A 281267-nucleotide genomic window follows, 5' to 3' on the forward strand; every position below is an offset into this window, starting at 1 on the left:
AAGAGCATATGTGTGACACTGGTCCTAGGGCAGCCCAGAGCTTAGATTTTAATTTCTAACACAGAAAATAAAAGTCATGTCTTACAGCTGGGTGAGTTTAGACAAGACCTGACAGCCACTCTCTCCCACTGCCCCAACCCTGATGGTGGTAGCTAACAAAAGGTCAGCAGGACTTGTGACCTCTGGTGCTCACGCTACCTGGGAGACAGAAGTGCTGGGGTCAGGTGGGGGCAGGGCTGAGAATGTGAATTTGTCACAGGTTCCCAAGAGATGCCGATGCTGGCCTCTAGCCTCGATGCTGGCCTTGGGGCCACACTGGCCTATAAGATGCTCCTTCCAGACTCAGTGGGAAGTAGTCTTGGATTCAGGGTAAGAGACTGTTAACCTTGTAGGACAGAGGTTGATACCAAATCTCAAGCCAGAGGGGAAAAGCTCCCAAAAGGTCTGCTTCACTTACCCAAGGCAAATGGATCTCCTGGTGACCTGACAAGGAGAAAGACTAAACCCCAATCAGCAAACATGGGCATCTGGCAAACAGGATCTTGTGATCTTTTTAAACCACATTTTTTTGCCTGACCTGTGGCGGCACAGTGGATAAAGCTTTGCCCTGGAATGCTGAGGTCACTGGTTGGAAACCCTGGGTTTGCCTGGTCAAGGCATATATGGGAGTTAATGCTTCCTGCTCCTCTTTTTCTTCCTTTCTTTTTTTCTTTCATTTCCTTCTTTTTCTTTCTTCATTTCCTTTCTTCTTTCTCTCTCTCTTTCCTTCTCTTTCTTTCTCTATCTCCCCCCCTAAAATAAAGTATTTTAAAAAAACCCACATTTTTTGATTCCCCACTTGTGTGCCAGGCACTTTACATACCTTATTTCTACTCTTTAATATAAATGTGCAAGGAGTTATCCCTGAAGCTTACTTACAGAGATGAGATTTGAACCAGACCTAAATCTAAAGCCCAGGCTCTTAACTACTAGGTGATTCTTTTTTTTTTTTTTTTAATTGTATTTTTCTGAAGTTGGAAACGGGGAGGCAGTCAGACAGACTCCCGCATGCGCCCGACCGGGATCCACCTGGCACGCCCACCAGGGGGCGATGCTCTGCCCATCTGGGACACCGCTCTGTCGCAACCAGAGCCATTCTAGCGCCCGAGGCAGAGGCCATGGAGCCATCCTCAGCGCCCGGGCCAACTTTTGCTCCAATGGAGCCTTGGCTTCAGGAGGGGAAGAGAGAGACAGAGAGGAAGGAGAAGGGGAGGGGTGGAGAAGCAGATGGAAGCTTCTCCTGTGTGCCCTGGCCGGGAATCGAATCCGGGACTCCTGCACGCCAGGCTGACGCTCTACCACTGAGCCAACCGGCCAGGGCCAACTACTAGGTGATTCTTAAGAAGACAGAACAGCCTGACCTGTGGTGGTGCAGTGGATAAATCATTGACCTGAAATGATGAGGTCACCGGTTTGAAACCCTGGGCTTGCCTGGTCAAGGCACATATGGGGGATTGATGCTTCTTGCTCTTCCCTCCCCTTCTCTTTCTTCTCTCTAAAATGAATAAATGAAAATCTTGGAAAAAAAAAGAATAGCCAATTTTAGTTAGAGGGACTCTCCATACCCCAAGTTGTGCATCAATTCCCCCCTACATCCCAACCCCTGGCAGGTTTCAATTACAAAGAGAGCTTGGGCTTTTCCAATCATGAGCAATGGGGAGAAGATAGATTCTCAGAAAGCAAAAAAATCACCAAGCTGGGTCAAGCAAGGAGGTGGGCCCACAGCTTGCTTTAAGATTACAGGAGCCTGACCAGGTGGTGGCACAGTGGATAGAGCATTGGACTGGGATGCAGAGGACCCAGGTTCGAGACCCCGAGGTCGTCAGCTTGAGTGCGGACTCATCTGGTTTGAGCAAAAGCTCACCAGCTTGGATCCAAGGTCGCTGGCTCGAGCAAGGGGTTGCTCGGTCTGCTGAAGGCCCTCGGTCAAGGCACATATGAGAAAGCAATCAATGAACAACTAAGGTGTCGCAATGTGCAATGAAAAACTGATGATTGATGCTTCTCATCTCTCTCCATTCCTGTCTATTCCTTTAACTCTCTGTCTCTGGGGAAAAAAAATTACAGGAGATGCCTGACCAGGCAGTAGTGCAGTGGATAGAGCATCGGACTGGGATGCAGAGGACCCAGGTTTGAGACCCCAAGGTCGCCAGCTTCAGCACGGGCTCATCTGGTTTGAGCAAAAAGCTCACCAGCTTGGACCCAAGGACAGTGGCTCAAGCAAGGGGTTACTTGGTCTGCTGAAGGCCCACGGTCAAGGCACATTTGAGAAAGCAATCAATGAACAACTAAGGTGTCACAACAAAAAACTGATGATTGATGCTTCTCATCTCTCTCCGTTCCTGTCTGTCTGTCCCTATTGACCCCTCTCTCTGACCCTGTAAAAAAAATAGAGATTATAGGAGATAACTATATTTACTATGTTTAAAGAGAGCTATTTTTTTCCTATGTAAAAGAGAGCTATTGTCTAAATTAAGAAACATAAGAGCTCCTCAACTGCTAATTTTCTCAGAGGACAACCTGCTTTTCTTGGACTAGGAGGAAACAGGGACACAAACTTAAAGACATTAGCAGACATGTTCAGGGTAGCCACAGAAGTGGGGTACATGTGGCTCTCCACGATGAGTCTGCATTTAAAGCTGCCTATCTCACACATAATTCAGATCCCCATATTCTATCCCTTCCTGGGCCCAATGCCTTCACCCCTGGATTGTGATAGCTGGACCTCCCCTGTCCTGTTCACTACTGTATTCCCACCCAGAAGCACAGCAGTTAGCACATCAGAGGTACAAAAGGTGTTGCATGAATCAACACATTCCCATCATGCCTGCGATGTCTACTGGGACTCAGTCAGCTGTCAGGACTCCCCTACCTACACCCTAGATGGTAGGGGCTCTGTTTGAACTAGAGTAAAATCAAGAGGCTGGGAAATCCACTTCTCAAAACTTATTTTAATATCCTCCTCATCCCCCAGATTGGGAAAGGCCAAAACAGTCTGGCTGGATTTAATTACAAATTAATACACATTTAAAAAATCATTGTTTAAAATAAATCAACATCATGGCAATAAGGGATTATCCTTGGAAAAAGTGAAACCCATATTAACAAAATATATTGTGGAAGAATCCCACTTAATGATTTTGCTGGCTATTTAAAAGTCTAGTAAAGGTCAACATTCTGCACGTTCTCTGAAGCTGGCCCATGCAGTGCAAAGAGGCCTTGCCCAGATTCAGTCGAGCACAGGCAGCTCCAACCAGGCCTTAGACCCAGTGAAAGCAAGGAGAGAGGGCATCCCTTCTTCAGGATAACAAATAAAATTCTGCATATAGTCCTGCAGCTTCACTTAGCCTATGGGGGAAAAGGAGGCAGGAAATTAGAGGGAAGGCTTAAAGATGCAGCATTTCTTCGATTGTAAAAAAGTTTAAAAACTTTTTTTTAATCTTACAAGATTGAATGAGAGGGAGAAGAAAAAGGAATAGAACTCAATATTCTGAATAAGCTTAAATCTGGTCACAACTCCATCCATCTTCTCTTCATGTGCAGACACGATCCTTTTGGCCTTGTGCTCAACCTCTGAGACCCTCTGGGTACTCTTTGCTTAGCGGCTTCATTGTAATAGCTAAAAAGTTATTATACCCACACAAACTCATGTCATATACACACACACGTGTGTGTGTGTGTGTGTGTGTGTGTGTGTGTGTGTGTGCATGTGTATATAAATATATAGCAGTAAAATAGCTTTAGAACACTGGCGGCCTCGGGCTGACTTCCTTCCACTCAGAGTTCCACAAGATGATACCTACCCACACAAGCTTCTTGCCACTTGGGAACCCTCGTTTTCCCTTATCGCCCGATACCGGAGGGTGGGGGTGGGGGTGGGGCTGGTTCACAAAACAAACGTCCTAAAAAAACGTGTCACCAGTGGCATTTATCACATGTAAAAGAAGCACTAGAGTCATAAGTTAGTAGAGAGCTCTGTACCCTTCCTGACCTCCCTCCCCCGTCCAGGGAACTTGCATGCCTGAATGCTGCATCTTTAAATATTTCTGGCCGAGCCCTCTTGCCACATATGTCAGTAACATTCCAAGCTGGCTACCACATGTCAGGCTCTGGCCTCCTCTCTGCACTCGAGTGCTCCACTGTTTCACGGGCCTAGTGGGGCCACGCAGCTCCTATTCCAGCTCCACCTTCAGTTGATCACACATCTCAGAACAGTCACATTAAAAAAAGTTTCAAAAAAAGTTCACATTTGAAATACCTATTTCCCTTGATTATGTTTTTAACTCCACTTAGTGAATCTATAAAGTGAGTTAAAGTGCGTGTGCACATGCACATACAGACACACACACCAGCACACACCCACAAAATTCAGAGGGTTGGAGGTTGTTTCCTGCCAAAGGATCTAACAGAGGAAAGCTTATGTGCTGATCAAGTTTTAATATCATGGTTAACAAGAAATGTACACCAGTTAGCAAGCACACGCAGAGACAGTGGGCAGGAACTCCTGATCCCTGGGGCATCTGGCTCCCCGGCCCACTTCTGCCTACCTTTGGAACAGTTCCGATAGTTACTACATTCAGAGAATCCAAGAGGACTGAATGGAAAGATGAACCTTTATTTAAAAAAATAGCACTTCAAATAAATTAAAAGGGAGAACCGTCAAGTGTTCAAATTGTGAAGAAATAGTTGAAAACCTGGAGACCCAAGCTGCAGTCTTCTAACCTCATTCCTTGTCCAATGCAGAACCCCACACATCTCAGTACTCCCACTCAATTCTTTCCCTACTGAGATGAGGGAAGCGATTGCACACAGGAGACCAGACGGAGGAGAAAGCTGCATCTGACTGGAATGAACGTTGCCACGTACTTGCTAATACGGGTTTCACTTTATGACCAAATGTATTCCTCAAAAATAAAAAAGGGAAGGGAAGCTGCATGTTTTTAAAAATTGAAATTATTTAGGGATAAAACACTAACTCTAGTGCCTTTAACGGGCAATAGCAACTTTTTTTCCTCCAAGTCAAACACCATCCCCAGCTGAGCCTTTGTGCTAAAAGCTTTTCAGGAGATGTTACCTAAACTTTATTAAAAGAAAAGAACAAGTTTAAATATAGACACTGGACTAGCCCAGTCTGTATTTTCAAGTCCACATTCTTCATTTGAAGCAATGCATCAGGGACCCCCCTGAGTCTGCATGTTTTCAAGTTCACAGTACATGGAACCAGTTTTTCTTTTTAATTTTTTCCTCACTCAGAGCAGCTACACGCAGTGGCCGTTGACGCCGGAACCTCGGGCGGGGCCTTTTCCTACGAGGCCTGGCCGGAGGTGCCCAAGGTTTCTCCTCAATGAGAATTGATGCTGTCATGCTCTATGGATGGGAAAAAAGCAAGAAAATAAAAGCACCTGGTACAGGTTTCATGAGATCCATTCGGATTCGCTATGTTCCAAACCCGCTGCTGAATGCCATTTGTCCACTGGTGTGTGTTGAACAGTTTGTGGCCTAGGAGTGGGTCTCAATTTGAAGAACTGTTATTGGATGCCCCAGAGGTTGATGCAATAGCAGCTCCAGCAGGGCTACTCGTGGAGACCGACTTTCGGATGTGAGGCAGCAAGTAGGGGTCACAGGCCAGCTGCTGGACATCGATGCGGTCCTCCTTTCGGTAGGCCAAGCATCGTCGAATAAAAGCCTGAAAGGAAAGTTTCTTGAAGAAGCCTGAAGCCGATAATCCTGGCGCCCCCAAAGGGAAAACCGGAGGCTCCCTAGCAGCTGCCAAGGCCCTTCCTGGAACCACCAGGCAGACTGTCCCTCTGAGGCGCCCTGGCAGCAATGCCTCTCTGTGGTCACTGACTTCTTCCCAGATGGAGGCAGCTGAGCCATCCCTAAGGGGGATGGGCATGACCTCTAAATACCTCTGCCCCCAAAGCACAGAGACCAACACAAAAATCTTTCTCTTTGCCTTGGCTGGTTTGCATGGGCACAATCAAAATTCATGGTCCTGCATCTACAAACCATGATCTTACGTGAACTTTCTGAGGAAGTGGAAATTGTAATGACAAACTACCACTACATACTGGGTGAGGAGACAACAGTGACCAACACTACAATGTGTCAGATTTCCCCGTGTATCTCATTCTCTGAAAGACTGTGATATAAATGAGTAGACACACACCTAAGTAGTAAAGGAAAACCCATATAGGACTTGTCTCCCCAAGAGACATAATGACACCAAGCCATCCTATGAGTGGGGTTTGATTCAGAATCCTAATTTACTACCAACATGGAGGATTCCTTGGCACTAGGTATGAAGGGCTATGTAGTATGTTTCTATAACTTTTATCATAAAGGCCCTTAAATAGATGATCTGCATTTTTCACTGGACAGTTCTATTTAATTAAAAGTCTTATAATATATCATCACCCAAAGCCCATACTTTACAGGAGGGCGTTAATGGCATCTCCACTGAGGTCCACTGATTGTAACAAATGTACCATGCTGGTGCAGGATGTTGACAGGGGGAAAGGTGTGTGTGGGGGCAGGGAATATATGGAAACTCTGTACTTTCCATTCAAATCTGTTGTGAATCTAAAACTATTCTAAAGAATAAAGTCTATTTTTAAAAATCTAAAACATAAAATAATCCAATTTTTTATTTTTTCCCCATGTTTAATTAATGAAACACAAAAGTATAATACCAATCCTGGTTTTTCAAAATGAAAGACACCTAGAGGTAGCTGCTTGATGAAATGGATATAATGATCTTGGCCTTTAAAAATAAATCTTTCTTAGTGAGATATCTAGAACTGGAGTTAAATAGGTTTTCTTAGGTTGGATACCAGTCAGATAAACTTTTACCTTGAACTTTCCCTCTATACAGCTGTCAGTCAGTACAGGTTTTTGAAACAGCAATGAGATCACACAGCTGTCCTGATTAAAACCTTCAACTGCTTTCCATCAGTTTAGTCTGTCCTAATGTCTCTCCTACCACTCTCCCCTCCGCTCTGCCCATGCTATGGACCTGCTAAACTCACTCTCACATGTGAGTTTTACTCACTTTTCTCTGCTCTGAACACTCTCCTCCCAAATCTATACATATCCCCAACGTTCACACCATTCAAGACTCCTCAAAACCTCACTATCAAGGTCTTCCCTGATCATGCCATCAAAAAAAGATTTCCACCTCTCCACCCCTCACTCTTCTTTATTTTCTTCATATCATTTATCACCATCTGAACTGTATCCATTTTTAGTTGCTGTTTCTCTTACGTACTGGTAAACTCCTTAAGGGCAGGACCTTGTCTGTGTAGTTCATTGCTACACATTCACAGTTCTTCTCCACTGTCTACTGACTGATTAATAGGCAACTCAATAAATATTTGTTGTGGAAGGAAAGGAGGAGAAGTGGGTAGGAGTTGGAGAAATACACATTTATAAGGAGGAAGATGTTTTAATGACTGCTGAATTTTGTACTGAATAATCCATCCACTATTACCCAGAGAAATAATACAAAAAGCAAAGCCGTTGTTTCTGCTGGCCAGTAGGACAGAACTTACCTTTGCTTCAGGTGTTACTACTGGCTTTGGCGGAAACTGCACTTCAGTAGCTTTAAGAATAGTATTTTCTTGTAGAATGTCTTGCTGGGACTGGTTATGGCCAAAAGGCTATCATATAAAAATAAAAATAAAACAAAGATGGGCCTCTGGTTAAAACAAAAGAGAACAATTCAAAACCACCGGGAGGAAAGGCGAAGATATCTTAATGAGAATTGCTATATGGAATTTTGGAGATAATCTTGAATTCTCTCACTTTATAGATAAAGGGTGCAAAAGAATCAGAGCTTAAGTGACTTGCTTATAGTTCAACATCAAGGTTAAGGCAGAGCTGAAACCAGAAGCAGCATCTCCTATATCATAGCTCTGCTATACTTGCTTACAGCAAAGAAAAAGAAGATTCAGAGCAGGAACCACCAACCTCTTAAGCAATACCAACGGGTGCCACTGGCAGACAAGACAGAGATAGATAAAGAGACGGAAAAGTAAAAGAATAGAAGGGGTAAGGCCAAAGTGAGAAAAAGGCAGAATTGGGATTACTTAGTGGCTTCATCTGTGCCTCAAATTGCCATTTTCTAATGAACTCTGAACAATGAAGTTCAGGCCTTGTGCCATCTCTATGGAGAGATCACAAACTTCTAGATAATCTCTGCCCACTTTCAGCAGCACTTCCACATTATCAGACTGGAAATAATAATTAACCCCTCCTAGTTTTGAACAGCTTCCCCAGATTAGAGAAGTGGGATAAAGAAACAAAGGAAACAAGAAGTTGTAAAGAGGAAGCTGAAATCTGAATTAAGAGCTTGGTCTGGGGATTGTAATCAAAATATTAAGAGTCTAAGGAGCTGCAGAACTCCCAGGGGCTTACACCCACAGCATAAGGGCAGTGCTGAAACACTACACACTGAGCTGCAATATTAGTTTAAATACACAGCTGGATCCTAATGTGCACATTTACAAGGTATTATGCTTACCAAATGAGAAAATTCATTAGCTGTACTTTACTACCTAGGTTATTACTTGTTTTAATGATATATCACTTTGATCAGAGGTGACAGAGAATACTTTCTTACACCACCTCTTACTATAGGAATATAAAACATGCTTTTATTAATAATAACTTTAAATAATGGGGTGGTTGGGAATAAAGAACCCTGAATGCATTTCAAGTTTCAAGTTTGGGGATCCTTAGAATGGCTCCTGGGAAGAGAAGATTATATACTTTAATAAACTATCTCACATAATTCCCTATAACATAGTATTAGAATCAAAACATATCCTGGATCTAATTGAGAACAGCAAAAAATGCATGTTTTCCATAGCCCAGCAGAAAGGATTAGGTGTACCAGGGTTGAACATTTTTGCTTATACAAAAAGCTATTATTATTAAGTCTGTATTTCAAACCACAACTTTCAAGATTCCATTTTGTATAATCCAATGATTCACAGCAGGAGAATAACCCATACCTTGCCACTTTATACATGCACCACCCAAGACAAGTCGAGCCACCACATCCGGCCTTCTTCCTTACCTTCCTTCCATAAAGACACTGGTAGAAGATCACACCCACTGACCAGACGTCAACTTTATTTGAGATCTTTGGTGGTTCCTTCCCAACCACAAAACACTCTGGTGGTAAATACCTGGGACAAAAAGGAAATAATGCTCAGGAAAAAATGACTATATAAATCTAAGACATGCACAGGCAAAGGAAAAGACCTTGTTGGAAATGAAACTATCTGAATTTTAACTGTTGAAAAAGCAACTTTGGGCTAGCTGGAGAAAGTCAATGAAAAGACACTCTAAAGCAGGGGTCCCCAAACTTATTACACAGGGGTCCAGTTCACTGTCCCTCAGACCGTTGGAGGGCCGCCACATACAGTGCTCCTCTCACTGACCACCAATTAAAGAGGTGCTCCTTCCGGAAGTGCTGCAGGGGGCCGGATAAATGGCCTCAGGCGGCTACATGCGGCCCACGGGCTGTAGTTTGGGGATGCCTGCTCTAAAGTAAGGAGGCAGTCATGTTCCATAAAGACTTAAAATACATTATCTCAATTCACTGAGAGAGGTAAATATTCTAGTTCCTATTTCGCCTACCCCAGTCTCCTTTCCCAAAGTTGTGCCTAATATAAGTATCATTAAACAAATTTTAAAAGGGGGAAAGAGGAGCATAAAAGATGTGTACTACCTTTTATGAAAGCTGCATCAACAAACATTAAAATATAACCAGAGGGAGTGTCGGTTTCCTTTCATTTTGGCTGAAGAAGATGTAAAATATCTATTTAAAAAGTCCCAATGTAAAAAAAAAAAAAAAAAAAGTCCCAATGTGGCCCCGGCCGGTTGGCTCAGTGGTAGAGCATCGGCCTGGCGTGCAGGAGTCCCGGGTTCGATTCCCGGCCAGGGCACACAGGAGAAGCACCCATCTGCTTCTCCACCCTTCCCCCTCTCCTTCCTCTCTGTCTCTCTCTTCCCCTCCCGCAGCCAAGGCTCCATTGGAGCAAAATTGGCCCGGGCGCTGAGGATGGCCCTGTGGCCTCTGCTTCAGGCGCTAGAATGGCTCTGGTTGCAACAGAGCGACGCCCCAGATAGGCAGAGCATCGCCCCCTGGTGGGCATGCTGGGTGGATCCTGGTCGGGCGCATGCAGGAGTCTGACTGCCTCCCCGTTTCCAACTTCAGAAAAATACAAAAAAAAAAGTCCTAATGATTTCAGGACCCCAAAATCCTGAGAAATCTCTGAGGGGAATAGCTGTCTTATTAATTAGCTTCTTTGGGTAATCTGGACTGAAATAACTACAAAATATACTCAATGGTAACATTCAAGTCCATATTACCAAAGTATATTTTACACTTCCCCCTTTAAGGGTGACCAGGGACTTACTAGAAGACTAATAGTACAGAAAAAGCTAAACAAACTAGTTGTTAGCACAACTCACTCCTCATCTGAATTCCTTCCCTCCCTACCCACCCCTGGCCTCTAAAAACACAAGCTGAACAGTCAACCACACCAAATTGTAGGTGTGGAAGGTAAGTGCCCCTTGGCATTTAGAAACCCAAATAAACAAACTTCCACTCATTGCCTGGAGTCTTAGCTATGACACAGCTGGAAGGCAGAAATCTGTAGATAACAGATCGATTTCTGCAGATATCACACTAGCAAAATCAATTCTCTGTATTTTAGATCCTGCTGTGCTTCTGGTATAAAAATCTAAACTTAAAGCCTGAAGGGGATCACAAGAGTTGAGAGGCAGAAAATGTTCAGATTATGTGCTTTCTTCTTCTTCTTTTTTTTAAAAAAAGTTTAGTTTCATGTTCTTGTTTCTTATTTTTATTTTTAACAGTTTTGGATGATTGATGCCATTGACCTAGATTACTATTTCATACTGAAAACTTTCAGCCAAAATACTGAGAAATGAAAATATATGATAGATATAGAACTCACAAGAGGGGGAAATGACAAAGAAACAATATAGGAAAAATAATTTATTTTAAAAATAGCTTTTCTAAAATGTTACTAAAACCTCCCTAAACTTTAGTTTTCATGATTCTTCTAAAATTTTATTTATTGATTTTAGAGAGAGGAAGAGAGAAATGGAGGAAGAGGGAAAAGCTTCAACTCGTAGTCATTGCTTCTCATATGAGCCTTGACTGGGCAAGCCCAGGGCTTCGAACCAGCAACCTCAGCATTCCAGGTCAATGATCCACTGTGCCACCACAGCTCAGGCATTCATGATTCTTATTTCTTTAACATATATAAAAAATATGATATTGTATATATAACAAATAGGATCTTGATTCTAAAATGATCATTGTAATGTGTAACTTTTTTGTGTGGAGGTAGTAGGGAAAACCAAAAGTTGTTGAACTTGTCCATGTACAGAGTAATAATTAGGCCGAATATGTAGAATACAAAAGACACTGCCACTTAATAAAAGTCTGGCAAATCACCTTCTATGTCTCAGTTTGCCCCATCTGTATATGAAGAAATAAACTAGTTCTTCACCCAAATACTGAAAATAATAAGCATTCCAATTTCCTATCAAGAACTTTAGGAGGGAGACTAGACAACAGTTCTATGACAGTACACAAACAAAACAAAACGAACATAGTTGCATGTCCTATAATGATAAAATCCTCAGAGAAAAATGATTCTCAAGGCATAGAGACTACAAGTCACTTACTTAAAAGTAGTATTCAATGTAGAATAATTCTAGAACAACCAAATATCTTTACGGTCATGTAGAATTATATCCTCCTGTCTATTTGTATTTCTCTGGGACATCATAAAAGGATTGCATATTGAGGATTGTTATTATGACGTTTCTACTAATATGGAGACTTTTTAAACTTTCATAGAAACCCATAAATTTAATTTTCTCAACAGCCCCTTGCTATCCTGCTTTCACTACAAAAAAAGCTTCAAATACAACCACCAGTAAACAGAATAGTAAAATGAACCCAAGTAATCATCACCTAGCTTCAATATCCATCAACACTTGGTGAATCCTTATTCATACACATCCCTCTCCATTTCCCCGCAAACAGCTTTGAAGCAAATCTCAATCATATAATTTTTATTTAAATTCCAACCACTAAATTTTTATAGCTTAGCAAATAGGTAGCAATGCGAAAACTATTTAAATGTAAAAAGGCTTCGCCTTTTAAAAAGAACTATCAAACAAAAAGCTCAAATCCAAGTTCCACTGAATTTGTATAGCAGAGGTATAGACCTATTTCCAGAATTTCCAACAGCAGATATTTTTGTATCATTTAGTGACAGGGACACTAACCCACAATAACCACCATACTGCATAAACACTGTAAATGTAGCTTCTATTTTGAACCTAGAACCTCAAAAGCTTTAATTTAGTGAATGATTTTCACTATAGGTACCATCTCTGCAAACAGCAAGAAGCAATGAAAATTAGATATTTTGTTATTTTAGCAGGATGGTCCTTTAACAACATAACTTAAATATGACCAGATTGATGAGAATAGAACTGACCCTATGTGTTGTGAAAGACAACTCTGTTCTTCTCTGCTTCGGCTCAACACCTTCACTCCCTGACAGTCACTATTCTATCATCTCAAACATAAGTGATTTGACCAACTAAAACTGGGGTTACCCATTCTTTTGTTATTAGGATCTTTCTTCATGTTCAGAATCACACATTCCAAAATGTGGCTTTGTGTTACCACTGCAGATGTGAAAAGGCAGCTCTGTTAACATACATTTATGATCACAAAGTTCAATGCTTGAGCCATAGTTATCTTTTATGGTTCTCACTATCAAAAGTATACTAGGCAGAAGTAGGATACGTCATAGAACAGGCAGGTGGTGCCTGCTGGGGTAGGGTGTTTGGGAAGAGATGAGTGACATTAGATGGGAAGAAATGTGGCTCAAAATCTTTTAGAACATGGCTGAGAGATGGACAAGTTTCTTGGCAAACTGCAAACATTTTCTTGTTTAGATTTCAAGGGTTGCTTTGTATACCCTAATCATTTTACATCCTGATCTTTAGAACTCCTTAGTTCTTGAGAATCCAGCATTCTCAGGCAACTCTATTTCTATTTTATTATTTTTAACCCTTTGAGTAATATGAACGTTCATATACGTCCTCCTGCCTCGACCACCCAGAGTACGATCGTACACGTACGCCTTTAAACTTTGAATTGGAGAATACAAAAGGGGTGAATGCGTCTCAAGACATACTACAATCGTGTCAGCTCAAAGATGGTGTGACAAAAGAGAGGTCAACATGCTAACTACAATTCATGAGGACTTGATGATTAAAACTGGCATAAGTGATTACACTACTGGGCAAAGCATTACCAAGCCACTAAGTGTGGTGAGGTATGAGAATATGGGTTTGATCGACAGGGCTAATATGCAAATAAGTTTCACAGGAAATGTAAGAAAAACCATGAAATGGTATATAAAACTTCTTTTCATGAAATTGACATTGCTGCTTTGAACTCATACACTGTGAATCAGATGAAGACTAGAAGAAGACCACGGCTATTTGACTTCAGACTGAAGCTCACTGATCAGCTTTTGGAGGAGTTTGTGAAAGACAGGAAATCACCCAGAGGAGGGCGACCATCATCAGTAGGAGACAGCCTTCATCTTTCAGGGTGGCACTTCCCAAAGCCAGTCCCTGCAACAGCCTCAAAGGATAAGCCAGGACGAAAATGCTTCGTATGTCAGCACACTACAAGAAGGGACGTAAACAGAGGGACACAGGGTGGTGTGCACTGAACGTAACAAGCCACTTTGCTGCATCCATGTTTTGAGGAATAACAGTTTGAAAAAAATTTAAACGTAAGGTGTAAATTAAAATACCTATAAATTGTCCTAAGAATATCATCATATGCAAGTACATATTTGAGATTCTGCTAATAACAATACTTCTTCTTTACAGATGGGAGGTACGCAAGAATTGCATGAGATAACAAAAAGTTTTATTTTAAAAATGTGTAAGGCAACATTAAAATAGGCAAATGTATGTTCTTCTTGTTTCCATAAATTGGTTATCAAACAAACATGATTTTAAGTTAATAAAACTGTAACTGGAACTAATTTCATTTTTTGAAAAAAACAAAAACAAAAAAAACCCCTCGCTCCCGGGGGTCAGCGAGCATGAAAAAAGACCTCACTACTCAAAGGGTTAAATTTATTTATTTTAGAGAGGAAAGGGTGGGGGGAGAAACAGAGAGAGAAAAAAGAGGGGGAAGGACCAGGAAGCACCAACTCTCATATGTGCCTTGACCAGGCAAGCCCAAGGTTTCAAATCAGCCTTCCAGGTTGACGCTTTATCTGCTGCTGTTACCACTAGAGGTCAAGCCCTCGGGCAACTCTAGAAACAAATTCCTCACCCTATTAACCCAGGAAGAGAGACTGTGTTTGTACTAAACAGAATTCAGGGTCGTTCTTTATTTACAAATGAGCAACCTTGTTCTCTACTTGCCTAGTAGGGTCAACCCTACAAAGAAAACATACAACTGAAACACCTGATCACACATAATCTCTCTCTCAATGGTTTTCAAGAAAAGAAAGAAAAATTAAGACATTAATATAAATATAAGAGTCAAACTGCTGAAAAGACTAACTATTTAGGGAGGAAAATCTGCTTTGGTTTACAGTATTACTGCCTAGCAGACAGGATATAGATATTAGCTATTAATTACCAAGACTTCAGTATAGCACAGCCACGTGTCCACCAGCCAGCCTGGCAGATATCCCAGATACCTACCAATAAGTACCAGCACCTTGTGACGTTAGCTCCATGCCATCCACTGAATTGTAGCTATCATCATCCATGATCTTGGAAAGACCAAAATCTGTGATTTTTATCTCTCCACACGCTGTACCATTTACTAAAAGAATATTACCTAAAAAGATAAAAATCTTCATGAATAAAAAGAGACTTACTAATTAAGAGAAAAACCCAAGGTAATAATAGACAAGAAGGGGACAACTGAACTGAAACTCTTGAACGCAATACCAAACATCTAAATCCCCAGAATAAAATGATCTAGACTCTGAATGCTGGGGGAAGAGTCCTCAGTGTCTGGCTATAACCTTCTATTTTCCAAGAAATCACCTGCTTAATGTGCCAAAACCATCACTATGAGCATGGAAATAAATTATAACTTGCCAAAGTAAAATATCACTTGTACAGCGGTAAAAAATGGTGGGAAAGTTTCATCTGAACTTTCAGTAAGGATCTCTAAACCACTGTGTTTATACCATTAGTTTCAGGGGAAAATCAAAGAAAACACACAAGGGAATCAAAGATAGTACCACAGTGCCACCTATAGCTCCTCAGGCAGGAAAATATATTGGATTCAGTGATGGAAAATCCAATCACCCAATGGCCATTTCTTTAAAAAATCACTTCACTGTCATTGATTTTTTAGTCACGTGAACTGTATTATAATATTAAGGAATAACAAATAGTGAGAGTTAATATGTAGCTACCAGAAGAGGAAAGCAAACTTAACAACTGTGCCACACCAGGAGGAAAATAGTAATTATCTTCCTGACACCAAAGCTAAGCTTGTTAGAGCTGTCCACAGAGAACACATGCAGACTTCAACAAAAAACAGAGGTAAGAAGTCCACTGCCCTCTACTTTTTGCTGATGACAAATCCAAGTTAGAGAGTAACCATACAAAAAAGATGAAAAACTCTGCTGAAAATTTAATGAAATGAAGATTTATGTGCAAAACAAGTTGTTAATTTTTGAGCACTTATCAAAGAGTAGAGGAATTGCTATGCAGTGTGAGTAATGGGAAAAAACAAAGCTGAGCTTGCCAGAACAGTTCTTTCTTAATCAGACTGACATCATGAACTGCCCTGACTAAAGACGGGCATTGTTTCTCCAGAACATTTAATACAACCCACCCTCCTAAATCCAGCACTACGTGACCAGGGCTCTTTCATTCCCACACCTACTCAAAGTTAGATGGTTTTAGGCCTTCTTGGCTCCTGCCAAATTCTCTCACTTTAAAATTAAGTCATTTATAAGACCAAAGAAAAGCTATGAATACTGTCTCCTAAAAGTTAGACATACCTGGTTTGAGGTCATAGTGTATGATGGGAGGTTTTATTTCATTTAAGTACTTTAAAGCATTCACAATCTGCATGATAATGGATCGGGCCTCTTTCTCCGACATTAATTTGTGCTGTTTCAGGTAGAAGTCCAGATCATTTCCCTCACAGTATTCTAATACTGTACAAAACCTAAAGACAAATAAACCAACATTTGACCGCGAGATGAGAGCAAGCAGATTAGACTGACTAAACCAGCCCCAGTGAAAATTTCAGGTAATTAGCTTCTCACTCCTTTCTTCTTTGTTTCTTAAAATATTTTTTCTATTCTTTATTTAGTATTTGCTACCTGAATGGGCACAGGAAGAAAACAGCTTACTCTCTTGGTGAAGAGCCTCCATACGCCCCACACTGGTATCTGTTGTGCTAACGTTCACACAGGGCATACCTCAACTGCAATGTACTTAAGGTAGGTATCTTTTTGGAAGGGTCTTCTTTATATACCCATGTCACACCCCATTTCTAAACAAGCATATTGTGATTAAGCGCACAGCTTTCACTACAAACACCTTCTACAACTCTGAGTGTTGACAGTGAGGGAAAATATCGGGTTTGCCCAGGTCCCACGGATTGGTTGTACACCGTGTTCCCCAGCAGTCTGACACAATACTGTACTCCATCGTCCTTTATTAAACACAGGGTATAAAAGAGGTTTTTAAAGTACAGTATTTGTGACTCTCACAAATATGTTATTATTCTTCCTTTACTTCCTTCAATATATCAAACAGACCCAAATTTAAAACTGAAGACCACTTGTGGCATTAAGGATCATGTTTCTACCTTCTAAGGCAGTTATAAACTAAAGTAAGGCTGAATTGTTTGAATATCCCTTAGAGATAAATACTTTTTAAGGTATTCTAAGCTGTGACAATATGAGTGTATCGATACCCAGGGTCTAGCCAGGAAAAAAAATCACTTGAGTATTTAAAACAGAGAGGCTTTAATTCAGGAAACTAAACACACAGATGATCAAAGATCTGAGAAGACAAGTGGCCAGTGAGGCACCGCAGAGATCATCTAGAGCAGGAAGTCATTCGCACCCTAAGGCCAGAAGGCCAGAGGGAAGAGATGGTGCAATCAGAACTCAGGGTCACCAAGGGAAACGGGAACCACAGTGAAGGGGTGTATGTCCTCCATGCACCAGCATCTTTGTTTCCCCATTGACTGACCCCTGATAACTGACACAGGAGCCTGGTAAACACAGCCATCTCACCTAAGGTATAGAACAGGGGAAGGATGCAGAGTGAACAAATTCAGGACTAGCACTATGGGCCTCGGGCAACCTGAGGCCTTCAATATGCACTGCAATGAAATGTGGACAGACACAGTCCTGTGGTATCCCAAACTGAACAGCTTTATGCTTCTTATGGAACATACTAAGGCATGCCAGTTCCCTGGTTGAAAATGTCTGAAATTTATAGATTCTCTGATCTGAGACACTGAAATCTGAGATAAGGATTCCCGTGCTTAGTGGCTTTAGTCTTTGACCCAAATGGAAGCTGAAAATAAAATCTCACTTTCAATACTCAACTCACAGAGGACTAAAATGACGGTCTCATTGCTGATGAACACTCATTATACACACAACAGGAAGAACAAAGTAAACAACTCAAGAATAGCACAGAATCAACTTAATTTCTCAGATTAGTTAAAAGTATGTATACAATTCAAAACGGCAGATAAGCTAAGTCATAAGTATAAAAACTTAGGTCTGGGGGTGGGGGTAAGGGTCCTACCTGGTGTTCAAAAAATTTACTCAAACCAAAAACAGTAAAGCCACTCTGAGGAGACCCACTCTCTACCCAGATATTTATCTGACCACCACTCCAGGCTAACACACATGGCTAAGCTAGGCTGGTGCAAGGGCCACCCTTCTGGAAAGGGAAAATCCCAGAGCGGATGAAAGAGGAAACAGTTCATGTTCCTAAAAGGAATTAGGGTCTTCCTTGGGGCTTATTTCTAAATGTGGCCTGGTTCTCTGTGTAGCAATCTCTGAGACGGCTGCTGCCTGAAACAGGCCAAAACTAGAATCACACTGAAAGGCTAAGAGGAACACCTGCAAGCCAGATCCAGAGTATGTTCTCCTGACTCCTACAGAGAAAATGTTTCCAAATGCCAAAACATTTCTCAACTCCTGGATAAAGCCAAACTTGCCAGAGCTTACCTATACCTGGAAATAAAATACAGTATTACTTAAGATTATTAAAGATCTCAGGTCATTTAACTTCTGGTCCTCAAATCTCCACCTATTAAATGAGAAGACTAGACTGAGATCCCTTCTAATTCTAACATCCTATGAACTACATTATAATACATAACATTGAGTAATGCCTTCATTTATGCCATGGTCATTCTCATTCTATGATAAAATCACATTGCTGGTACTTCTTTAAAAGGCCTGTCAGTGTTCATCAGTTTTCAGGGTGGGGCTGAGACTTTATTGAACAGACACACTGACTGGTGCATGGAAGTGGTATGTTGGCACCAATCTGTGCCAGATTCTGAAAGCTGACAGTTAAAGTTTCAGAAATTTTGTGAACTAGTTATTAGGCCGTTGGTAGACTGAATGGACAAACAAAAGGTGGTAAGTATGTCCATACAATGGAATGAAGCTGGTCACTTTTTATGAATTTCTGATACATGCAATGACAAGGATAAATCTTGAAAGAGTCTTCAGTGAAAAAAGCTAGTCACAAAAGTCCGTATCTATATGATCTATTCATATGAAAGTCCACAATAGAGACAAAAAGATTAGTGGTAGCTTAGAGGTGGGAGTAGAGGGTGGAGAAATAGGAAGATGATAGCAAAAGGTATGGGGTTTCTTTTTGAGGTAATGAAAATGTTCTAAAATTGACTATGAAGATGGTTGTGTTTACCTGTGAATATACTAAAACCCACTGAACCAATTGTATACTTTAAAACAGCAATTTTCAACTGGTGTGCCACAAAAATTTTTAAAACATGCAATACCTAACTATTTAGTAAGAGGCATTGACCTCTTTTCCCTTAGACTATCGAATAAAAAAATGAAAACAGCCAATACAACAATAGCCATCTGGTGTGAATGAGTCAAAATTATACCAATTTTTTTTGTCAGATCAGCAAAAAATACACTTTTTGGTGTGCTGCAGAATTTTAGTACTTAGTTTATGTGTGCCGTGTGACAAAAGGTTGAAAATCTCTGCTTTAAAAGGGTGAACTATATGGTATATCTCAATAAAGCTGTTTTGTAAAAAATAAAAATAAATAAATCTGACAGCTTGAAAACGGACATGTTACCACAGAAACTGGCAAATTAGCCTCATCTCTCTCCCCACCAAGCTGGATGTTAGACATTATCCTATGGTCAAGAGATGTCTTGCTGGCACAACTCTGAATTCACATTATGATTATTTGCCCATAAATAAATGTATTTGGTTCCCTCAAAGAGCTTTTCCTGGACCCAAATTTAAACTCTATTCCATGAGTAGTCAACGCACTATAAGAAAATAATATTAACTATTGAGCTGAAATGGTGCAGCACTTACGAGTCAGTGTCCAGTGAAAAGTAATCGTACAGCTTAACTATTCTGGGATGATCCAGTTCTTTGTGAATCCGGTATTCCCTACACGCATGCCTGTAAACAAAATAGAAAACTAAGAGTTTGTGTTCTGGCCCGTCTTTTAGAATTCAGAGAGGATACTTCCACATATTCTCTTATTTTTCTCGTTTCCATCTATTCATTCTATTTATACCATTCAGAACTATCTGGTTCCCTTGTCTTTCCTCATCCTATTTTTTCTACTAGTATCTACCAAGCTGTTGAGAAAATAATGGGTGCTCTAATATTTGTGGAAAGAATGGACTTTTATCTTTTTCAAGTTTATTCTGTGACAATCTTGCCTCTTTTACATTTATACCCAAATATCATCAGAGCTTTAAAAATGATAAAGTTTTGTATTCTCTTCTAAAGCTGATACTTCAAATCTATATTTACCTTCTAAATCTGTATTTACCTTCTAAGAAAACATGACATTGACAGAAAATTTGAAACGACAAAAACCCTAGTTTTTAAAATTACTTAAAATTTTTATTTATTGATTTTAGAGAAAGAGGGAGGGAGGGAAGGAGGAATGGAAGGAGAGGGAGAGAGGGGGAGAAGGGGTGAAGCGAAAAGGGGGAGAAAGAGGGAAGGTGGGAGAGAGAGGGAAGGAGGGAAAGGGGGAAGAATGGACAGAAGGAGGGCAAGATGGAGGAAGGGGGGAGAAAGGGAGGGAGGGAGGGAGGGAGGGAGGGAGGGAGGGACATGGATTTGTTGTCCCACTTATTTATGCATTCATTGGTTGATTCTTGTGTGTGCCCTAACCAGGATCAGCACCAAGAACCTTGGCGTATTGGGACAATGCTCTAACCAACTGAGCTACCTGGTCAGGGCCCTACTCTTTTTGGATTAAGAATTTAAATATATACATTGCCACTTTTTTAGTACTCTTCCAATTAAAAGCATTTAATAAGATTAAAAACACAAATGTTTTGCAATATAATTACCAATCATTTAAAAAGTATTCAGTTCTTATTAAAAAGAGCAAACATTTAGTTTGGGGCATTTTGTTATAAGGCAAGAGTTGTTTAAAAACCCACTTTCCACAGTATGGCAAAATAAAAGTAAAAGAAGTGGTATTTTCTGAAATTGGTGTATTCCAGGATATCAAAAATACACAGAAAAGTACTCAACTAACAAAAAGCTGAGAAACCAATGGGGATGGGGAAAACAAATCTAAAAGTAAATGTATTTTTCTCTAATGGAAACTTTGTTTGACTAGGGTTATTTTTCAAGTGGCCACTGTTCATAATCTTTGCTTCTTCTGATGCTTCATTTCATCATCTTTATGTTTTTTAAAAGAAAGACTCGCCAGCCTGACTAGGCGGTGGCACAGTGGATAGAGCGTCGTCCTGGGATGCAGAGGACCCAGGTTTGGAACTCCGAGGTTGCCAGCTTGAGCGATGGGCTCACCAGTTTGAGCACAGGATCGCTGGCTTGAGCATGGAATCATAGACATGACCCCATGGTCACTGGCTCGAGCAAGGGGTCACTGGCGAGGCTGTAGCCCCTGGTTAAGGCACGCAAGAGAAAGCAATCAATGAACAACTAAGGTGCCACAACTAAGAATTGATGTTTTTCATCTCTCTCCCTTCCTGTCTGTCTGCCCCTATCTGTCCGTCTCTCTGTCTCTCAAAAAAGAAAGAAAAAGAAAGAAAGAAAGAAGGAGGGAGGGGAGGGGAGGGGAGTGAAGGGGAGGGGAGGAAGACAGACTTGCCATACTTAAAGCAGTATCAGAACACCTGCTACACTGGAACCAAGGAACCTGGCTGAGTCTGGGCTTTGTGACCTACCTCACTGGGTTTCACCATGACTGTACTGGCTTGGCAGGATTTTTTTTTTCTTGGGGGGGGGGGGGCAGGAAGGGAGAGAGATTAGAAGCATTAACTCTTAGTTGTGTCACTTTTAGTTGATCATTGATTGCTTCTCACATGTGCCTTGACCAGGGAGCTCAAGCCAAGCCAGTGACACCTTGCTCAATCCAGCGACCTTAGGCTCAGGCCAGCAACCCTAAAATCATATTCATGATCCCACTCAAGCCGGCGACCTCATCATCCCAGGCTGATTGGCAGTTTTAAGGAGTGTCACTCGAGGTCCATGCTTCCAGAGCCTGCACAGAAACACTGAGCAAAGGCAGCTTTGGCTCAACACCCACTCTACTAAAGCACTTGTCCTTTTTCATATATTAAGAGTCTGTGTAATATTTCATTTGGTAAAATAAAGGTGATGCTGTTTATATATATATAAATAAGTTTAGAAACCTATGGACTAAATAAAATTCAAGTCACCTTTTACTCTAGCATGCTGTAGAACCCTAGTTCCCTGCACTTTAGAAAAAAATATTTATTGATGTTACAGAGAAAGGAGGGGGAAAGCAAGAAATATCAACTCATAGTTTCTTCACTTTACTTGTTCATTGCTTGCTTGTTGCTGGTTGAACGTGCCTTCTTGACCAGGCAAGCCAGGGAGGGTTTCGAACCAGCAACCTCAAGTGTTCCAGGCTGATGCTTTAACCATTTTACCACAGGCCAGGCACTTTTCTTTTTAAATTTAGAAATTAATGGGGTGACACTGATCAATAAGAGTACATAGGTTTCAGGTGAACATCTCTATAGCATTTGAAATGTTGATTGCATTGTGTGCCCATCAACCAAAGTCAAAAATCATTTCCTGTCACCATATATCTGAGTTCCTTGCACTCTTATTTTATTTTTAAATTTTTTTTATTTATGCACTTTAGAGAGACGGGGGGGGGGGGGGGGGGAGAGACAGAGAACAGCGGGGGTGGGAGGGAGGGGCAGGAAGCATCAACTTCCATATGTGCCTTGACCAGGCAAGCCCAGGGCTTTGAAACCACAACTTCAGTGTTCCAGGTCAGCACTCTATCCATTGCACCACCACAGGCCAGGTCTGTGAACTCTTATTTAACATTTTGATTTTGTGTATTTCAGATAAGAGACCAATTTCTCTGTCAAAGTACAGAAAACAATATACTAAAGGAGGCAAAAATTAAGAATCAAAGGAAATGTTACCCAAACTCCTTGCCAGCCCAGAATTTGCTGTGTGTCACTGAAAGCACTCCCTCGAGGTCACATCAGGCTCTGAGCTCATCTCACACTTCATCGGGCAAGGCAGTGGGTCTGCCAGGTCCCTCGTATGTCCAACTTAGCAACCAAGGGATTACTAAACTATAAATACAGAAACTTTACTACAGAACTGGGAGAAAGTTCTCCACTAAAGTGTTAGTCTTCGATTCCCTTACAAATGTATATATATTTAGACTTTCAAAATGATGTTATCCTATATTAGAAAAGAGTATCATACAAGAGTAAACTAATTTATATGAAATTTTCCTACTGTATAGTTTTTAATATATTATTTTGGGGAGTTAAAGAAATCTAGTAATACCTATTAATGCTTTAATAATGCAAAAGTAAAACAGTTTACTTTTTGGAGGTGCAGAATAGAACTCAAAAACAAAACAAACAACCTTTTATTTTCTTTGACTTTTTCCTTCTTTTCGATCCAAATAAATTTTTGTGTGTGTGTGACAGAGACAGAGAAAGGGTCAGATAGGGACAGACAGACAGGAAGGGAAAGAGATGACAAGCATCAAATCTTCATTGCAGCACCTTAGTTGTTCATTGATTGCTTTCTCATATGCGCCTTGACAGTGGGCTCCAGCAGAGTGAGTGACCCCTTCCTCAAGCCAGCGACCTTTTGAGCTCAAGCCAGAGACCAGGGGGTCATGTCTATATTCCCATGCTCAAGCCAGTGATCTCACACTCAAGCTGGTGACCTTCGGGTTTCGAACCTGGGTCCTCCGTGTCCCAGTTCGACGCTTTATTCACTGTGCCACCGCCTGGTCAGACCCAAATAAATGTCTTGATTACAGATAAGCCTCTTTAAGTTAAAAGAAATTAATGACATTTTGATAATTCATTATTATCTGGAGCCTGAAATTCATCAGTATGATTTCCTATCACTTAACAAGCAAAATCTTTCCACAGTGGAAGTGATTAAGAATTTTCCCCCAAGGACAAATGGAGGTCATAATAACTTTGCACACCCTTCCCCAGTGTTAACTGGGAAACTGCCACTGCCCAGATGGCTCCACAGAAGTGCTCAGGCATGTTGATTCCCACTTCTGGTGAGGAAACAAGAGTAGAAAGGCACACTGTTAGCCTGAGGTAAAGAGCTTAGAAACATGAGACAATCTCCCTCCACTTGCTCTTTGACTCTGTCTGGTAGAGAAATGTGAGAAAGATAACCAATTCGTACCCACCAGGACTTGCCTGGTGTGTCAAGGAGGTACACAGTCCTGACTTCAACACCTCACTGTTTCAACATGCTGGGGTGTGAACACCTACAGGAGTTCTCTTTAAGGTCAGCCTAAAAGCTGGATACTGAAACCAGGCAAAATATGTACAGATCCTGACACAAAGATTATCTTCTTGAGAAGATGATCTTCTTGAGAAGATAATCTTGGTAGACTAAGGTTGATCCCTCCTAGAGTCAACTGGTTTAGAGTGGTCAGTAGAGGATAGCTGCAGGGCATTTTTAAAGACAGCATATACTGTTCCAACACTCTTAGGCGCTCAGAGAGTCTCAATATAATGGGGACATTTCTTATTTATAACTGGTCAGAACAACATGTGGTTCCCTTCTATGAAGTGCTCCTGGCATTCACTGTGGCCTGCCATTAGTCCTGCATGTCAAGTGACTGGAATGTACTTAAAATAATGTAACTGTTCCTCAGAAGCATCTGGACTGCAGCTGCCTGTCACGTAAGACATACATGCAGGATACCATGCATAAACCACTTATAATCTTTTTTCCTATCTACCCTATTTCTCTTACTACCATAGGAACATTCTTTTCTTCAGTGTCAAGAGCCACTGCCAATCTGCATGGAATAGGAAGAGTTCCTGGGTCCCCAAAGAACAACAGATATAAAGCAAGAGTTGCCTTGGCCCATGTGCCAAGAACTGGTTGATGATGTAGAAATGTTTATTTTCCCCATTGAGATTTAGAAGCCAACTAAAAGCCTACTTCAAAGTCCACTGCTTTTCTTTCCTCCAAAGAACTATTTATAAGAAAAAACCAGCCTGGTGCAGTGGCGCAGTAAATAGAGCATTGGACTGGGACACAGATGACCCAGATTCGAAACCCCGAGGTTGCCGGCTTGAGCACAGGTTCATCTGGCTTAAGTATGGGCTCACCAGCTTGAGCGTGAAGTCGCTGGCTTGAGTGTGGGATCATATACATGACCCATGGTCACTGGCTTGAGCCCAAAGGTGGCTGGCTTGAGTAAGGGGTCACTTGCTCTGCTGTAACCCCCTCCCCCAGTCAAGGCACATATGAAAAAGTAATCAAAGAAGAATTAAGGTGTGGCATCGAAGAATTGATGCTTCTCATCTCTCTCCCTGTTTGTCCCTCTCTCTGTCACTATCTCACACACACACACACACACACTGCTTTTAGAGAAAGGAGGCAAGTTCTTTATATCAAAAAAAGCCATTTCCTCCTTTCAGGGGTAAGGACATATCTAACTCAGTACTTGTACCTACAACAAGGAAACAATATTAAGCCCAGTGGGAATCCTAATAGCAAACTGATTTTGTATGGCCTCCAAAGCAAACAAGTCATAAAGTCCCATGTTCTGAAGCTTGGAGGAAACAAGCAAAACCTGACACTTAGCGGAACAAAAGAAATTCACACCCACACATGTAATAACTATTCATTCTAAAGAAGCCCCCCCCCCCCCAAGTACAGATGAGGCCACCTCTAGTGGCATTCTGAAGAGAGGCAAGCACAGTAAATGAGACCAAGAACTTTTGAGATGGGCAAACTGTGCCAGGGGAGGTGAGAACAACACTGAGGAGATGAACAAGTCAAACAAGTACCACCAAATCACACCAGGTCCCCTCTGCCCCCCAGTCTATCTCCTCCGTAATGAACTGACTGTATCAGCTAAAAAAGCCCCACCAGATGCTTCTCAGGGCCCCTACACTAAAGGACACTCTCCTCCGGTTTATACAGACAAGAAACAACAATTTCTGAGGCTTTGTTTATTGTAGCTAATTTTATACAAGAGAACGGAAGAGAGGTTAAGTGCATAGGTTTTGGATTAAGGGAAGTCTAGATTTAAATATCAGCTCAGCCATTTTTTTACTGTTACTAAAATTCTCTAAGTATCAGTTTCTTCATCAGTAAGATGAAAAATTTATTCATTCTCCTAAGACAGTTCTGAGGAATAAATGACACAACAGTGCGTGTAAATCTCTTCACACAGTGCTCAAACTTCAGCTAGTATTACAAAGTTTTGAAAAATCAGACACTCTTGTATCACTTACTTGTGGTAATTCTCCTTTTTTTCATCTCTCCAGTTTTTATTTAACTGGTGAATTTTCACAGCTACATATCTTTGTTCTGTTAGGTCAAATGCCTATAAAGAAAAGGAATAAATTATATTCTGGGTAAATGCTAACAAGAATGAATCACAGGCAACTGACTTGAAGCTTCTATTTAACAGATCAACGTACTCAAAGTCCAAAATGCATTATTAAATAAAAACAGCAGCAGAAAAAACATCATATTTGTTTCAGAGTAGCAACCATCTTCTTGAAACTGTGATCAGATAATTTAGAAGGCTCCAGACATTTAGAAGGCTGCAGACACACTGGCACCAAGGGGTTTAGAAAATAAAACCAAGTATATACCACCAACAGAAAGACAACCCATGCCTTAACAGTCACTTCCAAATAATTTTCTTTCTGGACATCATCTATCCTATTTGGGACCTTTCTCCCTTGGGTTGTCTCTTGTCTCTCAGCTGACACTTGGACTTGACACGCTTCAACAGCAAGTCCTGCTGCCACTTCTGAAATGCCAGTGACACAGACTGTCTTTCTGAGAAATAACCCCTCAGGATATACTTCTTTGGTACGTTTTTTAAGAAAATAACTTTGTTATTTGTCATACTGTGTTTATTAAAATAAAAACAGGAACAAAAGCAAAAACAAAAAACATCCCTGTCTTTAGTGCCACACATATATTCTGAGTAAATAAAAAGCAGTTTGTGATCCCAATAATGTCTGAAGTTAGTCACACCAAGTCACTTCTCTAGTACTGTCCAAAGGAATATCTCCCAAAGACCACCACTGTTGGCAAGTCCCACATTAGCTTGATAGTGTTCTACCATGGGAGTAACAAATGAGTTTTTAAGGTTGTTGAGTGTGAATCACAATTTGATAAAGTAGCATTTTATACAACAAATGTTTCCCCCATACAAGAGAATTTATTGAGGAGCTAACTCCTTTAGAATGAATAGTTTTTATTAGTTTTTAAATTTCAGAATAAAATTTAATGCTTCAGTTCCAATACTGTCACCCCATATCTACCAGTTTTCACAAATGTATGAACACATAAAGGCAACAGGCAGACACACTGTCCATGAACAATGATTACAGTTTCACAGATCTTTTGAAATGTAAGCTACCTCTAGGAAAGCATTGTATGCAAGAGATGACTACTTATAAAAAAAAAAGTCTAGTTTATACTAAATATAAACCAGAATTTTTTTAAAATATAAAAACTACTCCATTCAAACAGAATATCTTACTTCACAGAAATGGAAACTTGAACTCTATTTTTCTTACAGAGTTTGAAGTCAACCTGCAAGCATGTATACCATCATGACTATACAGGAAAGAATCATTTTTTCAAGTCAATAAAAGCCATATTAAATACCACTTAATTTGTAAGAACACTAATGATACTACAAATATAATTTTCTCCAACTACCATACCATATTTCTGAACCCAAGACACTGTGATCCACCTCTGATTGAAGAAGGGCTTTTGGAAAATGAAGAAGAGCAAAAAGAATAACTATATTAAATGTACACATCATTGTAAGAAGCATCTAGATTTCACAAATGTTAAAATGCTTGAAGAATACAGAAGAAAAAATAGGATAGAAAAAACCAAGTAACTGGGAAGCAACAATAACTAATTCTGATGATTTTAAAAAAGGGAAGAGTTCCAATTCTGGATATATCTCCAGAAGAACCGAAATCAGGGTCTCAAAGAGATTTCTGCACATGCATGTTCAAAGCAGCACTATTCACAACAGACAGAAGCAAAGCAGCCCAAATGTCCACTGTCAGACAAATGGATAAAGAAAATTTGGGCCCTGGCCGGTTGGCTCAGCGGTAGAGCGTCGGCCTAGCGTGCGGAGGACCCAGGTTCGATTCCCGGCCAGGGCACACAGGAGAAGCGCCCATTTGCTTCTCCACCCCTCCGCCGCACTTTCCTCTCTGTCTCTCTCTTCCCCTCCCGCAGCTGAGGCTCCATTGGAGCAAAGATGGCCCGGGCGCTGGGGATGGCTCCTTGGCCTCTGCCCCAGGCGCTAGAGTGGCTCTGGTCGCAACATGGCGACGCCCAGGATGGGCAGAGCATCACCCCCTGGTGGGCAGAGCATCGCCCCATGGTGGGCGTGCCGGGTGGATCCCGGTCGGGCGCATGCGGGAGTCTGTCTGACTGTCTCTCCCTGTTTCCAGCTTCAGAAAAATGAAAAAAAATAAAATAAAAATAAAAAAAATAAAAAAAAAATAATAAAAAAAAAAATTTGGCACATACATACAATGAAATGTTATTCAGCCTAAACAAGGAGGAAATCCTGTCACATGCTTCAACACAGATGAACTTTGAGAACACAATGCTAAGTGAAATAAGCCAGTCACAAAAAGACAAACACTGCGATTCCGGATTCCCGTTATATAAAGTATCTAAAGTAACCAATTTCATGGAAACAGAAAGTAAGAGTGTAGTTACCAGGGGCCAGGAAGGATAGAAAAGAATTGTTGATTAATGAGTAGAATTTCAGTTTTCCAAGATGAAAAAGTTCTGGGTATCTGTTTCACAACAACATGAATATACATAACTATTGAACTGTATACTTAAAAAACGGTCACAATGGTGAATATTGTGTTTTTTAACCACAATAAGAAAATTACCAAGAATAAAAAGTAAATTAACCGTATCATTCAAGAATGAAAAATATGGCCCTGGCCGGTTGGCTCAGCGGTAGAGCGTCGGCCTGGTGTGCGGGGGACCCAGGTTCGATTCCCGGCCAGGGCACATAGGAGAAGTGCCCATTTGCTTCTCCATCCCCCCCTTCTTCCTCTCTGTCTCTCTCTTCCCCTCCCGCAGCCAAGGCTCCATTGGAGCAAAGATGGCCCGGGCGCTGAGGATGGCTCCTTGGCCTCTGCCCCAGGCGCTAGAGTGGCTCTGGTCGTGGCAGAGCGACCCCCCCCCCAGGGGCAGAGCATCGCCCCCTGGTGGGCAGAGCATCGCCCCTGGTGGGCGTGCCGGGTGGATCCCAGTAGGGCGCATGCGGGAGTCTGTCTGACTGTCTCTCCCCGTTTCCAGCTTCAGAAAAATACAAAAAAAAAAAAAAAGAATGAAAAATATAAAATAAAAACAAAGAAAGCAGAAGGAAAGAAGGATTCAAAGCAGAAATTAATAAAATAGAAAACAAATCATACAGTAGATATGATCAACAAAACAAAAAGTTAATTCTTAAAGGGGGAACAAGAAAACACTGACAAATCTCTGACCTATCAATCAAGAAGAAAAAGAGAAATAACTGAGGAATGGGTGATAAAAATATTTTCAGAAAAATTAAATTATCAAAACTGACTTCAGAAGAAAAAGAAAATCTATGATAAATAGATCAATATTTATAGAAATAACTGAAAAGGTGATCAAATAGTTTTCCTCTAAAATGACACCTACCCAGGTAATTATGAGTCAGCTCTAACAAACTTTCAAGCACTGACAATTCCTATATAATGCAAAACATCCAAGGATATGGGAAAAGAGAAATTTCACAACTTCTTCTAGGAAAACTATGACATCAAAGTAGACAATGCTGCTTATACACAAAAGATTAATATGGGCCTGCCCCACTTATGAACACAGATAAAAAACATGAATGAAATACTAGAAAATCAAACACAGCAGTGCACAAAAAATATTGTTATAGTTCTAGAAATGAATAGTAATGACAGTTGCACAACATTGTGAATGTACTTAATGCCACTGAATTGTACACTTAAGAATTGATAAATTTTATGTACATATTACCACAAAAAAATTTAACAGTAAAAAAGGGGAAACCAGTAGAATTAGCTTTTACTGTTTTTTTTTTTCCTGAAATGGAAACTAGTTATTTTACACAAAAGGTTTCCTATATATAAATTCATGTGGGTGTAATATAAACCCTAATAGTAAAGGCTACACATTAGAAAGAGGGAATTATCAAGGCTATGCAGTAAAGATCACTTAAAAAACCAATTCTGTATTTAAAAAAGCTGGGTGCCAGAAACATCTAGAGAAATTTAAGGAGGCTGTGGCTGGTGAACATGTTATGGATCTACAGCTATATTTAATACTGGCTGGATTTTTCATTTAATAAAAATCAACTGGAGGCAAGGAGCCTGTACTTTGCTGACCAAACTGAAGCACTCTACCCAGGATACTCCTTCAAACTGCCAGCACTACTAAACACTGTGACTCAGAAGAGAGAACATCAAAGATCAGTTTTCAAATAAGAATTAACTGTAAAACATATATATTTTGTTAAAAATTTTTTATGAAAATAAAGTAACACACACTCATTTCTAGCAAATGCAGATGAGGCAGAAAGTGCAGAACAAAAAAGAAAATCACCATAATTACACTACCCCAGAAATTATAGTGTTTTTCCTTACTGTTTTAAAAAAATCTATTATTTATTTTCAAACGTGAAAACAGGGTAAAATATTGTGTCTTGCTTTGTCACTGAAGTTTATTAAAAGCAGTTCTCCTAAACACACAGGTTCCTAAAGTTTTGAATTTTAATCAGTAGATATAAACCCACAGTTATCACTATTCTAAATGTTCTCCAAGTTGGTAATTATTAGTAATTTAACCCTCAGTCTTTGTACCCAGTTTCTTATACTTACCTTGTAAACTTCACTGAAACCTCCTCTACCCAAAAGATGTAACAACAAATATCTGTCATTTAGCGTTGGATGATCTTTAAATCTGTGAAAATAGGGAATACATAACATCCTGAGGTCAAGGACTACACAACCTTCCAAATTTGCAAAATTTCCATTGCATTTAACATGTTATACACATGACTATAGCTGCTGCTGATAGTTCTATAATCAACACCCATATAGCTAATTCTGAGCATAAACTAAGTTATGTAATTCAAAGATACAGCATAATTACAATGAATAGCATTAGCTAGCTGTATAGCCAAAAGATGTAGGTGCTAGTCTCCGCGTAGCCACAATCAGACCTGGGACTTTTGCTGGCCTCCCTCCCTTTTTTGCCCTGTTATAAAGTGATGGGGGTAGACTACACTAGATCAGGGATTTTCAAATTGTGTTACTTGGTTCCTCCAAACCATTCAAGAGACACATGCTACCACCATTACATAACTACATATAATAAAATTCCAAGATATTGTACATGGCCTTAAAAACGAATATGATTGCCTGACCAGGCAGTGGTGCAGTGGATGGAGTGTCAAACTGGGACACGGAGGACCCAGGTTTGAAACCCCGAGGTCGCCAGCTTTAGTGCGGGCTCATCTGGTTTGAGCAAGGCTCACCAGCTTAAAGCCCAAGGTTGCTGACTTGAGCGGGGCTGGTGGGGTGGGAGGGGTGGTGGTGTCGTCACTTAGTCTGCTGTAGCCCCCCAGTCAAGGCACATATGAGAAAGCAATCAATGAACAACTAAGGTGCCACAACAAAGAATTGATGCTTCTCATCTCTCTCCCTTCCAGTCTGTCCCTATCTGTCCCTCTCTCTGTCTCTGTCACAAAAACCCCCCCACAAAAAACTGAGTATGATTATAAAGTGAGTCACATGTTCTATGTGCATTCATTTTCTCTCTAAAGACAGGAAATCTTCATGATATAACTGTTAACTCCATGTAGGATACCACACTGTGGTGTTTTCTAAAAAGACAAAGAAATAAGAGGTTCTGGCAAAAATAACTTCAAAAATATTTCTACCTAGCTCCTGATCTTAAATAGCCGCATTATTATTCCTGAAATTATTTTGAGAGAGCAGCATGCCTGTGGAGAGAGATGACATTACTGTACAATAATTAACTTTGGAATCAGACAGATCCAAGTTTAACTCTTTGGTCCACTAGTTATGGGTCCTTGGTCAAGTTAACTAAATTTTTCTAAGCCTGTTTCCAGATCTATGCATTGATGACCTATTACTGTGAAGACCAAATGACAAAACACAATGGCACTTAGCACAATGCCTGATAGAGAGTGCTCAGTAACAGCTGTTGCCTGGCACTTTACAGAAAGAAAAGTCCACGGCTCACACTGGCTGAACAAAAATACACAAGTTGTAGCTATGTCAAAAAATCATGTTTCAGAATCCAAAATATGTGGGAAGGAACAGATTACAGATAGAAGCCATTTCCCACTTGCTATATACTTTTCACAGATTCAGTCTCTTAAATGACTTATAAACAAAGGTGGGCCTTTATCTAAATTAATATGCTGAACTTAAGAGACTCTTGCTTAACGGCCCTTAAAGGTCTTTCAGAAGCCAGGGGTCATCTCAATTATATTTCTACAACACCATGTTGTCACTCACCCTTCCCTTAGTAAGGCTCTGTAGGTAAATCTGAATACACAGTGTATCCCAACTATTTTCACTACAAGTTATATATTGTGACCTCTTCTTGTTTTATTGTACAATATATATTTAATATATAAATCTAATATTTATATATATTTAAACTAAACAAATCATAATTTTGTTCTTAAAACTATATTATATCCTACAATAGAACCAAATACACCATGAAATCAATTTATCAAATTTATACTAAACAAAAATATTCTTAGACCAGCAATTTTCAACCTTTCTCATCTCATGGCATACATGATTACTAAAATTCTGCAACACACAAAAAATATATTTTTGCAGGTCTGACAAAAAAAATTAAAATATATATATATATATAAATTCACTCACACCAGACAGCTATTATTGTGCTGGCTATTGTATTTTTTAAATTTGACAATCTAAGGGAAAAGAGGCCAGTGCCCCTGACCAAAGAGTCACGTACTGCATGAATTCCTGTGACACACCAGGGTGCCATATAGCAGTGGTTCCTAACCTTTTTTGGGCCACGGACCAGTTTAATGTCAGAAAATATTTTCACGGACCGGCCTTTAGGGTGGGACAGATAAATGTATCACGTGACCAAGACAAGTGTCAAGAGTGAGTCTTAGATGGATGTAACAGAGGGAATCTGGTCATTTTTTAAAAATAAAACATCGTTCAGACTTAAATATAAATATAACAAAAATAATGTAAGTTATTTATTCTTTCTCTGCGGACCAGTACCAAATGGCCCACAGATAGGTACCGGTCCGTGGCCTGGGGGTTGGGGACCACTGCCGTATAGCATGCTGGCTGAAAACTGCTGTTCTAGACCATTCAATTCATGTCAGAAAAGTGCTCAGCAGTCTCCAACCCCACATATCCCCAAATTGCTTACTGTGAATTATCTTCATTATGTATCCTTTTTAATTCCCTGATATGTAGATTTCTAACCCTTTCTAGCCTTTCCAGCTCCGCCTGGATCTCTGCTTCTTCCTAAAGTGCAAAGGAAAGAAATGGCTCAGAACACAAGAAATGTTACCTTTTCAAAATCTCATTTCAAAACAAGAGCAGACATCTCTCTCATGAAAAACTATAGGAGGATGTTTAGCATTGAAAAAAAGTTTTTAAACTAGATTTTCTGTCATAAAAACCAAGCCAATAACAATAAATAAAATTCAAACTATGATTATAGTAGGAAAAGAGTCCTTTCCCCCCTTTTTCTCTCCGTTCTATGCCCACTCCCCCAATATAATCAGTGTTAAGTTTCTTGTCTAAGTTTCCAGGAAACTTATGTGCACATAAATAAAGGTATGCAATTTTTTTTTTTTTTTAATCTTTCTTGAAGCTGGAAACGGGGAGAGACAGACAGACTCCCGCATGTGCCCGACCGGGATTCACCCGGCTCGCCCACCAGGAGCGACGCTCTGCCCACCAGGGGGCGATGCTCTGCCCCTCTGGGGCGTCGCTCTGCCGCGACCAGAGCTACTCTAGCGCCTGGGGCAGAGGTCAAGGAGCCATCCCCAGCGCCCGGGCCATCTTTGCTCCAATGGAGCCTTGGCTGCGGGAGGGGAAGAGAGAGACAGAGAGGAAGGGGGTCGGGGGTGGAGAAGCAAATGGGCGCTTCTCCTATGTGCCCTGGCCGGGAATCGAACCCGGGTCCCCCCACATGCCAGGCCGACGCTCTACCACTGAGCCAACCGGCCAGGGCCAAAGGTATGCAATTTTTAAAAAACAAGCATCAGGTTCTTTATCTGTTTCTGTTCTGCAAGTATTATATTTGGTGCCTTAAATTCCATTGATTTAAAAAGATTTGAGAACCTCATTGGGAAAAAACAAACAAACATGAGCCAACAGCAGTTTATTAAATGCTTATTGACTACAATCACCATAAACAGCATCCACCAAAAGTGTATGGGTGGCTAAATTAAAGAGATGAGCAATCTACATATAGATACTTCTGTGAACACCCTCAGTAACAAATTCTCTGTAGGTGTCTTTGTGTTATAACATGGTTGATATAATATCTTTACTTCTTAGCCAGTTTAGGCAAACAATAAGAGCTGGTATGTGATTTAAAATATCATGAGACTTACTTCTGCAGATAGGCAACTAATACATTTGCCCAAATAAACCAACTTGCTTCTGAACCATATATAAAATAAAAACTGCATTTCTCATTATATTTACCTTTTTAAGATGACCTAATCTGAGTTTGAAGATTTCTTCTTGTTCATGGTATTCTGCTAATGTTAACCTGGAAAATAATGGAAGAAATTTCAATAAATTATTTAAAATCATAATGCAACTATTTAAAGAGAAATGCCAAAGCATGCAATACAGCATATTCAGTCTTAGTTAAAATGACTAAAAGATAGTTTATCTTGCAGTTCTTTGACATAACTTTTGTGATTTATCATGTGATGTGAAAGAAGGACTTCAAAGGCAGGAATCTAATTTGTAAAAAATGAAAAAATAGCCTGACCTGTGGTGGCGCAGTGGATAAAGCATCAACCTGGAATGCTGAGGTCGCCAGTTCAAAACCCTGTACTTGTCTGGTCAAGGCACATATGGGAGTTGATGCTTCCTGCTCCTCCCCCCTTTCTTTCTCTCTCTCTCTCTCTCTCTCATACTCTATACTCTCTCCTCTCTAAAATGAATAAATTAAAAAAAAATTTTTTTTAAATAAAAGAATAAATGTGCTCCAATTTTACTTTATTTATATTAGTTTTTGGGTTTTTTTTTTTGTATTTTTCCAAAGTTGGAAATGGGGGGGCAGTCAGACAAGACTCCCGCATGCATCCGATCGGGACCCACCCGGCATGCCCACCAGAGGGCAATGCTCTGCCCATCTTGGGGCATTGCTTTGCCGCAATCAGAACCATTCTAGCACCTGAGGCAGAGGCCACAGAGCCATCCTCAGCGCCCAGGCAAATTTTGCTCCAATGGAGCCTTGGCTGCGGGAGAGAAAGAGAGAGACAGAGAGAAAGGAGAAGGGAAGGGGTAGAGAAGCAGATGGGTGCCTCTCCTGTGTGCCCTGGCCGGGAATCAAACCCGGGACTCCTGCATGCCAGGCCAACGCTCTACCACTGAGCCAACCGGCCAGGGCCTATTTATTATATTAGTTTTGTCCCAAATATTACTTAGATTAAAATATTTTAGGAGAGGTAGCTAAAAGTTGTATGTCTAAATTTTTTTTTAAAGATTTTATTTATTCATTTAAGGAGGGGGAGGTGTAGTAAGCATCAACTCCCATATGTGCCCTGACCAGGCAAGCCCAGGGTTTCAAACCGGCGACCTCAGCGTTCCAGGTCCACACTCTATCCACTGCAGCACCAACAGGTCAAGCTGTATGTCTAAATTTTTTTAAAGGGCAAAATAAGTCAATGGATTGGATTATTTTTGTTAACTCTTAGACCTTGATACTATAATAACAAAGAAAAGAACAAGAGTAGGAATGAATCCAGGATTCAGAATTTGAGGACTAGGGTTCAAAGTGCAACTTGGGTCATGTAACTTTGGGCAAGCAACTTTAACCTCTTCAGTCTGTTTCCTAAATATGCAGCAAGTAGTAACACCTACCTAACAAAGGTGTTGTGACAAGAACATAAAAAGAATGTATAATTTGTGAAATGTTATTTAAACACAATTCTCAAAGGGCTAGCTTAATGGGTAATCACTGTTTCATGTTTAACTTCCCCAATTGGGCCCTGTCTGGTTTGGGAACAGAGGGGGGTAGGGGTTTGACCCTAAGTGCTGAAGCAGGCCTCTCTGGTCAGCAGGAAAAGCATGCCAGGGGTAAAGCTGAGCTGGCACCTCAGGCTAGGCGGCCAAGGTGGCAAGATGTTTGTGGATGAGAGGAGACTGGCTCTGGGACCTCCCTCTCTTAGATCTCTCAGACTGGGGCAATGGCGGTGGGGTGGGACAGGAGACACAGACCACAGGGAGGGTAGTGGCCGGTGGCCTAGCCTGGGGGTGGCTGGGTGCTCCTGGCACCAGTAACCCAGTTTGTTCCGGAAGCCTCTGTGGTTACTACAGAGGTGCCACTTGCTAGGAGGACCCAAGCTAAACTCTCCTCTTTTCCTGTTTCTTTTTTTAAAATTTGTATTAATTTTAATTTGTGTCAACATGAATTCAAGTGTCCCACTAAATATAATACCCTCACCCCCCACTCTCTTCCTTTTTCTTAAAGGACCCACGTCTGACACGTTAAGGAAGCTCCTGTTTTTCTGGTAAATGGACCTGTCCGCATCTTCCTGTCCTGTGGGAATTCTTGCAGAAATACCTCCACATGAAGAGCTCTTTCCTTTTGTCCACAAAAATATACAAAGAGGCTAACTACCTCAATTACATGCTCCTATCTCAAGAGTGAGCATGTATATATACTTTTCCTCTTCATATTCTAGAAGCATACATACACATTTCCAAGTTTTAGATGTCCCTATTCAGATGAATTCTGAATAGCAGGGGAAAGAAGAAAGAACTATCTTATCAACCAGGAAAGGCTATAAAACAGAGCTTTTGAGATCTGACTAAAACAAAGTAAAGAGTAACAACAAGAAGACAAGAAGGAATATACCCATACTAGGGCTATTATAACAATCTCTTCATAGTTGCAGAAATACCTATATTTATAACTTATTACTTCATATGATGTTAAATAAACAAAGAAAGAAATGAAAAACTGTAGCTAAGAATTCTTTCTCTGCCTGAAATAGGTTCGATACCAGGAAAGGATAATGTGACTCACTCTTAAGACTCTAGAAGACTGTTTTTGGCTTCTGACCAAAAAAATGAGCCAAGTCCCTGATATTCTAATTAAAAACTGGACCGAATGCCTTCCAGCTTGGATTTTACACAACACTCCAGATGGCAGCTATTTATTGACATACTATTGGCCTAGGCTAAATTCTAATTATTGTTCTACAGCACGGAAATAACCTACGCTGCCTTCTTTTTTTTTTACCCATGCCTTCTTTACACTCCTAAGCTAATGGTTTTTATATACTAGAATTAAACAGTTTTCAAGTAATACTGGAGGAAGAGTCCCTTCACAAAATACATAGAAGAAGATAATAATGAAATTAATGTGTACAACATTTGCCTGAAGAATCTTTCAAACCTGGGCTCCTACTTAGATTTTTTTTTTTTACAGAGACAGAGAGAGAGTCAGAGAGAGGGACAGATAGGGACAGACAGACAGGAATGGAGAGAGATGAGAAGCATCAATCATCAGTTTTTCGTTGCAACACCTTAGTTGTTCATTGATTGCTTTCTCTACAGCAGACCGAGTAACCCCTTGCTCTAGCCAGTGACCTTGGGTCCAAGCTGGTGAGTTTTGCTCAAACCAGATGAGCCCGCGCTCAAGCTGGCGACCTCGGGGTCTCGAACCTGGGTCCTCCGCTCTAACCACTGTGCAACCGCCTGGTCAGGACCTACTTAGATTTTTTTAAAGAAAGTAATTTTTATTTAGAAACTTGTTTTAAAATATTTAGAACTGTAGGAGTGAACGTTTTTATTTTTAATTTACTGATTTGAGAGAGAGAAACATCGATTTTGCACTCATTTATGCATTCATCAGTTGATTCTTATATGTGTCTTGACTGGGGGTGGAACCTGCATATCAGGACCATGCTCCAACCAACTGAGCTATCCGGCCAAGGCCAAATGAAGATGTTTCAAAGCATATTCACATGCATACTTTTATCACTATACTTAATGTAATTATTAGCTTGTTCATCTGTTCATTTTCCCTAAATAAACTATAAACTGCTATGGCTGGGGCTATATTCTTTAAAAAAAATTTTTAATTAATTAATTAATTAATTTTAGAGAGAGAGAAAGAAAGACAAATAGAGACAGAGAGAAGGAAAAACACTGATTAGTTGTTCCACTCATTCATGCCATCACTGGTTGATTCCTCTATGTACTCTGACCAGATATCAAACCTACAACCTCAGCATGTCGGGGCAATGCTCTAACCAAGTGAGCTACTTGGTCAAGGGTTGAGGCTGTGTCCTTTAGCTCTATTATCTCCAGTGTCCAGAACACAGCTGTGTATATAATAAGCATTTAATATAGATTTACTAAATGAATGTCAAGGAAAAGGATCCCCAACCCATCAAGTACATAATGGGTAAGGACTGGTGTTAAGCCATCTTTCTCACTGGAATGAAGATATATTTCTGGAATGTCATGAACTTTTTTTTTTTTTTTTTTTTTTTTTACAGAGAGAGAGAGTCAGAGAGAGGGATAGACAGGAACAGAGAGAGATGAGAAGCATCAATCATCAGTTTTTCATTGTGACACCTTAGTTGTTCATTGATTGCTTTCTCATATGTGTGCCTTGACCACGGGCCTTCAGTAGACTGAGTCACCCCTTGCTCGACCCAGCAACCTTGGGTCCAGGCTGGTGAGCTTTGCTCAAACCAGATGAGCCCGCACTCAAGCTGGCGACCTCAGGGTCTCGAACCTGGGTCCTCCACATCCCAGTCCGACGCTCTATCCACTGCGCCACTGCCTGGTCAGGCCGTCATGAACTTTTAACAATGGTACAATAAAAGTTTTATTATACTTGAGGTGAATTTGGGGTTAATATGTATTTTTTTTAATTGCTTGACTCTAGAGAAACAGAAAAGGGAGGAGAGAGAAAGAGAGAGTGAGACAGGAGCATTCATTTGTTGTTCCATTTAGTTGTGAATTCACTAGCTGCTTCCAGTATATGCCCTGACCAGAAATTGAACCCACAACCTTAGTGTTTTGGGACAATGCTTTAACTAACTAAGCTAACCCACCAAGGCTCAGTTAATATATTTTTGTGAACTGACTTGAAAACATAAAAGGCAAAAGACATACTAGTTTTAAAAAATCATACAATATTATTATCTGCTATTTGTGGCTATTTTAGATCTGAAACTTTTCAAGATTCTTTAATCCCACAATGACAGCTTTACAAAAATTATTTTCCCCCTGACAAACCAATGCAGCCACTATAGATATACTGATTACAATACCAGTGATTATTTCTATAAAAATATTATATAAAATTTTTTCTTAATTTCAAATATCTAATTCAGAAACCAACTTCATGGCTACCATCAAGTCTTTAGATATTGCCAACACTGTTACCTGTAGAGCCTTTGTTTCCTTTTTAACTTGAAAGCAACTTAAAGATGATGACTTAAATGTCTTCAAGATAAGCATAAATAATTTAAATAGGTAAGTAATATACAGATCTTATTTCCCTTGCCAATTCTAACTGGTAGTTCCTGTCTAGCTGGCAAACTACATACAACCAGTGGGCCATTCAGCTTACAGTAAATAAAGTTTTATTAGAACACAACCACATCCATTCATTATGTATTGTCAACAGCTGCTTTCATGCTATTCTGTAGAGTAGTTGCAACAGACACTTGCAAAACCTAAAGTATTTACTATCTGGCCCATTATAGAAAAAGTTTGCCAACTCCTGTCCCAGAGAAAGATTCTTTTAGTGGTGAAGCCTGATCTTGTGGTGGCCTAGTGGATGGAGGGTTGACCTGGAATGCTAAAGTTGCCAATTCAAAACCCTGGGCTTGCTCTCTCTCCCTAACTCCCTCTCCTCTCTCTAAAATCAATAAATAAAATCTTAAAAAAAAAAAAACCCAACCCTAAAAAACGGTTCTCTTAGTAGTCAAGAATTTGATAATCAGCCCTGGGTAAGTAGTTCAGTTGGTTAGAGCATTGTCTTCATATGCCAAGGTTGTGAGTTTGATCCCTAATCAGGGCACATGCAAAAATCAACCGGTGAATACATAAATAAGGGGAATAACAAGTCAATGTCCCCCCCACACACAACCGCTCTCTTTAAACCAATTTTTAAAAAGAGAGAGATTTCGGCTCTGGCCATTGGCTCAGTAGATAGAACATCGGCCCGGTGTGTGAATGTCCTGGATTCAATTCCCATTCAGGGCACACAGAAGAAGCGACCATCTATCTGCTTCTCTCCCCCTCCCTATCCCTCTTCTCTCCCTTTTACCCTCCTGCAGCTAGTAGCTAGATTGGTTCGAGCTTGGCCTTGGGCACTGTGCATGCGGTAGTTTACCTCACTATCTCCCCTCCTCTAACCTTAAAAAAAGGAATTCCACGATCAAAGAGGGAACTCAGACATAGGGTGAGGGTGGAAAAGAAAGGCATCTATGCTCAGGATATCCAACCCCACCCAACATGTACTAATTATTGACTGACAGTGTAAAAGGTGACTTTACCACAATTTAAGACACTGGTGTTTTCCTTAGGTATCACAGAATAGGAAAATACTGACAATGTCAAGATTTGGCTTATTGGGAAAATGTCCTTTTCCTAAAATAATACCTATTTTTTCTTAGCTTACTCCTAACTTTGTGGTTATTAACTAAGTGCTCTTTAGACAGTAAAGATCATTTTTCAGTTGTACATTCTTCAGCCTGAAAATATAGCCAGGTAATCCCCATAAGATGATATCAATATACCATAACCTAGATCCAACCACACATAAGCAATTATATCATTTGAATATCACATACTATAATAACATCATATTTATTGTAACACTGGCCAAAGATGATGATGTCAAGTTAAGTAACATTACTTCTCCCCCTCATTCAAAACTCCCCTAAATAAGATCAGGACTAAGAAAATTAGTTAATTTTATATGATGAGCAAATCCATTAATATAACTAAAAAGAACGCTTAAGCTCTAACAATCTCCACAATTTATCATTTTTTCCCAGTGGCATTCAACAGAACATTTGTGTTTTTGGGGAGAGTATGGTATCTCACAGTTCACATCAATAAAGAACATACGTTTCATTTTCAGCTCCATTCGTCTTGCTTTTCCGCTGTTTCTGCTCGTTGGTTGCTGGAGGGGCCTGTCCCATGGCAGGAGGTTTCCGCTTTGCTAACATTTTCCGTTGTCTTTCAATTTCTTCCCTCTGTGAATTTATCCTTTCCTGTTGCCTAGATATAAAAGACATGGCACAGAGGAAGCAAGTAAAAAAAAATTTAACATGGCTAGAGAATACACACAAATATCTTTGTCATCTATCTAATAAACTTCAGAAAAAATAGCCCTTCAAATTAAGTAGAGATTTGATTTTAACTTCAATTTGAAAGAGCCAAGTAACTGATGGTAGAAAGATTTTTTTAGAATGAGTGTGCTTTAAGACACTGGGTATGATTATTCTCAGAGTAGAAAAGTGGGCAGGGAGGAAAACTGAAATTTCTATTGTGACCTTATTTTCTGACTAAAAGGAAGAATTTTCTGATTCCTTTTTAACAGTTAAAAAAACAACTTTCTGGTATAAAACCAGTAAAAATCTGTATTTACGTAAGAAAAAAAGTACAACAGGTTCCAAGTACCTTTTTATTTTTTATATTTGGATTAAAGTGTCCTCAAATTATATCTAGAAAGATACATATTTGAAGGATTCTAAACAAAGTAAAGAAGATTTTCATTTACTCTAGTCTAAGTGAGCCATTACCATCCCCAATCACTCCCAGTTACTAACATGGAGGAACCTAAATTAAGTTTTTAAAATTAAGTACAGTCAGGAAAAATACAATGAAGTCTTGTGACTAGTAAAAACTCTTTAAGGAATGGTATATTAAATGAATAAAAAACACATATAAAGACTCTTCAGCAGACATCTAAGTAACATCATTACCATTGACTATTTTCTAATAAGATGTCTAATTTTTCTATGTAAACAAGTTTACGTATTAGGAATCAATAAAAATAAATATAAGAAAACTACTCTCTCTTGTGTATCCCACCACCTAACAGATATTAAGGTTTATAGACTTGTTATATAAAAATATAACAAAATTTGGAATTAGCCATTTATTTAACAGACTAAAACCTTCAAATCACTTGTCATAGTTGACAGTCAAATGCTAGCTCCCTTCTCCTCTAACATACTTCCCTATCTCCTTTTCTTGACCCAATTTCATTTTTGCAGAACAACAGAGTTGTGTGTGTGTGTGTGTGTGTGTGTGTGTGAGAGAGAGAGAGAGAGAGAGAGAGAGAGAGAGAGAGACAGAGTCAGAGAAAGGGACAGGCAGGCAGGAATGGAGAGAGATGAGAAGCATCAATTCTTCTTTGCGGCTCCTGTTCATTGACTGCTTTCTCATATAGGCTTTGATGGGGGGGCGGGGGGGCTACAGCAGAGGGAGTGACTCCTTGCTCAAGCTAGCAACCTTTGGGCTCAAGCCAGCGACCATGGGGTCATGTCTATGATCCCACGCTCAAGCCAGTGACCTGTGCTCAAGCTGGTAAGCCTGCACTCAAGCTGGATGAGCCCGTGCTCAAGCCAGAGACCTCAGAGTTTCGAACCTTGGTCCTCAGTGTCCCAGTCTGACGCTCTATCACTATGCCACCACCTGGTCAGCCTAATTTTTAAACCTATTTTAAAACGAAATCTTTTCTACCCTCTTCCCTGAACACTGTAGCTGCCAGTCTCTAGACCTTTTCCAGATTCAGTATATTTTCTTGGAAGAATGGCAACCAAAAATGTAAGACTATATATACTCCAGGGTAGATACCCATAATGCAATTTATGTTGTCATAACTACCAGGGCAATACTTTAATTAGGGTTAACCTAATCTGCAAATAACTAATCATTCATCTGAATACAATTCCACTGGCTGGGTTACTGATTAGTTGTCAATTTAACAACAGAAGGGAAATTTTATTTGCAGCCTGACCAGGCGGTGGCACAGTGCATAGAGTGTCAGACTGGGATGTGGAAGGACCCAGGTTCGAGATCCCGAGGTTGCCAGCTAGAGCACGAACTCATCTGGCTTAAGCAAAAAAAAAACAAAACAACTCACCAGCTTGGACCCAACGTAGCTGGCTGGAGCAAGGGGTTACACTCTGTCTGCTGCAGCCCCATGGTCAAGGCACATATGAGAAAGCAATCAATGAACAACTAACAAGTCCCAACGAAAAACTGATAATTGATGCTTCTCATCTCTCTCCGTTCCTATCTGTCTCTATCTATCCCTCTCTCTGACTCTCTCTCTGTCCCTGTAAAAATAAAAAAGTTTTTTGCTTGTCTGAAAAAATCTTTACCTATCATTAGAGATATGCCTCTCTTTCCAAAATATATGTATAATAATGCATGGCTTGAATTTCATGGCTTGAAAAAACTTTGGATTGAGACAGAACATTTAGGTAAATCACAATCCTTCTTCTGACTCAATCAATGTCCTTAAGGAAAATAATTTACCTTCTCTGAACATGAGTTTTCTAATTTTAAAAAAAAGGGGTAAAAATAAATATCTCTAGCTCATTTCTACCCTTTCAGGGGCCATTAGTGAAGGGCACACTGAACTTTCTGGGGATAACCAGACAATACAAAGTTTAAACTATAATCTATACTGGGCTACTGGAATGCTACATACAGTGTGTCTGTAAAGTCATGGTGCACTTTTGACCGGTCACAGAAAAGCAACAAAAGATAATAGAAATGTGAAACCTGCACCAAATAAAAGCAAAACCCTCCCAGTTTCTGTAGGATGATGTGGCAGCATGTGCGCATGCAGATGATGACATAACACCGTGTATACAGCGGAGCAGCCCACGGCCATGCCAGTCGAGATGTGGACAGTACAGAAGAAAGTTCAGTGTGTACTGTGGCTTGCTAAATTTGAATCCGTGACCAAAGTGCAACGTGAATATCGGCGCATTTATAATGAAGCGCCACCACATAGGAATAACATTATTCGGTGGAATAAGCAGTTGAAGGAAACCGGCAGTTTGGTGGAGAAACCCCGTTCTGGTAGGCCATCAGTCAGTGACGAGTCTTTAGAGGCTCTACGGGATAGCTACCTAAGGAGCCCTGAAAAATCTGTGCGTGAGCCCACATCGAACTGCACTGAATAGGTATGAAACTGGGAGAGTTTTTCTTTTATTTGGTGCAGATTTCACATTTCTATCGTCTTTTGTTGCTTTCCTGTGACCGGTCAAAAGTGCACCATGACTTTACACTGTATACATTTTGTCTTTGAAGACTAAATGCTTTAAAGATTGAGACTTTAGCACTCACCTTTATTAAACATAAAGTAAAACTGATCTTCAGGGACAATCCATATATTTAAACTCTACTGATTACCAAGAAAGAAGGCCCACCACCAAAATATATATAAACTATAAAAAAAGAGTACACTGATGCTGACACACCTTTGGGCATCTTAAACTGCACACTGTGAGACTGAGAGAGCTTGCTTCAACATGAAAATTGATGTATGTTATATATAATAAGGATTCCTATATTAATTCTTGGTGTTCTTGAAACTACTTACCTATTTATTCTTACAAATAAAAGTTGTCTAAAGATATCCTATTCGTGATACTTCACTACAGTTTATTTTGGGAATACAAAGTCTAAATTATGTCAAACTATAAATTCTCAGAACAAGAACCATGTCTTATCAACCCTTCTATCTCCAACACACATGGCAGTGGCCTTTTATACAGTTATATATCTTGCATTCCATCAATTTTAGAGTGCTCACTCTTCATGACCAATGGAAAAACTATTTCTACTACCTTCTAGAGGTATTAATGACATAATAAATCCATCTAACTGTGTCACCCAAAAATATATGGGAAAGTCCTAACCCACAATACCTCATATCATGACCCTTGTAAATAGGGTCATGAAGACATAATTAGTTAAAATAAGGTCACAATGAAATAGAGTGGGCCCTGAATCCAGTAAGAAGAGAAGACACGGAGACATCTGGAGGAACACAATTTAAAGACAGAGGCAGGGATTGAAGCTACACTGCCACAAGCCACAATGCCAAAGAAAGATCCTCCCTAGAGGCTACAAAAGAAGAGATTTTATTTGAGAATATGTTAAAAAAACAACAACAAAAAAATATAGATTCTGTCATTCTACAAAATGAAGGTTGGTCTCTTGAACTGTGAGAAAATAAATTTATATTGTTGTGAACCACCCAGTTCATGGTATTTTGTTACAGTAGCCCAAAGAAAAGAATATAGGTACCTTCAACAACAAAAATGTATTCTAGACTCCAACCATATTATATATAATTAGAAGGAGGTATTAAAGAATAATGCAGGCCCTGGCCGGTTGGCTCAGTGGTAGAGCGTTGGCCTGCCATGTGGATGTCCTAGGTTTGATTCCGATCAGGGAACCCCAGAGAAGTGCCCATCTGTTTCTCCACCCCTCCCCCCTCTCGCTTTTTTCTCTCTCTTCCCTTCCTGCAGCCACAGCTAGATTGGAGCAAGTTGGCCCTGGGCACTGATGATGGCTCCATGGACTCCGCCTCAAGGCACTAAGAAGAGCTCGTTTGCTAAGCAATGGAGCAACGCCCCAGATGGGCAGAGCATCACCCCCTAGTGGGCTTCCTAGGTGGATATGGTTGGGGCCCATGCAGCAGTCTGTTTCTGCCTCCCCTCCTCTCAATGAATTAAAAAAAAGAGAAAAAAGAAAAAGAAAGAACAATGTACATACAGGGGGTCCTCAGGTTAGAACACAGTTCCATTCCTATGACAGTGACATAACCCAAATTTTGGTCTAAGCTGAAACACACCCTAGCCTAAGTCACTTACCTATCCTAACACAGTTGTAAAATCATAATCTAGAACATAAAAACACAACTAAGCCAAAGGAAAAGGAAAAAGACATATACAGTACTGTACACTGTACTGTGTATTCTTCCAACACACACAACTAAACTAGTTTACCCGCATGGCCTGTAAATACAACGCTAATGGCGTAAGCCAAAACACTCACGTCTCAATATTTTTAAGTTTTTATGGGAGTGAGCATCATAAACTTGAAATGTCATACAGTACGTAACAATTGTAGTAACCTGAAGACCCCTGTATTTTTCTCCAAACATCTTTTTAACAGTGATCTATAGATAGCACTCAAATATACCAGATAAGAATGGTTAAAGTTTCCAAGAATTTCATATATTCTGAATGTACTAGGAACTGTGAATTGGTATGGATTGTCTATAGAAGCTACAGAACGCCAAAGAAGAATCCTCCTTAGAGGCTTCAAAGGGAGCATGGTCCTAGCAACACCTTGATTTCAGATTTCTGGCAATTCTAATTCTTTTAAGCTTTAATGTAAAACTCACTTTTTATTCCTTTGATTGCTTGTTTAATTTTCTCATAATATCACCTCATTTCCTACATTTCTTTACACATAGGATGACTAAAACTGACTGAAACTTACTAAAAAGATGATTACCACTAACTACTAAGGTTATTAATGACAATTATAGAAAATTTAAAATATCCAAACAAACTTATCAATTCTAAATTTAATCACTGCAAATGGACTTACTTGATAAGGTTCTGGAAAGCATAACCATCTGTCCACTGTTCAGTAAAAGAGGCCCCATGTCGGACAGTGGTAAAGTGGCCCAACCTCAAGCGGTCCTGCATGCTCTTATCTCGACATGCCATCTTCTCTTGTTTTGACTTAGGGAAAAGGACAAATAGAAAATAATTTTCCTATGAGAACTCATATATAGCATTATGTTTATTTTTGTACTATATTTGTACTATATTGTTCAAATTTTAGTACAACTGCCTAAATACACATTGACTTTAGGAAGTACCCTAAAACTTTAAATAAATTCTCTGTATTAACATCTACCTTGTCATAAAAATGGAAAAAAATGGTTTCCTTTTGATAAAATTTGCCAGTATCTTTGACATCAATAAAATAATCCATTTCACTTCACTTTTATCAGCATTCCCTGTTGTCGTAACAGCATTCCAAAGATTTCAGCACATATAACCACCAGTCTGTCTCATACCTCTATCTTATAATAGTTTCATTAGTAAGTACTACCATCTTAAATCTTTCAATATACTATAAATAAGTACTGGGGATGTAATAAAAAGCTTTCAAAAAAGAGTTACTGGTCCTGGTCGGTTGGCTCAGTGGTAGAGCGCCAGCCTGGTGAGTGGATGTCCCAGGTTTGATTCCCAGTCAGAGCACACAAGATAAGCGCCCATCTGCTTCTCCACCCCTCCCCCTCTCCTTTCTCTCTCTTTCTTCCCCTCCCGCAGCCAAGGCTCTACTGGAGCAAGATTGGCCCGGGTGCTGAGGATGGCTCTGTGGCCTCTGCCTCAGGTGCTAGAATGGCTCAAGTTGCAATGGACTAAGTGCTCAAGATGGGCAGAGCATCGCCCTCTAGCAGGCTTGCCGGGTGGATCCCGATCAGGCGCATGCAGGAGTCTGTCTCTCTGTCTCCCCGCTTCTCACTTCAGAAAAATACAAAAAAAAAAAGTTACTAATAACTATGAAAAGCAAGTTGCAACTAATCAACTATAAAGGAGACATCAGCCAATTAAAGTAATCATGTATAAGAATATACCAACTTAATTATTTTACAGCATAAGGCACTTAATTATCCATTATATACATACATTACTCCAAATACGATCTCTGAAATGGAAATGAACTACTGTTAAATGTTTGTAATGGTAATAGAATTCACATTTTAATTGATAAATATATATAAGAATTTAGGGGACTAACACCCTAAATCAGTGGTTCTCAAAGTGTGCGCCAGGGCACACTGGTGCACCCTAGAAGATTTCCAGGTGTGCCCTGTGGTATTCCAGAGAAATATGTGTCTATTGGGGACCAAAAAACCAACAAGGTTTTTGGAGTTTAGATTTTTGGGGGACAGAGGTGTGGGGAATTGGCTGTAAGCTGACAGTCTGCACAACCCCCCACCTCACTTGCCCGATTAGGTTGCAAAAGGCTATTAAACTGTGGTGCTGGATTATTTATACTACCCCCCATGTTCCCCAGAAAGACTGGAGGCAAGTTTCTTCTATCCTTTGTTTGGTGTAAAGTTAAGATGATAAATGTGGTGGGGGGTTTCTGCACTCAACACAAGACTAAAATGAGAGGAATTCTTCAATGTATTGATGAGAAAATGAGAGTTTGCCTTTCAAATATATGCCCTAACATTGAAGAAGTCACTAGGATACATCAGGCTCATGTTTCTCATAAACACAAGAATGAAAAAACTTAACACATTTGCACTGGGACCTGCTGAATTTACTAAATCTTACTAAGAATGTATCTTTATATATAAAAAAATAACTTTTTTGTCTTTTTTTTTTTATTTCTTAACCCCTCTTTTTTACAAATTCTAAAAAGCGTAACTCAAAAAATGTAAATAAAAGTGTTTTTTAATGTCAGAATAAATTTAATTTTGTTGTATTTATTTCATTTAATTACCATAAAAGCACGCTTGGACTTTATATTTTTTTAATATTTGACTTAATTATTATAACATATTTCTCAGAAACCTGTATATAGTGTGCCTACAATTATATATTTGTAGGACTTTAAATGCACCCTGACTTCAAAAAGTTTGAGAACCACTGCCCTAAATAAACTCAACTAGAACAAACTGTTTCAGTCCAATCACACTCAAAGCAATGCACAACTAGAAAGAATGTCCCAAATTATCACTCTGGATGCTTGGTTGAAGTGTCCATGCAAGAAGGACCTCTAACTGCCAAACCAAAGTCTTTTCCTAAAAAGCCCTAGTTTGAAGTATATATTTTCATCTCAGGTTCGAAAGAGCCACAACAATGACACACTGAGCAGATAGGATTTCAGAGTCCTGGCCACCATTCATCACTCACCTTTTCTATAAGGAGTTTCTTGCTCATTGTCACACATCGATTTAACCGTTCTTTGTATTTCTCTAGCATCTTTTGTTGTTCATCAATCTGCCGTCTCAAATCACAGTTGGCCTTCAATTAAGAATAAAAACATTTTTTAGAGAAAGACAGAAACGGAGACAGATAGGAAGGGAGAGAGATGAGAAGCATCAACTCATAGTTGCAGCATTTAATTGTTCATTGACTGCTTTCTCATTTGTACCTTGGGGGGGGTGGGGGAGGAAGAGAGCGGCTCCAGCTAAACCAGTGATCCCTTGCTCAAGCCAGCGGCCTTTGGGCTCAAGCCAGAGACCATGGGGTCATGTCTATGATTTCACACTCAAGCTGGTAACCCCTCACTAAAACTGGTGAGCCCATGCTCAAGATGGATGAGTCTGCACTCAAGCCAGTGACCTCAGGGTTTCGAACTGGGTCCTCAGCGTCCCAGGCTGATACTGTATTCACTGTGCCACAGCCTGGTCAAGCAAGAACCAATTTTAATATCCTCCAAGGAAGGTAGATTAACACAGAAGCATTTTCTAGGGATGTCTGAGAATCATTTCTGTTGTTAAATCAAAAGCAAAATTAAGGATCAAAGAAGTAACTCTGTCTTTTAAAAAAAGAAAGGTAAATATTTTATTCTCTCTTAATAAATCTATTTATTAAAGATGATTTCAATTACTAGAAGTGAGCTTGTTTATCTAATGATATTTTACTCCTCCCAAAAGCCAGTTTACAGCTAATCTAGTACATCACATTATGTCTCAACTGTCACCAAAAAAACCCCAAAAAACATCTATGATAAATGATTATTAAAACACATAAAATGGCTGATTAAGCACTTTTCAGCACTTACAGATTAAGTACTTATAAAAGATTAAGCATTTTAAAAATTAGAGTTAAAAAAAAACACACATGTAATTCTTTATGTTCAATTGTTCTTTCTTTTCCAATTGCTGTTTCCAAAAAAAAAGAAACATAAATTTACACAGTGTTTCTTACCAGAGAAGTCAGGCACACCCATGCCCACATAACTAACTAATTGAATACAAGGTCCTGGTTCAAGAATGCCAGAATGTAAATACACAGTTAATTTAGTTGTGGCCAGAAGGATAGAGCATACTTTGAAAAATCATGCCTCCTACAATAACAGAGAATAACAGAGAAGGAAAGAACCACTAACCCAAGGTCAATTTTGACTTGCAACTCCTGAATTTATTCTGGTGTTAAATAAAAGATCTATATATATACTCTTTTGGCAAATAAATGCTACTTTATAATAACTTGCTTGAATTATGAAAAAAATTTGGTATTTCCCAATCAAATGAAATAAGTGTTTCTGAAATAGTAAAAAGCACAAATGGAAGATATTACAGCACACTCAATTTTTGAGACTTTTCAGGCTTCATTTTTAAAGTGACCGAAGTACAATAGCTTTCATCTCCAAATTTCTGCTCTCCCCAAAAGTATAATATAATTTCTTCCCATTAGTTTTTCTTAGAGTTCTATGGACCACATTATCAAAGGCAAAGTCTAAGTACATTTGGGTAAATGTGACTACGTAATTCATACTAAAGAATCTGCAGGCCAAAAATTGTGTGTAATGTTTATATGAAATTCAATCTACTTTTGTAAAGTGAGATTCCCTTGAAATCTATAATCAAATCTATGGAATTGATCAATCTCTGGCAGCTTATTTAAATTTTTGAAATTCTATTTTTGTGTTTTTTGACATAAACGATTTTGTGTTCAGGTTTAAAATAGCACCCGGCTAGCAGCCCCTGATACAGCGTTACCCAACATATATCTCACAAAAATGGCAAAACTCAATTGATGACCCATGCCTGTCTAAAAGGAGATGTACAGAACAGTGGTAATTCCCCCTGTTCCTTCAGATCAGAAACACAAGTTCTAATCAACATGAAAAACAAAGGCAGCTGCCTTTTCAATATATCCATTCCTTTGATATTGCTCTACATACAAAGAAAGAAACAACCTTCAGAAAACAAGGCTGTTGGCCTGACCTGTGGTGGCATAGTGGATGGAACGTTGAGCTGGAACACCGAGGTCACTGGTACGAAACCCTGGGCTTGCCCAGTTAAGACACACATGAGAAGCAACTACTACCAGTATACACTTCCCACTCCTTCCCCCTTCCCTCTCTCTCTAAAATTAATACACAAAATCATTAAAAATAAAATATAGAAGAAAACAAGGGTGCTGAAGAAGAGTGGCAGTGAATACAGGGAGCATACTGCTTCCTGGAGAAAGAAGGAGAGAGGGAGATGGAAGGGGAGAGGGAGAAAAGCAGAGGAGAAAGGCAGAGAGGGAAGGAAGTGGGGAGAGAGAAAGAGAAACATCAATTTGTTGTCCCACTTATGTATGCATTAATTGGCTGAGTCTTGTATGTGCTCTAATCAGAAACTGAACTCTCAACCTTGATGTATCAGGGTGACGCTCTCCTCAACTGAAATACCCCACCAGGGCCAGACATTTTATTTTAAAGATTTTTATTTATTGATTTTAGAGACAGAAGAGAGAGAAAGAGAGAGAGAAGGGTGGGGAGAAGCAGGAAGCATCAACTCACAGTTGCTTCTCGTATGTGCCTTGACTGGGGCAAGCCTGGGATTTTGAACCTCTGACCCCAATACTCCAGGTCTACGCTTTATCCACTGTGCCACCACAGGTCAGGCCAGACTTTTTTTTTTTTAAACCCAAAACAGGCACAGTACTAAATTAGGATTCAAGTTTTTCATATATTCCATCTTCTCAATCTTTTCTTTTCTTCAAATTATGAGAAAATTTATTTAGAAAATTACAGAGGTGGAAGTGAGCCAGATGGGCTGTGTAGGCTCAGGAAACAAGCTACAGAAGCAAAAGAAGGGTCCTTGGAGCTTAGTAGAGAGAAAGGCAAAGGTAACATGCCAGGTGGGAAGAAGGGGAGAAGGGAAAGGCACAGGCATGCTTCCAAGAGGGAGAGTGCCCTCTTCTCAATCTTAAGAGAGTAGGCAATAAAAGAGCAAGAGGAGTCCATGATCTTTTTTCAGTCTGGCAGAACTCTGAACAAAAATCTGCCAGTGTTGGAATCGGGCCAGGAGCTTTCTAAATCCAAAACATATCTAATTACAAATCATGGCAATTCAACCAGTACCCAAGTGAACACAAACAGGAATAAGAGTAGCCCCCAGGCAAATATATATGCTAACAATGAAAGATAGAAGATATGTACTGAGTCTAAACATGGCTCTCCTCATTCAAAGATGGGGAAAAAGAAACAAACAGAAAAACTGCTCCCCTGTAATATTTGACTAAAAAAATGGAACATAAGCTTGAGGATGATGAAAATGATTTCCCTACAGAAATCAAAAGAACATTTTAGAATATTGCTTATCATATTCCATAAAATACAAAAAGATATAGTGTTTTAGAAACAGGAGCCAAAACCCAAAAAGAATTTATAGGATTGGATAAGAAAGTGAATTAGAGACTTCCGGTCAAGATGACTACATTTGCATTCTCCCACAACCACATCAAAATTACAACTGAACTACATAACATCTATCATCTAAAACTGCCTGAAATCCATCTGAATAGAAGTTCTACAACTAAAGATTTAAAGAGGAAGCCACACTGAGACTGGTAGAAGGGGAAGATTCGAAACAGGCTAATCCCATACCTACATGCGGCAGACAAAAATCAGGAGGGATATCTCAGCTCTGGAGGTCCCTGTTGAGGAGCCAGGTCCCCTAGTCCAGGGATCAACTGCCAGGAACAGAAGTCCCCATAACTTATGGTTGTGAAAACCAGAGGAGATTGTAAATAAATGAGATGGAGAGCTGCTGGAGTCCTAGGTATTCCTTAAAGATCCCCCACATGGACTTACTTAGACTCACTTGCTCTGAGATCCAGCACTGGGGCAGCAGCTCAAAAGGCACCAGAGACATATGGGGAGGAAATGAACAGTCTGGCTTAAGGAAGAAGCCATTTTTTTTTATAAACTCACCTCCCACAGAGATGGCAGGCAGACACCACATCTGAGTTGTCATCAACCTGGCTAAACTCAGCCCAGCCCTGGTGATTCCCTGAGACCCCACCCCACCCAACTTGTGGGTCCACCCAAGCCACTTCCTGTTCCATTTTCAAACAAATGGCTTCTCTTGGCTCATGCTGCAGACTTTCCTAATTTTTCTCAAAGATCCACCAACCCAAAACAAGCAGCATCTGGCCACAGCATGTTCTGCACATCCTGCTAGGTAGTCCCAAGCCCGGCACTAGAAGCAGCTAGCCTCAGTTCACAGCTTGGCCTCTTCTGAGCACTTGTAAGCCCAGCAAAAGTAGCAACCATATGCAGATCAAGTTGTAGCTCATGCCAGGTGACCCCAGGCAGAGCACAGGCAGCAGCTGACTTTGGCTTGCACCTCCCAGGAGGCCCCAGAGCCTACATACCCAATGGACAGCTTCAGACCACATGGGAGCATCACTCAACCACCTCCATAAGCAACATACTCAAGAGGTGAATTCAGGGGATACCAGAATCCTGATGAAGCAAGGTTTACTCTGTGGGGCAGGAAACCCTCCCCCATTGCTCTTTTGACATGCCAAAGAGCAATTAAGATTCAACTAAAACAAAAGGGTGTACACACACCTGGAGAACCCAGTGCAGGTAACTGAAGTGGCTGTGCCACTGGACCCCAAGACACCTATTACATAAGGCCACTTTACCAAGACCAGGAGACACAGTAACTCTACCTAATACATAGAAACAAGCACAGGGAGGCAGCCAAAAAGAGACAAAGAAACATGTCCCAAATGAAAGAACAAAATTTCAGAAAAAGAACAAAACAAAATGGAGTTAAGCAATGTACCAGATGCAAAGTTCAAAACACTGGTTATAATGATGCTCAACAAATTTAGGGGAAGACTAGATCAACTCAGTGAGAACTTCAACAAAAAGATAGGAAACATAAAAGCGAAGACAGAACCAAAAGAACCAGTCAGAAATGAAGAATACATTACAGGGCATTAACAGTAACAGATAAAGCACAGGATCAAAGCAGCAATTTGGAAAATAAGGTAGCAGAAAACAATCAGAAAAGCAAAAAGAAATAAAAAAATGAGAATAATTTAAGGGGCCTCTGGGACAACAAGTGTACCAACATTTGCATCATGGGGTTCTGGAAGGAGAAGAGAGAGAGCAAGAAATTAAAAACCTATTTAGAAAAAATGACAGAAAACTTCCTCAGCTTGGTGAAGAAAACAGACACACAAGTCCAAAAAGTGCAGAGTCCCAAACAAGATGAATTCAAAGAGGCCTACACCAAGACACATCATAATTAAAATGCCAAAGATTAAAGAAAAAGAGAGAATCTTAAAAGCATGTTTCAAATACACATAACACCAATCAATGCTTGTATAAAATCTCTTACCACATTTTAATACTTACTCTTAACAAATCATCTATTCTTCCCTCCTTCTTCTCTAAATCAGAATTCTTACTGTTTTCTAGTGCAGATATTTTTTCTATTGTGAGGTCAGACTACAGAGACAAAACAAAATTTAGGATTAGTCTCAAAATATTACATGCCATCACGTTTTTCTCATTACTTTTCTGAAAATAAATAAAAAGCATTTGCTTAAGCTCCCATGGCTCAAGAAATTAAATCTTCTTTCCTCATCTCATTCTTTAAGCTCTATATTCTACTACCCATGCATTTCAAAAACACCTTAACACCTGAATCAAAGATATGAAGTCTCAAACCTCTGTGCATTGAACAATACAACAGAAATACACTACTTTAGAAATGAATCTTTGAGAGGAGACATGACCCAGATCTCTAAAACAAACACGCCATCTGGTGGAAATAAAGAAAAATTAGATGGGGAGAGACTGAATTATCCAAATGCTTAATTATCAAGTCTAATCAACGGCTCAAAGGCTCGTAATTCAAATAAAATTAAAATCTGCTCTCCCAGGTTGTACAGCTCTTGAGACTTAAGAAATTCTCTTATATTGTCAAGTGTTCACTCTCAAAGGCAGCACAGTGCCAAGAAAACTTTATATACTATTTGGCTACCTCAATATCACAAAATAGAGGATCTATCCACTATCCTTTTTAGATAATATCTTTTGAATGTTCACAGAATTCCCTAAATAAAAGAATGTCTGAAGACTGGTTAAAGAAAAAAAATTATGTAGGTGTGTGCCATATGTTAAAGAAGTTCAGCTAGGTCTTGCCAAATGAGCAGGTACAAGGAATAAATTAACTCCTTCTATAAAGCAGTGAATTAACATTCATTGACTGTCCTAATAAGAATTTTGTATACATTGTTTGAGATCATTAGAATCAGTCATATTTTACAGATGATTCATACTCAAGAAAACTGAGGCCCAAAAAGAGAGATGTAGGTGAAAAGACAGAATTTGAACTCAGGCTTAGAGGTCCCCACACAAAGTGCTCTCTCCTCAACAGCTTGCTATAGTATAAGCACTTCCATTGCAACATACCAGAAAGGAAAAGAACACTTCAAAAAGTTAAAGCACCTTCCAAAAGACTTTTTAATTACTCATACTGCAAGTTCTGAATATAATAATACAAATAATGAGGAAAGGTCAGAGAATTAAGGGGAAGACAAAGAGAGGACTAACAAGTTTTACATGTGATTAGCATTTATTCCTAAACAGATCTTTTCCTCCTCTGTTTACTGATCATCGACCTACCTGCGTCTGTCTGTGCTGGATGGAGATCTGTTTCTGGGAGCTGCAGGAATGCTCTGTGTTACCAGATCCTGTAGAAGAGGGGCTGTTTTGCTGAGCCTGTAATAAAGGTATATCACCAATCACAAAAAAAGTTTTGCATCTTTCCCCATAAATTTGTATGAATGTAAATAACTAACTCTATATAAAATTAACACTGATGAAAGTCAGAAATTAGGACCATGCAGACAAGAAGAAAGTAAAACAATTCAAATGAGAAGCAAGGGCTAGATATGGTGGCTTGGACCATGTTCCTATAAAGAGTTTGAAGTATCAAATGCTAATAAAAGAAATTTTAAAAATATGTAAATTTGAGAAAATTAAGTTATTCCTGTTATAATAGGCCCTTTTCAATTGTATTTCAATACGCTTTTGTCAGAAAAGACTGGTAAAGCATCCAATGCACAGGGAATGCTAGTGACTCCAGGTAGAAAGAACTGTGAACACACTAAGAATACAGTAGACCCCTTTATCCCATATCAGTTACCTGTGGTCAACCATAGTCCAAAAAAAATTGAACAGAAAATTGTAGAAATAAACAATTAGTTGAGTTTGAAACCGAGCACTGTTCTGAGTGATGTCATGCAATCTTGTGCTATCCTGCTCAGGATGTAACTCATCCCTTTGTCCAGGGTATCCATATATGTGTGCTATACGTATACCATTAGTCACTTAGTAGCCATCCTTTTTTTTCTTTTTTTTAAGCAAGAGAGACAGAAAGAGAGACAGCATGAGAGACGGATAGGAACAAAGAGGAAGGGAGAGAGATGACAACCATCAATTCTTTGTTGCGGCACCTTAGCTGTTCATTGATTGCTTTCTCGTATGTGCTTTGACTGAGGGGAGCAGAGCGAGTGACCCCTTGTTCAGGCCAGTGACCATGGAGACATGCCTATGATCCCACGCTCAAGCCGGCAACCCTGTGCTCAAGCCAGGGACCTTGGGATTTTGAACCTGGGTCCTCTGCGTCCGAGGCCAATGCTCAATCTACTGTGCCACTGCCTGGTTGGACAGTAGCCCTCTTATTTATAGCAGAATTGCAATGCTTGTGTTCAAGTTACCCCTTATCTTACTTAATACTGGATTCAAAGAGCACAAACAGTGATTCTTGCAACTCACATAAGACAAAGAGAAGCCAAAAAGTGCCTCCTTTAAGTAAAAAGGTATGTTATGTATAGGAAAAAACATAGCATTGATACTATGTGTGATTTCAGGTATCTATTTTAATTTTTTTATTTATTCATTTTAGAGAGGAGAAAGAGAGAAAGGGGGGAGGAGCAGGAAGCATCAACTCCCAAATGTGCCTTGACCAGACAAGTGCAGGTTTCGAACGGGCAACCTCAGCATTCCAGGTCGACGCTTTATCCACTGCGCCACCACAGGTCAGGCAATAAGGGGTCCTATTGTAGTCTCCTAAGTCCACAGCCATTACCCATTAACACATACTGGTCCAAAAAGCCAGGTTAACTTCTAATACTACTACTTGCTGACTGTGATTTCCACACAAAATTTATAGGGCATTCTAAGGTATTTTTAATTTAGAAGGCTTAGGATCTAATATAATTCAAATACTCAGGAATATACAATCATTATACTCCTCAAAAATCCTTTTAAAAACAAGATGGCACCGCCTGACCAGGCAGTGGCATGGTGGAGAGAGTGTTGGCCTGGGATGCAAAGGAAACATGGCCTAGGATGTAGAGAAGACAGGTTTGAAACCCTGAGGTCAGCTGGAGCCCAAAAATTGCTGCCTTGAAGCCCAAGGTTGCTGGCTTGAGCAAGGGGTCACTGGTTTGGCTAGAGACCCCCAGTCAAGGCACATATGAGAAAGCAATCGATGAGCAACTAAGGTGCCGCAACAAAGAATTGATGCTTCTCATCTCTCCCTTTCTGTCTGTCTAACCCTATATGTCCCACCCCGTTTCTTCTCTCTTGCTAAAATTAAATAAATAAATAAAACAAAAACAAGATGGCACCTAATAACACAGTACAACCCATCATAGACATAATTTAGAAATATTGGATATGCTGAGGATCATGGGTTAATGGGATACAGTACTACTATCTCATCAGGGAATGTAATGTTTTCCACATATATAATTTTTTTCCTGATATTTTATATATTTCTATATTTTTCTCATACATTAACATATTAACAATGCTATAAACACCGTCTATTGAGAAATTACTGTCAGCTAAGTGCTTCACTATCATGATCACATATAACCCTTACAAAAACCTATAGGATGATTATTGTTATTATTTCCACTTATAGATAAATAAAATCCAAATCAGAGATATTATGCAACTATGTGGGATCACAGAGCTAGGGACTGGGGGAACAACTAAGGGCTATATGCATCATAATAACTGCTCTCACTGATCACAGTGGATCAACTGCCTCTCATTAAATTACAGGTACTGTTATATCCAGGCCACAAGCAACCTAAGAGCACTTCATACACATAATGACACTGAAGGCTCACAACAGCCCTGTAAGGTAAGCTGCATTATTATCTCCATTTTTATATAGTCATTCCACTACTACTCAAGTCTCCCCTATGTCTCCATAGAATAATCTCACAGAGTACACCCCCTGTTTAAGCATTGTGTTAGTTGCTATGGACATGATGACCAAAAAAAAACAAACCCACAGACCCAGTCATTACTCTCTCTTAATAAAACTTACAACTCAAAAGATTTATTAAACACTCAATAAATACTTGTTGAAAGAAATTGTTAAATAAATAATCACATCATAAATGCAAAATTATAATTACGATAAATGCTCTAAGAGGGTGTAATAAGATATATAACCTATTATAGAGTGTCAGGGATAAATTCCTTGAAAAAGTGATTATCAGAGTTAAGATTTGAAAGAAATCAGCAGTCAGAGAGGAGATAATAGGGTCAGTCCCCGTAGACAATGTGTACAAGGACCTTACGGGAAGAGAAGACTGTTGTGGGAATCCAAGAAGTCAAGAATGAAGAAACAGTCTCAGGGAGATTAAACAACATGCACAGCCTGTAAGTGGCAGAGCTGCAATAAGAGCCAGGTCTAGGAGAGTCCAAATAACTGAAAATGTTCTCTATCTTTTCTGCAATGTGACAAATCTAACCTTTCCTTACTGATTAAGGGCCATCATTATGAATCTCAAATATTATACTGCACTATAAGCTTTATCTTTTTCAGTTATCATTATATTGCTCTTACAATCTTCCTTTTAAATCTGTTTCTCAACAAATACGAGTGTTTGAAGTGTAGTTATAATAAGAGCCCAATAAGAATCACAGGACTAAGAAGTTCTATAAATGTCTAGATTTTAGTATATGGGCTTTGCCAAAATGCTTTTTTTACATGTGCTTCTTTCTTTCGTTTCTTTCTTTCTCTCTCTCTCTCTCTCTTTTTCTTTCTCTCTCTCTCTTTCTTTCTTTCTGTGAGAGAGAGAAAGGGACAGAAGAAGAGAAATGAGAAGCATCAATTCTTCGTTGTGGCACCTTAGTTGTTCATTGATTGCTTTCTCATATGCGCCTTAACAGGGAGGCTCCAGCAGAGCGAGTGACCCTTCGCTTAAGACAGTGACCTTGGACTCAAGCCAGCGACCTTTGGGCTCAAGCTGTCAACCCTTGGGGTTTCAAACCTGGGTCCTCAGCATCCCAAGCTGACATGCTATCCAGTATGCCACTGCCTAATCAGGCTACAGGTGCTCATTTCTAAGTTTTCTTCCAGAAAATTAAGGGTACTAAAATGTGATTCAGGGGAATATTTCCAATTTAAAGCTTTCTGTAAAAATATATGTATAAATAAACAGCCTAACAATAAGTAAAATGAATCAAGTTAACTGAGCAAGTGGGATACAGGTTAGGAGGTAGCAAAGTCTCATGAAAATAAAAATAGTACTTTCAAAAGGAAAAACTCTCTGTGCCTGGTCCTGTGTTAAACACTAGATATGCAAAACTGGAAAACAAAGAGAGCTTATAGTCTCCCAACATATCCATGATTACTGTATCATGTCCTAGGGAAAGGAGAACAGAAGTTGTTGGCCTTGCAAAGTGGGACACTACACTTATAAATTGAGCCCGAACTCTATCTACCCTGCAAAATATTCTTCCTAGACTTCTTTTATGTGTGTGTGTGAAAGAGACAGAGACAGAGAAATGGACAAGTAGGGACAGACACAGTAAGGGAGAGAGGAGAAGCATTAATATTTCGTTGTGGCACCTCTGTTGTTCATTGACTGCTTTCTCATATGTGCCTTGACTGGGGCGCTACAGCAGAGCCAGTGACCCCTTGCTCAAGCCAGTGACCTTGGCCTTCAAGCCAGCAACTTTTGGACTCAAGCCAGCAACCACAGGGTCATGTCTATGATCCAAGCTCAAGCCTGTGACCCTGAGCTCAAGCTGGTGAGCCTGCACTCAAGCGGATGAGCCCGTGCTCAAACTGGCAACCTTGGGGTTTCGAACCTGGGTCCTCTCTATCCCAGTCCTACACCCTATCCACTGCGCCACCACCTGGTCTGGCCTTCCTAGACTTCTGCCTTCTTTGTTCCTCTTATAAAAATACTGGCTTCTTATTTGTGATGTCAGGCTGGATCTCCTGAAGTTCTACTGCTATGAGGAGATATTTTTAAGTGAAACATAATAGCACTAATACACACAACAGAGACTCAAGATGAGAAAAATTTTCTAAACTTTAAATCTCTAAGAAACAGTCGAAATGTGCTGAGATTAGATTGACAGAGAAAGTTAAATGAAAAATTCACAGCTTAAAATAGCAGTAAAAAAGACTGGGTCTTTTCAAAGTAGCTCCTGCAAAGCTCCACGCTTTTTACATTTACAAAAACCAAAAGTGACCCATCAGACCTTTAAAACCTATATGGTCCAGCCTGACCATGACCAGGCAGTGGCGCAGTGGCTAGAGCGTCGGACTGGGATGCGGAGGATGCAGGTTCAAGACCCCGAGGTCGCCAGCTTGAGTGCGGGCTCATTTGGTTTGAACAGGGCTCACCAGCTTGGACCCGAGGTCGCTGGCTAGAGCAGGGGGTTACTCGGTCTGCTGAAGGCCCACAGTCAGGGCATATATGGGAAAGCAATCAATGAACAGCTAAAGTGTTGCAACAAAAAACTGATGATTGATGCTTCTCATCTCTCTCTGTTCTTGTCTGTCCCTATCTATCCCTCTCTCTGACTCTCTCTGTCTCTGTAAATAAATAAATAAATAAATAAATAATAAAAAATAAAAATAAAACCTATATGGTCCAAAAGAATCCCTCTTAATCCCCACCTCGCATATTGAGGGGTGTAGATACTATGGCTTCTTACCCCAGGATAAGGACAAGTCTCTTAAGTAGGAATAAAATTAAAAACCAACATGTAAATATTTAAAAATAAAAACTAAACGGTCTAGGTGAAGGCTCCTAAGTGAATATCATGGCTTACAGAAAAACAAAGAAAGTACAGTAGCCTGGCCTTCCGCAACTGATATAATGGAGGAAGAAATGGAATGCACTGCAAAAAGTGAAATAGTTTACCTATGAAAAACAATGCCTTCCTTATTCTGATGCTTGTAGAGGAGCAGGGTCTTCCTGCCAAGAATTTACCTGACACTTACTATAGAGAAATCACAGTTAGCCCTCTGGCCTTTGTTGGGGAGAAAGCTACCTGGTAAACAGTATTATGCTCTAGAGAGAAAAATCAATACTAGCAATCTGTATCAATCACCCTAATCCTTCATTCAACTAAAGCTATATACACATTTTTTTTAACTTAAGTGAGAGGAAGGGAGATAGACAGACAGTATGTGCCCCGACTGGGATCCATCTGGCGACCCCTATCTGGGGCTGATGGTCCCAACCAAACTATTTTTAGCTCCTGAGGTGGAGGCTCCACAGACCATCCTCAGCACATGGGACCTATACACTCGAATCAATCGAGCCATGGCTGCAGGAGGGGAAGAGAAGTGAGAGGAGAAGCAGGTGGCCACTTCTCCTGTGTGCCCTGACCAGAAATTGAACCCGGGACTTCCACACTAAATACACATTTTCAAGAAAACCAACAGAACAAAAGGGAATCCCACATAAAAAAGCAAAACCTAATCTAAGAGGAAACAGATAATTCAATAAAAACAACTTTAAAAATAAAATATGTTTAGAAGGTCAACAAGATATTACATCTATAAAAATGCAAAAGCAGCAAAGAATGTAAAAAAAAACAAAGATTACAAAAAATTTAAAAACAATAAATGAGCTAAATAACAAAATGAACATAGTTGAATACAGAATTAGTCATCTGAAAGACAGTGTCAAGAAAATCTCCCAGAAGATAAAATGTAAGTCAAACAGAACATGAAAGAAAAGTTAAGTAACATGAAAAGCCAGAGACTACAAAACTAATCAACTTTCCAGAAGAAAAGAAATAATAAAAAAATAGTAAAATAAAATAAAAAGATAAGTTTTAATAGTGAAAAGATCTACCATACAACAATCAGTATTAACAGAGAAAAAATATAAATAATGGCTAGACTTCAAGAACATAAAGATACCACATGATCATTTCAACAGATATAGAAAAAGTATCCAGCACCCTTTCATGATAAAAACTCTTAACAAACTTAGAATAGAGGGCAACTTCCTAAACTCCAAAAAGGTCTCCTCTAAAAAGCATACAGCTAACATAATACTTATGGAAATAACATAAGCCTTCCCCCTAAGATGAGGTACATAACAAGGATGCACTTGAGCCACTTTTATTCAACATTGCACTAGAGCAGGGGTCTCAAACTCAACTCAGCATGTGGGCCGCAGAGCAAGATCACAGCCGTTCGGTGGGCCGCACTAGGTCTACAAAAGGCAACTGTTACGCAACACTTTTCTCACTGCAGTTGAAAACAAAAAAAAATCAGTACAACAAGCACAATCGTACATGCAGTTTACTCAGTGTCACAAAACGACCAGAAACTGTAGTTCGCATCACAACTGCTGTTAACTAAGCTAATATCTAGCTAGGATGCTAGAGAAATGAAAAATACAAGTAGGCCCCTAGGCTTACTTAATTTTATCCAAAATATTTTGAACTTCGTGGATTAGTCTGCGGGCCGCACAAAATTGTTCAGCGGGCCACATGCGGCCCATGGGCCGCGAGTTTGAGACCCCTGCATTAGAGGTTCTAGCCAGGGCAATTAGGCAAGAAAATAAAATAAAAGGTATCCAGACTGGAAAGTAAAACTATCTCTATTTGCAGATGACATGATATTGTATACAGAAAGTCCTACCAAGCCTGAGCAATGGATCAAGTGTCAACCTGGAATGCTGAGGTGGCAGGTTCAAACCTCAAGGTCGCTGGCTTTGAGCACGGGCTCATCAGCATGGGGTAGCTAGCTTTAGTTGAAGATTAACCACACAATTCCAATGCTTGTCAGTTTGAACCCCAATGGTCACTGGCATGAAAAGCCCAAGGTTGCTGGCTTGAGCAAGGGGACACTGGCATGGTTGCAGTCAAGGCACATACAAGAAGTTCAATGTACTAAAGTGAAAGCAACTAAGAGTTGATGCTTCTCATTCTCTTTCTCCTCCGTCTCTTGGAAGTAATTAATGGACAACTAATGTGAAAGCAACTACGAGTTCATGCTTCTTTCTTACCCTCACTCTCCATCTCTTTCTCTCTCACTCTCTCTCTAAAAATAATAAAAAATAATAATAAATAAAAATAAAGTCTCGATTCCTGGTCAGGACACACAGGAGAAGCGCTCATCTGCTTCTCCACTCTTCCCCCTCTCCTTTCTCTCTATCTCTCTCTTCCCCTCCCATATCCAATGCTCCATTGGAGCAAAGTTGGCCCAGGCACTGAGGATGGTTCATGGCCTCCACCTCAGGAGCTAGAATGGCTCCAGTTGCAACAAAGCAATGCCTCAGATGGGCAGAGCATCGCTGCCTTGTGGGCATGCTGGGTGGATCCGGGTTGGGTGCATGCAGAAGTCTGTCTCTCTGCCTCCCTGCTTCTCACTTCAGAAAAATTTTAAAAATAAAATAAAAAAAAATAAAGTCCTGCCAAAAAACTATTAGAACTAAAACATAAGTTCAACAAGATTGCATGGTACAAAATCACTTTAGAACAATCGACTGTATATTCTAGCAATGAGCAATTTGAAAATAAAATTAAAGAGTAATTCTATCTTCAACAGCATCAAAAAGAACAGATACAAATAATTTTAACAAAAGGGAAAAATCTGTACACTGAAAACTGCAAACATTAAAACATAAATAAATAAAAATATATCTCATGTTCACAGATTGGAAGACAATATTTGTAAGAGGTCAATATTCCCCAAAATGATCTATAGGTTTTCAGCACAACCACTATAAATCCCTGCTGTTTACAAAAATTAAAAGGCTGAACCTAAAATTTATATAGAAATGCAAGAGATCCCATTGTTAAAACAATCTTAGAAAAGAACAAAGTTGGAAATGTCAAATGTCCTGCTATCAAAATTTAATCCCTACAGTTCCTTGCCAGTTAGCTCAGTTGGTTAGAGCACTGTCCCAAAACAACAAGGTGCAGATTCAACCCTGCGTCAGGGCACATATGGGAAGCAACCAATGAATGCAAAACTAAGAGAAACAATAAATGAATCCAAAATGAGAATAGTTTAAGGGGCCTCTGGGACAAGATCAAAACATCAAGTGTATCAACATTTGCATCACCTGACTGGGCAGTGGCGCAGTGGATAGAGCATCAGACTGGAATACGGAGGACCCAGGTTCAAGACCCCGAGGTTGCCAACTTGAGCGCAGGCTCATCTGGTTTGAGCAAAGCTCACCAGCTTGAACCCAAGGTCGCTGGCTCGAGCAAGGGGTTACTCGGTCTGCTGAAGCCTACAGTCAAGGCAAATATGAGAAAGCAATCAATGAACAGCTAAGGTGTCGCAACAAAAAACTGATGATTGATGCTTCTCATCTCTCTCCGTTTCCTATCTGTCTGTCCCTATCTATCCTCTCTCTGACTCTCTCTCTGTCCCTGTAAAACAAACAAACAAACAAAAAATTTGCATCATGGGAATTCCAGAAGGAAAACTAAGAGAGCAAGAAATTGAAAACCTATTTTTAAAAATGACAGAAAACTTTCCCAGATAGTGAAGGAAACAGACACACAAGTCCAGAAAGTGCAGAGTCCCACACAAGACGAACCCAAAGAGGGCTGTACCACGACACATTATAATTAAATAAAATGCCAAAGAGAGAATCGTAAAAGCAGCCAAGAGAAAAGCACACAGTTACCTACAAGGGAGCTCCAATAAGACTGTCAGCTGATTTCTCAACAGAAACTTTGCAAGCCAGAAGAGAGTGGCAAGAAATATTCAAAGTGATGAAAAGCAAGAGCCTACAACCAAGATTACTCTACCCAACAAAGTTATCATTTAGACTCAAAAGACAGCTAAGAGCTTCCCCTTGACAAGAAGAGGCTAAAGGAATTCATCACCACAAAACCAGTATTATAGGAAATGTTAAAGGGTCTTCTTTAAGAAGAAGAAAATAATAAAAAATATGAACAATAAAATGGCAATAAAAACGTATCTATCAACAATTGAATCTAAAAAACAAAATAAACGAACAAGCAAGACCAAAGAAACAGATTCAGATACCAAGAACATTTTGATGGTTGCCAGACAGGATGGGGGTTGAAGGATGTGTGAAAAAGGTGAAAGGATTAAGTACAAATTGGTTGTTACAGAAGAGTCATTATGATGTAAAGCACACCATATAGGGAATACAATCAATAATATTCAAATAACTATATGTAGTGTCAAATTATATAATGTTTAATCACTGAGGTGTAAAACTGAAACTAGCCTGAATGGGCGGTGGTGCAGTGGATAGAACGTTGTACTGGGATGCAGAAGACCCAGGTTCAAGACCCCGAGGTCGCCAGCTTGAGCGAAGGCTCATCTGGTTTGAGCAAAAGCTCACCAGCTTGAGCCCAAGGTCACTGGCTTAAGCAAGGGGTTACTCGGTTTGCTGAAGGCCCACGGTCAAGGCACATATGAGAAAGCAATTAATGAACAATCAAGGTGTTGCAATGTGCAACGAAAAACTAATGATTGATGCTTCTCATCTCTCCATTCCTGTCTGTCTGTCCCTGTCTATCCCTCTCTCTGTCTCTGTAAAAAAAATAATAATAATAAAAATAAATAAATAAAACTGAAACTAATATATATAATAATGTATGTTAACTGTAATTAAAAATACATAGCCCTGGCCGGATAGCTCTGTTGGTTAGAAAATCATCCCAAAACACAGAGATTGCCAGTTTGATCCCTGGTCAGGGCACATACAGGAACAGATCGATGCTCTCTCTCCCTTCCTCTGTCTCTAAAATCAATAAAATAAACATTAAAAAAAAAATAAGTAAAATGTAAAATGTTAATCAAGAAAAAAAAAAACTAAGAAATTTATTCTCCATGGCATTTGACATATTCTCCCTGGCATATGTCCTCAGTTTGAGTTTGGCTCAAATAAACTCTTCAAAAATGAATGAATGAATGAGAAAGAAATAAAGAAACAGAGAAACAAAGAAACAAAGAAAGAAAAGGAAAGAAAAGAAAGAAGAGAAGGCAACCCACAGAAGAAAATATTTGTAAATCATATATTTGATAAGGGTCTAATATCCAAAATATATCAAGACATCTTATAACTCAACAATAAAAAGACTAGAGAACTCAATTTAAAAACAGGCAAAATTTAAAAAATGAAATAGATAAAATAAATAAATAAATAAATAAAAACAGGCAAAAAATTGGCCTGGTCGGGTGACTCAGTGGGTAAATTATCATCCTGGTGCACCAAGATTGCAGGTTCAATTTCCAGTCAGGGCAAAGATGAGAAGCAATCAGTGAGTGCACAACTAAAATAAATAAATAAAAATTAAAATTAAAAAATGGAACAAGGCCCTGGCCGGTTGGCTCAGTGGTAGAGCGTCGGCCTGGCATGCAGGGGACCCGGGTTCGATTCCCAGCCAGGGCACATAGGAGAAGTGCCCATTTGCTTCTCCACCCCCACCCCTTCCTTCCTCTCTGTCTCTCTCTTCCCCTCCCGCAGCCAAGGCTCCATTGGAGCAAAGATGGCCCGGGCGCTGGGGATGGCTCCTTGGCCTCTGCCCCAGGCGCTAGAGTGGCTCTGGTCGCTGCAGAGCGACGCCCCGGAGGGGCAAAGCATCGCCCCCTGGTGGGCAGAGCGTAGCCCCTGGTGGGCATGCTGGGTGGATCCCGGTCGGGCGCATGCGGGAGTCTGTCTGACTGTCTCTCCCTGTTTCCAGCTTCAGAAAAATACAAAAAAATACAAAAATAAAAAATAAAAAGGAAAAAAAAAAATGGAACAACTACGTGGAACGGATTGATGCTTCTCTCTCTCCCTTTCCCCTTCCTTTCCTCTCCCTGTCTTTCAAATCAATGGAAAAAAAAAGTTTTAATATTTCCTTAAACGGGCAAAAAATTTATAAACATTTAACCAAAGATATACAAATGGCCATAAGCAAATTTAATACATGCTCAGATCATTAATTTTCAGGAAATGCAAATAAAAACCACAATGAGATATCGCTTCACACCCACTAGGATGACACCTAAAATAAAATGATGCACCTCCTTTGGAAAATAGTTTGACAATTCCTCAAAAATAGTTACCATATGACCCAGCAATTCTCTTCAGTATTTACTCAAATGAATTGAAAACATATGCCATAAAATACTTGTACATGGCCTGATCAGGTGGTGGTGCAATGGATAGAGTGTCAACCTGGGACGCTGAGGAGGACCCAGGTTCAAAACTTTGAGGTCACCAGCTTGAGCGCAAGCTCTCCAGATTGAGCACTGGGTCACCAGCTTGAGCATGGAATCATAGACATGACCCCATGGTCACTGGCTTGAAATCAAAGGTTGCTGGCTTGAGCAAGGGGTCACTGGCTCAGCTGAAGACCCCTGGTCAAGGTACACGAGAAAGCAATCAATGAACAACTAAAGTTCCACAACTATGAGTTGATGCTTCTCATCCCTCTCCTTTCCTGTCTGTGCCTGTCTCGCTAAAAATAAATAAATTAAATTAAAAATAAAAATTTGTACCTGAATATTCACAGCAATGTTATTACTAATAACCCAGAAGTAGAAAAACTCAAATGTCTATCAAATGATGAAAGGATAAGTAAGGCTGTGATCAACTGAGCACCAAAAAGAAGGATTATATTTACTGATATAAATCTGTAAAATACCATGAGGCCATAATGATTATCAACAAAGAGAAAGCTATTTGTTACCATTTGATAGAGCTATTACACCTTACTTTAAAAATTAAGTTTATTTTAAAAATTAAAATTGGTAATTTCAAGGAACAACATAAACATTTAACCTCCTTTCTAATTTTTATTTTTATTTTATTTTTTATTGATTGATTTTTAGATAGAGGAGAAAGAGAGAGAAAGAGGAGGGAGAAGTAGGAAGCACCAACTCATAGTAGTTGCTTCCTATATGTGCCTTGACCAGGTAAGCCCAGGGTTTTGAACCGGCGACCTCAGCATTCCAGTTCGAGGCTTAATCCACAGTGCCACTACAGGTCAGGCTAATTTCCTTTCTAATAGAACTACATTAGTGTAAACCAACATGCCCAGATTGTGAGAAAATTCTATTTTAGATAAGAATAGACACTAATGCCTGACCAAGCGGTAGCACAGTGGATAGAGTAGAACTGGAACTCAGAGGACCCAGGTTCAAAACTCAAGCTTGAGCACGGGATCATAGACATGACCCCAAGATCACTGGCTTAAATCCAAAGGTCACTGGCTTGAAGCCCAGGGTTGCTAGCTTGAGCAAAGGGCTGCTTACTCAGGCTGGAGCCCCAGTCAAGGCACATATGAGAAAGCAATCAATGAACAATTAAGATGCCGCAATGAAGAATTGATGCTGCCTGACCAGGCGGTGGCACAGTGGATAGAGTGTCGGACTGGGATGCAGACGACCCAGGTTCAAGACCCCGAGGTTGCCAGCTTGAGCGCAGGCTCCTCTGGTTTGAGCAAAAGCTCACCAGCTTGAACCCAAAGTCGCTGGCTCCAGCAAGGGGTTACTCGGTCTGCTGAAGGCCCGCAGTCAAGGCACATATGAGAAAGCAATCAATGAACAACTAAGGTGTTGCATCGCGCAATGAAAAACTAATGGTTGATGCTTCTCATCTCTCTCCGTTCCTGTCTGTCTGTCCCTGTCTATCCCTCTCTCTGACTCACTCTCTGTCTCTGTAAAAAAAAAAAAAAAAAAAAGACACTAATAAAAGGTAAGTGTGATAATGTTAATTTGGCCATCTAAGAAAAATGTTAATATTTTTTAGAAAACACCTGTTAAGTTACTTAGAGATAGATGGTCAAGATTTCTGAAATGCACTTTAAAATACTTTAGCATATAAAAAAGCAAACTACACTTACAATTTTAAAAAATCAAACTTTTAAGAACATCTTGTATAATGTTCAAAGATACAGCTTTGAAGAAAATAATAAATCTGGCATTAAAAAAAAAAAAAGATCCAGTAGACATTAACAACTGGAACTGTCTCATTCAATCACAACTAACTCAATCACTAGGGCTGTGTTCTTCTCAGTGGACCCAATCAAATCATTTAGTTTTGCAATGCCTAATAATGAAACCAACCATAATATAAATGCTACTTAAGGGCTTTCAAATTTTAGAATAATTTTTATGAAGCAGAAAGGGCTCAATTATAGTTAAAATAACAAACTAAGTATCACAAGCTTTACATGTAGCAATAACTAAAAACTTAAAAGAGAAAGGAAGCTGGGTGATAGTTTTGTTTTGTTTTTCCTGAAGCTGGAAACGGGGAGAAACAGTCAGACAGACTCCCGCATGCGCCCGACCGGGATCCACCCGGCATGCCCACCAGGGGCGACGCTCTGCCCACCAGGGGCGATGCTTTGCCCCTCCGGGCTGTCGCTCTGCCGCGACCAGAGCCACTCTAGCGCCTGGGGCAGAGGCCAAGGAGCCATCCCCAGCGCCTGGGCCATCTTTGCTCCAATGGAGCCTTGGCTGCGGGAGGGGAAGAGAGAGACAGAGAGGAAGGAGGGGGTGGGGGTGGAGAAGCAAATGGGCGCTTCTCCTATGTGCCCTGGCCAGGAATCGAACCCGGGTCCCCCGCACGCCAGGCCGACGCTCTACCGCTGAGCCAACCGGCCAGGGCCTGGGTGATAGTTTTTTAAGTGAGAGGAGGGGAGACAGACTCCTGCATGCGCCCCAACCAGGACGCACTCAGCAACGCACCTGGGGCCAATGTTCCTTTCGAGCAACCCTCATTTGGGGATGATGCTCAGATCAACCAAGCCATCCTCAGCACCTGGGACCAACGCTTGAACCAATCAAGCCACTAACTGCAAAAAGGGAACAAGAAGAGCGGGGGTGGAGAGGTGGGGAAGAGAGAGAGGGGGAAGAGAGGGGGGAGGGAAAGGGAAAGAGGAGGGAGAGAGAGGGGGAAAAAGAAGAAGATGGTTTCTTCACATGTGTGCCCTGAACAGGGATTGAACCTGGGGCATCCACACACAGGGCCGACACTCTATCCACTTATCCAACCGGCCAGAGTGGAAGCTGGGTAATAGTTATGAACATATTAAACTCATCTCTTATAATGAGGAGTGAATAGATCTTGTTTAAAGTTGATTAAATAAAAGATTTATTTTTTAAGTTAAAATGGTAAACAGTAGGAAATCTAAAACACAAACTTAAAAGTGGTGATCTCTCCTAGGGGAGCAAAAGAAAGATTTTTACTCTTCTCTATAACTTCAATTTTCTGTGGGTCATGTATGTGTACTATGTTTAGAATTAGAAAATGAATGCTTATTATTTTAAAAATTCAAAGGTTGCATGTTAAAACATATATAATTATGCAACAATATACATAACCTTTAAGGGATGAAACTCGGACTATTCTGCCATCTGCCCTTTTATTTATCAACACATACCTAGAGCTCTTTTGTTGTTAGAATATATTTATCTCACTTGTTTTGTCAACTGCATAGCATTCCATTGTATATATGTATCATATTGTATTTAACTAGTCTCTATATAAAGGATGCATTTATTAACTCATGAAACATATAATTACAGAGTACCTATTAAAGCAAATTCTGTCCTGGCATTGGAGATACAAATGTGAACAAAGCAAAATCCTTGACCTGATAAACCTTACAGTCTAGTGGGGTGCAGGATGTTAGAAAAGGGGGAGTCAGACAAAAAAGTAAATTATGTATCAAGTCAGCTGGCCATAAGACTAAGAAAAGAAAGCAAAGTAGGGCATGGGCGCTAGATAATGTGTGGGGTGAGCAGGGAGGAGCTGCTATTTTATATAGTATAGTCAGGGTAGGCCTCCCTGATGGAATAAATTTAAGCAAAGACTAGTAAGAACTGAGGGAGCAAGGCACACTGGTACCTGGGGAAAAAATGTTAAGGCAAGTACAAAGGCCTTGAGATGGGCATGTGTTGCAGTAATATAAGGTTATAGTAATTAAATATATAGAAATATAGAAAAATATGGAAGATATATAAAAATAGTTAAGATATAATATTAAAAGCAATTAAGGGAAATTCAAGTTATGCCGTCTGGATAGGAATTAATATAGTGTGTACAGATATGATAAAGAGACTTTGCCTTTCGCGCAGGGCCCGGTTAAAGGTGGTTTGAGGTGATAATCTTGTAGATTGACACCTGTTAGAAGGCGTTGGCCAGAAAAGGTACTAAAGCTAAGGAGCCCACCTGCTGCAGTAGTCGCCCAGACTCCAACATTGACATGGACTGTTTCCACACCTCTCTGACCAAAGACAGCAGAGAGGAGCATGCCAACGGGGCCCTCTTAAGCTGTGTACCCAAGCTCGCCAAAAGGATTTGTGAGTAATAACTGCCTGTGTGATTCTTGCAACTAATTTGTGTGTCGGTCGTGTCTTTTCTCTGGTGCAGTTGGTCTCGGCACTGATAAATAGAATCTTCATAGCCACCTCAAGAGTAGTCTCAAAGAGACTGCCAGCCCTGCTGATAAGCAGGAGTGTCCCACTGTGCAGGGAAGTTAAATCGGAGACACCTGATCGACACAGGGCTTGGGCTCTACTGGGACAACATGCTAGGCTAGTATTTGATGAAACAAGGTAGTCAGTATGGATGCAATCTGGGGAGGAAGGGAGAAGGTAAGTAGTAAAAGATGTCAGTGATGGGAAACAGACCATGCAAGGCCTTATGTGCCATTTTAAGCACTTCTGAGCATGACTAGACTTATGTTTCAATAGGATCACTCTGATCTGTTCTGAACAGATTAAAAGGAAACAAAGGCAGAAGCAGAGTCCAGGTAGGCAACTGCCATAACCTCAGTGGGAGACAATGGTTTAGATCTGCATGGTAGTGAAGGGGGTTAGAAGTGGTAGGATTCTGAACACATTTTAAAGGTAAAATCACTGCCTGACCAGGTGGTGGCACAGTGGATAGAGCACTGAACTAGGATGTGAAGGACCCAGGTTCAAAACCCCGAGGTCACCAGCTTGAGCATGGGCTCACCAGCTTGAGTGCGGGGTTGCCAGCTTGAGTGTGGGATCATGGACATGACCCCATGGTCGCTGGTTTGAGCCCAAAAGTTGCTAGCTTGAAGCCTAAGAATGCTGACTTGAGCCCCAGGTCATTGGCTTGAGCAAGAGGTCACTTGCTTTACTATAGTCCCCTGGTTAAGGCACTTATGAGAAAGCAATCAATGAACAACTAACTAAGGTGCCACAACAAAGTATTGATACTTCTCGTCTCTCTCCCTTCATGTCTGTCTGTCCCTATCTGTCCCTCTCTCTGTCAAAGAAAAAAAAAAGGTAAAATCACTATGATATGCTGATGAATTTGGGAAATGGGGTATAAAATAAAGAGAGGAGATAAGAACAATTCCAAGGTTCTTAAACAAGAGACAGCTGACAATTGATGAAATGTGGAAGGCTGTGAGAGAAACGGGTTTGGAGTTGGGGGACAAAAGGAAGAATTCAGTTTTGGACATGTTAAAGTTGATATGCTTATTAGAGATGAAGAAAAGGTGACTAGAGGCAACTGACTACACTGGTCTAGAATTGAGGGCAGGGCTCTGGGCTAGATAAATACATCTTGAAGTCTTTTCTTCACATGAGAGATAATTAAAGCAAAGAAAAGAAATGAGATTACTGTAGAGAATTAAGGTAGGCAGAAAGAGGAAAGACTGAGCCTTAAGGTACTCCAATATTTAGAGATTTGGGGAAATGAGGAAGAACCAAAAAGGGTAGAAGCCTAGAGAAGAGCCTGGGCTTGGAGAAAAAGGCAGTGATCACTGTGGCTAATGAATCATGCTGGGTAAATTCTGAGGACTGATCACTAGATTTAGCAATGTGAAATCACAGATACCCTCCTTCTAAGTTCCTCTGAAATGCTGGTGGAGGGAAACTGCTTCCAGATTTTTGCAATTATGAACAATGTAATAAGCATCTTTGTGCAGTAGGGAATGGAATTTCTGGACAAAAGGATATGTGAACTTAGCACTGACATACATTCCCAACTTGTCTAGACCGACTGACAGTACAGAACTACTGTGTGTCTAAACTATCACCTACATTGATAATTACCAAACTTATTAATCCTTACCAATATGATATATCAAAATATTATCTTGTTTTACTCTGCATTTCTTTACAGCTGAAGTGAAGCATTTTTTCCATGTTGTTAGTCATTTCTTTTTTCTGTAGAACTGCCCACTCAAGGCCTTTGCCTATTTTTTTAAAGGAAACTTCTTGTCTTTACTTATTCATGCTTGTTGTACGTTAATGTTAACTCTTTTGCTCTTCTCTTACTTTACATTAGTAAGCTTATATCCTGAAAGGAACTGCAGAGAAGCAAAAAGAAAAAGAACTATACAGAAGGAGTTAGGCCTTTGATTTTTAAACAGTTTCTACATCCCTTCTTCACAAATATTTTCTTAACTTCTTTCTGCCACATCTCTTCCATGTACGAACAATCTGGCTGTAGCATCTGCAACTCCTCCGATAGGCTGAGTGTACCTGCTGATAGGACTGATATGCCCTGCCTGCACCCTTCACACCTGCAAGCCCATACATGGGACACTTACATTAGGGAAATGAGTTCTTGTTGATTGAAATCCTGTGTATTTAACTATATTCCTGTCACACAGGGGGCATTTTAAGAATATTTGTGGAATTAACAAAGGGAGTTCCCCTCAATAAAACAAAGGTAGTATTTTACAGCAGTAAGAGGACAGACACTAATCCCCTGATTATCCAAGGTGTTTCTTGAGAAAGTTAGGCTCTAAACTGAAGATATAACAAATGTCAGCAAATACTAAACACACAATGAAATATATAAAAACACACACAGACACATTCTCTAAACTAATACTATAGAGAACTATTGCATTCTCATACAATTTCATACTGCTGTCAGGCACACCCACAATACTGGTCAGTTTTTTCATTTTATGTCATGTTTCTTTTGCCACCCAGGGATAACATTATACTGTTTTCGCGTAAGAAGTTTCTCCAGCCCCGGCTGGGTAGCTCAGCTGGTTAGAACATCATCCCTATAGGCCAAGGTTACAGGTTCAATACTAAGAGCACATCCAAGAATCAACCAATGAATGCATAATATGTGGAACAACAAATCAATGTCTCTCTCACCCCCATTTCTCTCTCTCTCAAATCAATAAATAAAAGTTTCTCTGTTCCTTTGATGATTAATAAGTTTTTAAAATTCTTTAAAAGTTGTATTATCTCTTCATTGAGGGAAGCAATAGCTATAAGAAAGTATTCCAAATAATGTACAGTGTATCCCTAATTATTTTTTTTTATTTAATTTTTATTTCCTTTTCTTAAGACACCCACCACTTTCATAGCCTTTTTGAATACAATTGCACATGGATGAATAACTAAGAATCCACAGAGCCAATAAAGAAAGCTAGATTAACACTGGAGAAAATGAACCAGTAAAAGGGAAAGAAATTTAAATCAATAGTGACTTTAGCTCTGAAAGAAATCCCTAAAAATAAAGAATTGGGCAAGGGGCTTTCTCTTGCTTTATATCATCCTTGGCTACAAACTGGTACTTGATAAATCATAGAAACTAGAAAAGTAAAAACTTTTGAGTCAAATTGCATTATATATAATTTGGCAAAGTAAAATGAGGTCAAACTTTCAAGTACTTGTTCTTCAAGAGACAGAAAGAAGCAAGCTGAAAAAAGCAAACAGTTAACCAAATATTCATGGAAGAAGTAACCATACAAATGCTCTGAAAAGGTGAGGGAAGTCACCCAAATACCAGAGGGGAAATGACAGGTAAGCAGGCTATGGATTGCCTGATTACATGCTGAGTTGAATACTGCTTTTAAAAAGCGATGGCTGTAAAAAAAAAAATTAAAAAAAAAGTGATGGCTGTAGTTTGGAGATTTTATTTTTATTTATACAAGTACTTTGGTTGTAATGGAATTTTATCTGTATTTTCTTACTTCTTTGTCAACCTAAGATCACATTTTCCTCTCACAATATGCTCAGACATGAACAAAACTATCTCTCTCAGCCCATGAACCAAGGAAGACTGAGTTAGAAGCCCACTACAACCTTTACAGGTAACATCTCTCTAACAAACTAATTATTCCAACTTCATCAAAAAGCACCAGGACAACAAGGTTCTGCATAAATTCAGGCTCAGTACTCACTGAAACAAAAGTGAAGCAGAGGCCAGCTCCCCTCTGCGGCAGCTGCTCCGTGTCGAGCCGAGGTTTTGCTAGCATCACTGACATCAGGGTTGGCAGAGCAGACTGCTCCTCTGAGACCTCCTTTGCAGCGCTGCCATCTAAACCATAGAGGGGCTGCTCTACTCGCCGCTGGAAAACATTAAAGAAAACACAAATTACATAAGAAAGAAAATCTGATACTGCCTACACATGCAACAGATTAAACAGTTATCAAATATAATAATGATTAAAATAAAAATCTTCTCTGAAAACAAATACAGAGAACATAATAACATTATCACTGGAGTATAATAACCTATCTATAAATCTGATTTAATATCTTACTCAAATTCCACAAAATTACATTTTAGTGGTTCTATATTTACTTAACTCTGAATTTGCAGGTTACATCGTAGAGTTCAGCAAATCAACTTCATAATACTCTCAATTCTACAAAGGAAATGTTATTTCTATCCTGTAGATAAATGAAAATTAAGACATTTGTTCCCCACTTTATAGGTACAGTTTATTTCACTCTTAAATCTATTCTTACCACACTATACTTAGAAGTAAAATCAAAGCTGAAAAAAAAAGTTGAAATAAATGCAAGCAAAACAAGTTCTATACTACACTGAAACAGTAACACCACAATTATGTATGATTCATCCCAGAAATGTAAGAATGGTTCATTATAAGCAATCTAGTTCATTACATTAATTTTAGGAGGGGGGTGGGAAATTAAGATTCTTTCCTTTAGATGCCAAAAAAAATCCCAAACAAAAAAACTAAACATTACTGGGCAACTCTTGAAAAAACTGGAAGTATCCATCTTTACTATAACAAATTAATATAACCAAAAGTATTTTTGCAGAAATTAATGAATATAATTAATAGTGCTGTAGTAGAGATACTTTAATAACATTAGGAACTAGACAGGGTTAACATAGTAATATCACAATCATTCAACATTTTTGTAGATATTTTGGTCAATATGTTAAAAAAATATATATGAGGTAGAAACACTGAAAACTAGTAAAGATTAAAAAGTATCATTCTGGGATGATATAACTATTCACAAAGGAAACCAAGCAAATCAACTGAAAAGCAAGAGTTCAGTAAGATGGTCAAATATAAAATAAATACACAAAAATCAATAGTTTCCCCATAAACCAACAACAATTGGCTATAATCAGAACATGTAATGAAAGAAAAAGCAGATTCAAAATTTCAATAAAGTCTGTAAAATACTCAGAAGTATACTTAAAAATATATAGATTACATATAAAGGAAAACTACATCTTCACTGACAGACACAAAAGATGGCCTAAATTAAATGGCAATTATTATGTTCCTGGGTTCAAATTTTATAAAGTCAAATTCCTCTAAAAGCCAAAGCTTAGGGCTTTTACTTTATTTTTGTTTTTTTCTTTTCTTTATTTGCAAGAGAGTGTTGTGGTGGTATAGTGATCGCCTGGGTTCCCTCTTGCTCTCTTTTGGGGAGTTGATTTTGTGGAAATTCATAAACGAATTCTGAGGTTCACTTAGAAAAATAAAATTAGCCATGTAATTTTCAGTAAAGAATATCAGGGAAAGTTGACTATTAAAACAAATACAAAGCAACATTAACTAAATCAGTATAATACTGGTATAGGAAATTGATTAGTGGCATAAAACAGAAAATTCAGAAAGAGACCCATATAATTTAAAAAGCTGGTAAGGTATTTGCACAGATACTGGAAAAAAGGAAGATTCTTCCTTGTATCATATAAAAACAATAAGAAATATAAACAGATGCTTTTATGACTTTCTAGTGGTAAGAAATTTTTTAAACATGACATTAAAAGTACAAACCATATAGAAACACAAAAACAGTAAGTAATAAAGAAAAAAACAACAATAAATTCAACTACTTCAAATTTTTTACTTCTGAATGGTGAAAGTCAACATAAACATACAACAGTTAAAAGACAAAATTACAAACAGGAAAATAATATTTACAATGTAAATGATGAGTTAACAATTTTAATAAATAATGTGCTCTTATCCATCAGTAAGAAAAAAAGACAAATACTCCAAGAAATATAATAAATAGGCAAAGGACCTGAACAAGCATTAAAAGAAAAATCCAAAGGCCATTAAATATATGAAAAAATGTTTAATGTCAGTAATGAAAAAATGCAAGTTAAAACAAGGTATTTTTCTTATTGGCAAAGATTACAATTATAAAACTCAGTATTAGAAGGATATGTAGAAACTGAGACTCTCAAACTGCTTGATAACCAGCTGGCAATTATGTAATGACATTTTAAAGTGAGCATATTTCTCTGACTTGGAAATTATACTTTTAAAATTTATCAAAAGGAAAAAAATGCATAAAAATATATATAGACATTCATTACAGCACTACTTATAAAACATAAAATGTTTATAAGATATTAGTTAAATTAGTTAATTATACCAAAGCAAGGAGATCTACCATATGAACATACATGTATACATAAATATATGGACACTAAATTCTTTACTAATAGTGCTCTTGAAGGGGACTTTTGACCTCTTAATTGTTAGACTTTCAAAATATGTACATATTCTTATATCACAAAAAAACTAACATTTTCAGTTTAAAAAATAAAAATAAAATAACCAAAATGATCCTGAAAAAGAATCTCTGATAAAATCTACCTCCTTAAGACCAACACTCCTACCTCACCAAATGTAAAGGTTTAAATTCAGCCTCCAGGAAACTTGTGATACCCATTTATAACAATATTCTCACTACTTGGAAGAATGTACCTCCAAAGCTGTAATACTCAAATTAATCATTCTGTTATTTAATAAGTATTTGCCAAGAGCTGATATATTTAAAACTATTTCTGGAAATGGAGCAGGCTAAGATGTTTGAACCAATCATCTTCCCTTAGAAAAAGGAGAAAATATGAAAGAAAAAAAAAGATATTTAAAGCAGCAAAGACTTAGGGGGGATGAACACATAATACGGTGTACACACAGAGATGTGTTGTAGAACTGAGCACTTGAAACCTGTATAATTTTGTTAACCAGTGTCACCCCAATAAATTCAATTAAAAACTAAAATAAAAGCATCAAAGACGTGATAAAATAGGGATCTGCCAGTGCAAAACCTAAGGGAAATAAGAAATACAAGATAGGTAAAAAAAGCCCTTCTCCACCCCCTCCCCCTCTCCTTCCTCTCTGTCTCTCTCCCCCCCTTCCGCAGCTAAGGCTCCACTGGAGCAAAGTTTGCCCGGGCTCTGAGGATGGCTCTGTGGCCTCTGCCTCAGGCACTAGAATGGCTCTGAGTGCGGCAGAGCGATACCCCAAGATGGGCAGAGCATCACCCCCGGGTGGGTATGCCGGTGCATCCCGGTCGGGCACATGCGGGAGTCTGTCTGACTGCCTCCCCATTTCCAGCTTCGGAAAAATACAAAAAAAAAAAAAAAAAAAGTACCAAAGTCACACTAGCCCTAACGGTACCTGCAGATCTCAAATTTCCACTTATTGTTCATGATTAACAAAACTGACTTAATGACCAAGTTAAACTACTTTGTTTAGGGAATGGTCAACCCAGAATGAACAAAAAATGATAACTCCAAAAATTAGAACAGCAGACCCTGGCCAGCTGGCTCAGCGGTAGAGCATTGGCCTGGCATGTGGAAGTCCTGGGTTTGATACCTTACCAGGGCACACAGGAGAAGTGCCCATCTGCTTCTCCACCCTTCCCCCTCTCCTTCCTCTCTATCTCTCTTTTCCCCTCCCATAACCAAGGCTCTGTGGGAGCAAAGTTGGCCTGGGCACTGAGAATGGCTTCAAGGGCTCCGCCTCAGGCGCTAGAATGGCTCTGGCCGCAACGGAGCAACACCACAGATGGGCAGAGCATCGTCCCCAGGTGGGCATGCCAGGTGGATCCTAGTCGGGCATATGCGGGAGTCTGTCTGACTGCCATCCCGCTTCTAACTTCGGGAAAATACCAAAAAAAAAAAAATAATAATAATTAGAACAGCAGTTGTTTCTAGTGTAGAGGGAGGGAGTTGTTATCAGGAAACAGCACGCATAAGTTCCAGGAAGCTGGAAATAGTTTACTTCTTGACCTAAATAACAATTACATCGAGAACTTTTTTTTTTAATTTATTCATTTTAGAGAGGAGAGAGAGAGAGAAAGGGGGGAGGAGCAGGAAGCATCAACTCCCATATGTGCCTTGACCAGACAAGTGCAGGTTTCGAACCGGCGACCTCAGCATTCCAGGTCGAAGTTTTATCCACTGCGCCACCACAGGTCAGGCACATAGAGTTAACTTTATAATGATTTCCTGTAAACTTTTTTTTGTGAGGGCCAGATGAATATTTTAGGCTTTTCAAGCCACATATCCTTTCTGCCATATATTCTTCTTTAGCTCTACAACTCTTGAAAAATCTAAAACTCACCCTTAGCTTGCCAGCAGTGAGCTGTGATTTACCAATTCCTACATTAAAATGTTTATGTTTTATGTACTTCTATATTTAAAAAAATACAAAAGAATCACTTGGGTTGGAGGTGGAGAGCCAAGCACTGTTTTGGGGTGTTAGAGACTGAAAATTGAACAAGATGTTATCTTGTCAAGATATTCCATGTCAAGTGAAAAAAATAATTAAAATAATTATACCTTTATGTAAAGTAATAAGGACTGAGAGATGAAAACAGCAGTAAACAAAATAAAGCAAAGCCCCTGGTCCCACGGGATGAACATGCTAGTGGGAGAAGATAAGCAATAAATTAATTGTGTAGTTAAAAATTAAAACATATTACTTATAAATTAAAATGTATTAAAATATACCACATACCAACGACAATAAATGGTCTAAATTACACACAATATGGATGAATCTCACAAAAGTAATGCTGAAAAAAAGATGCCAGGCTGACCAGGCGGTGGCACAGTGGATAGAGCACCAGACTGGGACACAGAGGACCCAGGCCCGAAACACCCAGGGCGCTGGCTTGAGTGCGGGCTCATCTGGTTTGAGCAAAGCTCACCAGCTTGAATTCAACCAAGGTCACTGGCTTGAGCAAAGAGTCACTCGCTCCATTGTAGCCCCTGCTCCCCCCAATCAAGGCACATATGAGAAAGCAATCAATGAACTAAGGTACAGCAACAAAGAATTGATGCTTCTCATCTCTCATCCTTCCTGTCTGTCCCTATCTGTTCCCTCTGTCACCCCCCCAAAAAAAGATGCTAGACATAAGACTACCATATTTTCTCATGTATAAGATGCACCCTTTTCCAAAAATTTTAGGGTCTAAAAACTGGTTGCATCTTATACAGTGGTTGTGGCATTTCAAATGCTATAGATGGAACTGAGGACGAGGCAATATATGAAGACAGTGATTTGTCATCAGATACAGATGAAGACAAGCAAATGGATGGGAGTTTTGACAGTGATGAGGAGTTGCATGAATTTTATGATGAATAAAACTTGATTCAATAACGTTTTGTAATACATTTTTTTTTCAAATTTCATGCCCTAAAATTAAGGTGCATCTTATACATGGGAGTGTCTTATACATGGGGAAATACGGTATATATATGACGGGTCAGGAACCTTTTTGGCTAAGAGAGCCATGAACACCACATATTTTAAAATGTAATTCCGTGAGAGCCATACAATGACCCATGTACATTACGCATTATCCAATAAAAATTTGGTGTTGTCCCAGAGGACAGCTGTGATTGGCTCCAGCCACCCACAACCATGAACATGAGCAGTAGAAAATGAATGGATTGTTTACATGAGAATGTTTTATATTTTTAACATTTTTTTTATTAAAGATTTGTCTGCGAGCCAGATGCAGCCATCAAAAGAGCCACACCTGGCTCACAAGCCATAGGTTCCCGACCCCTGGTATATACTATATGATTCCTCATATACAAAGTACAAAAAACAGGAAAAACTCATCTGTGCTATCAGAAGTCAGGATGGCAGCTATTCTAGATGGCAGGGAGAGGGCTAATAACTAAAAAGGAGCATAAGGGGAATTTCTGGGGGGCTGATAATATTTCATTTCTTGTGCTGGTATTGTTTGTAAAAATTCATTAATCTGTAAACTTATATGGGTACTCTTCTATACATACAAATAGAAATCAATAAAAAAATTAAATATATATCAAAATTTAAATACATCAGGTGGTAAAACTAAGAATTAAAATAAAGCCTGACCAGGTAGTGGTGCAGTGAATGGAGCATCAGACTGGGACGTGGAGGACCCAGGTTCAAAACCCCAAGGTTACCAGCTTGAGCGCGGGCTCATCTGGTTTGAGTAAAGCTCACCAGCTTGGACCCAAGGTCGCTGGCTTGAGCAAGGGGTTACTCAGTCTGCTGTAGCCCCACAGTCAAGGCACATATAAGAAAGCAATCAATGAACAACTAAAGTGCTGCAACAAAGAATTGATGCTTCTCATCTCTCTCCCTTCCTGTCTGTCCCTATCTATCCCTCTCTCTGACTCTCTCTCTGACAAAAAAAAAAAAAAAAAAAAAGAATTAAAATAAAGCAGGATTCGGAACACAGTGACAAAGTATGAGAGACTGCTTATTTTAAAGTTGGCCAGGAGAGACCTCTCTGATAAGGTATTTTTTAGCAATAACCTGATGAAGAGATGGCTAATCATGCTGCTCCTGGAATAGGGAATAGCAAATACAAAGACCCTAAAGCAAAAGAATGCTTTGCAGTGTTAAGGTACTTCAAAGAGGCTAGTGTGGTGGTACTGGCATGAGGGAAAGGGAGAACAGTTGAAGATGTCAGAGTGAGATGCGTGGAGGAACACGGATCTCGTAGGAGCTTCTAGGCCATGTAATCTAGAGCAATTTGGACTAGCCACTGGATAGCTTTAAGCAGAGGAGTACAAGGATCTGTTTTAAGTTTTTAACAGAAATGACTTTCATGACCCTGACCAGTTAGCTCAGTAGTAGAGCATTGGCCCAGCATGTGGATGTCCCGGGTTAGATTCCCAGTCAGGGCCCACAGGTGAAGTGACCATCTGCTTCTCCACTCCTCCCCCTCCCCTTTCTCTATCTCTCTTCTCCTCCCGCAGCCATGGCTCAACTGGTTCGAGCGCATCGGCCCCAGGAGTCAGATGCTAAAAATAGTTCAGTTGCGAGCATGGCCCAAGATAGGCAGAGCATCGGCCTCTGACAAGAATTGCCAGGTGGATCCCAGTTGGGGCACATGTGGGAGTCTGTCTTTCTATCTCCCTTCCTCTCACTTGCAAAAAGAAGGGGGGAAATAAATAAACAAATAAATAATTCTGACTATTATATTGAGAATAGGTGAGACATGAATAGAAACAGAAAGACCACTTTGGAGGCTAATGTAGAGGACAAGAATAGAAGAATGGTCAGATTCTGTTAAAAAATAAAGAGAACTTAAAGAATAAAAGGAATTCCTAATGGATTAGATATGGAGCATGAGGTTAAGACCTGAAAAACTAGATGAAGAAAACTATCATTTACCAGAACAGGGAAGACTGCAGGAAGAGTGATGTGGTTTGTTGTTGTTGTTGTTGTTCTGGTAGTGAAAGGGAAGCAAGAGTTTCTTTCTGGACATTAGATATATAAATGGAAATGTCAAGTAGAGAGCTGAATACAAAATTATCAGGGAGACCAATGTGAAGGCTGGCAAATTCATTACAAAAAGCAGGTGTAGGTACTGATGCAAATAGCTTGGTAGATTTGGTGTAGGAACATGTGAAAGTTCTCTTCTGATTGCTTCTATTTTCTCAGTAAAATAAAAAAGCAAAGTCATAAATTGAGATAGTAGAGGAAAAATAGTATTGCTAGAGGCTTGCAGGAAATGATAAAAAATATATATCCATATAGATATTTATCTAAGAAAGGAACCAGCCACGGAAATACAGGATTAGTAGGCAGCTGAGGGTACACATGGTACAGATGAGGTCAGTACTCATAAATTTAAAGTAAGATCAGTCAGCATGTGTGTTTTCTAAGCTAAGTTGCTTAGAGGCAAGCAAGGAAAAGGAGATTAGATTTAACAGGGTTGGGTTTTTCAGCAAAGGATGATGTAAAGAGAGTGGGGAGAGAGCATTAGGGGCAGACACAAATCAGTGATTATAACAATACAACACGGAATCTAAACTGGGAAGAGAAAAAGCTTCTAGGTGCAATGAAAAAGAAAAGGTTTGGTTCCTATATCAACACCTAATATACACTTAGATTTGCATGAGGCCCAACCATCATTCATACAGCTGACAGAAAGGTCTAAAGAACACTGAGTACATCTCTTGTCTCAAGTAAGACTTAGCCTAAACTGACCAATAATAGATGATGGGCAGTCACACTATTAAAAACCAAATGGCACCCTGGCCGGTTGGCTCAGTGGTAGAGCGTCGGCCTGGCGTGCAGGAGTCCCGGGTTCGATTCCCGGCCAGGGCACACAGGAGAAGCACCCATCTGCTTTCTACCCCTCCCCCTCTCCTTCCTCTCTGTCTTTCTCTTCCCCTCCCACAGCCAAGGCTCCACTGGAGCAAAGTTGGCCCGGGTGCTGAGGATGGCTCTGTGGCCTCTGCCTCAGGCACTAGAATGGCTCTGGTTGCAACAGAGCATCGCCCCCTGGTGGGCTTGCCGGGTGGATCCTGGTCGGGCACATGCGGGAGTCTGTCTGACTGCCTCCCCGTTTCCAACTTCAGAAAAATATAAAAAAAAAAACCACAACCAAATGGAAAAACATGTATTCCAGGAAGAAAAGAATAATAGACAACAAATTTCTACAACACATATTTGTCTTAATATATAATTCTGCAATCTCATTTAACACTTTTAAAACTTAAGAAAAATAGACCTCTAAAACAGCTAACAAACCTCAACCTAACCAAACAAATCTATATATCTAACATTTTAAAATATGGCAAAGATGACAAAATGGCAAAATTTTTCAAGTTGAATACATTTTTGTGTTTTAATAATTACAATCATTCTAATGAATGCATGTTTTTATAAAATATAGAAGGGGAAGATGTGCATTTTAAAATACTTGAACAATACAGAGGACTTAAGATCGCTTAGGAAGAGCACAGCATTAACTGACTCAGTTGAGGCAGAGAAAAACAAGTTTCCCAAAGAGAGACCTAGGATGAAAACTCTTGATCTTAGGGAGACCCTATGTCCCCCAAGACCTCACAGCAACACCTGAGTTACCAGTGGACATAACACTCTCTGCAGTATAGAGTTCTGGCAAGGTATCAATAAATTATCCAACGGCACATAAGCAAATTAACAAACAATCCTACATCAGCTAGCTCAGAGATTCTCAACCTCAGTTCCAGTGACATTTTGGACGAAGTAACTCTTTGCTAGAAGGGCCTGTCCCGTGCATTGTAGGATGTTTACCAGCATCCCGGGCCTCTGCCCTCTAGTTGCCAATGGTACCATTCCCCCCAACCCTTGCTGTGACTAAAACATGACTCCAAAACTGCCAAATGCCCCAAGGAGCAAAACTATGCCAGGCTGAGAACTACTAACTTGTTTATAATGTTTTTAAGACCTCCAGATCTCACTAATAAGCAGAAAACAAATCTAGCTCAAACTTATATAGCATTAGCTTCTCTACTATGTCACTGATAAAGCCTTGAAAATAATTCAAATGCCAGGAACTGACCAAATTTAAAAAAATAAACTAAAAAATAATTTACTTATAGGAACATGTAAGTTTGGTAAGGATAAAAAGCTACTGTTTGGATAGGAAACCATTTCCCTGACAGAACACTGAGCAGCAGGCTTAAAGGCAATTTATTATACTGAGATAATGGGGTTACCTCATTTTTTTTTTCAAACTGAGGTTTTTATTTTAAAGAAAAAAAATTTTTTATTTATTGATTTTAGAGAGGGGGGAGATAGAGAAACATAGTTGTTGTTCCACTTATTTATGCATTCATTGGTCAATTCTTGTATGTACTCTGAGTGGGGGTCAAACCTGCAACCTTGGAGTATTGGGATGACACTCTAACCAACTGAGCCACCCACCCAGGGCTTAGGGTTAGCTCTTATAAACACTAATTTACTGATATATAGATACAAATCTAAGTGAGTGATTCAGAGGTAATATTAAGAACTTTTCTCCTTAATGCCTCATTCCCCTTGGGTGATTAACGGAAGAGAAACTTTCCTTAAGTGTTCCTGGGTTGCTTGTCTCCTACAGCACGTGTCACATTTCTCCAGGTGAATGCTTACCGGTAAGGGATTGGATAAGGAATGTTGCGGTGAGGATCGTGCAACTGGTGGAACACTTCTGCCAGGGCTGGTTCCTGGCCCGCTTCCCCCAGCAAACTGGCCAACAGGGAAAAATGGATATGAATAATTCAAAACAGTACTATGCTTCAGATAAGGAGAGTAAAAGATTAATACACAAATAGATCTTAATTATATATGACCCCTTTTAAGTCAATACATCTTATTCTAGAAAGAAAATTATGTAAGTCAAACTTTGCTATCTTTTCCATGATATTTTAAGAAGGAGCTCCAGCAGAAAGTAACAAGATATAAAGAAAACATGGCTAGAAATAATTTTGAGAAACATAACAGAAGAATGTTTTCCCTCCTAGTCTCATAATACACGAAGCAGGAATATAGTGGTACAGTGGATGTTAGTGTCTTCTTTAGAACCACTAACGATGGGTCAGTGATCTTACTACGTGTTCCACTGGACTAAAGAGAAGAGTCCAAGTTATTCAACTTCAATCTTTGTAAGACATGAAACCTAGTCTGGCCAAGAGAAAAATTTTCTCATTTGTGAATTTTTATATCATCACAGACAAGACACATCATATACAATTTAAATTTAGAAAGTCAGCGGCAGTTTCCTCTTATAAAGAGAAATAGAGCGGCAGTAGACGGATAAAGATGGGAGGAGGAAGAAAGCACAGGAAGATAAAATATTACTTTCTAAAACCTTAAATGAACGCAAAACATTTAGGTTTTAAAAAAATACTATAAATTTTTTCCCCCAAAATTTTAACTTACCTCAAAGTAATCACTAATTTTATGTCCCCTAGGAGTGCCTTTCCCTGAAAATTAAACCAAAGTAAGTATAGTTTTTCCAATAACACACATGTAAACCATCAATCACTAAAATATACTATGTATTCAATAACTTCATACTTTGTTATCATTTCATGTTCTAGCTTTACTTTTCACAAATGAGCCAAAATACCTATATATCATAAGAACAGAGAGTTTCCTCCATATAAGAAAAGGCTAAACAAGCAGTGAAAGACTATTTCATAGCTACTTCCCTTTAAGATTTGTTAATCTTTCTTTCTAAATTCACTTTTATGCCACAACTGTGAATCAAAATAAAAGTAATCTATAATACATATTCCCAAGTAAGAGAACAAAGAAATCAAAACAAACTCATTAGAAGTAAAGGGTTTATTCTATTCCACAAAAAACTTTGTGACCTTCTTTCACTTTGGGAGACTTCCCTCCTACCCCAAAAGTAAAATATTCGTAGATTTAAAAAAAAGAAAGAAAGAAAAATGTGAGAAAAACTGGGACTTCCATTACTAGAGTGGGTGGGGAGCCAAACCATTTATTCTTTAATTACGTATATAAATATAATTATTTCACTAGGTACCAATGTTCAACTAAATAATTGCACAGAAAAAGAGTAGGTAGAAGCCCTGGCAGGTTGGCTCAGTGGTAGAGCGTCGGCCTGGCCTGCAGGAGTCCCAGGTTTGATTCCCGGCCAGGGCACACAGAAGAAGCGCCCATCTGCTTCTCTACCCCTCCCTCTCTCCTTCCTCTCTGTCTCCCTCTTCCCCTCCCACAGCCAAGGCTCCATTGGAGCAAAGTTGGCCCGGGTGCTGAGGATGGCTCTGTGGCCTCTGCCACAGGTGCTAGAATGGCTCTGGTTGCAACAGAGCGACACCCCAGATGGGCAGAGCACCGCCCCCTGGTGGGCATGCCAGATGAATCCTAGCCAGGCACATGCGGGAGTCTGTCTGACTGCCTCCCCGTTTCCAACTTCAGGAAAAAAAAAAAAAAAAAAAAAAGAATAGGTAGAAAGGACAGCCAGATAAATAAAACTATTTTTGGTCCCCTATTATTAACAAATCACTGATCTATTTCAAGACATAGTTAAAGCACCAGTGTAACCTTTTTTCTGTATAATACATGCTTGGTCCAAAGAAAACCCTGTGGCAAGAAGATCTTTAACTTATAACAGGAAAAACAAGAGTCTCCAAAGAACTGATACTGTTTTGTCAAGTGTATATCAAGTGGCAAGTCTATAATAAACATCCTGATATTCTTTTAAGGTACACATATCTCCTTATTAGGAATCTCTATATACAAACTAATTCTGTAGTGTGAGTTGGAAAATCTAACTACATACATAAAAGTTTAGTATTTTTATTGGTGTGAAATTATTACTACCTTGGCTAGTTTCATATGGTTCAGCTTTTCTTTTCCGGTTTCGCTGGTCATTCTGTTTTTTCTCAGGAGTCTATTAAATACCAGATAAATCACAATTAGTATGTTGTCAAATTTTTCACAATATGAAAATTAGAGTATGTATAAAATATCAAATTTATAAGGTGATTTAACAGGTACGGACAAGTCCTAAATCAGTGTCCTGTTCTCAGAGCAGGGTCATGGAAAGAGTACAAGGTCTGGAACCAAACCAGCTATACAATTTTTTGCAAATTGCTTAAAATGTCAATATCTATTTACTTGTCTATAAATCAGGGTTGCTGCAAAGCCTAAATAAGGTATTTTATAAAGCACAAATGTAGTATAAATATCTAATATACAGTAGGCTTGCAGAAATATCCTAACAGCTGCTACTGTATAAAAGCTTAAATCCAATTCTTTTTTCCAAAAAGGAAAGATCTACATAATCAATCAACTGGCTCTAACTGTATTAAAACTTATTGAAGTGCAAAACAGATGGTTGCAGATTTGACCGATATCCATGCAGCTGGGTTTTTGCCTATAAAAAAATCTTCAAGTTCAATTACTAAAGTTGGCCAGGCCTACACTGCTACACTGTTAAAGTGCTAACAAGTATTAAAATTCAAGAGCACTGAAGTTAATTCAACTACAACTGAAATTTTTACCTTTTATTGATGGCAACTGAGCAAACATTTATGGACACAAATAGCATACAACTCAAATAGCACAGACCCTAACCGCACCCTTGCAGTTATGCTATCTTTTATCCCAGACTGAAAGTGTGCGAATATGAAAAGTCTTGTGGCCCTGGCCAGTAGGCTCAGTGGTAGAGCGTCAGCCTGGCATATGGCTGTCCCAGGTTTGATTCCTAATCAGCGCACACAGAAGTACCCATTTGTTTCTCCACTCTCCCCCCTCTTGCTTCTCTTTCTCTCTCTCCCTCTCTCTCTCTCTCTTCCCCTCCTGTAGCCATGACTTGATTGGAGCACATTGGCCGCAGGCACTGAGAATAGCTCCATGGCCTCGGTCTCAGGCACTAAGAAGAGCTCAGTTGCTAAGCAATGGAGCAACGTCCCAGATGGGCAGAGCATCACCCCCTAGTGGGCTTTCCGGGTGGATACTGGTTGCAGTGCATGGGGGAGTCTGTCTCTCTGCCTCCCCTCCTCTCACTGAATTAAAAAAAAAAGTCTTTTAATGGATGTGGCTTCTTACCTCTATTTCTTTATCACTCAAGGACCCCACACTGCACAAGCTCTGGTTTGAAGACTCGCTATTGAGTGGCCCCTGGAAAGACAAAAAAAGGAATTAAAAGAAACTAATTTAAGATAACAGCAAAACTAAGGAAGAAGCTTGTTGAATTTGATGTCTATGTTAACTGACTTAGATAGAAGTCAAGAGGCAACTGCAATGTCTCCAAGTCAACTTATAAAGAACTCAATCAACTACAGTACCCTCATGTTAAAATTCTCTAGCTACTATTATTTTCATTTCTTTTACAAAACTCTGTACTCGTGTGTAGACTTCCCCTTCTAGAGTACATGCAGTAAATTCATTCTTTAAGAAAAATAGCAAGAGAAATCAATTCTCATGGCCTCTTGTATCATACAAGTAATATCTGAAAGATGAAAAGTTAAGGAATATGTTAAGGGTTACTCTTATGAGGGGGTGGTCAGGGACCATATTGAAGAAGATGCTTTTCTGAGCCATTCTTTAAGGGGGCATGACTGCCAGCTCAAAAAACAAAGTCACAAAAGATTGACTTCTCAGAGCCTAACAGCATGAGAAGCTCTGCTGCCCTACTCCTCAGTGAAACTGGTGAAAATTATTTTAAAAATACAACCATTCAAAGCCTCTGGAAATGGTCTTTAAGGGCAAACAGCAAATAAAGAAACAACTATTCAATAAAATCTATGAAAATTCAGTCTGAAAGGTGAAAGTGTGTGGCATTTGAAACAAGACCACTCCCCACTTCCTCCTCCCTTCCCTTCCCATCTCAGCAAGGCTCCAGACTGCTGTGGCCAACACAGGACTCCTTCTTCCCTCAGCTCTCAGTCCTAGGGCCTTCTTCCTGGGTGGAGAACTATTCAGGTTTCTCATCCTATCCCCAGCCTCCTGTTGCTGAGGCCAAGTCCCAGGCAACAAAGGCAGGGGATCCCCTTCTGACCAACCCTCACTGGTAGAACAGAGGCTCTACCATAAGCATATACACTGAGAATACCAGGGCCCCAATAGATAAGATTGCGGTTCCACACCAGGAGAGCTAAACTGCTGTGCTCACTCCACCCCCACCAGCACCCAGGGCTCAACTCCTAGAATCAGAGGGCCACTCACAGAAAAGTTCACCCCTGTCCCCACCCCCAGCACCAGAATCTGGCTCAGATATTTGGCCTAGGGGGGAAAGCAGGAACCCAGAATACCAATCTCTTCCAAAGGACCTGACTTCATTCTCAAAAATGTGGAGTTTAAGTCTAAGGGTGTTCTCAATAACAGTGGAGATTATAGTAAAAGGCAACTGGGAGGAGATCTCCGTGTGTAATGAAGATAAAGCCTAGACTGCACACCAGCTAGTTTGTAGGAGAAAACCAGGGAATTAGACTTCTGGGAGGAGTTCTCTTGGGGCCAGAACACATAGCAAACATTGGTCTCAAAAACTCTTCCTAGCCTGGCCTGATAGCTCAGTTGATGAGAGCACTCCTGAAGCACAGGAATTGCTAGTCCAATCCCTGGTCAGGTCACATACAAAACAGATCAATGTTTCCATCTCTTGCTTTTGTTCTCTCGCTCCCTTGTTTTCTCTCTCTAAAACCAATGAAATAAACATTTAAAAAAGAGAGAGAAAAAACTCTTTGCCTGATCTATGATAGATAAAGCGTCACCTGGAATGCTGAGGTCAATGGTTCAAAACCCCAGGTTTGAGAAGCAACTATGTACTACCAATTGATGCTTCCTACCCACCCACCCCCCTTTTCTCTCTCTCTCCTCTCTCTAAAATCAATAAATAAAATTCTAAGGGGAAAAAATCTTCTTCCTTCCAAGGACCCCCAATTTGATTGGATTAGTTTGTAGCGGAATGTATGCCTCAGGGCAGGGGTCCCCAAACTACGGCCTATGGCCACATGCGGCCCCCTGAGGCCATTTATCCGGCCCCCGCCGCACTTCCGGAAGGGGCACCTCTTTCATTGGTGGTCAGTGAGAGGAGCAAAGTTCCCATTGAAATACTGGTCAGTTTGTTGATTTAAATTTATTTGTTCTTTATTTTAAATATTGTATTTGTTCCCGTTTTGTTTTGTTTTTTTTTACTTTAAAATAAGATATGTGCAGTGTGCCTAGGGATTTGTTCATAGTTTTTTTTTATAGTCCGGCCCTCCAACGGTCTGAGGGACAGTGAACTGGCCCCCTGTGTAAAAAGTTTGGGGACCCCTGCCTCAGGGCATTGTTGGAAACACTAGAGTAATATGGGCAATTAGTGCAGTTTAACTGGGTTGGTCTCGGACCCAGAGCCCTACTAGTTACAGACATACCTAAAACTGTGCCTCCCTGAGAAACACCACCACAGGCTAATTGCTGGGGAGATGGAGTGGTAGAAGAGACCTCACTAAAATAACCTAGTCCTTCACTAAACAAATAAATAAGCAAATAACAATAACATGCCCCAGGGATGGGATGAGAAATCAGTACCCAAAGTTGCTATAGTGTATTATTTAAAATAACCACTTTCCTCACTGGCTTGCCTATGGTCTTGCCAGCTTGAGTGTGGGATCATAGACATGACCCCACAGTTGCTGGCTTGAGCAAGGGGTTACATGCTCTGCTGTAGCCCCCTGGTCAAGGCATATATGAGAAAAATTAATGAACAACTAAGGTGCTGCAACGAAGAATTGATGCTTCTCATCTCTCTCCCTTCCTGTCTGTCTGTCCCTTCCTGTCTCTCTATCCCTATCTGTCCCTCTCTGTCTCTCTTGCAAAAAAAAAAAAAAAGAGGCGCTGTCAAACTTCAGATAATAACAGACTTTGATATGACATTGAGTAGATTTTCTTAGGAAGGGAAACATGTCATACTGTCATTGACAACTGTAAGCTGGTTTCAGATGAATGCCAAAAAAAGATACTGCAACTGGAAGAAAAATATTATGCTATTAAAATGGATCCTATTCTTACTGTAGAAGAGAAGTAGTACCCTTATATGGTAGAATGGTACGCTAAATCACATGGTTTGCTTGTTGAACAGACTTTACCGAAAGCTAAACTTAAAGAAATTGTGGCAGAATCTGACATTATGCTCAAGGAAGGATGTAAGAATTTCTTTGAGGCCTGTGGTGCAGTGGACAAAGCGTTGACCTGGAACACTGAGGTTGCTAGTTTGAAACCCTGGGCTCGCCTGGTCAAGGCACATATGGGAGTTGATGCTTCCTGCTCCTCCCTTTTTCTCTCTCTCTCTTTTCTCTAAAATGAATAAAACATTTTTTAAAAAGTTTTTAAAGAATTTCTTTGATAAGCTTTAACACCACAATATCTTTGTGTTCATATTTTCAGACGGTATCAGGGATGTACTAGAGGAGATTATACATCAAGCTGCTGTTTATTATCCAAAAATGTGCAAGTATTGTCCAACTTCATGGATTTGGATGATAATCGGTTATTCAAAGGTTTTAAAAGAGGTCTAATTCATATATTTAACAAACATGATGATGCCTTGAAGAACAGAGTATTTCAATCAACTAAAAGACAATAGCAACATAATTCTGCTGAGACACTTCCAAGGAGACTTAAGAATGACAGATGGAGTAGCCAATGATGAATACACTCTGAAAATTACATTTATCTCTAAATGATAGAGTAGATGAGCTTTTAGTAAAGTACATGGACTCTTGCGATACTGTTCTAATAAAAGATGAATCATTGAAAGTAGCCAACTCTAAAAATAAGCATTCTTCAAGAAGATGTCTCTCCTGTGAGTGTAATTGATGCAAGAACTGCTCGTGGGTTCATCTTGCTGGAAATCTTTTATTTATAATAAATCTTTGCTCTTGAAGTATTTTCAGACATGAATCCATCTACTGAAAAGGTCCTTTTTCTCCACCTCTCTCAAACCACCACTCACCATATTTTTAAACATAAATTAAAAAAAAAAAAACAAAAAAAAAAACCCTTAAATAACTCCCTACATTTCCAGAGTAAATTTTGTAGTTTAATGTTATCATGAAGTTTGAAGTTTTTGAAGAGTCTTTTTATATGTGCATTATCTTAAGTATTGCTATTTTTGTAATTTGGGTGAATTATACTGATGGTATTCACCATCTCCTGAAATTGTGTTTGCTATTTTGTTTTGGGAAAATTGACATTTACCAAAACATACTAACACTTGGTGTTTGAAAAAACTTGGTATCCACATGTCACTAATCATTATAAAATATTCTATATTGATGCACTGATAATAAACATGAAGTGAAAAGCTTTTTTAATTCTGAAAAAAAAAACCTGAATTCCATTTTTTTTTTAGATTTTATTGATTTTAGAGAGAGGGGAAAGAGAGAGAGAAAAAGAGAGAGCAGGAAAATGGGGGGAGGCAGGAAGCATCAACTCATAGTAGTTGCTTCTCGTATGTGTCTCAACCCTGCAAGCCCGGGGTTTCGAACTGACAACCTCAGCATTACAGGTGGACACTTTATCCACTGTACCACCACAGGTCAGGCAGTCCCATGATGTTTTAAATTTTTAAGAAGAGCTTTATTTACATAGAATTCTCCAATAACTGAAACTAAATATTTCTATGCCCAAATTTTAAAAATACTTTATTTGAGGCCCTGGCCAGTTAGCTCAGTTGGTTAGAGAGTCATCCTGAAACACCAAGGTTGCTAGTTCAGATCCCTGGGTCAGGGCACATATGGGAAGCAACTAATAAATGCACAACTAAATAAAACAACTTGAATGCTTCTCTGTCTCTCTCGTCCTTTCTATGACTCTCTAAAATCAACCAATAAAGTTTTAAAAAAATGTTTAAATAATTTTTGTAAATTATCTTTACTGTAACCATTATAAAGTATTTCCCCCTTCAATAGTAATAAAACCATATGATATATTTTACCAGTCCCCTTTACCCACAAATACCCCTCGCTTTCAAAAGTAAATGACAAGTCATAAATACAGAACTAAAAAAACTATTTTTATTAGCAATTACTAATAATTAAATAAACTATAAAGTATACATAACAGTGATGTACATTGATTGTAGTGTTTGAAATATCAATCAATGCAAGAGGCACCAAGATCTTTGTGGTTCCTTGGCTACGTGTCTAACCAAAAGACCTGACTTTTTCTGAAGCACAGCATCCCAAATTATTATAGAATCACTAGATTAAATTTAATTATCAAGGATAAATGACATATACTCCCTGTTCTAAACCAGCTTCCTGTCTAGTAAAGAAGCTAACCTGCCTGACCTGTGGTGGCGCAGTGGATCAAGCGTGGACCTGGAAATGCTGAGGTCGCCGGTTCGAAACCCTGGGCTTGCCTGGTCAAGGCACATATGGGAGTTGATGCTTCCTGCTCCTGCCCCCTTCTCTCTCTCTGTCTCTCTTCTCTAAAATGAATAAATTTAAAAAAATAATTTAAAAAAAAGCTAACCAAAGATTTTTACACAAACTAAATGTTATTTTTCAAAAATATCACTATAATTAAAAAAAACAAAAAAGGCAGAAAAAAGACCAGCTAAAGTAAAGGAAGATAAAAAGGCATGACTAAATTCAATGTATGATCCTTGTCTGATCCTGGATACCAAAACAAAGCAAAACAAAACACCTATAAAGGATATTATTGGGACAAAGGAAGAAACTGAATATGTAATTTATATGAGGATTGGTGATTTTCAACTGGTGTGCTGCAAGACTTTTTCAAACATGCCATACCTGATTATTTAGTCAGGGGCACTTAACTCTTTTTCCCTTAGATTGCCAAATTTAAAAAAATGACAACAGCCAACACAGCAATAACTGTCTGGTATGAATGAATCAAAACTATACCTTTTGGGAGGGGGGAGTAGGTCAGCAAAAAATATATTTAGTGTGCTGCAGAATTTTAGTGATTAGTTTATGTGTGCCATGAGATGAAAAAGGTTGAAAATCATTGTACTAAATAATCAACTCCTTTTAGAAACTGTTCTAGTAGAACTACCTTATGACCCAGCAATCCCTCTACTGGGTATATACCCCCAAAACTCAGAAACATTGATACGTAAAGACACATGTAGCCCCATGTTCATTGCAGCATTGTTCACAGTGGCCAAAACATGGAAACAACCAAAAAGCCCTTCAATAGAAGACTGGATAAAGAAGATGTGGCACATATACACTATGGAATACTACTCAGCCATAAGAAATGATGACATCGGATCATTTACAACAAAATGGTGGGATCTTGATAACATTATACGGAGTGAAATTAGTAAATCAGAAAAAAACAAGAACTACATGATTCCATACATTGGTGGGACATAAAAACGAGACTAAGAGACATGGACAAGAGTGTGGTGGTTAAGGGGGTGGGGGGGAGGGGGGGCGCGGGAGGGAAGGAGGAGAGGGAGAGGGGCACAAAGAAAACTAGATAAAAGGTGACGGAGGACAATCTGACTTTGGGTGATGGGTATGCAACATAAGTGAATGACAAGATAATCTGGACATGTTTTCTTTGAATATATGTACCCTGATTTATTGATGTCACCCCATTAACATTAATAAAAATTTATATATTAAAAAAAAAAGAAACTGTTCTATTATTATCAATTCCTCAATCATAATATCTCCCATTTGTTGCATCTTTTTTACTAGGTGCTTTGTAAGTTTGCATGAGTTCACATTTAGCTTTGGGAGACTGCTCCATATTTCAGGCGTTAAGGAGGGTGTTAATGCTTGCCTCTGCCAGTAACATTAATCAGTTTCAAACACATTAACGCATTAGTTTTCCTACCCAGAATTTCCACAGAAGGTTGAAGTTTTCATTTTTTCAGGTGGCTTTTGACAGCCACAATTCAAAGTTAAGTGGATCATTTCTGTCCTATGTCCTGGACTGGTGGACAGTTTTACTATTCCTAGTTCATAGACAAGCTTGCCCCTTCCCAGCTTTATACAATTCCTGTTCTGGCCTTTGGCTTCAACTATGTATTATCTCTAGGGGTAAATTAAACCTAAAGGTATAAAAGCTTATGGGCCACCCAGGTTTAACTTCCATTCGTCATTGTAACATCTTCATATAGTCAAAGCTACCTGACTGAGATTCAATTTTCCCCATTGTACTGATACTGCTCACATTCAGAAATTATATAGCTTTCATGTTAGCCAGTCACTTTACTGAATTGTTATTCTTTCTAATCACTTCTCAGTTTCTCCCTTTTGATTTAGTTGTCTGGATAGAAAGTCAAAGCACTTATAAGCCTGACCAGGCAGTGGCGCAGTGGATAGGGCGTCGGACTGGGATGTGGAAGGACACAGGTTCAAGACCCCGAGTGCAGGCTCATCTGGTTTGAGCAAAAAGCTCACCAGCTTGGATCCAAGGTCGCTGGCTCGAGGAAGGGGTTACTCGGCCTGCTGAAGGCCCGTGGTCAAGAACATATGAGAAAGCAATCAATGAACAACTAAGCCTAAGGTGTCGCAACGAAAAACTGATGATTGATGCTTCTCATCTCTCTCCATTCCTGTCTGTCTGTCCCTATCTATCCCTCTTTCTGACTCTCTCTCTGTCCCTGTAAAAAAAAAGCACTTATAAATAATAAGTTTATATTTTCCTTTCCACAATTTGTATCTCTTATTTGTTTCACATTTTACTGCATTAAATAAAATAATATAATCATCATAACACTGCTTTATTCTTTTTCAAGGAAATTCTGCTAGTGCTTTACCACTGAAAATTCTATTAATGCCTGACCTAGGGTGGCACAGTGGATAAAGTGTTGACCTAGAACACTGAGGTTGCTGGTTCAAAACCCTGGGCTTGTCTGATCAAGGCACATACAACAAGTAATCAATGAACAACTAGAGTGAAGCAACTATGAGTTGATACTTCTCTCTCCCCCTCACCGCCCTCTCTCCTCTGCCTGTAAAATCAATAAATAAAAATCTTAAAAAAACAACAACAACAAAAAAGACAGATAATTCTATTAAGACTTCAAGTGGCCAAATCAATCTTGTGAAAAAACAAAGTTGGAGGTCTCTCACTTTCTGATTTCAAAATGTATGTATTACAATACAAAGCTACAGTAATCAAAACAGTATAGCACTGGCATAAAGATAGACAAATAGACAAATAGAATAGAATCAAGAGCCCAGAACTGTAAACACTCACAAATATAGTTGAATGATTTTTTTCTTTAAAATTTTTTTCAGCCCTGGCTGGCTGACCCAGTGGCTAGAGCATTGGTCCAGATTATAGACATCCCAGATTCGATTCCTGGTCAGGGCACACAAGAGAAGCAATCATCTGTTTCTCTCCTCCTCCCTCTCCCCCTTCTCTTGCTCCTCTCTTCCTGTATCCAGTGGCTTGTTTGGTTTGAATGTTGGCCTGGGCGCTGAGGATAGCTCAGGTGGTCTAAGCACCAGCCTCAGGCACTAAAAATAGCTCAGTTGATTCAAGCATTGGCCCCAGACAGGGGTTGCCAGGGTGCATGCAGAAGTCTATCTCACTATCTCCCCTCTTCTCACTTAAAAAAAAGGTATTTTTTCTTTGCTAATCTCCTCCAACCCCCAGTTTTATTAAGATATATTGGCCCTGGCCGGTTGGCTCAGCGGTAGAGCGTCGGCCTGGCGTGCAGAAGTCCCAGGTTCGATTCCCAGCCAGGGCACACAGGAGAAGCGCCCATCTGCTTCTCCACCCCTCCCCCCCTCCTTCCTCTCTGTCTCTCTCTTCCCCTCCCGCAGCCAAGGCTCCATTGGAGCAAAGATGGCCCGGGCACTGGGGATGGCTCCTTGGCCTCTGCCCCAGGCGCTAGAGTGGCTCTGGTCGCAGCAGAGCGACGCCCCGGAAGGGCAGAGCATCGCCCCCTGGTGGTCAGAGCATTGCCCCTGGTGGGCATGCCGGGTGGATCCCGGTCGGGCGCATGAGGGCGTCTGTCTGACTATCTCTCCCCGTTTCCAGCTTCAGAGAAATACAAAAAAAAAAAAAAAAAGAAAGTGAAAAAGGTAACCCACTGAAAGAAAATATTTGCAAATTATGTATCTTAGGAAAAGGGATTAATATCTAGAATATATAAAGAATTCTTACAATCAAGAAAAACAAACAAACATCCCAATTTAAAAAATGGGCAAAGGACATTTTCCCATACGAATAGACATTTTCCCAAATGTCTACTCTCATAGCCAACAAGAAAATGAAAAGATATAACACCACTAATCATTAGGAAAATGCAAATCAAAATCACCACGAGATACCATTTCACCTCACACTCCTTAGGATGGCTACAATAAAAAGAAACAGAAAATAATAAATTGTGACAAGGATGTGGAAAAATTGGAACCCTTGTCACTGCTGGTTGTAATATAAAATGGAGCAGACACTATGGAAAATATATGGCAGTTCCTCAAAAAATTAAAAATAGAATGACCATTATGATACAGCAACTCCACTTCTGGGTATACTATATCCAAAATAATTGAAAACAGAGTCTCAAAGAGATATCTGCAAACCCACATTCAAAGTATCATTATTCATAATAGCCAAAGGGTGGAAGCAACCCAAGTGTCTACTGACATATATATGGATAAACAAAATGTGGTATACAAAGGTAATTCTGGCTAAAAAATGGATAAACCTTGAAGACACTGTGCTAAGTGAAATAAGAGTGACAAAAAGGCAAATACTGTTATGATTCCTCCTACATGACATGGTAGCTAGAATAGTCAAATTCACAGAAACAAAGAGCACAATGGTGGTTGCCAGGGCCTGGAGGAAGGGAGAAATGAGGAGTTGTTTAATGAGTATAGAGGTTCAGTTTTGGAAGATGAAAAAAGTTCCGAAGATTTGTTGCAAAACAATGAAAATCAACTTAACACTACTGAACTGTACACTGAAAAATGGTTACAACGGTTAAGTTTTATGTTATGTGTATTTTACCACAATTAAAACTTTCAAAATAGCCTGACCAGGCAGTAGCACAGTGGATAGAACGTCGACCTGGGACACCGAGGACCCAGGTTCAAAACCCCAAGGCCACCAGCTTGAGCACGGGCTCATCCAGCTTGAGCATGGCATCCTAGACATGATCCGATGGTCACTGGGTTGAGCCTAAAGGTTACTGACTCGAAGCCCAAGGTCACTGGATCAGCTTGAGCCCCCCAGTCAAGGTATGTACGAGATGCCTGACCAGGTGGTGGCGCAGTGGTAGAGTGTCGGACTGGGATGCGGTAGGACCCAGGTTCGAGACCCCGAGGTCGCCAGCTTGAGCTCAAGTGGGCTCATCTGGTGTGAGCAAAAAGCTTACCTGCTTGGACCCAAGGTCGCTGGCTCGAGCAAGGGGTTACTCCGTCTACTGAAGGCCCACGGTCAAGGCACATATGAGAAAGCAATCAATGAACAACTAAGGTGTTGCAATGAAAAACTGATGATTGATGCTTCTCATCTCTTTCCGTCCCTGTCTATCCCTCTCTCTGACTCTTGCTCTGTCTCTGAAATAAATAAATAAATAAATTTTAAAGGTATGTACGAGAGAAAGCAATCAATGAAAAAACTGAAGTGCCACAACTATGAGTTGATGCTTCTCATCTCTTTCCTGTCTGTCTCTCTCTATCCCTCCTTCACAAACACACAAAAAAACTTTAAAAATAACTATTATTTTTTTAATTAAAAGGTTTATGCAAATTTTTTAAGCGTTAGGAGGGGAAATAGACTCTTGCATATGCCCCACTGGGATCCACCCGGCAACCCCACACGTACCTGTCTGGGGCTTATGCTTGAGGACTGAGCTATTCTTAGTGCTTGAGGCTGCGAGCCACTGGCTGCAACAGGGGAAGGGGGGATGCAAGGGAGGGGGAGAGAAGTAGATGGTCATTCCTCATGTGTGCCCTGACCAGGGATTGAACCTGGGGTATCTGTACACCAGGGTGATGTTCCATCTACTGAGCCAACAGGCCAGTGCCCATGCAAATACTTTAAAAAGTTATTATTTATTCCTTTATTTGCTATTATAATAATAATGGCCAACACTTTAATAGCACTTCTATGGGCTGGGCATTCTATATTAGCCCATTTACTTCTCAGAACTAATGAAAACAGACTCACAAATTTGCCCCACTGATTTTTGACAAAAGTGCAAAAGCAATTTGATAGTCTTTCCAACATATGGTACTACAGCAATTTGATATCCATAGTAAAATATATTACCTCAACTTAAACCTCATGCCTTATTTAAAAAAATTAATTCAAACAGGATCAAGAACTTAAAATTAAAACATAAAACTCTTAGGAGAAAAGAAAAAGGGGAGAAAAATTTCACAACCCAGGACTAGATGAAGAGGTGTTTGACACCAAAAGCTTGATCCATTAAAAAAATAATACATAAAACCTCATCAAAATAAAAACTTTTACTCAGCAAAAGACCCTGTAAATAGAAGAGGCAAATTACAGACTGGAAGAAATAGCTACAAACCACATATTTAACAAAGGACATGATGTTAAGACTATACAAAGAACTCAAAATTCAACTGTTGTTTAATCAAGTTAGAAAATGGCAAAAGACATGAACAGACATTTCACTGGAGAGAATATAAAGATGGCTCATAAACATGAGAAAATATATTCAACACCATTAGCCAGCCATGAGGAAAATAAAAATATAAACTACAATAAGATTTCATTACATACCTATCTGAATGCTTAAATAAAAAAGTGATGCCTGACCAGGCTGTGGTGCAATGGATAGAGCGTCGGCCTGGGACGCTGAGGACCCAGTTTCAAAACCCTGAGGTCACCAGCTTAAGCACAGGCTCATCCAGCTTGAGCGAAGGGTCACCAGCTTGAGCGTGGGATAACAGACATGACCCCATAGTCGCTGGCTTGAGCTCAAAGGTTGCTGGCTTGAGCAAGGGGTCACTGGCTTATCTGGAACCCCCAGTTAAGGCATGTATGAGAAAGCAATCAGTGAACAACTAAAGAGCTGCAACTACGAGTTGATGCTTCTCATCCCTCTCCCCTCCTGTCTGTCTATCCCTGTCTGTCCCTTCCTTCCTTCCCCCTGCCCCCAAAAGAGAGAGAGACAGTAACTAAATGCTGGCAAATATGTAGAAAAACTGACTCGTTCATACTTTGCCATGAGATTGTAAAATGGTACAACTCATTTGGAAAATTGTTTGGCAGTTTCTTTTAAAACTAAAAATGCACTTAACACTTAACATATGAACCAGCAATTATACTACTAAACATGTTTCAGAGAAATAATGTACACACAAAAACCTGTACCCAAATGTTCATAGCAGTTTTATTCATAATAGCAAAAACCTGGAAGCAAACTAAATGTCCTTCAATGGGTGAATGGTTCAACAAACAGTAGTATATCCATAGTGTGGAATACTACTCAACAATAAAAAAGAATAGGCTGTCTAAATATACAGTAACAACTTGGATGGACTCCAAGGAAATAATGCCAAGTGAAAAAAAACAATATCAAAAGGCTGTATTCTATACATGAACACAAAGGCACACATACATACACGCACATATCACACACACTCTTGAAATAATGAATTTATATATAGAGAAAACAAATTAGTGTTTGTCAGGAGCTAGGGTTTCAAGGGAGAAAGCTACAAAGGAGGAATAAGAGAGAACCTTGTGATAATGAAGCAGTTCTACATCTGATTGTGGTGGTGGTTACAAGAAGGTACACACACACACACACACATACACACACAAAGCTACAGATGTGATAAAAGTGCATAGAAGTACGTACACACACACACAAATAATGCATGTATAACATGAAATCTGAATTTCTGTAGATTTTATGAATGTCAATTTCCTGATTTTAAGATTGTACTATAACTATGCAAGATGCTCACATTGGGGGAGGGGAGGTGCACGGAACCTCCCTGCACATTTTTTGCAACTTCTTTTGAATCTATAAGAGAAAAAGGAGAAAATAATAGTTTTATAATAGCCTAGATTTTTCCTTGGTTATATGAGTCTATTCTGATTTTTTTTTTTTTTTTTTTTTTGTATTTTTCTGAAGCTGGAAACGGGGAGAGACAGTCAGACAGACTCCCGCATGCGCCCAACCGGGATCCACCCGGCACGCCCACCAGGGGAGATGCTCTGCCCACCAGGGGGTGATGCTCTGCCCCTCCGGGGCATCGCTCTGCCGCGACCAGAGCCATTCTAGCGCCTGGGGCAGAGGCCAAGGAGCCATCCCCAGCGCCCAGGCCATCTTTGCTCCAAGGGAGCCTTGGCTGCGGGAGGGGAAGAGAGAGACAGAGAGGAAGGGGGGGTGGAGAAGCAAATGGGCGCTTCTCCTATGTGCCCTGGCCGGGAATCGAACCCGGGTCCCCCACACGCCAGGCCGATGCTCTACCGCTGAGCCAACCGGCCAGGGCCTGACTTTTTATCTTTTGGAAAATATTAATTCCTACTACCTTTGAGTGAAATTATCTACTTCACTAAGACTTTCATGTTAATATCATATAACTAACAGCATCCATTTCCAGTTTTTTCTCTTTATAAATTCCCAATATTGCCCCTGGCCGGTTGGCTCAGTGGTAGAGCGTCGGCCTGGCATGCAGAGGTCCCGGGTTCAATTCCCGGCCAGGGCACACAGGAGAAGCGCCCATCTGCTTCTCCACCCCTCCCCCTCTCCTTCCTCTCTGTCTCTCTCTTCCCCTCCCGCAGCGAGGCTCCATTGGAGCCTAGATGGCCCGGGCGCTGGGGATGGCTCCTTGGCCTCTGCCCCAGGCGCTAGAGTGGCTCTGGTCGCGACAGAGCGATGTCCCAGAGGGGCAGAGCATCGCCCCCTGGTGGGCAGAGCATTGCCCCCTGGTGGGCGTGCCAGGTGGATCCCGGTCAGGCGCATGCGGGAGTCTGTCTGACTGTCTCTCCCCGTTTCCAGCTTCAGAAAAATACAAAAAAAAAAAAAAAAATCCCAATATCTTTTCTTTCTTTCTTTTTTTTTTTTTTACAGAGACAAAGAGAGGGATAGATAGGGACAGAAAGACAGGAACGAAGAGAGATGAGAAGCATCAATCATCAGTTTTTCGTGGCGACACCTTAGTTGTTCATTGATTGCTTTCTCATATGTGCCTTGACCATGGGCCTTCAACAGAGAGAGTAACCTCTTGCTCAAGCCAGCAACCTTGGGTCCAAGCTGGTGAGCTTTCCTCAAATCAGATGAGCCTGCACTCTAGCTAGTGAACTCAGGGTCTCGAACCTGGGACCTCCTCCGCATCCCAGTCCAACGCTCTATCCACTGCGCCACCGCCTGGTCAGGCCCCAATATCTTTTCTTATACCCAATTACTCCTTCCACTTTCCCCTTTGTTTCCTAATTTTCCAGTTCTGAATTGATTAATTCCTATTCTTCTGTTTTGCAGTATATTTATTTCTTCTTGTTGTTTTATCATTTTTCCTCTTTTTTTGTTTCTTTAAAAAAAATTTCCCCACAACCTTAAATTGAACAGTATATTCATATCTTGTATAAGTACTTCTTTGTCCATATTACATTAAGTTTAGTTACATGGTACTTTTATTTATCTTATTTTCTAAGTAAAATCGTCTGTTACTTGATATTTGATATACAATAGCTATTTAGGAGAATGCTTACTATCACCTAAGTCACTGGAAAGGGGAAACTGTCCCTTAAAAGTCATCTCAGTCTCAAAATTAAGCCAGTAAGAATTTTTTAAACAGAGTATGATAACAAGTTAGACTCCTAAATAAAAAAGTCCTGTTTTCTACACAACAGTTAAACTGTTTACCCTGTCTCCTGCTACTAATAATTTTTTAAAGTAAAAAACCAAATGGACAGTTTAAAAACTAGACAACCATTAAATTTCTTGGTTTTTTCTTTTTCTTTTTCTTTTTTTAATTTTATTTATTTATTTATTTTACAAAGACAGAGAATGAGTCAGAGAGAGGGACAGACAGGAACGGAGAGAGATGAGAAGCATCAATCATTAGTTTTTCATTGCGCGTTGCAACACCTTAGTTGTTCATTGATTGCTTTCTCATATGTGCCTTGACCGTGGGCCTTCAGCAGACCGAGTAACCCCTTGCTCGAGCCAACAACCTTGGGTCCAAGCTGGTGAGCCCGCGCTCAAGCTGGCGACCTCGGGTCTCGAACCTGGGTCCTCCGCATCCCAGCCCGAAGCTCTATCTACTGTGCCACCGCCTGGTCAGGCTTATTTAACTATTTTAATTTTTAAAAAAAGAGGCCAACTATATTTTAGTTGCCTGTCCAACCTATAATTTTCTCCTCTTCTTTTTTTTTTTTTTCCCTGTATTTTTCTGAAGCCGGAAACGGGGAGAGACAGTCAGACAGACTCCCGCATGCACCCAACAGGGATCCACCCGGCATGCCCACCAGGGGGCGACGCTCTGCCCACCAGGGGGCGATGCTCTGCCCCTCCGGGGCGTCGCTCTGCTGTGACCAGAGCCAGTCTAGCGCCTGGGGCAGAGGCCGAGGAGCCATCCCCAGCGCCTGGGCCATCTTTGCTCCAGGGGAGCCTCAGCTGCGGGAGGGGAAGAGAGAGACAGAGAGGAAGGAGACGGGGAGGGGTGGAGAAGCAGATGGGCGCCTCTCCTGTGTGCCCTGGCCGGGAATCGAACCCAGGACTTCTGCATGCCAGGTCGACGCTCTACCACTGAGCCAACTGGCCAGGGCCTCAGTTTTTTCTTAAAGTATAGTTTCCAAAAACGAAGTAAAACATTTTTAATATACTCAAAATGCACTTTTCAAAGGGTTCAAATAGTATTTCAGTTACAAGCCTAAAGAAAACTTTGTGGGTAAGTTACAAACCCATGAAAACTGTGGTTAAGATACTAATGTTGAGAACTAGCCTTGAGAACATGAATGAAACTCATATAAACTAAGAAAAAGTTGTACAAGTAGGGGCCAAAGGTTAATCTTTCACTCCTGTAAAAGTTTAAACGTCAACATTTATTGAGTTTCTAAAGTCTTCATTTCCTCTTTGAACTAAATAGGCATCTTAAAAGGGATTGAGAAAAGTGGACAAAAGTTGAACTTGATTAAGTATAAAGGAGCACAGCTGACAACAGTCAAGCTCCCTGAGGTAGTAAAGATAGTCCATTAAAGGCTAGACTAATGGAAAATTAAAACTAAGGGTCCTATAAATTTTTTAGTTATTAGTAGCATCACTTTTTCACACTATAGCAGAGTCAAATAAGCAACTTTGACAGTCTGACTTCCAAAGACTTACCACACTGGCTGGCTGATCATAGTGTCCCAAGCAGTGAAATAGATGGTACATCTACTAAATTCTTATTTGATCTGAAAATAGTTCTAGGTCAAGTGAATAAAAGCCTAATTTGCATCATTAAAAAGAGAGAGTCACAGCCCTGAATCAATCCCAAGATTTGAGTCAGTGTACATACCCAGACCCCTTTGAATGACTTGTCTTGTTGAGGAAAGATCCCACCACAATGCCAAAAATTTACACTGTTAGTCTTTCTCCCAGCCTTTCTCCAAAAGGACTATCTATAACCCTTTAAAAGGGTCATTGTGCACTGGGGAAAATGAAATAAAGACTTTTCAAGGATTACAGATATTGACTCTGAATTGACACCAATTGCAGAAGACCCAAAAGATCACTGTGGTCTATCAGTCAGAATAGGAGCTTATGGAGGTCAGGTGATCAATGGAGTTCTAGCTCAGGTCCATCTAACAGTGGGTCCAGTGGGTCCCTGAATCCATCCTGTGGTTATTTCCCCAATTTCAGAATGTATAACTAGAATAGACATACATGACTGGCAGAATCCCCACATTACTTCCTGAATAATGTCAATTTGGCAGATAGCACTGTATCCCTTTAAATTATAAAATCATCTTCACCAACACTCCACTTAAAAAAATTTTTTTTAAGAAATTTGACTTAAAAATTTGCAGCACTCTTACAACCTAGTCCAGTACAATTTTTAAACTATAAGCCAAGATAACTGAGGTAGCTCTTTTACTATGATAACCAACCTTGATATTAAGTGAAGCTAACTAATCTAGAAAACAGAATAAATGTTTAATTGAATCAACTGGCTTACCTCTAATAACAACAGTAGCAAAATACTTGGGTGGCATGATGTAATAAGGAAGTCCATTTTCATACTTTTTTTTTTTCAGGATCCATCTGGCAAGCCCACCAGGGAGCGATGCTCTGCCCATCTGGGGAGTTGCTCCGTTTTGGTGGGCGCCATTCTAGCACTTGAGACAGAGGCCATGGAGCCATCCTCAGCACCCAGGCCAACTTTGCTCCAATGGAGCCTTGGCTGCGGGAGGGGAAGAGAGAGACAGAGAGGAAGAAGAGGGGGAAGGGTAGAGAAGCAGATGGGCACTTCTCCTGTGTGCCCTGACAGGGAATCAAACCTGGGACTTCCACACACCAGGCCAAAGTTCTACCGCTGAGCCAACTGGCCAGGGCCAAGGAAGTACATTTTTGACTTCTACTTATTCTAACAAAAATGGGGAGATTTTATTATATTCTTGAAACTAACAATGCTCTTTGTCAATTATACCTCAGTTAAAAAACACCAACACCTCCCCCCAAAAAGGTGGTATAATTTTAAATGAATGATTACTTTTAGTAAGCAAAGAAAAAATTATAGTATGCTGTCAAGAGTATCCTTAACTAATATATTACTGATTTTTAGTAATATTTCAGTCACACCAAATCGTAACCATGTGATTTAATAACATCCATTTCCAGACAACAAGCAAGCCCAACAATTGGAAAATTAGAAAAAGAAATTCTTTAACTGCCTTCTCTCCTGGAAACCTGCCTAAGGAAGTCTATATAATTCAGTCAAGATCTGGTACATATTTAAGAAAAGGGGATGATCTGGTGCATATAGACAGACAATAACATGTTTGCAAAGACAGGGAGAAAGTTTAAGCCTCATGCACTGCTAGTGGGGATGTAAAAATGAAGCAGTTGCTTTGGAAAACACCCTAGCAGTTCCTTGTGGTTATATTAATATCTAAAAACATATAGAGATCCTTAGTATTATATTAGGTCCAGCCTTTAATGGAGTCTCTCTTAACCATAAGACCTAGCAATTCCACTCTTAGGAATATACTCAAGAGAAATAAAAACATGTGCACACAAAGACATGTACATAAATGTTCACAGCACCATTATTCATAAATGCCAAAAAAATGGAAACCCAAATGCCCACCAACTGAAGAATAAATAAACAAAATATGGTATGTCCACACAATGAAGTACTATTTGGCAATAAAAAAAATGAAGTTCAGACACATACTTTAATATGAATGAACCTTAAAAACATAATGCTAAGTGAAAGAAGTCAGTCATAAAGGACCACATATGACTGATCAGGTGGTGGCGCAGTGGACAGAGCATCAGACTGAGATGCAGAGGATCCAGGTTGAAACCAGGCTCATCAGCTTGAGCGCCTGCTCACCAGCTTGAGAACAGGGTCGCTGGCTTGAGCATGGGATCATAGATATGACCCCGTGGTCGCTGGCCTGAAGCTCAAAGTCACTGGTTTGAACCCAAGGTTGCTGGCTTGAGCAAGGGGTCACTTGCTCTGCTGTAGCCCCCTCCACCGGTCAAGGCACACAGAAGAAAACAATCACTGAACAATTAAGGGGCTGCAACAAAGAGCCACAACAAAGAACTGATGCTTCTCATCTCTCTCCCTTCCTGTCTGTCCCTCTCCTCTCTGCCATAAATAAGGAAGGAAGGAGCCCTGGCCGGTTGGCTCAATGGTAGAGCGTCAGCCTGGCGTGCAGGAGTCCCGGGTTCGATTACCGGCCAGGGCACACAGGAGAAGCGCCCATGTGCTTCTCCACCCCTCCCCCTCTCCTTCCTCTCTGTCTCTCTCTTCCCCTCCTGCAGCCAAAGCTTCATTGCAGCAAAGTTGGCCCAGGCGCTGAGGATGGCTCTGTGGCCTCTGCCTCAGGTGCTAGAATAGCTCTGGTTGCAACAGAGCGACGCCCCGGATGGGCAGAGCATTGCCGCGTGGTGGGCCGGTCGGGCGCATGCAGGAGTCTGTCTGACTGCCTCCCCGTTTCCAACTTCAGAAAAATACAAAAAAAAAAAAAAAAAGGAAGGGAGGGAGGGAGGGAGGGAGGGAGGGAGGGAGGGAGGGAGGAAGGACATATTACATGGAATTCTATTTATATGAAATGATCAGAATAAGCAAATCTATAGACAAAAAGTAGATTAGTGGTTGCCCACAGCTGAGAGGAATGGGGGCTTTGAGGGTAACAGTTATGGGATAAGGGTTTCTTCTTGAGGCGATGAAAACATTTTAAAATTTATTCTAATGGTTGCCCAAATCTGTAAGTATACTAAGCCACTGAACTGTACACTTTAATTGAATGAACTGAATAGTGTATGAATATCTCAAAAAAGCTGTTAAAAAAAAAAGCCAGTGCAATTTTGCTGAACACAGAAAGTACTTAACAACACTGGGACTAAACCACTATCATGGTGAATACAAAAGAGCATCACACATAATCCTGCCCTCCAGTGATTCCTGATCATCAATGGAAAGAATTTAGGCTACTGGTTTCTCCCCCTAATTTTCTTTTTCATTTATTTATTTATTATTATTATTTTTTTTTTGTATTTTTCCAAAGCTGGAAACGGGGAGAAACATTTAGACAGACTCCCGCATGCGCCCGACCAGGATCCACCCGGCACGCCCACCAGGGGTGACGCTCTGCCCACCAGGGGGCGATGCTCTGCCCCTCCGGGGCATCGCTCTGTCGTGACCAGAGCCACTCTAGCGCCTGGGGCAGAGGCCAAGGAGCCATCCCCAGCGCCCGGGCCATCTTTGCTCCAATGGAGCCTCGCTGCGGGAGGGGAAGAGAGAGACAGAGAGGAAGGAGAGGGGGAGGGGTGGAGAAGCAGATGGGTGCCTCTCCTGTGTGCCCTGGCCGGGAATCGAACCCGGGACCTCTGCACACCAGGCCGACGCTCTACCACTGAGCCAACCGGCCAGGGCCTCCCCCTAATTTTCAAATCCATTATCTTATTTAATATTTCCTAAACTGAGTGAAAAAACACTGTCCCACAAATGTATTTACAAGATGATTGTTTATAGAACAGTGATCCAAACTAGGTCTACCTATATAGCATCTTTATTATATGCGGCTTAAGTGTCTGTTTGTCGCCGATATTTTATTGGTTGCTTGCGTAACTGTACTAGCCAATGGGGTGAAATTGCCACGGCTGAACGCAAATTGAGCGTGTCAGGGGGAAGGTGAACATTTGTTTGCATTGAAAATCCAGCCTGGAAACATCAGTGAAATTAGTGAAAGGGCAATATTGTGTCCTAAAAATTCTGATGTAGACAAACTAAATGATGATGTCTTAAATATTATAGAAGAGAACGACACGAAATATTTAAGTGTTGATTCCATTGTAGCTGATAATAAAGCGAGTGCCAACAACTTTCCAACGGAATTTTTTTTTTTTTTTTCTGAAGCTGGAAACGGGGAGAGACAGTCAGACAGACTCCCGCATGCGCCCGACCGGGATCCACCCGGCACACCCACCAGGGGCGACGCTCTGCCCACCAGGGGGCGATGCTCTGCCCCTCCGGGGCGTCGCTCTGCCGCGACCAGAGCCACTCTAGTGCCTGGGGCAGAGGCCAAGGAGCCATCCCCAGCGCCCCGGCCATCTTTTGCTCCAATGGAGCCTTGGCTGCGGGAGGGAAAGAGAGAGACAGAGAGGAGGGGGGGGGGAGGTGGAAAAGCAAATGGGCACTTCTCCCATGTGCCCTGGCCGGGAATTGAACCCGGGTCCCCCGCACGCCAGGCCAACGCTCTACCGCTGAGCCAACCGGCCAGGGCCTCCAACGGAATTTTTAAATAGTCTGTCGCCTTCTGGCATGCCACCTCACAAATTGAGGTTCAAGACTGGAGCAATTATTATGCTGTTAAGAAATCTTAACACCAGAAGGGGTCTTTGCAATGGTACAAGACTAGAGGTTCTCTAATTGAAAAATAATGTCATAATAGTTAAGTCTTTGGCTCCTCTAAAGGTGAAATACATGTCATTCCAAGAATTGATTTGGCTCCATCTCAAACAGGGTTGCCGTTTCAATTGAGACGTAGACAATTTCCTGTAAAACTTGCCTTTGCTATGACCATCAATAAGTCTCAGGGCCAAACGCTTAAGCGTGTTGGCATTTTTTTAACTGAGCCTGCATTTGGACACGGTCAACTTTATGTTGCCTGTTCAAGAGTTCGTGAAAGAACGGACATAAAATTAAAAAATAATTGATGGTCCTCTGCAAGGCGAGCTTAAAAATGATGGAAAGATCTACACAAGAAATGTTTGTACAAAGAGACCTTTGACATGTGAATTAACATTTTATTATTTAAATCACCTTTATTTATTGAGCTAGCTACCGCCAGGCCAGTGGTTTCCTTCATTGCACTCTACTTTAAGCAATTAAGCAAGTAGAAGGGGGAAACCCCGTGGGGCAGTAAGCAAAGGGGCGTCCTCGCCGCTGCCCTGGGTAATTCAGTTTGATTAACAGACACCTTTGCACAAATCATTTTAATTACAATTTATGATATCTAGAACAGCGGTCATTTCATATGACCGCCGGGCTTTCTAGTCATGTATATGGCAGATCTCAAAATCATCTGCTGAGTAAAAAAATAAATAGCTGCAGAACAACGACAGTATCATTCAACTTTTGTAAAAACCACACACAAAAATCAGTACTATATGTTTTCTAATGGGTAAATATGTATAAAAATGAATAAGTACAGGATTTTAAAAAATCTGGCCTGACCTGTGGTGGCGCAGTGCATAAAGCGTCGACCTGGAAATGCTGAGGTCGCCGGTTCGAAACCTTGGGCTTGCCTGGTCAAGGCACATATGGGAGTTGATGCTTCCAGCTCCTCCCCCCCCCCTTCTCTCTCTCTCTCTCTCTCTGTCTCTCCCTCTCCTCTCTAAAATGAATAAATAATTAAAAAAATAAAAAAATAAAAAATCTAAATACATACATACGAAACTTCTAAGAGCTATTACATTTCTCAGTATTATAAAAATATGTATGCATTCCTTATATAACTGAAAATTAATCATTAAAATAACTAATCCTAAGGAAAGGAAGTATGACTTCAATATACACAGAAGCGATAGTCGTACAGATGAACTACTATATGTTTCACTATAAAACTTACAATTTAGCCTGACCGGGCAGTGGCGCAGTGGATAGAGCATCGGACTGGGATGCTAAGGATCCAGGTTCGAGACCCTGAAGTCGCCAGCTTGAGTGCGGGCTCATCTGGTTTGAGCAAAAGCTCACCAGCTTGGACCCAAGGTCACTGGCTCGAGCAAGGGGTTACTTAGTCTGCTGAAGGCCCGGGGTCAAGGCACATATGAGAAAGCAATCAATGAACAACTAAGGTGTTGCAACGAAAAACTGATGATTGATGCTTCTCATCTCTCTCTGTTCCTGTCTGTCTGTCCCTGTTTATCCCTCTCTCTGACTCTGTCCTTGTAAAAAACAAAACAAAACAAAAACTTACAATTTAGCCTTTAACCTCTCTCCTTACAACCTGGGGCCCTAAAAAATTCCCCTTTTATAGATTAAAAACTACAAATTCAGCCCTGGCTGGTGGCTCAGTGGACAGAGCATTGGCCCAGTGTATGAACATTTCGGGTTGAATTCCCACTCAGGGCACACAGGAGAAGCAACCATCTGCTTCTCCCCGCTTCTCTCCCTCTTCCCTTCCTGCAGCCAGTAGCTCGACTGGTTCAAGCATGGCCCCAGGTGCTGAGGATAGCTTTGTTGGAGCATCAGCCCCTGATAGTGGTGCATGCAGGAAATCTGCCTCACTATCTCCCCCTACTTTCACCTAAAATAAAAATAAAAATAAACCTACAAATTCAATATTTAAAGATGGAAAAGAGAGGCTCTGTACAAAATCCTAGGGCACATTCAGAGTAAAGACAACACAGAAGAAATGGTCATAAAAATTATGAGTAAGAACTACATGATTTCACACATAGGTGGGATATAAAAATGAGACTTGTGGACATAGACAAAAGTGAAGTGGTTACCAGACGGGGCAGTTGGGGGAGGGGAGTAAACAAAGACAAATAGCCTTGTCCGGTTGGCTCAGTGGTAGAGCGTCGGCCTGGCGTGCAGAAGTCCCAGGTTCGATTCCCAGCCAAGGCACACAGGAGAAGCGCCCATCTGCTTCTCCACCCCTCCCCCCTCCTTCCTCTCTGTCTCTCTCTTCCCCTCCTGCAGCCAAGACTCCACTGGAGCAAAGTTGGCCCAGGCACTGAGGATGGCTCCATGGCCTCTGCCTCAGGCACTAGAGTGGCTCTGGTCGCAACAGAGCGACGCCCAGGATGGGCAGAGCATCGCCCCCTGGTGGGCATGTGGGGTGGATCCCGCTTGGGCTCATGCAGGAGTCTGTCTGACTGCCTCCCCGTTTCCAGCTTCAGAAAAATACAAAAAACAAAACAAACAACAAAAAAAATATCATTCAGAGTTAAATATAAATAAAACGGAAATAATGTAACTTATTTATTCTTTCTCTGAGGACCGGTACCAAATGGCCCATGGACCAGTACCAGTCCACAGCTGGGGGGTTGGGGACCACTGCCCTAGAGAATTTCTTTGATGATTCATAGGTAAATCCAATCTTTTTCAACTTAAAACATTTAGTAGATGTGATATATAATGAAACATTGCAGGTTCAAAAAAACAAAAAAAGATTGACAACTTGGATTCAAGTGTATTAGTCATTTTAAAAGTAGTGTCTTGACATATCAGCTATAAGGAGTATCATTAATCATACCATGGACAGTTTACTTTTTTCTTGAGGGACTTACTTTTAAAATAACAGATTCAAAATCAGCACTATAAAAATTAATCTTACTTACTTGCATTTCCTGAATGAAACAATAATGGGATGGCCCAGAGATGTGACCAACAGAAAAATGAATGAGAACATCTGGTACCTAACAACAGTTTAAAGTCAGATAGGTGTGGGACTGAATCACTGAACTACTGTATGAAACTGGGCCAATCACTTAAGCTCTATGAGCTCTCGTCTTCTCATCTGTGATAAAAGAGGAAAAACCACCAACCTTAGGGATATTGCAAGGATTAAATAAAATAATACTGTATATTGGGGATATAACAATGCCTGAAATATAGCTGCTGCTCAGTGAAAGTTAGTTACCCCTTCCATATAAGAATATGGAAGAATACGTATGAAGCTTTTTTTTTTTGGTGACAGAAACAGAGAGAGGGATAGATAGGGAAAGACAGACTGGAAGGGAGAAAGATGAGAAGCATTAAATCCTCGTTGCGGCTCCTTAGTTGTTCATTGATTGCTTTCTCATATGTGCCTTGACTGGGGGGCTACTGCACAGCGAGTGACCCCTTGCTCAAGCCAGCGACCTAGGACTTCAAGTCAGCAACCTTTGGGCTCAAGCCAGAGACCATGGGGTCATGTCTATGATCCCACACTCAAGCCGGCGACCTCGAGATTTCGAACCTGGGTCCTCTGCGCCCCAGTTCAACAACCTATCCACTGTGCCACCGCCTGGGTAGGCTGTATGAACCATTCTCAACATGAAATTTTAACCAACCAACCAACCCTATACTGTCAAACATGTGTTACAATATAAACTGTCAAACATGTGTTACAATAAAATAAGTTTGCCCAGCACAGAGGCCTGATTATTCAACAGGCCACGATATTCAACATCTAACTAAAAGCTAAAGGCTTTAAACCATTCATTTAAATAAAAAATGCTAAACTAAAGCTGGAAGGAAACTCAACAGCCTGAAACTACTTCTCCCTTCATCTCCACTAGATTATAAACTCATTAGGGAAGGGAATCACTTTTTTTTACTACTGTATCTCTAATACAGTTATCTATTACATAATAGATAATTTAATAAAGATGTGCTCACAAATGAATGCTCTTTAATCCTCTGTACCTCAATGTCCTCATTCACAAAATGAGAATACAATGTAACTTTTTATTTATTTATTTATTTTTACAGAGACAGAGAGAGAGAAAGAAAGGGATAGATAGGACAGACAGGAACGGAGGGAGATGAGAAGCATCAATCATTAGTTTTTCATTGCGACACCTTAGGTCGGGAACCTTTTGGGCTGAGAGAGCCAGGAACACCACATATTTTAAAATGTAATTCCGTGAGAGCCATACAACAACCCATATATTTGGTGTTGTCCCGGAGGACAGCTGTGATTGGCTCCAGCCACCTGCAACCATGAACATGAGCGGTAGGAAATGGATTGTAATACATGAGAATGTTTTATATTTTTAACGTTATTATTTTTTTATTAAAGATTTGTCTGTGAGCCAGATGCAGCCAACAAAAGAGCCGCATCTGGCTCGCGAGCCATAGCTTCCTAACCCCTGCTTTAGTTGTTCATTGATTGCTTTCTCATATGTGCCTTGACCATAGGGCTACAGTAGACCCAGTAACCCCTTGCTCAAGCTGGTGACCTCAGGGTCTCGAACCTGGATCCTCCGCATCCCAGACCGACGCTCTATCCACTGCACCACTGCCTGGTCAGGCCAACGTAACTTCTATCACAAAAAAAAAAATCTAAGAAATATTCTCACTGTTCTGTTCTTGGGATTATTTTTATATTTATACTATTTGGCGCTATTGGAAATGGTACTGCTTTTTAATTTTCAATTGCCAATTGTACATTGCTAGAATACAGAAATACAGTGTGTCCATAAAGTCATGGTGCACTTTTGACCAGTCACAGGAAAGCAACAAAAGACGATAGAAATGTGAAATCTGCACTAAATAAAAGAAAAACTCTCCCAGTTTCATACCTATTCAGTGCAGTTCAATGTGGGCTCATGCCCAGATTTTTTAGGGCTCCTTAGGTAGCTATCCCGTAGAGCCTCTACAGACTCATCACTGACTGATGGCCTACCAGAACGAGGTTTCTCCACCAAACTGCCGGTTTCCTTCAACTGCTTATCCCACCGAGTAATGTTATTCCTATGTGGTGGCGCTTCGTTATAAACTCGCCAATATTCACGGTGCACTTTGGTCACGGATTCGAATTTAGTGAGCCACAGAACACACTGAACTTTCCTCTGTACCGTCTACATCTCGACTGGCATGGCCGTGGGCTGCTCCACTGTATACACGGTGCTACGCCATCATCTGCACATGCACACATGCTGCCACATCATCCTTCAGAAACTGGGAGGGTTTTGCTTTTATTTGGTGCAGATTTCACATTTCTATCGTCTTTTGTTGCTTTCCTGTGACCGGTCAAAAGTGCACCATGACTTATGGACACACTATATAACTGATTTTCAAAATTGATCTTGTACCTTAACTAAACATAAAACCTAGCCCTGGCCGGTTGGCTCAGCGGTAGAGCGTCGGCCTAGCGTGCGGAGGACCCGGGTTCGATTCCCGGCCAGGGCACACAGGAGAAGCGCCCATTTGCTTCTCCACCCCTCCGCCGCACTTTCCTCTCCGTCTCTCTCTTCCCCTCCCGCAGCCAAGGCTCCATTGGAGCAAAGATGGCCCGGGCGCTGGGGTTGGCTCCTTGGCCTCTGCCCCAGGTGCTAGAGTGGCTCTGGTCGCAACATGGCGACGCCCAGGATGGGCAGAGCATCGGCCCCTGGTGGGCAGAGCGTTGCCCCATGGTGGGCGTGCCGGGTGGATCCCGGTCGGGTGCATGCGGGAGTCTGTCTGACTGTCTCTCCCTGTTTCCAGCTTCAGAAAAATGAAAAAAAAAACAACAACAAAAAAAAAAAAAAAAAAAAACCCCTAGTAGCTTTTTTAGTTTACTTTGAACTTTCTACATGCACAACCATATCATCTATAAGACATCTAAAAAAAAAGTTGTACTTTTCCTTTCCAATCTACAAGTATATTATTCCTTTTACCTGTCCCAATGCACCAGCTATAACATTCAGAACATACTGAATAGAAGTTGCAAGAATAAATATCGTTTCTGATCTGGACATTAGGTTGAAAGTATACAATATTTCACCATTAACTATTAAGTTCACTAGGTTTTTCACAGATGCCTTTCAGCAGATTGAGGAAGTTCCCTTCTATTCCTAGTTAACAGAGCTTTTATCACAAATTATTGAACTCTGTCCAAAAATTTTTATGTATCTATTACAAGGTCATTTAGCTTTTCTCCTTTACTTTACTAATACAGTGAATTACACTGACTTTTAATGTTAAATCAACCTTGCAATTGGGATTAAACCCAATTGGTCATATAATGAAATACACATACTTTGCTAGATTCAAGGTGCTAATATTTTACTAATGAGTTTTGTATATATATTCATGAGGGATACTGAGATACAGTTTTCTTTTTTACTAATGCCTTTGCCTGTTCAATATTGAAGTAATGCTGGCCTAATAAGTGTTTTCTGAAATTGGTGAAAAATCTATTATCTTTTCCTTACAAGTTTGATATAATTCACTGACAAAAGCCATGTGGATAGGACTTTCTTTTTTCTTTTTTTTTTGTATTTTTCTGAAGTTGGAAACAGGGAGGCAGTTAGACTCCCGCATGCGCCCGACTGGGATCCACCAGGCATGCCCACCAGGGGGCAATGCTCTGCCTATCTGAGGTGTTGCTCTGTTGCAACCAGAGCCATTCTAGCGCCTGAGGCAGAGGCCATAGAGCCATCCTCAGCACCTGGGCAAACTTTGCTCCAATGGAGCCTTGGCTGTGGGAGGGGAAGAAGAGACAGAGAGGAAGGAGAGGAGGAGGGGTGGAGAAGCAGATGGGCGCTTCTCCTGTGTGCCCTGGCCGGGAATCGAACCCGGGAATCTTGCATGCCAGGCCGACGCTCTACCACTGAGCCAGCCGGCCAGGGCCAGGACTTTCTTTGTGGAAAGGCTTTTAATTATAAATTCAGTGTCATTAATAAATATAGTGTAATTCAGATGTGCTTTCTATTTCATTTTTTCAGATCTTTATTTCTCTCCTTTGTTTTTTAGCAAAAGAGAGAGAAAGAGAGAGACAGAGAAACACACACACAAAATGGGAGAGAGGAAGAAAGAGAGATGAGAAGCATCAAGTCATAGTTGTCACTTTTTAAAAATTGTTTCTTGATTGCTTCTCCTAAGTGCATTCATGAGGTGTGGGGTTCAAGCCAAGACAGTGACCTCACGGTTTCAAACCTGGGTCCTCAGCATCCCAGGTCAATGTCTATCCACTGAACCAGCACCAGTCAGGCTTAGTTTGCTTTTTTCCTAGCTTCTTAAGACAGAAGCTTTGGTCATTGATTTTAGACCTTTCTTTTAAAGCTTTAAGTGTCCTTCTAAAGCAGTACTCAGCTGCATTCCACAAATTTCAATACATCATGTTTTCCTTTTTACTCAGACCAAAATATTTTCTAACTTCCTCTGTGACTTTTTCTTTGACCTAAAGAGTATTAAGGCCCTGGCCGGTTTGCTCAGTGGTAGAGTGTCGGCCTGGCGTGCAGGACTCCCAGGTTCGATTCCCGGCCAAGGCACACAGGAGAAGCGCCCATCTGCTTCTCCACCCCTCCCTCTCTCCTTCCTCTCTGTCGCTCTCTTCCCCTCCTGCAGCCAAGGCTCCATTGGAGCAAAGTTGCCCTGGGCACTGAGGATGGCTCCGTAGCCTCTGCCTCAGGCGCTAGAGTGGCTCTGGTCGCAACAGAGGGACACCCAGGATGGGCAGAGCATTGCCCCCTGGTGGGCATGCCGGGTGGATCCCAGTCGGGCACATGCGGGAGTCTGTCTGACTGCCTCCCCGTTTCCAACTTCAGAAAAATACAATAAAAAAAAGAAAAAGAATTGATGTTTCTCATCTCTCTCCCTTCCTGTCTGTCTGTCCCTATCTGTCCCTCTCTCTCTGACTCTGTCTCTGCTACAAAAGAAAAAAAAAGAACCTCTGCCCTAACCCCTAAATTTTGCTAAGCTTCAAAACCAAATTATTCTGTGCTATCATTCTATAACTTATTCATAATAGTTTATCAGAATTTTTCTTAGGTTGTTTATCTACAGTGATATCAGTGACCTTTCTAATAGAACAACAGAATAAGTCTGAGCCTTCTCCACACAATCCAATCCCTTGGCAAATTAACTATACTCCTTTCTTTTAGCCTCATAAGACCTTTACATCTCCGTATCTACCCTCAGCCATGTGTCACAGACAGCTGGGTCCTTATTTGCCTAACTTTAAATGCCTCGAGAGTATCAAGTGCATCTGGAAGATTTTTTAATTCTTTGTAACACCTAGACACAGCACAGACTAAATATGAGCTGGTTGAACTGAACTGCTAAAATTTCAATATCCTAAATGGCTGTCCTTCATCTTATCCAGATTATCATATAAGCGGGTCAAATAAAGTTGATGGAACATTTTGTTTTGGTTCTAGCTGGTCAATTGTTAATATGATGACTGGATAAGTCAGTTTTGGTTGGATGCTACTAGCTTCTACTAAATTTGAAGATTAAATCTGACTGCCAAAGTTAATTAATATAACAAAAGATATTCTGAACTAGAGGCACCATCTCCTGAGACAAACTGACTCTTCAGATTACATTTTAATTTCACAATTAATCATTAGTATTTCTCTGGAGTAGGCAAAACAAGAACTAAATCAACACCCACTTTGGCAGCAGTTTATGTGATAAGAGTCACATATTTACTCCTTGTAGAAGCAAAGCTATTAGTCATATGGGTCACATCCATTACAATGATACTATCACCTTGTTATCTATATGTGGACATTAACAGTCTTCATAAGACTTAATATTTGAGGCAATACTGGTTAAAATACAATTCTGGTACAGCAAATTTGGGTAATCACTTGCTGTTATCATTCTAAAATTAACCTATGTTTTGGTTAAAATAAAAGGCTATCCTATGTAACTCACCAAGTTACACGATAGCTTAGTTCTTCAACTTTCTGGGCCAATAATTTTATCTGCAAAAATAATTGCAATTTGAGTATTATTTATTACTAGTTTTTCTGCAGATGTTAACAAAATTTCTAAGATTTCTAAGGCTTTTTGCCCAAAGAGAATGAAAAGATAAAGAATCACCATTTAACCTGACCAGGTGGTGGCGCAGTGGATAGAGCATCGGACTGGGATGCAGAAGGACCCAGGTTCAAGACCCCGAGGTCACCAGCTAGAGCGCAGGCTCATCTGGCTTGAGCAAAAAGCTCAGCAGCTTAGACCCAACGTTGCTGGCTCCAGCAAGGGGTTACTCGGTCTGCTGAAGGCCCACGGTCAAGACACATATGAGAAAGCAATCAATGAACAACTAAGAAGTCGCAACACGCAACAAAAAACTAATGACTGCTGCTTCTCATCTCTCTCCGTTCCTGTCTGTCTGTCCCCGTCTATCTCTGCCTCTGTAAAAAAAAAAAAAAAAATCACCATTTGCTGGCTGCCCTTTATTGATGATAAGGGTTAAGGGGAAGTCAAGCTTCAACAAAAGAGTAAAGTTTTAATATGATCCAGCCATTCCATTTCTGCACCTATACCCAAAAGAACTGAAAGTAGCAACACAAACACCCATGTTCACAGCAGCCAAAAGGCCTACTGATAGATAAACGGATAAAATGTGATACACATAATGGAATATTATCCAGACTTTAAAAAACATACCACAAATGCTACAACATACATAAACCCAGAGGCTTTTCAACTAAGTGAAATAACCCAGTCCAAAAGGACAAATACTATATGAGTCTGCTTATATGAGGTTTCTAGGGCAGTCAAATTCATAGAAGCAGAAAGTAGAATGGTGGTTATGAGGGGCTGAGGGAAAAGGTAAATGGGAGAATTATTGTGATAAGCAAGATAAAGATAAGTATAGAGTTCCATTTTTGCAAGATGAAAAAGTTCTTAAGAGGGATGGTGGTAATGGTCGTACAATATAGTGAACATATTTAATGTCACTATACACTCAAAAATGGTTAGAATGGTAAGTTTTATGTATATTTACCACAATTTAAAAATAAAGTTTAATGACCAACCTCTTTATCTCCCTCATCTAGTTAGGATTAGAAAACAGACATCACCTTTTGTTTGAGAATATTTTTAGAAAAATGATCCACCTCTATTTTTCTTGCTGCTATCTTCAAAGTATACTTAATGGACAGAATAAGATATTTCTGTGGTATTTACAACCAAAATTCCCAAAAGTCTATACATATATAGGGAGAGCTTATTAGGAAAAATTTTAGACAAGATTTTTTCTAGCCTTTTTTCCTGAGGGTTTTCTATATAACACTACTACTCAATCCTTGATGATATTAATGCCTAAATGGGATTTGAGTTTTACTCTCCCCTATCTCAAATATTGTCTTTTTTTTTTTTTTTACAGAGACAGAGTGAGTCGGAGAGAGGGATAGACAGGGACAGACAGGAACGGAGAGAGACGAGAAGCAGCAATCATTAGTTTTTCATTGCGCGTTGCAACACCTTAGTTGTTCATTTGATTGCTTTCTCATATGTGCCTTGACCTCGGGCCTTCAGCCGACCGAGTAACCCCTTGCTGGAGCCAGCGACCTTGGGTTCAAGCTGGTGGGCATTTTGTTCAAACCAGATGAGCCTGCGCTCAAGCTGGCGACCTCGGGGTCTCGAACCTGGGTCCTCTGCATCCCAGTCCGACGCTCTATCCACTGCACCATCGCCTGGTCCGGCTTGTCCCTTTTTTTGGTATAGTTCATCAAAAATATTTTGTTTTTAAAGTGCCAGAGTTGAACTGAATTCCAAGTCCTACAGCTAGTTAACTTCTTAGAAGGTACTAGGACCAAAGCCAAGACTATCCCTATCTCAGTACTGCATAGTACTTTGCAATATATGCAGTTTAAAAAAGTATACTAAAAGAGTAAGATATGACTATAATGAAAATAATGTTCTTAGTTTTATATGTCACATTACACAGAAAATTATCAATTAAGTTTCTAAAACTATCAAAAACAACCAAAATTCTCTTACTGTGAGCATTTGTAAACATTCCTCAACACAAGGTATATCGGTGAGGGGAATGACACCTCTTATATCTGATGACTAATGTAATCTATGTTCTGTTGATAAACAGTAAAGATAAGATTCTAGAAAACTAAATTACCAGTAGTGAGAAAAAAACTAAGAGCTGGACTTAGTTACGAGAACCTTAGAGAATAGGCAAAACTAATAAACCAAATGGAAAAGAGCTTTCACTGACACTCCAGAGCATTCAAACTGCTCTAATCTGCAAAGGAGTGTTCCTTGAGTAGAAAGCAAAAACAGTTCAAATTATGAAACAAGATTTCCCATGGAACGCTCAGTAATAGCAAAAATGCTGAGCAGGGTGCAGGCAGGTGTTGATCCTACATTAGAGGCTCTGTGCCCCACACTAAGCCAAAGGCTAGCCTCAAATGAAACAAAGAACAGATAGATAGGAACGTAGGCCAAAGTCACCAGGTACTACAGGAATTTATTTTGTTTCGCTTTGTTTTGGTTTTTAATGTACCTAAAGTCTAAGGAAGGAATATTTGGGACTAGAAAAAGCCAAGTCTCCTTCTAAATTAGAAAATCAAGGCAACTGCACTATAAAAAAGGCAAAGAGAATAGCATAAGAAGTGTTAAACATCACTAACATAAACTTGAGAGAGAAAAAATAAACATGGTTAACATACTAGGAAGCAGATGCTAAACTAACTCATCCCATTACATCTAGAAGTAGTTAAAACCAAGTAAAACCTACCACCAAGAGGGACCTAGCAATTTGAGACTCAGACAAGGTATAGAGGAAGAATAAGACTGACCAATCCAAATCAACCCTAGACTCAGGTTTCAAATAAGAAATCATTGATAATATACTTTACCTGTTTTCTTTCTCCTTGCTTTTAAAAATTATTTATTTGTACATTGATTTTAGAGAGTGGAGGGAGGAAGGGAAGGAGAGAGAGGGAGAGGTAGGGAGGGAGAAAAGGATGGGAAGGGAGAGAGAGAGGGCAAGGGAGAAAGAGAAACACAGTGATTTATTTTTTCTTTTATGTGCCCTGACTGGCGATCAAACCTGTAACCTTGGCATATTGGGATGACGCTTTCATCAACTGACCTACCCGATCAGGGCCTCTCCTTGGCTTTCTTAAATATACTGCTAACAAAAATTAGGGAAGATTTTATAGTTTCATATTCATTTTGAAATATTCCCTAATTTTTGTGAGCAATATATAAAACACTATTTCAGTTTAATCTTATTTAACTAAAAGTAAAAAGAATAAATGACTAACAGTGATGACAATGCCAATGCCAACTTCATACAGGAAGAAAGGAAAAACGAGAAGTGAAAAATCACAGGGGAGAAAACTAGATATGAATTCTTACAAACTGTGACACAAGAATTCACGCATACTTTATAAGTGTTTTTATATTATTAACTGTAAAAAGTAAAATAAATTACTACACCAAAGTCCATGAGAAAACAAGAATTCAGAAAGGTAAGCTCAGCACTAAGAAAGAAAATTACTTCTATTTGAGGGCATTTGCTGATTTTACTCTAAAAAACAAGCTTTGAAACTGACCTGTACTTTAGGAGATCTGGGGCTGTGGAGAGAGAAGAAAGTCAAAGCCCATGACCTGCCCAATGAGTGGAGTCTGGGAAACCCATCCCATACTTCAAATAAGGAGCATAGGGGCTACTCTCTCAGGGTAAGAGTGACCAGAAATAAACCAGCCCTCTTGAAAACTCAATAAGTAGGTTGATGCAGATTACAAATTTAAAGAGAAAGTAAAGAAGTGAAAAGTAGGTCAGAAGAAACAACCCAGTATTTAACCCTGGGAAATAAAGACCAGCAATATAGAAGACAGGATAAGGAGAGGGAGAAAATACAGTAAATAAGGTCTCTCTCCCTTCCTGTCTCTCTCTCTCTCTCTCTCTGTCTCTCTCCCCTTCTCTCACTTAAAAAAATAAAAAAATGTAACAGATTCAATAATAAATCTGTGAACTCATAAAAATATATATACAAGTAGAGCATACACAACATTTTTCGCATTTATCAAAACCAATAGATGCCTGACCTGTAGTAACACAGTGGATGGAGTGCTGACGTGGAATGCTAAGGTCGCTGGTTCAAAACCCTAAGTATGCCTGGTCAAAGCACATACAAGTACTTCTCATTCCCTCTCTCTCTCCCTCCAACCTCTCTAAAATCAATAAATAAAAATTAAGCCTGATCAAGTGGTGGCACAGTGGATAGAGCATCGCCCTGGGATGCAGAGGATCCAGTTCGAAACTCCAAGGTCATCAGCTTGAACGCGGGCTCATCCAGCTTGAGTGCAGGCTCGCTGGCTTGAGCATGGATTCATAGACATGACCCATGATCACTAGCTTGAAGCTCAAGGTCGCTGGCTTGAGCCCAAGGTCACTGCTGTAGCCACACACACCCCCACCACGGTCAAGGCACATATGAGAAAGCAATCAATGAACTAACGTGCCACAACGAAGAATTGATGCTTCTCATCTCTCCCTTCCTGTCTGTCCCAAGCTGTCCCTCTCTATCTGTCTCTCTTGCTTAAATAAATAAATACTTAAAAGAAAAATAATAGAACTGCACAATACAAAAAGTAAACCCTAAGGTTAAACTATGTTTGTTACTTAATAATTATGTATCAATGTTGGATCAATTGTAACAAATCTACCACACTGAGGCAAGATGTTACTACTAATAAGGGAAACTGGTAGCATAGGGGGGGTACTATTTGGGAACTCTCTATGCAATCTGCTCAATTTTCTGTAAACCTAAAACTGCTCTAAAAAATAAAGAATATTAACATACATGCACACACAATTGTAGACCAGCATGTGAGGTTGGGAGAGGAATAATGGAGTTAATATTCAAGGCCCTTGTAGTGACTAAAAGGAGGACAAGGTATTAACATTAATCATTGATAAATTAAGGATACATGTTGCCCTGGCCAGGTAGCTTAGGTGATTAGAGCACTATCCCAAAACACCAAGGTTGTGGTGTTTACATACAAGAATAAATCAATAAATGCATAAATAAATGAAACAACAAAACCCATGTACCTCTCTTTTTCTCTCCCCCCACCTCTCTCTCTAAAATCAATCAATCAATATGAAAAATTTTAAAAGGATACATGTGATTTCTGTGGTAACAAATAAAAGAGTATGTAACTTTTGCCCTGGCAAGATGGCTTAGTTCAGGGGAAACTTTTTGGCTGAGAGCCATGAACACCACATATTTTAAAATGTAATTCCGTGAGAGCCATACATCTACCCATGTACATTACGCATTATCCAATAAAAGTTTGATGGTGTCCCAGAGGACAGCTCTGATTGGCTCCAGCCACCTGCAACCATGAACATGAGCGGTAGGAAATGAAGGATTGTAATACATGAGAATGTTTTATATTTTTAACGTTATTATTTCTTTTACTAAAGATTTGTCTGCGAGCCAGATGCAGCCATCAAAAGAGCCACATCTGGCCTGACCTGTGGTGGCACAGTGGATAAAGCGTTGACCTGGAAATGCTGAGATCGCCAGTTCGAAACCCTGGGCTTGCCTGGTCAAGGCACATATGGGAGTTGATGCTTCCTGCTCCTCCCCCCTGTCTCTCTCTCCTCTCTCTCTCTGTCTCTCTCTCTCCACTCTAAAATGAATAAATAAAATTTAAAAAAAAAAAATTAAAAAAAAAAAAAAAGAGCCACATCTGGCTTGCAGGCCATAGGTTCCTGACCCCTGGCTTAGTTGGTTAGAGCATCATCCCAAAGCACAGAGGCTGCTGGTTCAATCCCCAGTGAAGGTACATGCAGGAACAGATTGATGTTCCTGTCCCTCTCTCTCTTTCTCTCTCTCTAAAATCAATAAATAAGCTCTAAAAAATGTTTTAAAGAGTACATAACATTCAAACTAAAAAAAGGGGAAATAGAATGCTAAAAATAAATAACTGACCAAAAGAAAAATATGAAAATGCTTATTAATCTTTCATAGTAGAGAACATAAAAATCATTTCAAAAGGTAAAAAAAAATCAAAGATTTTATTAATTTATTTTAAAATTATTTTTATTTATTCATTTTAGAAAAGAGAGAGAGAAAGAAGAGGGGGAGGAGCAGGAAGCATCAATTCCCATATGTGCCTTAACCGGGCAAGCCCAGGGTTTTGAACCGGCGACCTCAACATTCCAGGTTGACACTTGATCCACTGCACCACCACAAGTCAGGCAAAAACATAACAAAGATTTTTTAAAAAACAAGAAAGATTTAAGCCCCAATATATGTTATTACATTAAATGTAAATCAACTGAATCTTCCGATTAAAAGACAAGAGTTTTGAGACTGGATTAAAAAAAATAGCTCCAGTGATTCATGCCTATATGGGCAACAACAAACACTACTCTCATCTTCCCTCTCAATACTCTATTCCAGGGGTCCAGAACCTTTTTGGCTGAGAGAGCCATGAACGCCACATATTTTAAAATGTAATTCCGTGACAACCATACAACAACCCATGTACATTACACATTATCCAATAAAAATTTGGTGTTGTTCCAGAGGACAGCTGTGATTGGCTCCAGCCACCCGCAACCATGAACATGAGCGATAAGAAATGAATGGATTGTAATACATGAGAATGCTTTATATTTTTAACATTATTATTTTTTTATTAAAGATTTGTGTGCGAGCCAGATGCAGCCATCAAAAGAGCCACATCTGGCTCGTGAGCCATAGGTTCCCGACCCCTGCTCTATTTCAACTCGACAAAAGTGTATTCATGTATACAATGTACTGAACACTTGAATAATCAGAGATAAAGATATCCAAATTCTCAAGGAAACTAGTAGGGGAAACAAATGATGTGTTATAATAAAAGGAGGTTATCAGTGCTAAGATAAATGCAACTAGATTGGTGGATGTATCTGGAAAAGCTATATTAAAATAGATATCTGAATTATGCTTTGAAGAGTAAACAGAAGCTTCCTCAGGCAAATAAAAAAAGGAAAAGTGGGCCTGACCAGGCGGTGGCGCAGTGGATAGAGCATTGGACTGGGATGCGGAGGACCAAGGTTCGAGACCCCAAGGTCGCCAGCTTGAGCGTGGGCTCATCTGGTTTGAGCAAAGCTCACCAGCTTGGACCCACGGTTGCTGGCTCAAGCAAGGGGTCACTCGGTCTGCTGAAGGCCCATGGTCAAGGCACATATGAGAAAGCAATCAATGAACAACTAAGGTGTTGCAACGAAAACCTGATGATTGATGCTTCTCATCTCTCTCCATTCCTGTCTGTCTATCACTCTCTCTGACTCTGTCTCTGTAAAAAGAAACAAAAAAAAAAAAAAAAAGGAAAAGTGGGAGAGAAGGCATGAGTCTGCTTGCTAACATTACAGGTTAAGAGATCAGTCATTCATGGTTTGAGGTAATACAGCGCAGCAGCAGGGGAGTAAACAAGTGGCTATAAAGTTGAAAACTTAGGATAGGGATGGGGTAGTGAACATACAATACAATATATAGGTATATAGAATTGTATACCTAAAACCTATATAATCCTATTAATTAATGTAACCCCAATAAATTCAAAAAAAGTAAAAAAAATCCTACTAGAATTTTGATTTTTACTGTATTAATTAGATTAATGTGGGGGAGAATGGGTATCTTTATAATAATGAGACTGCTAAATCATGAATTTGTGTATTTTTCCTTTTTTTCTTTAATTTATCTCAATAACACTGTGTAGTCTTCAGTAGAGTTCATCCTCATCTTTTGCTAATTTATCCTTATGAATCTGATGCTTTTAAAATGCTATAGTGATTTAAATAAATAAATAAAATGCTATAGTGATTGATGACATTTTAAAGACTTTGTTTTCTACTTATTTGTTACTCATAAGTAGTAACACAATTAGTTTTTGCATATTGATTTTGTGCTTTTGCATATCAATCTGGTAATCTTACTAGGGATACCAATAATTCCACTGGTCTGTAGATTCTTTTGTATTTTTTAGGTTTATACTTAGGTTTGTGAATACTCATTTCTTTCCTTATTTTTTTCCTCTCTTTTTTTTTTGACACCAGTGACTGGACCTTGGCTCAGCAATCTCAGTACTTGAGTTCCAGCTAAGAAATCATTCTGAGCCAAGGTTGAAGGTTTGATCCACAGTCAGGGCACAAAAATCAACCATTGAATGTAGAAATAAGTGGAACAACAAATCGATGTTTTTTTATTTGTTTCTTTCTTTCTCTCTCTCTCTCCACCTCCCTCTCTAAAATCAATAAATAAAAATTAAAAATAAGTAAATAAAGTAAATGAAAGGAAGACACCATAAAGGCAAACATAACAATAAATTTATCAACATTCCTAAAATTGACCAGAAGAAATACAGACTATTTTTTGGCATTTACACTTACTGAGCATTGTCTAACTATGTATTGCAAAATACCTATGCTATATATGTTTTCTAAATCATTGACACTGGTATGTGAAATAGCTAACACTAGATCTCCATAATTGACATCTTCTAATTGATACAATTAACTAAACGACAGGAAAGGTATCAGTTAATTAAACATCTTTTCAGACGTCAAATAAGAAATTTGATCATTTAAAATGATCACGTAGCCCTGGCCGGTTTGCTCAGTGGTAGAGCGTCGGTCTGGCGTGCAGGAGCCCCGGGTTCGATTCCCGGCCAGGGCACATAGGAGAAGCGCCCATCTGCTTCTCCACCCCTCCCCCTCTCCTTCCTCTCTGTCTCTCTCTTCCCCTCCTGCAGCCAAGGCTCCATTGGAGCAAAGTTGGCCCGGGCGCTGAGGATGGATCTACGGCCTCTGTCTTAGGCGCTAGAATAGCTCTGGTTGCAACAGAGCAATGCCCCAGATGGGCAGAGCATCGCCCCCTGGTGGGCATGTCGGGTGGATCCCGGTCCTGCTCATGCGGGAGTCTGTCTGACTGCGTCCCGTTTCCAACTTCAGAAAAATACCCCAAAAATAAATAAATAAATAAATAAATAAATAAATAAATAAATAAATAAAATAAAATGATCACGTACCAGACTCACAAATTTACAAAAGAGATCAGTTTTAAGAAAACATCAAAAATCTTCTCTGTGGTATTACTTAAAAGTTTATGGTCTTGCTTTATGAAATGAAAGTTCTTATTGTGTTCCACTTTTCATGGCTTCTCATTTTATTCTTCAATATTATCTACATACTGCATAATCCTTTTCATTTGACACAAACGAAACCAATGGCATCAGTCAAAAGTAGGCTACAGTGAGCCTGACCAGGCGGTGGTGCAGTGGATAGAGCATCGGACTGGGATGCGGAGGACCTAGGTTCGAGACCTCCAGGTCGCCAGCTTGAGCGCAGGCTCATCTGGTTTGAGCAAAAGCTCACCAGCTTGGACCCAAAGTCACTGGCTCAAGCAAGGGGTTACTCGGTCTGCTGAAGGCCCACGGTCAAGGCACATATGAGAAAGCAATCAATGAACAACTAAGGTGTCGCAACAAAAAACTGATGATTGATGCTTCTCATCTCTCCATTCCTGTCTGTCCCTCTCTACCCCTCTCTATGACTCTCCCTCTGTCTCTGTAAAAAAAAAAAAAAAAGGAGGTTACAGTGGGAAATCTAAAGAAAGACACTTTAAACATTTTTTTAACTTAACACATGTAAATGTATACTATTGCCAGTCTTTTGAGACAGGCCTTCTGAGCTGTAGATTCAGACTGCAGTTCTACAGTCTTACACAAACCACACCCCTAATGCATCATATACAATTTCCCATTTCAATTTCTTTAAAAGATACTTGTCAAGGATCTAAATGAAAAATGGTCCCAAAATTTTAAAAAATTATATATTTTTTATATATCACCTTATATTTAGTCTTTCCAAGGTAATTAATTTAGTTTTCTTAGAATCAACAATTCTCTCATTTTATAATCATCTCATTGGTTTACATAACTTTTTGGGAGGGGTTACATAATTTTGTATTAAATTATATAATTATAATAGAAGTGCAAGTTGTTATAAAGCGATCCTTGGTAAATCCATAATTCAACTGGTAGAAGCAATGCAGTGGGCATCAGTAGTCAGTGTGTCCCATAAAAAGAGAATGAAGGCTTATTGATTGTTCTGAAAGATCTAATCACTACTTATTGCTCCTATTGTACATCAAACAGTAACTAGCACATAGTAAGTACTATTTAAGTATTTACTACTATGTTAGCATTAAAATTCAACTAGGTATAGATCATAGTACATGCAGGGTGAAATTCCACCCTACTTTACAAAGCCTCCAGAATCAGAGACTACCTCTTCTTAAACTGTCAAAAGGGCCTGACCAGGCAGTGGTGCAGTGGATAGAGCGTCGGACTGGGATGCTGAAGACCCAGGTTTGAGACCCTGAGGTCGCCAGCTTGAGTGCTGGCTCATCTGGTTTGAGCAAAAGCTCACCAGCTTGGACCCAAGGTCGCTGGCTCAAGCAAGGGGTTATTCAGTCTGCTGAAGGCCCACAGTTAAGGCACATATTAGAAAGCAATCAGTGAATAACTAAGTGTTGCAATGCGCTTCTCATCTCTCCATTGATTGATGCTTCTCATCTCTCCATCCCTGTCTATCCCTCTTTCTGACTCTCTCTCTGTCTCTGTAAAACATATCCCTCTCTCTGACTCTCTCTCTGTCTCTGTAAAACAAAACAAAACAAAAAAACAAACAAAAAAAATCTGTCAAAAGGGAGCAGAAGCCCTGGCCGGTTGGCTCAGCAGTAGAGCGTCAGCCTAGCGTGCAGAGGACCCAGGTTCGATTCCCAGCCAGAGCACACAGGAGAAGCGCCCATTTGCTTCTCCACCCCTCCGCCGCGCTTTCCTCTCTGTCTCTCTCTTCCCCTCCCGCAGCCAAGGCTCCATTGGAGCAAAGATGGCCCGGGCGCTGGGGATGGCTCTGTGGCCTCTGCCTCAGGTGCTAGAGTGGCTCTGGTCGCAACATGGGGACGCCCAGGATGGGCAGAGCATCGGCCCCTGGTGGGCAGAGCGTCACCCCTGGTGGGCGTGCCGGGTGGATCCCAGTCGGGCGCATGCGGGAGTCTGTCTGACTGTCTCTCCCTGTTTCCAGCTTCAGAAAAATGAAAAAAAAAAAAGGGAGCAGAAAAAGGAATATAGAGGGTGTCCGTAAAGTCATGGTGCACTTTTGACCAGTCACAGGAAAGCAACAAAAGACGATAGAAATGTGAAATCTGCACTAAGTAAAAGAAAAACTCTCCCAGTTTCATACATATTTAGTGCAGTTAGATGTGGGCTCACGCACAGATTTTTTAGGGCTCCTTAGGTAGCTATCCCGTATAGCCTCTACAGACTCGTCACTGACTGATGGCCTACCAGAACGGAGTTTCTCCACCAAACTGCCGGTTTCCTTCAACTGCTTATCCCACCGAGTAATGTTATTCCTATGTGGTGGCGCTTCGTTATAAACTCGCCGATATTCACGTTGCACTTTGGTCATGGATTCGAATTTAGCGAGCCACAGAACACACTGAACTTTCCTCTGTACTGTCTACATCTCGACTGGCATGGCCGTGGGCTGCTCCGCTGTATACACAGTGTTACGCCATCATCTGCGCATGCGCACAGGCTGCACATCATCCTACAGAAACTGGGAGGGTTTTGCTTTTATTTGGTGCAGATTTCACATTTCTATCGTCTTTTGTTGCTTTCCTGTGACAGGTCAAAAGTGCACCATGACTTTACGGACACACTGTATAAATTGCAATGGTCCTCATTGAAAACATATGAATACAGGATAGTCAGTTTCACAGTACTTAAAGGAAGAGAGCTTTAAAAAGAAGTAAGATAACTTATCACATATCAGGTCAACAAGAAATAAAAAAGTTGTAGGTCTATAACCCAATTTCATCTTATCACCTCAAAAAAGCTAACAGGACGGTTACAGGTCCTCCTAAAAAGTGTCAGCTAAACTAGAGGAAGACTTGGTGCACAGTAAGCTACTTTCGTTTACCATGAACTCGCTAGATCAATCTTTTAAACAAAAAACACACAGTATATCCCAAAATGCAAAACAAATGCTTTTGGTTTACCAGTTATAAACTAAATATGCTTAGAGAAACAAAACCAATGCCTATATTGCAATATGCAAGAAAAATTTTAATTTCAAAATAAAAAACCTAATATAAATAAATAGCAACTTAAATATAAGTAATAAATGAGGTGGCATGGCCATTTCGTTTTAATGTAGGTTTTTGTGGTAAAAACTTGAAGCAGTGTGACAGAAGATCTATAGTAACCAGGAAGTTCAAAGACTGCAGCTACTTAAAACACTCCTGTCCACTAGGGAAGAGTCCACAGTGGCACTGAATTTCTTCCTTCTATGGACATCAAAAAAGTACTGAAAATGTTATGAATAGTTAGGAGAAACCCGAGACAGCCCATGAAGTTGCAGCAGTCCCACTAGATGGCACTATCATAGGAAAGTCACTGTGTTCTCCCATTTGGAGCAAGGACTGAAAGCTCTCTTGATCTTTGCAAAACTGAAAGCTGTCATCAACACAGTGACATCCTCACTGGGAAATCATGACCCATACAAAGGAATTCAAAGCTAGGAGGAGTTTTTTCCAAGAGCACCTTTTTGCCTAGTGCCATGGCCTCCTCCCTACTCCTATTTCAAATCAGTGGTCTGAGAGATACAATGTCTTGCAGGCAAAAGAAGTTGTACAAAATGAAGATTTTCTTTTCCTCTTTCTAACTCTGCAAAGTATGAAATAATTTACTTGGTTTTTTTATTTTCTTCAAGTTTCATTACGACAGGGGAAAAAAAACTCTGCTGCTAGTCTTTAAATAACATATTTATTATAAACAATATACTGACCATGACTGGAAACATCAAAATAACATATAATTAAATGCCATAAAAATACTTGGATATAAATGAATTTTTTTCTCTGTATATTAAAGGTAGCATTTCCTATTAAACAGATCATCAGAATAAGTTTTCTGACACATTAGTTACATGACAGTAAGTTGGGCCTGGGTAACAAAACTCAGTGTTACTCATTGCCATCACTTATGCTTTACCCCAACAAAAGTATACTTGGATATAGTTATCATGAACCAAAAAACAGAAGGAAAGAAAAGCATCCTAACAACAAAGCCCAATGAGTTTAAACCACCTATAATTTGAATACAAACTTATTTTTACTCAGTAGGTGACCTTTTGAACAGATTTGGATATGAGCCTTCTGCTGAATTCCAAAGTTAAAAGACACATCGAAGGTCATTATTAAGTAATCAACTGAATCAGAGATCAATTTAATACTTAAGTGTTCCCTTCTAGTTGAAGCTAATTTACCTGAAGTATTTATATATATAACTTCAAAGTATAACAACAATCAGAAAGATAGCCCTACAAAGTGCCATAAAAGTCAGTTATTAAAGTGGCCCCAAATCCCCAAAACTACAAAATATTTTTTCGAATAGCACCAGATCACAGCTCTAATACAACTCTTATCCCTGTATCACCTCTCTGTCTGTCTCTCACTCTTTCCACATCAGGGTTTGGGGGCACCATGCTGAGGTGTCATCCATGACACCCGGCATAATGCCTAGCATGTAGTAGGCACTCAATATTTGTTGAATGAACAAAAATTATCAAGCTTTTCACCAAAACTATGAGACCCATTAAAGCAGCAGGTTTTTTCCAACTAAACCATGACAAATAACTTCTTTAAGAAGCTACTAACCAAAGCATGAGACCAACATCTAGATCACCATGAGAAATAAGGTTTCCTGAAAAGCACAGAAAGAAATGTATCACATGAAGTCAGAGATCAAAATTTACAAGTCTCAAGCCCAAGTAATTCAACAATCTTGGATTGATGAAGCTTTTAAATAAAGTATCATAAACATATTTTACATATTGTATTAAAACCATCCTATGAAAGCAAAGAGGTAAAGTATCAGGCACATAAGGATGCACAGAAAGCCATAGCATTGTTTAATTTAACACTTGCCCTTTTAATGGGGGCTTGATCTTATTTTAAGCTGCAAGAACAAAAATAAAGAGTGAACAAGAAGGAAAAAAGAGAAGAGAGAAAGCAGTCTCTAGGGTACAAATGAGAGGAATCTGCTGAACTGCAGATTTGGAGAACTGACAGGCTTAACAGATTTTTCAAAACTCAAGCTGCACCAAGCTTTCTTTCTTAATTGATTGATCCGAGAGAGAGAGGGAGAGAAGCATCGATTTGTTGATCAGCTTAGCTATGCATTCATAGGTTGCTCCTTGCATGTGCCCTGACAGGGAATCAAACCCACAACCATGGCAAATAGGGACGACGCTCCAACCAACCCCCTACCCGGTCAGGGCTGAATACCTTTTAATTAACAGTTTTCTTCTGAGTGACTGAGGAGTTTTGACAAGATATGGCACAAAATACACACCCAGTTACTAACCTTGCAATACGACCCATGGGAAACCTCTCCCATATCAGAAAAAGCAATACATACTACCATACAGAATATGTTCAAATGCCCTGCTAAACAGCTGAAACAACTGGCAGGATTTAAAAGTTCATCGGAACTACCAGCTGAATCTTCTCACCTACAATCTACCAGTATGGTCCATCCAAATGACCATGATTTTTAATGACTTGATTAAAAATCAAGTGATTTTTAAATGTGTTTAAATTAGACTATGAACACTGTTCATTATCATCATTTTACTCACCTTACTAACCCCAACTCCAGTAAATCTGGCCTCTAGTAATTCCTGCCTTCGTGGATCCAGGCTATGCAATTCTTCCATCATTTCTACTGAAAAACAAAAAAGCAGATTGTGAGAACATAAAAGCTAAAATGTGAGGAGCCAATTTTTAAACATAACAAAACTCACAGCAATTAGTTCATTGAATTGTTACATACAGGTAAACCCCAAGTAATATAGCATACAAGTTATAAACTACAATGTGCTGTTTCAAATAGTAACACATTTAAAGTTATAAAGTGGCTCTGAAGTCCTCTTCTAAGGGATGTCTCCTGTCCCGTTTCGATTTGATTTTAACAGCAAAAAAAACCCTCAAACCCTGCATATGATCTCTGTAAAAGTTGAGTAAGGACTAGCTTGCAATAACAGAAAAATTCCTTCGATCAACCTCTGAATTTAGCTAAGTACTTTCAGATATTGCTTTCCAAAACACACAGGAATTCTTAAACTAAAAATATGAATCATTAATAATAATTTCATAATAATATAGCATGAATCAGAAGCTACAAATAAGTTCAAATGACGCTATTACATAGCTCTTTTCTCTGAAGAGCTCACAGTAGCTCACAAAAAAAGAAATTATTTTAAATTTAATAGAGAACCTATGGTAAAACCATCAACCTGCATACTCAGGAAATTAGTACAGCTCCATAACCATCCCTTTTCAAAATCTGTTTCTGACCACTCCCTGGAGCAGTAGGTTTCTCTAGACATCTGCTTTTAGCACTCCTTCCAAGCAGGGAGGGGCAGGAGGACACCATTTTTAAACTCCTTCCATGACCAATTAATGCACAGGCTACTTTCAGCAAATATGTCCATCCTTTGCAAGACAGCAACTCCTACGGAACCCACTGGAAACCTCTCTGTGGAAAAGGTGCATTGACCATTACATAGAACCCCTTTGAACACATTATTAAACAGTTATTGGAATGACTGTCATGATTTAAAAGTTCACTGAAAACGTGAATTAAACATTCTCTTCTGCAATCTAGCAACTCCACAATTTTCAGTAACAACCCCTACAAGTCCTCCAGTTTCATTTCCCTTCCTGGATTGAGAACCCGAAGCAAAGGGGAATGAAGGGGTGACAAAGTTTCACTCACATATACAAGTGCAGGTTCCAGAGAGAATTAGGAAATTCTCGGAGTAGAAAGACATCTTTTAAAAGGAAAAGAAAGAAAGCACAAGGAGAATGAGAGTTTCCCCTAAGTGGCCTTCCTCGCGTGTCGCCCTGCCCTAATCGAGGCCGGAATGGCAGAGGTTGCAGCCTCCGTCAAACCCCAGAGACTCCCAGACCATTTCCTAAATCTCCATACCCAGGCCCGGCCAAGAAAATGACACCTCAGCGGTTATTCCATTTAATGTCAACTCATGTTAAGGAAATATCCACTCTAGCTCATACCAGCGGGGCCTTGGACTGGGATCCTCCCTGTAACCCAGAGCCGGGAAGCACGACTGATGGGGCCTGGTTCCGGCGCCCCTCGCCTCCCGCAGGCTCCAAACTTTCCCCAACTCCAGGCCCACCTGTCACGGAGGGAAGGCGGGTCAGCTCTCGGGGGCGCCCGGGAGGCTGCCGGGGCCTCCAGCTGCTGAGGTGCCCCCTCTCCCCGCCAGCCGCCAGCCCCACTGCCAGGCCGGGACCGCCTGGGCCTCCCCCATCTTCCGCCCGGCCCCTCGGCGACCCGCAGCGCTCCGGGAGCCCCTCCCGCCTCAGTGCCGAGAAGCTGCGGCACGGCGGGCCCCCAGGTGGGCTCGGGCCGCAGCCACCCCAGCCTAGGGGGTTCCTTGGACGGTTAGTGCCCCGGGCCCGGCGCCCTCCCCTTGCACCAGGCTCAGTTCTCACCTGCCGCTGCTCCCGCCGCCGCCGCTCCACGCTCCTCCAGGGAGGGGCCCCGACCCGACCCGGCTGCAGATCGCTGTGCTCTCACCCTGGGCAGGCCCGGGGCGGAGCCGGGGCCTCTCCTGAGCGCCGCAACCCCCCGCCCAGACAGTCGCCTCCGGCGCCGGGCTCCACGAGAGGGCGGGCGGGGGAGGAGGGCCGCGGAGGCCGCAGATCCCCGGGCTCGCGTACAGAGCCAGGCGCCCGACGCGGGCCCGGGCCCGGGAGGCAGCGGGGGTTGCGGGACCGGCCTCCTGGCGCCGGACAAAGGCCAAGGGAGGCGCAGGAGGGCCCAGGCCGGTCCGGGAGGTGGGGGCCCGCTCGGCTGGGGGCCACTCGGGTGCGGCGCGGAGGGCGGGGGGGTCGGAACCGCTGATGCCCAGGACCCGCCTCCGGCCCCTTAATCCGGATCGGTTCGGTCCGGATTAGTAGTGATCGGTGTAAACACACTAGTGAAACTGCGTGTTTCCTCGCGAGATTTGCACGGCTGGGAGGCGAAGGGGGGGTCCTGAGGGGGTGAGGGAAGAGTAGACAGTGGGGGAGGAGGGGGAGGGGACGAGGAAGGGGGGGGTCCCCGCTGCCCCGGCGCCCCGCCTCCTCCAATCAGCGGCCGGGTTGGCGGGCAGGGGTTAACCAGGGGACCCCGCGCCGGCGGAGAAGGCCGCCGCCTCGCCAGGCGGCTGAGGGCGCGAGGGCGGCGGCGCCAGTGGGCTGGCTGCGACGCTAGGGCAGATCGGGCCGCCCAGAGAGCGGCCCCGGCCGGAGTCTCGGACCTCGGCTGCCTTTGTATAACCGGTCCCGCCCCACGAGATCATCCCCGGCAGAGGCTGTTGGCCCAGAGCTCTGGACCACGGATCGGCACTAGAAGGGCCTCGCCGCCTGGGCCGGCGCTTCCCGAATCTGCGTCGCCAAACGCGCGCCCGCTCAATCCCTCGTCTCCACAGGTTTGGGTGAGAAGCGGGGTGGCTTTGCTCAGGATGGATGTTAGAGTAAGAAAGCTCGTGAGCCGGCGGACCCCGCCAGAACTTCCCCCGAGATGCCCAGTGAGTTCGCTGTGCGCACCCGTGTTCGCGGGCTTCCACTCCCCGCCACTCTCCAAAGCGATCGTACCGGTCCCGAAACTCTCTTGCCGCCCAAGAAAGTGGACAGCACTTTCCCTCTGCATACCTGGTTGGCAGGGCATCTCCAGGGGCAAAAGGTGCCCTAGGATAAAAGCTGAGCCCCCACCAGGTGTTGCCTTCCGAAAGTGGGGCACTGCCCCAAAGAGACAGTCACCAAGACCCCCGGAGAAAGGGGATTCCGTTTCAACCTCAGGTTAAAAACAGCCCTGCTGGGTATTTAGGAGGGGCTAAGGGCCAGTGCTAAAATGGAAAGAACAGGACTGCCCGTCACAAAATGTCTACTGAGGAATAAATATGAAGGTATGAGCTCTTGTGCACAGTAGACCTTGCATCAAGGAGGGCCTCCTGCGTAGGAAAAGGCTCCCAATCAGATCACCCAGCAACAAAGAAAAAAAGCTCGTTCTCCACCAAGTCCTATGAGCCAGGATACTGACTTCAATACAAACACCCAACTTTTTATTTTCCTCTGATGCTTCATTGATCAGATAGATGTCTGGTAATGACCTAAGGACTACAAGCGAATCACAAAGGAAGAATTCAGACACTGAACTTTTCCAAGGGGTAGGCAAGTACTTCAAGTGGAGTTTCTGCCTTTTTTCTTTCTGTTACTTACTAATTCTAACGTATTTTAATAGAGCACAGACCTGCTGAAAGGGCAAAGGATGGCACTTTCCTTTCTGTTGTCCAATCATCTAAGCCCTTCGGCAAATTCAGGCACTGTGGGAAAACTCCATTAAACCAAGAGTCACCTTGCTCCGGATCCAAGCCAGGTTGGGAAGTGCACACACATACTTCCAGAGATTTTCACAAAAAAGGGAGGGGGGGAATAAAGTTGGGGACAGAGGATAAGGGTAAATGGCAAGGTGAACAACTATCAAGAGAGCAGGAGAACCAAGAGGCTGATAAGTATACATATGATTTGCCTTCCACTCCAACACAGGGAAAAAAAAATGAGCCCAGCTCTTTCATTATAGTGACTGATCAAGAAAGTTAACTTCTTAAAAAGACATACTAGAATGTCTTAAATGAGGAGATAACAGTTTAGGAAAAAGCACAGTCAGCTGAGTTTCAGCCTAGGTCTTCCACAGATAAACTGTATGGACCTGTGACCTAACCTTTTATTTATTTGTTTGCTTATTTGTTTGTTTTTAGCCTGGTCCTGGCCGTTTTGCTCAGTGGATAGAGCATCATGCTGGTGTATGGATGTCCTGGGTTCAATTCCCAGTCAAGGCACACAAGAGAAGCAACCATCTGCTTCTCTCCTCTTCCCTCTCCCCCTTCTCTTCCTCTTCCCAGCCAATGGCTCGATTGGGTCAAGCATAGGCCTTAGGTGCTCAGGATAGCTCGATTAATTTGAGCATCGGCCCCAGATGAGTTGCCAGGTGGATTCCTGTCAGGGTGCATGTGAAAGTCTGTCTAACGCCCTTCCTTTCACTTTAAAAAAAAGAAAAAAGGCCCTGGCCAGTTGGCTCAGCGGTAGAGCATCGGCCTGGCATGCGGGGGACCCGGGTTCGATTCCCGGCCAGGGCACATAGGAGAGGCGCCCATTTGCTTCTCCACCCCACCCTTCCTCTCTGTCTCTCTCTTCCCCTCCCGCAGCCAAGGCTCCATTGGAGCAAAGATGGCCCGGGCGCTGGGGATGGCTCCTTGGCTCTGCCCCAGGCGCTAGAGTGGCTCTGGTTGCGGCAGAGCGACGCCCCTGGTGGGCATGCTGGGTGGATCCCGGTCGGGCGCATGCGGGAGTCTTTCTGACTGTCTCTCCCCTTTCCAGCTTCAGAAAAATACAAAAAAATATATATATATATATATTTTTTTTTTTTTTGACCAAATCTTTTCAAGTTTTGACAGCCTCACCTGTGGAAGAGAAGTTTAGACTAGGGTGTTTCCAAAGTCCTTTCCAAGTCTAAAAGGTAATTACTCCATTTTTAAAATTAATTATTTAAAGTAATTATTGAAACACTGGGGAAAGATGAGATTTTTAGTTTCTTTTCCAAGTGTATTTTTCTCTGCATGTTAAAGAACTTACATTGTCATATTCACAGCCTCACCCTAACTCATTCCAGTAGGAATTATTTGTAGAAATTTAATGAATTTGCTCACCACAAAAATTGGTGCTTCTGCCTGACCAGGCGGTGGCGCAGTGGATAGAGCGTCGGACTGGGACGCAGAAGACCTAGGTTCGAGACCCTGAGGTTGCCAGCTTGAGCAAGGGGTTACTCAGTCTGCTGAAGGCCCACGGTCAAGGCACATATGAGAAAGCAAACAATGAACAACGAAGGTGTCGCAATGAAACTGATGATTGATGCTTCTCATCTCTCTCCGTTCCTGTCTGTCTGTCCCTATCTACTATCCCTCTCTCTGTCCCTGTAAAAAATAAATAAATAAAAATTTAAAATTAAAAAAATTGATGCTTCTACTTTTAGGAATCATGTAAATGAAAATGTCATATCAACAGTAAGGAAAAAGACACAGTAGGGTTCACCCTTTCCCAGAGAAAGATGGATAATTTCAAACTAAATTCTGTTGTCAAGCAGTTCCTCTTACAATGTAGTTTAAGCCTTGTGTTTGTGAATCAACTTGTTTAAAGTGTGTTTTTGATCACATGGCAACTTTGTGAGACTCAACTTGTCATAGACTGGCAAATGGTGATATGCCCAATCCCCATCAGCCGCAGAAGGCTCAACCTGAATCCACCTAGATAGATGTGCACGTTGGTTATCTGGTCCTTTCTGCCTTTAGAAGTACATTTGACAAGTCCTCCGGGGGTGTGTTCATATTCACAGAACCATGAAGCTGTTGGCCACACCTCAGACTAGTTCAGGTGATCCCCAAGGTGTGCTCTGCAGGTCTCAACAGGGTTAATATGCTTTTGAAATAATGTATTAAGTTTTTATTGAATTTTTTAGAGGGACAAAGGAAGGGAGAGAGAAGCAGTCATTTGTTGTTCCATTTAGTTATACATTCACTGGTCACTTCCCATGTGTGCCCTGGCCAAGGAATCAAATCTGCAACCTTGGTTTTCAGGACAATGCTCTAAATGGCCAGCCAGGGCCTGGGTTAATAAGCTTTAAAGGGAGTACCTATTACACTGGTCCTTGGGAAACTGGGTTAAAGTTAAGTGAAGCCTAAAAGGTGTAATGTGCATATGGCAAGCTTCAGGAGTGGTACTGGGGTATTCAGTGTTTCCCTATTTGATTTTGGAACCACTACCTTTGTTTTTTTGTTAGGTGGTTGGTTGGTTGGTTGGTTGGTTGGTTGGTTGGTTGGTTGTTTCAGGGTAATCATGGGAGTTATTCTGAGGAAGACTTTGGGAGAAATTTGAGTAGTTTAACCCCCTTTTGATCATTCATGTATACCACACTAATGATTGTTCAACATATTCTTGATTACTTCATAATATCCACCATTTTCCAACAAAACAATCATGGCATTTGCTACTGAGCAGATTGACAGCACTCAGAAATCTTAACTGTATTACTAAAGGACCCTACAGGGTGGAAAGCTAAGAGGATCAACTTCCCAGTCAAGGTCCTTAGTTTTAATATTGGCCTTGCCTCTTACCAACTGTGGAGCCTTAATCAAGATCTTTAACTTCTCTAAGTCTCAGTTTCTATCTTCTTGACAGAGTAATTCCTGGATAAATGGTCCCCAAACTTCACATTTCTGCCAAAGATTTATACATTTGTCATTAGACTGATTTGGCAGCACAAAGTTTAACTTCAGAAACCAGACTGGGGCCACTTAACTATGTTTTGCCTGAATAGTCAGGTTTTTTATTCTTCCCTCAAAGATCTCTGTTGTGGGTGTTGATAGTCCTATTTTCTGCTGCTTTGCTTAATATATAGTGTTTCCTTTATCCCTCCTACCTCAATGCCCCACTCATATTTCAGGCTGGGACCTACTCCTAATTTAGAGCTCTCTTTCCCCCTTTTGCCAACTTCTATTATGAATCTACCTTTGCCACCCAGCTTAGTGTAGCCCAAGGTTCTCTTTACCATGCCACCGTCGCAGAGCTCCAGGGAAAAGCAACCTGGTCTCATCTCTCCAGGCAGAGGAGAACAGAAGCTCCATATCCACGCATGCTGCAAATGGCTTTTCCAGTCTACCTGAATCATTACCAGCTAGAAGCAGCGGTCATTGGGACTTGGACATGAGCTGCAAAGTATAGAATGGTGACAACTCCAGTGCCATGCGGACTTTTCCTGGACTCCTGCTCCCTGTGACAGCTCCTAACAGACTGAACTGTGGTTGGGTTGCATTTTTCAGGGATTTGGCATGGTGATGGAGCCAACTTGGACTTGGTGAACATGTTAAGGACACTACTCTTTTATGGATTCTTGCTGTATTGGCCAAGAGTTTGCTTAAAGGCTTTTAATCACTGTAAAAAAAATAGAAGACTGGATAAAGAAGATGGGGCACATATACACCATGGTATACTATTCAGCTAGAAGAAATGATGACATCGGATCACTTACAGCAGAATGGTGGAATCTTGATAACATTATGCGGAGTGAAATAAGTGAATCAGAAAAAAACAAGAACTGCAGGATTCCATACATTGGTGGGACATAAAAACGAGACTAAGAGACATGGACAGGAGTGTGGTGGTTACGGAGGGGGGGGAGGGAAGGAGGGAGAGGGGGAGGGGGAGGGGTACAAAGAAAACTGGATAGAGGGTGACGGAGGACGATCTCTCTTTGGGTGATGGGTATGCAACAGAACTAAATGACAAGATAACCTGGAGAGAAAAAAAAAAAACCAGACTGCCAGTGGCTTTTATTGGTACTATTTTCTTCAGAACAGAGGAAGGACTTGATGTCTCTTTGATGAAGACATTTGTTGGGGGGAGTAGAAAAAGAGGTAAGTCCCCTGACCTATTTCTGTCCTTTCTTCACCCCTCAGAACTGAAGGTGTCTAATGCTATGAAGAAAAAGGATTAAGTTTCTATTTGAAAACAAGACATTACTGTACTTGGGGGAAAAAAAAAGAAAAAGAAATTTCACAAAGGCAATACTTCCATTATAAGTTCTGGGTGGGATGTGCTCTCCCCAGAGCAAGCCCACACCTTTCCCTTTCCTCTTTTCTCCCCCCTCAACTTCTCCCATAGGCGGGCATCTCCTAAACTCTAAGGGACCCCAGGAGACTTGCAGCCAGGGGAGCAATGGGCAGCTGCAGCACCTCCCAGGCTCACCCTCTGAACCTGGTCTCCAACACCCCCTTTCTCTGACTTCTCACTGAGCCAAGGCAGCCCCACCTGGGCTCCCCTGTTGCTTTTTCTATCCTAAACCCTTCCTTGTTTCACTGTACCCAACTTTAATAAACGTACTCTCAATCAGAGAATAAGTAAGTTCTGGCCTGACCAGGCAGTGGCGCAGTGGATAGAGCGTCGGACTGGGATGCAGAGGACCCAGGTTCGAGACCCCGAGGTCGCCAGCTTGAGTGCAGGCTCATCTGGTTTGAGCAAAAGCCCACCAGCTTGAACCCAAGGTCACTGGCTCCAGCAAGGGGTTACTCAGTCTGCTGAAGGCCTGCGGTCAAGGCACATATGAGAAAGCAATCAGGTCCATGCTTTATCCACTGCGCCACCACAGGCCAGAGAAAGCAATCAATGAACAACTAAGGTGTTGCAACGCACAATGAAAAACTAATGATTGATGCTTCTCATCTCTCTCCGTTCCTGTCTGTCTGTCCCTATCTATCCCTCTCTCTGACTCACTCTCTGTCTCTGTAAAAAATTAATTAATTAATTAATTAAAAAAATATATAAAATTCTAATGTTGGTGTCCATAAAGTTTCATTAGAACACAACCTCCCTGATTCTCTTACATATTGTCAGTGACTGCTTTTGTGCTCTACTGGCAGAACTGCGTAGTTCTGACAGGCTGGCAAAGCCTAAAATATTTGCTATCGGGCTCTCTACAGAAAACGTTTGTTGACCTCTGCTCGAGGCCAGGGCTTCTCAAATTGTACCAAGCATATATATCCCTTGCAATCTTGCTAAAACTCAGGTTCTGATTCAGTTAGTCAGGTGGGGCCTGAGATTCTGCATTTGCAACATCTCCCAGGTGCTGCTGCTGCTGCTGCGGCTGGTCTGCAGGCTATACTGGGTAGCAAGGCACTGAAAGGCCTACTGTTACATCAGGAGGGGTTTTTTTGTGGATTCCTAAGTAAACAAAGCTTAGAAAATATGAAAAGTTGGAGTGTAACCCATGATAATAACCTCAAAAGAACTTCTCATGTTGCTTTGGCATCATGTGACAGCCTGAATGGACATAGAAATGACTTGCTAGCAATCTCCCTGAACCGAAGGGGTTGCAGCCCTAACACTCCTGTGATGTGGTGCTTCCTGTTATTTGTCCTAAACTTACCAGTCCAACTACAGAAGCACCTTCTTTGTCCTGGTATTCCAGAATTTGAGAAGGAAGACTGAGTTCATCTTCTCAAATTATTCTTGATTTTTTCCAACCTCGGCAAGTTCTCTCTCAGCTCTTCCTTCTCAGTGACAAACCCTTGGAGAAGTAGCCTGGGTTCAAATCCCAGTCTTCTGGGTACATGTTCTGAGACCTAGGGATGAATAATTTCTGGTACCTCCATTTCCTTATCTGTGCAGTGAAGATAATGTATGTAAGGTTCTTGGCATACTACCAGATTCTTGGCAGATGCCTCTAACCTGAAAGCATCTCAAAACTTAACACATGCAAGTCCTGCTCCCTCCCCGCAGCTGACACATTTTAGCAAATGTCAATTCCATTCTTTCATTATTTAGACCAAAAACCCTGGAATAACCCACTCTTCACTCCCACCACCAGTTTCTCCACGCTAGTCTCATCACCTGCTCCTACCCCAGGGCCTTTGTGCTTACTATCCCTCTACCTTAAACACTCTACACTGTCTACAGCATACATCTAGCTAACATGGCCATCTTATTACATTGCATGGTGTACATCCTATCTCCTGTGTACATGTGACAATGCTATGGAGCTGGCAAGGAGCTGACTTTTTAGATAGAGTGAGAAAAACCTCCAGTCTCTTTTAAGAGAGTCTTTTGAGTAGAAGGAAGTTAGGAGAGCAATTTAAAGAGTAGAGTCCAAAATGAAATCCTTGCTCTCAAGTGCATGCTAATGGGAGAAATGGACAATAAACACACAATTGCACATCAGAGGTAATGAGTACCTTAGAGACCGAAAGCAGGGTACGTGGATAGAGTGCTAGAACCCAGTGGTGGTGCAGATGCTACCTTATACAAAGAGTTAGGTCAGAGACAGCTAGCTGTTCCTTGATAATGTATTATCTGAACAGGTGTCCAAATGAAATGAAGGTGCAAACCCTGTCACTGTCTGGGGAAAGAGCTTTCCGGGCAAAGAGAACAGTGAGTGAAAATGCCCTGGGGCCAGAACTTGTGTGGCAAAGCTGCAGCAGCTTTCTAGGCTTTCCAGGCTTTGTGTGATAGAGTGAGAAAGCTGCTGCTACCAAGTGCAGCTCAAAAGGAGACCAGTTTCAGTGGGTCCTGACATAACAAGGTAGTTTATACTGTAGTGAGTTTCAATGTCGAGCCTGTGTTTAATGCCTAATCCCAAAGGATAGGGATTATAACAAAAAGCATTTATAGAGCATTTATGGGTCAGGCACTGGAATAACAGCATGTTCATTATTACATATAATCCTTTCAACCTTGAGGGAGGCCCACCTTACAGATGAGGAGGAAGAAGTAGAGAGGAGGAATGAAATTTCCAGTCACAGTTTACAAGAACCTGAAAGGGAATTCTCTTAAAGATGTTCTGGTTCCAGCCCCAGTGCTATAGTCCCTGCTCCACTGGAATTTAGGCTATATCATGTGCATGGAGGACTCAATTCTGCTCCTCCCTTTCCAACCTCATTCCATCTCATAATTTCTAAGGAACAGCTAGTAGGTCTTAGTTTGCCTGAGTGGCGGAACCATGATAGAATTCTACATTTTTACCCATTTGCTTGTTTCAGATTTTTTTCTAGGCCTTCCAAATGCGAAGACCCAGCAAATAGTCTTCCAATAAACTCCCACGGTTCAAGCCCCACTTCCTCTTCTGCTATTTTATCTTTTGCCCATGAGTAGACTTCAGTTCTTAGGGTTTCTCCTGGTGCCACCTGCTCCTTTATAGTTTGGTTCTTAACTCTTTTTTTTTTTTTTAAACAAACACATACGTATTTTTTTAATTTTTTTTTAATTTTTTATTTTTTATAGTGACAGAGAGAGAGTCAGAGAGAGGGATAGATAGGGACAGACAGACAGGAATGAAGAGAGATGAGAAGCATCAATCATCAGTTTTTCATCGCGACACCTTAGTTGTTCATTGATTGCTTTCTCATATGTGCCTTGACCGTGGGCCTTCAGCAGGCCGAGTAACTCCTTGCTTGAGCCAGCGACCTCGGGTCCAAGCTGGTGAGCCTTTGCTCAAACCAGATGAGCCCGCACTCAAGCTGGAGACCTCGGGGTTTCGAACCTGGGTCCTCCGCATCCCAATCTGATGCTCTATCCACTGCGCCACCGCCTGGTCAGGCATGGTTCAGTTAACTCTTTTTTTTTTTTTTTTTTTGTATTTTTCTGAAGCTGGAATCAGGGAGAGACAGACAGACTCCCGCATGCGCCCCACCGGGATCCACCCGGCACGCCCACCAGGGGGCGACGCTCTGCCGCGACCAAAGCCACTCTAGCGCCTGCGGCAGAGGCCAAGGAGCCATCCCCAGCGCCCGGGCCATCTTTGCTCCAATGGAGCCTTGGCTGCGGGAGGGGAAGAGAGAGACAGAGAGGAAGGAGGGGGGGTGGAGAAGCAAATGGGCGCCTCTCCTATGTGCCCTGGCCAGGAATCGAACCCGGGTCCCCCGCACGCCAGGCCAACGCTCTACCGCTGAGCCAACTGGCCAGGGCCGGTTCAGTTAACTCTTAACTTTCCTATATCTCATTTTGGTTTATTGCTTCATTACCCCATATTTATTGTGTTCCACAATTTCCCTTCCTGACAGTTTTTGCTTCCTCTGAAGGTTTAGACATGGGCAGTTGGTTCGTTACTTAGGTAAGACTCTTATCAAATTCACCATCACCCAGAACTTGGTTCTCAGTTCTTCAGGTCTCCCTTCCACAGAGTTAATCCAACTCAGGAAGAATGTAATCAAATACCGAGAGAATGGTACACAACTCAGGACACCAATTTGTTCGTTCTAAAAGACGAGTATGACTGCCACATTGCAACATTTGAGCAGACTCTCCTCATGGGAAAGCTACTCAGGAAGGCAAACCACAACCAGCAGACTCCTCAGGGAGCAAGGAAAAAGAGCAGGATAATCTTATGGCTCCACTGTGTCAAGCTATATTCAGCTAATGTTCCCAATTCCTGAAAAAAAGGGCTCTGTCCCTCTCATGGAATTAAACCAAAGCTTACATTTCTTAGAAATTTCAATCACCCATTTTTTAGCCAACCCAGCTTCTTTATGGGTGGCTGATCACCTCTATCACTGTGGAATCTTCCAAATTTGTTCTTGGGTTTCGCTGGTATCTTGGTGAGGCCTCAGATTTAGACTGCTTTAACATTCTTTAGCATAAAATTTTATAGGAAAGTTACTTCAGTTTCCTCATCTATCAAACAGAACTAACACCTGTCATCCTCCCAAGATTGCTCTAAGAACTTAGCCAGTTAACACAATAAAGTCTTTTGAGATTTGAAAGAAAAAAAAGGTATGTAAATGCAAGATGAAATTATTCTTTCAAGACAAGGTCTCCCTAAAACAATAATTGCAAGAGGGAAAGAGAGGCTGATGTTACAGCCAGGCTTTGAAGCCTGGATTGCCTATCTGTTATCGATAGGAGTGGAGTTCTATCTGGCCCAAGAACCACTGCCCTAAAAATACTTTCCTCTCAACGTGAAGCCATCCACAGACTGAGTATTATGTTTCCCTGATGTCCCTGTGCTCTTTCCTAAGTCCAGACTCAGTTTCAGAGTAAATGTGAAGCTGTGAAAGGAAGAGAAGACACAGAGTCCTAAATCCTGGGTTGGAAACTGAGCTCTGCCATGCACTCTTGGTGAGGTGCAGCCAAGTGCCATTCCCCTGTCTGAGCCCTGGCCACCCCAACGATGGTAGAATGGGGCTGCTCATATACATGACCTGCCCTCAGAGTGCTGTGAGGATGGGCTGTAGAATGGGGCTGCTCACATACATGACCTGCCCTCAGAGTGCTGTGAGGATGGGCTGTAGAATGGGGCTGCTTATATACACGACCTGCCCTCAGAGTGCTGTGAGGATGGGCTGTAGAATGGGGCTGCTCACATACATGACCTGCCCTCAGAGTGCTGTGAGGATGGGCTGTAGAATGGGGCTGCTCACATACATGACCTGCCCTCAGAGTGCTGTGAGGATGGGCTGTAGAATGGGGCTGCTCACATACATGACCTGCCCTCAGAGTGCTGTGAGGATGGGCTGTAGAATGGGGCTGCTCACATACATGACCTGCCCTCAGAGTGCTGTGAGGATGGGCTGTGGGAGCCTAGGCTAACATTAGCATAGTGTCTGGCATGTAGAAGATACTCCAAGAAGCGTGTCTGAAATAATAAAAATACCAGATCATGGACATTGAGTTCTCTGATGAGAAAAAGTAGTTTATTATTAGTCTTGAAATGCTTGCTTTCTTCAGAGGTTTTAGCCTGACATACCACATTCTTTTTTTGTTTGTTCACTAAGAATATTTTTGAGGCCCTGACTAGGTGCCTCTGTAGATGAAGCATCAGGCACACATGAGAAGCAATCAGTGAGTACACAACTAAGTGGAACAATGGGTTGATGCTTCTCTCTCTCTCTCAAATCAATGGAAAAATTGAAAAGACTTATTTTTTGTCTTCTTATCCTAACAAAATATTTGGAAGCCAAAACAGAAAATTGGGTCGGGGGCTTTCTTGGTCACTGTTTTAGCCACCCAGACAGTGGTGTCTAGCGCCCAGGTTTCTTAAGTGGTAACTAGGGCAAGACTTAACTTTTGCTCTGACTTCCAGTCCCTAGCTTCGATGTTGCCAGGCTATCACATAGTAACAGGTTCCCCAATCTGATTACAAACTTGGCATCTTGCTGCCCCCCTGATTCTGTTCCACTCCTGTATCAGAGCAGGAAATATCCTGATAGGTTCTTCTCTCACACAGACACAAGACTCACAGAACCACCAAGTATTTCTTCCCTGGGCAGGGGCACTCATACCCCCACAATGCCAACCCAGGAGCTGGACAGAATAACTTGTGGCCTATCGTATTGGTATGTAGCGCCAATTCAGTGTTTGGTTCGTGCCTGTGCGAGCTGGTCCTGTGTCTGTGTGGGCCCTCCACCTCTTGCCCTGTCCTCACTGCATTCCCCACAGGATTGACCACCCCTAGGATGCAGGGCTGAGTTGAGTTCTCCAGCCTCTGCTGACCTGACTCCTCCACTGGAAATAGTATGAAAAGTGTGCATGTTGAATTAACAGATTCCTGTGAGGTGCCCTGTTGTCCAGCAGGTAAGTTTTCGTCTGACAACTAAGAAAAGAGCCGTGGTGGGTGTAGGGCAAAGAGCCTGGCCAGGGAGCAAGGCTGACCCAGGATGCAACCCAAGCTCTACTCTGCTGAGCTCTGGAATTTGGGCTGTGACTTCATCTTCCCAGCCTCAACTCCCTCATGGGTAAAATGGAAACACAGTACCCATCTTGGAGGGTGGAATTAGGCCACCTATAGCATCAAGCACAGTGCTTAGCCGAACATATAGTAATGGGGGCTTCCTGGAATTAAAACTTTTCTTTCTCATTTAAAAAACTCACCTTCTGCCCTGTCTGGATAACTCAGTTGGTTAGAGTGTCATCCTGATATGCCAAGATTGTGAGTTCGATCCCCAGTCAGGGCATAAGAATCAACCAATGAATGCATAAATAAATAGAGCAAATCAATGCTTCTCTCTCTCTCCCCCCTTCCTCCCTCTCTAAAATCAATAAAGAAATTTTAAAAATAAAAATAAAGCCCAGGACGGGTGGCTCAGTTGGCTAGAGGGTCGTCTCAAAGCATGGAGGTTGCCGGTACGATCACCATCAGGACACACACAGGAGCAGATTCCTGTCTTGCTCCTGCTCTCTCGTTTTCTCTCTCTAAAATCAATAAAATGAACATTAAAAAAAATAAATACTACAAATATTAAAAAACCCACCTTTTTAATTGTGTTGACTCATATGTCCTTACTATGGATAAAATTTTCTATATTTAAAGTTTTCAGGAAGTCCCCAGACTAGAGCTGAAGTTTAGCTGCCAGGGACCCTAGCACCTCCAGCCACAGAGGTGAGATTCAAGGGAGTGAGGCGTCAGCCTCTTCCCAGCTCCCACTTTTTGGCAAACAGAAATGTTTTCTATAAAGGACCAGATGGTAAATATTTTAGGTTTTGCAAGCCATATTGTCTCTTACAAGTACCCAACTCCGCTATTGTGGCAGAAAAGTAGCCACAGATTATATGTAAATGAGTGACTATAGCTATGTTCTAATTAAACTTTATTTGTCCAAAAAGGCTGCTGGTTGAAGGAGACTTTGCCAGCCCCGGCATGATTCTCAAACTTTACCATGCACCAGAATCACCTGGGGGGCTTCTTCAAATACATATTGCTGGGCCCCACCCCCAGAGTTTATGACAACTCCCACGTGAGAAAACCACTCTGAGAACCACTGAAGCCTTTCCCACCCCTCTTCTTCTCTGTGCTCCTAAAACTTGTCATCCCTACTGTGAATCCAGTATTTAGTAGTTCTGTTGTAGTTAGTGGTTGGTGTGTGGGTCTCCAGGATCCTCCATCACCTACCTACCTAGTGCCTGAAGATAGCAATTGCTCATCACTGACTCAACTCAGGGAGGGGTCTGCCCTGCTCAGGAGACATTTCTCTCTGGAGCTCTGTGCAATCTGGGCCCAGCCCTGCCACAGAGAAAAGGAAAAGGGACTTTCCCCACTGCCTGTCCAGAAACAGACCAGGAGAGGAAACATTTCGACTCAGACTAGACATTGAACCAGACTGTTTCCTAAGGAAATAAAATGAGGGTGGTTTGGGGGTTTGGTTTAATTTTCTTACTTTTTGCTTCTAAATGAACTATTTTACTTTGTGATCTGTGAGTGTGGGGATTTAAATGCCGATAGCCATTGGACGCAGAAAACCACTGTTTCTGAGTTAGGGACTCAGAAGGCATTTAAAATGACTAGCAGTCAGGGTTTTTTTCTCAAATCAGACAGAATCAAGTTTGGTCCTGATAAAAATAATATCTGAATCCTTTCCCTATCTTGAGTGGCATAAGCCACAACTCCTGGGTCCACTCCCCGTTTTTGGAACTTACTGCCTATCTCCTGGTTTTTATTCCCAAGAATGCTCTCCAAGGAATGACACATGTGGACACATTCATGCTTCCCACCCACCTCTCTTTGCTGGTGGGCACAGAGGAGGTATTGGGAGGAGCTGGCCGAGACCAGGGACCACTTAGTCAGGGGCTGGCTGCAAATAACAATAACCTTCCTCTTTCTGATTGCCAGGTCTGTCTGATGGAAGCTTACACAAGAATTCCTTTGAACTATGAAGTTTCAAGACCACTCCTACCTAACTAACCTTCCATGCCTCCCTCTCTCCATTCCAAAATAACAGACAAAGCCAGGAGAAGGGACTCCCTCCCATCTTTTTTTTTTTCTTTCTTTCTTAGCGATGGGGGGGGGGGGGGGGAGAGATGAGAAGCATCAATTCTTCTTTGCAATTCTTGATTGCTTTCTTATATGTGCCTTCACTAGGGGCACCAGCAGATCAAGTAACCTGTTGCTCAAGCCAGTGACCTTGGATTTGAGCCAGAGACCCTGTGCTTCAAGCCAGCGGCCTTTGGGCTCAAGCCAGCAACCATGGGGTCATGTCTATGATCCCATGCTCAAGTTGGTGACACTGCGCTCAAGCTGGCGACCTCAGGGTTTCAAAGCTGGGTCCTCAGCATCCCAGGCCAACACTCTATCCACTGCGCCACCGCCTGGTCAGGCTTCCCTTTCCATCTTTTTTTTTTTTTTTTTTTTTGGGGGGGGGGTGAAGGGAATTTTTTTTTTTTTTTTACAGAGACAGAGAGAGAGTCAGAGAGAGGGATAGATAGGGACAGAAAGACAGGAACGGAGAGAGATGAGAAGCACCAATCATCAGTTTTTCGTTTGTGACACCTTAGTTGTTCATTAATTGCTTTCTCATATGTGCCTTGACCGAGGGCCTTCAGCAAACCGAGTAACCCCTTGCTCAAGCCAGCGACCTTGAGTCCAAGCTGGTGAGCTTTGCTCAAACCAGATGAGCCCGTGCTCAAGCTGGCGACCTCGGGGTCTTTAACCTGGGTCCTCGGCATCCCAGTCCGATGCTCTATCCACTGCGCCACCGCCTGGTCAGGCGGGAATTTTTAGTTTTAAAGGGAATTCTCTGTTTGTTTGGGGTTTTTTTGTTTGTTTGTTTTTTTTTCTTTTTCTGAAGCTGGAAACGGGGAGAGACAGTCAGACAGACTCCCGCATGCGCCCGACCGGGATCCACCCAGCACGCCCACCAGGGGCTACGCTCTGCCCACCAGGGGGCGATGCTCTGCCCCTCCAGGGCCTCGCTTTTGCCACGACCAGAGCCACTCTAGTGCCTGGGGCAGAGGACAAGGAGCCATCCCCAGCGCCCGGGTCATCTTTGCTCCAATGGAGCCTTGGCTGCGGGAGGGGAAGAGAGAGACAGAGAGGAAGGGGGGGGGGTGGAGAAGCAAATGGGCGCTTCTCCTATGTGCCCTGGCCGAGAATCGAACCCGGGTCCCCCGCACGCCACACCGACGCTCTACCGCTGAGCCAACCGGCCAGGGCTGGTTTTTTTTTTTTTATTTATTCATTTTTATTAGAAAGAGAGAGAAAGAGAGAGAAAGAGAGAGAGAGAAAGAGGAAAGAGATAGAACAGAGAGAGGAGCAGGAAGCATCAACTCCCATATGTGCCTTGACCAGGCAAGGTTGGGGTTTCGAACCAGCAACCTCAGCATTCCAGGTCAATGCTTTATCCACTGCGCTACCACAGGTCAGGCCCTTCCCATCTTAATGAACTCTATGAACACCACCCAAGGTGCAGAAATTTGCTGCTCATTTAGACTGTAGTGCAGAGAAGTCAGGACACAGAAGTTAACACAGCAAAGGAGAGGACTGACCCCAGAATAGCTTAGAACACCTTCTGATACTCCCTGTCCCCATAGCCTCATTACCCCTGCCTGCCAATCAGTTTTGCATCAATAAACTTTATATTTCGAGTGTTGCCAGATGAATGAAGGAATGCAGCTGAAGACTGATCTCTGACCTTGGCATGTAAACAGCCTATAGATTGCACTTGACAGTTAATAAAGACAAGTCCCAGCAATTCTCTGGTGCCTTTTGGCCTTAATTAGATTGAACATTCATAAGCTATAGGAAAATACTCAATTTGAAGAGAAAGACCCCCCAAAAAAGAGAAAGACCCCACAAGACAGGAATTCAAATTTCCACTCATTCATCCATTCAAGCTGTCAGTCTCTCAGTCAGTACTCACTGATATTTGTTGACTGCCCTATTACCTGTGCTCAGCACAGGTGGGCTGAAGAACTCCCACAGTCCATACCATACTCTCCTGGAAGACAGTGTCCATCCAGGAAGTTAAGAGTACAAGCTTCTGTTCAGACATACCTGAACTTGAATCTGATTCTGCTGGGTGACCTTTTGGCAAGTTATTTAATCTTTCTGCCCTCAGTTCCCTCTTGGAGTTAATAATACCAACCACCAAGGGCTGTCTTCAGGACTAAATGAGACCATCCGTATAAAGCATTTGACACAGAGCCCGCACTCAGTGGGCACATCCCATCACAATGCCCTTGGTTCACTGGGCCAGCTCTCGGCTCAGAGGCTTCTTCCCTTCCCCTGGCACCCTGCCAGTCACTCGGCAGCCAATGACACCAATGGTCTCTGCCTTCAACAATATTAGAAACCTGAGGTTGACACTGTTCTTAGTTTCTTCATCTATAAAATGGGGTAGCGGTGATAGTCCCCAAGAGGATCTGGAAAGAGCATTAGTACAGAAGCCTGAAAATGTACCTTGCCTGAGGAAAGGATTACGGGAATATTAGATTCTGGTAGCAGCCTATGGCTTGTCATCAGATGCCACTGCAGCCCTGCAGGCTGTCTTTAATAATAGATATTTTAAAATTCCTGAACCCACTTCATGCTATATTTGCTCACACATGGAGGTTTATTCAGTGTTAATCACATTAATATGCTGTTTAATTTCATGCTGTGCAATGCTAACTTCAGCAAGAGCCAGGAGAAAGCAGAATTTACTCTCAAAGGGACCTCGTACTGAGTTTACCCAAAGTGCGCCTTGTCAAGGCATCTCAGAGCCCCAGTGACCTCCGGGCCACTCCCTCATTCCCCTGGGATGCCCTGAAGTTTTAAGCAACCTGCCTTTCAAGTATCTCTCTGTATATACTGGTTTTTACCCTCAGTTAGAAACCTCTTAGGCTTTTTACTAGCTACCATTAATTCTTAACCCAATGCATGCTACTCAGTCAAAGCTCCCCATCAGGTGTCATAAGGGACATACATAAAGGGACCCTGAGATATAGGAGTTTGGAGGGTCTTTTGAGAGCTCCCAGTTCAACCCCCTTATGTTACAAATCGAAATTCTGAGGCCCAGACATATAAGGATTTAAATCTCTGTTGGCTCCTTCCCTAAACCACAAAAATTAGAGGATATTTCAATGAAGCTATAAACTATCCCCTAATTTTTGTGAGCAGTATACTTACTGTTGGGCAGATAAAATATATTATGCTCACTTTGTTAAAAATAGCGCTGCCCACGTGAGGCCGTCGCCCAGGTGATATTAATGTGAGTTGAGAATCCTTGTAGCCTGGGGCTTGGTTTTGGGATTAAGCCTTTCCCACCCTTTTTGATGTGGGATGGTACAATCCAATCATGCCTCAGAGAAGTGACTTTGTATTAGAGACTTCCCTGTTTTGTATATTAGATTAGAGGTTGTGAAGCTACAATATAAAATGGGGGCAGAACGAGAGTTGGCTCTCTTGGTTCCTGGGATGATTAGCATGAGAGAGCAGAGGGAGCAGAGCAGAGAGCAGAAAGAGGCCATGTGGCCAGGAGAAGCAGCCAAGATGGCGGAGTGCTGAGTGAGATGCCAGTTTGTACAGAGTTTGTATCTGGGATAAGGAAGGAGATGGGGAACTGAGGAGAATAAGGCTGGTGAGCTAGAAACCTTTGATTCTAGGAAACTCGGATAAGTCAGTGGCTTTGTGAGCACTGAATGTGAGTGGGTTTTGGAGCCCAGTGTGTGTTTTTACTTGCCCACCGGGTGCAAGCTAGGATTAAAGACAATTGCCCACCAGTTTGTGGCTCCGTTGTTTCTTTACCGACTGTCCAAATCCAATGCGAACCTGCATGGGCCGGGCTGCTCTGATAGTGGCCCTGGCCTTGGCCTCTGGCTTTACACTTACCCTCCTGGCCACTATCAGTCAAGAGCCTCACATCCTACTTTGTGAAAAAAATGGAAGTCATCAGACAGGACCACTCACCACAATGAGCCCATGGCCCAGCATAACATCTCAGTGCATTGTCCCTTCAAGGCCAAAAGACTGTCCTACATGTGCTCAGAGCCATTACCAGCATGCCCAAGAACTTTGGCCCACACCTCTCAACCCCCCTTTTTAAAATTATTTATTTATGGCGCAGTGGATAGAGTGTCAACCTGGAAATGCTGAGGTTGCCGGTTCAAAACCCTGGGCTTGCCTGGTCAAGGCACATATGGGAGTTGATGCTTTCTGCTCCTCCCCCCCCCCCTCTCTCTCCCCTCTCTATAATGAATAAATAAAAAAATCTTAAAAAAAAAAAAAAAGAAAAACTGATGGTTGATGCTTCTCATCTCTCTCTGTTTCTCTGTCCCTATCTATCCCTCTCTCTGACACTCTCTCTGTGTCTGTAAAAAAAATAAATAAATAAATAAATAAATAAATAAAATTATTTATTTAGTCATTCATTTTTAGAGAGGGGAGAGAGAGAGAGAGAGAAGGGGTGAGAAGCAGGAAGCATCAACTCCCATATGTGCCTTGACCAGGCAAGCCCGAGGTTTTGAACCAGCGACCTCAATGTTCCAGGTCGAGGCTTTATCCACTGCGCTACCACAGGTCAGGCACTCACCCCTTTCTTACATCACCAATATCTTCTTTTTACAGGAACAGTCCTGTCAACATACATATATGCTCCCATTTAAAAAAAATTTTGTATAACAACCCTCCCTTGACTTCACATTCCCTCCAGCCTTTTTTTTTTTTTTTTTCTGAGACAGAGAGAGTCAGACAGAGGGACAGACAGACAGGAAGGAGATGAGAAGCATCAGTTTTTCATTGCAGCTCCTTAGTTGTTCAGTGACTTCTTTCTCATATGTGCCTTGACTGGGGGGGGGGGAGGGCTACATCAGAGTGAGTGACCCCTTGCTCAAGCCAGTGACCTAGAGCTCAAGCCAGTAACCTTTGGGCTCAAGCCAACAACCTTGGATTTTCAAACCTGGGTCCTCCACATCCCAGTCTCATGCTCTATCCACTATGCCTCTGCCTGGTCTGGCTCCAGCCTCTTACTATGCCATTTCTTGCCTTGAAAACTATGCTGTTTCTACTTCCTCATCACCTGCTGTTCATTTTTATTTATCTTCCCTTTTAAAAAAAATATTTTCCATTGATTTGAGAGAGAGAGAGAGAGAGAGAGAGAGAGAGGAGAGAGAAAGAGGAAGGGAGAGAGAAGTATCAATTCGTTGTTCCACTTAGTTGTTACGATTTTACTTGTTTACTCATTGGTTGCTTCTCATATGTGCCCTGACCAGGGATCGAAACTGCAACCTCAGCACCGGGGACGATGCTCTATCCACTGAGCCATCCATCCAGGGCCTCCCCTCCACACCCTCTTTTTTTTTTTTTTTTCAGCGAGAGGGACAGATAGGGATAGACAGGCAGGAAGGGAGAGAGATAAGAAGCATCAGTTCTTCGTTGCGACACCTTAGTTGTTCATTGATTGCTTTCTCATATGTGCCTTGACCGGGGGCTCCAGCAGAGCGAATGACCTCTTGCTTAAGCCAGTGACCTTGGGCTCAAGCTGGCAACCATGGGGTCATGTCTATGATCCCATGCTCAAGCCAGCACCCCTGGGGTTTCAAACCTGGATCCTCTGTATCCCGGTCTGAATCTGAAGCTCTATCCACTGTGCCACCACTTGGTTGGCTCCCTCATTTTTTAAAGGACAAATTTGTTTATAGTTGAAAAAGTTTAAGCAAAGTTGAAAAAGTATTAAAATACCATCAACCTAGATTTACCAATTATCATTTTGCCACATTTGCTTTCTTTCTCTGATATATAATATACTTATGTATAAATGTAAATATAGTTTATATATAAATAATAGATATATATAGATTAATAGATAATAAACAGATATATATGTATGTATGTTAAGTTTGTTATTACTGAACCACTAGAAAGAATTAGGCATCCTGCTCCCTCATCCATAAATATAATAAATACTACATGTGTCTCCTAAGAACAGAACCAGGATTCCCTCTTACATAACACACAAACTATTATCACACACAAGAAATCAATGCTAATACAATATTATCTAATATAAAGTCCACTTTCAGATTTCCCAGTTTGCTCCCAAAATGTCTTTTACAGCATTTTTTAATTGGATTCCAGTCAAAGATGAGGCCCACCTCAATTTAACTTTCAGATCCATCACTCCACTCAGATTGTCCAAGGTCACAGTAACCTCATTACCAAATCTAAAGGGTCCTTCTCTGGTCTCAGCAGGGACTCAAGCAGGGCTAAGTGCTCTGGGCCTCTGAGTGACTGCACACTCAGTTTTCTCCTTCCTTTCTTGCTCCTTCCCCTCTACTAGTTCTCTGAATGTTGGGGCCTCCAGGCCTCTTGGGTTCCCAGGTGGCCTCATCTAGACTCTGGCTTTAACACCAATACAGGGTACTGCCACCCACATTTCCAGCATCCAGGGCCCTGCAGCCCTGACCTACCTCCCCAACTCCAGACTGAAGTAACCCACTGCCTTCTTCTCAACCTCTCCCTGGGACGTGCCATTGACCCCAGACTTAACATGTCCACTCAGACGTAACGTGTCCACTCCCAAGTCTTGATATCTCCCTTGTTTCCCCATGTCAGTAACTCTGTAAAAGCATCACCCACCATGTCCTGATTCCACCCTTCCCTCTCCAGTCCCCGTTCCCTGCGCCCCGCCACCGCTGAGTCCTCTCTGGGCTCTGCTCCCTCCATCGTCACTACCACCACTGATGTTGAGTCCGCCATCAACTGCCTGGAGACCACAGGAGCCTCCAACTGCTCTGCGCCCTTGCCCCACCCCCACAGCACATTTTCCAGCTGCACTAATCTTTGAAAACGTCATCCACTCATCCACGTTGGTCACTCGCTCTCTTAAAAGCCTTCAACAGCTTCTCATTATAATAAGAAAACTTCCTCAACACAGGAGGTCTTCTGAGGCCCTGGTCCATTCTTTCCGATGGCCCGACCTTGGCCTCTGTTAGCTCCCTGCACGCTGAGGCTTTCCCCTTTCCGGCCTCTGCTGCACTGTCTTTCGCCTCTGCCTGCTATGCTCCTACCTGGGGTCTCCACGGCTGCCGGTTCCTCGGCCGTCATAGCTGCCCTATCAGCCATGTCCCGGGAAAGGTTCTGGTTGGCTCAGCTGGTGTCACATGCACACCTGGGTCCAATCATCTGTGGTCACAGAGCAGATCACTGGGCAGAAACATGGCTGCCACGAGCTGCTCTGGTTCTTTCTGAGAATGGAGGGCCAGAAGGAGGAGTGGTTGTTGGAGGAGGATTGCCCTCACCATGCTGTCTCCACATGTCTGCTCAGTCTTCAGGGTGCTGGCCTCTCAGCAGCAAGTAGCCTATTGGGGACCCACCAATAAAAAGATGTGCTTGCCCTGGCCGGTTGGCTCAGTGGTAGAGCATCGGCCTGGCGTGCGGGAGTCCCGGGTTTGATTCCCAGCCAGGGCACACAGGAGAAGCGCCCATCTGCTTCTCCACCCCTCCCCCTCTCCTTCCTCTCTGTCTCTCTCTTCCCCTCCTGCAGCCAAGGCTCCATTGGAGCAAGGATGGCCCGGGCACTGGGGATGGCTCCTTGGCCTCTGCCCCGGGCGCTAGAGTGGCTCTGGTCGTGGCAGAGTGACGCCCCAGAGGGGCAGAGCATCGCCCCCTGGTGGGCAGAGCATCGCCCCTGGTTGGCGTGCAGGGTGGATCCCGGGCGCATGTGGGAGTCTGTCTGACTGTCTCTCCCCGTTTCCAGCTTCATAAAAATACAAAAAAAAAAAGGAAAAAAATAAAATAAAATAAAATATGTGGCGTTCATGACTCTCTCGGCCAAAAATATTCCCAACCCCTGGTCTAGAGGATCTATAAAATACGTTAAAACTTTCAAGGTAACACAATAGTGATGTCATTTTACATATCAAAGACATTCATAAATCTTTTAGTGTCTATCTCCCCTCCTTTGCCTAGAGATATATGTTACTCTCAGGATTCCAGGAAGGGAGAGAGAGTTAAAATCAGTGTAGGGTGGTATGTAAACTTTGTCTCTTATTGAAAGGGAAAGGAAGTTCTTCAAATAACCTTAATCCTTTTAGAGAATTATAGTTAAATTAAATGACTCAGTTGTCCTTGTAAGTCAGGAAAACTCCCATATTCTTTTCTCTCCATTCTCTAAGAGAAAGCACAGGGAAAGAAACTTGACTTTCTCTCCTAAAATACTAATATTAATTTTTGATATTCTTCCGTACCTTACCACAGTTTTAGGTGAAATTCCATCCCTTTGGACAGAAACTGTTCCCCCATCCCATCCACCTGGAAAAACCCTTTGTAAAGCCAGGAGCCACGGCCAGGGCCACTATCACGGCAGCCTGGCCCATTGTTGGGCAGATAAAATGTATTATGCTCACTTTGTTAAAGATAACATGAGGAGGCCGTCGCCCAGGTGATATTAATGTGTGTTGGGGTGGGCTAAAGGCGGGCAGAATCCTTGTAGCCTGGGGCTTGGTTTTGGGATTAAGCCTTTCCCACCCTTTTTGATGTGGGGTGGTACAATCCAATCATGCCTCAGAGAAATGCCTTTGTATTAGAGACTTCCCTATTTTGTATATTGGATTAGAGGGGGCAGAACAGGAGTTGGTGCTCTGGGTTCCTGAGATCATCATTAGAAGAGAGAGCAGAGGAGAGCAGAGAAAGGCCATGTGGAGGAGGCCAGGAGAAGCAGCCAAGATGGCGGAGTGCTGAGTGAGATGCCAGTTTGTGTAGAGTTTGTATTTGGGATAAGGAAGGAGATGGGGAACAGAGGTGAATAAGTCTGGTGAGCTAGAAACCTTTGATTCTAGGAAACTCGGATAAGTCAGTAGCTTTGTGAGCACTGAATGTGACTGGGTTTTGGAGCCCAGTGTGTATTTTTTACTTGCCCGCCGGGTGCAAGCTAGAATTAAAGACTATGGCCCATCAGTTTTTGGCTCCGCTGTTTCTTTACCGACTGTCCGAATCCAATGCGAACCTGCATGGGCCAGGCGGCTGCTGCGATAGTGGCCCTGGCCTTGGATACTGGCTTTACACCCATGCAGGTTCGCATTGGATTCGGACAGTCGGTGAAGAAACAATGGAGCCAAAAACTGATAGGCCATTTTCTTTAATTCTAGCTTGCACCCGGCAGGCAAGTAAAAACACACACTGGGCTCCAAAACCCACTCACATTCAGTGCTCACAAAGCCACTGACTTATCCGAGTTTCCTAGAATCAAAGGTTTCTAGTTTACCAGCCTTATTCTCCTCAGTTCCCCATCTCCTTCCTTATCCCAGATACAAACTCTACACAAACTGGCATCTCACTCAGCACTCCGCCATCTTGGCTGCTTCTCCTGGCCACATGGCCTCTTTCTGCTCTCTGCTCTGCTCTCTCTGCTCTCTCATGCTAATCATCCCAGGAACCAAGAGCGCAAGCTCCCGCTCCATCCCCATTTTATATTGTAGCTTCTCAACCTCTAATCCAATATACAAAATAGGAAAGTCTCTAATACAAAGTCACTTCTCTGAGGCATGATTGGATTGTACCACCCCACATCAAAAAGGGTGGGAAAGGCTTAATCCCAAAACCAAGCCCCAGGCTACAAGGATTCTCAACACACATTAATATCACCCGGGCGACGGCCTCCTCGTGGGCAGCGCTGTCTTTAACAAAGTGAGCATAATATATTTTACCTGCCCTACACCATTCATCCTCCAAGACCCTGCCGGAGGGTTACTTGTTGTGCTCCTCAAGAAGTCCTGCTCTTTTGTGCTCCAGAAAAACACTGTTAGTCAAATAAGTTTGTAAATATAATGTATATGTTTGCTCGCTTATAGTTTGCATTGGGTGTGGGAGACAGGCTATAAGCTGACAAGGTCCTCATAGCCTAAGGCTTAGTTTTAAGACTAAGCCTTTCCCACCCTTTTAATACTAAGATCTTTTTAAAACTAAGCTTTTCCCCACGCCCTTGACTGTTGCATGATGTAGGGTGGTACACTCTTATGAGGAATCCCATTTATGCCTCATAGAAGTGGCTTTGTATCAGAGACTTCCTTATTTGTATATTGGCTTAAAGGCTTTAATTTTCTACACTATAAAATGAAGCAGACTGGGGGCTCTCACTGTCTCTTAGATCCTGCCATCAGCATTGCAGAGTAGAGGCAGCCAAGATGGCAGAGTGCTGAAGGAGAAGCCAGTTTGTGCAGAGTTTGTGCAGAGAGAAGGAGATTGGGAACAGAGGTGAATAAGTCTGGTGAGGTAGATACCTTTGATTCTAGGAATACTCAGATGAGTCAGTGGCTTTGGGAGCTCTGAATGGAAAGGGAAGTGTTTTCCCACTGTGTGTATTTCTTGCCCACTGGGTGCAAGCTAGGATTAAAGCTAATGGCCCACCAGCCCTTGGCTCCGTTGTTTCATTACCGTCTGTCCGAATCAAATGTGAATCTGCACAGGCCAGGAGGCTGTGATGGTTGGCACGGCTACTGGCCATACAAACACAATAGCAAGAAACGTGTAAATATGTTGGGCAGATAAAGTATATTATGCTCACTTTGTTAAAGATGACGCTGCCCATGAGGAGGCCGTCGCCCAGGTGATATTAATGTGTGTTGGGGGTGGGCTAAAGGCAGGCAGAATCCTTGTAGCCTGGGGCTTGGTTTTGGGATTAAGCCTTTCCCACCCTGCCTCCTGGCTTTTACATCAACCTCCATCAACTCTGCCCCTCCATCTGGGAGTCTGATGTCTGCTGAGGGCCTAGCCATATTGTGACTTTCATAGGTCCTGGGCACTTATGCTTTCCTCGATTAAAAAAATAGGTATATATGGCCCTCGCCAGCTGTCTCAGTGGATAAAGTGTTGTAAAGCCAGTAATCAGGGCCAGGGCCACCATCACAGCAGCCTGGCCCATGCAGGTTCGCATTGGATTCGGACAGTCGGTAAAGAAACAGCGGAGCCAAAAACTGATGGGCCATAGCCTTTAATCCTACCTTGCACCCGGCGGGCAAGTAAAAATACACACTGGGCTCCAAAACCCAGTCACACTCAGTGCTCACAAAGCCACTGACTTATCCGAGTTTCCTAGAATCAAAGGTTTCTAGCTCACCAGCCTTCTTCTCCTCAGTTCCCCATCTCCTTCCTTCTCCCAGATACAAACTCTACACAAACTGGCATCTCACTCAGCACTCCGCCATCTTGGCTGCTTTTCCTGGCCTCCTCCACGTGGCCTCCTCCTGCTGCTGGCTCTACTCTCTCTGCTCTCTCATGCTAATCTCAGGAACCAAGCGGCAAGTTCCCGTTCTACCCCTATTTTATAGTGTAGCTTCACAACCTTTAATCCAATATACAAAATAGGGTAGTCTCTAATACAAAGTCACTTCTCTGAAGCATGATTGGATTGTACCACCCTACAGCAAAAAGGGTGGGAAAGGCTTAATCCCAAAACCAAGCCCCAGGTTACAACGATCTCCAACACACATTAATATCACCTGGGCGATGGCCTCTTTAACAAAGTGAGCATAATACATTTTATCTGCCCAACAAGTGTCCACCAGGTGGCGTATGGGCATCCTGGGTTCCGTTCCAGGTCAGGGAACACAGAAGTGACCATTTGCTTCCCACTCCTCCCTCTCCTGTTCTCTTCCTCTTCCCCTCCTGCAGCCAGTGGCTTGATTGGTTCTAGCATGGCCCCAGGCACTGAGAAAGGCTGAGGTGGTCCCAGCATGGCATCCTCATGTGCTAAAAATAGCTTGGTTGCCACTGAGCATGGCCTTAGTGGGGTGCCAGGTGGACCCCGGTCTAGGCTCATGTGGGAGTCTGTCTTACTATCTCTCCTCTTGACATTTAAAAATAAGTAATTTTTAAAATTATGTATATGCCTGACCAGGCGGTGGCGCAGTGGATAGAGCATCGGACTGGGATGTGGAAGGGCCCAGGTTCGAGACCCCGGGGTTGCCAGCTTGAGTGCGGGCTCACCTGGCTTGAGCAAAAAGCTCACCAGCTTGAACCCAAGATCACTGACTCGAGCGGGGGTTTACTCAGTCTGCTGAAGGCCCCCGGTCAAGGCACATATGAGAAAGCAATCAATGAACAACTAAGGTGTCACAACGAAAAATTGATGATTGATGCTTCTCATCTTTCTTCGTTCCTGTCTGTCTGTCCCTATCTATCCCTCTATCTGACTCTCTCTCTGTCCCTGTAAAAAAAAAAAATTAAATAAATAAATAAAATTATGTATATATTACAATCCTTTTCCCTTTTTCTTTTTATATATTTTACAATCTTGTTCATATAAAAACATAATCTAGGTGTCTCCATTATCACATATTATTATCATATTCATTTATCTTCTGGATTTAAAATAAATTCAAATTTAAACATTTCCAAGAGCCTCTAAAGAAGTTGCGAGCCTCAGGCACTGTGCCCCAATGTGGAATATGCCCTGTGCCTAAAGGAGAAGCTGACTCTGAGAGCAAATCCTGAAATTCATTGGAAGCTGAAGGTCTTACCTCCCTCCTCACTGTCTTTTGCGACCTCAGAGAAGAAATGCAGATTAGTGTTTTTCTGCTCTAATCTTATCAAAACTCACTCAATAATTGTGTCTTTATTCTCTCCAGGTAAAAGTTGCCAAGGGTAGGCCCTGGCCAGTTGGCTCAGTGGTAGAGCATCAGCCTGGCATGCAGGAGTCCCGGGTTTGATTCCCGGCCAGGGCACACAGAAGCGCCCATCTGCTTCTCCACCCCTCCCCCTCTCTTTCCTCTCTGTCTCTCTCTTCCCCTCCCGCAGCCAAGGCTCCACTGGAGCAAAGTTGGCCCGGGCACTGAGGATGGCTCCATGGCCTCTGCCCCAGGTGCTAGAATGGCCCTGGTTGCAATAGAGCAACGCCCCAGATGGGCAGAGCATCGCCCCCTGGTGGGCATGCCAGGTGGATCCCGGTCAGGCGCATGCTGACTGCCTCCCCATTTTTCCAACTTCAGAAAAATACAAAAAAAAAAAAAAAAAAAAAAAGTTGCCAAGGGACATTCACAGGCAGTGAATTAAAATTTTCTATTTTGATGTTGCAATTTGTACAATATTGCAAAACTAACACAATCTGTATAGCTGATTTCATGGACTCTTGATAGTTGTATTAAACTTCTGATTATTGCAGTTTTTCCTTTTTTGCGGGAGGTCCAGGTGGATGGGCAGGAGCCAGTGCTGTCTCCCCTCCTGCCCCACCCCCTGCAGGCAACAGGGTTAACCTCTGAGCAGGTGCAACATTTTCTGTTTCCTGGGCAGGCAGAGTTGTTTGGAGCCAAGATTGCTGAAATCCGTATATTATGTCAAATATCATTTACATCAAACTAACCCTCCTTAATCTTAGACTAATTACCTTACAATTAACACCAGTGTCTGACCTTGGTAAACCACTTACCTTCTGTGAACCTCAGATTTCCTCATCTGTAAAATGGAGATAATTATACTTCACAGTGGTGCTGTGAGGATTAAATACATGAAAAGCTTTTTAAAGAGTATTAAGGGCTAAACAAATGCCCATTAGTGTTACTACGGATCTGCTCAGCAGTTGCTTCACTGATGCAACAGGGAACCTCGGAATGACCATGGTTTGACAGAAACCTCTCTTGGCACCATGAGACTCCAGGGCTCTGGTGTATTTTTTTATTTTTTTTTTTTTTGGTGTATTCTTAGCAATCAACTTCTGATTTTCAATTTCTCAAGCAGCTTCCTTTCATAGGGATATCTTCTCAGCTTGTCAGTTACATCTCAGATCACAGGCCAATAAAACACCTTGTTTATACACCAGACTCTTATGAGTTGAACTGGCTTCATAATTTTAACAGTCCCTAGACAAACCAAGAATCCAGACCCTTACTGGTCAGTAGTAGATACATGATAATTTTTACTCTCCCCCCCCTTTTTTTTATTGAATTTATTGGGGGTGACACTGGTTAACAAAATTATACAGGTTTCAGGTGCACAGGTCCACAACACATCATTACACTGTATTGTGTGTTCACCACCCTGTCTCCTTCCATCACCATCTATCCCCCTTATATATTTGTCCACATCTCCCTACCCCCTCCTCTCTTACTCATTTCTTAATAGTGTGCTGGATAATACCTTTTTTTTTTATAGATTTTTATTTATTGATTTTCAGAGAGAGGAGAGAAAGAGAGGGAGAGAGAGAAAAAAGGGGGATATGTGCCTTCACTGGGCAAACCTAGGGTTTCGAACTGTCGACCTCAGCATTCCAGGTCGACACTTTATCCACTGTGCCACCACAGGTCAGGTGATAATACTCATTAAAATGTGCTAACCCTGGCCAAATAGTTTGGTTGGTGAGAGCATCGTTCTGAAGCACAGAGGTTGCCAGTTCAATCCCTGGTCAGGGCACATACAAGAGCAGATTGATGTTCCTGTTTCTCTCACTCTCTCCCTTTCTCTCTCTAAAATCAAATTTTAAAAAGCATTAAATTTTTTTTTTTCTTTTCTGAAGCTGGAAACGGGGAGAGACAGTCAGACAGACTCCCGCATGAGCCCGACCGGGATCCACCCGGCACGCCCACCAGGGGCGACGCTCTGCCCACCAGGGGGCGATGCTCTGCCCCTCCGGGGCGTCACTCTGCCACGACCAGAGCCACTCTAGCGCCTGGGGCAGAGGCCAAGGAGCCATCCCCAGCGCCCGGGCCATCTTTGCTCCAATGGAGCCTTGGCTGCGGGAGGGGAAGAGAGAGACAGAGAGGAAGGAGGGGGTGGGGGTGGAGAAGCAAATGGGCGCTTCTCCTATGTGCCCTGGCCGGGAATCGAACCCGGGTCCCCCGCACGCCAGGCCGACGCTCTACCGCTGAGCCAACTGGCCAGGGCAAAACAACACTAGATGTCCCTATATTTTTATTTATTTATTCATTTTTATTAGAGAGAGAGGGGAGAGAGAGAGAGAGGGAGAGATAGAGAGAGAACAGGGGGAGGAGCAGGAAGCATCAACTCCCATATGTGCCTTGACCAGGCAAGCACAGGGTTTTTGAACCAGCGACCTCAGTATTCCAGGTCGATGCTTTAACCACTGCGCCACCACAGGTCAGATTTTTTTTTTTTACTTTAAAAATATGCCAAAGTTAGTTACATTGATTACCAGAGTGAATAATGGCTCCAAAAGCTTTTATTTGTGATGAAGTGTTCCCAACACTGTGGGGTGGAGCGTGGGAGCGTACAATGATCCTCGGGCCCTTGCAGTTACTGTTCCATCTGCCTAGAAGGCTCTTCCTTCAGACACCCTCTGAGGGATGTTACCTCTTCCAGGAGACCTTTCCTGTGTACCCTGTCCCAGAGGGTCCTTTCCTCTGCTGCCGCCACCTCTGTTTCCTTTTATTACTTTTTTAAAAATTTTTTTTATTTATTCATATTAGAGAGGAAGGGGGGAGAGAGAGAGAGAGAGAGAGAGAGAGAGAGAAGGGGGAGGAGCAGGAAGCATTAACTCCCATATGTGCCTTGACCAGGCAAGCCAGGGTTTTGAATCGGCAACCTCAGTGCTTCCAGGTTGACGCTTTATCCACTGCGCCACCACAGGTCAGGCAATCATTAGTTTTTCATTGCGCGTTGCAACACCTTAGTTGTTCATTGATTGCTTTCTCATATGTGCCTTGACCATGGGCCTTCAGCAGACCGAGTAAACCCCAGCTGGAGCCAGCGACCTTGGGTTCAAGCTGGTGGGCTTTTCCTCAAACCAGATGAGCCTGCACTCAAGCTGGCAACCTCGGGGTCTCGAACCCGGGTCCTCTGCATCCCAGTCTGACGCTCTATCCACTGCGCCACCGCCTGGTCAGGCTCTTTTTTAATGATTTTATTTATTGACTTTTTATAGAGAGGAGAGAGAAAGAATGGAAGGGGAGGAGCAAGAAGCATCAACTTGTAGTAGTATTAATTTCTAGTATGTGCCTTGACCGGGCAAGCCCAGGGCTTTTGCACCAGTGACTTCAGCATTTCAGGTTGATACCTTACTTATCCTCTGCACCACCACAATTCAGGCAAATTTAAGTAATCTTAAAATATCCAATAAATAATAATAATAAAAAGAAAAATATAGCCTAACCAGGTGGTGGCGCAGTGGATAGAACGTTGGCCTGGGACACAGAGGACCCATGTTCAAGACCCCGAGGTCGCCAGCTTGAGCACGGGCTCATCTGGTTTGAGCAAGGCTCACCAGCTTAAGCCCAAGGTTGCTGGCTTGAACAAGGGGTCAATCTGTCTGCTGTAGCCACCTGGTCAAGGCACATAAGAGAAAGCAATCAATGAATAATTAAGGTGCTGCAACGAAGAACTGATGCTTCCTATCTCTCTCCCTTCCTCTCTGTCGAAATAAATAAATAAATAAATAAAATGTATAGTCAAATAAATAATAAATGGTGGTACTTGAAAGTCTGTATTTAGGAAGATGAAACAAAAACTTGATCTGTGGTTGCCTTTTAGGGATTCTGCCCGACCTGTAAACCTAAATGGGAATTTCACACATCACACCTAAATGTACACACACACACTCAACATGCCTATATTACTATGACTTCAAGCCTTCAGAGCTAAGTATGGTCACTTCCTCCAAATGACTGAGGAGCAGAGGGGGAGCAGTGGTGAGGACACACTTCCCAGGCTCTTCTGAGGACTCTACATTCCTGCCCTGGGGGGTCCAAAAGACTCTTTTTTTTTTTTTTTTTTTTTTTTTTTTTTTTACAGAGACAGAGAGTGAGTCAGAGAGAGGGATAGACAGGGACAGACAGACAGGAACGGAGAGAGATGAGAAGCATCAATCATTAGTTTTTCATTGTGCGTCGCAACACCCTAGTCGTTCATTGATTGCTTTCTCATATGTGCCTTGACCGCGGGTCTTCAGCAGACCGAGTAGCCCCTTGCTGGAGCCAGTGACTTTGGGTTCAAGCTGGTGGGCTTTTGCTCAAACCAGATGAGCCCGCGCTCAAGCTGGAGACCTCGGGATCTTGAACCTGGGTTCTCTGCATCCCAGTCCGACGCTCTATCAACTGCGCCACCGCCTGGTCAGGCTTCTTCTTTTTTTTTTTTTTTAAGAGAGAGGAGAGGGAGAGACAGAGAGAGGAGAGACAGAGAGAGAGAAGTGGGGGAGGAGCTGGAAGCATCAACTCCCATATGTGCCTTGACCAGGCAAGCCCAGGGTTTTGAACCGGCGACCTCAGCATTTCCAGGTTGACGCTTTATCCACTGCGCCACCACAGGTCAGCAGGCTTTTTGTTGTTGTTTGTTTTTTTGGTGACAGAGACAGTGAGAGGGACAGACAGACAGGAACGGAGAGAGATGAGAAGTATCAATTCTTCACTGTGGCTCATTAGTTGTTCATTGATTGCTTTCTCATATGTGCCTTGACCAGGGGCTACAGCTGAGCAAGTGACCCCTTGCTCAAGCCAGTGACCTTGGGCTCAAGCCAGAGACCCTGTGCTCAAGCTGGTGAGCCCACACTCAAGCCAGATGAGCCCGTGCTTAAGCTGAGATCTTGGAGTTTTGAACCTGGGTCCTCTCTATCCCAGTCCTACACCCTATCCACTGTGCCACCGCCTGGTCAGGCTACCTTGTTTTTTCATGTAAGCTGCCTTGAGCAGCTGATTCTTGCGACCAGAGCTCTGTACATATTTTTTTTTTTTTTAATTAAATGCAAACTATCAGCAGGTGTCTCAGGAGGTGGGAGAGTACTGGGCATGGCAGGAAGAAGCTCTTTAGTCATTCAGTCCTCATTCATGAGCCACACCAAGGGCCTGGTGCTGTGCTAAGAATTGAGAATACAAAACTCTCCCAAGGAACTCATCATTCAGTGGGCTCTAATGAGTGTAGCCTTAATCAGTAAATAGAGTATTGGGAACCAAGGCTGAAGAGGCTGTGGATGGAGGCCCACTGAGAACAGGGTATGTCAGGGCTTCCTCCAGTCCTGTTCACCCCTTGGAGGTGTTCCTCTAATGTGCTATTGCTGACTAATGTTTAAAGTATGACTCTTTCTAAGGTTATTTGAAGTTGTTTTTGGGGATATTTTAAGTTTTAATGGAGAAATCCAAACTCAGAGAAAGGTGGAGAATAAATGAACAAATGCAACTTGGGGCTCATGGTAAGGAGATGCCAAGCTTGAGCTTTTTTTTGGTCAAGGTTTCTGGCTACTTTGTCTTGCGGTCCCCCACTGGAGCATAGGATTTGATTGTGGCTATTTGTCCTGTAACCTGGTCACACAATGCAGTCCACTGAGTATAGGTAAGAGACAATGTCCAATCTTGAACCTAGACATTCATTGAAATAAAGGAGGTGGCTATGATTTACCATTTCTGTTTTTACCTATAAAACTCACCATCAGTACTTCCATACCTCTCAGATCATTACCTGCACACAAAATTAAGAAACATACAAAAATCTGTAATGCATTAATGTAGCCGGTATCTGAAAATAGCAGCTCCAGCCACAAACCAAAGAACAGGTCTTTGTGAAGAGTGAGAAAAGCTGTTTGCCCTGGGCTCATCTTCTAAGACACAGAGAGAACTCTCCACTCATTACTAAAGTAACGTCTTCAAGCAGAGAGAAATCAATTAGAGGAAAAGTAGGATATCTTAGTCCATTAGATTTTCCTTTCCTACTTAGGTCCCAAGGCCCTATTCTACCAGAGCCCAAGAGAGCAGGCAGGTAACAGACCCATTACAAAACATAGGTTTGACAGCATTAGCAGAGGCCAGGCTCAAAACAAAGTACACAAAATTGGAGATGAGTAACTTTTGTGGTGTAAGGACTCATGCTCTCCTGGTGATCCTGTTATATACCCTGACCTTGGACACTGCCTTAAGGAACACGGCTCCACTCCAACAGCTCCAGTAAATGTTTGAAATTGTCCCCGAGTTTTCAAACATTGAATTTGATCTCCTCAGTCAAATTAACACTACTTAGGAAGATAAATCAGTTTCAGAAACACTTCTCTATTAGATTTGAATCTAAAACCACACAACTTCCTGAGCAGTTTCACACGTGGAACTACCTTCCCAGGCAATGCAGCACTTTTATTTTTTTTTGCATTAACAATATCAAGAGATGACATTCAGTCAGGTCGGTAGTCCAGTCTGTTTCTCTGAGTGGCACTAAGGTCATACTTTAATGTACCCTGACGATGTTTATTTTATTTATTTATTTTTAAGATTTTATTTATTCATTATAGAGAGCGGAGAGAGAGAGAAGGGGGAGGAGCAAGAAGCATCAACTCCCATATGTGCCTTGACCAGGCAAGCCCAGGGTTTTGAACCGGCAACCTCAGCGTTTCCAGGTTGATGCTTTATCTACTGCGCCACCACAGGTCAGGCTACCCTGACAATGTTTAATTGTCCCCTGCTCATCATTAGCAATTCCAAGGCTGAAAAATTATGCAAAGTCCCTTAAGGAGTTCAAGTTACCCTGACAGATAAAAAGGGAGCAAAAAGAAGGCTTAGCAGATGGCACAGAAGAAAAGGGAGCAGGGGGCAGGAAGTCCATCTGTTTTACCTAAGCCCCAAAATCCAACTCAGGTGCTTGGAAGATGTAATGAAAACTGCTCCTGGTGCTTTGAAATGCTTCAGAGATGCCAACGGAGGGTCTTTAATGGACCATTGAGTTAACGTTCTTCATTCCAAATGATAAGTGAAATACCATTCCTGATACTCAGTCTTTTCCTTTTAAAGAAATTCAGTGCAATGAAAAGATGTGAGGTTCACTCCCTCCCACCTTTTAAAACTCGTTAGGTGAGGCCAAGGTAGGTAGATGTCGGCACAGGAGCAGAGTTGTGGTGACCCCATGGAGGTACTGGACTCAGGGCAGGGTGAGAAGGGCGTCTATATAAGAAAGTAGTGGCAAGAATGGCATGGAGTGAGGTGTCAGAGGTGGATGCCCTTCTCACCAAGAGGGTGGTGGCACAGAATGGTTATGTATGAGGGGACTGGCCCAATATAATAATGGGAGCTTGGGATTGTTGGAAAAGTGAACAAGTACAGGGAGAGAGAATTAAAATTAGAACAAATCCTGTGGTGTGGAATTGAAATCAAAAGTATTGCCTGGCCTGTGGTGGTGCAGTGCATAAAGCATCGACGTGGAATGCTGAGGTCACTGGTTCAAAACCCTGGGCACGCCTGGTCAGGCATATATGGGAGTTGATGCTTCCTGTTCCTCCCCCCACCTTCATCTCTCTCTCTCCTCTAAAATGAAATACACACACACACACATATGTATTTTTTAATCAAAAGTATTGATTTGAACTGATGGTTTTCAATACATGTAAGCATAGGAACATAGATGCAAGGGTATGTATACATACATACATATATCCCTTGGCTCCATGCTTAGGTGGCCAGGGAATATTAACATCCCAATAGCAATGAGCATACTTAGCTTGGTTTCTGAGTACCTTTCTCCTCTAAAGAAACAGCTCCTTGGGGGAAATGGCTGACTCAGACTGGGACAGAAAAAGTACAAGATGAGCCTGGAACAACTTGTGCATGAAGTGCTCAAAAAAGAAAGGGGACACATCAAAAGATTACAGAAGCATTTGAACAGGTTCCCGCTGGCCAAATCTGTGACAATACAAGCACCAAAATAATAGCATAAAATATAATCATCCATTAAGTCCATATTAAGTACATAGATAAGAAAAGAAAGCCTTCCTTACAGAACATCAATAAATGTAGAGGTACTGGGATTAGAAAATACCATACGACCACTATCATAGTAGTAATCAACCAAGAAACAGCAAAAGATGCTGAAACCAGGGATAAAGTTTGGTAAGGAACAGGATAGTCTCAGAAATGCTTATTAGTAACTTTTTTCTCTAACTAGTAACTTTTTAGTAGAAAATCCCAGCAGACACCACCTCAATTAAGTGATCAAGGTTAACATCACCAATGGGGTATTCTGAAGCATGTATCCTTATAGGAAGCAATGAGAGAAGTAGAGCATCACTTCTGACTACTCCCAAAAAGGAAGAACTTGAACCAAATCATGAGGAAGTATCAACAAACCCAACTAAGGACATTCTGCAAAGTAGTCTGTAATCTTCAAATGTCAAGGTCATGAAAACAAGCTTGAATGAAGCTGAGACATGATTACTACATGCAACAAAATGGTTTATTTTTCAATTTTTTAAGACTTTATTCATTTTAGAGAGGAAAGAAGGAAGAGGGAGGGAGGGAGGGAGGAAAGAGGGAGGGAGGGAGAGGGGGGGGAGAGAGAGAGAGAGAGAGAGAGAGAGAGAGAAGAGGGGAGGAGCAGGAAGCATCAACTCCCATATGTGCCTTAACCAGGTAATCCCAGGGTTTTGAACCAGTGACCTCAGCATCCCAGGTCAACACTTTATCCAGTGCGCCACCACAGGTCAGGCCAAAATGGCTTATTTTTAAAGTGATAAATCATATATTGGGACCATTGGGAAAACTTGGTTATCTATGGATGGTAGTGTTTCCATGTAAATTTCTCCTTTAAAAATAATTTTTTAATTCAGTGATATTAGAGAGAGACATTGACTCATTGTTCCACTCATTTATTCATCCGTTGGTCAATTCTTGTTGTATGTGCCCTCATGGGGAATTGAACCTGCAACCTTGATGCATCCAGATGACGTTATAACCAACTGAGCGACCTGGCCACAGCCCTAATTTCATTTTTTTTAATTTTTATTTACTGATTTTAGAGAGGGAGGGAGAAGAGAAACATGAAAAGTAAAAATTGAAAAAAAGAACATATAATGATGATCACATTCAGAAGTGAAGTGACATGGCACTACTATTGTGTCAAACATTTAAGTGTAGAATAAAAAAGAAAGACAATTTTGCTAAAAGTGAAAAAGATCTTTTTAATTTTTAAACAGTTTACTTAGAAGGGGAAAAGTACTTAAAACACCCTGGAACCAGATATTTGAATTCCCAAATAATTTAATGAAACTTACAGTCAAATGAGTTTATCATACATGACACTTATACATGGAATTTTTTTTTTTTTTTTTTTTTTTTTACAGAGACAGAGAGAGAGAGAGGGATAGATAGGGACAAACAGACAGGAACAGAGAGAGATGAGAAGCATCAATCATAAGTTTTTCGTTGTGGCACTTTAGTTGTTCATGATTGCTTTCTCATATGTGCCTTGACTGGGGGACTACAGCAGACCGACTAACCCCTTGCTAAAGCCAGCGACCTTGGGTCCAAGCTGGTGAGCTTTTTACTCAAGCCAGATTAGCCTGCGCTCAAGCTGGTGACCTCGGGGTCTCGAACCTGGGTCTTCCGCATCCCAGTCCGATGCTCTATCCACTGCACCACCGCCTGGCCAGGCTGGAAATAAATTCTTGATGCCTTTAAAATTCCCAATTTACATGAATTTCAATTAAGATATTATAAAATGACAAGATTCTTTGAGATATCACAATAAGAATAAGCTGGAGAAAAGTATATATTAAAGGGCTTCACAAATATGAAGCATGATTGTTAGAATCTTGATAAGTAATTTTTCCTAGGTTCAAGGCTCAAGTTTGTTTGATTCCTTGAGCTGTCCAACATCAATAAGACACCATTTGTGGTTGTTCTTTTAAAAAAGCCATAGAGGCCCTGGCGGGATAGCTCAGCTGGTTAGAATGTCATCCCAGTATGCCAAGGTTGGGGGTTCCAACATGGTCCAGGCACTTGCAAGAATCAACAAATGAATGCATAAATAATTGGAACAATAAAACCATGATTTTCTAAAATCAATAAATAAAAAAATTTTTTTTAAATAAGAAATAAAGAAAGCCAGGGAGGCACTCTCCCTCCCAGGAGCATGCCCATACCTTTTATCCCTCTCAGGTGTGCATCTCCTAAACTCCAAGGGTCCCCATGAGACTTGAAACCAGGTGAGCACGGGCAGTTGCAGCTTATCCTGGGGTTAACCCCCTCAGCCTTTCTCCAAGGCCCTCTTTTCTATGACTTTTCAGTAGCCAATAGCAGCTCTACCTTGGCTCTCTCCTGTTGCTTCTTCTATCCTAAGCCTTTCCCTGTTTCACTGGACTCTCGAAAAAAATTTAAAAAAAATAAAAGTATAAAAGCCAAGCAGCTCCCATGCCGTCAGGAGCCAGTGCTGGACAGAAGAGGTTTGCGATATTTGCACTGAATCCAAACTCGGTACATTGTCAGCTGTTTCCCTCGGTTCACTTGCAATCGGCGATCCATCAGGTTCTGAACCTTTTCCAGTCCTGCAGTCGTGAAAAGTGTGTCCAATTCATCTAGATTGGAAAAGAGATGTTTATATATTTTCCCCAGAAGAAAAAGCATAGTGTCTTTCACTTCCTATGTTAAATGAAGCTCCTTGAGATTGCTGTCATTATTTATATATTTTAAGTGGCTTCAGGAGAGCTGTTTGGTTACAAATGCAGAAATGCAGTAGTGGCTTGGAAATAGCAAGTTCATGTGTAGGTATGGGGAGCCTGACCTTCTGGGAAAGGTGGCCTGGAACCCGAGGGAGAGCTTCTCTAAGAGTCAGTCAGCTGATGGGGAGGACTTTTCATGAAGGGCTCTATGACCACCTTAAAATTACATGTAAAAACCTACATACAGAGAGTTCAAGGGCTTACAATAGTCTCAATGTACGACATTTCGAGTTTACAATGCTCATTCCCATAAAAACTTTAAAAAATTGAGACATGAGTGTTTCAGCTTACGCCATTAGCGTCATACTTATGGACTACATGGGCAAACTAGTTTGGTTGCGCGTGGCGGAAGAATACACAGTCCAGCATATTTATGTCCTTTTCCCTTTTCTGTGGCTTGTGTTTTTATGTTCTAGATTATGATTTTATAAATGTGTTAGGATAAGTGACTTAGGTTAGGGTCGTTTCGACTTACATCAAAATCTGGGAACGAAACTATGTCGTAACCCAAGGACCCCCTGTATATGTATGTCTAAAGCCCCCCTTTTATTCTTTTTAGGGGAGAGGTTCCATCACTTTAACCAAAGGCTCATTAAGTATGTGACCTGACAAAGGGCCCAGCAATGGAGTTCTTACAGCACCCATCAAGGAAAGCTGTAGCTGGGCAAGCAGCAGACGAGAGCACTTTGGGTGATATGTGGAACCCAGGGAATGGTAAGTTCACCCTAACACAAGTACACCTAAGGCACAACACAGCTCGGAGAGTGAAACAGCTGAAGTTTTGCAAAACGAGCTGGTTTCCTGTTTTGAACAAAGTGACAGAGAGCAGAACAAGGCAGAGGACTGAAGGCGTACACGCTGAGTATCTGGAGAAGGCTGAGTGGTTCAGGTTGGCTGTGGGGGACAGGAAGGGCAGGAAAAGGCTGCAAAAGGTAGGAGGGTAAGATGATTTACATGTGCGAGTCCACTGAGGAAAATTTAATGTGGTACTACTATACTTCCCCATGTATAAGACACACCCTTTCCTGAAATATCTGGGGTCTAAAAACTGGGTGTCTTATACAGTGGTTGCAGATTTTTTTACTTGCATTACTTGAAGAGTTGTATGAATTTTATGACAAATAAAACGAGTTCAATAACTTTATGTAATACATTTTCCCCCCAAATTTTGGGCCTCAAAATTAAGGTGCGTCTTATACATGGGAGCATCTTATATATGGGGAAATACGGTACTTTAGGAGTATTAGTATAAGGATGAGTGTTGTTTCCATACCTTGTGTGAAGAAGTAAACTCTGGTGCCATCGCCTCTCACATAGAAATTTTCAGATAGACACTGACCTGCAGAGCAATGTGGCAAAATCAGAGAAAATTTAAAGCACTTCTCTGAATTTCACTGTCAATCAAAGGTACATCACAGATCATCTTCCTGGGCAGAGAACAGAATTCTTTCTTGGTAACACTTGGTACTTTGCAGGAATCTGCAATTTCTCTCCTATAAAGGAATGAGGCTGCAGAGAAGAGCAGCCCAAAGGGAATAATCAAACTGCAGGCTAGGTAACACATGCAATTCTTAGTCCCCTGTTCTAGAGTTCTGGTTCATGCTGAAAAAAGGTTATTTTTTCCCTTTCCCTGACTAAACACCTTATATTCTTTGTATTAAAAAAAAAAAAAAAAGGGCCTGACCAGGCGGTGGTGCAGTGGATAGAGCGTCAGACTGGGATGCGAAAGACCCAGGTTTGAGACCCCGAGGTCGCCAGCTTGAACGCAGGCTCATCTGGTTAGAGCAAAAGCTCACCAGCTTGGACCCAAGGTCACTGGCTCGAGCAAGGGGTTACTCAGTCTGCTGAAGGCCCACGGTCAAGGCACATATGAGAAAGCAATCAATGAACAACTAAGGTGTCACAATGAAAAACTAATGATTGATGCTTCTCATCTCCCTCTGTCCCTGTCTATCCCTCTTTGATTCTCTCTCAGTCTGTGTAAAAAAAAAAAAAAAAAAGGAAGGGAAGGAAGGAAGGGAAAGAAGGAAAAAGGAAGGAAGGGAGGGAGGGAGGGAGGGGGGGGAGGGGAGGGGGAGGGGGGGAGGAGGAGGGAGTGGAGTGGAGGGGAGGGGAGGGGAGGGGAGGGGAGGGGGGAATGGAAAGAAAAGGAAGGAAGAAAGGAAGAGGGAGGGAGGGAAAACATCAAGCAATATAGCTAAGTCTAAGGAATGGAAACTTAAGACAGCAACTAATACCATTTTGGTAACTGTCATTTCGCATGTCTCTCCATGTGTCTACACACACACACTCATAAATGATAACACATACACTGTTTTTATCTTGGACACGCACTCCCTCCGTTGCAAATGCCCTGACTTTATGCCCGCTTAATACCCTGGTGTGTAATCCTTCACCTTTTGAATGTCAATATAATCTTACTTGCTTTACTTTTTGTATCTTTCTCCAGCTACTGTTATATGTGAGATCAAGTTTGAAATACTCATCTGTACACTGCTTTACTCAGGTGGCAATACAATGGAACTCCCCCACTTACCTCCAACACCAGTGTTATGGGAACTACCTCATGCGACAAGCACTACATTCCCCTATCCAGAGGCTTTCACTTTGTTTCCAAGATTTTGTTTTAGTCAGGGCACATAAGCAATCAGTGAGTGCACAACTAAACGGAACTAAGTGAACGACAAGTTGCTGCTTCTCTCTCTCTTCTACTCTCCCTCCCCCACCCTCTAAATCAATGGAAAAATTATAAAAAAAGAAAAAAATTACCAAAAGGGTTGTTGGGTTGAATAGATAACACAGGGTGCTTTTAAAATGGCCATAACAATTCCTGTTTTACCAGTAATGGAGGAACATATCTTTCTTTGAATTGGCCAGCAACAGGTTTAAGAACTGGTATCTCATGATTATTGTAATTCCCTCAAGTTTTGTTTTTGGCTATTTGAATTGTTCTTCTGTAAATCAAAATATTCCTTCCCTGTTTTTCTGGTTGGGTCACTGATCTTTTCCTTATCAGTTTGCCAAGAGTCCCTTGAAATGTACAGATATTAAGTTTTTAACTGTGCGTGCGTGTGTGTGTGTGTGTGTGTGTGTACACACACACAAACATATATATATTTCCAGGACAGAGACAGAGAGAGGGACAGACAGACAGGAAGGGAGAGAGATAAGAAGCATCAATTTCTCACTGTGGCACCTTAGTTGTCCATTGATTGCTTTCATATGTGCCTTGACTGGGGGCCTACAGCAGAGCGAGTGACCCCCTGCTCAAGCCAGCGATCCTGGCCTCAAGCTGGTGAGCCTTGCTCAAAACAGATGAGCCCGCGCTCAAGCTGGCAACCTTGGAGTTTAGAACCTGGGTCCTCCACATCCCAGTCCGATGCTCTATCCTGGTCAGGCAAATCTTTAACTGTTTTATGCACTGAAAATAAATTTGTCTTTTAACTTTTTAATAACATTGTTTGCCATACCATACCACATTTTTTTTTTTGTGGGAGAGAGAGACAGGAAGGGAGAGAGATGAGAAGCATCAACTTGTAGTTGCATCACTTAAGTTATTCATTGAGTGCCTCATATGATCCTTAAGCCTAGCCAGTGACCCCTCGCTCAAGCCAGAGACCTTGGGATCCTATTGATGATCCTACACTCAAGCTGGTGAGCCTTACTCAAGCCAGATGAGCCCACACTCAAGCTGGTGACCTCAGGGTTTCGAACCTGGGTCCTCAGCATCAACATTTTATCCATTGCACCACCACTGGTGAGGCTGATGCCATACCATATTTAAAATTATTTATGTAAACACCGCTTTTTCTTAAAAACAAACAAATAAAACAAAAACAAAAGCTTCTTTTAAAGGTAGCTTAGTTTCAAAAACCTCCTAATAACCAACCTAGAATACATAATTCTTCCAAAACAGACCATCCTAGTCATGTATTAAGTAGCTTTATAAATGGAGCTATAATTCTAGTCTTTATTCTGTTCCACTGATTTGTATGTCTATTCTGATGGCGAAACCATTGTTTTCATTATAGTTGCAAATACCTTTTTTAAACCGAAGCTGAGCCATGTCATGGCGGCCATAATCTCGCAAAAGCATCATCCCTCCAGGCTTCAGAAGCCCACTCAGCCCGTTGATAGCCTTCTGCATCCTGTGGGGTAACAGGGGATGAAAATCAGGTCTTTTTAAGGACAGGATTCCTTTTCCTTTTTGCATGTTCTGGAAAGCCAGTGGACTTCTAACCCTGAAATCTCAGATCTTCTGCCCCTGCTTTAGTTAGAATGGGAGCACACATCCAAATTCTCTCTCTCTCCTCTCACTGAAGAAGAAAGAGAGAGAAAGAAAGAGAGAGAGAGAAAGAGAAAGGTGGGGGGAAGAGTGAGAAGCATCAAGTGATAGTAGTTGCTTCTCGTATGTGCCTTGACAGGACAAGCCCAAGGTTTTGAACAGACTTCAGCATTCCATGCTGACGCCTTATCCACTGTGCACCACCACAGGTCAAGCACTTATCCAAATTCCTGATGTGCCTTCTGGGGCCTGATCACAACTGAGGATAACCTGCTTTTGCCTTAGGGCTCTACTATAGGGGAAGTGACAAAGTCGGCTTGGCTCAATTCCTGGGACTGCCTCATGAAGAAGCCATTCCTGCCCTGTACCCCATGGCTCTCATGGGAGCCCTGACCATTCACTGTGGACTGCTAGCTGACTCATCTGCCTGCTCTGCTAGGCCCAAGCTGTTTGAATGCAGAGACCGATCTTTCCATCGGTTAAATAAAGACTAAACCTCAAGAAGTTACAATTTACATGGTGACAGTATGCAAATCAGTAACTATGGGCACAGCATTTCACATATCCTACTTCACTTTTCACATCAAGGTCTGTTAGAGGTTTCTGCTTTTCTAATTTCATAAGTATAAATGCTACAAACTTACAAAAAAATTTGAAAGTTTATTTAAATATTGAATAATTTATTTTAACTTCAATGCTTTGTTTTAGTCCGTGTCAGTTTATAAAAGTTTGTAATATTTAAACTTCTGTACTTATTAATGTTTTGAGCCATGCCAGGCCCTTTGGGCTGTCCTCCATATGCCTTTACTGCACACTGATAATATCCCCATCAGGTCAGATGACTAAATGCTATTCTAGAGAAAATAGGCACTAGACAAAAATCAATCACTCCCCCGGGGTCTTCAACCAACATTGCTTCCTTTAGATAATATGTATTTCACCAGGAAGACGAGTTGCCTATGTCTGTGAGGCCTTAGCAGTATCTTTTAGGGTACAGCAATTGTCTTTTATTTAAGTTGATTTTATAAAATTCTAGCATACTTCAGTTTCCCACAGACCTTAATCATCAGAGAACAGCTTAGTTAAGCTTCACTGTAAATTTTGTGCTGTTAATAAACATGGTTTATTTAGAATATTTAAAAAGACCAATAATGAGATGTTATCTAACAGTGGTGGCACTCAAATATCTTAAAGAGCATAATGTGAGAATATCAATGGGACATTTCTCCACACATTCATTAAAGCTGGCTCATCCATTTTGCAGGGATATTACACAATAAAAATGATAAAAAGAACCAACCACTGAAGTTAATAAACAGAAGTTGGACCAAATTTAGGAAAATGTTTGAGATGCTTCTATCACTCTAGATGGAGTGGCTTCTTTCTATCAGAACATTCTTTTTATTTAGGGCTCAACTCTGACATCAAGGTCCCTGATGGAAGCTTTGTTTTTGTTACACTACTGGTTAAGGAACCTACAACTTACTTGTCTGGAACAATTGCTGAAAGAACAAATATGAGGATGATAATATCAAGACTACCCCTGGGAATTGGGTAAGTCTTATCTTCGTCACACAAATCGTGAACAAAGGCAAAACACCGAGAAGGATCATATGCTGGATTTGTCTGCAGACAGTTGGAAGACAGAAACACATGGGTTAGAGAATGTTCACAGAACCTCAAGGCAAGCTAATCTTGCTTTCAATGTAACTGCAGTTACTTCCCTCTGAGGGACAGAGCTCTGATCACTAAGGCACACATTCTTACATTATTCTACGCAGATTTAGATCTGAAGACTACAAAATAATCAGGAAGATAGGTGACCAAGAGATAAATGAAAACCTCATAAAGAAACAAAACATATTGAAAAAGCATGATTTAAAACAACTCCCAATCCAACTACAGCATATTACACAGATCACAGACTTCTCCAGGAAAAATTCGTTTCTCTAAATGTGGAAAATTTAACTTATTATAATAAATGCATTTCAGGGTAACTTCCCTTTTCATATCTCTTTTCTCCAAAAATGTGACTTTGTTCCTCATTAGTCATAGCTAAGTAAAAAGAAGCAAGCAGATTACCAGCTGGGCTAGGCCAACCAGACTCTTTCTGGGGACTTTGGAATAGAGATATAGTCATTCCGGTGAGATTCTGAGAATACCTAAACAGGGTGAACTTGTAAAGGACTGGGAGGGGCAAGCATGCCAAGGCCATGTGCAAAACCAGGAAAAGCCTATTATAAAAAGCTAGTCTGCAAAAACAAATTTATTTATTTTTCAAAAACAAATTTTACTTTCTTTTTATTTTTTTTTTGTATTTTTCTGAAGCTGGAAACGGGGAGAGACAGTCAGACAGACTCCCGCATGCGCCCGACCGGGATCCACCCGGCACGCCCACCAGGAGAGATGCTCTGCCCACCAGGGGGCGATGCTCTGCCCCTCCGGGGCGTCGCTCTGCTGCGACCAGAGCCACTCTAACGCCTGGGGCAGAGGCCAAGGAGCCATCCCCAGCGCCCGGGCCATCTTTGCTCCAGTGGAGCCTTGGCTGCGGGAGGGGAAGAGAGAGACAGAGAGGAAGGGGGGGGGTGGAGGGTGGAGAAGCAAATAGGCGCTTCTCCTATGTGCCCTGGCCGGGAATCGAACCCGGGTCCACCGCATGCCAGGCCGACGCTCTACCGCTGAGCCAACCGGCCAGGGCAAAAACAAATTTTAAAAAGGCAAGTAAGCACTGGGCAATGAGAGATAAAGACACTAAGAACCTGAGAGAGGTGTAGTGATAGAAGGGGCAGCAACATCTTACCAGACAGCCGACTTGCCTTGGTATCTGACACCTTTTCAGGGCTGAGTTTCAGTCCTGGCTGCATTTTATACTCTTGGGTTCTATGACATTCTACTTTATTGGTTGAGTTTGTCTACAAGTTTCTGTGACTTGTAACTCAAAGAAACCTGACTGAACAATCATCTCATTTTAATTCTTTTGTGTGTTTTTTTAATTTTACTTGAGAGAGAGAGAGAGAGAGAGAGAGAGAAAGGGGGGGGGGAGGAACAGGAATTATCAACTTGTAGTAGTTGCTTTTCATATGCGCCTTGACTGGGCAAGCCAGCAGTTACGAATCAGCAACCTCAGCTATTTCAGGTCAGCGCTTTACTCACTGTACCACCACAGGTCAGGCATTTTAATTCATAAGTTTGGAGAGGTCAAAAGACCCGCCCAAAGCTCCAGAGCTGGCAAGTGGCAGATTCTGTATGTATGTTTGGTCCTTTCTTTTACTCCAGGCTGTTTCAGGAAATCTTTGACTTTCAGACTACAGTACAATAAGAAAATAACTAGAAACCGTGACTTTTACGAGGCCTTTTCCTTTTAACCAGTGAAAATTACTGATAGGAGCCACCATACTTACCTGGACCAGTTGTATAGCTGTGGAAGAAAAATCACAACAGTAAACAAAGAGTCTTGGGTCACTGAAATGGGCAGGAAAAAAAAGCAGAACAATTACATTACAAACTGGATTATGTCTATTCTCTTTCCTAAGTAACAGAGTTAAACTATAAAAGGTACCACATTTTATGCATACAACAGGTTTTAAACCTCACTAATTTCCCTGATGACAAAGATTATTAGCATATCAAATTAAATAAAAACATTCCATAAATGGATAATGTAGAAATCCAAATCTCCTGTAACCCATGGTTCCCCATAACTACTGTCACATCTGGTGTAGTAAGATTTTTGATAAACAACCCCAACTTTTCTTTTTGCTGTCATATGGTTAAACTTTACAATATACTTACTTGTTGATTTGTAGAATTGGAAAGACTGTGTTTCCAACACCACAACCAACCTGCAGATAGAAATGTGAACTATCAATCACAGAACTTTCTAAATTATCTGAAGCTAAATAAATAATCAACGATAGAGAAACTTGCCTAATTGTGTTAGGGATGATATAGCCATCAGAGGTAAACAGTATCCGACACTCCCTAATCTTGAACCCAGGAACCCTAAAAGAGTTAGCATGGGTTCTTTTTTTTTTTTTTTTAATTTTTATTTATTTATTTTTTTACAGAGACAGAGAGAGAGTCAGAAAGAGGGATAGACAGGGACAGACAGACAGGAATGGAGAGATGAGAAGCATCAATCATTAGTTTTTCGTTGCGCACTGCGACACCTTAGTTGTTCATTGATTGCTTTCTCATATGTGCCTTGACCGCAGGCCTTCAGCAGACCGAGTAACCCCTTGCTCGAGCCAGTGACCTTGGGTCCAAGCTGGTGAGCTTTTGCTCAAACCAGATGAGCCTGCGCTCAAGCTGGCAACCTCGGAATCTCGAACCTGGGTCCTCGGCATCCCAGTCCTACGCTCTATCCACTGCGCCACCGCCTGGTCAGGCCTAGCATGGGTTCTTATTACCAGAAAGGAGTTAGTCTAGAAAAAAGGGCATGGATTACTTTCACTTTTTTAATTCTAGTGCATGATCCTGTAGATGAATTATTTTCTTACTGAGCTCCACTATATCACAGAAAAACGTTTCTAATAGACTGGGCTGAAAAATTCATGAAAAGGGAACCATGATTACACTGTCCTAAATACAGTGCGGGGTGTGGTAATAAAAACAGCGACCTTTTTGCCATGGCAAGATAGCTCGGGTGGCTGGAGCATCATCCGGAAGAGCAGAGGTTACCAGTTTGATTCCCAGTCAGGGAACATACAGGAACAGATTGATATTCTTGTCTCTCTCTCTCAAATCAATTAAATAAACATTAAAAAAAAAAAGAAAAAAACAGTGACCTTTTACTAAGGGCTTACTATATGCCAGACACTATTCTTAGACATTTTAAATACATTATTTCAATAACTTTCATAAAAACTATGAGCAGAGACAGAGAGAAGTCACACTCTGTTTGGGGAGGGTAAGAGACTAATATAAGGTCATGCCACAGGACTCAGTCTCAAGACTAATCAGCTTGCAGCAGAGTATGTAGTCACCATTTGTGAATTTATATTACAGTACCCACCTAGACACCTTTCCAGGTCTAGCCTTGCTTCTACAACAGCATGCAAACTTAGAAGACAAGAATTCTCCCACATCTGAGAATCAGGCATCATCCCAACTAACCTCTCCACTTCATATATAATTGTTCATAAAAGAAGTAACAGAAGTTGTTCAGGGACCTGGGCCTCTTTTCCAGATGGCAGGTACAACACGACCTACAATTTTCAGATGCTATATGACATTCCAGGGTAGTGCCTCAGGTGATCTATCTTTGTTTGCCACAACCACCAGATATCTTGGTCTGCATTTTGGGCATTTCAGTTCAAAAATGGAAGTGATTCCTGGCCAACATAAGAGTCAAGTCTTCCCCTCTGAAACATCTTTGTGGTCAGCCTCTATATACTGACCATGTGCACACCATTATAATTTTACTAACCCTACCACCAGGACAACAAAGGGAGGTTACCTCGAGTATTCGATAGTTGGCTGAGGATCCAGGAAACTCATGAGCACAGATTTCCAGCTGACTGACTTTCTGAGTTACATTCTCCTCCACAGAGAGAGTCTTTGTTTTATGCCCCAAGCTGTCTGAAGAACACTTGTGCTCTTCTTCTATTATTAAACCAGGTCCATCCTCATTGCCCCTACATCCAGACACTTCAATCCTCTGATTTTCTGAGAGCAAATCCAAATGATTTTGGTTTTGAGTAGGTGCCAGCTCTGGGAATTCAGTGAAAAGCCAATGCCTGTCCTTGAAAAACCCATTTTCGTGGATTTTGTAGAAGTCATTCCAATATTTGTGGGCATTCATCTCATAATCAACTGTAAATGTTTAAGAAAAAAATTTAAGAACAATTTCTCAATACTTAATTTATCTAACGTCAATTGTCACCTTGCTTCATTTTATAATAAAAGTATCCTGAATTAGAGCCATAATCTCAGAGACAGAGATCATTCAGTCCTACCACCTATCATACTTGAATTCCCTCCATATTTTGTCCTTCCACAGAGTCCAACTTCTGCCAAGGCACTTACTACCTATCAACTCTCTCACAGCTTTGGATGGCTCTTAACTATGAGAAAATTATAACCTTAAGCAAAAAACCTGTCTAATCACTTCTGGTTAAAAGGGCCTACCATTTCTCAGGGCCGTACAGAACAACTATTTTGTATTTGAGGGCAGTTATTTTTCCCTCTAGATCTTTTACAAGGTAACTCTCCCAGGTTCTTCAGTTGCTCCCCACGTGAACTCAATGGTTCAGGTACAGGTAGCTTTTCTTCCTCTGTCTGTAGTTCTTTCTAGTGTGGAGCTTAGAAATATATATATATTCTGCTACTAATAAATACTAAAAATGGTAAGAAGGCTAAAAGGAAATAGTGAATGCTGGCACAAATGAGAAAAGTTTTCATGACAGAGGACAGGACATACCAAAGCAGCTGTTATTTATGGTAATAAAGGTTGTCTTCACTTTCAGTTCTCTGTTCTTTGTCAATACAGGACCTTGACTAGTGTAGTAGAAAGAATAAATATCTAAAAAACTGGGCTTCAGTTCCACCAGTGGTACTACTAACAGCTTACTTCTGGGCAAGGCACTTAATGTCCTATGGTCCAAGCTTCTTTGACTGTAAAATCAGCATATTGGACTATGTGATTTTCAAAATCCTTTCAACTTTAACTTGCTTTGACCTAGTCTGTCAAACTATATATGGCAAATATTTTGTAACTAAAATCTTCTAATTGTTGTACAGAACTCTTTCAGTCCTACCTTCAATTGTCTCTTAGGACATAGGCCCTAGTTTTAGCATCTAGGGATATTTTGCAATGATACCAACTGCCTCTCTAGAAGTGGTTTCTTTTCTTTGTCCAGACTTATTGCCATTCTGCTTCATCCATCTTTCCTTGGCTGAAGCTTTGAATCCTCACAGCCAGTACACAAGACATAATTTACCAGTTATTAGACCCCTCCTCCAACAACATTTGGAATCCAATCACTTGGATCTAAGTTCAGTGGTAACATTTCCGCAGGCAAAGTGTAACCACATGGAAAACACATCCTCTAAAGACAGCTGTGTGCTGACTGCCATAGGCCAACCATATTAATATGGTTCTAGTCAACACAATTAAAAACTTAAAACACTAGAAAATATCAACCAAAAGTAAAACACCCTCTATGCGCTAACAAGATTTTACGGGTGTAACCCTTCTCCATCCTTGCACATCCTCTTTCTCTCCCCTTCTACCTCCCAGCCCAGGAACAAAGGCTCTCGGGAGCTTCGGTTCTCTGGCCTGCCGGGGAGGGCGTCTTGCAGTGCGCTAGCCATGGGTACCACTGAGGGACCCCCTGGCGCACCTTGCTTCTCCTGGCACACTCGCTGGGTACTGTTCTCCCGGACTTTTCTCTCCGCCGCCGCAGACTGCTCTTCCGACCACTCCACATTGTCCCTAGGAAAATCAAACAGGCAGCTTAGAGTCCTCACGTTCCAGCTGTGGACAAGGAGGGCTGGCCTCGGAGCGCCTCTCCCGCGGGAGCAGAGCGCCTCGAATAGGGCATCGGTACTCGTAGCCGGCGGTCAAGGGTTTCCCGAAGCGCTCTGGGCGGAGGGACGGAGGGCGAGCCGCAGGCTGGCCAAGGGGAAGGGTGGTTACCAGGCATTGTAGTGAAAGACACGCGCCGGATCGCTCAACAACCGGCTCCCGAACTGCTGCCTCTTCCCGCCTGCCTCGACCGGCGCCCCTCCACCGCAGGAACCAGCCATGACACCGGAGCCGGAAATGTCCGTCTCTCGGTAACCCGAGAACTTCCTGCGGGCCACGCCCCCTTCCGGAAGGCGCGGTGTCTGGGCGGGAAAAGACGGAGGCGGGGCAGCTCCGATGGCCTGTGTCTGGTTGGCGTTCGAGCTTCACGGCTTGGGGCGGTCCTCGAGTTTGGGAAGGGCTCTGGTGGGCGTGCATGGCGGCTAGAAAGTGGGAGACATCCCACTTGAGCCTTCTTTCAGTGCTGGGCTCTGGATTCCTCCGTTTCACCCAAATTAAGGATACTCAATTCCTATGTATACCTGATGGCCAAAAGAATTGTGGAAGGTAATACGCAGGGCGAGGAAACGGCAATTTTCTGTCCTCTAAGAATCAGCTTTTCACACTGAAAAGCTATGATATATATAATTCCACATTATTTTTCTTGGGGGAGGATATGAAATAACCAAGGAGAACTTAAATTTTTATAACCTGTTTATTTATATCTAAGCTTATGTGCATAATCAAGATTGCAATTCATATGCAGATATATGTAGTTTCGTTAAATTAATACACTTAAGTCTTACACTTTTTTTTTTTTTTTCATTTTTCTGAAGCTGGAAACAGGGAGAGACAGTCAGACAGACTCCCGCATGCGCCCGACCAGGATCCACCCGGCACGCCCACCAGGGGCGACGCTCTGCCCACCAGGGGGCGATGCTCTGCCCATCCTGGGCATCGCCATGTTGCGACCAGAGCCACTCTAGCGCCTGAGGCAGAGGCCACAGAGCCATCCCCAGCGCCCAGGCCATCTTTGCTCCAATGGAGCCTTGGCTGCGGGAGGGGAAGAGAGAGACAGAGAGGAAAGCACGGCGGAGGGGTGGAGAAGCAAATGGGCGCTTCTCCTGTGTGCCCTGGCCGGGAATCGAACCGGGTCCTCTGCATGCTAGGCGGACGCTCTGCCGCTGAGCCAACCGGCCAGGGCTATTTTTTTATTTTGATAATTACTACAAGTGGATTTTGACAAAAGCCTAGAAGTAAATATGCTGTCAATGTAAGATAAGATTAGTTGAGAAGACTTCCAGAAGAGTGACTATCACTTGGAGGAAGAGAAGAAAAGGGTTAATGAGTTATTTGAGTAGTGCAGTTTTAGCACCCTGATACCCAGTGATTATTTCCTCTATTGCAGATTCTTTCCATAGTCAAAACTAAGGGGAGCAATGAGAACTTCTATACCTCTCCCACCAAAGAAATGGGAGCAATCCCCAAACCCTCTCTAATCACAAAGAGAAACACACAAATGAATAAAAGATAATAAAGAACTTGTACTTTATTTGTAAAAAAAGGTTTTATTTATTGATTTTACAGAGATGGGGGGGCGAAAGGTATCAATACTCATAGTTGTTTCAGTTTAGTTGTTCATTGAGTATTTGTTGTACGTGCAAGCTCAGGGTTTTGAATCAGTGACCTCAGCATTACAGGTTGATGCTTTATCCACTGCACCACCACAGGCCAGGAGCACTTGTGCTTTATTTGAAGACAAAATACTTTTGCCATTGTCATGGTCTTTTGAAACATTTTGAATAAAACTTATCCAAATAAGTACATGGATTTGTGTCTCTTCTCAAGGCCAGCTATATGCAGATATGATGGTTGATTTATATTTATTGTTGGCATCTTGTTCTCTCATTTACAGGCTTTGTTTCTCCCAGATCAAAAGCTGTTAGGGCACCTGACCAGGTGGTGGCACAGTGGATAGAACGTCAGACTGGGATGCGGAGGACCCAGGTTCGAGACCCCAAGGTCGCCAGCTTGAGCGCAAGTTCATCTGGTTTGAGCAAAGCTCACAGGCTTGGACCCAAGGTTGCTGGCTTGAGCAAGGGATTATTCAGTCTGCTGTAGCCCCACGGTCAGGGCACATATGAGAAAGCAATCAATGAACAACTAAAGTGCCAGAGCAAAGAACTGATGCTTCTCATCTCTCTCCCTTCCTGTCTGTCTATCCCTCTCTCTGATTCTCTCTCTGTCTCTGTCAAAAAAAAGAGTAAAAAAAAAAGAAAAAGAAAAAGAGTCTGACCTGTGGTGGCGCAGTGGATAAAGCATCGACCTGGAAATGCTGAGGTCGCCGGTTGGAAACCCTGGGCTTGCCTGGTCAAGGCACATGTGGGAGTTGATGCTTCCAGCTCCTCCCCCCTTCTCTCTGTCTCTCTCTCTTCTCTCTCCCTCTCTTTCTCTCTCTCTCCCTCTCTCTCTCCTCTCTAAAAATGAATAAATAAAAATTTAAAATATATTTAAAAATTTGCACTTAAAAAAAAAAGAGCTGTTAGGGCTCCCAATCAACAAGTCCCACTGTATAATTTCTTGCAAAGAGCTCGATCTTGAAGTTACTTGTTATAAAATTTACAATAGAGTTATTTAAAATGTCAAACAATTTGGGCCCTATTGAAAAAATGCGTTAAAGTATCCTAAACTTAACTTTTATGCTATTATCTTTGATTGACCTGTACAACTCATTTTTCTTCATCTTTTGAAGCACCTAAAATATTTTTTTCCCTGAGAATCTTGGAAGACTGAGTCCTTCGCAATTATCAAGACTTCATACTGCACTGCGTTTCGGAGGAGTTAAGGGTCCCTCTGCTGGCCAGTAGAGAAAACTTTTCTAGCTCAGTGGGTGGCATGGGTTCAGAAGAGGTTAAAGGTTAAGTACTCTAGTTTGGATTATTGCCTTGGGTGTCAACCCCAGCCGCCAGTAGTTAATTGCTTCATGCTTTCTGTTTCAATCAGTGGCAATTCTGGTCTGTGTAAGTATGTGCTCTGAATCTGAAGGGCCAGGGAAGGCTCCCTGGTGTCCTAATTTGCGTTCCTTAAAGTTTCACAGAACCTGGACAGCATTTGTGGCAGCCCTAGATAATTGAATAAACTGGTTTAAAACTTTAATTTTAAAAGACTATTTTTTCTTATTGCAAAAGAAATATGTGTTTATTGGAGAACATTTAGAAGACACAAGTAAGACAAAAAATACCCCATCCCATCCTTAATTAAAATTTTTTTTTTAGATTTCATTTATTTATTTTAGAGAGGAAAGACAGAGAGAGAGAGAGAGAAGCGGGGAGACAGGAAGTGTCAACTCCCATATGTGCCTTGACCAAGTAAGCCCAGAGTTTTGAACCAGCAACCTCAGTATTCCAGGTCGACGCTTTATCCACTGCGCCACCACAGGACAGGCCCCCATCCTTAATTTAACCCATTAAACATTTTGGTTTATATCCTTCTAATTTGGTTTATATTTTTCTAATTTATTTATAGGAATAATTAAAATTTTTTATTAATTTGAGAAAGAGAGAAACATCATCAGTTTGTTGTTCCACTTATTTTTGCATTCATTGGTTGACTCTTTGTGTGTGTGTGTGTGTGTGTGTGTGTGTGTGTGTGTGTGTGTATTTTTCTGAAGTTGGAAACAGGGAGGCAGTCAGACAGACTCCCACATGTGCCCAACCGGGATCCACCGGCATGCCCACCAGGGGGCGATGCTCTGCCTATCTGGGGTGTTGCTCTGTTGCAACCAGAGCCATTCTAGCACCTGAGGCAGAGGCCATAGAGCCATCCTCAGAGCCCAGGCCACCTTTGTTCCAATGGAGCCCTGGCTGTGGGAGGGGAAGAGAGAGACAGAGAGGAAGGAGAGGAAGAGGGGTGGAGAAGCAGATGGGCGCTTCTCCTGTGTGCCCTGGCCGGGAATCGAACCCAGGACTCCTGCACGCCAGGCCGACGCTCTACCACTGAGCCAACTGGCCAGGGCCTCATTGGTTGATTCTTGTAGGTGCTCTGACTAACTGAGCTACCCAGCCAGGGCCAGAAGTAACTTTTCAGTTAAAATATTTTCAGAACAAACTGCTTTGTGCCCCCTCCTTTTACAGTTTCATTGAGGTTTAATTTACAGTTAAATTCATCCATTTTAAGTGTACAGTTCAATGAGTTTTTGTAAAAATCTGTATTTGTGCAACCATCATCATAATTAAGTTTAGAACTGACCCATAAAGTTCTCTCATGCCTCTCAGCAGTAGTAGCCTGCTTTTCTTTTTTTGTTTTTATTTTCTTAAAGATTTTTATGGAGGGGAGGGTTGAGAAGTATAGTTGCTTCACTTTAGCTGGTCATTGCTTGCTTGTCATACATGCCTTGACTGGGAAAGCCCAGGGTTTCAAGCCAGCATTCCAGGTCAATGCTCTATCCACTGTGCCACCACAGGCCAGGCTGCTTCTAAACTTAATAATAGCTCATAAATATAATTTTGTTTGAAATATTCTTTTACAACATCATTTTAATGATTCTGGTATTGTCTTATATAGCTGTAGCCATATCATGATTTGTTGGACATTTAGGCTTCTTTAAGTTTCTTAAAAGTTCAACATGATAGACATCCTTATAATGAAATTTTGTACATAAGTGATTTTTTCTTTTCTTTCTTTTCCTTGGGGCCACCTTTACCATGCCCATGGGAAGCTCCAAGAGGAAGTTAACATGGTGGGACAAAGAAGTAAGAGAAGGGGTAGAGAAGGGGTCAGGAGTTAGGATATGCCCTGTGTGGGGTGTGGGGCTCCTTCATCCCTCTGGGATCTGAGCCTAGTCTAGCAGAGTCCGACAAACGCTTCAGTGGAAGCAGTATTTTCTGGCCAGCTTGAGGTTGATGTACATGATCTTCATCTCCTCGGCCTCAGGGTTCCGCACATCTTTGAATCACTCCCCCTTGGTACTCACTACCTGGTTGTTGATGTATTGGATCAGCTTCTTGAGGGCCTCCTTGGGAGCCATGGGCTGGTGAATCTTCTGATCCTCTGCACTATCCACCATCATGTACTTCTGCAGGATGAAGAACTTCAGCTCATCTTTTTGGGAGCCTCTGAGGCGCCTGGGCAGGTCCTGGTTGGGGCCATCCCAGGCTGGAGGCCCCTCCTCCTTTCCTTCTACCAGCATCTGTACAGCTTCTTCCAGGTCCCCCCGAGCTTTGGCCTGCACCCACTGGGCCTGCTGTACCGAACAGGCAGGGAACACCTCCAGGAGTACATCCACTCCTGGCAGCAGCTCCTCCTTAGCACTGGCTGCCTCATCTTGGGTGTCCCCAGCAGCAGGAGAAGCCCTAGTATCTTCTTTGAGTTTTTCAGGCCGCTGCAGGGACTCTGGGGAGATGGGCACCCGACTTTGGACCTCAGAACTCTGTGGTTGCAGGTTCTCTTTGTTCCTGGCACCACTCAACTACCCAGAGAGCTTCTGCATCATGTCCCCTATTGTACCCCTTGGGATATGGGCGAAGTCAGGCTCATAGGCCTCCATCATCTCAGTGAAGGTCTCCATATCAAAGTTCTCCTCTGATGGGCCTTGAGGGGCCCAGATCCTCCAGGACCCCAAGTACTTAGAAGAAGATGATCTCATCCAAGCTGCAGAGGTCAGCCTCTGGGAGGTGCGTCTGGACAAAGGCAAGAAGGGCTGCACTGACAGTCTTTTCCAGCTTCATGCTCTCTCCTCTTTCGCACCGCAGGGCACCGCCAGTGATTTGTCCTGTGCAGTGCAGGTCTCCCATGATTATTTCTTTAGGAACAATTTCTAGAAGTGAAAGTACTGAGTCAATGGATACAATTAGCTCCATTACTAAGCTTCTTGAGGTCAGGGTATTTTATGTTTGCTTACTGTTGTATATCCAGATCTTAGGTCCAAGTGTACAGCATACAATATGCAACTGAATAAATAATTGGTGAGTAAATGGCTGGGTACCCATTGCTATACTGTATTCCATCAAAGAGATGCCAGTTTATACTATTACCAACAGTGTGTGGCAACTTAATAGAAGTAATGTGTCAGTGTACATTTTAGATTTTCCAGGACAGATCTACTTAAAAATATTATGCTAGTATTCCATTGATCCAAGGAAATAGTCCAATAATTCTAATATTTTGTCATCAAAATATCTATCTTAGATTGCCTGTTATACTCACAGCCATACCAAAAATCTCTTGTCGAACCCATACATCTTGTTTTCTTTCTTAGAAAACATGGGCACTCACCTTAAAGTTAGCTATTTTTTGTAACATCAGATAATATTAGGAAGAACAGCAAGTATATTGAGATGGTTTTTGAATATTCAAGGTAACAAAAATACTTCAAGGATGTGTCATTAAACAGTTTTGGGAGCCTTCACTCTCTTCATTGCTTTTTCCTGGAATGTTATATACATTTTAAGCCACTGGCACCATCGATATGGAACAAGTCTTTTCCTTTTTCTATAAGGGAAAAATTGTAATGGATGATATACACTTATACATGATTACAATAGCCTGACCAGTGGTGGCGCAGTGGATGGAGCGTTTACCCAGAGCAGTAAGATAGCTGATTCAAACCTTGAGGTCACCAGCTCAATCCTGGGGTCTCCGGTTCAATCCCTGGTCAATGCACATATGAGAAGCAATCAATGGGATGCACAACTAAGTGGAATAATGAATTGATGCTTCTCTCTGTCTCCCTTTCTATTTCTTTCTCCCTCCCTCCTTCTCTCTCCTTCTCCCTATATCCCTTTTCTCTCTTTCAAAACAAACTGTTAAAATAGTAAATTTTATGTATATTTTTCCACAATAAAACAATTATAATCCCAACTTGTTCTATTTGTGCAGTTTTATTAAGTGCATTAAAGAACAATAACAGGAAGTGTAATAGATGAGATCAGCTATTTAAAAAAATATATTTATTGAATTTAATGGAGTACAGATTTAAAATGTACAACTCAATAAAAACATCATCTGCACACTGTATCATGCGCCCATTGCCCCAAGCAAATTCTCTTTTGTCACCATTTCCCTTCCCCCTTCGCCCACCTCCCCGATTCAGCTGTAAAAAGAAAAAAAGAAATCTTACCTTTTGCGACAGCATGGATGAACCTTGAGATTATTATGCTAAGTGAAATCAGCTAGTTTTAAGAGTATTCCAAGAGATTGGTGTAAAGGTATGTGGCTAAGGAGCCTTGGGAGCACCCAAATTTAATTAAGATTCCCTGGGAGATGGTGATATTATCCCCTGCAACTGAAACTGAAAGATCATTGTCATCTGCTGCCTCTGGGCATTTGGGCAATAATAAAAATCCTAATGCCACTTACAGTCATATAAATTCAGATGCTTATTGCTGGGAGGGCCCTTAGGGGCTCACAAGGGCAGCTGTGTGTGGAGGTAAGTGCCTGCATTCAGCTTCTCTCCTTTTGCCCAGGCAGTGCTGAACCAGGTGGGGGCAGCAGAGTGCAACCAGTTGCTAGGGAAATATCAGAATGCCATATATTTACTAGTAAGAATTAAAAAAAAAAAAAAAAGAAACCATATTATGACTTAAAACTTTTTTACTGATCAGAATTCAAAAGATGTAAACATTTCCAGCTGCTAAGAATGTACTATACAAAAGCAAGAAACCATAATTTTGATATCTATGAAAAAGTAGTTTGCAATGAGCTGCTTTGAAAATGTAGAAATTTCATTGTCGAAACCCTTTGAAACTTTTCCGTTTTCCTTTTCTCCCTGTCTCTATATCACATTGACTGTTATCTGAAGAGGAAGAGAACGTAGAATTTTGGAAGGAATTTCTATTCACGCAGGCATCATATAACCTTAAGTCCTTTGGGGAGAGTAATTCTTGGCAAACATTCCAGGACCAGGTATAAGTAGAAAAGGTGTCATAAAAGGACTCATTTTTAGTGTCTATTCCAATCAAATCTCCTCGAATCTTCTGCCAGAGGTTTAACATTTCTTGCTGATGCTTAAGAGCAATTCCTAAGTTATAGGTATCTATAGCTCTCTTCACCTGCAACGAGAAAGCAGAAGTTCACAGTACTTACCTTAATATATCTATGATTTGTGGACCACAATCTAGATATCCCAAGAGTTATGTTCCCAGGCTACTTTAAAGTCACCTGGTTCATATATTGAGTAGTGCCTCTTGAGGAGTTAGGAGTTAGTTGATGGACAATGAAAATAAATTACTTTGTAGGCCCTGGCCGGTGGCTCAGTGGATAGAGCCTCAGCCCTGCATATGGATGTCCAGGGTTCGATTCCCGGTCAGGGCACAAAGGAGAAGCAACCGACCATCTGCTTCTTCCTCCTACTCCCTCTACCTTTTCTCCCTCCTCCCCTCTTGCAGCCAGTGGCTTGATTGGTTCCAGCATGACCACAGGCACTGAGCATAGCTCTGTTTGAGGGCATCAGCCTCAAGTGATAAAAATAGCTCAGTACTGGAGCACTGCCCCAGTGGGGGTTGCCAGGTGGGTCCCAGTTAGGGCGCATGCAGGATTCTGCCTCACTATCACCCCTCCTCTCACCTAAAGAAAATTAAAAGAAAGAGAGAAAGAGAGAGAGGGCCTCCCCTGACCTTGAAATAAACAAATAAATTAATAACTTTAGAATAATGAGAATAAAAAATGTTATAATAATATTAAAAACATGGCCCTGGCTGGTTGGCTCAGTGGTAGAGCATCAACCCAGCATGTGGAAGACCCAGGTTCAATTCCCAATTAGGGCACACAGGAGAAGTGACCATCTGGTTTTCCACCCCTCCCCTTTCTCTCTTTCTCTCTCCCTCTTCTCTTCCCACAGCCATGACTCGGTGATTTGAGTGAGCTTGCCCCAGCACTGAGGATGGCTCCGTGGAGCCTCTGCCTCAGGTGCTAAATAGCTCAGTTGCAAACATCATCCACAGATGGGGGTCTCTGGGTGGATCCCAATCAGGGCACATGCGAGAGTTTGTCTCTATCTCCCTTCCTCTCTCTCACTTAAAAAAAAAAAAAAAAGAATGCTGAGCTAAGGTATCGCAAAGATCGGTGTGCACACAGACTGTGGGCACCAGGATTTGTACGGGTGTGGTGTTTCCTGTTCTTTCCCCCGCAGGGCTGCAGCTCGGGCCTTGCCTGACCCAACCTAACCCAACCCAACCATGGCTACAGCTGTGGCAGAGCTACAGAAAAGATCTAGAAGAGGTGAAGGTGCTGCTGGAAAGGCTATTAGAGAGTATGTGATGTTGAAAAGAAGCTTATTAAACACATTGATGGACAATGAAAATAAATTACTTTGTGGGACCTGGCCGGTTGCTCAGTGAATAGTGCATCGGCCCAGCATATGGATAATAAGTGTTTAATAGGCTTATTAAACACTTCCTCTAAAGATTTTTTTATTTCTTTATTGATTTTAGAGAGAGGAGAGAGAGAGAGAGAAAGGCGGGGGGAGGAGCTGGCAGCATTAGTTCGCAGTTTTTTCTTACATGTGCCTTGACCGGGCAAACCCAGGGTTTCAAACTGGTGACCTCAGCCATTCCAGGTTGACGCCATCACAGGTCAAGCTAAAGATGATTTTCTTAGTAAACTGGTCATTTTTTTCAAGAAGGGATAATATTGCAGTCTCATGTGAAATGTAAAGAAGCAAGTCTATCCTAATGAAAAGCCATAATGTATGTATTTTTGTTCAGCTAACAGGACAAAAAGTTAGTTATTGCTTGTAAAATTCCTGACATCAGTTCTCACCAATGTAAGAATAAGTAAAAAATAAAACCTGAATTTTTGCATTAAAAAACAATAGACAAAAACAAGGAGGAAATGTGGGATGGAGATAGGCTTTGAATATAACAGGAGTGCCAAGGATGGCTCTCCATCCACCTTAGGTCAGGAAGGGAGAAGATGCTGAGCTGAGTAGGTCCTCAAGGATTTGGTCAAATTGAGGGAGTGGTGGTGGGAAAGTGTTCCAGGCAGAGGACTAGCATAAGAGTCAAAGGCAATAAACATCCCGGAGTTGGTACACAGGAGATAAAGCACTTCAGTATTGCTAAGGCATCAAGTTTAAAGTGGGAGGGAATGGTGAAGGCATGGTAGGCAAGGCCTGCTGTAATCAGGCCCTTAGATTTGGTCTTGGTGACACGGGGGAGAACTCTTTCCTTAGTGAGAATAATGTGGTAGTGAGCTGCTCTTTCTGACAGAAGTGGGGTAAATTCTTCAATTGTGTGGAGCAGAAAATAGAGTCAAGAACCCTGTCATCAGTGAGAGGGAAGCATTTATTCTTAAGCAGGACAGTGACACAGTGGATCTTCATGTTAGATCATTAGCAGCTGTGTGGAGAATGGGCAGAGGGGAGCAGCTATGAGGTAATGATACAAGGTTGGAGGTTGTTGTCCAGGCTGGACTGAATGAGGGCCTTAGTCAAGGCAGTAGTGATAGGACGGATTAAAGGGACAGATCTGAAAAATCTTCAGGGGAATTAGAGTACCCTGATTGGTGATTGGTAGATGTGAGGAGTGAGGAAAATGTATAAGTTAAAGATGGCTCCTAGCTTTCTAGTTTTAGTGACCGAGTAGATGGTGGTGTAAACAGCTGACACCAAGAAATAGCTAATTGATACAGATGATGAGTTTGGTTTTGGACATGTTGAGTTTAATATGCTATGAGTCAGTGAGGTAGAAATGTCAGGCAGTCCATGAGGTAAGACAGAAGTACTGGAAAGAAGTCTAGGCTAGCAACAGATTTATGAGTTATCAGTATATAGGTGGCACTTGAAATAAGGAGGGTAGACAGTCCAAATAATACTCATCTTAGTTTTTCATTCACTTAACACAGATATCTCAATGTTCTGCTGTGACTGGTTTACAGGTATGACAATTTATTGATCTTCCTAAGCATCTTAGCCCTTGGGGCAGCTGGTGCAGCAGGCTGGAGGCCTCAGGCTATAAATCGCCTCCATTTAATACATATGTGCCATGATGAGAATGAGGATGGAGGCCCACTCCTTTGCATTCTTGTGGCATCAGCACAGACCACCTATCGTTTCATTTATCTCAATGTATTACAACTGCTCATTTCCTAACCCGTGTCTTCCACCTTACTGTAAGCTCACTGAAGTAGGAACTGTGTTTTTTTTTTCTATGATTTCTCCTAATCCCAGAATTTTGTTAACACTGTATAAATATTGTAGTTACTGAAAAAATGAGTGGGTGAGTATATATAATGAGAAGAGCAGCAGGGAGAGACTAGAAAACAAAGAAATATCAACACTTAAGGGATGAACATTCAGGAAAGCGAGGAGAGGAAAGGACACAGAGCTACAAAGAGCATCGAAGACACAGTATTGTAAAGGCCAAGGAGGAAGAAAGTGGTAAGGAGAGCTTGATTATTAGTGTCAAATACAGAAGAGAGGTGACATAAGATAAATACACCCCAGTATGTCTCAGTGGAGTACAAAAGTTGCTAAAAAGTCAGGACACAACAGTAGACAGGCAGCATAGAGTTGTGACTGAGAGTGTGGATTCTGGAGCTAAGCAACCCATGTTTATTATTCTGGTTCTGTTATTGCCTGTGTGCCTTTGGGCAAGTCCCTAACCTCTCTGTGCATATCTGTAAAATGATAAGGAATGAAATGGTTCCTACCTCAAAGGATTGTTGTGATAAGCAAATGAATTAATACACCTGAATTACAGCACTTGTAGAACACAGTGCCTGGCACCTACGAAGCTCACTTAAATGATTATTTCTATTATTCTTTTACCTGCTGTAATAAAGATACTTTAACTCAGCATGATTCCCTGAGTGCACCACTCACTGTGACCATCAGTTTAGTATCTTAACTAGTTGCTAGTTCTAGCATGAAACAAATTAATGTCCAGAAATGATGCTGGGTACGGCTTCGGAGGTGATTAGCAGGATGAATTAGAACAGTTAACATTTGAAACCATTTGATTATAGAGCAAGAAATGTCATTATATGGGTAAAAATGAGAAATGATCTTATTTTAAACACATAGAAGGGGAGGTCCTGGCTGGTTAACTAAGTGGGTTAGAGCGTCATCTCGAAACATCAAGGTTGTGGGTTCCATCCACAGTCAGAAAACATATGGGAGGCAACCAGTGAATGCACAACTAAGTGGAACAACAAATAACTACTTCTCTTCCCGCCCCCTTGTCTCCCCTCCCTTCTTCTCTGTCTCTCTAAAATCAATCAATCAAAAAAAAAAATTAAAGACTTAGAGGAAAAGAAACCTCTTGGTTTTATGGTGGTGGTATTGAAGTGGAAAACATTTTTGTCAGTGCTTTCTGGGAGGGTATTCAACAGTGAGTACTCACATGTGGTTTAATAGCAGCTGCATCAGTCACTGTCCAATTCTGCTTTTTCTTGAATATTTGCTCAATGGTGAGGATGTCAGCTGGGTAGCCTGAGGCAGGGTCAATAGGCTTTATATTTGCTGCCTGGATGCACATTAAAAAAAAAAAGATTAGTAATGTATTTTAGTTTGAATTATTCAACAAAAGCATAACAAACAGAAGAGTATTATATTAGGAAGGGGTCTGTATATGGTGTATAAGTTTATTGCTAAAGTACTTGTCAGGTGTTTGGGGCACCTGGTATTGTCCCATGTATAGATGGGCATTTAGAAATATCTCTTTCATAATGATGAAGACTACTTAAAAGAAAAGTACAGACCAGAAGAATATTTATGCGTGGAATGGATATGGAAGATATAGGAGCCAAATCCATCCTCACCCAAACTTTCCAAGCCATCACGAAACACTAAAAATGAATGTGCCCTCCACAGAGTACAGCCTATGTTACGTCCACATTTCTCATGGGAGCCAGCCATCTACCTGTTTCCCCTATTCCTGGCTGTTGAATAATGCAGTAGAAATCGTGTGAGTATGCTGACTGCTTTCTTTGAAAATGTATATCACCTGCCTGACTAGGTGGCAGCGCAGTGGTTAGAGAGTCAGACTGGGACACAAAGGACCCAGGTTCAAAACCCTGAGCTTTCGAGCTTGACCGCGGTTCATCTGGTTTGAGCAAAGCTCACCAGCTTGAGCCCAAGGTCGCTGGCTTGAGCAAGGGGTTACTCGGTCTGCTGTAGCCCCCCAGTCAAGGCACATATGAGAAAGCAATCAACAAACAACTAAGGTGCCACAACAAAGAGTTGATGCTTCTCATCTCTCTCGCCCTTCTTGTCTGTCTGTCCCTGTCTGTCCCTCTCTCTGTCTCTGTCTCTGTCATAAAAAAAAAAGAAAAAAAAGAAAATGTATATTATCTAATTTCATCCAGATCCACAGTACTGTTTGACATTACTTTCTTCATTCACGGTTACCTTTCTTTCAGTCTTCATAGTGATTGTTGGAAAACCAGACTTTCATACTCCCTCAGCTTGTCTCTTCAAAGCTATCTAATATGAATTCTTTTTCTTCTTCTTTCCACCTTGGGATTTCTCTATCCTTGAACCTGTTTTTTCCTCCTTCTCTCTTCTATGTAAATTTTCCCTAATTCCAAGGCCAAAGTCTCCCCTGTATCTTTATTTGTTTGCCTCCTGGAACATATCTCTTCAATTGTCTTCTCTCCAAGGCCAATGTCATGGGCATGTGACCTATGCAATTACACAAGACCTTGGACTTAGAAGGGCTCTGAATTTAGTTTAATGTCCCACTGTGGCTGTCTTTATATTCTTAATTATTTTTTGGAAAAGGGGCCTACATTTTCATTTTGCACTAGGCCTGACAAATTATATAGACAGCCCTGCTTCTCTTCTATTCACTTTCTCTTTTCATTGAGCAGTGGTTTTGAGCTTTGTCTGCCTGTTGTAACTTTAAAAAATTCCAAGGCTAAGTCCCCATTCCCAGAGATCTGCTTTAATTGGATAGTGCTGTGGCCTGGACATGAGATTGTTTTTTAAAGTGCTCCCATGGTGAAGCCAAGATTGAGAACCACAGCTTTAATGGTCCTTCCTCCTGGCTACAAATGTGCTCAAGTCTCCTATGTCCTGAAATAACTTTTTCTAGACTCTGATTCTACACCAAGCTGTAGTTCCAAATCTCTCTTCCCTAACAGCTACATTTTTTGTAAGAGGAGTTTATTTCCTTTTGGGGGGAGTAGGGAATCTGCGTTATTAATTCTTGAAGATGCATGATAAAAAATTCCCATTATGCCCTGGCTGGGTAGCTCAATTGGTTAAAACATTGTCCCAATAGACCAGAGTTGCATGTTCCACCCCTGGGTCAAGGGCCATGCAAGAATCAACCAATGAATGCATAAAAAAGTAGAACAACAAATCAATGTTTCCTTCTCTCTCTCTCTCTCCCTTATAAAGAACTTATAAAACTCAACACACACACAAAAATACCCCCAAAAAATCCAATTTAAAAAATGGACAAAGGACCTGAATAGACACTTTTTTAAAAAGGACATACAAATGGCCAATAAACATATGAAAAGATGCTCAATATCACTGATCATCAGAGAAATATAAATTAAAACCACAATGAGATATCACCTCACACCTGTCAGAATGGCTGTCATCAATAAATCAACACACAACAAGTGCTGGTGAGGATGTGGAGAAAAGGGAACCCTCAAGCACTGCTGGTGGGAATGCAGACTGGTACAGTCACTGTGGAAAGCAGTATGGAGCTATCTCAAAAACTTGACTCAGCAATTTAACTTATGGGAATACATCCTAAGAATCCAGCAACACTAGTTCAAAAGAATATATTTACCCCTATGTCCATTGCAGCGTTATTTATAATAACCAAAATCTGGAAAGTGCCCAAAAGCCCATCAGTAGATGAGTGGATAAAAAAGCTGTGGTACATTTACATACTGGAATACTACACAGCCATAAAAAATAAAATTTACCTTTTTTGACAGCATGGATGGACCTGGAGATCATTATGCTAAGTGAAATAAGCCAGCCAGAAGACAAGTACCATATGATTTCATTCATATGTGGAATCTGATGAAAAAAAATGAACTAACAAGCAAAATAGAGACACACTCATACATAGAGGGTCAGGCTGACAGCAGTAGGGAGGGGGATGGGTGAAGGAGGTGGAGGGATAGAGAAAAAAAAAGGACAGAAAGAAGCCTTATGGATATGGACAACAGTGTGGTGATTACCAGGAGTGCGGGAGGTAGAGAAGGGGGGGAGGAATAAATGGTGATGGATGAAGACTTGACTTGGCAGGGGGTGAACACAGTGTGGTGTACAGAGATGTGTTGTGGAGTTGGGATCCTGAAACCTGTAGGATTATGTTAACTAGTGTCACCCTAATAAAGTCAATTGTAAAAAATCACAGAATATGTCTATACAAAATAAAATAAAATTTAAAAATCTCCCATTGTAATTATGGATTTGCCTATTTGTTTAGCAATTATCCTTACATTGGATAAAAGTGAGAAATTTTAGCATAATGCCTTAAAAAGTCTTATAATACTGTTAATCATCTTACCTGTCAATTTGCTTGCACAACAGATTCAAGATAGTAATATCTTCCTGATGCTTTAAAAAATCTTTAAATAGCATGTTTATCTTTACCTATGTTTTCCTTACTTTTTACTTTCCCCATATTAATCTATTGATGCCAGCTTTTTTTTTTTTCTGAAGCTGGAAACCCGGAGGCAGTCAGACAGACTCCTGCATGCGCCTGACCGGGATCTACCCGGCATGCCCACCAGGGGGCGATGCTCTGCCCATCTGGGGCGTTGCTCTGTTGCAACCAGAGCCATTCTAGCACCTGAGGCAGGGGCCACAGAGCCATCCTCAGCACCCGGGCCAACTTTGCTCCAGTGGAGCCTTGGCTGCGGGAGGGGAAGAGAGAGACAGAGAGGAAGGAGAGGGGGAGGGGTGGAGAAGCAAATGGGCGCTTCTCCTGTGTGCCCTGGCCGGGAATCGAACCCGGGACTCCTGCACGCCAGGCCGATGCTCTACCACTGAGCCAACCGGCCAGGGCATGCCAGCTTATTTTGATATGTATTTATTTGCCTTATATATTTTTGCTGTCCCTTTACTTTTAAGTTTTCTGTACCATATTTTAGGTGTGTCTCCAATAAAAACATCTACCTGGAAAATTTTAAAAATCAGAGTTCTTATATTCTATTTGGAGAAATTGGCAATAAACAGACAGGCATCAGGAGTGTAGGGTTCCATGTCAGGAAATAAGTTTAAAGAGGAATAAATGTCCTCTATATTCATCTTGTCAGTGATATTTGCCTGTTGGTGTGACCTCATTTGGAAAGATAAAGACAAAATCTTAATTTTATGTCATTTTTGATCATCATGGGTCCCTTTCTTTTTTAGATTTTACTTATTCATTTTTTGAGAGAGAGGAGGGAGGGGAAGAGCAGGAAGCATTAACTCCCATATGTGCCTTGACCAGGCAAGCCCATGGGTCTCTTTAAAAAAATTTTTTTATAGTGGTAAGAACTCTTTTCTTTTTACTTTTTTATTTATTCATTTTATAGAGGAGAGAGAGAGGGAGGGAGAGAGAGAGAGAGAAGGGGGGAGGAGCAGGAAGCATCAACTCTCATATGTGCCTTGACCAGGCAAGCCCAGGGTTTCAAACTGGCGACCTCAGTGTTTCCAGGTCAACACTTTATCTACTGCACCACCGCAGTTGTTGCTGTGGCAACAACTCTTAACACAATATCTACCCTCAACACAATTCTTAGTGTACAATATAGTATTAACTATATGCATAATGTTGTAGAGCAGATCTCTAGAACTTTTTCATCTTGCATAATTTTGATTTCATGCCCATTACTTAGCAATTCCTCATTTTTTCTCCTACCTCCAGCTTCTGGGACTCTTAATTAAGCCTATGGCTGGAGGGGCCTGTAGGGATTTCATCATGATGTGAACAATACATGGACCTCTGGAACCCAGAGATGCTCCACAGGGTGGGTGGTCTCCATTCAAATCTTGATCTTGTTTCTCAGGCTATGAGGCCTGTGACAAACCTGAGATAAGGCTAAAGCTTCCTGAAAGAATATCCAGAAACTAGGGCATACTAACCTGGAACCTTAAAACTTATGATGATAAAGTGTACCTTGAAAGGGAAGCAAAAATACTGCTCACAAAAATTAGGGAATATTTCAAAATGAATATGCAGTGATAAAAAAAAAAGCATTTGATTTTTTTTTTTATTAAACAAGAACATCAGAAAAGCAAACAAGTCAAAGAAAGTTGTATGATTATGCAAATGAGATGCAAAACTAACTTTTATTTCATTGGTGAAAATGCACTATACAAAAGGCTGAAAGTACTGGAGCATCTGCACGTTCCCTGGTCCCCTAATTTTTGTTAGCAGTGTAGATTAGAGGCAACAGAGCTTGAAGCAGGGCCAGAAGTTTCCACTGGGAGTATAAATGGGGTTCTAGTCCAAGGGCAGGCTGGCCCATTCACCACCACATTGCTCCATTGAGTTGTGGACCTGGTCCACTCATTCCATGGTGTCTGGCTCAATCACAATCTAGAGCTGGTTGAGGGAGACCAAAATAAAGCTTCTGGTTCCTGAGTTGATGGGAGAGCAGTTGGAGGTAGGACCTGAGTGTCTTTTTATTATTATTCTTATATTCCCCATCCCTAACCCCAAGCTTACTTTCTGTAAGTTTAACTATTTGTTGAAGTTAAATAAAATATGTATACCCGAGCTTAAATTTAGGAATATGTCTATGGAATCTATTTGAAATATGACTGAAAATAAAAATATGTGTCATTAAAAAGTACCTTACTAGTTCTGTTATGTTAGACTTTTAAAACCCAAGTATTTAGGCCCCAGCCAGTTGGCTTAGTGGTAGAGTGTTGGCCCAGTGTGTGGATGTCTTGGTTTCAATTCCCAGTCAGGGCACACAGGAGAAGTGCCCATCAGCTTCTCCACCCCTTCCCCTCTCACTTCTCTTTCTCTCTCTTTCTCCTCCCACCCCACCCCTACAGCCATGGCTCAATTGGAGCAAGTTGGTCCCGGGTGCTGAGGATGGCTACATGGCCTCACCTCAGGTGCTAAGAAGAGCTCAGTGGCTAAGCAACGGAGCAATGCCCCAGATGGGCACAGCATAACCCCAAAGGGGGGTAGCAAGGTGGATCCTGGTCGGGGCCTATGTGGATATCTGTCTGCCTCCCATCCTCTCACTGAATAATAATAAGAAGAAAAATAAAATCCAAGTATTTGAATTAACTGATGTGACATAATTTAAATCTCACCTGTGTTTTCCAATCTCTTTTATGGAAAAAATAGTTCTCAAAGAAATTCAGAGGCTCCTTTCTCCTTAGAATTTCTAATTTCTGTATGTCTTTGCATGGCTTTCCCATTACCACCCCATCCACATTAGGAAACAATGGAAAGATGGGTATTTTTGAATATGGGTTATCTGAAGGAGGATTGCATCCTAAAAAGGTAAAAAAATGTTATCACAATTAATATAAGAAGAAATTCACATTAAAGACATACATATGGCATCTATTTTGTTCTTTGTCTATTCTTCTCAGTGCCAGGATCCATCTTCTTCACTCTCCTATGCTCCCCACTCCTCATCCCTCCTCAGACTCTCAGTTTCATCCAGGTGTCTAAGGTTCAGGTAATATATATACACATTTGCTTTCAAATGGTATCTGGGTAACAGAGACTAGTCACTCCAAATAGGCTGTGGTCCAGCTCTTATAGCACTTGGTCTCTAGTATTTATTTCTGGCCAGTAACATACAAATAAATCCTTTACAACAGTAGAGAAAGGACAAATGGCTCTTACTCTTGAGTTCCTCAAGGTACTTAAATAAATCCTTTTCCTTCATTACTGCAATCCGGGCAGCATTGACAAAGGCAGCCATGCTTGAGCTTAGAGGTGTGCATATATCTGGCTTAAATCTCCTTTTTCCATAACTCATAGCATAGGGATTCCACAATATCGCTGAGGTGACTTCTTGGAATTTTTTTTGGAAATAGCTAAAAAAAAAAAAAAAAAAAGGTAATCCAGAAATGGATAAAAAGTACCTGAGTGTTCTGCTGAAAAAGTACCTGAGTATTAGGCATATAAGAAAAAAAAGTTAAGTTGTATGTTATAAATGCTGAATAAATTTATTTTAAATTTAATTTGTATATTCATTCACTGTTGTTTATTGATTGCCTGTTTCTGTGACATTTATGGAATACCTACAGATAACTGCCACAGGACATTTGACAATTTTATATATGTAGGCCCTGTTGCTTTGGCTTCCTTCCTCTTCCCCAAGACCTCTCAGTCTTTTCTAGAAAAATGCCTGTCAAGTATGATTCTGAGCAAACACTTAATTGGTACCAGCTTGAATACAAACATTAATCATGTGTATTATTATATTTGTGTTGGACAAAAAAAATGCAACTTCTTTTGATAATTTTTATAAGAGTTTATTTGAGGCAACTGATGACATATTTCAGGGAGCATGATCTCAAATAAAATGCAACAATTTTTAAGTTAAAAGAAATTCTCATTGCAGAGAGTTTGGAAAATAAAGAAAAGTATAAATAAAAAGCATTACCAATAATCTACTATCCACAATAAGTCACTATTGACTCTAATTCTTTGCAGTGTGTGTGTGTGTGCCTGCACATGCGCACGAACAGATCTAGGAGATGTGCTACTATGTGTTTTAGGTTACCAATTCTTTTCTTTTTTTTTTTTGTGACAGAGACAGACAGAGACAGAGAGGGGGACAAATAGGGATAGACAGGAAGGGAGAGATGAGAAGCATCAATTCTTCTTTGCGGTTCCTTAGTTGTTCGTTGATTGATTTCTCATATGTGCCTTGACTGGGGGACTATAGCAGAGTGAGTGGCCCCTTACTCAAGCCAGTGACCTTGGGCTCAAGCTGGTGAGCTTTTGCTCAAACCAGATGAGCTCGTGCTTAAGCTGATGACCTCAGGGTTTCGAACCTGGGTTCTCTGTGTCCCAACCCAATGCTCTATCCACTTGTGCTACCACCTGGTTAGGCTAGGTGTCGCGGTCCAGCCACAACAAGTCTATTACAGGGTTCTCGAACGGGAAAAGGTATGGAATTAAATAAATGATAGGCAGAGAATTAAAGATATATACATAAAGATGGGTTCAGGAGAACAGCACAACGAACAGTCTCTACTGTTCCTAAGCCGATGCAATGGCGGCTTCCAGAAGCGCATCCATGTTTATTCAGGGAAAAAAAAAAAGTGGTCTATTAGTAATTCAATTGTTTCCAAGACAACTCAAAGACAACCCCACCATACCGTTTAAATCTAACTTTACACCAATAAGAAACTAGCTTCCAGCCTCTTCCAGAGAACATAGGTGGGACGAGTGAGAATCAGGTGTAGTTCTTTGTTAACTAGGCAAGTGAGGTGGGGGGTTAGGCCCAGCACCTCTGTCCCCTAGATATACAGATTGTAAAAACACCCTGTTTATATTTCGGTCCCCAACAGCTAGGTTATCAATTCCTAAAGAATAAGCAGAGCAGGCTATACCTGATAAAGGACTCTAATTCACAGTACAAACATCCCCAAATGTATAATCATCTGATTTATAAACATGCATACCTTACACATCAACGACAGATCAGATTCCTCCTTACTTACAAACCTACTGAATCAGAAACCCTGAGGCACAGCAATGTGTTTTAATAACCACTCAAGGTGATTCGAATACAGGCTCAAGTTTGACAAATGCTGCTCTATATCCTCCCCCTTCCCTGAAACTCCACTCTTTGCTTGATGGCTATATTCCCGGTTATATTTATAATGAATGGTTTCCTTCCCTTGCTCTTTCCCCTTCTTCCGTCTTGCTTTAATCTTTCTTTAATAACACAAGTTTTTCTTAAATATTTATTGATTCTTGGATGCCTATATTTGTAAGCAAGACTAAGCACTTTTTTTTTATTTTAAAATTTTTTAAATTTTTTACAGAGACAGAGAGAGTCAGAAAGATGGATAGACAGGGACAGACACAGGGACAGACAGACAGGAACGGAAAGAGATGAGAAGCATCAATCATTAGTTTTTCGTTGCGCGTTGCAATACCTTAATTGTTCATTGATTGCTTTCTCATACGTGCCTTGACCGCGGGTCTTCAGCAGACCGAGTAACCCCTTGCTTGAGCCAGCGACCTTGGGCTCAAGCTGGTGAGCTTTTGCTTAAACCAGATGAGCTCTTGCTTAAACTGGCGACCTTGGGGTCTTGAACCTGGGTCTTCCGCATCCCAGTCCAACGCTCTATCCACTGCGCCACCGCCCGGTCAGGCAAGACTAAGCACTTATTAAGGTTAACTGGAAGCTCTTTGGTGTGGGGTTTTATTAAGAGGGAACATCACTGTCAGGTAACTGGTTGGAGCCTTGTTTTATCAGGGGACCTTTTGCTTGTATCTGCTAATTTTTCTTTTGGGCTTGTTGATTTCCCTGGTAAGGGATGCTCTAATAGTTTATCTGAGTAGTATAAGTCTAGCTATCAATATGTAGGATCCTAGGGAAGGGGAAGATGGTTGGTGGGGTGTCTCATCATTTAGTAAGTGGACTTTCACATAATCTTGTTTTTACTATGATACTTTACATCTTTAATTAATGTTTGATATCCCCGAGTCCAAACAATCTTTTGAGAGAGTTAACTAATTTGACAGTTAATTATATAATATACATTTTGTATTATTTCACCTCTGCATAGTTACTTAGTTATTTACATATTTATGGCTTTTCTCTCCATTTATATTTGAAGCTCCTTAAAAGCAAATGCTATGTATTAAACACTTTTGCTCTCCTTAGGAACCATGTATATAATAAGTAACAACCGCAACCAGAATAACAATAAAACCACCAGTATCAGTCTGACCAGGTGTTGGCGCAGTGGACAGAACATTGACCTGGGACACTGAGGTCCCAGGTTTGAAACCCAGAGTTCATCAGTTTGAGCATGGGCTCATCCAGCTTGAGTGCAGGCTCACTAGCTTGAGCATGGGATAATAGACATGATCCAATGGTCGCTGCCTTGAGCCTAAGGTTGCTGGCTTGAAGCCCAAGGTCACTGGTTTGAGCCCAAGGTTGCTGGCTTGAACAAGGGGGTCACTGGTTCAGCTGGAGTCCCCCTGGTCAAGGCACATATGAGAAGCAATCAATAAACAACTAAAGTGCCACCACTTCAAGTTGATGCTCCTCATCTCTCTCTCTCTCTCTCACTTGCTAAGAAATAAAAATTAAAAACTCTCTAATATCAGCTTACATTTCTTGAGTATGTACTGGGTATGAGAGGCAGTGCAGGGAGGTGGATAGAGCAAGGTTCTGGAATCAGACTATTTGTGCTAAAATCTAGATAACACTGCCCTTTGGGCAAGTTACTTAGCTGACCTGTGCTTCAGTTTTCTATCTGTAAACTGGGAATAATAGTACATATCCATTAAGAAGGTAAGGATTAAAATAGATATATATTTTATGCTTATTCTAGTACTTCTACATAGTAACAATAGCTAACATAATAACAATAGCTCTTATGATGTGCTAAGCACTTCACCTGCATTATCACATCATTCACCCAGGTGCCCTGTAAGATATTATTAACATCGTCTTTTCTTTTTTTTGGACACTATTTATTCATTTTAGAGGTGGGGAGAGAGAGAGAGAAGGGGAGAGGAGCAGGAAGCATCAACTCCTATATGTGCCTTGACCAGGCAAGCCCAGGGTTTCGAACCAGCAACCTCAGTGTTCCAGGTCAATGTTTTATCCACTGCACCACCACAGGTCAGGCCTCTCATCACTATTTTATAGATGAGAAAACTTAGGCTGAGAAATTAAGCAATGTGCCAAATCTGTGTATCAGTAGCAAGCATTTAATAAACATACCTGAATTGGAAAAAGAGTAGAATATTGTGCATCCTCTGTTCCACTTCTGACAGAGATGTAGGATAGTATAAAGGATTACCGATTGAGGAGCACAAAGATATTTTTACATTGTTGGTGATATTCTGTATTCTTAAGTCTCAATGGGAAGAATGCTTTGAAAGGGTATGACTTGCAAAGATTGATAATAGTAACATTTAATTTCTATACTACAATGATAAGCATAGATTGCGGAAATTTCTCTGTAGTGATATTTGCTGAAATAAACTCATTTGGGTGTGAGAATGTTTCTTTGTCCTCTATTCTCATTCTACTTCTGGTTCTGCTTCAGTCCAGAGGCTGTTTTGGAAGGTCTGAACTTGTTTTACATTATCTCAGAATCAAGGGACTTCTTGTAAGTCCCTGGTAGTTCCAGTGTGAATGGGAGTGTCTTATATTCAAATTAGACTTCTAAGCCCACCCTAAATCATCCTTGGAAAAGTCTTATTTCTCTGGGATTCTCTAGCCTAGGGCAGGAAAGGTTGAACTTTCTTTACTGTCTTAGTCCCTCAGTTGGGACCTGAGATGGTCTGAGGCCAGCCTTGCAATTTCAGAGCTGGGCTGTACTGTGGGGATGAAGGAGAAGTGACTATCTGTCCACATACCTTCTCCTTTGTTTTAGAGCTGACCTTGTGAAGCAGAACGTTAGTGAGAGGTGACTGCCTCTGCCTTGTTAATATCCTTGTAAGTGCTTCTGAGAAGGTCAGTGGTTTTTGCCCCTTTCTTTGTCACTTACCTTACTATTTCCAATATAGCCTTTTTGGGTAAAGCCGAAGTCTCTACAAGCTTTGACAGGATTTCAAACAACAGGATCCCTGGGTTGCCAGCTAAATCTAAACACTTCTCTTTTTCTGGAACTAGGAAGGAAAGAGGAGATTCAAAATGCCTTCTGAAAAAATCATCTATCAAAAAGGTACTAAAATGACAGTCTTTTTATTGTATTTACAAAATTAATACCAAGTTGAGGATTATGGAAAAACATTCAACATCTGTTCTATTGTATGTAGAAAGATAATTTTTATTACTGAACAGACAAAATAATCAAGGAATTGAAAAAATACCTTTAGTTCAATGGCTTCTAAACAAATATAGCAATACATTTAACATAAACATGAATTATATGTTCAAGACTATTGTCCTGTTTTCGGTAAAGGAGTTGGTGGTAATTATATCTCTGGTTTGCAGGCAAACCCTTACTATAGTGGTACTTAGAGCAACAACTTTCATTTGTCCTAAGGACAGTTCATAGCCTATGAATGGATATATTTTCTTTCTTTCCTTTTTTAGTGAGAGGAGGGGAGGCAGAGACAGACTTCCGTATGCTCCTTGACCAGGACCCACCCGGCAAGCCCACTGGGGGGCAATGCTCTGTCCATCTGGGGCTGCTGCTCCCTTGCAACTGGAGTCATGTTTTTTTTAGTGCCTGAGGCATGGAGCCATCCTCAGCGCCTAGGGCCAACGCGCTCTTATCGAGCCTTGGCTGGAGGGGAGGAGATGAGAGAGAGAGAAAGAGACAGAGACAGAGAAAGAAGTGAGAAGGGGAAGGGGTGTACAAGCAGATGGGTGCTTCTGTGTGCTCTGACTAGGAACTGAACCTGCAATATCCACATGCCAGCAGACACTCTACCACTCAGCCAATGGTCCAGGGCTCTTTTTTATTTCCTTCTTTTTTTTTTTTTAAGTGAGAGGAGAGGAGATAGTGAGACAGACTCCTGCATGCACCCCAACTGGGATCTACCTAGCAACCTAAGTCTGGGGCCAAATGTCGAACCAATCGAACCACTGGCTGTAAGAGGGGAAGAGGGAGAAAAGGGGAAGAAGGAGGGGAAGAGAAGCAGAGGGTTGCTTCTCTTGTGTGCCCTGACTGGGAATCGAACCTGGGACATCCATACACAGGGTCAATGCTCTATCCACTGAGCCAACCAGGGCCATATTTTCAAAACAATATACAGTATCTGGAATTGGGAATGTATTTTTTCTAGAAAACATGATATGAATGGGATTAGATTTTCCAAGGTGCCTGTTAAACTCATAAGCAAACCATTAGAGAGAACTAATAATTTATAACCTTATGTGAGACCGTGCTCCCCAACCTCCAGCAGACTCTCCAGCCCTTGCACTGAGGACAGAGGCTTCATCAGGGCGAGGAAGATATTTTTTGGGAACAGTAAGTTATCTACACCCAAATTTGCATGAGAGGGAGCATTTTTATTTTTCTAAAAATTTTTTTCTTTTGCAAAAGGAGTGCTTCCAAAGTAGCATATGCACTTGGTAAAGAATTAAAATACTATTAAAGGTAACCAGATTTTTCTACACCACTGCCTGAGTGTGCTTTCATTAGAGATCAAAAAGTAGTATCTCCTGCAGAAAGACTAGATGCATTGAAGTTAAAATTTTAAAACTTCACTTTGCTTTGCAAATACTGTTCTGGAGAAGCAATACAAAAGTAAATCACATTCCAGAGTATATACACATTCTTGATTTACCTCCTTATTGGAGGCTGAAATAAATAATATTGACTATGCAGTGAATTTTAACTACCCAACTGCTTTCTACTCATTAATGTCTCTACTTACCCACAGCCTTAAGGAAGCGGTTCTTATCTGTTAGCACATTTATAAAGTCTGAGAAATTCACTTTCCCATCTCCTGCAACAAAAATCTAAGGCTCAGAATAAGGACAAAAGATGCATTTTAATTATCAGGTTATATATTAAACATAAAAATAAAACACCACGGACCACCCAATACTTAAAATCAGAGCATTTTAGGGCTGGAAATATGCTCAGGTGAGCACTGGTCTTCCTGAAGTGGTCTTAGCACTATTACAGCAGTCACCCACAGTCCATTGAAGCAATGGCGGGTTGTAAACATCAAACCAGGGGCTCCCAGCCACTACAGTCCTGTCCATTCACTCCTTTCCTATAGTCTTACCATTTTTGCAAAAAATCCACCCCTGCCTTCCACTCCAAACCTATAATACAGGGGGCGGGAACCTTTTTGGCTGAGAGAGCCATGAACACCACATATTTTAAAATGTAATTCCGTGAGATCCATACAGCGACCTGTGTCCGTTAGGCATTATCCAATAAAAATTTGGTGTTGTCCCAGAAGACAGCTGTGATTGGCTCTAGCCACTCGCAACCATGAACATGAGTGGTAGGAAATGAATGGATGAGATGTTTTATATTTTTAATAAAAAAATAATAACTTAAAAAATACAAAACATCTCATTGAAAAATTCCGTGTGGAAACTAAAAGTGGCTGTTATATTTCAATATTGACTTTAGATTACCTGTCATGATGTTCATTTTAATGGATGCCTTAAAACAACAGATACAAAGGCATTGATTTCAAAATGCCATGTTGCCAAGGAAATCCAAGCTCTTTGTTTCTGTATGAATATAAACATCTCAAATACATGAGATGTTTTATATTTTTAAAGTTATTATTATTTTTATTAAAGATCTGTCTGCGAGCAACTTGCGGCCATCAAAAGAGCCACATCTGGCTTGCGAGCCATATGTTCCTGACTCCTGCTCTAATATTTTTATTATTATATCCCCAAGTAGTACCTTGTTTCCTCTAAAATTAAGTATTATTAGAGTCATGTGTGTATTTCAATAAAAAAAGAGAAAAGTGGGTTATTAGTGGAAACAAGTGAAGCTTTAACTACCTGGTGACATTGACTCACCTGTGGAACTGAGGTAGATTGCATGGGCCACTGGTAGCTGGGTAGGGAGAGGTGACGGGATAATATACTGAATAGATCTTCAACACAACATAATAGTTTGGGCTACTAATCACTAGGTCAGGATATTTAAAAAACATCCCTATGCTATAAAATATTATTAAACATGCTATGGTATTTGAAATTCAATATAGGTGGGTTGAAATGATGGAAGGAAGATATGCATTAGTATGATTCATACAGAAACAAAGAGCTTGGATTTCCTTGGCAACATGGCATTTTGAAATCAATGCCTTTGTATCTGTTATTTTAAGGCATCCATTAAAATGGACATCATGACAGGTAATCTAAATTCAATATTGAAATATGACAGCCACTTTTAGTTTCCACACAGAATTTTTCAAAGAAGCATTAAATTGATTTCATAACTGATACAACATACTTCACTGATATCCTTAAAGAGATATACATATATATGTACTTTTGGCAAATAATTGAGGTTTATTTCTCATGTTCATACAGTCCCTGAAAAAAAAATTTACAAAAACATTTATGAGAAAATTAAATGGTAAGTCAAAGTACTCACGATCAATATCAGCACATTTTAATTCATTATTGACATCGTGCTTGGTTAGGTTCATTCCCAACTTAGCTAAAGTGCACATCATTCCATGCAAATCAATACAACCAGTTTTATCCTTGTTAAAGAAGTTGTAGGCATCTTGGAAAGCTGAGGAAATCAAATTTAGTCATGACAATTATTCAAGAATAAATATATATTTTTATTTTTATTTATTTATTTATTTAGCAAGCGAGAGAGGCAGAGAGGGACAGATAGGGACAGACAGGCAGGAAGGCAGGAAGGGAGAGAGATAGGAAGTAGCAGTTCTTCGCTGTGATGCCTTAGTTGTACACTGATTGCTTTCTCATACGTGCCTTGACGGGGTGGGGGGCAGGAGGGGTTCCAGCTGAGCCGGTGACCTCTTGCTCAAGCCAGCAACCTTGGACTTTAAGCCAGTGACCTTTAGGCTCAAGCCAGTGACCATGGGATCATGTTTATTATCCCACGCTCAAGCCACATGAGCTTGTGCTCAAGCCAGCAACCTTGGAGTTTTGAACCTGGGTCCTCAGCATCACAGGTCAACACTCACTGCGCCACCACCTGGTCTGGCAGGCATGGTTATGTTTTAACATTTATTTTAAATTTTATATCATATTGCTTTTAGATACAGTTGCAAAGATACACAGAGAGTTCTTGTAGATCCCTCTTCTACTTTCCCCTAATGTTAACATCTTACATTTCTATGGTTCATTGGTTACATCTAAGAAGTCAACATTGGTGTAAAACTATTAACTGAACTGCAGACATTATTCAGATTTCACTGGTTTCTCCCTAATTTCCTTTTTTAGGTGCCAGAATCCCATCCAGGATACCTTATTACGTTTAGACATCATGTCTCTTTAGCTTCTCTATAACACTTTATCAGACTTCCTTTTTTTTGATGACCTTGATAATTTTGAGGAGTATTGTTCAGGTATTCTACAGCAGTGGTCCCCAACTTTTTTTGGGCCACGGACCGGTTTAATGTCAGAAAATATTTTCACGGACCGGCCTTTAGGGTGGGACGGATAAATGTATCACATGACTGAGACAAGCGTCAAGAGTGAGTCTTAGACCAGGGGTCCCCAAACTTTTTACACAGGGGGCCAGTTCACTGTCCCTCAGACCACTGGAGGGCCGGACTATAAAAAGAACTATGAACAAATCCCTATGCACACTGCACATATCTTATTTTAAAGTAAAAAACAAAAACAAAAACGGGAACAAATACAGTATTTAAAATAAAGGACAAGTAAATTTAAATCAACAAACTGACCAGTATTTCAATGGGAACTATGGGCCTGCTTTTGGCTAATGAGATGGTCAATGTCCGGTTCCATATTTGTCACTGCTAGCTGTAACAAGTGATATGATGCGCTTCCGGAGCCTTAATGTATACGTCCCGCGTCCCTGGAAGTAGTACTGTAAGTAAGCAACGCTGCGGCTCTGCCACATACAGTACTCCAGGAGCACAGGATGCACCCTGTGCTCCTCTCACTGACCACCAATGAAAGAGGTGCCCCTTCCAGAAGTGAGGCGGAAGGGCCCGAAAAATGGCCTCAGGGGGCCGCATGTGGCCCGCGGGCCGTAGTTGGGGACCCCTGTCTTAGATGGATGTAACAGAGGGAATCTGGTCATTTAAAAAAAATAAAACATCGTTAAGACTTAAATATATAAATAAAACGGAAATAATGTAAGTTATTTATTCTTTCTCTGCAGACCAGTACCAAATGGCTCACGGACTGGTACCGATCCGCGGCCCGGAGGTTGGGGACCACTGTTCTATATAGACATCCCTCAGTTTGGGTTTCTCTGATGTTTTTCTCATGGTTAATCTGAGATTATGGACTTTTTTCTCTTCTTTTTGAGATTATGGACTTTTGGAAGGAAGATCTCAGAAGTGAAGTATCATTCTCATCATTATATTAAGTTTAAAAACTATCACATATGTTAACCTTGATTAGCTGGCCTAGGTAGTGTTAGTCCTGGGTACCCTTAAAACAAGCAACAATGTATATTAATGTACTTTTGAAATCTTAAAGTTAATCCATAAACTATTATTATTAAGATATTAAGCTCAGTTTACAATAAAAAATATAATTTTGATTTTGACAATCTTTTGTGATTTCTAAACTAGCTTTTCCCCAGCAATAAAGGTGATTCTTTGATTCCTTTCTGTCTCCTGTGGCGGTGAGGGGCATGAAGCATTAGCCGTACCAGAACACAAACACAGCCATGCTTGACTTTTTTTTAGCTTTTCTAGTGTGTCACTCTTTTCTCTGGGCATTTGCAGATTCACTCTTTCTGCTCAAAATACTACCCTCTGTGCTCTTTGACTGTTTTACCTCTCATTCATTTTAAAATTACCTCTCATTATTCAGACTTCTCTGGGACTCCCCTCTTAACCTCACAAGACTAAGTTAGGAGAATTCTTAGAAACTTCTTTAACACTCAATATTCCCCTATTATAATTTGTGTCATATTGTAATTTAACTGTTACAATCAACAAATCCTGGCTTGTCTTCCCTGTGAGACTTCCGATCAGGGCAGAGACAAAGTCTGACTTCTTGTCTTTTCCATGCTTAGTACACAATTGGTTTTAAATAAATCTTTATTGTTTGGATTAATGAACTGTGCCCACTATAAATCTTTTTTCTTTTTTTTTTTTTTTGTATTTTTCCGAAGTTGGAAACGGGGAGGCAGTCAGACAGACTCCCGCATGCGCCTGACTGGGATCCACTTGGCATGCCCACCAGGGGGCGATGCTCTGCCCATCTTGGGGCTTCGCTCTGCCGCAATCAGAGCCATTTTAGCACCTGAGGCAGAGGCCACAGAGCCATCCTCAGCGCCCGGGCAAACTTTGCTCCAATGGAGCCTTGGCTGCGGGAGGGGAAGAGAGAGACAGAAAGAAAGGAGAGAGGGAGCCTGACCAAGCAGTGGCACAGTGGATAGAGCATCGGACTGGGACGCAGAAGAGCCAGGTTCGAGACCTCGAGGTCACCAACTTGAGCGCGAGCTCGTCTGGGTTGAGCAAAAAAAAAAGCTCACCAGCTCGGACCTAAGGTCCCTGAGCAAGGGGTCACTCGGTCTGCTGAAGGCCCACGGTCAAGGCACATATGAGAAAGCAATCAATGAACAACTAAGGTGTCGCAACAAGAAACTGATGATTGATGCTTCTCATCTCTCTCCATTCCTGTCTATCTGTCCCTGTCTATCCCTCTCTCTGACTCTCTCTCTGTCCCTGTAAAAAAATAAAATAAAATAAAAAGGAGAGAGGGAGGGGTGGAGAAGCAGAAGGGCGCTTCTCCTGTGTGCCCTGGCCGGGAATCGAACCCGGGACTCCTGCACACCAGGCTGACGCTCTACCACTGAGCCAACCGGCCAAGGCCTATAAATCATTTTTTTAAATTTTTTAAAAATTAAATTTAATGCAGTGACAGTGATAAATCAGGGTACATATGTTGAGAGAAAACATCTCCAGATTATTTTGACATTTGATTATGCTGTATACCCCTCACCCAAAGTCAAATTGTCTTCCGTCTATAAATCATTTCTTATCATATCTTTTTCTATGAGAAATCCTGGGACTTTAGTTGTGTTTATACTGTTTATTACTTGATTTCTGCTTGACATTGCTTTTGTTCTTTTTTACACCCACATGTTCTTCTTTTATTTTTTTTATGATTTTTTTTTTTATACAGAGACAGAGTCAGAGACAGACAGGAACAGAGAGATGAGAAGCATCAATCATTAGTTTTTTGTTGCGTGTTGCAACACCTTAGTTGTTTATTGATTGCTTTCTCACATGTGCCTTGACCACGGGCCTTCAGCATATGGAGCAACCCCCTGCTCGAGCCAGTGACCTTGGGTCAAAGTTGGTGAGCTTTGCTCAAACCAGATAAGCCTGTGCTCAAGCTGGCCATCTTGGGGTCTCGAACCTGGACCCTCCGCATCCCAGTCCGACGCTCTATCACTGCGCCACCGCCTGGTCAGGCATGTTCTTCTTTAAATAAAAACATTTGGCCAAGTATGCAGTGACAGAAAGTGGTATGACTTTGGGTGATGGACACAAAATGCAATGAAGGGTTCCCATGCTTTGGAGATGTACACCTGAAACCTATGTGTTCATATGGACCAATGTCACTTATTAAATTTAATTTCTAAATAAAAAAATATTTGGCCAATATTATCTTTTTTTTTTTTTTTTTTTTTACACTGACAGAGAGAGAGTCAGAGAGAGGGATAGATAGGGACAGACAGGAACGGAGAGAGATGAGAAGCATCAATCATCAGTTTTTTGTTGCGACACCTTAGTTGTTCATTGATTGCTTTCTCATATGTGCCTTGACCATGGGGCTGCAGCAGACCAAGTAACCCCTTGCTCAAGCCAGTGACGTTGGGTCCAAGCTGGTGAGCTTTTTGCTTAAACCAGATGAGCCCATGTTCAAGCTGGCGACCTCAGGGTCTTGTACCTGGGTCCTCCGCATCCTAGTCCGTTGCTCTATCCACTGCGCCACCGCCCCGTCAGGCAGTATTATCTTAATTCAAGGAAAATGTTTATTTGAAAGTAATCGCCTTTCCTTTCTACAAATTAGACATTGCATTGAAGTTGTTTTTTCTCTCTCTCTCAAATAACAGAGTATTGTAGACAACCCCTGAAATCCTTTCTCTCTTATGAATGATCAGATGTATTAGAAGACTTTCGTTTATGTTTTCATTTGGGGGATGATTCTCATTACCTTGCATTTGTGAAGCATTCAACTTCCTTTCTTTGTGCCCTAATTTGCATGGGAGAGATCCTGGTAAATCTTTATCCCTGAGAAAAAATATGAAAAGATTTAATACAGATTTGAAACCAGCAAATATTCATTTGTTCCATTCATCAGTTTTTGCTGACTGGGATGACTATAAGCATCGCGATATATCCGAAGTCATACTACCTAAGGGACCTGTTACTGTCACTTGCCAGATGGACAGTGAGAAAATGTTGGTCACTGAAGTCCACCTTCGCTGCCTTATACTTACTTGCTCATCACACTTACCCTGTAAAAAAACAATCTGATTCCTCTCATTTTACAAAAGAGGAAACTAAGGCTCAGAGGGATTAATAAACTTGTCCCAAGTAACACAGATAATAAGTGGAAGTCCTGGGAGTCAAGGCCAGGTTTATCTAACTCCAAAGCTCAAGAATGTAAGCCCTACACTACTTCTATTGCTAGAAATTTAAGTTGTTTCCTCTGACTTTTCAGTGAGCAAAGCAGCCTCGCCTAGACTCTCTCCTGTTGCTTCTTCTATCCTAAACCCTTCGTTGTTTCATTGTCCCTAGCTTGCTTGCTTGCTTGCTTTATTTATTTATTTATTTATTTATTTATTTATTTATTTATTTATTTTTACAGGGACAGAGAGAGACTCAGAGAGAGGGATAGACAGGGACAGACAGACAGGAACAAAGAGAGATGAGAAGCATCAATCATTAGTTTTTCGTTGCGACACCTCAGTTGTTCATTGATTGCTTTCTCATATATGCCTTGACCGTGGACCTTCAGCAGACCGAGTGACCTCTTGCTAGAGCCAGCGACCTTGGGTCCAAGCTGGTGAGCTTTTTGCTCAAACCAGATGAGCCCGTGCTGAAGCTGGCGACCTCGGGGTATTGAACCTGGGTTCTCCGCATCTCAGTCCAACACTCTATCCACTGCTCCACCGTTTGGTCAGGCACACTGTCCCCTAGCTTTAATAAACAGACCCTCAAAATAAAAAAAAGAAATATAAATGGTTTCATTGTTTTACTAGTATCTTTTTTGTGTGTTAAGATTTTATTTATTGGTTTTTGAGAGAGAAGAGGGAGAGGAGGGTAGTGAGAAGTATTGACTCATAGTTCCTTCACTTTAGTTGTTCATTGCTTGCTTGTCATATGTGCCTTGACTGGGCAAGCCCAGGGTTTTGAACCAGCAACCTCAGCATCTCAGGTTGACATTCTATCCACTGCACCACCACAGGTCAGGCATTTTTCAAATTTTTAACTAGTTTAGTCTTATGGTGAATATCCATATAGAAAAATTTTGTATTCATGCTTATTTTATGACTTTAATTGCCAAATTATATTTTACCAGCATATGAGAGACATAGAGGTATATCGGTCTCTCTCTCTCTCTTTATAGATAGATAGATAGATACATAGATAGATATTTTATATAAATCTGCAGTATTTTTTAGTTTAGGAACATAAAGATGTATTATGAAAAAATGGGTTTGTTTATACTATGGTAATTTCAAAATAAACATACTACTAATAATCATAACTTTATACATTAATTTTATTTAAAATACATTTAGCTTTGATACAAATAGAACTAAAAGTTTTTAAAATATGGAATTTCTGCCTGACCGGGCGGTGGCGCAGTGGATAGAGTGTTGGACTGGGATGCGGAGGACCCGGGTTCGAGACTCCGAGGTCGCAAGCTTGAGCACGGGCTCATCTGCTTTGAGCAAAGCTCACCAGCTTGGACCCAGGGTCACTAGCTTGAGCAAGGGGTTACTCGGTATGCTGAAGGCCCGCGGTCAAGGCACATATGAGAAAGCAATCAATGAACAACTAAGGTGTCGCAATGAAAAACTAATGATTGATGCTTCTCATTTCTCTCCATTCCTGTCTGTCTGTCCCTATCTATCCCTCTCTCTGACTCTCTCTCTGTCACTGTAAAAAACAAAAACAAAAAAAAAGAAAAAGAAATTAAAATATGGAACTTCTTAGTTTTTGTGTTTACAAGAAGCAGTTTAAAAAGTGAAACTAAAAGAAATATTAAACATGGTAGTTAAATCAAAAACAATTATGGTTTATGCATTTAGTATTCTCTATACTATCTAGTAGATTCAACTGATTTTCAAAGAGAGACCTAGGAGAGAAGGAGAAAATTAGGTCTCATAATGCAGCATTTTCACCTTTTTTGACATGGAATTTTATTTAATTAGTTTATTTTCTCAGCTTTTACTAACATTGATTTCTTCTTCTGGTGTTTCCTTTTTCTTACCTATTTGAACTAAAAACTCAAGTTTGCCTTTATTTGGAAAGGTTATTTGATAGCTGTATTTCTAAATACAAATAAAAAGTTTTTGCATTATGTCAAAGATGCAGTTGATTGAAAAATATTAAGTTCTCAAGAAGCAAGAGGAAAATTAAAGGCCAGTCAGTATAAAGTTTTTTTTCCCTATGACTCTGTTTCAATTTTGTCAGCTTATTTTGTTCATTAGATTCCACATGTAAGTGAAATCATATGGTATTTGTTTTTCTCTGACTGACTTATTTCTCTTAGCACATACTCTCTAGGTTCATCCATGCTGTCGCAAAACATAAGATTTCCTTCTTTTTTATGGCTCAGTAGTATTCCAGTGTGTAAATGTACCACAACTTTTTTATCTACTCATCTATTGTTGGGCACATGGGCTGCTTCCAAATCTTGGCTATTATAAAAAACACTGCAATGAACATAGGGGTGCATATATTCTTTGAATTAGTGTTTCAGGATTCTTAGGATATATTCCCAGAACTGGAATTGGGTCATAACGCAGTTCCATTTTTGTTTTTGAGGTAACTCCATAATACTTTCCACAGTGGCTGCACCAATCTGCATTCCCACCATCACTGCACAAAGGTAACCTTTCCTCCACATCCTCACCAACACTTGTTTGTTGATTTATTGATAATAGCCATTCTGACAGATATGAGGTGATATTTCACTGTAGTTTTAATTTGCCTTTCTCTGATGATTAGTGACATTGAGCATCTTTTCATATGTCTGGTGGTTATCTGTATGTCCTTTGAAGAAGTGTCTATTCAGGTCTTTTGTCTATCTTTTTTTTTTTTTTTTTTTTTTTTTTTTACAGAGACAGAGAGAGAGTCAGAGAGAGGGATAGACAGGGACAGACAGACAGGAACGGAGAGAGATGAGAAGCATCAATCATTAGTTTTTCATTGCGTGTTGCAACACCTTAGTTGTTCATTGATGGCTTTCTCATATGTGCCTTGACCGCGGGCCTTCAGCAGACCAAGTAACCCCTTGCTGGGGCCAGCGACCTAGGGTTCAAGCTGGTGGGATCTTGCTCAACCCGGATGAGCCCGCGCTCAAGCTGGCGACCTCGGGGTCTCGAACCTGGGTCCTCTGCATCCCAGTCCGACGCTCTATCCACTGCGCCACTACCTGGTCAGGTTTTTGTCTATCTTTTAATTGGATTGTTTGGGTATTTTTTGGTGTTGAGTTGGGTAAGTTTTGGTTTATTTGTTTGTTTGTTTTTGAGAGGGAGAGAGAAAGAGAGATGGAGAAACAGACAAGAAGGGAGAGAGGAGAAGCATCAACTTGTAGTTGTGGCACTTTAGTTGTTCATTGATTGCATTCTTGTATAAATTCTTTACAAATTTTGGAGTTGAACCCCTTATCAGATGTACTGTTGGTGAATATGTTCTCCCATTCAGTGGGTTGTCTTTTCATTTTGATGGTTTCCTTTGCTGTGCAAAACTTTTTAGTTTGATGTAGTCTCATTTGTTTTTTGTTCTGTTTTATTTCCCATGCCCAGGGAGATATATTAGAAAAAAACCACTGCTACAAGAAATGTCCAAGATTTTACTGCCTGTTTTGTTCTAGGATTTTTATAGTTTAGAGTCTAACATTTGTTTATTATTTTATTTGTTGGGGTGTTTTTTTAAAGCGAGACAGAGAGAGACAGGAAGGGAGAGAGATGAGAAGCATCAACTTGTAGTTGCAACACTTTAGTTGATTGCTTTCTTTTTTTTTTTTTTAACTTCTTTTTTTTTGTATTTTTCTGAAGTTGGAAACGGGGAGGCAGTCAGACAGACTCCCACATGCACCCAACCGAGATCCACCTGGCATGCCCACCAGGGGGCGATGCTCTGCCCCTCCGGGGCGTCACTCTGTTGCAACCAGAGCCACTCTAGCGCCTGAGGCAGAGGCCATAGAGCCATCCTCAGCGCCCGGGTCCACCTTGCTCCAATGGAGCCTTGGCTGTGGGAGGGGAAGAGAGAGACAGAGAGGAAGAAGAGGGGGAGGAGTGGGGAAGAGATGGGCACTTCTCCTGGCCGGGAATCAAACCCGAGACTCTTGCACGCCAGGCTGACGCTCTACCACTGAGCCAACCGGCCAGGGCCTAGTTGATTGCTTTCTTATATGTGCCTAGACCAGGGGGCTCCAGCCGAGCCAGTGACCCCTTGCTCAAGCCAGTAACCTTGGGCTTCAACCCAGCAACCTTTGGGCTCAAGCCAGCCACCATGGAGCTCATATCTATGAGCCCACAATCAAGCTGGTGACCTTGAGGTTTCAAACCTGTGTCTTCAGTGTCCCAGCTTGATGCTCTATCCACTGCACCACTGCCTGGTCAGGCTAGATGTTGGAGGCTAACATTTAAGTCTTTAATCCATTTTGAGTTTATTCTTGTGCATGGTGTAAGAAGGTGGTCTAGTTTCATTTTTTGCATGTATCTGTCCAGTCTTCCCAATACCATTTATTCAATAGACTATCTTTACCCCATTGTATGTTCCTGCCTCCTTTATAAAAAAAATTTTTACTTACTTATTTAATTATATATTTATTTTTGTATTTTTCTGAAGTGAGAAGCAAGGAGGCAGAGAGACTGACTCCCGCCTGCATCCAACCGGGATCTAACTGGCATGCTCATTAGGGGGTGATGCTCTGTCCATCTAGGGTGTTGCTCCATTGCAACTGGAGCCATTCTAGCTCCTGAGGTGGAAGGCCATGGAGCCATCCTCAGCGCCTGGGCCAACTTTGCTTCAATGGAGCATTGGCTGTGGGAAGGGAAGAGAGAGACAGAGAGAAAGGAGAGGGGGAAGGGTGGAAAAGCAGATGAGCGCTTCTCTTGTGTGCCCTGACCAGGAATCAAACCCGGAACATCCACACACTTGGCCGACGTTCTGCCACTGAGCCAACTGGCCAGGGCCTGAAAAAATTTTTTTTGAGCCTGACCAGGCGGTGGCGCAGTGGATAGAGCATCGGACTGGGATGTGGAAGGACCCAGGTTCGAGACCCCGGGGTTGCCAGCTTGAGCGCGGGCTCATCTGGCTTGAGCAAAAAGCTCACTAGCATGGACCCAAGGTCACTGGCTCAAGCAAGGGGTTACTCAGTCTGCTGAAGACCCACGGTCATGGCACATATCAGAAAGCAATCAATGAACAACTACGGTGTCGCAACAAAAAACTGATGATTGATACTTCTCATCTCTCTCCAGTCCTGTCTGTCCCTATCTATCCCTCTATCTGACTCTCTCTCTGTCCCTGTAAAAAAATTTAAAAAAAAAGAAAAAAAATTTTTTGAGAGAGAGAGAGGGAGAGAGAGAAGGAAGCATCAACTCACTGCTTCACTTACTTGTGTACCCATTGATTGCTTCTCATATGTGCTCTGACCAGGGCTCAAACCAGTGACCTTGGGGTTGAGCCAGAGCACTCAGGATTGTGCCAGTGACCTCAGGATTGGTGACCCCAAGATTAGGCCAATGACCCAACGCCTGAGCCAGTGACTCTGGGATCAAACCAGTGACCTGAGGGATCCACGATGACACTCTATCCATTGCATCACCAACCTGGGCTCCTTTGTCAAGTATTAATTGACTATAACAGTGTGGGTTTATATCTCTGTTACTATGCCAGTACCATGTTGTTTTGATTACTATGGCTTTGTATTATAGTTTGATATCAGGTAGCATGATTCCTCCAACTTTTTTCTTTCTCAACATTGCTGAGGCTAGGCCCTGGCCAGGTTGCTCATTGGATAAAGCATCAACCTGGCACACTGAGGTAATGGGTTCAATCCCTGGTCAGGGAACAAATGAGAAGCAATCAATGAGTGTGCACCTAAATTGTACAACTAAGTAGAACAATGAGTTGAAACAATTATTAAAAAAGAAAAAGATTATTTTGAGGCTGTTCTACTTCTGTGAAATATGCCACTGGTATCTGGATAGGAATTGCATTGACTCTATAGATTGCTTTGGGTAGTATGGATTTTTTGTTGTTGTATTTTTCCTAAGTTAGAAGCAGGGAGGCAGTCAGACTCCCACATGCGCTCAAATGGGATCCACCCAGCATGCCCACCAGGGGGTGATGCTCTGCCCATCTGGGGAGTTGCTCTGTTGCAACCAGAGCCATTCTAGTGCCTGAGGCAGAGGCCATGGAGCTGTCCTCAGCACCTGGGCCAACTTTGCTCCAATGGAGCCTTGGCTGTGGGAGGGGAAGAGAGAGATAGAGAGGAAGGAGAGGGGGAAGGGTGGAGAAGCAGATGGGCGCTTCTAGTATGGACATTTTTAAAATGTCAATTCCTCCTACCCATAAATATAGTATTACTTTCACTTAGCTCTGTCTTCTTCAATTTCTTCTGTGTCTTATAATTTTCTGAGTACCGGTCTTTTACCTCTTCATTTAAATTTATTCTTAGACTTTTTTTTTTTTATGCAGTTGTAAATGGGGTTGTTTTCTTAGTTTATTATTGGTGTATGTAAATGCAACTGATTTCTAGATATTTATTTTGTATCCTGCTACTTTACTGAATCCATTTATCAGTCTTAACAGTCTTTTGTTGGAATCTTTAGGTTCTCTATTTAAAGTATCATGTCATCTGCAAATAATGAGTTTTACCTCTTCCTTTCCAATTTGAATATCTTTTATTTCTTCTTCTTGTCTGATTGCTGTGACTAGGAATTGTAGGGGGGGTTGTTTGTTTTTGATTTTGCTACATTAAAAAAAGGATAGTGTTGGCAGAATTTCAGCATTATCTTGGCTCAAACATGGAAAATAGTGTTATTATTTTATAATATTTTAAAAGTTTGGAGAACCTTAGATTTGGAACAAACTCAATCTAGCCTCTCATCTCATATAGGAATTCAATCTATAGTCTTTGCTTGACTACTTTGCTTCCTTTAGTGACAAGGAAGTCAGTACTTTAAAAGAGTTTGTTGCCCTGGCCGGTTGGCTCAGCGGTAGAGCGTCGGCCTAGCGTGTGGATGACCCGGGTTCGATTCCCGGCCAGGGCACACAGGAGAAGTGCCCATTTGCTTCTCCACCCCTCCGCCGTGCTTTCCTCTCTGTCTCTCTCTTCCCCTCCCGCAGCCAAGGCTCCATTGGAGCAAAGATGGTCCGGGCGCTGGGGATGGCTCTGTGGCCTCTGCCTCAGGCGCTAGAATGGCTCTGGTCGCAACATGGCGACGCCCAGGATGGGCAGAGCATCGCCCCCTGGTGGGCAGAGCATCGCCCCTGGTGGGCGTGCCGGGTGGATCCCGGTCGGGCGCATGCGGGAGTCTGTCTGACTGTCTCTCCCTGTTTCCAGCTTCAGAAAAATTAAAAAAAAAAAAAAAAAAAAAGAGTTTGTTATGCAGGGTAATGAGATCAACGGATTTGGCTCCCATAAGGTTATATTACCTACATCCCTCTAAAAAAGTAATATATTCCTGTAGCAATGGCATAGTCAAGGATACTAGGAGAAATACTCTCAAGTGGCAAAGAAAATGGATAATTGTGAAAGAGGAGAGAGGCTTTTCTTCTATGATCAGACAAAGTATAGATCAGGCTTTAACTTTCAGTCATTAGTGATGGCTGTTTATTGGAATTTGTTGTTATCAGACTAAAAAAAAGCTGTAGTGTCATAGGCAAACCTCCTGGCCTAATTTAAATTTTTTTTTAATTTATTCATTTTAGAGAAGAGAGAGAGAGAGAGAAAGGGAGGAGGAACAGGAGCTTCAACTCCCATATGTGCCTTAGACCAGTTTAAATGCAGGGTTTTGAACCAGCGACCTCAGTGTTCCAGGTCAATGCTTTATCCACTGTGCCACCACAGGTCAGGTCCTCCTGGCCTAATTTTATTTTATTTTATTTTTTTTGCATTTTCTTTTGCATTTTTCTGAAGCTGGAAACAGGGAGAGACAGTCAGACAGACTCCCGCATGCGCCCGACCAGGATCCACCCAGCACGCCCACCATGGGGTGACGCTCTGCCCACCAGGGGGCGATGCTCTGCCCATCCTGGGCGTCGCCATGTTGCGACCAGAGCCACTCTAGCGCCTGAGGCAGAGCCCACAGAGCCATCCCCAGCGCCCGGGCCATTTTTGCTCCAATGGAGCCTTGGCTGCAGGAGGGGAAGAGAGAGACAGAGAGGAAGGCGCGGCGGAGGGGTGGAGAAGCAAATGGGCGCTTCTCCTGTGTGCCCTGGCCAGGAATCGAACCCGGGTCATCCACATGCTAGGCCGACGCTCTACCGCTGAGCCAACCGGCCTGGCCTAATTTTAGTCCAAGCTTAGTCATCACTAATTTACTATTTCTTTTTTTTTCTTTATTTTTGTTTGATGTTGTCCTGCTGCAGCTGTCTGCATGACAGTCTATATAGTACTGCTCTTCCCACCCTGTACCCCACCACCATATTAAACTACATTTTATTTTACTGGCCATGCCATATTTGAGCTACAGATTTTTCTCTATATTCTAACTTGCTTAGGAGTTTAGGTCTTCTTCTTTTTTCTTTTTTAGTGAGAGAGAGAGTGAGGGACAGACAGACAGGAAAAGAGAGAGATGAGAAGCATCAATTCTTCATTGGGGCACCTTACTTATTCATTGATTGCTTTCTCATATGTGCCTTAACCGGGGGACTCCAGCTGAGCCAGTGACCCCTTGCTCAAGCCAGTGACCTTAGGCTCAAGCCAGCGACCTTGGGCTTCAAGCCAGTGACCCAGTGCTCAAGTGAGCCCGTATTCAAGCTGACATAGGTCTTCTTAAATTTATTGTCTTTTAAATTGGCACTCAAAATATTTTAATGTATAACTGACAACTTCTTAAGCCCTCTAGGGTATTCTGTCCCCTCACACAAAAATATGGAAGAACAGGAGGGAGAACTCTTTTCCTCTCAATCAAAAAGGCAATGTATATTTTTCTTTTCATAAAAATCTTTATCTTCAATTCAGATGTTTGTTTTATAACTAAGTTTATCACAGAGTAGGTATTTAAAGAGCATTCATCATAGCCTTTATGGGTATTTAATATATTTATCACTTTAATATATATATATATATTTTTTTGTATTTTTCTGAAGTTGGAAACGGGGAGGCAGTCAGACAGACTCCCGCATGCGCCCGACCGGGATCCACCTGGCATGTCCACCAGGGGGCGACGCTCTGCCCACAAGGGGTGATGCTCTGTTGCAACCAGAGCCATTCTAGCGACTGAGGCAGAGGCCATAGAGCCATCCTCAGCGCCTGGGCCAACTTTGCTCCAATGGAGCCTTGGCTGTGGGAGGGGAAGAGAGAGACAGAGAGGAAGGAGAGGGGGAGGGGTGGAGAAGCAGATGGGCACTTCTCCTGTGTGCCCTGGCTGGGAATTGAACCTGGGACTCCTATATGCCAGGCCGACGCTCTATCACTGAGCCGACCGGCCAAGGTAATAATTCTTTATCTTTATATATTTATCACCTTCATATATTCATTACTTACCTCTTGCCATGGGAGCTGGGTACTTTTGTCAGAGGATTCAGCTTAAATTTTGGCTTACTATCAGAAACTTCCATGTGGCCAGTAACTCTGTCTGAAATTCAGAAGGTACAATTAAGGATCACAGGTTAATTTTTCTATATTCTTTTGTGACCTTCCCAGCCCCTTAACTGGAGTTTAAAGTCTAGGGCCTGAAAGAATGGCAATAGGTATAAATTCAAGTTAGAGGTTTGTACAAAGTTGAAAAAGGGGAGGACTCCTTTTTCTATTCTAAGATCTCTGAACAAAATTTCTTGCCATTGCCATTGTTCCTTCTTTAAATAGTGTCATTCTAATCCTATATAAAGATAAATTACACTATGTGACAAAGATAAAGCATCCTGGGAATATGTGGGAAAAATTATTTAAGGAAAATTTTATTTTTGAAATCAGTAGAACATTTCACATTATAATTGACAGAGAGTAAAATGTTTAGCACTTCCAAAATATTTACCTAATTATTTATATCTTTTTGGATACCTGCCTAGTAGTAAGTAGATTTTCCCAGAGTTTCCTTTTGGGAGAGCCACCTGTGCCTTGTAATTTGTTATGAACTCACAGAACTTTTTTTTTTTTTTTTTTTCTGTTTAGCCATTTCATACAGGAGGAGGACACAGAAAAATCCTCCCTCTTTAGATCATGGCAACTTTAATCTATCCCATAAGCATAGCCACTGAAATCTATTATTAGTAGAAAACGTGGCCACAGAATTTTCTTAAAAGTAGGAATGCCTGACTAGGCAGTGGCACAGTAGATGAAGCATCAAACTGGGACACTGAGGACCCAGCTTCAAAACCCCAAAGTCACTGGCTTGAGTGCAGGCTTACCAGCTTGAGCATGGCATCCCCAGCTTGAGCCAGGGGTTGCCGGCTTGATTTTGGCATCATAGACATGACCCCATGGTCGCTGGTTTCAGCAAGGGGTCACTGACTCAGCTGGAGCTCCCCAGTCAAGGCATGTATGAGAAAGCAACCAATGAACAACTAAAGTGCTGCAAGTACAAGTTGATGCTTCTCATTTGTCTCCCTTCCTGTCTGTCTCTGTCTCTCTCTCACACACACACTAAAAATTAATTAATTAATTAAAAGTAGGCATGGGGGTGAGATAGAAAGCTGTTTTGGTATCCTAAACCCTCCTGAACGGACTCTGCTACGATGGCCTCCCTAGTCCTTCCTTTCCACTTCTGCATAGAGAATGAGTGCTAGCGGACCAGAAGCTGGGTTGATAAGGCCTCCCATCTTATTGTTGGTTTTATCTTTCCAATGATCTTTTCAAAATGTAGAGTGTATTAGCTGGTTCACTGAGAAGAAAAATGACTTAGGAATTATAGAAAATCATATACTATTAAACCATAAGGGAAAAGTCTCTGAATATTTGGTTAGAGTTTGATCAATTTCCCCAGGTCTTCACCTCAAGAGCCTAGAAAGCAGTTGTTTATAAACACATCAATTACATGTCCTGAAAATCTAGAAACTTACCGCAGAGCTGGGAACTTCAGAGAGGGTCAACAATTTAGGCTCTTGAAAGGTGCTGTGCAGTCACCCTCATAGCTCAAAATCATCATTACTTTAAAAAAGTACCTTTAATCTCTCATTGAGATGATCGATTTTAAAAAAAGGACTCAGTGTAGATTCCTACAAAATTTGGATTTACCTACTTTTAGGCCAGCCTACTTACCACTCTGGGCTTTTCAGTCCTGTTAAGAATCCCATAGAGGGTTTGTTCCATTATACAACTGTGACCTCATTCACTTCTCTGGCTCAGGCCCAGGGTGAGAATGGCCCATAAGCTCCTTCTAGAGTTAGAGCACCTCTGTTTTCAATGTGGTTCAGTCAGAACCCTTGAGGTATATGTGGGTGTAAATTATAGAATCAGAACAGTTTACACTGTTGGGATTTCAGGGAAGTCCAATTTTTTTAAACACACTATTAATATATTTTCATGTTAAACATTAGTGAATTGAAAGTTGTTCACGTAAAATATTTTGTCCCACTGCCTTTATTGAATGGTGATTAAGAACCATTTCATTAATTCTTTAAGCCTAGAAAAAAAGACAAAAAAAAAAACAACCTCTAACAGGTTTGCAGTCTACAGTATTGAAAAGAGTGATTTAAAAAGAGTAATTACCCTGACCAGGCAGTGGTGCAGTGGATAGCGTATCAGTCTGGGATGCTGAGGACCCAGGTTCAAACTGCCAAGGTCGCCAGCTTGAGTGTGGGCTCACCAGCTTGAGTGCGGGGTTGCCGGCTTGAGTGTGGGATCATAGACGTGACCCCATGATCGCTGGCTAGAAGCTCAAGGTTGCTGCCTTGAGCCCAAGGTCACTAGCTTGAGCAAGAAGTCACTGGCTTGGCTGGAGCCCCCATCGGGTCAAGGTACATATGAGAAAGCAATCAATGAACAACTAAGGTGCCGCAACTATGAGTTGATGCTTCTCATCTCTCTCCCTTCTTGTCTGTCTGTCCCTGTCTCTCTCTCACTTGCTAAAATAAATAAATAAATAAATAATAAAAAGAGCAATTAAAGAAAGAATTATGATTGTTTTAGTTAGAAACTTTAATATTGGAGATCTAATATGTCTCATGGTATTGTAAACCCTCTAGCACAGGAAGTAGGAGTGTCTTTAGTTTTCCCGAGGGCTAAGCACAGATACCTCTGGCAACCCAAGGCTTAGCTTAAGTCCCCACTATTTTTTTCCAGCTTCACTTCATGGCTCAATTCTAGAGGTTTCCTATTCCTGCTCTGGGGGTTTCATTATCACGAGCACAATTTGACTTTTCCCTAATCTTTTCAAAGTTGGTACATTGCCTCCCATTCTGGCCATGGATACAGAGAGAAAAAAGGGAATGTTTTTTTTCGTTGTTTTTTTTTTAAAGGACATCTTTTTTTTTTTTTTTTTTTTTTTTTTAACAGAGGCAGAGATAGACAGGGACCGACAGACAGGAACGAGAGAGATGAGAAGCATCAATCATCAGTTTCTCGTTGCGCGTTGTGACTTCTTAGTTGTTCATTGATTGCTTTCTCACATGTGCCTTGACCGCGGGCCTTCAGCAGACCAAGTAACCCCCTGCTGGAGCCAGCGACCTTGGGTCCAAGCTGGTGAGCTCTTTGCTCAAGCCAGATGAGCCCGCGCTCAAGCTGGCGACCTCGGGGTCTCGAACCTGGGTCCTTCCGCATCCCAGTCCGACGCTCTATCCACTGCGCTACCACCTGGTCAGGCAAGGGAATGTTTAACTTATAAATTAAACAAACATTTAGTAAGGGCCTAATATGTAGGGACTACCAAGATTTAAAATGGGGATAATGTTCCTATTGGATGAGGGTTGAGGAGTAGAATTTTATTATTTTTAATTTTTAAAATTGTGATAAAATACACATAACATAAAATTTACTACCTTAACCACTTTAAGTGTACAGTTCAGTATTGTTAAGTAGCCACATTATTGTGAAACCAATCTCCAGAACTTTTTCATCTGGCAAAAATGAAACTGTGTGTTCATTAAATAATAACTCCTAATTTATCCATCCCCTCTCTGGCAATCACCATTCTACTTTCTGTTCCTATGAATTTAACTACTCTACAAACTTCATTTAAGTAGAAAGATAAAGTATTTGTATTTTTGTGACTGACTTATTTCACTTAGCAATAATAGCCTCAAGCTATATCTGTTTTAGCATGTATCAGAATTTCCTTCCTTCAGCATTTTTAAGGCTGAATAATAATATTCCATAATATGTACCACATTTTATTTATTCATTTTTCTGTTGATGGACATTTGGGCTGCTTCTACCTTTGGCTACTATGAATAATAAATAATGCTGCTATGATACATTGTGTACCAATATTTGTTTTTACTCTTTTGGATGTACACCCAGAAGAGGAATTGCTGGATCACATGGTAATTCTACTTTTAATTTTTTGAAGAAATATTGTTTTTGATAAGGGCCACCATTTTACACTCTCACCAATAGTGCACAAGGGTTCTAATTTCTCCACATTCTTATAACACTTGTTTCCTGTTTTTTGTTTGTTTGTTTAATTGTAGCCTCCCTGATGGCTGTGAGGTGATACCTCAGTGTGGTTTGGATTTGCATTTCCCTAATGATTAGTGATGCTGAGTATCTTTTCATGTTTGTTGGTTATTTGTATATCTCCTATGGAAAAATGTCTATTCATGTCTTTTGCTCATTCTTTAATAGTTTTTTGCTTTGTTGTTGAGTTATAGGTATTATGGATATTAACCCATAATCAGATATATGATTTTTAAATATTTTCTTCTATTCTTTAGGTTAACTTTTTTTCAGAGTTTCTTTCTTCTTTTTTATTTTTTATTTTAATTTATTAAGGTGACACTGGTTAATATAATTATACAAGTTTCAGGTGCCCAATTCTATAGCACATCTCTGTACACCATATTGTGTTCATCCCCATGTCAAGTTTTTGTCCATCACCATTTATCACCCCTATACCCTTTCTCTACCTCCCCCCACCCCTGGCAGTCACCACACTGTTGTCTGTGTCCATGAGTCTTTCTCTCTCCCTCTATTGAGAGAGGAGAAAGAGAGAGAAGGGGGAAGGAGTGGGAAGCATCAACTCATAGAAGTTGCTTCTCATATGTGCCTTGACCGGGCAAGCCCAGGGTTTTCAACCAGTGACCTCAGAATTCCTGGTCGACACCTTGTCCACTGTGCCACCATAGGTCAGGGCTCTCCCTCTCTCTCTTTCTTCATCCATTTTTGCTCAATCCCTTCACCCCCTCACCCAGCACCACCCCAAACAGTTATCTGCCTGCTCTCTATGTATGCGTCTGTCTCTATTTTGCCTGTTAGTTCATTTTGTTCATTAGATTCCTCATGTAAGTGAAAGCATATGTAGGTTGACTTTTCATGGTTGGCTGGAACTTCTTCCATGTGTTAGAAGAACTGGAGACTCTTTTTGGTTTACTTTGGAATTGGATTCATTTTTCTCTCAGGTGAATATGATGGAAGAAAGGATATTTCAGTGAGACAAATATCTCTACTTCTTTTCTGTTTTTCTATGTATCCCATTGCAAAGGGGACACATGGGAAAGGAATATTATGAAAACAACAGGGGCTCAAATAAGGCAGCATCTTTTTCTTTCATTAAGTGAGAGGCTGGGAGGCAGAGAAACAGACTCCTGCATGCGCCCCAACTGGGATCCACCCAGCAAACCCCCTACAAGGTGATGCTCTACCCATTTGGGGCTACTGCTCTGTTGCTTGGCAACTGAGCTATTTTAGTCCCTGATGACACCTTGGAGACATCATCAGCACCTGGGGCCAACTTGCTTGAACCATTCAAACCCTGGCTGCAGTAGGCAAAGAGAGAGATAGAGAGAGAGAGAAAGGAGGGTGGAGGAGGGATGGAGAAGCAGATGATTGCTTCTCCTGTGTGTCCTGACCAGGAATCAAACCTGAGACTTCCACAAACTGGGCTGACACTCCCCCACTGAGCCAACCAGCCAAGGCCTGGCAGCATTTTCAAACTTAGACCAATGACATTAAAATAGTTATGAAAAGACTATGGCAAATGCTCAGAGTTGAAATAGGAAGAAAAGGAACTGTTCTGTTTTGTGTTCCATCATATATTTCTTAAGACTTTTAAAATATGTTTAAGGGCCCTGGCCGGTTGGCTCAGCGGTAGAGCATCGGCCTAGCGTGCGGAGGACCCGGGTTCGATTCCCGGCCAGGGCACACAGGAGAAGCGCCCATTTGCTTCTCCACCCCTCCGCCGCGCTTTCCCTCTCTGTCTCTCTCTTCCCCTCCCGCAGCCAAGGCTCCATTGGAGCAAAGATGGCCCGGGCGCTGGGGATGGCTCTGTGGCCTCTGCCTCAGGCGCTAGAGTGGCTCTGGTCACAACATGGCGACACCCAGGATGGGCAGAGCATCGCCCCCTGGTGGGCAGAGCGTCGCCCCTGGTGGGCGTGCCGGGTGGATCCCGGTCGGGCGCATGCGGGAGTCTGTCTGACTGTCTCTCCCTGTTTCTAGCTTCAGAAAAATGAAAGAAAAAAAAAAAATATGTTTAAGAAATATTTTTGAAATATGTTTGAGATGGTGTGCTTGTCACTGCTGAAGAGAGAGTATGTTTCTTTGACTGGAATGATCTTCCCATAGGGCATTCTCCAGGAAACACCAGTCTTGGCAAAATACTGCCACAGCACCTTCTGCATACATGTATCACATTATATCAAATGATTTTGGTTATGTAATAATCTCCTCTGTTGGACCATAAGCTCTTTGTGGTCAAGGGCTGTGACTCATTCATTTTTGTGTCCTTAGCAGTTGGCACAGAGCCTAGCACATAGGATCCCTTCCTTTAATATTGAATCTGTTGGGAGATATATAGTATAAATTTGACCTAAGGAAGAGAGCAAAGAGGAATCAGTCTGAGTACTGAAGGACACTGATGGGGATGTGGAGGGGAACAGGACCAGAAAAATATGAAAAGAATGGTTAAAACCTGAGAAGATACTCTAAGTGCATGAGAAACCCAGAGATTTAAATACTGTATCTAGGCCAGAATAGCACTTCAAGAGAAAGGACTGCAGAGAAAGCTAGAAGAACAGCTGTGAGACAAAGTGGCACTAAATGCTTCTTCCAGGGTGCCATTAAATAGGAGAAGAGATAGAAAGGAGCCTTGGGTGGCACCAACTCAAGAATTCTGATTAGGCTTGTTTCTTTCCACCATCAGGGTCCCCCCAAAGACCACTGACTTCACCTGCACTGGTCTTCCTACCAATATACCTCCATATCCCCTTCCAAACCTAGCCTTAAAATGTTCATAATTGTTAAAGTTGGGTGAGAGCTCCTTATGTTTGAAATTTTCCATAGTAAAATGTGAAAAAAATAATTTTGGTAAGGAAGTAATTTTTTAGTTTTATAAAATATTAAATACTTTAGTTTTGAGACTAAAAGGTGCACATCTCTTTCTCCCTCACTCACTCCAAATCTCTGAACATATTTATTCCTTCCCAACAACAAATTGGGAGACTGGAACCTAAGGAATAGAAACAAAAAATGAACATTCCCTTAAAGTAGGAATGGTGGCAGAATCTATAAGAATAATGACATCTATTGAATATTTTCAGTTTTAAGCAGTTCCAGTCAAATATGCTATTCATTCAGCCTTGAACTGGGAAATGATTGGACAAGGCGGTGTCAGTGAAGAAACAGAATATAAAATGACAGTAGCATAGTGGAAGGAATGCAAAGCAGAGACTAAGAATTCAAGTAGAAAATCTGAACCATTGGTAAATAGAAGATATATACATTCCCCTTAATCTACCCAAGAGTCTCTAGATATTAGAGATGCTGGGTTTCCTCCATACATGGTAGTATCACAAATCAGCTGGGTTGTGAAAACTGTTCGCTATACAAAGAAAAACAAGTTGGATCCTTATCTAATCAGATGCAAAGGTAGTATACAGATGGATTAAAGACCTAAATATGAAAGGTAAAACTATACAGTTAGAAGTAGTAGTAGAACAAGAAAATGAAATGTTGGCAACTTTGTTGGCTATCACTGGGGCAATGGTAAATTATGATAATTGTACTGAAGAGATATTATGAAGCAGCCAGAATTATACTGATTTATAGAAACATAGATAAATCTCAAAAACATAGTGTTGATTCACACTCACTGGGATGGCTAGAATAAAAAAGTCAGTAACAAGTGTTGATGAGGATGTGGAAAAATCAGAACCTGTAAACATTGCTGGTAGGGAAGCAAAATGATGCAGCTAATTTGGAAAACAGTCTGGCAGTTCCCCAAATGGTTAAATATAGAATTACCTATGACCCAGCTATTTCATTTCTAGGTAGATACTCAAGAAATGAAAACATATGGCCACACAAAAAGTTGTACACAAATATTTATAGCAGCATTATTCATAATAGCCAAAAGGAGAAACAATCCAAATGACCATCAATTGATAAATGGTAACAAAATGTGATATATCCATACAGTAGACTATTATTTGGTCTTCAAAATAAAGTACTAATACATGCTACAACATGGATCTTATTTTTGGACTGGAATCATGCCCTCAGACACAAATTAACATATTGGTTGTACCTGTGTCTTAAGAAATGAAAAGCCAGGCGCAATCTTAACATATCATTTTTTCATCTTTTAGGACCTTGATAGGTGAAGTGAAGTGCATGGACCAGTAGCACTGGCATCATTTGGAAGCTTGTTAGAAATGCAGAATCACTCAGATCTGAATCATAATCTGCATTTCAACAAGATGCCCAACTGATTCATATATATAGTCAAGTTTGAGAAGCACTGTTCTAGGTAACAAAGATAAAGATCATTCTGCAGATTTTTTTTCTTTTTTGTATTTCTCCAAAGCTGGAAACGGGGAGGCAGTCAGACAGACTCCTGCATGTGCCCGACCGGGATCCACCCAGCACGCCCACCAGGGGGTGATGCTCTGCCCATCTTGGGGCATCGCTCTGCCGCAATCAGAGCCATTCTAGCGCCTGAGGCAGAGGCCACGGAGCCATCCTCAGTGCCCGGGCAAATCTTGCTCCAATGGAGCCTTGGCAGCGGGAGGGGAAAAGAGAGACAGAGAGGAAGGAGAGGGGGAGGGGTGGAGAAGCAGATGGGCACCTCTCCTGTGTGCCCTGGTCAGGAATCGAACCAGGGACTCTCGCACGCCAGGCCGATGCTCTACCATTGAGCCAACCGGCCAGTGCCTCTGCAGATTTTTTATAGAAGATAACAAAGACAACATCTCTAAGAAAATGACAGAATGTAAAAAAACAAACAACGAAAACAAACACAGAAAACCTCACCATTAAATGTCAATTGAGGCATTGGTTCCTTCATTTCTTCTTCTGTGAGCTCAATCTCCTCACTTGCAGGAACGTTGCCTGAGTCGGGCGTATCAATCAACTCTCCTTAGATAAGGTGAGAGATAAATTGTAGAAACATTATAGAACTACCTAAAAAGGATGAAAAACACTGTACTTATATATATCATTGCCCTTATATACCCAGAATTAACAGGAAAGCCAGAAAAAAAACCAAACTGTCTTTAATTCTGGTTTAGGGAGCCAGAGGTAGCTACAAAGAAAAAAATACACCATAGCTAGGAATTGACTGGTGGATTATTGCAAAATCCATAGCAAATTTAGCTACAAATAGAGATTTGGTTTCATTTTATTCTATTCCTCTTACCTCACTTGAAAATTCAATTTTTTTCTATAAACTTTTATTAATAATGTTTACTTAAATTTTTAAATTTTAGTTTATTTAAAAATTGAAATTATTGGGGTGACATTGGGTAACAAAACAGTACAGGTTTTGCCCTGACCAGATAGCTGGGTTAGGTAGAGTGGGGTCCTGTTAGGCAAAGGTTGCTAGTTCGATCCCGTCAGGGCACACGCAGGAACAGGTCATGTTTCTGTCTCTCTCTTTTCCTCTCTCTCTAAAATCAATCAATCAGGCCCTGGCCGGTTGGCTCAGCGGTAGAGCGTCGGCCTGGCGTGCGGGGGACCCAGGTTTGATTCCCGGCCAGGGCACATAGGAGAAGTGCCCATTTGCTTCTCCACCCCCCCCTCCTTCCTCTCTGTCTCTCTCTTCCCCTCCCGCAGCCAAGGCTCCATTGGAGCAAGGATGGCCCGGGCTATGGGGATGGCTCCTTAGCCTCTGCCCCAGGCGCTAGAGTGGCTCTGGTCGCAGCAGAGCGATGCCCCTGAGGGGCAGAGCATCGCCCCCTGGTGGGCAGAGCGTCGCCCCTGGTGGGCGTGCTGGGTGGATCCCAGTCGGGCGCATGCGGGAGTCTGTCTGACTGTCTCTCCCCGTTTCCAGCTTCAGAAAAATACAAAAAAATAAATAAAAAATTAAAAAAAAATTTAAAAAAATCAATCAATCAATAAAATAAAATAAAAACCATATAGGTTTCACCCTGGCCGGTTGGCTCAGTGGTAGAACGTCAGCCTGGTGTGTGGGAGTCCCGGGTTCAATTCCCAGTCAGGGCACACAGAGAAGTGCCCATCTGCTTCTCCATCCTTTCCCCTCTCCTATCTCTCTCTTCCCCTCCCACAGCCAAGGCTTCATGGCCTCCACCTCAGGCACTAGAATGGCTCCAGTTGCAACAGAGCAACACCCCAGATAGGCAGAGCATTGCCCCCTAGTGGGCATGCCAGGTAGATCCTGGTCGGGCATATGCGGGAGTCTGTCTCTCTGCCTCACTGCTTCTCACTTCAGAAAAATACAAACAAACAAAATCCTCATACTAGTTTTAAGTGTAGAACTCAATAAAACATCATTTGCATACTACATCATGTACTTACCACCCAAAGTCAAGCCTCTTTGTGCCCCTCCTTTATCCCCTCTCTTTGCCCACTTCCACCTCCTACCACCCTCTTTTTCCTCTGGCTATCACCGTACTGTTGACTGTGTCTATGTGATATCTATACATCCCAAATATATAGAGATATATAGATATACTTAATCCCTCACCCTTTTTTCACCCAGCCCCCAACACCTCTCCACTCTGACTGCTGTTCCATGTATCTATGCTTCTATTTCTATTTTTTTGTTATTTTTTCTATTTCTATTTTTTGTCAATTTTTAAAATTTATTTTAAAAATCTTTGCTTGTAGTATACTTCTCCAGTCACTACGCATTCCAAAAATTTTATTCATCTCAACATAGTCAGAAGTACGTTCTCCTCATTCACTGTAAAAATAATGTATTACCATTAAAGATTAATATAAAAGGGTGAAAATGTAATTCCACCATCCTACCACAAAAACTATGTTTAGTTTTTCATATTTCAATTCTGGTCTTTGACAAGAAGACTATAATTTTACAATGTGGAAATCTAATATATATATATATATATATATACACAGTTATTATTTGTTTAAAGTTTTAAAATTTATTTATTTGAGAGAGAGAAAAAGAAACATCAATTTGTTGTTCCCCTTATTTAGGCATTCATTAGCTGCTTTTTTTTTTTTAAGTGAGAGGCAGGGAGGCCAAGAGATAGACTCCTGCATACACCCCGACCAGGATCCACCCAGCAACCTTCATTTGGGGTTAATGTTTTGCCCATCTGGAGCCACTGCTCTGTTGCTAAGCAACTGAGCTATTTTAGTGCCTGAGACAAGGCCATGGAGCCATCCTCAGCACCTGGGGCCAACTTGCTCATTTGAGTCATGGCTGTGAAAGGAGAAGAGTTGGAGGGGAGAAGCAGACGATTGCTTCTCTTGTGTGCCCTGTTCAGGAGTTGAACCCATGAGTTCCACATGCTGGGCCAATGCTCTACTGCTGAACCAACCGGCCAGGGCCCTTTTGTTGCTTCTTGTATGTGCCCTGACTGGGGATCAAACCAGCAACCATGGTGTATCAGGACAATGCTCTAACCAACTGAGCTACCTGGCTAGCACTTAGTATAGATGTACAAGAAATAAAGTCTTATTTTAGGTAAAGGATATGGTCGAAATGCTTTTTGCACTGAGAGAATAGGCAGGCCAGATCCTATAAATGCAATTATGTATTTTTCTTTTCCAGCCTAAAGTTATTATTTTATAAAGATGTTTCCAAGTTGCCACATAAACCTTTACAATCAACAGAGAATATCTCAATAGGCTGACATATCACAGTCTCTGTAGCAATTCCTATACTTTTATTTATTTTTAAATTTTATTTATTCTTTTTTTAGAGAGTGAGAGAGAAAGAGAGTGAGAGAGAAAAGGGAGTGGGGAGGAACAGGAAGCATCAACTCCCATATGTGCCTTGACCAGGCAAGCCCAGGGTTATTGAACCAGTGACCTCAGTGTTTCAGGTTGATGCTTTATCCACTGCACCATCATAGGTCAGGCTACAATTCCCATACTTTTAAAATGTTTATTTTATTGATTTTGGAGAGAGAGGAAGGGAGAGAGTAAGAGAGACAGACAGAAACATTAATCTGTTCCTGTATGTGCCCTAACTGGGGATCGAACTGGCAACCTCTGTGCTTCCAGATGATACTCTAATGAACTGAGCTATCTGGCCAGGGCCAATTGCCATACTTTTAGATAGGCTGTTTCAAATTTCTCTGAAGGTCTTGAGGCAGAGATATTTTTCTTTCACTCAATTAAATTATTACCCAGGATAAATTTTCAGGAGTGAGGTTAGTGAGAATAAGAAATAGTTCTGTGCTCCTTGATACCTATTGCTATGTTGAAAAACACTGTTGGGGAGAATATTATGGATATTTATATATGTATATAAGCACAGATTAATTATTATTTATTCAAATTCAGCAGCATCCACAAAACTGGAACACAGAGAGAGAGACAGAAAGAGGGACAGATAGGGATAGACAGACAGGAAGGGAGAGAGATGAGAAGCATCAATTCTTTGTTGTGGCACCTTAGTCTTCATTGATTGCTTTCTGATATGTGCCTTGACCAGGAGGCTACAGCAGAGTGAGTGATCCCTTGCTCAAGCCAGTGACCTTGGGCTCAAGCCAGTGACCATGGGGTCATGTCTATGATCCCATGCTCAAGCCGGGTGAGCCCATGCTCAAGCCGGAGACCTTGGGATTTTGAACCTGGGTCCTCTGCATCCCAGTCCAATGCTCTAGTCACTGTGCCACTGCCTGGTCAGGCTACATGAAAAAATTTAAACATTTATGAAGAAAAAATATTTTCCCACTAATTGCAAAGTATGAAGATGCTATTTATAATATCTTTTCTATTTATTTCTTATTAAATTAAATTTATTGGGGTAACATTGGTTAATAAGATGATATAGGTATAAAGTGCACAATTCAATGATATAAAATCTGTATATAGCATTGTATGTCCACCATACAAAGTCAAATCTAAATAACTAGTCAATATTCTTCAAAAGTGTCAAGGTCATGAAAGATTGAGAAATCATCCCAGATTGGAAGAGATTAAGGACACATGGCAACTAAATGTAATGTGTGATCCTGGATGAGATCCTACATCAGAAAAAGAACATTCGTGGAACAATTGAAAAAATTTGAATAACATCTTTACATTAGTAAATAATGTTGTATCAGTGTTAATTTCCTGGTTTAGATCACTGTACTGTGGTTATATGGAGTCTTTACACTTGGCAAATCTAGGTGAAGAGTATTTAACACTAATTCAAAAGAATATACTATGCACCCCTATGTTCACTGCAGCATTATTTACAATAGCCAAGATTTGGAAGCAGCCCAAGTGTCCATCAGTCGATGAGTAGATAAAATAGCTGAGGTACATTTACACAGTGGAATACTACCTAGCTATAAAAAAGAAGGAAATCTTATCTTTTGCAACAGCATGGATGGACCTGGAGATTATTATGCCAAATGAAATAAGGCAGTCAGAGGAAAACAAGTACCATATGATTTCACTTATATGTGGAATCTAATGAATAAAATAAACTAACAAACAATAGAAACAGACCCATAGATACAAAGAACAGACTGACAGCTGTCAGAGAGGATGGGGTTTGGAGACTGGGTTAAAAAGTTGAAGGGATTAAGCAAAGAAAAAAACAACTTAGAGACACAGACAACAGTGTGGGAATTGCAGGAGGGAAAAGGGGGTCAGAGGAGAGTAGAGAGGGGATGGAGGGAGACTTGACTTGGGATGGTGAACACACAATACAATATACAGATTATATATTGTAGAATTGTACACCTGAAACTTGTATAATTTTATTAACCAGTCACCAAAATAAATTCAATAAAAAATTTAAAAATCAGGCCCTGGCCAGTTGGCACAGTGGTAGAGCGTCGGCCTGGCGTGCGGAAGTCCGGGGTTCGATTCCCGGCCAAGGCACACAGGAGAAGCGCCCATTTGCTTCTCCACCCCTCCCCCTCTCCTTCCTCTCTGTCTCTCTCTTCCCCTCCCGCAGCGAGGCCCCATTGGAGCAAAGATGGCCCGGGCGCTGGGGATGGCTTCTTGGCCTCTGCCCCAGGCGCTAGAGTGGCTCTGGTGGCAACAGAGCGACGCCCTGGAGGGGCAGAGCATCGCCCCCTGGTGGGCAGAGCATCGCCCCCTGGTGGGCAGAGCGTCGCCCCCCTGGTGGGCGTGCCGGGTGGATCCTGGTCGGGCGCATGTGGGACTCTGACTGTCTCTCCCCGTTTCCAGTTTCAGAAAAATACACACACACAAAAAATTAAATATCAATGAAAAAGCATATATGAACAATAATAGGTACTGTTATTGGCCACAATAATTATCTAAGAGAAGAGTTATTTCTCCATTGAATAAAAATGCACTTTTGACTAAACAAAATTTTTAAGAGCATATAGGAATGTTTTTACTTTTGTGTAATTCTTATGAATTTAAAATTATTTTGAAACAAAAAGTTTAAAATTTTTTTAAACAATTATTTATTTATTTTTTTATTTATTCATTTTAGAGAGGAGAAGGAGAGAGAGAGAAAGGAGAGAGAGACGGGGGAGGGGGGGGGAGGAGCTGGAAGCATCAACTCCCATATGTGCCTTGACCAGGCAAGCCCAGGGTTTCGAACTGGCGACCTCAGCATTTCCAGGTCGACGCTTTATCCACTGCGCCACCACAGGTCAGGCTAAAATTTTTTAATGTAAATCAAGCGGCAGTCACTTTTTGTAGATGCCTAGTTACCATCAGTTTATTTGGAGACGTTATACCAGATAAACTACTTCATACCTCTCTATACAGAGAACATTAAGTATGAGAGTAGTAGATGACATCATTTGATCTTAGTGACACCAGGAAGGTAGATAATAGTTTCCTCCACAGACCTCTTCTATTATTCCTTCAACCAGGACTTTAATTCTTATCAAAATACAGAAAACTCAGAAATAGATATGAGGCATAGAGTAACAGCAGTGTATCATTAAAGGAATCAGAATGAACATCTTTGTGCTTCCTTAATAGTCACACTTGTTTTCAAAATGAGTTATTTAAAGTATGTATTAGTGTAAAAGAATCGCAAAGTTTTCAATACACACTCATTTTTTTGCTTGTTTGTTTGTTTGTTTTTCATTTTTCTGAAGCTGGAAACAGGGAGAGACAGTCAGACAGACTCCCGCATGCGCCCGACCGGGATCCACCCGGCACGCCCACCATGGGGCAACGCTCTGCCCACCAGGGGGCGATGCTCTGCCCCTCCGGGGCATCAACATGTTGAGACCAGAGCCACTCTAGCGCCTGAGGCAGAGGCCACAGAGCCATCCCCAGCGCCCGGGCCATCTTTGCTCCAATGGAGCCTTAGCTGCGGGAGGGGAAGAGAGAGACAGAGAGGAAAGCGCGGCGGAGGGGTGGAGAAGCAAATGGGCGCTTCTCCTGTGTGCCCTGGCCGGGAATCGAACCCGGGTCCTCCGCACGCTAGGCCGACGCTCTACCACTGAGCCAACCGGCCAGGGCCAATACACACTTATTTTAACAATTACATTCAGAACTAAATGAAATCAAAAGGTGAAAAAGTTTCTTTAAAGAATATAAACATAGCCTAAGAAATTTCCGTAGGTTCCATATACAGTACTTCTGTGTTATTAGTAAAGAAGAGGAAAACATATATTGGTTGGGAAACTATTACTCATCTTTGAGGAAGAACCATAGAGCTTTGGGGACCTAAGATATGTAGTATTAATTATTTCCTCTTGATATTCCCACACCTATAAGAGATAGTACCCAAAGTACAATGGATATCATATATTTAAATTATGAGACTGAGCAAAAATTTCACATAGGCTTTTTACATATTTAGTTAAATAAATTATAAAATAAGCATTTCCAAGAGAAAACAGGCCCTCTACTTTCTAGGGAACTTGAATGACTCCAATTAATCACTGAATATGCTTCTCAGTCAAAGTTAGGCTCCCCCAAAATGGAAAATCTGAAAAGAAACTACCATCAAAACCACAGCATTGTATTCACTGTCCTATGTAGAAGTGGTGTTTACCCAGCATACTCACAATTAAAATGCCCACAACTATATATCTAATAACTGATTAATTCAGCTTGTATATGCAATGATTCAAGAGCTTAAGGATCTAGATTTTGATTTACATATATGATACTGACCCAGAGCATTAATTGCAGAATTTTCCTTAGATGAAGCCTGATGCAGGATGCTGGAATGCTTTCTCACAACTGGCTTCTGAAGTTTTGAGACACTAAAACTATCACTTATATCCAGAGACTTTTTGAAGCTTGTACTACTATTCAAGTTTTGTAATTTAGACTTTGAGTCATAAATGTCAACCTTCTCTGAACTTCTCTTAAAGTTCACGCCATCCTTGGAATATGATTCCCAGAATCCTATATCACTGGTGTCAATCCCATCCAGGAATTTTCTTATGTGCAAGTCATTTTTTGGTCTTTTAAATTCCAGGTCATTATTCTCCTCCATAATTTTGTGAAATTGGAGGTTTTTTCTATTTAATGTTTGGGATGATGACAGTTCAGACTGTCTAGGAGATAAAATGTTCTTCTTCTTGTATGACAGATAACCGCCCGATATATTCGATAACTTTCTGTTTGAAGTAGCTTCATCCATGTTTGACTGTTCCACAGTTGCTAACCAAGAGAAACATATTCAATTATTTCATTTACCTATACAATTTCCAGTGTTTTTTTAAAAAAAATAACAAAGTCCTTATGAAAGCTATTCAAGAAAATATCAGTTGCTTAAATACATAAAGCAAAGTTAATAAGTTGAAAAAAGTAACAGCTGAAGATCAAAAGATTAAGCTATTAACTAGGTTAAATAAAATCTGGTGGCTCAATATATTTAAATACATCTATCCAAAGCTATTCAAAGTTACACTGATTTAAATTTAAGAACATTAGATGCAAAGAAAATATTATATAAGTTTGCAAAGTCAAGAATCAGTTACATACAAAAGGTCAGGAATCAGGAAAAAATTTGCTTCTCAAACAGTAACATGGAAAACTAGAAAATCCAAAATTCTGAGGGAGAATTATTTCTAATCTAGAATTCTATACCCATTTCAGCAGTCAAATATAAGGACAGAATTTTATATAGAAGGAGAGAAGTGAAGTCTCCAGAACGTTAATGAAGGGAGATACCAGGATGGCAGCTGCACAGAAGATGTAGAGGGCAACAAATCCATATTGAAGAATATCAGAATACCATTCTAAGGAAGTTTTCTTCAAGAAGATAAAACTGATAGAATACCTGGTACGTGGAAATTTATGGAGAGGATGTTCAGACAGAGTGGCAGTGTTTGAGGTTGCATCAGTAATAAATATACTTTTTTAAAAACTAAGCAAATAAATAAAGATAATTATTTTGTTTTGTTTTGTTTTTGTATTTTTCTGAAGCTGGAAACGGGGAGAGACAGTCAGACTCCCGCATGCACCCGACCAGGATCCACCTGGCACGCCCACCAGGGGGCGACGCTCTGCCCCTCCGGGGCGTCGCTCTGTTGCAACCAGAGCCACTCTAGTGCCTGGGGCAGAGGCCAAGGAGCCATCCCCAGCACCCGGGCCATCTTTGCTCCAATGGAGCCTCGCTGCGGGAGGGGAAGAGAGAGACAGAGAGGAAGGAGAGGAGGAGGGGTGGAGAAGCAGATGGGCGTTTCTCCTGTGTGCCCTGGCCGGGAATCGAACCCAGGACTTCCGCACGCCAGGCCGACGCTCTACCACTGAGCCAACCGGCCAGGGCCTAAATAAAGATAATTATTATTTAAAGACAAAAGTTTTCACAGAAAAAGAAAGTAATAAAATGATACTATGTGGCTCAGCTGTGAATAGTGTTTACAACTAAATATTAAAATAAATACTAAGTTAAAAATTAATAAAATTACCACATAACTATATTGGGAGGATGAATAGCTATGTAAAGAATAAGTGGGGTTGGTGGGGTCTGGGAAGATGAAACAGAACTAAATCCTTATTTTTCATGTAAGAAGTTTACTGTCTACCCAAAATTTTAAAAATCAATGAGTAGCAATACAAACATGTCATTTACAGTCATGCAGATAAATAACAAGTAATCAGCAAAAACATTCAAAATGTTTGCCTCTTAAGAAGCTGAGGGGAGGATCAGGCAAGAGGCTACTTTTTTTTTATTTTTTTTTATAATTTTATTTATTTATTTATTTATTTATTTTTTATTCATTTTAGAAAGGGGAGAAAGAGAGGAGAGAGAAAGAGAGAGAAGGGGGAGGAGCAGGAAGCATCAACTCCCATATGTGCCTTGACCAGGCAAGCCCAGGGTTTCGAACCGGCGACCTCAGCATTTCCAGGTCGACGCTTTATCCACTGCGCCACCACAGGTCAGGCCGAGGCTACTTTCTTTTACAGTAAGCTTTATATAAGCTATATAATATAATTCTTAAAATTATATACATAGATAATCTTGACCAAATGATATTCAGGCAAATAAAATATTAAGAAGTGACATGGCCTGACCAAGTGGTGATGCAGCAGATAGAGCATCAACCTGGGTCATTGAGGACCCAGGTTCAAAACTCTGAGGTCACTGGCTTGAGCACGGGCTCACTAGCTTGAGCATGGGGTCGCCGGCTTGAGCATGGGATTATAGACATGACTTCATGGTTTCTGGGTTGAGCCCAAAGGTCACTGGCTTGAACCAAAGGTTGTTGACTTGAGCCCAAGGTCACTGGCTTGAGCAAGGGTTCACTGGATCAGCTGGAGTCCCCCAGTCAAGGCACATATGAGAAAGCAATCAATGAACAACTAAAGTGCCACAACTATGAGCTGATGCTTCGCATTTCTCTCCCTTTCTGTCTGCCTGTCTGTCTCTCTCACTAAAAAAAAGTAACATGATGTGATGATGTGTAATAGGAAGAGATAAAAAGCAATCTACTTAAAAAAACTAAACTAAATAAGGATTGATAGCAAAGAACATAATAAAAAGTTTTAATAGTCAATGTCAGATGTCACAATGACCTACAAATTGAAAATTAAATATTATCTCTTCTAAGTGTTACTATGTTGTTTTAAAGTTGACTTTACCCTTATGTTCATTGCAGCATTATCTATAATAGCCAAAATTTGGAAGCAGTCCAAGAGCCCATCAGTAGATGAGTGGATAAAAAAGCTGTGATACATTTACACAATAGACTACTATTCAGCCTTTAAAAAGAAGAAAATCTTACCTTTTGCATGTATAGTCCTGGAGAGTATTATGCTAAGTGAAATACGGCAGTCAGAGAAAGACAAAGATTTCACTTATATGTGGAATCTAATGAACAAAATAAACTAACAAACAAAATAGAAATAGACTCAGATACAGAGAACAGACTGACAGCTGTCAGAGAAGAGGGGATTGGTTTGGGGGGGCTCAGTGAAAAGGTGAGAGGATTAAGAAAAAAAATACCTCACAGACACAATAACACAGACAATGGCATGATGATCACCAGAGGGAAAGGGTGGTGGGGAAATGGTGATAGAAGGAGACTTGACTTGGATTCGTGAACACACAATATAATATACAGATGATTTATTATAGAATTGTATACCTGACACCTATAAAATTTTATTAACCAATGTCACTCCAATAAATTAAATAAAAATTAAAAAAATAAAGTTGACTTTACATTGCAAAATATTAAGGGAAAGATAAAAGTAACAAAACTATTAGACCATATTATAATCAGTATTAATTAGAAATATTTAGGGTAGTATATTAAATTTGTATCTCTGATTTAAGAGTTAGAGTAAAGGGTTCAGAGAAGGCTTTCAAATTCCATATAATAAAACTTATCGGCATTTAATTTAAAGACAGTTTATTTATAGATAAAACCTTCTATAGCAACAAGAGCTCACTTACAGACTTCCTCATACTGTTGGTATAGTTCATCCAAAGTAAATATAATATTCCCAATATCTACCATGCGGTTTCCTATAATAGAAAAACAAGTTCAAATACTGTATTTCCTTATAAACACAAATATAGCTGCTATCTTACTCTAATTTAAAAACAACATAGAAATGTGTGGAAGTAGGACAAAGAGGGCTAGCTCTTATGGGTTTTGAATATTACTTGGAATTTTGAATAACTCAATACACACTGAACTATAAGAATAAGACCATTATTTTTTCTCCCTAATAAAAGAGTTTCTCATCAAAGGAATTAGTCTTGCCTGACCAGGCAGGGGCACAATGGATAGAGTGTTGGACTGGGATGCGGAGGACCCAGATTCGAGACCCTGAGGTCGCCAGCTTTAGCGCAGGCTCATCTGGTTTGAGCAAAGCTCACCAGCTTGAGCCCAAGGTCACTGGCTCGAGCAAGAGGTCACTCAGTCTGCTATAGCCCCCCAGTCAAGACACATATGAGAAATCAATCAATGAACAACTAAGGTGCTGCAACGAGGAACTGATGCTTCTCATCTCTCTTCCTTTCTGTCTATTTGTCCCTCTCTCTGACTCTCTCTGTCTCTGTCACAAAAAGAAAAGAAAGAAAAAGAAGTTAGTCTCATTTTAAGCTCCAAAGCTAGGTAACCAGGATAACATTTTATTCATTTAACAGAAATTTTTTAAGAGTGTACTATAGATAGTATTAAAGTATTTGCTCTTTTGTCCTGGGATATGTCTTTCATTTGATTCCCCAATACCCGCAAAGTATCTACTTCTTATCAATTAAAAATTATTTTTGGCCTGACTGGTGGTGGCGCAGTGGATAGAGCATCAACCTGGGATGCTGAGGACATAGATTCAAAACCTCAAGGTCACCAGCTTGAGTGTGAGCTTATCCAGCTTGAGCGCAGGCTCACCAGTTTGAGTGTGGGATCATTGACATGGTCCTATGGTCACCAGCTTGAGCCCAAAAGTCGCTGGCTTGAAGCCCAAGATCGCTGTCCTGAGACCAAGATCATTGGCTTGAGCAAAGGATCACCGACTCGGCTTGAGCCCCCCCCAACCCCACCATCAAGGCATGTGTGAGAAGCAATTAATGAACAACTAAAGTGATGCAATTAAGTTGATCCAACTATGAATTGATACTTCTCATCTCTCTCCCTCCCTGTCTTCCTGACTCTCTATCTCTGTCTCTCTCCTACATGCTAAAAAAAGAGGCCCTGGCCAGTTAGCTCAGTGGTAGAGCATTGGCCCTGCATGTGGATGACCTGGGTTTGATTCTCAGTCAGGGCACATAGGAGAAGCGACCAACTGCTCACCACCCCTCCCCCTCTTCCTTCTCTCTCTCTTTCCCTTCCACAGCCATGGCTCAGTTGGAGCAAGTGGCCCCTGACACTGAGGATGGTTTCATGGTCTTGCCTCAGGTGCTAAAATAGCTCAGTTGCCAAGCAACAGAGCAACAGCCCCAGATGGGCAGAGCATCCACCCCATAGGGGGTTTGCCAGGTGGATGCCAGTCCGGGCGCATGCAGGACTCTGTCTCTCTGACTTGCCACTTCTCACTAAGAAAAAGAAAAAAGAGAGAAAAGAAAAAGAAAAAAAGATGCTAGAACAGTACCTAGAGTGCTTTGACTTCCACTAGCAGAATAACTAAGTTATATTACACATTACTTCAAAATTCTAGTACAGAAGAAAATCCACATCTCCTACCTGGGTGACCCAAATCTTTTGGCATTCTGGGTTATTCTGCCTTTAACATTTAAGTAAAATGGCTCAGAACTATATACTATATGAACATAAATCAATACTTTCTCTACAATTTGAGGATTCCTGAGTTGTTTATACTCTTGTGATTGGTTTTTGTTTTGTTTTCCATTCCCATGGACTCTTGTTTATCATTATCATATTCTACAGGTGCTACCTCCTCTCCCCACCCCATGCTTGCCTACCTAATGTAAAACTTATAGATCTTTCTCCTTTAAATACACCCTCCAACAACGCTAACTCAAGGCTATTGTATATAAGCATTTTTTCCTGATAAGGAAAAGAGAGGTAAGGTGGAAAAGAAATAATTCAGTTTTCTCTTAGACTTTTAACAAACGTACCAAAATATAACAATTTTAGAAATTTCTCATTTAATTTTTCTAGACAATCTATTACCATAGACACCAGTATGTAGTGTCAACAGCAAAAGGCAAGAATCAAGAAAGGAAGGAAGGATGAATAAGAAAATTAATATATAAGAAAGATATATACCATATAAATTCAAATAACTTACTGTCAGTATTAGCATATTTTATCACTTCCTGAAACATTTCAGGGCTTACAGAAATAGCCATGCTATCCAAAATAGCAGCCACTTCATCAACTGCAACTTGACCACCTTTTATCCTACAGAAAATCTTCAAGGCATCCTGGAATGCTGCAAAAAATTTTTTTTAATTAATTAATAAAAATAAACAAAATAATAACTGTACCATGAGAATCAAAGCTTTTGTTGGAGGAGCTGAATATTTTGTTAATAAACTACCAGGCATGGAGTTTTCTAAAAATGTACCTGCAAGTAGGCATTTGCCCAGTTCTGGCCACATCCATAGTATATAATGAAATTTTTGCTATTACTACTACTAATATAATCAATAATATCTGGTATTTATTGAATACTGTTTATGTGCCAGGAAGTATAATAAAATCTATGGGTTATCTCATTCAATTATCATAATAGGCCTATAAAATAGATATTATTATTATTCCCACATTTATTAAGGCTTAGAAAGTCCCTTGTGATTACACAGCTAGTAAATGGAAACAGCAGAATTCTAATCTAGTAATCTTACTCCAGAATGCTTGCTCTTAATCATTATACTACACTCACTTCATATTTAAAACTTTTATCTTCTTACAATGGTATATAATTTACAATAGTAAAAATGCTTAATCCAAAATTTGGGGGAGTCATTAATTGCTTTAATGTAATTTAGAAATGATAGTATAAAAGAGAGAAAAATAGTATAGATACAAAGTTTTCCTTCAGATTTTTTTTTTTTTATCATACTACAAAGAGTTTGGCACTATTGAAATTAGGCCATGAACACTAGAGATCTCAGACTTTTGGAAGCGCTAATTCTATCATTAACATGAATAGCCCTTCTAACCACTTTCTTTACAATTTACATGTAGTGTAAACTAAAAGTTATTAGGAGGCCTTGGCCGGTTGGCTCGGCGGTGGAGCGTCGGCCTGGCGTGCGGGGGACCCAGGTTTGATTCCCGGCCAGGGCACATAGGAGAGGCGCCCATTTGCTTCTCCACCCCCACCCCCTCCTTCCTCTCTGTCTCTCTCTTCCCCTCCCTCAGCCGGAGCTCCATTGGAGTGAAGATGGCCCGGGCACTGGGGATGGCTCCTTGGCCTCTGCCCCGGGCGCTGGAGTGGCTCTGGTCGCAGCAGAGCGACGCCCCGGAGGGGCAGAACATCGCCCCCTGGTGGGCAGAGCGTCGCCCCTGGTGGGCGTGCCGGGTGGATCCCGGTCGGGCGCATGCGGGAGTCTGTCTGTCTCTCCCCATTTCCAGCTTAAAAAAAAAAAAAAAAGCCCTGGCCGGTTGGCTCAGCGGTAGAGCGTCGGCCTAGCGTGCGGAGGACCCGGGTTCGATTCCCGGCCAGGGCACACAGGAGAAGCGCCCATTTGCTTCTCCACCCCTCCGCCGCACTTTCCTCTCTGTCTCTCTCTTCCCCTCCCGCAGCCAAGGCTCCATTGGAGCAAAGATGGCCCGGGCGCTGGGGATGGCTCTGTGGCCTCTGCCCCAGGCGCTAGAGTGGCTCTGGTCGCAATATGGCGACGCCCAGGATGAGCAGAGCATCGCCCCCTGGTGGGCAGAGCGTCGCCCCATGGTGGGCGTGCCGGGTGGATCCCAGTCGGGCGCATGCGGGAGTCTGTCCGTCTCTCCCCATTTCCAGCTTAAAAAAAAAAAAAAGTTATTAGGAGACCCATCAGTATCTAATATTTTAGGGAGAAATTTACAAGCAGATTCCAGACGCATGAAGAAAGTACTGTTGAGATTAGAGAAAAAGACAGATGTGAGACTTCAACAGAGAAAAAAAAAACATGAACAAAAAGGCATGGAAGTAAGCATAAAACTAGCAGTGAAAGGCCCTGGCCGGTTGGCTCAGCGGTAGAGCATCAGCCGGGCGTGTGGAAGTCCCAGTTCAATTCCTGGCCAGGGCACACAGGAGAAGCACCCATCTGCTTCTCCACCCTTCCCCCTCTCCTTTCTTACTCTCTCTACCCCTCCCACAGCCAAGGCCCCGTTGGAGCAAAGTTGGGCCCGGGTGCTGAGGATGGCATCATGGCCTCTGCCTCAGGCACTAGAATGGCTCCAATTGCAGCGGAGCGACACCCCAGATTGGCGGAGCATCGCCCCCTGTTGGGCATGCTGGGTGGATCCCAGTCCATTGCATGAGGGAGTCTGTCTGCCTCTCTCCCGCTTCTCACTTCAAAATCCCCCCCCAAAAAAACTGCCAGTGGGAGATTTGTGATTAACTGGAGCATGGGGTTCCTGTTTGAGAAATGGTCTACAAAGAAAGAGAGGCAAACAAAATTGTGAAGAAGTGAGGACGTCAAGCATAAGAATTTGGACTGGATTCATTTAATAATAGAAAAAGCATCTAAAGTTTTTAGCAGAAGAATGATGTGACAAAAATCTTGTTTTAAGAAAATTAGACTGGCTGTTCTGTGCAGGAAAAAGTGGAGATTGGACATAGAAAATTAAGATGTCATGGCAGTGATCCAGGTTTAAAAAATTATTATTATTATTATTTTTGTATTTTTTCTGAAGCCGGAAATGGGGAGAGATAGTCAGACAGACTCCCGCATGCGCCCGCTGGGATCCACCCGGCACGCCCACCAGGGGTGACGCTCTGCCCACCAGGGGGCGATGCTCTGCCCCTCCGGGGCGTCGCTCTGCCGCGACCAGAGCCACTCTAGCGCCTGGGGCAGAGGCCAAGGAGCCATCCCCAGCGCCCAGGCCATCTTTGCTCCAATGGAGCCTTGGCTGCGGGAGGGTAAGAGAGAGACAGAGAGGAAGGAGGGGTTGGGGGTGGAGAAGCAAATGGGCGCTTCTCCTATGTGCCCTGGCCGGGAATCGAACCCGGGTCCCCCGCATGCCAGGCCAACGCTCTACCGCTGAGCCAACCAGCCAGGGTAAAAAATTATTTTTTTAATGAAATATCTCATATTTAATTTTACTCAATCTAGAATACTGCGCATGAGGGAAGGAGTTAAGAGATTCTGAAAAAAAATTCATATAACCACCCCACCCTCACATCAGTTACTATCAAAATCATTCTCTAATTTTTAAGAATCATCATCTTTTTACCTGGATCCTGAGAGACCACGTAACAAACATCATTCACAGCTTTAAGGAAATTTGAAAAATCCAGCATTCCATTAACTATAAGAATGGTTCAGAAATTGAAGGAAAAACTCCATCAGTAAATTTATCAGTGAACTCACTAAAGACATAAGATAAAAATTGCAAACTAAAAATGTGAACAGAGCCTGACCAGGCGGTGGTGCAGTGGGTAGAGCGTTGGACTGGGATGTCGAGAACCCAGGTTTGAGACCCCGAAGTCGCCAGCTTGAGCGTGGGCTTATCTGGCTTGAGCAAAATAAAAAATGCTCACCAACATAGACCCAAGGTCGCTGGCTCAAGCAAGGGGTTATTCGGTCTGCTGAAGGCCCACGGTCAAGGCACATATGAGAAAGCAATCAATGAACAACTGAAGTGTCGCAACAAAAAACTGATGATTGATGCTTCTCATCTCTCTCCGTTCCTGTCTGTCTGTCCCTATCTATCCCTCTCTCTGACTCTCTCTCTCTGTCTCTGTAAAGAAAAAATAAATAATTAAATTAATTAATTAATTAAAATAAACTTAAAAATGTGAACAGAATGAACTGATATTAACATACCATAGTCTTTACACAATAACAGTCAACATGAACATTAAATATAGAATGTAAAAAGAAAATTTACCAGAAAAATATTTACATATTGCAATTATGTAGTAAATAATATTGCAGCAATTAAAAAATTATATCAACTAGAATTAGAGATACTACAGTGCTCTTTGCTCAGGCTCTACTTTTTATATTTGTAATTAGGCACAAAAAATACATGCAGCATGAAAATTTTACATACATAATGGTTTTACCTTCATAGGATAAGATCGATTTCATTGTGTTGTAGAAAAGCCCTCTAAACCAGTGGCTTTGGGGGTAATTATGGATCTAGTTGAGATTCTAATGAAAGCTTTGCTTGACAGTATTTTTTTTTTTTTTTTTTTTTTTAGCAAAACAGAGAAAGAGACAGAGGGAGGGACAGGTAAGGACAGAGACAGAAAGGGAGATGAGAAGCATCTATTCTTTGTTGCAGCACCTTAGTTGTTAATTGATTGCTTTCTCATATGTGCCTTGATGGGAAGGGAAGGGAAGGGAGCTCCAGTAGAGCCAGTAACCTCTTGCTCAAGACAGTGACCTTGGACTTAAAGCAGTGACCTTGGGCTTCAAGCCAGCGACCTTGGGGCTCAAGCCAATGACCATGGGGTCATGTCAATGACCCCATGCTCAAGCTGGCGACCTGTACTCAAGCTAGTGAGCTCATGCTCAAGTCAGATGAACCTGGGCTCAAGCAGGTAACCTCAGGGTTTTGAACCTGGGTCCTCACCATCCCAGGTCAATGCTCTATCCCCTCCACCACTACCTGGTCAGGCTACTTGACACCATTCTATCTCTCTCTTCTCTCCCTCTCTCCCTTTCATCACACTTACATGCACATGCATGCAAATACACACACACACAATGCATTAAACAAATACACAAAATATTGCACAATATTAAATAAATCCTTCCTCCAAAAAAAACCTTACTTTTCATACCAAAAATAATAGTTATTAAAAGAAATAAAGAAATCTAAATTGCACAAATGAAAACTTCAGGCAGAGTTGAATGAAAAGTAATTAGGGAGTGTTTTTTTTGCATAATATTGCACAGGTCATCTCTGATAGCAACTAGAACTAAAAATACAGATTTACAAAGTATGCTTGAGCACAGAATCAGAGTATTTAAATAATATTTTCTAGAGAAACACAGATCTGGGTCAAGTCATATCTGAATTGTTCAATATTTTTCATGTTAAATAACAAGTCACTTCCATCTGTCATTAAGTAAATGAGGTCAACATTGAAAGGGTTTACCTCAATGTTATCTATGTCCAGAAGAAAAGGATTAAAAATCAACAATTCAATTTAATGTCATGTGAGTAAGGTAACCTATAAAAGAACACTTCAGTGTTTCCAGTGGTCTGCAGGCTTCTGCCTGCAAAGAAATTGACAAGGCTGTTTGTTCATATTTCACAAAAGCACTTTCTCCAATAATAGTAAGTTTGTCAAGTTGTCTGCCTCAAAACTTTTATTTCAGTGCAAAAACTTGGTAGTGATTTCTCCTTTCCTTCAAAAACAATGAAACATCTGTACATATTTCAATAAACTAGTTAGACTTATTTTCTGATTTCTGTGGGAAGTGGTATAAGGCAAAACTGTTTAGATGAAGCATAGAAAGCACAATCCATAAAGAAAAAATTGTAGACAGGACTTCATCAAAAGCATGAACTTAGCCCTGGCCAGTTGGCTCAGTGGTAGAGCGTCAGCCTGGCCTGTGGATGTCCTGGGTTCAATTCTAGATCAGGGCACACAGGAGAAGCACCCATCTGCTTCTCCACCCTTTCCCCCTCTCCCTTCTCTCTCTCTCTCTCTTTTCTCCTCCCACAGCCAAGGTTCCACAAGCGCACCTTGGCTCAGGCACTGAGGATGGCTCCATGGCCTTGCCTCAGGCTCTGGAAAGCAATGGCCCCAGGTGGGCAGAGCATCACCCCTAGTGGGCTTGCCAGGTGGATCCAAGTCAGGCGCATGCAGGCGTCTGTCTCTTTGCCTCCCCACTTCTCATTTAAGAAAAATACACACACACGAAAAGTATGAACTTATGCTTTTCAAAAGACATTCTTAAAAGAATAGAGAAATAAGCCATATACTAGAAGAAAATATTGCTATAGTTCCATAACCAATAAAGAACTTGTATTTAGAATATATAAAGAACTTTTAAAATGCAATAATAAAAACACAACCATTTTTTGGCCCTGGCCGATTGGCTCAGTGGTAGAGCATCGGCCTGCTGTGCAGGAGTCCCAGGTTCGATTCCCGGCCAGGGCACACAGGAGAAGCACCCATCTGCTTCTCCACCCCTCCCCTTCTCCTTCCTCTCTGTCTCTCTCTTCCCCTCCCACAGCCAAGGCTCCATTGGAGCAAAGTTGGCCCGGGCACTGAGGATGGCTCTGTGGCCTCTGGCGCTAGAATGGCTCTGGATGCAACAGAGCAACGCCCCAGATGGGCAGAGCATCGCTGCCTGGTGGGCATGCTGGGTGGATCCCAGTTGGGCGCATGCGGGAGTCTGTCTGACTGCCTCTCCATTTCCAACTTCAGAAAAATACAAAAAAAAAAAAAAAGAACACAACCATTTTTTAATGGGCAAGAGATATACAAATAGCAAATAAGCACCTGAAAATATAATCAGGAAATGCAAATTAAAGCCACAATAAGATAATGCCATTTATCTATTAGAATGACAAACTTTTAAAAGCTAACCAATTTCAGGACTGATAAAGATTAGGAACAACTGAGACTCTCATATATTGCTTGTGACAATGTAAAATGGTTCGTTCAACTGCCTTGCATATATACTTTAGCAGTTTCTAAAGAGGTTATATAGCTACCATGTGACCCAAGCATTTTACCACTACGTATGTACCCAAGATAACTGTAATAGCCAAGACCTGGAAACACCCCAAATATCTATCAATTAGTGAATGAATACATGAATAATGGTATATTCATATAATGAAATACCATTCAGCAATAAAAAAGAATGAACTACTGATACAGTTACACACAAAAGCATGAATATGTCTCAATATAATTAAGCTAAGTGAAAGAAACCAGCCAAAATAAATGAACCCTTACTGCAAGATCCCATTTATATAAAATCCTAGAAAATGCCAAGTTATCTATAGTGACAGAAGCAGATTAGTGTTTCCTTGGGGACTGGTGGGGCTGGTTGTAAAGAGGAATGAGGGCTTACAAAGCAGTATGAGAGGTATTGATATTTAAAAGTGCATACATGTGTTAAAATTTATCAAACTGTATACTTTATGTGCAGCTTATTTTACGTCAATTTTACCTCAAATGAACTACAAAATATGCAAATAATTTAAAAATCCATTGGTACAGCTATTATGGAAAATAGTATAGAGTTTCCTCAAAAAATTAAAAATAGAACTATCCTATTATCCAGCAATCCCACTTCTAGGTATATATACAAAGGAAAGAAAAGCACAATCTCAGAGATATCTGCACTCCCATGTCGACTGCACCATTATTCACAATAGCTAATAGCCAAGATATGGAAACAGCCTAAGTGCCTGTCAATGGATGAATGAATAAAGAAAATGTAACACACAAATATATAACACACATATAAACACAGAGGAATATTATTCAGCCATAAAAAAGAAAATTCTATCATTTGCAACAACATGGATAAATCTGGAGGACATTATGACCAGTGATAAAAGCCATAAGCAGAAAGACAAATACTGGGTGATCTTCCTTATATGCAGAATCTAAAAAAGTTGAAATGATAAAAGCAGAGACCAGAATGGTGGTTGCCAAGAGCTGGCAGGTGGAGGAAATGGGGAGACGTTGGTCAAAGAATGCAAACTTTATTTTTATTTATTTATTTACTTAAAAATTTTTATTTAGAAAATTAAACTGAACAGGGTGACATCAATCAATAAGAGTACATACGTTTCAGGTGAATGTTTAGAACATTTGAACTATTGATTATGTTGTATACCCATCACCCAAAGTCAAATCATTTTCCATTACCGTATATTGGTCCCTCTTTACTCCCTACCCCCCATCACAGGATGCAAACTTTAGGTATAAGATTAAAAAGTCCTGGGAATCTAATGTATAGCATGGTGACTGAGTAAATATTACCCTATTGAAATTTCCTAAGGGAATAGCTCTTAAGTGTTCTCACCAAAAAAAATTATAAAAAAAATAACGATGATATGAGGTGGTAGATGTGTTATTTAGCTTGATTGTGGTAATTATTTCACAATGTATGTGTTTATCAAATAACCACATTCCACACCTTAAATATTTTTATTTGCCAATTATATCAGTAAAGCTGGAAAAAAAACATAATTTGACATAAACCATTTTCCTATTGATATGTACATATCCTTGGACCTAGCCTTTTACTTCTGGAATTAATCTTATAGAAATATTTACACAAATCTGCAAGAATTGATGCACAAGGATTTTTTTTATAACAGAAAAAATTTTAGTGGCAACTTCACCATTTAAAAAAAACTGTTTTTAGCATGCGCACACATGAGAGAGAGAGAGAGAGAGAGAGAGAGAGAGACAGGAAGGGAGAGAGATGAGAAGCATCAACTTGTCATGACACTTTTAGTTGTTCATTGATTGCTTCTCATACGTGCTTTGACTACGGTGCTCTAGTTGAGCCAGGGACCCCTTGCTCAAGTCAGTAGTCTTGGGCTCAAACTTGTGACCTTAGGCTTTAAACCAGCAACATGCCGATGATCCCACGCTCAAGCCAGCAACCTCAGGGTTTCAAAACTGGGACCTGAGTCCCAGGTTGACACTTTATTCACTGCACCACCACTGGTCAGGCCAACTTCACCATTAATCAATAAAAATCCAACTCAAATCTTGATACATACAAATAAAACAAAGCATACCCAACAAAATTGTAGAGGAAAATTGAGGTGAAGATGATTTTTATTTTGTAATTTATAAACTTCTGTATAAAAAAATACTAAACCTTAAGTTAATGAAAACATAAAACTTACCATCAATATCAATAGTCTTTAGTACCTTTCGCATTTCTGAATCACTTATAGAAATCTTCAACATATGATGGATCATTGGCAGATCATTCACATAAATCTTACCACTTCGAATTTTACTAAAAATTTTACAGGCTTTCTGAAGTGCTGAACACACATAACAAAACAGTTAATTCAAAGGAATAATTATCCTTACTTCCCAATCCCTTCTCAAGAAAATAATAATAATAATCATAATCATGAAAAAAAAGACACAAAATTTTATTCTAATTCTCAGCTTTAAAATCAATCGTGTGACCTATTTAGGTATGTCTGGAGCCAGTAACCTCTAGGTCTATGAGTTTCTTAAATAACTCTCAGAAAATGTCAGAAAACAGCCCTGGCCGGTTGGCTCAGTGGTAGAGTGGCAGGCAGGCTTGCAGAAGTCCCAGGTTCGATTCCTGGCCAGGGCACACAGGAGAAGCGCCCATCTGCTACTCCACCTTCTCCCTCTCCTTTCTCTCTATTTCTCTCTTCCCCTCCTGCAGCCAGGGCTCCATTGAGCAAAGTTGGCCCAGGCCCTGAGGCGCTAGAATTGCTCTGGTTGCAACAGAGCAACGCCCCAGATGGGCAGAGTATCGCCCCCTGGTGGGCTTGTCAAGTGGACCCCAGTCTGGCGCATGCAGGAGCCTGTCTCTCAGCCTCCCTGCTTCTCACTTCAGAAAAATACAAAAAAAAAAGAAAAAAATAAAGAAAGAAAAGAAAATGTCAGAAAAGTCATACAAGGAGATTCCAAGATGGCTGCAGAGTAAAAGGAAGCTACCTCCTCCTGGCACCAAACTGTATTTATAGCTAAATTATACAGTAATCAACCTGAATAATCAACTGAAGGACGGCTGAACATGAGTATTATAACCAAGGATTTACAGAAGAAGCCATACAGAAACTGGAAAGAAGGGTGCAGACACAAAGAGGACTGGCCCCTGTACCAATGTGCAGTGGCTGAGAGACCCAAAGGACATCTTAGCTGCAAAAGACCCCCCTAAGGAGCATGGGGTGTCAACCCCATGCTGGGACCCCCACCCCAGAGTTCCAGGGCCAGAAGAGGGGCCTGCATAGCATCTGTCAGTGAAAATCAGTAGGGACTCACTCAGGCCGCCTGGAAGAGGAAGGAGTCTGCTAGAAACCAAGGTGCTCTCTTAAAGGCCAACGCATAAGATTCTGCTCTCAGGTACTCACCCAGAGCTCAGGTGGAGGAAAGGAGACTCAGAGCATACTGGAGTTATAAAGAGAAGATCTGGCTAGCACAGCCCTGAGGAGAGATCTGGAGGGTCAGCCACTGAGGTCCTGATCCTGAGTACCTATCCCACCCCACCCTCAAGTGCCATCTTCCCAGGGTCAAGCATTTCTATTCTTACAGCACTAGCCTGGGGAGTGTACTAACCTGGACCTCCAATTACTGAAGACACCACCCTTCCAAACTCTAGTCCTGCAGAAAGATCTGTTGGCTGCACCCAACAGGGAATTTCCGGTGTGCGCTCTCTCTCTGGAGCAGCTCTAGGCAGATACTCAGGCCATCATTGAGCTGTGTGGCTTTGGGATGGGAGTCTGTCTTGCCCCCAACTTGCAGAGTTGGCCAGCACCAACCCCAACTGGAGACTTTATGATCTGTCCCTCCAAGCCCTGATGACCCTTCCCTGCTGAGCTCAGTTCCAGGGTGAGAAGGGAGTACTGCTCAAAGCTGGGAACTTCATAGCACATCTCCCTCAGAGGCTATCTGGGACTCGGATGGGCGTTGGGATGTGTGGCTGCGGAGCTGAGGGAGACGAAGTGTTTGCCCCCCTCTTGCAGGGTCAGCCAGCACTACCCCTATGGGATATTCTTTTGATCTGTCCTCCTGAGTCCAAGTGGCTCTGCCCTGCTAAGCTTGCTCTTGCAGTGGGGACCACTGGCTTTACCCAATCTGAACCTGCGGTGCACTCCTCCTGGGGGAACTAGAGTTGGAGACTATGGCAGAGAATGAGTGGTATGCCTCTGAAGTAGGGGCCACTGTCCTTCCATTGAGTGCCTTGACCACATCCTCCCAATTCTGGCCACCCTGACATATTGAGCTCATGCCTTATGGAAGGGTCTGTGGGTCACAGACAGCCTGGGCTCACTCTACCGTCCTTTCTTGTAAGGCTGTGAAGGAAGTCGACACAACCTCAGGAGGGGGAGAAGTAGCCAACAGGTGAAGGTTGACCTGAAGGAGCCTTGGACCTTTTATTTATCTGCCACCAGTGCAGAGATGGAGGAAGCCTATCCTTGTACACAGCTGGCCCCTCCCACACACACCCAGGCATAATAGAGGCAGCCACAAATAATGAATAGAATGTTAGCTCCAGACAAGTGGCCCAAGGCTGGTGACACATAACATTTGACATTGACCTGTACCAGAACCCCACGCAAGTGAACCCAGAACCAACACAACCAGACCATACCAGAGCTTGCCAAAACAATTCTGAGAAAGAACAAGGGGGAGGCAACACACTTCCTGATTTCAAGCTATGTTTTAAAGCAGGGGTCCCCAAACTATGGCCCGTGGGCCGCATGTGTCCCCCTGAGGCCATTTATCCAGCCTCCACCGCACTTCCGGAGGGGGTACCTCTTTCATTGGTGGTCAGTGAGAGGAGCATAGTTCCCATTGAAATACTGGTCAGTTTGTTGATTTATTTTATTTTTATTTTTTTTAATTAATTTTTAGAGAGGAGAGAAAGTGAGAGAGAGAGAGAGAGAGAGAAAGGGGAGGGAGGAGCACGAAGCATCAACTCCCATATGTGTCTTGACCAGGCAAGCCCAGGGTTTTGAAACGGCGACCTCAGCGTTTCCAGGTTGACGCTTTATCCACTGCGCCACCACAGGTCAGGCCAGTTTGTTGATTTAAATTTACTTGTTTTTTATTTTAAATATTGTATCTGTTCCCGTTTTGTTTTTTTTTACTTTAAAATAAGATATGTGCAGTGTGCATAGGGATTTGTTCCTAGTTTTTTATAATCCGGCCCTCCAACGGTCTGAGGGACAGTGAACTGGCCCCTGTGTAAAAAGTTTGGGGACCCCTGTTTAAAGTTTTAATAATCACCCTGGCCGGATAGCTCTGTTAGTTGGAGCATCAGCCTGCAGCACAGAGGTTGCCAGTTCAATCCCTAGTCAGGGTGCATACAGAAACAGATCAGTGTTCCTGTCTCTCTCTCTCTCTTTCTCCCTTCCTCTCTGACTAAAATCAATCAATAAAATTTTAAAATAAATAAATAAATAAATAAATAAATAAAGCTATAGTAATCAAAACAGTATGGTACTAGCATTAAAACAGACACATAGATCAATGTAACAGAATAGGGAACCCAGAAATAAACCCATGCATATATGGTCAGCTAATGCTTGTCAAGGGAGCCAAGAATACATATGGCAAAAAGGCAGTCTCTTCAATAAATGGTGCCAAGGAAATTGAATATTATATATAAAAGAATGAAACTAGATCCTTATCTTATACTACTCACAAAAATTAACTCAAAATGAATTAAAAACTTAATGTAAGACTAGAAATCATAAAAACCCTAGAAGAAAACATAGGAAAATAGCTACTTGACATGGGTCTTGACAATAATTTTTTGATATGACATCTAAAGCATAAGCAACAAAATAAAAAATAAACAAGTGGGACTACATTAAAGTAAAAGGCCTCTGCACAGCCAAAGAAGTAACAAAATAAAAAGACAACATGTAGGAGTGAGAAAAAAAATATTTGCAAAGCATATACCTGATAATGGGTAACTATCCAAAAAATATGAAGAACTCATAAAACTCAATAGCAAAAATAGAAATAATCCAGTTAAAAAATAAACAAAGGACATGAACAGACATTTTTCCAAAGAAGATACATGAGTGGCCAACAGGTACATGAGAAGCATTCACCATTACTCATCATCAGACAAATGCAGATCTAAACCACAATGAGGTATCACCTCATACCTATGAGAATGGCTACTATCAAAGAAACAAGAAATACCAAGTGTTGGTGAGGATGTAGAGAAAAGGGAACACTGTGCACGGTTGGTGGGAATGCATATTGATGTAGCTACAACCTAAGTGTCCATCTACAAATAAATTGATAAAGAAAATGTTTCTATATATAATGAAATATTATTCAACCATAAAACAAAGGAAATCCTGCCATTTGTGATATCGTGGATGAATCCCGAGGGCATTATAATAAGTGAAATAAGTCAGATAGAGAAAAACAAATACTGTATCATCTAACTTATAAATGGAAACAAACAAACAAACAAAAAACAAAGCAAACCCTCATAGAAACCAAGATCAGATTTGTGGCTATCAGAGCAGGGTGTGGGGACTAGGTGAATTGGACAAAAGTGGTCCAAAGGCACAAACTTCCAGTTATAAGATAAATAAGTATTAAAGATATAATGTACAATATGATAACTATAGTTAACATTACTGTATGGTATATCTGAAAGTTATTAAGAGAGTAGACCCTAAGAACTCTCATCACATGGAAAAAAATATATATATATATTTTGTCTACGAGATGATGGATGTCAACTAAACTTATTGTGGTAATTGTTACACAATATATAATAATGTTGCACAGCTAAAACTTACACAGTGCTGCATATCAATTATATCTCAATAAAGCCACCTAATACATTGACAAAGTTAAGGTTGAAAGAAAAAATATGCCAAATTACTCCATAAATATAAGCAGAGGTCCAAAAAATAGAAGAGAACAGTGTCAAGAAGTGAAAAGTACTATAAACTTTTATACTAAATTCCAGTAAAATCAGCAACTCCAGTGCTTACTAATTTATTCATAGTATGTAATATCCAGACTTTTTTCCCAAAATTTTTTTTATTAAAATAAGCATATGTTATATTTGCCTATCTTACTAATATAACAACAGGTATTAGTGAATTAAACTATTTATGCTTGCTCAAGAAATGCAGCATTGTCACATATGTAATATTAGTTGATACCATAAGCTGTTAGGAGTAAAGAAACACTAACTACTGAAACAATTTCTAAAAGGCACACAACCAGTAAATTTATTCAAGAAATTCTAGAACCTATTATTTACCACTTAATTCTTGTGAGTACATATATTCTTGAGGTACTTCATCATATATTGACTGGTAGAGGTTAATTTCCTTTTTCCTGTCAAAAAAAAGCTACATTAGAAAATAGCAAAAAAAAAATATTTATGCCATATTGCCATTAAAATATTAGCAAACCTATCAATAGCCCAAGAACTGTCCAAGTAATAGTGAATTATATATTCTTCACCGCAGAACTACCACCTTGTCTCTTTTTTAAAAAAAAAAATTGATTGATTTTAGAGAAAGAGGAAGGGAGAGAGGAAGAGAAAGACAAGAACATCAATCTGTTTGTGTACGTGCCCTGACTGGGGATCAAACCAGCAACCACTGTACTTCAGGACAATGCTCTAACCCAGTGGTAGTCAACCTGGTCACTACCGCACACCAGTGGGCGTTCCAGCTTTCATGGTGGGCAGTAGCGGAGCAACCAAAGTATATATAAAAAGATAGATTTAACTATAGTAAGTTGTTTTATAAAGATTTATTCTGCCAAACTTAGCAAATATCTGACATAAAGTACTTGGTAAGTAATTATTATTATATGCTTTAACTTGCTGTAACTCTGCTTTATAAATTTTATAAAGTGAAGTTACTTCCCTACTTTATAAATCACCATTACTGTGGAACCGGTGGGCGGTAGAAAATTTTACTACTAACAGAGATACAAAAGTGGGTGGTAGGTATAAGAAGGTTGACTACCCCTGCTCTAACCGATCAAGCCACCTGGCCAGCGCCCACCTTGTCTCTTTTAGGTACTCCTCCATAGAGGAGAATTTATCCTAGTCAGTAAGCAGTGCTTATGACCCACTAGCTGTCAACTGTGGTCCAATTTTTCCCATTCTTAATTTTATAAGAAGTTATTATAATAAGGTACACAAGAGTATGTTTAAACAGCCAAAAAATCCCAGATCCCCTAAACCTGTCAGTAAAGACATCTTGAAAAGGCTCTTCATCTAATCCCGTAACATGTAAATAACTAAAATAGAATGTTAGTATAGCAAGAAATCTTAGGAGTCCATTTAAAATAATCAATCAGAAGCATTTGACAACCTGTACTTGAGACTGGCATCTCAAGTGGAATGAGGCAATCTTGTGGGACTGAGCCCTTAACATGTAGGATCTTATAGTATCTTCATGAAGGCAGTGTCAGAATTAATTAAATTATAGGACATCCAGCTGGTATCACAGAACTGCTTGGTGTAGGGAAAACCCACACATCTAGTGTTATGAGTGTGGCAGTAGTGTGAAAGCAAAGAAGAAACATAGGAGGAGAACTGGGTTTTTCCTAACATGACCACATTATCAAAATTTTGAATAAAAGCATAGGATTATCTTAACAGATGCAGAAAAATATTTCACAAAATTCAACATCCTTTCATGACAAAAACAAACAAACAAACAAACAAAAACACTCTCAACAACTTGGATATAGAAGAAACATACCACAACATAATATTGGCCATAAATGACAAGTCCAGAGCTAACATCATACTAAATGGTGAAAAGCTGAAAGTTTTTCCTTTAAGATCAGGAATGAGACAAGGGTGCCTATTCTTGTCATTTTTATTCTACAAAGTACTAGGAGTCCTGGCCAGAGCAATTAAGTAAGAAAAAGAAATAAAGGGCATCCAAGTCAGAAAGAAAGAAGCTAAATTGTCTGTGTTTCAGGACAATATAATCTTCTATATAGACTGCACCAAAAAAACAATTAGAACTAATAAACAAAATCAGAAAAAGTTACAGGATACAAAATGTACAAAAATCCATAGCACTTCTATATACTAACAATGGACTATCAGAGGCATTAAGAAAACAATCCTATTTACAATAGCATCAAAAGGCATAAAATAGGAATAAATTTAACAAAGCAGGTGAAAGATTTGTACATATCGAAGAAAACACAAATAAATGACAAGATATTCTGTGTTCATGGATTGGAAGAATTAATAGTTAAAATGTCCATACTACCCAAAGTGATCTACGGATTCAATGCAATCCTTATCCAAATTCGAATGGCATTTTTCACAGAAATAATAGAACAAACAATCCTAAAATTTGTACATAACCACAAAAGACTTCAAAGAGCCAAAGCAATCTTAAAAAGAAAGCATGAAATTCCTAGAAGAAAACATAAACAGTAAGCTCTTTCATATTGATCTTGATAATAATTTTTTGGATTTTATATCAAAAGCAACAATGCAGTGTGAAGATGATGTTTTATTGAGTTGTTACTTGAAACCTGCGTAATTTTGTGAACCAGTGTCACCCCAATAAATTAAATTAAAATAATAAAACAAAAACAAAAATTTTTAAAAAGCAATGGCAACAAAAGCAAAAATAAACAAGTGAGACTACATCAAACAAAAAACTTGCAGAGCAAAGGAATCTTCAGCAAAATTAAAAGCAAGCTATGAAAAGGGAAAAAATATTTGGAAACCATATATTCAGTGAGTTAATATTGAAAATATACAATTCATTAGCAAATAAACAAATAACCCATTTTAAAAAAAACCCAATTAGACATTCCCCCCACCCCCAAAGAAGACATACAAATGGCCAATAGGTACCTGGAAAGGTGTTTTACATCATTGGTCATCAAGGAAATACAAATCAAAACTACAATAATCACCTCACACCTGTCAGAATGATTAGCATCAAGAAGTACCAAGTATTGGCAAGAATGTGAGAAAAAGGGAACCCTTGTGCACCGTTGGTGGAAATATAAGCATGGTTGTGTGCTTTTCTCCAAATTCAATTCAGAAATGAAAATTTATGTGGAACTAAAAAAGAACACAAATAGCCTCAGCAATCTTGAAAATGAAGAATAAGCCTGACCTGTGGTGGCGCAGTGGATGAAGCGTCAACCTGGAAACACTGAGGTTGCCGGTTCAAAACCCTGGCTTGTCTGGTCAAGGCACATATGGGAGTTGATGCTTCCTGCTCCTCCCCCTTCTCTCTCTCTCTCTCTCTCTCTCTCTCTCTCTTTCTCTCTCTTTCTATCTCCCCCCTCCTCTCTAAAATGAATAAATAAATAAAAATTAAAAAAAAAAAGAAAATGAAGAATAAAATGGGAGGTATCACACTTCCTGATACCAAGTTATACTATAATGCCATTGTAATCAAAATAGCATGGTACTGGCATAAGAACAGGCATACAGATCAATGGAACAGAACAGAGAACCCAGAAATAAATCCATGCCTTTATGGTCAATTGATATTTCACAAAGGAGGTAAGAGCATACAATGGAGTAAAGACAGTCTCTTTAATAAATGGTGTTGGGAAAACTGGACAAGTACATGCAAAAAAAAAAAAAAAAAAATGAAACTAGACCACCAACTTACACCATTCACAAAAATAAACTCAAAATGAATAAAAGACTTAAATGTAAGTCATGAAACCATAAACATTTTGGGAAAAAACATAGGCAGTAAACTCTCTGATATCTCTCGTAGCAATATTTTTGCAGATATAACTCCATGGGCAAGAGAAATAAAGGACAAAATAAGCAAATGGGACTATATCAAATTAAAAAGCTTTTCTACAGCAAAAGACACCATGAACAAAATAAAAAGACAACCCACACAACGGGAGAACATATTCGCCAATATGTCTGATAAGGGGTTAATAACCAAAATTTATAAAGAACTTCTAAAACTCAACACCAGGAATGTAAACTCTCCAATCAAGAAATGGGCAAAAGAAATGAATAGACACTTTTCCAAAGAGGACATACAGATGTCCAATAGGTATATGAAAAAATGTTCAACATCACTAATCATCAGAGAAATGCAAATTAAAACCAGGAGATACCACCTCACACCTGTCAGAATGGCGCTCATTAACAAATCAACACATAACAAGTGCTGGCAAGGGTGTGGAGAAAAGGGAACCCTCCTGCACTGCTGGTGGGAATGCAGACTTGTACAAGCACTGTGGAAAACAGTATGGCATTTCCTCAAAAAATTAAAAATAGAACTGCCTTTTGACCCAGCCATCCCACTTTTAGGAATATATCCTAAGAATACCAAATGACTGATTCAAAAGAAGAAATGCACCCCCATGTTTATCGCAGCATTGTTTACAACAGCAAAAATCTGGAAACAGCCCAAGTGTCCATCATTGGATTAAAAAGCTGTGGTACATATACACAATGGAACACTATGCAGTCGTAAAAAAGAAGGAAATCCTTCCTTTTGTGACAGCATGGATGGACCTGGAGACTATTATGCTAAGTGAAATAAGCCAGGCAGAGAAAGACAAATATCATATGATTTCACTTATATGTGGAATCTAATGAACAAAGTGAACTGAGGAATGGAATAGAGGCAGAGGTGGGAACACAGGGAGCAGAGGGACAGCTGTCAGAGGGAAGGGGGGTGAGGGGATGGGATCAGAGAAGGTGAAAGGATTGGGGAAACTATATATATATATACATAACGCATATATACAGATAACAGGACAGCAAACCCCAGAGGGAAGAGGGGATGGAGTTAAGGGGAGGAGGCAAAAGGGGTGTAATGTGGGTCTCGGGTGTGGGAGGTGAGAGTGTTATACTGAGTGGGATGCTTGAATCCATGTTAACACACTAAATTAAAATTTAAAAAAACCCAGAAAACAAAAATGTAGATTGAAGATCCTAATGGGGGTCCAAGGATTGCTGGACTTGGTGTGACCCTGAAAGACAGGAATGTGATGGTTGGAGAGTGGGACATATTGAGATAATGGAGTTGAAATCATTGGTAATACAAGATTGAAGTTATGAAGAAGGGAACAAGTGACTGAGGAAAGGTGAAATTACTGTAGGAGAACAGGGCAGGAACTGAGATCAGGATTTTTTTTTTTTAATTTAGCAAGAGAGAGACAAACAGGGACAGACAGGAAGGGAGAAAGATGAAAAGCAGTAATTTGTAGTTGTGGCACCTTAGCTGTTCATCAATTGCTTTCCCATACATGATTTGATGGGGGTGGGGGGCTCCAGCTGAGCCAATGACCCCTTGCTCAAGCCATCATGAGGTCATGTCTATGACCTCAGCGACCTTGGGGTTTCAAACCTGGGTCTTCAGCATCCCAGGCTGATGCTTTGTCCACTGTGCTACTGCCTGGTCTGGCAGGATATTTTTTAGAATCATCTAATAAATAATAAAATGACAAGACTGCCCTGGCCGGTTGGCTCAGCGGTAGAGCGTCGGCCTAGCGTGCGGAGGACCCGGGTTCGATTCCCGGCCAGGGCACATAGGAGAAGCGCCCATTTGCTTCTCCACCCCTCCGCCGCGCTTTCCTCTCTGTCTCTCTCTTCCCCTCCCGCAGCCAAGGCTCCATTGGAGCAAAGATGGCCCGGGCGCTGGGCATGGCTCTGTGACCTCTGCCTCAGGCGCTAGAGTGGCTCTGGTCGCAATATGGCGACGCCCAGGATGGGCAGAGCATCGCCCCCTGGGGGGCAGAGCACCGCCCCTGGTGGGTGTGCCGGGTGGATCCCGGTCGGGCGCATGCGGGAGTCTGTCTGACTGTCTCTCCCTGTTTCCAGCTTCAGAAAAATGAAAAAGAAAAAAAAAAAAAAAGACAAGACTTAGGAGTAGAATTAGAGTGACCAAAAGCCATGAGTTGAAATCTGACTGCAACAAGGAGTGGTAGTGGGTGATATAATCTGATGTCGTGAAATGCAAACCTGAGCGTTTTAAGAATGGAAGAAAGAAAGGTTTGGAAGCAACTATGAGAATTATAAAGGGCATCTATTCCCATTCTGGCCCCAGTGTACTGAAAGATAAGAGAGAAAAGAACCACCATTATCCATACCCTGTATTCTGCCCACCACACTCCCAAACCACATTTCCTTTCTCATTTTCCCTTACATGTTGGTTGTCACTATTTGATTCATCAAAACTACCAAAAAAAAGTGAGGAAATTAAAAATCTCAGATATAATAACAAACAAAATATATTTAAAATATCATGATTGATTTATTCCCTACGTAGATCAAACTATTGTGTTATTACTAAAGGATTTTCCAACCAATAACAAGTACAGTAGAGAATTTTCAAAGCTTTTTAATGTAATAGATATAGGTTAAAAGATGAGGAAGTTTCCTTGTTTATTGTTACATGAACTCACACAATTCATAACAGAGCTAGAATGATGTTAGAAATCTTTCCAGTCTAACCTCTGGCATCCAAACAAAGATTATAATCACTGGGGAACAATTTTTTTTTCCTTCATTTTCTGTTGCATGAGGTTTTAGAACTGTTTCTATATATTTCTGCATCGCTGATTCCAAATCTGAAATCTGTTTTTTGGTGCATGCTTTATTTCTTATGCAACTTTAATTTCTTTTTGTTACAGTTAATGGCATGCATTGGTTTTTAAATTGGAGTTAAAGGGCAACAACTCTTGGATTGAACATAACCACAAGGCAATTAATGTTTTACAAACATCACTTTTACATAATTGTAGTTGTTTTTAAATGTAAAAAAATTATTCTCTGATAAAAACACCCTCTTATTTTGTTTTAAGATTGAATCATGGCTTCTTCAAGTAGGCATAAATGTAAGAATAGTCCTGACACCTTCTGTTTTATATGTGGCTTTTACACACTTCAACGTCAAAGGCGCAATATTTCATCATTTGTGACACGTAAATATATTGTCTATTTTCAAGTTCCCCTTGGCGATCAAGACAAGAATTGGGCTCCTCATATTGTGAGGAAATGCTTCGTGACTGGACAAAAGGAAAACTCAAAGGAATGTCTTTTGGTATTCCCATGGTTTGGCGTAAACCTAAGGACCACAGCAGTGACTGTTATTTCTGTCTGATCCATATAAAGGGCATTGGCAAGAAAAAACAACATATGATTGCATATTCTAATATTCCTTCAGGAATATGACCTATCCCACACTCTGAGACACTCCCGGTTCCAGTTTTCAATGGTTTTATTTCTTCTAAGGACAAAGAAAGTGAACATGGTGATCAAGTGTATTTTGATAAGGTGCATGAGGAAATGGTTGTAGAATCTGAAGGATCTTCTTCTGATGCCAAGCAGTCATTAACCCCTCAGCAGTTTAGCCAACCCAAATTGAATGACTTAGTAAGAATGACATAAAAATTGTCCTCAACTTTCTGAAGTATGAGGAGCATAACTGGATCATTTGTGTGAATCTTAAAATGGTAAATTTCCTGCTAGGACAACAGAGAGGTTTCACGAAGTATCCTTGCTTTCTGTGTTTGTGGGACAGCTGAGCTCGGGAGAAACACTGGACGCAGAAGGAGTGGCCGAAACGTGAAGCTCTGGAAGTAGGGATGCAAAATATTGTGAATGAACCTGTAGTTAATCAAGACAGGATCATTTTTCCCCCACTTCACATCACACTTGGCTTAATGAAGCAGTTTGTTCAGGCTTTGAATAGAGAAAGTGAATGCTTTCAACATATTATTTCTGCTCTTCTTGCCTTGTCTTTCGAGAAGATAAAAGCAGGTGTATTTGATAGACCTCAAATTCGAACCCTCATACATAACGAAGATTTTGCCAGGAAGATGAATAAGGAGGAGAAAGCAGCATGGCAATCTTTTGTGGCAGTTACAAAGAACTTCCTTGGCAACAAAAAAGCAGAAAACTATGAACTTCTGGTTCAAAGGATGCTGTTGGCTTTCCACGACATTGGATGTAACATGAGCGTTAAGATTCACTTCCTGAACAGTCACCTTGATAAGTTTTCCGAAAATCTTGGAGCTGTTAGTGATGAGCAGACTACTGCTGGAGCATCAAACGAGATTGTCCTCAACAAGTACACAAATGCAAGAACTACAAACGCAAATTTTTGCCTGAATAGAATTTAAATAAGTTTTGCGCAAATTTTATGATTAAAATAAGTGTTTTAATATATTCTATTTTGAAATTGTAGACAAATTCTGATGCAATCATATCTTTTAGTGTATTAGTGTATTTACTGCATTATATTTTCACAAAGATGATGCCCAAGAAGACATTCTACTTTATTATGTTAAACTAAATGTTGAAAATTTTACAATAAGATGAAAACCTAAAATCTTGAATTGCAAAAAAAAAACTGTAGCTTACAGAGAAAAACTAATGTCAGATTTGAGATCAGCACACTTGAATTAGGTAAGAACAAGTGTTTTTGGTGGATGCAACAAAAATTTTGTCCCCCAGTGTTATATATGAGGAAACTGATGCACAGAAAGATTGTAATTTGTCCACACAATGGACACAACCAAACAGTAGCCAAATTCCGGTCCCTGACTCCTAAAAACAGAAACAGTTCCACTGAATTCCACTGTTTCCTTAGTAAACCACGAGGCAGAGCTCAGGCAGAAAAAGAACCAGACTCCAAAAGTCCATCAGAATACCTGGTTTTGTTTAGTCCTTTAATATTTACATTGCGCTTTCACAATCGCGCTTTCTCCCTTGGTGAATTATCGCCACCCCCACAGAATAACTAGCTGCTGCCTTCTCACCACTGAAGGGCGGCATCCCTTCACAAAGGACTTTCTACCCTCTCCTTTACTGCCGCCTCCCTCACAGCAGCCCCGCTCACTCAGAACTAGGTGGACTGCAAACGTCCATCAAAAGCAACGGCACACACACCTTCACTGATCGACTGCCTTTAGAGTGCGGACCTGCGCTCGTCACCCCCGATTGCCGTCGCTGTCACGGAGACTGAGCGAACACTCGCTTCACCCAGACCCTGTGCTGTGCTGGAGCCCACAGGCCCTGCCCTTAGGAAGCTTACGTAGCGTGTGGACAAGGAAACGACCCGCCAGGTGGGAGCGAGGGGTCTAGCAGAGGTCCAGGAGAATGCCCCAGGGGTAGGGACGGGGTAGGGACGCTGCCACGCACGCGACATCCACGCGCGCGCACGCGACACCCACGCGCGCGCACGCGACATCCACGCTCCCGCACTACCGCCACTGGCGAAGGAATCCGCCGCTGGGCCCCGCCGTCTCCCGCTCGGACCCCTGCCCCGCCGGCTCGCTCTCCGGCCCAGCCATGCTCAGCCACCTGGCGGCCCTTCTCCGCGACTGTTCCCCTGCCTTCCTCGCACGGTGGTGCACTCTCCTCCCTCAGCCTTGAGGCTCTTCCTTGCCCGTCGCCTCGGCAAGGCGCCGCCCCATCTCGGCCCCTGAGATGCCCACCGTCTGCCCCCTGGGGTCCCGCCGGCTGCCTCCCGCCCTCCCACCACCGCGCGAATCCCCGTTCCTTCGCGCTCTGAGGGCCCTCGCCACCTGCTCCTCAGCCCGTCGCGCGATACCCGGCTCGTTCCGCCACCTTCCCGGGCTTCGCGCACCGAGGCCCCACCCCCGGTCACCTGACCGAGCCCGACGCTCCGCCCACTGAGCCGCTAGTGCGGGACGAACGCGGGATCCAGGTCCCGGCGCCCGCTGCCTTCGCCGCCACCGCCATCGCCACAGTGCAGGGGCTCCGGGCCCCGACGGGTGACAGAGCTCGCGCCTGCTCTGCGCGGACTGGAGAGCGGCGCGCAGCCCGGGTCTGCCTCACCTCATAAGGGCCTGTGACCTCACCTGCCGGGCTCCGCGACCTGAGCAATAATGGCGAGTCTTCCCTCTGCGTGCTTTCCTTTCCGGCCGCGCCTGCCGTCCTTGAGCTCTCCGTTCTTCTTACAGCTCTGTTCATTTTTTGGTTCTCTGTTCCGCCTTCGTCTAACCCCATTTCAATATTATTTTTTGTCCATACTTTGAGTACCTCCTGCCCTCCCCTTCTTCTAAAACAGTGGTTTTCAACCTTTTTACACTTGGGGATGGGTGAAAATAAGAGAATTATTTCCAGGAGCACTTAGGTAGAAATCACTAAGATCTTTGGGTCTCCAATCTTCACACAGCACTAGGTGGTTAACTCTTCGCAGACAGGCTCAAAATTTCTGGTGGACTGGACTGAGGTTTAAAAACATTGTTCTAAAACATTCCATCCTTCTTGGTTCTTCTGCTCAGTCATGAGCAGCAAGCACCTCGAAGCCATTTGTCCCATTACTTTTCTGAAATTTATTCCAGGCTTCAGAGGACTAATGCTTACTTTTGAAAGACAGATTTTGGGTTTTTGTTGTTGTCATTTGTTTTTTTAAATCAGCTTCTGTTTTCATGCATCATGCAAATGAAACGATACTAGTAAAAGAAAAAACAGAAAGGTTTCCTTTGGCTTTCCCAGTTGTTATGTAGCTAAAAGGTTGTGTGATTCCAATTCAGTGAAATTAATCATTTGTAAGATTTGTAAGTTGTAAATGCTGTCAAGCAAAGAGCATTTTGAAAATATTTTCCTCCAAAGCCCACCATTTAAAGTATCTTTTCTTTACAAACATGTAGGTAATTTGTTCACATTAATTGATCCAACCTGAGCTCTCCATTATTTACATTGTAGTGAACAGCATGGGCTTTAGGGACAGATCTATTCAAGTTCTAATCCTGTTTATTTATTGAATGCATTGGGACAAATTACTTACGCTCTTTCAGTCTCAAGTTTCTCATTCTTCCAGGATTGTAATAATGAAAAATTGTATATGTGCTCAATAAATATCACAACAGCTAATTCCTTCAGTGATACTACTTTGTATCTTAAACCCTGCTACATAGGCATTCTTTAGTACTTTTAAAATGTTATGTGGGGCCCTGGCTGGTTGGCTCAGTGGTAGAGTGTCAGCCTGTCATGTGGAAGTCCCAGGTTCAATCTCCGGCCAGGGCACACAGGAGAAGCGCCCATCTGCTTCTCCACTCTCCCCCCTCTCCTTTTTCTCTCTCTCTTCCCCTCCCGCAGCTAAGGCTCCATTGGAGCAAAGTTGGCCCCGGCACTGAGGATAGCTCCATGGGCTCCGCCTCAGGGGCTAGATGGCTCAGTTGCAGCAGAGCAACGCCCCAGATGGGCTGAGCATCGCCCCCTAGTGGGCTTGCCAGGTGCATCCCGGCTGAGCACATGTAGGAGTCTCTGCCTCCCTGCTTCTCACTTCAGAAAAATACAAAAATAATAATAAAGTGTATGTGGGTGTCCCTAAATAGTCTATAAGCACTGAGACCATGTCTTTTTTTTTTTTTTTTTTTTTTGACAGAGAGAGAGACAGACAGGAAGGGATAGAGATGAGAAACATCAAGTCTTCATTGCAGCACCTTAGTTGTTCATTGATTGCTTTCTCATATGTGCCTTGACAGGAGGTCTACAGCAGAGCAAGTGACCCCTTGCTCAAGCCCAGTGACCTTTGGGCTCAAGCCAGTGACTATGGGGTCATCATGTCTATGATCTCGCACTCAAGCCAGTGAACCCGCGCTCAAGCCGGATGAGCCCATGCTCAAGCCAGTGACCTCAGGGTTTCGAACCTGGGTCCTCTTCATTGCAGTCCAGTGCTCTATCCACTGTACCACCGCCTGGTCAGGCCATGTCTTTTATTTTTGTAAACACCACCCATCCTCCTACTTCCCCACCTGCAACCCCGTTTACAGTCACCTCTATTAATGAACTCAGCCCATTTTCCACTATTCATAAAGCATCAATTTCTAATGTGTAAGAATTGTAATGGATTCAGTCTTTATGCTGATCAACAGATTGTGGATAATTAACAAATCTTTAACACTTGTATCTTTTTAGTACTGAATCTGTTGATGAGCTTAGTCAGTTATACAGACTCCCAATAGCACCAAAGGTATATTAGTTAGGATTACGTTTTTTAAAATCAATAACAAAATCCCTAAATAATAGTAACTTAAGCTAGATAGAATTTTATTTCTCTCTTACATGCAAGAGGTTCAGCAATACACTCCAGGGCTGATTTATGTACCGTAGCTATTTTATTGCTCCACTGGCTTTCATTTTAACAATGGTTTAAGGGAGGTACCTCAGAGTAGCTTTCAGTTAGACAAAAGACTCTCTAAATAAAGATTTTAAGGTTAGGCTTTTTGGATCCTCTCAATAACTCTTCTAAGAAGCTGAAAGCCTTTGTCCTTCAGCAGAAGCCCAAGGTAGAGAAATATTTATCTCAAAAATATTTATGGATATGGCTTTTATCTCATGGACTGAAATCCAGTAAGATTCACAGGAGATTCACAATATTTTAAACAGCATTATATTGTCAGGAACACTGCCATCTTGGTCTGAAAGAGACAGAGTACAGAAAAGACGCTTTTGGACTCTCAAGTTCTGTAAGCAGGAAGCATGCTGAGAAAACTATTTAGATGCAAACAAATGCTACCTTTCATGGAAAAAAAAAGAGGATGATTTAGGTGTAAAACTGAGAACCTAAATGGTAGAACCAAAAGCCATGGGGAATCATCAGTCCTTGAATGTGTGATTGCAAATCTGTAAATGCACCCCAGTGAATTTCAGAATTACTATGGACCAGTGACTTCTCCACCTCCTGTTTCCTGCCTTGTTGTAACAACAATGTCCAACAGTTATCCTGCCTGTCTTACCACCAATTTACATTGTTGTTTTAGGAAGGAAGCACATGGCTTTTTTCTTTAGTTCACAGGACTTCAGATGGAGAGGTACTATACCTGAGGAGCTGTATAAAGGAGCTACCTAGAAGAACCCTCATCCACCCCTGGACCTATTTAGAGGATAAGACTCCAGACTTTGAACTAACTATAATAAGATAAGATTTTGAGGCCTTGAACAGGATGGGTATATTTTGATATTATAATTTGTGGCCAGAGGGTTGGACTGTGGTGGTTTTAAAATATGTTTACAAATACTTTGATACCTTTGATACCATTCCTTCTGGAGGTTGTAGGGGGAAATCCATTCCTTCTCTTTTCCAGCTTCCAGAGGCTGTATGCCTTCCTTGACACATGGCCACATCACTCTGACATGCTTTCATTGGTACATTTGCTACTCTCACTCTGATCTTCTTGCCTTCCTCCTATAAGGACTCTTATGATTACATTGAGCCTACCCACATAGTCTAAGATAATTTTCCTATCTCAAAATCCTAATTACATCAACAAGTCTATTCTTTATTCCATGTAAAGTAACATATATTCACTGGTTCTGAGGACATGGATATCATTTGGGGGAGTAGAAGCACAGGCAGTGATTCTGTCTACCACAAGCTCCCTTCCTTCAAGAAGTGGCAGCTAGTCCCATCCCTTTAAATATGGGCTCAATTTGGTGAGCTACATATAATAGAGTATGGCAGAAATGATGATGTGACATAAAAACTAAGTCATGAAGACATTGCAGTTCCTTGCTTGCTCTCTCTTGGATTACTTGCTTGGGAAGAAGTCAACTGACATGCCATGTGGACACTCATGGAGTCCTATGGAAATGTCAAAGTGATGAGGAACTAAGCCTATTGCCAACAGCCAGAATGAAACTAATGCTTCCTTCTAACAGCCATGTGGTAAACCATGTGTAAAGAGAATCCTTCAACTTCTTTGAGCCTTCAGTTGACTGTAGCCCTGACCAACAGCTTGAATACAGCATCCTCAGAAACTCTGAATTTCTAACCCCAGAAACTGCAAGATAATGTTTGTCGTTTTAAGCTGCTAAATTGTAGGGTAATTTATTATGCAGCAATAAATAACTAATATTATCCGCTGCATCGGTGGTTTTCAGCTTTTTTACACTTGGGGACTGTGTAAAAAAGCTGCATGTATCCAGCCAGAAATGGATACATGCAACAAATAACACATATAAAGTAACATTTCATGTAAAGTAACAAATAATACATAATAGTTGCTGCACGTAACAGTGCAACATGTATAAGCTGGTGCTTGATTTCCAAACTCCACATGTATGATGCGTTGAATACTATGTTTATCTGAATGCTTTTTGTTTATTGTGCATGATTTGTAAATGCTCTGCACAGTGCAAAAGGTTGTTTGAATGAGCTTACAAGTTCCAAATATATCTAAGACAACCTCAATAGTATTTTCATTGATGATACAGGTTGATTAAGTGGCTATCACCCTTGGCATAAATGAATTTGACTAAGATCACTGGGTCTATAATCTTTATACAACATCAGGGTGGTTAACTCTTTTGCATACCAGCACCAGTCCACCAACTGGAAGTTGAAAAACACTGCCCTGGGTCACATCTTGATACATAATGTCTTACATTCTAGCTATTATCTCTACATTCTAGCCTGCAGAAAGGAGAAGGGCGGAAAGAAAGGCATTCTTCCTTCTTAAGTGGCACTTACTGAAAGTGTATGCACCTCTTTCATTTACATCTTACTGTCTATGAGATGGCCATGGCACACCTAGCTGTAAGAGAAGCTAGAAAACATAGTATTTATTCTGGGAAGCCATGTGCCTAACTAGAAATGAGAAGTTTTAATACCATGTGAGAAGGGGAAAACAGGTATGGGGGCACATTTAGCAATCTCTGTCACAACAGGTGATTATAAAGGTCAGGAAAAGAAAGTCCAGCATACATCCATCAACAGTTTTTCTTTCTTAAAGTATTTCTACTGACCACGAAATGCTATTTGCACACCCAACACCCTGACCTCTCCAAGGAATCATGTCAATTGAGTATGAGTCATGGGAAATCCCAACTAATATACTGATAAAACACAATGAATTGTAAAAGATTTTCCTCACAAAGTTCTTTTCAGGGACACTATTCAATAATCTAGAATGGAAGTTTTACCTAAAGGCTCTTAAATATCCTAAACGTCGTTTTCTAGATACTTACATTCTATGTGCATTCTTCAGTGAATTGTCAGAAAATGTACAACTGATGAAAATGTTTCCCCTATGCAAGAGCTTGGAGAGAGATCATTATGACAACAGCCCTATGGAGTGCAATCAGGTTTCCTGACCTATAATTTTCTTTCTGCATAGAAACTATTCTTGGGTAGTCTCATTAAGAGGGCTTTTAAATGTTCATTTATCAATATTGTAATCTTGATTACAAGCATTTAAAACTGCCTCCTTGTGTGCTTTAGTCAAACTAACAAAAATTAGAAATATATATTTCCAAAAATATATTATAAAACCAAATGGAAATTACTTTTCAACGAGCATTAAACAGCTTGATATTTTTTCCTTACATCACTATGAAAAATTAGTGCACTGAAGTTCCAAGACAACCTGCTTGTAATTGGTCCCTGTGGTTGAGATGGGTGTTACTCAACTCAATAGAGTTCAGACTACCTAGGCCAAGTTAAGGGATTACAAATACGATTTGACATATAGCTTTTCATTTTGTTTTCGCATAAGGTCCTCCATTTTCATCCAGACATTTAGTCATCAGTTACCATGATATAAATAAAACAGTGAGTTTTACAATATTTCACCATAAAAGGATTCAGTCTATGTTCACATAACCTTTTTATGATGTTATGCCCTATATTGTGTTTTTTAAAAAATCTATTATTAGTAAGGAATGTAAGAGTCAAAGGCAACGATTATATTATGAGTGGTCTATAAAATACTTCAATCCCACACTGCTGGCGCTCAACACATTCTAAGTTATAAAAAGTGAAGTTCCATATTCTAGTCTTATTCTGGCATCCGATAGGACGATGTTCATGATTAAGATTTCTATCCCATCTCCTGTGAGTACATGCTGTAATATTATTTTCTTTCTTTAGCTTGGTACACAAAAGTTTTCTAAGATACCTGCCAAATACCTTGTCAGCTATTTTTTACCCTGTGATTCTGACCTACTGCTCCTTTTAGCTTTTTGTGGCTGTGAATGAACTGAAGAGCCTCTGATCACTTGGAAAATATGTAGATCAAAAAGTAGATTTTCATTTTGTGTGTAGATATTTAGTTTTCTTAATTTATCAGCCAAGATATGTTCTTAATCTTTTAGTAAACTCACTTACTAGAAACTTCTTTCTAGACCAGAAAGGTAGGTATGGGAATCCTTAAATCAGTAATTCTCAAACTTGAGCATGCAAAAGAATCACTAAAACACTGGGCCCACTCCGGGTTTTCTGATTCAGCAGGTCTGGGGTGAATTTTCATTCCTAACAAGTTTCCAGGTGACACTGATGCTGCTGGTCTTGGGACCATGCTTTGAGACTCACTGCCTTAAATAAAATTCAGACATTTAAATGGTCCTGTAAATAATTTGTCACTAAGCCTTTATTTTTACCAACTTACGCTTCCTGTAAACAGAACCTAGACCAAACTGACAGTCTGTTCTGTCAAGAACATACAAGTTCCTAAAAATTCCTAATTAGGAAAAAATAAAGAAGAAAACAATCCTCTCTTAGCACACTAATAACCTATCTGCTTTGAAAATGTTATTAATGTCTAAAGAAAAGCTCTAGGTTCTGAAGCTTTCGATCCAGTAGTAGTCATCATTCTGTTACATTTGGAAACATGCTCATTCTAAAATAATCATTTTCACCCAAAGGAAACAGAAACACACAGGAAGCACTGGGCAGCCTTAGGCCACTTCTTTTCGGAAAACACATTTAATTCACTGTTGCACAATTCAAATAGGAGGTGGTTTGGAAGTCGGGAAAGCACTTAAGTCATTTGACCCAAAAATAATAAAGAGAAGTATCTTGAAATCATGGATGGCCTAGGAATGAATGGTAAAGAACTGACTCCTTATGTGACAACTTGTCAGGAATGTTCAGTTTCCCATTGCTGTTTATAGACCTTGAGACTGAACGTAAAATATCTGCAAGAGCACAAATAACCTTTTTGTGCTATTGTCTAATCCAAAAATACTATTTAGATGTTCACCCTACATGCCAAAACTCACTGCTTATTTGCTTTCTTCTGAACACAGCTACAGGTTCTCCCCTTATATAGACAAACAGTGCTTGTCTTCAAGGCCTATGAGCCTCATTCCAGAAGCTCACAGAAGATTCCTACTGATGATTTAATCCAGTGGTTCTCAAAGTGTGCACCAGGGCGCACTGGTGAGCTGTAGAAGATTTCCAGGTGTGCCCTATGGTATTCCAGAGAAATATGAGCTTGTTGGGACCAAAAAACCAACAGGGTTTTTTGGAGTTTAGATTTTGGGGGGACAGAGGTGTAGGGAATTAGCTGTAAACTGACAGGCTGCCCAACCACCTCACTTGCCTGATTAGGTTGCAAAAGGCTGTTAAGCTGTGGTGCTGGATTGTTTACACTACCCCCCATGTTCCCCGGAAAGACTGGAGGCAAGTTTCTTCTATCCTTTGTTTGGTGTAAAGTTAAGATGATATGTATGGTGGGGGTTTTCTGCACTCAACACAATTAAGAGTAAAAAGAGAGGAATTCCTCAATGTATTGATGAGAAAATGAGAGTTTGCCTTTCAAATATATGCCCAAACATTGAAGAAATTGCTAGGACACATCAGGCTCATGTTTCTCATAAACACAAGAATGAAAAAACACATTTGCACCAGGACCTGCCAAATTTACTAAATCTTACTTAGAAATGTATCTCTATATATAAAAAGATAACTTTTTGTCATTTAAAAAAATTTTAACCCCTTTTTTACGAATTCTAAAAAGCATAACAAAAAATGTAACAAAAATGTTTTCTAATGTCAGAATAAATTTAATTTTGTCATATTTAATTTAATTACCATAAAAGCACACTTGGACTTTATATTTTTGTCTTTAATATTTGACTTAATTATTATATTTCTCAGAAATTTGTATACAGTGCGCCCACAATTATTTGTAGGATTTTATATGTGCCCCGACTTCAAAAAGTTTGAGAACCGGCCCTGGCCGGTTGGCTCAGTGGTAGAGCGTCGGCCTGGCGTGCAGGGGTCCCGGGTTCGGTTCCCGGCCAGGGCACACAGGAGAAGCGCCCATCGGCTTCTCCACC

The 281267-nt window shown here is 41.4% G+C and overlaps 3 protein-coding genes, 2 non-coding genes and 2 pseudogenes across 5 annotated transcripts; 2 read left to right on the top strand and 5 right to left on the bottom strand.

Moving 5' to 3' along the window:
* Window positions 1-4634: 4634 nt before the first annotated feature.
* On the bottom strand, window positions 4635-135752 carry TLK2 (tousled like kinase 2). Its single transcript, XM_066363104.1, is given in 23 exon segments — window positions 4635-5725; window positions 7590-7697; window positions 9119-9230; window positions 14839-14977; window positions 16161-16330; window positions 19726-19815; window positions 26136-26227; window positions 30792-30873; window positions 33373-33470; window positions 34665-34731; window positions 41298-41450; window positions 46821-46957; window positions 49154-49264; window positions 54615-54707; window positions 55890-55985; window positions 75675-75842; window positions 85926-86021; window positions 86715-86758; window positions 88128-88197; window positions 89358-89429; window positions 134043-134128; window positions 135603-135677; window positions 135680-135752. Coding segments are annotated over 23 exon segments (2391 nt in total). The 5' UTR covers window positions 135738-135752; the 3' UTR covers window positions 4635-5551.
* LOC136394021 (cytosolic 5'-nucleotidase 3A-like) lies at window positions 89684-93110 on the top strand (annotated as a pseudogene).
* A 37722-nt stretch (window positions 135753-173474) lies between the features above and the next one.
* METTL2A (methyltransferase 2A, tRNA N3-cytidine) lies at window positions 173475-186161 on the bottom strand. Its single transcript, XM_066363091.1, has 9 exons — window positions 186029-186161; window positions 185733-185824; window positions 183848-184203; window positions 182182-182231; window positions 181791-181851; window positions 179876-180015; window positions 178146-178252; window positions 175378-175443; window positions 173475-173960 (listed from the first exon to the last, which is right to left on the bottom strand). Exons 1-9 carry the CDS (start codon window positions 186136-186138, stop codon window positions 173803-173805), a joined length of 1140 nt encoding a protein of 379 aa, XP_066219188.1. The 5' UTR covers window positions 186139-186161; the 3' UTR covers window positions 173475-173802.
* A 4598-nt stretch (window positions 186162-190759) lies between these two features.
* On the bottom strand, window positions 190760-191622 carry LOC136393582 (CUE domain-containing protein 2 pseudogene; annotated as a pseudogene).
* Window positions 191623-193617: 1995 nt separating this feature from the next.
* Window positions 193618-227643, bottom strand: EFCAB3 (EF-hand calcium binding domain 3). Its single transcript, XM_066366224.1, has 9 exons — window positions 227561-227643; window positions 217811-217887; window positions 213057-213200; window positions 211357-211428; window positions 209517-209637; window positions 204667-204860; window positions 204123-204307; window positions 198235-198357; window positions 193618-193944 (listed from the first exon to the last, which is right to left on the bottom strand). Exons 1-9 carry the CDS (start codon window positions 227632-227634, stop codon window positions 193618-193620), a joined length of 1317 nt encoding a protein of 438 aa, XP_066222321.1. The 5' UTR covers window positions 227635-227643.
* A 530-nt stretch (window positions 227644-228173) lies between these two features.
* LOC136396129 (small nucleolar RNA SNORA29) lies at window positions 228174-228308 on the bottom strand. Its single transcript, XR_010749546.1, has one exon. It is a non-coding gene; the product is annotated as a small nucleolar RNA SNORA29 (small nucleolar RNA).
* Window positions 228309-255597: 27289 nt separating this feature from the next.
* Window positions 255598-255673, top strand: TRNAS-GCU (transfer RNA serine (anticodon GCU)). Its single transcript has one exon. It is a non-coding gene; the product is annotated as a tRNA-Ser (tRNA).
* Window positions 255674-281267: the final 25594 nt, after the last annotated feature.

This window comes from Saccopteryx leptura, chromosome 2 (genome assembly GCF_036850995.1).
Source record: "Saccopteryx leptura isolate mSacLep1 chromosome 2, mSacLep1_pri_phased_curated, whole genome shotgun sequence".
Lineage (NCBI taxonomy): Eukaryota > Metazoa > Chordata > Mammalia > Chiroptera > Emballonuridae > Saccopteryx > Saccopteryx leptura.

Excerpts from the sequence above, each read along its gene's own strand:
- METTL2A (XM_066363091.1), bottom strand. The coding sequence starts at position 186,138 with ATGGCTGGTTCCTGCGGTGGAGGGGCGCCGGTCGAGGCAGGCGGGAAG. Across the intron at positions 185,825-186,028 it reads GTCTTTCACTACAATGCCTG|GGACAATGTGGAGTGGTCGG; the intron begins GTAACCACCCTT and ends TGATTTTCCTAG. Across the intron at positions 178,253-179,875 it reads TCAGCAATTGTTCCAGACAA|GATGCAGAAGGCTATCAACG; the intron begins GTAAGTTGTAGG and ends GTTACCCCACAG.
- EFCAB3 (XM_066366224.1), bottom strand. The coding sequence starts at position 227,634 with ATGGAAGTTTCTGATAGTAAGCCAAAATTTAAGCTGAATCCTCTGACA. Across the intron at positions 209,638-211,356 it reads CCGCTTCCTTAAGGCTGTGG|TTCCAGAAAAAGAGAAGTGT; the intron begins GTAAGTAGAGAC and ends TTTCCTTCCTAG. Across the intron at positions 198,358-204,122 it reads AAAGAGATTGGAAAACACAG|GCAGCAAATATAAAGCCTAT; the intron begins GTGAGATTTAAA and ends ATGTGCATCCAG.